At 43.9% G+C, this 288,358-nt stretch overlaps 2 protein-coding genes across 5 annotated transcripts; one reads left to right on the top strand and one right to left on the bottom strand.

Annotated features, from left to right (window-relative positions):
* The first annotated feature begins 89,354 nt into the window (after positions 1–89,354).
* DIXDC1 (DIX domain containing 1) lies at positions 89,355–272,632 on the top strand. Of its 4 annotated transcripts, XM_056544841.1 has the most exons (21): positions 89,355–89,507; positions 101,368–101,447; positions 169,348–169,477; positions 171,527–171,652; positions 177,107–177,356; positions 189,300–189,407; positions 219,753–219,865; positions 224,122–224,267; positions 231,090–231,179; positions 231,267–231,320; positions 234,187–234,237; positions 247,102–247,206; positions 248,994–249,047; positions 249,700–249,792; positions 254,523–254,594; positions 257,193–257,285; positions 260,527–260,688; positions 262,066–262,132; positions 269,594–269,702; positions 269,936–270,044; positions 271,535–272,632. In XM_056544841.1, the coding sequence occupies exons 2-21, from the start codon at positions 101,409–101,411 to the stop codon at positions 271,613–271,615; spliced, it is 2,052 nt and encodes a 683-aa protein (XP_056400816.1). In that variant the 5' UTR covers positions 89,355–89,507; positions 101,368–101,408; the 3' UTR covers positions 271,616–272,632. The 4 variants fall into 4 exon arrangements, with proteins under 4 accessions (XP_056400816.1, XP_056400814.1, XP_056400818.1 ...); XM_056544839.1 differs by lacking the exons at positions 89,355–89,507; positions 101,368–101,447 and adding an exon at positions 115,801–116,012; XM_056544842.1 differs by lacking the exons at positions 89,355–89,507; positions 101,368–101,447 and adding an exon at positions 128,835–128,853.
* Positions 150,787–151,173, bottom strand: LOC130294658 (NHP2-like protein 1). The gene has a single exon (XM_056544844.1). It carries the CDS (start codon positions 151,171–151,173, stop codon positions 150,787–150,789), a length of 387 nt encoding a protein of 128 aa, XP_056400819.1.
* Positions 272,633–288,358: the final 15,726 nt, after the last annotated feature.

The following is a 288,358-nucleotide window of genomic DNA, read 5'->3' as shown; positions in this document are numbered from 1 at the left end:
CCGGCTCCCGTACCTGACTCGCTCTCCGTCAGTTCTGTCCCGGCGCGCGCGGCCCCGCTCCCTAGGGCGCGCGCGCGCCGGGTCTTTGCGATTTAAAGGGCCACTGCGCCGCTGATTGGCGCAGTGGTTCCAATTAGTGTTTTCACCTGTGCACTTCCCTATATCACCTCACTTCCCCTTCACTCCCTCGCCGGATCTTGTTGCCTTAGTGCCAGTGAAAGCGTTTCCTTGTGTGTTCCTAGCCTGTGTTCCAGACCTCCTGCCGTTGCCCCTGACTACGATCCTTGCTGCCTGCCCCGACCTTCTGCTACGTCCGACCTTGCTTCTGTCTACTCCCTTGTACCGCGCCTATCTTCAGCAGCCAGAGAGGTTGAGCCGTTGCTAGGGGATACGACCTGGTCACTACCGCCGCAGCAAGACCATCCCGCTTTGCGGCGGGCTCTGGTGAAAACCAGTAGTGACTTAGAACCGATCCTCTAGCACGGTCCACGCCAATCCCTCTCTGGCACAGAGGATCCACTACCTGCCAGCCGGCATCGTGACAGTAGATCCGGCCATGGATCCCGCTGAAGTTCCTCTGCCAGTTGTCGCTGACCTCACCACGGTGGTCGCCCAGCAGTCACAACAGATTGCGCAACAAGGCCAACAGCTGTCTCAACTGACTGTTATGCTACAACAGTTACTACCACAGCTCCAGCAACCATCTCCTCCGCCAGCTCCTGTACCTCCCCCGCAGCGAGTGGCCGCTTCTGGACTACGACTATCCTTGCCGGATAAATTTGATGGGGACTCTAAGTTTTGCCGTGGCTTCCTTTCCCAATGTTCATTACACTTGGAGATGATGTCGGACCAGTTCCCCACTGAAAGGTCTAAGGTGGCTTTCGTAGTCAGCCTGCTGTCTGGAAAAGCCCTGGCTTGGGCCACACCGCTCTGGGACCGCAATGACCCCGTCACTGCCTCTGTACACTCCTTCTTCTCGGAAATTCGAAGTGTCTTTGAGGAACCTGCCCGAGCCTCTTCTGCTGAGACTGCCCTGTTGAACCTGGTCCAGGGTAATTCTTCCGTTGGCGAGTATGCCGTACAATTCCGTACTCTTGCTTCTGAATTATCCTGGAACAATGAGGCCCTCTGCGCGACCTTTAAAAAAGGCCTATCCAGCAACATTAAAGATGTTCTGGCCGCACGAGAAATGCCTGCTAATCTTCATGAACTTATTCACCTAGCCACTCGCATTGACATGCGTTTTTCCGAAAGGCGTCAGGAGCTCCGCCAAGATATGGACTCTGTTCGCACGAGGCGTTTCTTCTCCTCGGCTCCTCTCTCCTCTGGTTCCCTGCAATCTGTTCCTGTGCCTCCCGCCGTGGAGGCTATGCAGGTCGACCGGTCTCGCCTGACATCTCAAGAGAGGACACGACGCCGCATGGAGAACCTCTGCCTGTACTGTGCTAGTACCGAACACTTCCTGAGGGATTGTCCTATCCGCCCTCCCCGCCTGGAAAGACGTACCCTGACTCCGCACAAAGGTGAGACAATCCTTGATGTCCACTCTGCTTCTCCACGTCTTACTGTGCCTGTGCTGATGTCTGCCTCTGCCTTCTCCTTCTCTTCTGTGGCCTTCTTGGACTCTGGATCTGCAGGAAATTTTATTTTGGCCTCTCTCGTCAACAGGTTCAACATCCCAGTGACCAGTCTCACCAGACCCCTTTACATCAATTGTATAAACAATGAAAGATTGGACTGTTCCATACGTTTCCGCACGGAGCCCCTTCTAATGAGCATCGGATCTCATCACGAGAGGATTGAACTTTTGGTCCTCCCCAATTGCACCTCGGAAATTCTCCTTGGACTTCCCTGGCTTCAACTTCATTCCCCAACCCTGGATTGGTCCACTGGGGAGATCAAGAGTTGGGGGCCCTCTTGTTCCAAGGACTGTCTAAAACCGGTTCCCAGTAACCCTTGCCGTAACTCTCTGCTTCCTCCAGTAACCGGTCTCCCTAAGGCCTATATGGACTTCGCGGATGTTTTCTGCAAAAAACAAGCGGAGACTCTACCTCCTCACAGGCCTTATGATTGTCCTATCGACCTCCTCCCGGGCACTACTCCACCCCGGGGCAGAATTTATCCTCTCTCTGCCCCAGAGACTCTTGCCATGTCTGAATACGTCCAGGAGAATCTAAAAAAGGGCTTTATCCGTAAATCCTCCTCTCCTGCCGGAGCCGGATTTTTCTTTGTGTCCAAAAAAGATGGCTCTCTACGTCCTTGCATTGACTACCGCGGACTTAATAAAATCACGGTTAAGAACCGCTACCCCTTACCCCTCATCTCTGAACTCTTTGATCGCCTCCAAGGTGCCCACATCTTTACTAAATTGGACTTAAGAGGCGCCTATAACCTCATCCGCATCAGAGAGGGGGATGAGTGGAAAACAGCATTTAACACCAGAGATGGACACTTTGAGTATCTGGTCATGCCCTTTGGCCTGTGCAACGCCCCTGCTGTCTTCCAAGACTTTGTTAATGAAATTTTTCGTGATCTGTTATACTCCTGTGTTGTTGTATATCTTGATGATATCCTAATTTTTTCGGCCAATCTAGAAGAACACCGCCAGCATGTCCGTATGGTTCTTCAGAGACTTCGTGACAATCAACTCTATGCTAAAATTGAGAAATGTCTGTTTGAATGCCAATCTCTTCCTTTTCTAGGATACTTGGTCTCTGGCCAGGGACTACAAATGGATCCAGATAAACTCTCTGCCGTCTTAGATTGGCCACGCCCCTCCGGACTCCGTGCCATCCAACGTTTTTTGGGGTTCGCCAATTATTACAGGCAATTTATTCCACATTTTTCTACCATTGTGGCTCCTATTGTGGCTTTAACCAAAAAAAATGCCGATCCCAAGTCTTGGCCTCCTCAAGCGGAAGACGCCTTTAAACGACTCAAGTCTGCCTTCTCTTCGGCTCCCGTGCTCTCCAGACCTGACCCATCTAAACCCTTCCTATTGGAGGTTGATGCCTCCTCAGTGGGAGCTGGAGCTGTCCTTCTACAAAAAAACTCTTCCGGGCATGCTGTTACTTGTGGGTTTTTTTCTAGGACCTTCTCTCCGGCGGAGAGGAACTACTCCATCGGGGATCGAGAGCTTCTAGCCATTAAATTAGCACTTGAGGAATGGAGGCATCTGCTGGAGGGATCAAGATTTCCAGTTATTATTTACACCGATCACAAGAACCTCTCATACCTCGAGTCTGCCCAACGGCTGAATCCTCGTCAGGCCAGGTGGTCTCTGTTCTTTGCCCGATTTAATTTTGAAATTCACTTTCGGCCTGCTGATAAGAACATTAGGGCCGATGCTCTCTCTCGTTCCTCAGATGCTTCTGAAATTGAACTCTCCCCTCAACACATCATTCCTCCTGACTGCCTGATTTCCACTTCTCCAGCCTCCATCAGGCAAACTCCTCCAGGAAAGACCTTTGTTTCTCCACGCCAACGCCTCGGAATCCTCAAATGGGGTCACTCCTCCCATCTCGCAGGTCATGCGGGCATCAAGAAATCTGTGCAACTCATCTCTCGCTTCTATTGGTGGCCGACTCTAGAGACTGATGTGGTGGACTTTGTGCGAGCCTGCACTATCTGTGCCCGGGATAAGACTCCTCGCCAGAAGCCCGCTGGTTTTCTTCTTCCTCTGCCTGTTCCCGAACAACCTTGGTCTCTGATTGGTATGGATTTTATTACTGACTTACCCCCATCCCATGGCAACACTGTTATTTGGGTGGTCGTTGATCGATTCTCCAAAATGGCACATTTCATCCCTCTTCCTGGTCTTCCTTCAGCGCCTCAGTTGGCTAAACAATTTTTTGTACACATTTTTCGTCTTCACGGGTTGCCTACGCAGATCGTCTCGGATAGAGGCGTCCAATTTGTGTCTAAATTCTGGAGGGCTCTCTGTAAACAACTCAAGATTAAATTAAATTTTTCTTCTGCATACCATCCTCAATCCAATGGACAAGTAGAAAGAATTAACCAGATCTTGGGTGACTATTTACGACATTTTGTTTCCTCCCGCCAGGATGACTGGGCAGATCTTCTACCTTGGGCCGAATTCTCGTATAATTTCAGAATCTCTGAATCTTCCTCCAAATCCCCGTTTTTCGTGGTGTACGGCCGTCACCCTCTTCCCCCCCTCCCTACCCCCTTGCCCTCTGGTCTGCCCGCTGTGGATGAAATTTCTCGTGATCTTTCCATCATATGGAGAGAGACCCAAAATTCTCTCTTACAGGCTTCTTCACGCATGAAGAGATTCGCGGATAAGAAAAGAAGAGCTCCTCCCATTTTTTCCCCTGGAGACAAGGTATGGCTCTCCGCCAAATATGTCCGCTTCCGTGTCCCTAGCTATAAGTTGGGACCACGCTATCTTGGTCCTTTCAAGATTTTGCGCCAGATTAATCCTGTCTCTTACAAACTTCTTCTTCCTCCTTCTCTTCGTATTCCTAATGCCTTTCATGTTTCTCTTCTTAAACCACTTATCATTAACCGTTTCTCTCCCAAATCTGTTCCCCCCACTCCTGTCTCCGGCTCCTCGGACATCTTCTCCGTCAGAGAAATTTTAGCATCTAAAAAGGTCAGAGGGAAAACCTTCTTTTTAGTGGATTGGGAGGGTTGTGGTCCTGAAGAGAGGTCCTGGGAACCTGAGGACAATATCCTGGACAAAAGTCTGGTCCTCAGGTTCTCAGGCTCCAAGAAGAGGGGGAGACCCAAGGGGGGGGGTACTGTTACGCCGAGCGCTCCGGGTCCCCGCTCCTCCCCGGAGCGCTCGCTACACTCCTCTCACTGCAGCGCTCCGGTCGGTTCCACGGACCCGGGGCGCTGCGATACCGCCTCTGGCCGGGATGCGATTCGCGATGCGGGTAGCGCCCGCTCGCGATGCGCACCCCGGCTCCCGTACCTGACTCGCTCTCCGTCAGTTCTGTCCCGGCGCGCGCGGCCCCGCTCCCTAGGGCGCGCGCGCGCCGGGTCTTTGCGATTTAAAGGGCCACTGCGCCGCTGATTGGCGCAGTGGTTCCAATTAGTGTTTTCACCTGTGCACTTCCCTATATCACCTCACTTCCCCTTCACTCCCTCGCCGGATCTTGTTGCCTTAGTGCCAGTGAAAGCGTTTCCTTGTGTGTTCCTAGCCTGTGTTCCAGACCTCCTGCCGTTGCCCCTGACTACGATCCTTGCTGCCTGCCCCGACCTTCTGCTACGTCCGACCTTGCTTCTGTCTACTCCCTTGTACCGCGCCTATCTTCAGCAGCCAGAGAGGTTGAGCCGTTGCTAGGGGATACGACCTGGTCACTACCGCCGCAGCAAGACCATCCCGCTTTGCGGCGGGCTCTGGTGAAAACCAGTAGTGACTTAGAACCGATCCTCTAGCACGGTCCACGCCAATCCCTCTCTGGCACAGAGGATCCACTACCTGCCAGCCGGCATCGTGACAGTCACCACACAGGTTACAGCGAATATGGCCACAAGTTGCAGCCAGATGACCCTTAGCACCGCACAATGCGCATATTCGCTTACTGCAGTTTATGCTAAAGTGGGTGAAATCACAACTTCGGCTGTCCCTGGTCAAAGACTTGGATCCTATCGTGGCCAAGGAAGGCAGATGATTTAATGTGCTCAACATTGCTGCCTAAACAATGGAAAATGTCTAGGCTCAGGATCAAATGTCATGTTCATCATGATTTTCCTAGATGCCCAGCCCAGTCATGATGTCATAGCAAGAAAGAGGCTCGATATGTGTCAGAACAATCACTTTCTTGACAAAACTCTGATGAGAGACTGTCTTCTCTGTGAAATCTTGCCATATAGGCTCATTCTTCACCAGAAACCCCTCTGGTTTCATGAAACTTATGTAAAACTCAGAGGTACTGAAGGGGTGGATCAGAATAAAGACGTCATTTGCCCTGAATCCCATCTGGAAAAGAAGCTCTACAACTTTTGCTCTTGAAGGGCATGCAGCATCGCCTCTGAATACCAGATGGGCCACGTTCCTCTGGCTACTCTCCAGCCTGCCTGTTAGAAAAGACCAGACCACCTCTCTGTTGTGCTCTCAGAAAAGTCAATGTCAGTGTTCTATCCTCTCTCCTTAATGCCTCCAGGAGGTGTTGTTGCATGTTACCTTCCCCTGGACTAAGAGTTTAGGTTCCTCTAGGACCAACAGTAGCGACATTAGCACAGCTTCTTACCGGAGCAGCCACCACTGGGGGGGGGGGGGGGGGTGGCTTCAGCTGGACCACCCCCAGAAACAACAGTAAAGGTCACATGAGCAGCAATAACATCAAACATACCATTAGACTTAACATTAGACAATAACCTTAGCTCCTGTCTCCCCAGCCTAACTATACTGGACTGCACTGGATGTAATTGTGGTGAGGATGTGATGCAGGGCAGATGGAATTACTCTAGGAGCAGATGGCATTAACCCCTTGTGTTCATGAACCCAGGGCGTGGTTTAACTGCTTCATCACCTGAAGGTAGGCCGCTGGATCCTGGGCTAGGCACGGGGGGCAAATAATGACTTTGACGCCAAGTTATGGAAGAAAGGCAGCTTTACTGAGTCAGACAGATGTAACAGTCTATGCAGCTTGGCTAGGCCCACAGAGTTGACCAGTGACTTCTGAGACCAAAGGGCTTGCTGGAACTTATGGTGGACTGGGACAATTTGCTGCAGAGCCATGCTGACTTGAGACAGATTGACTTGGCTGACTTGATTGAGACTGACTATACCCCTTTTGTAGCTTACCAGGTTTTGTCTTGGACCTGGGGGGTAGTAGACTTGTGGATCTGTGGCTGTGTGGTAGACTTTAGGCCTCCTCTGGACTCCAGACACACACCTGAGACTTAACCTGCTGCATTCAGCTAAGCAGGAAAAGAGCAGAGCTCCAAGAGAGCGAACTAGTCCCTCCCAGGGCTTATATGGGGAAGCCTAGGAGGGGTCCCATAGGTCACCCTGTAGGTCACATGGTCACTGGTACCTTACTGGGCTACAATTACATGACAACAGGTCTTAACCTCTTAAGGACGTAGGGCGTACCTGTACGCCCTACGCCCGGTATTTAAAACGGGGTCACGCCGTGACCCCGCGTCATACTGGGTCAGTCCCGGCAGCTAATGATAGCCGGGACCCTGTGCTAATAGCGTTCGGCACCGATCGTTGTGCCGCGTGCTATTAACCTTTTTAAAATCAAAATGAATGCTTCCCAGCAACTCAGTTGGGCTTATCGGGACTATCGCGATAAAATAGCGGTGTCCCAATCAGCTAGCATGCGAGCGGAGGTCCCCTCATCTTGCTCCGTCGCGTCTGATCGGCGTTTGATTGCTCCAAGCCTGAGATACAGGCTTGAGCAATCGACTGCCTATAACGCTGATCCATGCAAAGCTATGGCTTGCTTTGCAGGGATCAGTGTAAAAGATCAGTGTGTGCAGTGTTATAGCCCCCCTATGGGAGCTATAACACGGCAAAAAAAAAGTGAAAAAAAGTTAATAAAGGTCATTAATAAAAGTTTGAATCACCCCCCTTTTCCCATAAAAAAAAACCTGTGTAAATAAAAATAAACATATGTGGTATTGCCACATGTGGAAATGTCCAAATTATAAAAATATATCATTAATTAAACCGCATGGTCAATGGCGTACGCGCAAAAAAATTCCAAAGTCCAAAATAGCGTATTTTTGGTCACTTTTTATATCATGAAAAAATGAATAAAAAGCAATCAAAAAGTCCGATCAATCCAAAATGGTACCGATAAAAATGTCAGATTACGGCGCAAAAAATTAGCCCTCATACCAGCCCGTACGCAGAAAAATAGAAAAGTTATAGGTGTCAGAAGATGAGAATTTTTTACGTATAAATTTTGCTGCATGTAGTTATGATTTTTTTCTGAAGTACGACAAAATCAAACCTATATAAGTAGGATATAATTTTAACCGTATGGACCTACAGAATAAACATAAGGTGTCATTTTTACCAAAAAATGCACTACGTAGAAACGGAAGCCCGCAAAATGTACAAAATGGCATTTTTTTCTTCAATTTTGTCGCACAATTAATTTTTTTTATGTTTCGCCGTAGATTATTTGGTAAAATAACTAATGTCAAGTAGTAGAATTGGTGGCCCAAAGTAGAATTGGTGGCCCAAAAAATAAGCCATCATATGGAATTTTATGTGCAAAATTGAAAGCGTTATGATTTTTAGAAGGTGAAGAGGAAAAAATGAAAATGCAAAAATTGAAAAACCCTATGTCCTTAAGGGGTTAAAGGAATAACACATTTTATATGCAATACACAATACAACACAGACACATAGGGTACAGGTGCTAGGGGGGCCCAGGGGTCACTGAATTGAGGCTGCCTGACAGGGCAGCAAGGGTAAAGGAGTGTAACTATTTACTGGGCCACCACAAACTGACCCTCTCAACAACAGCCATCCTCGGAGCCCAGTCCTGGAGGGTGGACTACAATAAAGTGGCCACTGGGGCCTGGTGACATAAACATGTTTCCAGGGCATTGACACCGAATGTCCTTCTCAGGTCTGAGAAACAACAAACAACTGGGGACAAGTCCATGCAGCATTGGTGAGAATGTCCCCACAGGCTCCCCTGCCAACAAGGGCATGGACATCTGGGACGGTCAGACATGTGAAGCCCCTGAGTCCTACAACTGCATACATAAACACATCTGATTCGGATCGGGCTGCCGGAGGCTTTCTTCCCGAATGCCTTAGCTGCTGAGGCCACCATACACCTAGATACACATTTGTAGACAACATAACAATATTATACATTGTAGCTCTGTCACTATACGTGTTCATCTAGCTCCCAGGAGAACTCTCTGGCCAGTAGAGCACCCTGTACACGATGGACAGGAAAGTGGTTAGACATTTGACGTAACTGACTACTATGGACTGGGATTATAGACTGATTAGCCACAGTCCTACCTAGGCATGACACCTGACTAGGCCAGACACAAAGCACCATGCACATGACACCAGCATCATCCATGCCAGACTGACTAGACATCATGGTATTTTACACTGATAACTTTCTACAAAGGCACTATTACTACCAACTGGTTGAGACTTTCACTCTGGATGGAATGGATGGGTGCTCTTGCATCCTTGCGCACATTCTTAGTGATGTTGCAGACTGCACACTCACTGCACCATTTTTCATGTCACTCCGCATTCCGATCCAATAGAATCTTCGCCTGACAGTAGCTTCGGTCTTGTGGACTCTAAAGTGTCCAGACTGGTCATGGTATGCGTTGAGGACCATTGCCATGTCTCTTTGGGGAACCAGAATCTGATAAGTCGATCACCAGAGATGAGATCCAAAGAATTTCAGTACAACAGTCCTTTGTGCACAAACAGTCGCTTCCTCTGTCGCCACAGACGTTTCAGCTCATAATCACACTGGGCCCGGTGTAGTTGGGTTGGTACCTTTTTCGCCAGAAGGTAGTCCAACAGATCCCCCACGACTAGACTTTCATCTTGGAGAGTCTTCCAGGTATACAGGTCTTCTTTAACCTTTTCGGACTTGGGTTCACCGTCCATAAGGGCGGTCACAACATTCTAATTCACAAACCGTTGATAAAATGGGGGCATCTCCATGTCTTCCCATATGTCTTCGACAGATGGTTCTTCGTCGGGGTCATTCTAGATAGTATATCGGCATTAACGTTTGACTTGCCGCTTCTGTACTTGAAGCTGTAATTAGCTAATCTTGAAGCCCATTGCTGTTCAATGGCACCCAACTTAGCAGTGTTCAGGTGGGCCAACGGGTTATTATCTGTGTAGACAGTGAATGGCGTGGAGGCCAAATAGTCTTTGAACATTTCGGTCACGTCCCAGACCAGGACAAGAAGTTCCAATTTTAATGAGCATGAGTAATTAGCATTGTTCTTCTCTGCTTCTCGCAGGTTACAACTGGAATAAGCAATTACTCGCTCTTGTCCATCCTGGAATTGGGACAGGACAGCTTCCAGACCTTCAAAATTGGCATCAGTGTTTAGCCGGAATGGCTGACTGTAGTCTGGATACGCCAGGATGGGTGGTTCTGTCAACAAATGTTTAAGAGCTTGGAACGCTGTCTCTTGCTCTTCGGCCCATTTAATAGGTAGTCTTCCATTACAATTCTCCTTCGCTGTACCCCGTAGGAGAGCTGTGCGGGGTCCTTCAATCTGGGCGAAGTGGGGAATGAAGCAGCGGTAGTAGCTGGCAAATCCCAGGAAGCTCCTGACATCTTTCACCGTGCGCGAGATAGGCCAGTTCTTGATAGCTTCCACCTTTACACCTCCGAGGAGGCCTGAATAAGTGCATCTGCACAAAACTACCGGTTGTTGCCTCTGAGCCTCCCGTTCATCCCCGGATTTCCATGACGGTCTCCACGTCCTGAAAAACGAGATATGCGGTGAGTTGCTGGAGTCGCTTTCTCTACTTTACTTAGCATTTACGGTATACTTGGACTTTATGTCCATGCATTGCCGCCAGTTACAGCCTAATACATGGATCAGGTTCATGGGACTCTCATTGCACGATAAGTGTTTTCTTTGTGTTGCAATTAAGGGAATTTGTCAGGTGCCTCAGTATTTTTCTTCTTATTTACTATAGCATACTGGGAATTGTAGTTTGGAACTGCTGGAGAATATAGTACTGCCTTAATCTGTCCATTTCTAAAATAAAATAATTAGCTGCTTTCTTCTGGAAACAGCGCCACTCTTGCCTTTAGATTTTATGCAGTATTACAACTCGCCTTTATTGACGTCAGTGGAGCTGAGTTGAATTCCGCAAGTATCCTGAGGAAAAGAGCGGCTGTTTCTGGAAGATTGCAGCTTTCTCCAAATCCCATATAAAGTCTGTGATGTTGTTAGGGTGCATGCACACCACGTTTTTGCTATACAGTTCCCGTATACAGTTTCAAGTCAAAAAACGTACGGAACCGTATAGAAAACCGTATGCATTGACTTAATATTGTAAACCGTATGTCAAACGCATCATCCGGTTTAGTCCGTTTTGCGTCTTATATGGTTTTGTCCATTTTTTACCCGTCCCCAAAACCGTAGTCTACCACGTATTTTGGTCTGGGTACCCTATGCACAGGGAGCCCCCATATCTATGATTATAAGACTGGGTGAAAAACCGTATTAAACCTTACACGTTTTTTTAACATGGGAGTCAATGGAAACCGTACAGAACCGTATGTGCGTTCGGTTCCATCTGGTTTTCACCATACTTTTTTTTTTACTTTGCACAGTTTTTTTTCTTGGAATTTCAATCTAACAAGTAAAATTTTGGAGTGAAAAGTTAAAAACGTATACTTTTTTTTTTTTAAACGGATGAAACCGGACATTTTTTAAACCATATACAGGTTGAAATTTGCATACAGTTTATTCAGGTTTTGAGGAATCCGTTTTTCATCAAAAAACTTATACTGGAACTGTATTGCAAAAACGTGGTGTGTATGCACCCTTACAGTCATTTCCCATCTTTGCACGGCTCTTTCTCCTGTGGACTAAGCACTTGTAGCACGTTTATATCGTTTCCAGTACTGCTCCGCGATATCACTAGCTTTATCCTCAAATCCCCGCCCATGACCACCTGACACGCCCCGCCCGAAAATCAAATCGCGCATTGGGGGGAGGAAATGTGCGTAACCCCGCCCATTACCACCTTCACACCGCGCCCCTCAAGAGAATCCTATAGTAATACATAGGCGGTAATTTGCGTATCTCCGCCTATAACTACCTTACAGGTCACGCCCCTCGGCACCGTCACATAGCGGCGCACTGTGGGACAGCTGTCTCACCTGACAGACTCCGCCCACTCCTCCCTCAGTGCCAAGTGCAGCACAGACCAGGAAGCCGCCGGGCGCTCTATGGAGGAGTCCGGGACGAGATGGGGAACAGCAGCAGCAGCAGCAGCAGAAACTTCTGGGCCCCTCAGTAAGTAATGAACCGGGGATGAGGGGGCACTACCGGCTGTCAGCGGGTGTCAGCTGCCGCTCCGCTCTGGTTACTTGTTCTCACTCTGCACCTGTTGCGGTTCCCGGAAAGTGCATTGGTTCTAATGGTAGAATGTGAGAGCAGAGAAGCTTCCCGCATTGTTGGGCTCAAGTCTCTTTACTAGAAACGTCTTGTGAAACTTTGCCATAAGTTTTGGATATTTAATAGACAGTCATTGAAAACTACAACTCCCAGCATGCCCGGAGTTGTAGTTTTGAAACAGCTGCAGGCGCATTGGTTGGGAAACACTGTCTAATAATTATTAGGGTCTATTCGTCGGGATTTTGGCTTCCCTATTGAAGGAAATTGGGGAAAATCCGCAGCATATGAACACAGCCTGATGCACACATTTATGTGTAGATTTATGTGTAGATTTATGTATAGATGCTTCCTTCACACATTTCATGTTGTCTGTGTGTGTGTTTATTTATTTTTATTATTATATAATCTTTATATATTTAAATCCCGATGTGTTTTTTTATTTCATTGATATAGTTGTATGAAAGTATTATTAGTATTATTAGTATTATTATTATTAGTATTGTATGATAATATTATGACCTATTATTTACCCCTTAAAGGAGTAGTCCAGTGGTGAAAAACTTATCCCCTATCCTAAGGATAGGGGATAAGTTGCAGATCGCGGGGGGTCCGACCGCTGGGGCCCCCTGCGATCTCCTGTACGGAGCCCCGGCAGCCCGCGGGAAGGGGGCGTGTCGACCTCCGCACGAGGCGGCGGCCGACACGCCCCCTCAATACATCTCTATGGCAGAGCCGGAGATTGCCGAAGGCAGCGCTTCGGCTCTGCCATAGAGTTGTATTGAGGGGGCGTGTCGGCCGCCGCCTCGTGCGGAGGTCGACACGCCCCCTTCCCGCGGGCTGCCGGGGCTCCGTACAGGAGATCGCAGGGGGCCCCAGTGGTCGGACCCCCCGCGATCTGCAACTTATCCCCTATCCTTAGGATAGGGGATAAGTTGCTCACCACTGAGTCACCACTGGACTACTCCTTTAAGGATCTATTCACACGTACAGTATTCTGCACAGATTTGAAGCGTGGGATTTTGTTCGGCAGATTTCAATGTAAACTGACAGACGGAACACAGCTTGAAATCCTGCGCATCAAATCTGCACAGAAAACTGTACGTGTGAATAGACCCTAAGGCCATGTGCACACTACGGAATTCTCACGGAATTCCACAAGCGGAATTCTGCGGTGTGAACTTAACATTAGTGTGAATGGGTCTCCGCGAGACCCGTTCACACTGCGGAATTTCCGCAGCGGGCAATTCGGCCGCTGAAATTGTTCCGTGCAAAGAGAGAACATGTTCATTCTTTGCGCAGATTCTGCGAGCACTACATAGCCATCAATGGTGACTACTGAGTGGCCCGCGGCCGCCAGGCGGAATCTCCGCTTGCGGAATCCAGCGAGCGGATATTCAGTAGATGCAATTTTTCATTTTTGCACGTTCATTTATTTATTTTTTCCTCCTCAACTTCTAATAGTCTAAAATTTTCCATTTTCCACCTCCAGACCCACATGAGGGCTTGTTTTCTGCACCACCAATTTTAGTAATGACATCACTCAAGGGGGTCTCAAAGGGGTATTCCAGGAAAAATCTTTTATTTTATTTTTTAATTTTATTTCTTTATTTTATTTTTTTTATCAACTGGCTCCAGAAAGTTAAACAGATTTGTAAATGACTCCTGTTTAAAAAAGCTTAGTCCTTCCAATAGTTATCAGCTGCTGAAGTTATGTTGTTGTTGTTGTTGTTGTTGTTTTCTGTCTGACAACAGTGCTCTCTGCTGACACCTCTGTCTGTCTCAGGAACTGTCCGGGACATATGAGGTTTGCTATGGGGATTCACTCCTACTCTGGACAGCTCCTGAGACAGGTGTCATCAGAGAGCAGTTAGACAAAAAATAACAACTTAACTTCAGCAGCTGATAAGTGCTGGAAGGATTATGGTTTTTAAATAGTAATAAGTAATTTACAAATCATTACAAATCTGTTTTAACTTTCTGGAGCCAGTTGAAGAAAAAAAATATTCCTGGGATACCCCTTTAACCCCTTAAGGACTCAGGGTTTTTCCGTTTTTGCACTTTGGTTTTTTCCTCCTTACCTTTTAAAAATCATAACCCTTTCAATTTTCCACCTAAAAATCCATATTATGGCTTATTTTTTGCATCGCCAATTCTACTTTCCAGTGACATTAGTCATTTTACCCAAAAATGCACGGCGAAACGGAAAAAAAAATCATTGTGCGACAAAATCGAAAAAAAACACGCCATTTTGTAACTTTTGGGGGCTTCCGTTTCTACGCAGTGCATATTTCGGTAAAAATTACACCTTATCTTTATTCTGTGGGTCCATACAGTTAAAATGATACCCTACTTATATAGGTTTTGATTTTGTCGCACTTCTGGAAAAAATCATAACTACATGCAGGAAAATTTATACGTTTAAAAATGTCATCTTCTGACCCCTATAACTTTTTTATTTTTCCACGTACAGGGCGGTATGAGGACTCATTTTTTGCGCCGTGATCTGAAGTTTTTATTGGTATGATTTTTGTTTTGATCTGACTTTTTGATCACTTTTTATTCATTTTTTAATGTTATAAAAAGTTACCAAAATACGCTTTTTTGGACTTTGGAATTTTTTTGCGCGTACGCCATTGACCGTACGGCTTAATTAATGATATATTTTTATAGTTCGGACATTTACGCACGCGGCGATACCACATATGTTTGTTTTTATTTTTTTTACACTGTTTTATTTTTTTTATGGGAAAAGGGGGGTGATTCAAACTTTTATTAGGGAAGGGGTTAAATGACCTTTATTAACACTTTTTTTTTACTTTTTTTTGCAGTGTTATAGGTCCCATAGGGACCTATAACACTGCACACACTGATCTCTCATCCTGATCACAGGCGTGTATTAACACGCCTGTGATCAGCATTATCGGCGCTTGACTGCTCCTGCCTGGATCTCAGGCACGGAGCAGTCATTCGTCGATCGGACACCGAGGAGGCAGGTAAGAGCCCTCCCGGTGTCCGATCAGCTGTTCGGGACGCCGCGATTTCACCGCGGCGGTCCCGAACAGCCCGACTGAGCAGCCGGGATACTTTCAGTTTCACTTTAGAAGCGGCTGTCAGCTTTGACCGCCGCTTCTAAAGGGTTAATACCGCACATCGCCGCGATCGGCGATGTGTGGTATTAGTTGCGGGTCCCGGCCGTTGATTAGCGCCGGGACCCACGCGATATGATGCGGGATCGCGGCGCGATCCCGCTTCATATCGCGGGAGACGGCGCAGGACGTAAATATACGTCCTGCGTCGTTAAGGGGTTAAGTACCACATGTCCTTCATCCTATACCCTTTCTTATTTTTCCATATAGGGATCTGTATGAGGGTACTTTTTTTTTTTTTGCGCCATACTCTGTTTATCGCTACCATTTTTGTTTTGATTGGACTTATTGATCGCTTTTTATAAACCATTTTTATGGTATATGAATTAACCACATATATGCAGTTCTGGACTTTGATATTTTTTTTAATGTTTAGGCCATTTACCATGCGGTTTCATTAACGTCATGTTTTGATAGTTCGGACACGAGCACAAGCAGCGATACCACATATGTTTTGGTATTTGGTTACAGAGTCTGGGGGGGGGGGGGTTTAAAAGTCCCTTTAGATGCCACTCTATGCACCATGATGGATTAGATTTGTCATGGAGGGATAAATATTATTCTTATTTATATTTTGCACTATACTATGCTTTAAGTAAATTGTGAAAAATGATTTGTGGGGGAAGACGGACATATTTCCACCAATGTTTTATGGAGAATACCTCGCTAGTGTACAGTGGTCCCTCAACATACGATGGTAATTCGTTCCAAACGACCCATCGTTTGTCGAATCCATCGTATGTTGAGGGATCCGTGCAATGTAAAGTATAGGAAGCTGTACTCACCTGTCCCTGCCGCTCCGCACCAGGTCCTCACCGCTTCCGCTGCTCTTCCAGGGGCTCCCGATGCTGTTCCGCTGCTCCGGTGTCTTCTTCGCGATCCTCCGGTGTCTGGAGAAGATGCGCAAGACATCGGAGGATCGCGAAGTGGACCCGGAGCAGCGGGAATAGGTAAGTGAACCTGCTGGGGCACATTACACTGCTATCCGACAGCAGCTTAAGCATTTTGCGCTGTCGGATAGCAGTTAATGCGATGGCCCCGACATATAAAAGCATCGTATGTTGATGCTGACATCGACATGCGATGGCCTCTGAGAGGCCATCGTATGTCGATTTGATCATATGTCGGGGCCATCGTAGGTCGGGGGGTTACTGTATTATGCTGTAACCTCAATCCTATTAGGCTATGTGAACATCCGTTTTGCTCGATCCATTATTGTCATCTAACGGACCTGACTCTAAAAAGATCCTAACAGTCAGTTATTTCTAATTTCTTTGAAAGAACCGTTTAAAATACCGGAGCATCAGTTTAAACCTGTTTATACTGCCGTTTAATTTCCGTTTTTAACCCTCTTTTTTTTAACTATTTGCATTTACTTCTGTCACCATAGACTTCAATGTTAAGTTTATGACAGACCCTTATTTCTAAAGGAAAACAAAAAAATTAGTGCATGCCGGTGTGTATATATATATTTTTTTCCGTCAAAATAACGGACATTAACCCCTTTCCGACCCATGACAAACATGTACGTCATTGGTCGGTTGAGTAGACATAACGTGAGCCCGCAAGTCGGCTCCGCGTCATAACCGTGAGATGTCTGCTGACACCTGCCGGCAATGGCTGACATCTGAGATCGCTCCGATGTATGTCATTTAACTGGTTAAATACCGTGATCTATACAAATTACAGATTTAAACATTAAATACCGCTATTCCCTGGTGTCTAGCGGTTCCATAGCCCCCTCCCCAATGTAATTACGGGGGGACTGTTGGTTGCTCGGGAAACCCGAGGCCTTACATTGTCCTCAGCGTCTTCCCTGGCATAAAAAATGTTTAAAAATACGTTTTAATAAAAAATATTAAAAAAAGAGTTAAAAATCCCTCCCCCTAATAAAAATTCAAATACCCCTCCTTTTCTCATTTTTTAAAACACCTGTACAAAAAAAAGAGAGAAAAAATACACATATTTAGTATCGCCACGAGCATATTTGTCCAAACCAAATAGTAAATATTTTTTTTTTTAGGCCTGAAAAATGGTTGAGAAAATTGTATGGGGACATAGCCTGAGGCTGACTTCTTACTGTTTTGATTTCATGTGTTACGGGAAATGCATGTATTGGTGAACTTTGATGTCTTTCAGGAAGTAAAAATTAATTCACATAACATTTGCCTTGTTCATTCTGCATATATGTGGGCAACCTGTCAAAATGGGATGCTGTAGGGCCCATTCAAGTGGCTGAATTCCCGAGCAGAATTAAAGGGGTACTCCGGTGAAAAGCTTTTTTCTTTTAAATCAACTGGTGGCGGAAAGTTAAACATATTTGTAAATTACTTCTATTAAAAAAAATCTTAATCCTTCCAGTACTTATTAGCTGCTGAATGCTACAGAGGAAATTCCTTTCTTTTTGGAACACTGATGACATCACGAGCACAGTGCATTCTGCTGACATCTCTGTCCATTTTAGCAACCGTGCTAAATCGGGTTCAAATCCCACTAAGGACAACAAAAAATAAAGCGTTATTATTATTATTATAATAGCGTCAGCAGAGAGAACTGTGCTCGTGATGTCATCAGAGAGCATTCCAAAAAGAAAATAATTTCCTCTGTAGTATTCAGTAGCTAATAAGTACAGGAAGGATTAAGATTTTTTAATAGAAGAAATTTACAAATATGTTTAACTTTCTGCCACCAGTTGATTTAAAAGAAAAAAGGTTTTCACCGGAGTTCCCCTTTAAGCAGAAAAATTCTGCTCAGAAATTTCTGTGCAGCAGCCTTAGGCTAGGTTTCCACAAAGGTTTTGTTTTCTGGCGTTTTTTGGAAAACTGCTGCTGCAGTTTTGGAGCCAAAGCCAGAAGTGTATTAACCCCTTATCGACCCGTGATATAACCCTGCGTCATATTGGGTCAGTCCCGGCGGCAAACCGTAGCCGAGACCCGTGGCTAATACCGGACATCACTGATCGCGGTGATGTCTGATATTAACCCTTTAGACGCAGCGATCAAAGTGGATCACCACGTCTAAAGTTTAAAAAAAAATAAAAATTCCCGGCAGCTCAGTCGGGCTAATAGGAACACCGCTGTTTCATTGTGGTGGTCCCGATCAGCTGTACGGACACGAGGAGGGTCTCCCTATCTGCCTCCTCGTTGACCGATCACCGAATAACTGCTGCATGCCTGAAATCCAGGCAGGAGCAGTAGAGCGCCGAAAACTCTGATCAATGCTATGCTATGGCAGAGCATTGATTAGTGTGGGCAATGAGTGTACTGTTTTATGGGGGGGCTGTAAGTCCACTTTTTATACCATAAAAAGCGATCAAAAAGTTCTATCAAAACAAAAATTGTACTGATAAAAACTTTAGATCACGGTGCAAAAAATGAGGCCTCGTACATCCCCGTATGCGGAAAAATAAAAGTTATAGGGGTCAGAAAAGGACATTTTTTAACTTATTCATTTTTGTGCATGTAGTTATGATTTTTTCCAGAAGTACGACAAAATCAAACCTATAGAAGTAGGGCATCATTTTAATCATATGGACCTACAGAATAAAGAGAAGGTGTCATTTTTACTGAAAAATCTACTGCGTAGAAACGGAAGCCCCCCAAAAAAAGCCATCATATGAGTCTGTGGGTACAAAATTGAAAGTGTTATGATTTTTAAAAGGTGAGGAGAAAAAAAAGAGTGCAAAAAAGAGAACCCTGAGTCCATAAGGGGTTAAAAAGGAATGGGAAATATAAAGAAAGAGCTTATACTTGTGCTTCCTCATGAATACACTTCTGATTTTGGCTCAAACTGCAATGGTAGTTTCCCAAAAAAAAAAAATGCTAGAAAAACCTGTGTGGAAACCTAGCTCGACATTGTTTTCAACGGAATTTCAAATTCCAGTCTCTGCAGAAAGAATAAAAATGTTCCTTCTTTCAGCGCCATACTTTTGGAGATGCATTGGCGTCTGTGGAGATGGCGCATTTCCGAGTGGTCCTATTGCTGCCATGTAAAGGGGCCCTAACACAGACAGGCCCTAACCACTGTAATCAATGGGTGACCTTGTAATAAGATTTCATTCTGCTCAGTCCACCAGTAGGAGCTACTGTTTATAGAATCCTCCCCTGTAACGTTTATATCCATAAGGCTAGGTTCACACTGTGGAATTTCTGGGTACAATTTCTGCCGGAGATCGAGCCGGCGGCACTAGGACCGCACGGTCTACATTGCCGTCCCCATAGATGGCAATGTATTTCTGAGCAGATCTCCCAAAAGATCCACCCAGAAATGCATTGCAGTTTATGGGGGCAGGAATGCAGTCTGCTCGGTCCTAGCGCCGCCGGCTCGATCTCCGGCAGAAATTCTGCCCAGAAATTCCGTAGTGTGAACCCAGCCTATAGTAAGAAATTAATTGCCCATTCAGTTCAAGAAAATTCTGCAGCAGAAATTCTGCTGTGTGAATGGGACAGCGGAATCCCATTGAAGAAATCCATGCAGAAATTCTGGCGTGTGAATATATCCTAAGAGGTTGACCAGATGGAAAACCTGTAAATTGTGTAGGGGTTTCGGGTCCCATTCATTCACACAGCAGCATTTCCATTCATCCGTTCAGGTTCTATTTTACCAAAATGGCTTTTTTTTTTTTTTTTTTTCTTTTTTGCAGTTATGCATAGAATTCCGGACGGAAGTCAGAGTCCCATTAAAGGAAAACTGTCAGTAAAGTCCCCCCACCCCACACTAACCAGAGGTACTGGCTCGTAGTGCGGGGGGCACTGATTATTTTGCTGCTTACCTTGCCTGTATCCTTCCCACCGTTCGCCCGTTATCTTAATTTTTGCAGATATGCTAATGAGCTTCTAACTGGCACGGGCAGGGTCAGGGCCATTTGAAGGAATCTGGGGGCCCCAAACAAAATAGACATGGAGGCCCCCTCCCCACCTTACGCACGCAAAGCTCCCAGTAGGCAGGTAGTACCCCCAGATTAACCCCCCCCCCCAGTAGGCATGTTATATAGTACCCCAAGATTAATCCCCCCCCCCCCCCCCCAGTAGGCAGGTAGTACCCCCTGTATCCCAGGAGGGGGTTAATCTGGGGGTACTACCTGCCTACTGGGGGGGAGAGGGGGTTAATCTGGGGGTACTACCTTCCTACTGGGGGCCCCAGATTAACCCCCTACCCCCCAGTAGGCAGGTAGTACCCCCAGATTAACCCCCCCCCCCCAGTAGGCATGTAGTACCCCTAAATTAGGCCCCCCCGGGCTGGTACCAGATAAGGGATTGCACAGCTACGCATAATGCGCGGTAATGATGTTCGCGCACGTCACGCTCTCAGAATACCTATGTCCTGACGCCGGCCCTTGAATTCTGTGAGCGAACGTCAATATGAGGCCGACGCACGTAGCTGGGGAACATCCTGAGTTCCCGGCAACTAGAGGTGAGTCGAGCACAGAAAATAGGAGCTGGAGGCCGAGTGGCTTTAGTCTCTGCCTCCTGCTACAGGTTCTCGCACTGCTGGCTTGGTCAGCCGACGGGTAGGAGGACGGCCCGGCACAACAAGCACCGCCTCTGCTCGGGGTCCCGGGCCAGCTCAGGGCCCCAAGATATTGCTTGGTTTACCTGTTCTGTAGCGATGAGCCTGGGCAGGGTTACAAGCCACCTTTGGGCCCTCTGACATTAGCACCGCTCGTCCGCCAAACCGCCCGGCTTATGAATATTCATACCCTCCCTCCAACTGTCCCCCTCCAGGAGTCCCTGGACTCCACTGTGCATGTGCCACTTCCAAACAGGGTATAGCTAGCTTTTACAAAACTACAACTCCCAGCATGCCTAAACAGGATTTAGCTGTCTAGGCATGCTGGGAGTTGTAGTTTGCAAAAGCTAGCTATACCCTGTTTGGAAGTGGCACATGCGCAGTACAGAGCGGGGAAGAGACGGAGGGAGGGTGTGAATATTCATAAGTCGGATGGTGTGGCGGACGAGCGGTGCTAATGTCAGAGGGCCCAAAGGTGGCGTGTAACCCTGCCAGTGCCAGTTAGCAGCTCATTAGCATATCTGCAAAGACGAACATAACAGGCAAACGGCAGGATGGATCCGGGCAGAAGCAAATTAATAAACATCCCCCGCACTACCAGCCAGTACCTCTGGTTAGTGCAGGGGACTTTACTGACAGTTTTCCTTTAACTTCAATGGGACTTTGCCGTGGAATTCCACAAAAAGAATTGACATGTTCATTCTTTTTTGCAGAATGCGGAAAATCTGCCATGTCACTAGACCAGTGGAAATCCTATTCACCACAATGTAAACTTCATGTAGCAGAATTATTTTTTTTGCTTGATTCCGTGTGAACGGGGTCTTATAGTGCATGTCTTAAAGGGGTACTCTGGTGGAAAACTATTTATTTTAAATCAACTGGTGCCAGAAAGTTAAACAGATTTGCAAATTACTTCTATTAAGAAATCTTAATCCTTCCAGTACTTATCAGCTGCTGTATACTAGTGCTGGGCAGTATGGCCTAAAATGAATATCATGGTATTTTTTTTTCATTATCACGGTATTACCGCCTGTCCCCCCCCCCCCCCCCCCCACGCGGGGTCCCTGTGCCCACTAGCTGAGTCAAATGTGCCCCCCGTGATCGCTAGCGGGGTCCCTGTGCCCACTAGCGGTGTCACAAGAATGATGAGCGCGGCTCTGTTCCCCGTCCCTGTCGGCTCTCAGGGTATGGGAACAGATTTAAAAGCCTCGCACGCAGCTAACGTAGTACTGAGCATGCGCAGTACTACGCAAATAGCGTGGGGCTAACGCTAGGCTCCTAGCGCTGCCTACATTAGCCGCGCGCGAGGCTCTTAAATCTGTTCACGTACCCTGAGAGCTGACAGGGACTGGGAAGAGAGCCGTGCTCGGCATTCTTGTGACACCGCTAGTGGGTACATGGATCCCGCTAGCGGTGGGGATTGATCGTGCTCGCGGGGACACTGGCTGACGGGCGCAGCGGGGGGGGACACAGTAAATGGATTAGCTTCTGTGGCCCGATTCTGCTCTCGGAATCGGGCCACAGAAGCACACCGGGACAAGAGAGGGCGCCGCGCTGGGCTCTACAATTCATCCGGAGGGTGGAGGAGGGGCCTGACCGGTATAGCGGTATGGGCAAAAATCCATACCGTGGGAGAAAAAAAATAAACTGTATCCGGTTACTATAGATGAAGTTCTTTTCTTTTTGAATTTCCTTTCTGTCTGACCACAGTGCTCTCTGCTGACACCTCTGTCCATGTCAGGAACTGTCCAGAGCAGGATAGGTTTGCCATGGGGATTTTCTCCTGCTCTGGACTGTTCCTGACATGGACAGAGGTGTCAGCAGAGAGCACTGTGGTCAGACTGAAAGGAAATTCAAAAAGAAAAGAACTTCCTCTGTAGTATTCAGCAGCTAAGTACTTGAAGGATTAAGCTTTTTAAATAGAAGTTATTTACAAATCTGTATAACTTTCTGGCACCAGTTGATTTAAAATTGTTTTTTACCGGAGTACCTCTTTGTCATCTTTCATTCCTATTAATGTAAAAAAAGGAAACAATCCTCAATGATCTCTACAGGGATAAGCTGGGAAACAGTGGGAGGGGTGATAATGATGGTAGTAAAAATTGGTTAAAATAAACTTATAGATAAATACCGTATATACTCGAGTATAAGCCGAGTTTTTCAGCACGATTTTTCGTGCTGAAAACACCCCCCTCGGCTTATACTCGAGTGAACTCCCCCACCCGCAGTGGTCTTCAACCTGCGGACTTCCAGAGGTTTCAAAACTACAACTCCCAGCAAGCCAGGGCAGCCATCGGCTGTCCGGGCTTGCTGGGAGTTGTAGTTTTGAAACCTCCGGAGGTCCGCAGGTTGAAGACCACTGCGGCCTTCAACATCATCCAGCCCCCTCTCACCCCCTTTAGTTCTGAGTACTCACCTCCGCTCGGCGCTGGTCCGGTCCTGCAGGGCTGTCCGGTAAGGAGGTGGTCCGGTGAGGAGGTGGTCCGGGCTGCTATCTTCACCGGGGAGGCCTCTTCTAAGCGCTTCGGGCCCGGCCTCAGAATAGTCACGTTGCCTTGACAACGACGCAGATACGTCGTTGTCAAGGCAACGGCTCTATTCCGGGCCGGAAGCGCGGAGAAGAGGCGCCCCCGGTGAAGATAGCAGCCCGGACCACCTCCTCACCGGACCACCTCCTTACCGGACAGCCCTGCAGGACCGGACCAGCGCCGAGCGGAGGTGAGTACTCAGAACTAAAGGGGGTGAGAGGGGGCTGGATGATGTGGAAGGCCGCAGTGGTCTTCAACCTGCGGACCTCCGGAGGTTTCAAAACTACAACTCCCAGCAAGCCCGGACAGCCGATGGCTGCCCGGGCTTGCTGGGAGTTGTAGTTTTGAAACCTCTGGAGGTCCGCATGTTGAAGGCCGCAGTGGTCTTCAACCTGCGGACCTCCGGAGGTTTCAAAACTACAACTCCCAGCAAGCCCGGACAGCCGATGGCTGCCCGGGCTTGCTGGGAGTTGTAGTTTTGAAACCTCTGGAGGTCCGCAGGTTGAAGACCACTGAGGGCGAATGATGAGAAGAGGATGATGAAGGGGGGTGGGGATGATGAAGGGGGGGGGGTGTGGGATGATTACAAGGGGATGATGAAGGGGGGATGTGTGGGATGATAAGGGGATGTGTGGGATGATGACAAGGGGATGATGAAGGGGGGATGTGTGGGATGATGACAAGGGGATGATGAAGGGGGGATGTGTGGGATAAGGGGATGTGTGGGATGATGACAAGGGGATGATGAAGGGGGGATGTGTGGGATAAGGGGATGTGTGGGATGATGACAAGGGGATGATGAAGGGGGGATGTGTGGGATAAGGGGATGTGTGGGATGATGACAAGGGGATGATGAAGGGGGGATGTGTGGGATGATGACAAGGGGATGATGAAGGGGGGATGTGTGGGATGATAAGGGGATGTGTGGGATGATGACAAGGGGATGATGAAGGGGGGATGTGTGGGATGATGACAAGGGGATGATGAGGATGTTAATGACGGGTCTGGATGATGACAGGGGGGGATGAGGTATTTCCCACCCTAGGCTTATACTCGAGTCAATAACTTTTCCTGGGATTTTGGGTTGAAATTAGGGGTCTCGGCTTATACTCGGGTCGGCTTATACTCGAGTATATACGGGATATAAATAAAAAATAAAAAAATAATGGTGAGAATTTAGAAAAAGGAAATTAAAAGGTGGGAGAGACGAGGGGTGGGGTAAGGAAGGAGAAGGGTAAAACAGTAAATAGAGTAGGGAAAAATAATCTGACCACTGCTAAATATATAGCTGATTAAAATATGCAATTCATTAAATGATTAGATATGCCGCAGGGCCCTTGCAATTCCCTTCTATACGTAAAGTGATAAAAAAAAAAAATGGTATATAAGCAGTAAAAACAATAACAATATAGGAAGTAATACAATCCCCTTTTGTGCAAAATATGCAATGGTCCTACAGATGTACAGTACAGACCAAAAGTTTGGACACACCTTCTCATTCAAAGTTTTCTTTATTTTCAAGAAAACTGTAGATTCGCACTGAAGGCAACAAAAAAGTGTGAAACAACTGAAAATATGTCATATTCTAGGTTCTTCAAAGTAGCCACCTTTTGCTTTGATTACTGCTTTGCACACTATTGGGATTCTCTTGATGAGCTTCAAGAGGTAGTCACCTGAAATGGTCTTCCAACAGTCTTAAAGGAGTTCCCAGAGATGCTTAGCACTTGTTGGCCCTTTTGCTTTCATTGGGTTCAGGTCTGGTGACTATGGAGGCCAGGTCATCTGACACAGCACCCTATCACTCTTTTTCTTGGTCAAATAGCCCTTACACAGCCTGGAGGTGTGTTTGGGGTCATTGTCCTGTTGAAAAATAAATGATGGTCCAACTAAACGCAAACCGGATGGAATAGCATGCCGCTGCAAGATGCTATGGTAGCCATGCTGGTTCAGTATGCCTTCAATTTTGAATAAATCCCCAACAGTGTCACCAGTAAAGCACCCCCACACACCTCCTTCTCCATGCTTCACGGTGGGAACCAGGCATCTAGAGTCCATCCGTTCACCTTTGCTGCGTCGCACAAAGACACGGTGGTTTCAACCAAAGATCTCAAATTTGGACTCATCAGATCAAAGCACAGATTTCCACTGCTCTAATGTCCATTCCTCATGCTCTTTAGCCCAAACAAGTCTCTTCTGCTTGTCACCTGTCCTTAGCAGTGGTTTCCTAGCCGATATTCTACCATGAAGGCCTGATTCACACAGTCTCCTCTTAACAGTTGTTCTAGAGTTGTGTCTGCTGCTAGAACTTTGTGTGGCATTGACCTGGTCTCCAATCTGAGCTGCTGTTAACCTGCGATTTCTGAGGCTGGTGACTCGGATCAACTTATCCTCCGCAGCAGAGGTGACTCTTGGTCTTCCTTTCCCTGGGGCGGTCCGCATGTGAGCCAGTTTCTTTGTAGCTCTTGATGGTTTTTGTGACTGCACTTGGGGACACTTTCCACCTAGAATATGACATATTTTCAGTTGTTTCACCCTTTTTTGTTATGTCTATAATTCCACATGTGTTAATTCATAGTTTTGATGCCTTCAGTGTGAATCTACAATTTTCATAGTCATGAAAATAAAGAAAACTCTTTGAATGAGAAGGTGTGTCCAAACTTTTGGTCTGTATTGGATGTCCATGCTTTAATAAATATTCCTGTAAGGGGAAAAAATGGCAAAGCAGGATGTCCAATCCTGTAAATCGGGCAATCCTATAAAAAGGTGTATACCACTATCTTGTAGTGGTTGGTAAATGCACTGTTCCTTTATGCTGGGTGGAGAAAGATGTGATCGCAGTAATATTGTCATAACAGAAGTCCACAGTGTTGGCTGCTATGCAGCTTGCGTTCCTGTTAAGAAAGATGTTGGGACTGTGTCCCATTCAACTGTCCGGCTGGGCACTGGTGTGACAGGCTGTCACCTCTGCTCGTACTGCTCGCAGCGACTCCAGCTGTGCGGGTCAGTCGCTGTATAGGCAAGCAGCCCCGCTCAGCGAGCGCTTGAGAGGAGAAGCGGTGTCCTTGTGAGCAGAAGCAGTGTCCTCGTATCGGGGCTCGGGAGCGACCTCTTCGTGTGCACTGTCAGTTGCTCCAGATGATGCTGAGCACGCTCATGTGGTGGAAAAGGCGCTGGGTTTGAATAATGGCCAAAAAAACAAGTGACTTAAATGTTGGCACCCCTGAAATTTTTAAAGAAAATGAAATATTTCTCACAGAAAAGGATTGTAGTAACACATGTTTTGCTATACACATGTTTATTCCCTTTGTGTTTATTAGACCTAAACCAAAAAAGAGGGGGGGGGGGGGGGGAAGCAAATTGGACATAATGTCACACCAATCTCCAAAGATGGTCTGCACAAAATTATTGGCACCCTTAACTTAATATTTGGTTGCACGCCCTTTGGAAAAAGTAACTGAAATCGGTCGCTTACTATAACCATCAATAAGCTTCTTACACCTCTCAGCCAGAATGTTAGACCACTCTTCATTTGCAAACTGCTCCAGGTCTCTCTTATTGGAAGGCGCCTTTTCCCAACCGCAATTTTAAGATCTCTCCACAGGTGTTCAATGGGATTTAGATCTGGACCCATTGCTGGCCACTTCAGAACTCTCCAGCGCTCTGTTGCCATCCATTTCTGGGTGCTTTTTGACGTATGTTTGGGGTCATTGTCCTGCTGGAAGACCCGATATTTCAGACGCAACCCCAGCTTTCTGACACTGGGCTGTACAGTGCGACCCAAAATCTGTTGGTAATCCTCAGATTTCATGATGCCTTGTACACATTCAAGGCACCCAGTGCCAGAGGCAGCAGAACAATGCCAAAACATCATTGAACCTCCACCATATTTCACTGTTGGTGCTGTGTTCTTTTCTTTGTAGGCCTCATTCCGTTTTCGGTAAACAGTAGAATCATGTGCTTTACCAAAAAAAGCTCTATCTTGGTGTCATCTGTGCACAAGACATTTTCCCAGAAGGATTTTGGCTTACTCAAGTTTATTTTGGCAAAATGTAGTCTTGCTTTTTTATGTCTCTGTGTCAGCAGTGGTGTCCTTCTGGGTCTCCCGCCATAGCGTTTCATTTCATTTGAATGTCGACGGATAGTTCGAGCTGACACTGATGCTTCCTGAGCCTGCATGACAGCTTGAATATCTTTTGGAACTTGTTTGGGGCTGCTTATCCACCATCCAGACTCTCCTGCGTTGACACCTTTCATACATTTTTCTCTTCCGTCCACGCCCAGGGAGATTAGCTACAGTGCCATGGGTTGCAAACTTCTTGATAATGTTGCGCACTGTGGACAAAGGCAAATCTAGATCTCTGGAGATGCACTTGTAACCTTGAGATTGTTGATATTTTTTCACAATTTTGGTTCCCAGACAGTTCTCTTCTCCTTTCTGTTGTCCATGCTTAGTTTGGCACACACAGACACACAATGTAAAGACTAAGTGAACTTCTCTCCTTTTTATCTGCGTTCATGTGGGATTTTTATATTGCCCACACCTGTTACTTGCCCCAGGTGAGTTTAAAGGAGCATCACATGCTTGAAACAATCTTATTTTTCCACAATTTTGAAAGGGTGCCAATAATTTTGTCCAGACCCTTTTTGTAGTTTGGGGTGACATCATGTCCAATTTTCTTTTTCCCTCCCTTTTTTGGTTTAGTTCCAATTCACACAAAGGGAATAAACACGTGTATAGCAAAACTTGTATTGATACAATCCTTTTCCGTGAGAAAAAAATTTCAGGGGTGCCAACATGATCTCTGTAGGGGAGAAGTCACTTGGTATAGGACAGGGGTTGTAATACACGACTAGACATGTTTCCGGAGGCTCCTCCTTTCATCAATAGCTGTACTATACTGGTAGTTGTGGTCCTTATTTACCTTTTTAAATCAGTAAGTGGTCTGATCAAAGAAAGGTAGGGACTCAAGAAATGGGGTAAGAAAGTAGAAGAACAAGGGTAAAAGGAAAACCCAGAAAAAGAATCCAAAAACAGTAGAGAGTTTGTTACAATGAGTATAGAAGGTGAAAGTATATGGAAATATTCTGAGAAAAAAAGAACTATATACAAAAGTAGATTTGGATAGAGGGTGATGGTGGCATGTGATAAACAGCATATGAGTCAGAAAATAAAGAGCATATGAGAAAAATTATAAAATGAGAATTAAAAATAGATATGAAGATGGAATGGATGAGCTAAATTGTGATCCACAAAGTCTTGGGCAATTGCGCCGCAGTGGGGATAATATTCTACTCCACTAAGGCATAATAACCAAAAAATTGTGCATATGTGATATGGATCAAATATATCAGCACTATATGAAGATGTGAAAAAAAGTGTAAAAATGGTGGTGGAAAAAAAGGAACTATGTCATCTTGTCTGGGTCTTGTCATTGGGTATTTATTCAAGATGTGATACATAAGCAAGAGAAGGTTCTGTATATAGTATAAACACAAAAATATAAATAAATAGTTGCATAAAAAGTCTGAACACTATTACAGTGATCCATCAACATACGAATGATCCATCATTACTTGCATTTATCGTATGTTGAGGGATCCGTGCAATAATAATATACAAAGTTATACTCTGTCCCCGCCGCTCCGGACAGTCACCGCTGCCCTGGATCGTCGCTCTCCATCGCCGTCATCACGTCCCCTGGGTGTCCCAGCCGCTCTGTCCACCACCGCTGCCCTGGATCGTCTCTCTCCATGGCCGCTATCACGTCGCTGCACATGCCACTCCTATTGGATGACAGGACGGCGTGGGCGGCGGCGTGATGACGAAGGAGAGCGATGGCCATGCAGCGGAGCATGAAGAAGACGGTCGGGAGCGGCGGGGACAGGTGAGTGACACTCACCGGAGCACACAGGGCACATTAAACAGCTATCTGGTGGCAGCTGAAGCAGTCTGCGCTGCCGGATAGCCGTTTATGCGATGGCCCCGACATACAAAAGCATCGTATGTTGATGCTGCCTTCAACATGCAATGGATGTTGAAATGATCGTAGGTTGGGGGGGGGGGGGGGGGTTTCTGTGTGTGTGTATGTGTGTATGTATAGAGATATATCTATGTGTATTCACACTGAGGAATTATTTCGGTCAGGAAACTGTTACCTTCTGTCATGTTATCCATCAAGTGGAATTACAGCGGAATTCGAGCTGAATTTCCATGCGGAAATAAAGAGGAATTAAGGAGGAGGCTATTTACTCTACTTTTCTGAATTCCGCTCGAAAACTGTCGGGCAGAATATTTTTTTTTAACCATTGACTTCTATTGGATTCTGTTCGCGGATTCCGCTTGAATGATGAACATGTTCTTTCTTCAAGTGGAAAGGAATTCAGCGTCTGAATTTTGCTTGCGGAATTTCCGCAGTGTGAACAGGACAGCAGAAAAAACGATAAAGTCAATGGGCAGAGGAGATGTGCATTAATTTGAAGCGGAGAATTCAAGAGGAATTGCTCTTGAATTACTCAGTGTGAGTAAAAGAGACAACAATACACATACATAAAAATATTTAATAAAAAATGATGACGCCTGTCGGCCCATTTTTGCGCTGTATGCGCTTTTTCCCCGGGCCTAAAACTGGTCAACCACGGTTTTAGGTCCGGTTGTAAATGTGCATATGGCGCAAAAATGAGCCGGCCGGCTCATTGAAATGAATTGCATACGGGAACATGAGGTTTTAGCTCCCCCCTGCCGTATGCGCTGATGTGAACCAGCCATAATTCACATCCTGCATTCAGTCCTTTTTGGTTTAATACTTTCAAAGTTATATATTTTCCTCGTCCCCACTCTTGACATCTGGATGGTATAGTCTCCTCCTTTCCAGTTTCTCTTTACTACTTGTATCACTGTGAACCTCAAGCCAGAGGGGTCTTTATTATGACATCTTGTAAAGTGTGCTGCCAGTGGATGTTTCATAGGTCCTTTCCTAATGTTGTATATGTGTTCTGCAATCCTAATTCTTAGTTGTCTTTTGGTTCTACCGATATATTGTTTTCTACACGGACAATCCCGCACATAAATTACACCTTTACTATTGCATTTTAAAAAGTCAGAGCTTTCCCATTCAAATTTGATTTGGATGTTTTTGATTTTCGATTTTCTTTGTTTTCTTGGGGAAGTTTATTTTGCAGTTGCTGCATGCACCACATCGGAAGAATCCTTTTTAGGCTTAACCAGTTTGTTGTCTTATCTGGATAGGATGGATTTCTTATGGATGGGGCCACTTTGATGCCTAAGTTGGGACCTCTGGAATACACAATAGGGGGTTTTAAGGGGAGAGTGGGAGAATTTTATCATTTATTAATAGATGCCAATGTTTGTGACTTATTTTTTCAACTCTCTTATATTCGTTGTTAAATGGGATCACAAGTTTGGCCTCATTCTTGGTTGGTATGGTCTTTTCCTTAAAAAAAAAGTCCTGTCAAGTTCTCACTTTTGCTGCTGACTCTGACTTACGACTCTGACGTTGTTAGAGGCCGGGCCCGACCCGCTATGACGCAGGGTCTCGCTGTGGCCCCGCGTTATAGATCGGGAGCGGACTCATGACATACGCGTACGTCAGGGGTCCTTAAGAGGTTAATGTCAGCTGTTTTCGGTGTCTGACAATCTCCACCAGCAGCAGTAAGCTAGAGATGGCTGGGTGACAATATTTTCTATTGGTAGATAAAACCCTTTAACTGATGCTTTTTAAGGCCTAGTTCACGTGAGCGGATTTCTTTTCAATCCCGCACTTGATCTCCCGCTTAGTTTGAAAAGGGACGAGGCCTCCGTGCGCTACCCGCCCAGATTTTTGTCAGCGGAATCTCCGCTGTTGAAAATCCACTGCAGATTCTAATGACTTCATTGGGGTCTGTGGCGGATTTTCAACAGCAGAGGTTCCACTGGCCAAAATCTGTGGATAGCATACAGAGGCCCCGCCCCTTTTCAAACTCTCAGCGGGAGATCCGCTGCGGGTTTGAAAAGAAATCTGCTCATGTGAACGAGCCCTTATAAAAGAATTGGTTGTTCGATACTTTAGTGTGCACTTAAAGCAATACTGTACCTGAAGAACAAGCCTTACTCTGTTGATTTTTTTTGTGAGGTTTCTTCAGTGTGGGAGTCAATACTTTAACATACAGCTCTGTTATCTACATTGATACATCTGTATATTCTGTTCTGTTCTGATGGAAATCACCCACATGAAGGCCAAAATTACCCTTTTTGGTGATTGAGGCTTATAGTTGTTTTGCCGCATGGGCTGGGAGACTTCCTCATTCATACAGCAAACTGACACCATAAACGTAATGTAAAAAGAGCCTAATCCTTCCTTTATTCTTCCAGTTGCTTTTAGTTCCAGTACTGATACTATCTTTAAAAACTTTTTCTTTTATGTGAGCATTTTTTTTTATCCTTGCTTTTGAAGCATCATAACTTTTGACATTTTTGTTAATACTCCTGTTTGAGGCTTTTCTTTTTTCTCCTTTTTTTACTAGTCACAATAAATCCACAGCACACCACAAACTAAAGTGAACTCTACTCTTTTTTTGGTTTTCTATTTTCCTTATGCCAGTGTTTTCAGTCGAATTGCAGGCAAACAGTAATTTTGTATATTCAACAAGACACATGGGGGAAGATTTGTCATAACCTATGTAGTGGAAGAGTTGACCAGTTGCCCATAGCTACTAATCAGATTGCTTCTCCAAAGGGGTTTTACCATGATCCATTTTCCAAAGTCCATTAAGTGAGAGCAGGACTAGCACTCCTCTGTGCTCACTCCTGTTCTATCAGACTGCAGCATGAAACCTGAGAGGAGGGGGTTTCAGAGCAGTCTGCAGTGATTAGATACAGAGACTGAGTACAGCACAGCAGACTAGGGGAGACAGTGAGTGGATTCCCGAGCAGTGGATGACACAATGAGTGAGCAACAGTACAGATGGATTTGTGAGCCAAATACAGAAGCTAGACATATGTCACAGGGTGGGTTTTTCACGAAATTGTCCCTATATATTGTTCTCGCTGTAAGGACATTACAGTGAGAACAACCATTTTAACGCAGACCTGTATAATACGGACCCCAGAATCAGTCCCCACCATATAGAGACCCCAGAATCAGTCCCCACCATATAGAGACCCCAGAATCAGTCCCCACCATATACAGACCCCAGAATCAGTCCCCACCATATACAGACCCCAGAATCAGTCCCCACCATATACAGACCCCAGAATCAGTCCCCACCATATACAGACCCCAGAATCAGTCCCCACCATATACAGACCCCAGAATCAGTCCCCACCATATACAGACCCCAGAATCAGTCCCCACCATATACAGACCCCAGAATCAGTCCCCACCATATACAGACCCCAGAATCAGTCCCCACCATATACAGACCCCAGAATCAGTCCCCACCATATACAGACCCCAGAATCAGTCCCCACCATATACAGACCCCAGAATCAGTCCCCGCCATATACAGACCCCAGAATCAGTCCCCACCATATACAGACCCCAGAATCACCACCCGCCATATACAGACCCCAGAATCACCACCCGCCATATACAGACCCCAGAATCACCACCCGCCATATACAGACCCCAGAATCACCACCCGCCATATACAGACCCCAGAATCACCACCCGCCATATACAGACCCCAGAATCACCACCCGCCATATACAGACCCCAGAATCACCACCCGCCATATACAGACCCCAGAATCACCACCTGCCATATACAGACCCCCAGAATCAGACCCCGCCATAATACAGACCCCAGAATCAGACCCCACCATAATACAGACCCCAGAATCGCCACTCACCATAATACAGACCCCAGAATCACCACCCATCATAATACAGACCCCAGAATCACCACCCACCATAATACAGACCCCAGAATCAGTCCCCGCCATATACAGACCCCAGAATCAGTCCCCGCCATATACAGACCCCAGAATCAGTCCCCGCCATATACAGACCCCAGAATCACCACCTGCCATATACAGACCCCAGAATCACCACCTGCCATATTCAGACCCCGCCATAATACAGACCCCAGAATCAGACCCCACCATAATACAGACCCCAGAATTGCCACTCACCATAATACAGACCCCAGAATCACCACCCACCATAATACAGACCCCAGAATCACCACCCACCATAATACAGACCCCAGAATCAGTCCCCGCCATATACAGACCCCAGAATCACCACCCACCATAATACAGACCCCAGAATCACCACCCGCCATAATACAGACCCCAGAATCACCACCCGCCAAATACAGACCCCAGAATCACCACCCGCCATATACAGACCCCAGAATCACCACCCGCCATATACAGACCCCAGAATCGCCACCTGCCATATACAGACCCCAGAATCGCCACCTGCCATATACAGACCCCAGAATCAGACCCTGCCATAATACAGACCCCAGAATCAGACCCCACCATAATACAGACCCCAGAATCGCCACCCACCATAATACAGACCCCAGAATCACCACCCACCATAATACAGACCCCAGAATCACCACCCACCATAATACAGACCCCAGAATCACCACCCACCATAATACAGACCCCAGAATCGGACCCCACCACAATCTATCACTTGTACTCTCCCCTTCACATCCAAATCATCATCCCCCTCTCGGTCACTTGCACTCCTCCCATCATCCCTTGCACCCCCATCGTCGCTTGCACCCATCATCATCATTTGCACCCCCCATCATCATCATCATCATCATCATTTGCACCCCCTCCCCTCCCCTGCTTTGCAGATTCCAGGTTGATTTAAAAAAATAATAATTATTATTTTACTCACCTATATCGTGACGTCATCGGTGCCTGCGCTGCGTGTGGGCGGGCAGAGGTCACAGGTCTCCTCTCAGTGAAGCCGCAGGTCCTGCAGCTCACACTGAGGGGAGGCTTTAGCTGTGTGAGCATGTGCGCATACAGCTTAAATCGGCGCTCGCTCCCCTGTCCTTGATCCCTATTAATGGAACAAGCGCCTCTCCGCCTTGAGGCAGCCCTGCGTGCCACTCAAAAGCACCTCGCGTGCCATGAGTGGCACACATGCCGGGTGTTGCCGACCCCTTACCTAGTGAGTGGCATATATATATATATTATATGGATAGCTTTTTTTCTGTCATTTGACACATACACTTTAAGGGCAGGGTGACACAGGGACTGCAGAGCTGTAGAAATCTGCCACTGCGAGCACACAGAGCTATCCAGCCGCAGTGGGAGCTCGCTCTGCAGTCCCTCTGTGACTGCCATCAGCACATTCGCAGCGTGAAATATGCTGCAGATGCGCCCCGTGTGACCCTGCACTAAATGTTGGCCTCTGAAAAATAACAGACATGACATTATTTCATTGTTTTTTTTATACTTTTTATTCTCTCCCTTTTTCATATAAAAATCTGTGGGGTGGGCTGCACTGCATATCATGTCAGTCATCCGCAAAAATAATCTCCCCTTTATAATGGTAAAGTTATCTCTTCTCTCCAACTCCTTACACAGCCTTCAGTATTGTGATAGATTGTTTGTTTGTAATCTCCTACCCCCCCCTCCTCCTAATCATCCCCCCCCCCTCTTCATCACCACCCCCCCCCCCCCATTCATCATTACCCTGTCATCATCCCACACCACCCCCTTCATCATCACCGCTTGTCAGTGTCTGATTTAACAGTGGTCTTCAACCTGCGGACCCCCAGATGTTCCAAAACTACAACTCCCAGCATGCCCAGACAAACATCGGCTGTCCGGGCATGCTGGGAGTTGTAGTTTTGAAACATCTGGAGGTCCACAGGTTGAAGACCACTACCCGGGCCTTCGTCATCATCCAGCCCCCCCCCTCCCCCCTTTAGTTTTGTACTCGCCTCCGCTTGGCGGGACGTTGGGGTGAGCTGGTCTGGGCCATCTGTGCTGCAGGACCGTCCAGTGGGGAGGGATACCGTATATACTCGAGTATAAGCCGAGGCCCCTAATTTCACCCCCAAAAACCTAGGAAAAGTTATTGACTTGAGTATAAGCCTAGGGTGGGAAACAAATCATCCCCCCCCCCTGTCGTCATCCAGACCCCCGTCATTAACATCCTCATCATCATCACCCCTTCATCATCTCCCCCTTCATCATCACCGCCTGTCATCATCCCCTTGTCATCATCCCACATCCCCTTGTCATCATTCCACACCCCCCTTCATCATCCCCTTACTATAATCCCCCCCCCTTAATCATCCCCTTGTCATAATCCCCCCACCCTTCATCATCCCCTTGTCATCATCACCACATGTCGTCATCATCATGGTCTTCAACCTGCGGACCACCAGAGGTTTCAAAACTACAACTCCCAGCAAGCCCGGGCAGCCATCGGCTGTCCGGGCTTGCTGGGAGTTGTAGTTTTGAAACCTCTGGAGGTCCGCAGGTTGAAGACCACTGCGGCCTTCGACATCATCCAGCCCCCTCTCACCCCGTTTAGTTCTGTACTCACCTCCGCTCAGCGGGACGTTAGGGTGCGCTGGTCCGTTGCTGCAGGACTGTCCGGTGGGGAGGTCGTCCGGTGGGATAGTGGTTCCGGACTGCCATCTTCACCGGGGAGGCCTCTTCTCCGCGCTTCGGGCCCAGAATAGAGGCGTTGCCTTGACGATGACACGCGGAGAAGAGGCCTCCCCGGTGAAGATGGCAGCCCGGAACCACTATCCCACCGGAGGACCTCCTCACCGGACAGTCCTGCAGCATCGGACCAGCGCCGAGCGGAGGTGAGTACAGAACTAAAGGGGGTGAGAGGGGGCTGGATGATGTCGAAGGCCGCAGTGGTCTTCAACCTGCGGACCTCCAGAGGTTTCAAAACTACAACTCCCAGCAAGCCCGGACAGCCGATGGCTGCCCGGGCTTGCTTTGAGTTGTAGTTTTGAAACCTCTGGAGGTCCGTAGGTTGAAGACCACTGAGGGTGGAGAGTTCACTTGAGTATAAGCCGAGGGGGTGTTTTCAGCACGAAAAATCGTGCTGAAAAACTCTGCTTATACGGTAGTTGTTCCGGGCTGTCCATCTTCACCGGGCTGACCATCTTCACGGGCCTCTTGTCCGCACTTCGCGCCCGGCCCAAGAATAATGACGTTGCCTTGACGATGACGCACAGGGACGCAATGTCCCTGTGCGTCGTCTTTAAGGCAACATCATTATTCCGGGGCCGGGCCCGAAGCGCGGGGAAGAGGGGCCCCCCCCCCCCCCCCCCCCGGTGAAGATGGACAACCCGGAACGACTATCCTTCCCCACCGGATGGTCCTGCAGCACAGATGGCCCGGACCAGCTCACCCGAACGTCCAGCTGAGCGGAGGTGAGTACAAAACTAAAGGGGGGGGGGGGAGGGGGGGCTGGATGATGACAAAGGCCCGAGCAGTGGTCTTCAACCTGCGGACCTGCAGATGTTTCAAAACTACAACTCCCAGCATGCCCGGACAGCTGATTGCTGCTGGGAGTTGTAGTTTTGAAACATCTGGAGGTCCGCAAGTTGAAGACCACTGAGGGCGGAGAGTTCACTCGAGTATAAGCCGAGGGGGGTGTTTTCAGCACGAAAAATCGTGCTGAAAAACTTGGCTTATACTCGAGTATATACGGTAAACAGATTTGTAAATTACCTCTATTAAATCTTAATCCTTACAGTACTTATTAGCAGCTGTATACTACAGAGAGAATTATTTTCTTTTTGGATTTTCTGTCACAACCACAATGCTCTCTGCTGACACCTCTGACCATGTCAGGAACTTTACAGAGCAGGAACAAATCCCAATAGAAACATGTGCTGCTATGGACAGAGGTGTCAGCAGAGAGCACTGTGGTCATGACAGAAAAGAAATCCCAAAAGAAAATAATTTTCTCTGTAGTATACAGCCACTAATAAGTACTGGAAGGATTATGAATTTTTAATAGAGGTAATTTACAAATTTGTTTTACTTTCTGGCACCAGTTGATGTAAAAAAAAAAAAAAAAAAAAAAAAAAAAAGAGGCAACAGATTTGTAAATTACTTCCAAAATTTAAAAATCTTAATCCTTCCATTACTTATTAGCTGCTGAAAACTACAGAGGAAATTATTTTCTTTTTGGAACACAGTGCTCTCTGCTGACATCTGTCCATTTTAGGAACTGTCCAGAGCAGCATATGTTTGCTATGGGGAATTTCTCTTACTCTGGACAGTTCTTAAAATGGACAGAGATGACAGCAGAGAGCTCTGTGTTCCAAAAAGAAAATAATTTCCTCTGTAGTATTCAGCAGCTAATAACTACTGGAAGGATTGACATTTTTTAATGGAAGTAATTTACAAATCTGTTTAACTTTCTGGCACCAGTTGATTAAAAAAAAGAAAAAAAATTCCACTGGAGTACCCCTTTAAGCGCTCCCATAGAAATTGTCTTTCACCAGACAATCCTTTTAATGGATACAATATAGTTCCATCCTTCACCCATAAACATGTAGTCTATGTTCAATTAAGTTGAACATGTACATTTCTTTACTGAAGTGCATGGAGGGAATAGTGTAAATAAGTATATTTTAGTTAATAGGAAAAACATTTGTGTGTAAATTTGTAGTTAGTGTGATTGTTACTGATCCTGGGAACATAGGGTGGTCTCCTGGATGGTTTTAGCATAAACGTTTATAGACCCCTTGCTTTTCATTGAATTGGTGGTGGGGATCCACCTTTAGAACACTTACCAATAACACTTGATTGTCACGTCTACAATAGCTGATAAAACACTCCGATCAATGAATCTTAACTAGTAGTAACCCATAAAGTCATATCTGTTCCTAATGGAACTCATTTCCGCTGGTCAAATTTGATAACTTTGTATGCACAAGAAAATAATCTTATTATAGGTTAATGCCCTTCATTACATAAATCAGCATGTATTTTCTACCACGTATTTCTACATTAATAAATGTGGTACAGAATAGAGGGAAAAATGCCACTTGGGCTCTGTTCGTATTAAAGGGGTATTCCTGGAAACCATTTTTATTTTTTGATTTTTTTTTTTTATATCAACTGGCTCCAGAAAGTTAAACAGATTTGTAAATTATGATAGAAGAATAAATGAATAGTCGTCAACTCCCCACGCTGGTTCTTGTGAGATCCTTCTTTTATTGCGGTATACTCACATACAACGAACAGGGGAGAGACAGACTGTTCGGCTCCTTGGAGGCCCAAAGAAGCACGTTCACTGTGTGAAACGGTTCCATTGCCGACTTATTGTACCCCCCCCCCCCCCCCACAGTCTGTCTCTCCCCTGTTCGTTGTATGTGAGTATGCCGTAATAAAAGAAGGATCTCACAAGAACCAGCGTGGGGAGTTGCCGACTATTAATTTATTCTTCTATCAAGATTCATTGAACTGTTTCATTTAGTCTGAGCACCACCCGAGTTCATACAGGCCGTAGTACAGTCTCAGCAGTGCCGAGTTTGCTTTGGCTTTTTGCTTTGGCTTTATAAATTACTTCTATTAAAAAAATCTTAATCCTTTTCAATAATTATCAGCTGCTGAAGTTGAGTTGCTGTTTTCTGTCTGGCAACAGTGCTCTCTGCTGACATCTCTGCCTGTCTCCGGAACTGCACAGAGTAGAAGAGGTTTGCTATGGGGATTTGCTTCTAAACTGGGCGGTTCCCGAGACACGTGTCATCAGAGAGCACTTGGACAGAAAAGAACAACTCAACTTCAGAAGCTCATAAGTAAGTAGGATTTTTTTTTTATAGAAGTAATTTACAAATCTGTTTAACTTTCTGGAGCCAGTAGATATATATATATATATAGATATATATATAGATATATATATAGATATATATATATATATATATATATATATATATATATATATCTATCTATATCTATCTATATCTATCTATATCTATCTATATCTATCTATATCTATCTATATCTATCTATCTATATCTCTATCTATCTACGTTTTTTTTCCTGGATAACCCCTTTAAATCCAGACATACATTCTGTATACAGTATGCATCACTATGTCTCTGCATATTGTACATCGGTTGTACGAGCAAAATCTACTTGTCCCTCATAACGATCTAATTTTTGCTTTTACACAAATTTTTTCCTCCTTGCCCTATAATTTACCTTGTAATTGAGATAACATGTTGTTTTGATACTTTAGGCCGCCTGATTACAGCAATACCAGATTTGTATAGTTTCCGTCATGTTTTAGTAATTTAAAAAAAATTCTGAACTTTTTCGCATTTTTTATTGCCAGTTTTTGACCCCTGTAGCATTTATTTATTTATTTGTTTATTTTAATTCTTAGCGCATACTAGGCTGTATGAGGGCAAATTTTTTGTGCCATAATCAGTTTTTTGTATATGTACCATTTTGGTATTGATCTGACTTTTTAATTGCTTTTTAACTTTTTTTTTTTTTTTTTTGGTATATTCTAAAAATTGCAATTCTGTGTTTTTATTTATTTATTTTTACATTTACGTCATTTACCGTATGGGATACATAATGTTCTATTTTAACAGTTCGTACAATTACACACGCAGCGATACTTAATAATTTTTTTTGTTTACATGTTTTTGTATAGGAAAAGGGGGTGATTTAAACTTTTAACATGGAAGGGGTTAACGTGTGTCTTTTTAAACTTATATTTAAAACTTTTTTTTTTACACTTTATTAGACTTTTAGGAGTAATCATTAGATTCCTCATACAGATCGAGTTCTATTGAACTCCATTGATGGAGCCTAGTCCAGCCAGGCTCTATCAATGACAGAGCCACAGACACCAGGGAAGCAGAGGTAAGCCCTCAGTCTACCTCTAAAGCTGACAGCGGCATCTAAAGGGACATGTGAATGCTACCTGGTGGGCTAGTGGGGTGATCTAAAGGGTTAATAGCCAGCCGCAGCAATCGCCGCATGCTTGCTATTAGTGGCGGCCCCCAGCTACTAAGAACAGCTGGGGCTACAGAGTATGGAGCGGGCAGGAGTAAGGAGCCCGCTCCATCCAGACTGCTGTGTGCCGCCGCGCTTGTCAGGTCTGGTCCTGCTTGCCCGAAGCAGGACTAAGGGCCTGAAAAATTCACCTGCCCGGCGATCGGAACTGCATGTCCCGGGCGTCGGGCGATAGGAATTCCACATCCCTGATACTATAGCCACAGTTTTTAGTGGCTAAAATTATTTTACAAGTCATGTGCTAAACGTACATCAATGTTGTAAGAATGTGTGTGAATGGTGCAAGCAATGCATATTAGAATATACCTCCCAAAACTCAAAATGTCAGATATAAATTAATTCTAGTATGTGCAACGCATATGTCCTCTAGATGAATCCTTCCTTCACTGGGGCCTCCTTAGTTTTATCTACTGGCCTATTTCATTTGTTTAATGTGGGGCACCTCACAGTTGGAGGAGCACTGCCCTACAATTTCCACAGCAACCAACTGTGAAGCCAAACATAATGCACTTGTTATATAAATGTTCTATCCATTGTAGATCGCTTAGCCGTGAATAGTTATACGAAACATTTTATTCGATTTGAAGATAACAGGTGGTCAGGATGACAGTAATAGGTTGCTGAGCAGAGCGTTGTTGAAAGCATCACACTACTTCTGCTGCCTTTTCTACATCCCATGTGTTTCCTGGTGATGCACATACATCCAACCATCCACATGAAAAAATGGTTTAGAAGACCAGGCCATGTGTTCCGTTTGCACTTTCAGCAGTGGCCAAGGGTCAGCAGGGGCATCCTGACCTATTTGTGGCTACACAACCACATACAGATGAAGCTGCCATGCACTGTGTGTTTTGACACCTTTCTATCAATAATAATCTTATTATAGGTTAATGCCTTTCATTACATAAATCAGCATGTATTGAAATTGCAGCAGGACGTACTGTAAGGTCATGCAAAGCAAGTAAGGAAGTAGCAGTTGTGGCAAAAATCTGCAAATCATCCAATAATTAAGCACCTAGCTCCAGTCTGTGGCGTGTAGGAGGGGCTTCAACAGTATAAAAGCCAGATTGAAAGCATATCATTTTTTTTTTCAGCCACTTAAAACCTTCAAAATGTGATCAACTCTGTACAATATGATTGTGTAATCGTATTCATATTCTAGTATCTTCTATGCCAGCCACCTCATTTACTGGGGTGTGCAGCAATCTTGGAAACCAAAAGTCCATTCAAATACCGGTATAGAAGATAATTGAATATGAATATTATTACAAGATGTGCTGTGGTTTGCCCGAGTGATTACTCACATTGACTGCTATATACAGGGTTCTGTGCCAACTACTGTGCCTTTGTGGTAAAGCCACAATATGGTTGTGTAATGCCTTCTATTCGTCAATGTTTCACTTGTCACAAACTGAGAGGAACAGAATCCTTGGACTGCAAGACCTTGGTTTATCACTCCAGCGGTTTGCTACGCATATAGGCCACTATGTCAGCACTGTTCACTGAGGAGTGTCCCAGTCTTTGGGAGACCAACGATGAACTAGTAAATCCATAGGCAACTTTTGGTACGGCATAGGTTTTGGACTACATCTCCCATGATGCTTTGGCAACATTTTGGTTATATGAGCATCATGGGAGATGTACTCCACAACATCTGCAGTTCCAAAGGTTGCCTACCCCTAAACTAGAACGACAAGCAACATATGCACAGAGGTGAAACCTCTACATAGACTGATCTTCAGGTTAGAAAAATTGTGCATAGTGATACATTCTTTATTGTTAATACACCAAGTTTAGGGCATCAAACAGTGTCTCCACAAACCAACAGAAGGTGCTTGCACAACATTGGGTTAAGAGCCAGACCTCCTTCTACAGGTCTTCCATTGACCTCGTGCCACTGCTCTCAAAGACTATGATAGTGCAGAGCAAGACAGCAGTGGAGGAATGGAGGTCCTTCTCTTTAGCAAAGAATCCTGTCTGATAACCAAAGATTGGTGTGGAGACCATTTGGGCGATGCCATTAAAAGGCCTTCACAAGGGAACGTCACACCCATCCCTTAATGAAAGGCAGCTGTACCCCTCTAGTCTTCTTTCTGGGTACACTAACAGCTCAGCTTTTCATTGATTTAGTTGTGGAACCAGTGCTAGAGCCTTTTTTCTGAAGAGTCCTTGGAGTGGCTTTTCAACATGACAACGCCAGTCCGCATGTTGCTTGTGCTAATGATAGCAGCCTGCCTGGCCTAAATTTGCTACAATGGCCTGCAGCTTCTCCGTACTTCTCTCATTGAGCACATCTTGGACTTCATTGGGCGGCACTTGCAAAGGGAGCTGCTAGCAGCTGATCTTAATGATTTGCATGTCTAAGTGCATTCAGCGTGGCAAAGTAATCCTCAGACAACCATTACTAACTTAAGAGCATGCCTAGGTACGTAAACGTGTGTATTTTTGCATATGGCACTCATACTGACTGAATAAAGATGTTTTTAATTTTTTATTTGCTGCATAACATGAACATGAAAACAACCTATAAGACCCACTGTTTGACCCTGCTGTCTAGAAACCACAATTTGGCCATTGTCAGACTCGCTCATATCCATGCTTTTGCCCATTTTTTCCCTGCTTCCAACACTTTTTAACCTCCTGTTGTTATAATGTTATGGCTAATCTGTCTATCTTGAAATTAGTTGGTGGGCAACATAAAAATGTGGTGGCCCAGTATAGAAGTGACCCTTCTGTACAATCTATGGTCTTTTTCAGGTGGACTTAGTCCTAGTCCCCTGGCCCCACACTCCTCAGGACTCTGGTTATGTGATTGTGCATACAAATGGTTAATTAATTTTATTAAGAGGTTTATGCCTTTTAATTCCTGTTGTTAAGATGTGTAACCAAGGAAGGTGCCAGTGATCAGGTGACTTGGAGGTGATCTATAGGGCTCCCCCAAAAGTCCTCCTATATAAATTAAGGGAGGAGTTGGCTAGCTCTCTAGAAATCCAGTCTTTGAGTACAGAACAGTCAAGACCTGAGAGTATCAGGTGTCCTGAAGAGGCCCAAGGCCTAACCACGCAGCCATGCTTCCACCAACCAAGTGCCCCACAGGTGAATGTCAAAGCCTGGTAAGCTACCACAGGGGTGAAGTCTTGTCAGATAGCATCAAGTCTGCTAAATTCAGTGTGGGTCTGCCTAATTTAGTCCTAGTCCCAGCAAGCCCTCAAGTCTCTAAAGTCACTGGTCATCTCCTTGGGCCTAACTAAGCTATAACACCTTTCTACCTCAGTAAAGCTGCAGTTATTCAGTAACTTGGCATTGGAGTCATTATTTGCCCTGCGCCTAGCCCAGGATCCAGCGCCCATACTTTGGGTGGTGCAGAGGTTAACCACACCCTGGCGTCATGAATACAAGGGGTTAATGCAATCTGCCCTTAGGGTAATAACATCTGCCCTCATCACAACCTTACCACAAAAATTATAAGAAGGAAGGTAAAAAGGAAATTGTCCGCCAAATGAAGGTGCTGGTCCTGTGGATAGGTTATAGGCTATATGTACTTTATTGCTATAAACCTATTTGCGGAACCAGCGCCTTAATTTGGGGCCAATTTCCTTTTTTACCTTCCTGCAATTTTACCGGACTGACAGACGTCACCCCCGGGAGTTCCCCCAGGCGGCTCACCTGCACTTTCATTTCCACAAGCCACTGTAGGTGTTTGTGCTCTTAGCGCAACACCTTAGGATAAGGGGGGATATTTATTATTAGGTGTCTAATGTACACACAGATCTACCCCTTTACACTGCTTGTCTAATTTACACTCCTGCTCAAGATTTACAAAAGTTGTGCCCTCCTTTGATAAATTTTGTGTAAATATAGAAATGCACCCCCTCGCTCTACCGTGCACTCCTTCTTCTCTACTTCACAGAGCTGTGTCATTTTCCTGCAGTACATTGCTCTCATAGCTAGAAGTGCTGGAGCAGCACTTCTGCATAATAGTAAAATCATAAATCTTTATAAAGTACACAGTACTCTCTCAAAGTATCGACCACATTTTCAAAGAGCTTTGTGCCGTGGCTTACACTGTTCACGTCAGTTTTGTAAAAGTGGGCGTGTCCACGCATATTGTCTGCTTTACGTGAAATTTTCAAAGTGGTGAGAGTCCAGTTTACATAAAAAATGTAGTTTTATTTTTTTATTTTTTTTTCTTCTTCTCATTTTAGATATGTGAATGCGGAGGACTACGTCAGATTTGGTGGAATGCGATGATGAACAGCGTTTTTTAAAAAAATGTGAATAAAAGGGTTAACAATGACTGTGGGGGAGTGTTGGTTTTTTATTTTAATTTTTTTTCAATGTGTTGTGTTTTTTATAATTGAATTTTCAGGCTTAGTAGTGGTTAGTAGCGTTATCCCCAAAATCAACTAGCGCCAACCCCCAATTATTAACCTGGTACCCACCGCCACAGGGGTGACGGGAAGAGCCAGTACCAACAGGCCCAGAGCGTCACAAATGGCGCTCCTGGACCTAGGCGGTAACAGGCTGGTGTTATTTAGGCACAGGAGGGCCAGTAACAATGGTCCTCGCCCACCCTGGTAATGTCAGGCTGTTGCTGCTTGGTTGGTATCTGGCTGATACTGAAGAAATGGGGAAACCACACACTTTCTATTTATTTCTAAACAAAAAAAACTCAAAGGGTTCCCTTTATTTTCGTATCAGCCAGATACCAACCAAGCAGAAACAGCCTGACATTACCAGTGTGGGCGAGGACCATTGTTACTGGCCCTCCCATAATGCCAGCCTGTTACCACCTAGGCCCAGGAGCACCATTTTTGACACTCTGGGCCTGTTGGTACCAGCTCTTCCGGCACCCCTGTGGCGGTGGGTACTGGTATAATAGTTGTGGGTTAGTGCTAGCTGATTTTGGGGCTAACGCTAAGCCCCGGCTTAGTAAGGGATTCCGTCTATAAGACAGCTTCCACTACTAAGCCTGAAAATTCAATTATAAAAAAACACGACACATTGAAAAACATGTATTTAAAAAAACACTCCCCCACCGCCCTTGTAAACCATTTTATTGAAATAAAAAAAACGCTGCTCATCGTCACAGTCCACTGAATCTGACGTTGTCCTCTGCATTCAATTATCTGAAATAAGAAAAGAACAACAAGAAATATGGGTTAGTACATTTTTTGCACTCTCCCCTGGGGGAGATAAAGCAGTGTGTTCCTAAACAGGGAGCCTCCAATTGTTTCTAAATTACAACTCCCATCATGGGGGCTGTAGTTAAGCAACAGCTGGAGTCTCCCTTTTTAGGAACAAACTGCCAGAAAGGCTCTGTTCCCATTATGCAAAACGCATAATGTGAACAGAGTCAGGACTGAACAGTGTAGCTCCGCCCCTAATGACGCCAACAGAGTCTGTCCCATGATGGGAGTAGTTGTAGTACCGCAGCGCTGAGGGATGGCACTTGCACATGCCTCGGCTGTGGGACTTTTAGGACTACTTCTCCCATCAGGGACAGACTCCATCCATTATGGGAGTTATAGTCCAGGGACTGAGGTGCAGATCGCAGCAGGTCATTCTGCTGAGACCCACTGCGATCCGCATTTATTAAGTTAACAAGCCGGCGGCACATGCGGCTACACTGCGCTCCCGTCGGGGGATACTGTATACGCGGTCATCATTCATAATCCCCGCCGTCGGGAGATGAGAGCTCTGATTGGAGAAAAGCTATTCACCAATCAGAGCTCCCATCTCCCCGCGGTGGGGATTATGAATTATGACCGCTGTATACAGGAGCCGACGGAGAGCGCAGTGTAGCCGCATGTGCCGCTGTTTTGTTAACTTAATAAATGCGGATCGCAGTGGGTCTCAGCAGAATGACCTGCTGCGATCTGCACCTCAGTCCCTGGACTATAACTCCCATAATGGATAGTCTGTCCCTGATGGGAATATATTAACCATTTTGGGACAGTTAGGACTATAACTTCCATCATGGGCAGAGTCTGTCCTTGATGGGAGTAGTAGTAGTAGTCCTAACTGTCCCAAAATGGTTAATATATTATGTTTCCAAAATGCAAAGGGGAACACAAGTTTCATATTCTCAGATGCTTTTGCGCAAGAAAAGTGTTTTTGCATTTAAAAAAAACGCTGTTAATAAATTTGATTCTACATTAGAAAGTGCTCTATGGTAAACTTAACCGTAGATATGGCTATGAAGAATTCGATCAGATTTTACGGGAAAAAAAAAACGCTAAAAACTCTTGCGCAAATGTTTGCGTAAAAAAATTGAAAAAGCTCTAAATACAATGATAAATTCCCCTCAAGGACCCTACATTATTTTCTATATCTTCCTCACCCAAGCGATCTTCATTAGGAGCGCACCCTGGTGTTTTTTTTTCTCTCCTATTTCCAAGCCACAAAAATGATACAGTAAGTCACTTAATATTTAGGAGTTCACTAGTATTAAGGATTTGCTTATATCACAGTATTTTTCAAACTAGCTGGTTTTGGGGCATCTTGCCAATAGGTTCCCTCCAGTCACTTGCAATGGTTTTATCCATTGTCCCTGCAGTACAATATCCAATTCTACAGTGCCAGGAGCTGTATTGGTCTTGAAAAGTTCCCCCCTCACATATACTAATGTGCCACAAACAGGAAGTTAATATCACCAACCATTCCCATTTTATTAAGGTGTATCCATATAAATGGCCCACCCTGTACATTGCATTGCTCTTGGCCTTTAATAATGCAAGGTGATCCTTAGTGCATTATTTCACTCCCACAATCCTAGATACTGTACCTAGATTACAGTCTGGAAAATGTCAGATGTCTCATTCCAGCCTATGATGTCTAAATTTACATGAGTTATTACTGCCTACCTTACTATTATATGCTAAAGTTGTGACAAGTGACAGTTCTTGCTTGTAAGTTGATATGCTGTGTTCTGAGTTTCAGGTTTAGGCTTCCTTTTGGCTTGCTGGTCTGCATATTGTAAATTCTGAGGTTCCAAAACTCACAGCGAAACTTAAATGCATTGCTCTGGTCTTAAATGCATTGCTCTGGTCTTAAATGCATGCTCTGGTCTTAAATGCATGCTCTGGTCTTAAAATGCATGCTCTGGTCTTAAAATGCATGCTGTGGTCTTAAATGCATGCTCTGGTCTTAAATGCATGCTCTGGTCTTAAATGCATGCTCTGGTCTTAAATGCATTGCTCTGGTCTTAAATGCATTGCTCTGGTCTTAAATGCATTGCTCTGGTCTTAAATGCATTGCTCTGGTCTTAAATGCATTGCTCTGGTCTTAAATGCATTGCTCTGGTCTTAAAATGCATGCTCTGGTCTTAAAATGCATTGCTCTGGTCTTAAAATGCATTGCTCTGGTCTTAAATGCATTGCTCTGGTCCTAAATGCATTGCTCTGGTCCTAAATGCATGATCTGGTCTTAATTGCATGCTCTGGTCTTAATTGTATGCTCTGGTCTTAAAATGCATTGCTCTTGTCTTAAAATGCATTGCTCTTGTCTTAAATGCATGCACTTGTCCTAAATGCATTGCTCTGGTCTTAAATGCGTGCTCTTGTTCTAGATGTGAGACCTTAGGCAATTCATGGTCATTCATGGCTGAATAGCCAAGACATGAGGTGAAAGTTTCATAGTTTACAGCTCTCCTAATCTCAATATGGAAATAACCTGTTAGTCGAATGTCATAAGTCTGCCTGGTTTATTACCCTATATCATTACTATAAATGAGTTCTATACACATGCAACATATCATCAACCAGGGAGAACAATCACATCAATCATACCTGGTTACACAAGACATTTCATATAATATTGTCATTTATTTGTTACTGTTTACAAGATATCAGATAAGGTCCTATAACAATCGTGTTGTATACATTGTTACACCATTAGGCAATTCCACTTGTAGATCATTAGTGAATTCCTTTCTGGTTAAGCTTTACTTCCTTTGTCTTCTTTCCTTGTTATAAAATAGAAGTCAGGCGACTACAGCTGGGTCATCCACTTTCTTTATTAGCTAAGTCAGAGGATGAGACTTGTGTTGCTGGTATTGAAGGTCAAATATGAAGACAATGGCCCTCATTTACTATTCTAAACCCGACCTCTTTTGTCGGGTTTTTTTGGCGCATCTTTGTCTGCACCATGTTGCAGACATCGTGCGCCAGTCTGCGACACTATGCGACATTTTTTCCCGACGGACCCGATGTGGATTCTCCCAAACCCGAAAAAGGGGCGTAACCCGACATTTCTGAGCTTTCCCACTTATTTATTAAGGTTTCCAACCCGAATTTGTTGAATTGTTGTGGATTTTTTCCCGACAGCTCAGAGGAGTTGGAAACCAAAACCTACAAAACCCACGTGCGGCAAACAGGATTCGACATAATAATAAATACCAGGGGAAAAAAGCAGTCGGGTAAGAAAGCAACATAGACTTACAACCCGATTTTCTTAGTAAATGAGGGCCAATGTTTTTATTTTATTTATTTTAAATATTAATCCCTCATTGTATCTTTATGGGAGAGCCGGAGATACCTGAATGTTGCATCTCCGGCTCTCCTATAGACATACATAAAGGGGGTGTGTGGGGGTCGACACGCTCTGCTTCTGGGGTGAGCCACGGTGCCATGTAAGAGATCTCAGAAGGTCCCAGCGATCAGACACTTATCCCTTATATTTTGGATAGGGGATAAATAGTACGGCACCACAGCACTCCTTTAAAGGTAAAGTGACAGCTGGTTAATCCGCACTAAACCTAATATACAGGGACATATTGCGGGTGAATCGAATTACAAGGTATCCGTTACCCAGATCCGCTGTTTGGTTCCGGAGATAGCCCTTGTGTTAGCCTCCATTGCTAATAGCCAGCTTTGTGCAATGGAGGCAGGAACCCAAGCTTGATGATCTGACTTGGTACTTTAAAAGGGTGTTCTGCCCCTAGATATCTTATTCCCTATGTCTCCTCGCAGGGGGTCCAGCTGCAGGGGACCAACCACCCAAAAAAAAAAACAACTACGGTTTTGTAAGTTTTTTTTTTTTTTCTCGTACCCAAAACCGTAACCTACCACGGTTTTTGGTCCGGGTCAAAAACTGTATTGAAACGTATATGTTTTTTTTAACATGGGAGTCAATGTGTGTAGAGTTCCGTATAGTTTTTGACTTTGCACAGCTTTTTTTCTTGGAATTTCAATCAAACAATTGAAGCTTTATTCATAATGGAATGAAAAGTTAAAAACGTATACGTTTTTTCTTTAAAAAGAAAAAATGGAACCGGACATCATTTTTCAAACTGTGTACGGATTAAAATTTGTACTCACGTTTTAATACAGTTTAGTCAGGTTTTGAGGAATCCTTTTTTTTTTTTTTTTTTTTTTTTTTTTAAATCAAAAGCCTGATACAGGAACTGTATTGCAAAAAACGTGGTGTTCTCAGAGAATGCTACTGTGGAGGAGACTGAGACCGGCAATGCAAGAAGTGGAGGCTTTAGTCAACGACTTCTTCAGTTAGGGAAAGCACTTAACTTGAACAGTAACTACTCATGCTAGCCTGGTAAGTCTTAAACACACACAAAGCAGCTTCCAGAAAACTTCTTTTGCAGTCAACAATACCGTACTTGGCTTGAGTACATTCAAATCATCCACTAGAACAAGAGGTAGCTTCCTCGGGAAAGTTTTCTTGCGCGCACACACTCTGGTCTTCCCTGGGCCTTGACTTAATGGAGTACTCCGGTGGAACTGGTGCCAGAAAGTTAAACAGATTTGTAAATTAACAACACCCAGAGAAACACAGCCGCACATCCACCATTTGTAATTCGATCTACTTCCTTCTCTTGCTTCATAATTTTAAAAACTAACAGGTTGTTACATTTAGGGTCCCACTCAAATTAGGTGGCCTTGACGTGGCGAGTGGGCTTGTACCTTTTGATCAAAATGTATACTAACTACTAATTTATGCTGAGAAGCAATTAGATCAAAATACAATATGTAGATGTGCGACCAGTTTTAACATGTGTCTGCACTCTGCCCCACCCCCTCAGCCCAACCCTATATAAGTAGTAGTTAGCTACACAAGGGCCATTTCTTTCCTAGCTGCCTCCCAGTCTGACTGGGAGCGCATGGTAAGTGGCCATGATGTGGCGAGTAGGCTTGTACCTTTTGATCAAAATGTATACTAACTACTAATTTATGCTGAGAAGCAATTAGATCAAAATACAATATGTAGATGTGCGACCATGTCTGTTTCTTCTACCTGAATTCAGATTTGTAAATTACTTCTATTTTTAAAAATATTTATCCTTCCAGTACTTATTAGCTGCTTTATGCTACAGAGAAAGTTCCTTTCATTTTGGATTTCTTTTTTTTCTTTTTTTTTTTCTGTCCACGGTGCTCTCTGCTGACACCTCTGTCCATTTTAGGAACTGACCAGATTAGAAGCATATCCCCACAGCAAAACTATCCTACTCTGGACAGTTCCTGACATGGATAGATGTGAAAGCAGACAGACAAAAAAGACATCCTAAAAGAAAATAAACTTCCTTTTTGTAGTATAAAGCAGCTAATAAGTATTGGACGGATAAAGATTTTGAAATAGAAGTCATTTACAAATCTGTTTAACTTGTTGATTAAAAACAAAATGTTTTCCACCAGAGTAACCCTTTTGAGAGTGCTGATTTGGGTGTACACCTGCTTTTTCTCACTGATAAGTTTTTGTCTTCCGGCGACACCTAGCATCACTTACTGTCATTTACAGATTACTGCAGAACTCTCCCTTTCTTCAAGCTACTACTGAAGCATTTGTCATTGGTGGCCTACAGACCAGCTCACATACATTGCTGCCACAGCCAAACCAATCCCCAAATTCATGAGGTCTTAACCTTCCAGGAGCGGACCTCCATCTCACCTGGACTCAATTCCTGGCCCTGGTGCATGCTTTCTCTTGTTTTAGAAAGTAGGGTATGTTCACACAATTTGGAATTTATGTGAACGCATTCCTACTACTTCTGTAATGTACAGAGAACGGAAGGGAGACCGAGGAGCATAACGGGTAACACCTATTTCGCTCCCCGAACAATCCCTTTAATGTAGGGTACAGTTGTCCCTATAAGAAATTGTAATAGTTTTATTCATTAAAGGAAACAATCAGGAAAGCTATGATTAAAAAATATATCAATCAACTGAGGTGGGATTGAGATGTTGAGCTTGAAGAGTGTCATGGAAGTGGTATAAAAGCAGGGTTTAGATAATTAAGACTACACTCCTGACAGTGCTAAGAGGAAATCTTAAAGGGGAACTCCAGTGGAAAAAAGTGACAAACAAATGTTTTCAAATCAGCTACTGCCAGAAAGTTAAACAGATTTGTAAATTACTTCTATTTCCAAATTATAATCCTTCCAGTACTTATCAGCTGTATACTACAGAGGAAATTGTGCAGTTCTTTCCTGTCTGACCACAGTGCTTTCTGCTGCCACCTCTGTCCGTGTCAGGAACTGTCCTGATTAGAAGCATATCCCCATAGAAAACCTCTCCTGCTCTGGACAGTTCCTGATACGGACAGAGGTGTCAGCAGAGAGCACTGTGGACAGACTGGAAAGAACTTCACAAATTCCTCTGTAGTATACAACCGCTAATAAGTATGGGAAGGATTAAAGGGTACCTCTCATCAAATAAACTTTTGATATATTTTAGATTAATGAATGTTGAATAACTTTCCAATAGCATGTTAATTAAAAATATGCTTCTTTCTATAGTATTTTTCCAGATCAGTCCTGTCAGCAAGCATTTCTGACTCATGCTGGAGTCCTAAACACTCAGAGCTGTCAGCCTGCTTTGTTCACAGCCAAACAGGCTGTGAACAAAGCAGGCTGGCAGCTCTGAGTGTTCTCCTTTGTGAACAAAGCAGACTGGCAGCTCGTAGTGTTTAGGACTCCAGCATGAGTCTGAAATGCTTGCTGCCAGGACTGGTAGGGAGACCCCTAGTGGTCATTTCTTCAAAGTGGAAAATTAAATAGAAAGAAGCATATTTTTTAATAACATGCAATTGTGAAGTTATTCTGCATACATTAATCTATAATATATCAAAAGTTTTTTTGATGAGAGGTACCCTTTAAGATTTTTGAATAGAAGTCATTTTACAAATATGTTTCTGGCACCAGTTGATTTGAAAACTTTTTTTTTTTTTTCATCGGAGTACCCCTTTTAAGGCAGGAAAAGTGTTCTCAGTAGAATAATACAGCCTTCTGGGCAAATCTTATTGTATGAGGCAGGGTTCAGAATAACTTTTTTTAAAAGGGTACTCTGCTGCTCAGCGTTTGGAACAAACTGTTCTGAATGCTGGAGCCGGCGCCAGGAGCTCGTGAGGTCATAGTCCCACCCCCTCATGATGTCACACCCCGCCCCCTCAATGCAAGTCTATGGGAGGGGGCGTGACATTTGTCACGCCCCTCCCATAGACTTGCATTGAGTGGGCGGGGTGTGATGTCATGAGGGTGCGGGGCTATGGCATCACAAGCTCCTGGCTCCAGCGTTTGGAACAGTTTGTTCCAAACGCTGAGCAGCGGAGTACCCCTTTAAGGCATAGACTGAAAGAAGGAAAGACAGATGCTAGATGGACAACAGAAAAGTGTCTGGTGAGGAACTTGCCCAAAATGCCAGTATTTAAAAAGACAAACTGGGGGACATCACTGCGGCCGGCGATTAGCTGAGCCGCAATGTGATGAGTCGACCACAAGAAGCAGAAAGGATTGCTGCAGAGGCTGGGAGTGGGATACCTAAGGCATCAAGGGAGTGATGGGAAGTAAGTACAGTTTGTTTTTTTAAATGCCGACATTCTGAGCAAGTAGGGGGGAAAAAAGGTCCACAAATCTCAGGATAATTCAGTGAACATAGTGGAGGCTGTATGAAAGGATCGTCATTCTCTAGACATTTTATTACCTGTAGTAGATCTACCAAGTGTAATAGACACTTTTGCCTCATGTTAGGCACAATGGCAGGCATTTATCATTGTAGTGTAATTGAAGGATTTGTCTACACCTTTTTTGTGTGCTGGTAATGTGTAGGAGCACCACTTTTATTAAATGGTTACAGAGCATTTGATACATTTGGTGCAGGTCACATTTTCAGAAATTTCTCTCTTCACATACACCAAAAAGCTAAGCTAAGTCTGGGCTGGGGTAGTTTTAGAGGCTTTCCAGTAGCTTTGCGCCTTTTTTGTGCCTCTTCACAAAAATGCCGAGTTCATAAAACCCTTCTATATCATGTGTATTGCCAAAATCAGTGGGTTGCAACTCAAAATCAGCAGAAATATGTAAACAAAAAGATGCAAATAAACCCTGCTTGTGCCTTTTTTGCACCTTTTTGTAGACACAAAAAACTGTCTAAAGACCATGATAAATGTGAGCCAATATGCTGGCCTCATAAAATATCAATCTTTCTGAACTTAAAGGGGTAGTCCAGTGGTGAAAAACTTATCCCCTATCCTAAGGATAGGGGATAAGTTTGAGATCGCGGGGGGTCCGACCGCTGGGGCCCCCTGCGATCTCTCTGTACGGGGCCCCGGCTCTCCGCCGAGATAGCAGGTGTCGACCCCCGCACGAGGCGGCGGCCGACATGCCGCCTCAATACATCTCTATGGCAGAGCCGGAGATTGCCGAAGGCAGCGCTTCGGCTCTGCCGTAGAGTTGTATTGAGGGGGCATGTCGGCCGCCGCCTCGTGCGGAGGTCGACACGCCCCCTTCCCGCGGGCTGTTGGGGCTCCGTACAGGAGATCGCAGGGGGCCCCAGCGGTCGGACCCCCCCGCGATCTACAACTTATCCCCTATCCTTAGGATAGGGGATAAGTTGCTCACCACTGAGTCACCACTGGACTACTCCTTTAAGACAGATTCCCCCCCCCCCCCCCCCCCTCCACTCTGGGATCACCACACTTAATAGGAGGTGAGGCTTTATTGTTCAGCTGCCAAGCTGGTTGCTTAGCCTACAAATGCCATTTGGAAGCCTGACACTGTAAGTTGGCAGAAGCTGCAGAGTTCGGTCATGCCTTTCTCCCTGAATCTGGGGGAAGTTTAAGTAATAACGAATGCCAAATAACTGAGTGTTTTACTACAGCTGCCCTTGGTGAAGAATGAGGCCAGTATTTGTCTTTGGTTTCTATGTCCTTTTCTGGTTTCCTCTCTGTGCCGCTCTTGCCTGTGGAGAGTTTGCCTTCTTACAGGGGATAGATATTGAGTTAGTTATTACTTCTATGATACCGCCAGCCTGCAGCTGATATAACAGTTATGCACATATATATATATATATATATATATATATATATATATATATATATATATATATATATATATATATATATATATATATAGTGTGTTAATACATCTGGCAGGCGTGAAGTGCCTCTGTTGAGTAAAGCCTGCTTCAGTTATTTTCAAGGCGACGGTCTGTAAAGTTATTGCTGTGACATCTACACCAAAAGCTCACTGATTAACCATTTCACTTTCTCTTGGCCTCTCTTACAAACATGTGTACTTAAAGGGTTACTCCGCTCCCCAGCGTCCGGAACATTGAGTTCCGAACGCTGTGTGTGGGCTTCTGTGTTCACGCCTGCCCCCTTGTGATGTCACGGCCTGCCCCCTCAATGAAAGTCTATGGGAAGAGGGCATGACGGCCATTGCGCCCCCTTCCCATAGACTTGCATTAAGGGGGCAGGCCGTGACATCACGTGGGGCCAGCGTGAACATGGAAGCCCGCACACAGGGTTTGGAACTCTAAGCATATAGCACTTTTTTTTTTTTCCCCCCACGAGGATAAGTGCAAGTGTTCAGAAAAAAAATAAATGTACACGCACGAGGATGCAATCCTTCGCCTTCTCCGAAAGGAAAGAGCCCCCCCCCCCAACAAATAAAATGCTTTTCCTCTGGGCCAAAAAGGCACCTGCAAGGTTCCAGGTACAATGTCTATTTTTGCCGTAGCTACTGAGAAACCCAAAGTGCTCCTGGCGTACAACTAGGCATTAGCCTAGATGTCCACCTAGGAACTGTTAAAACCGGGATAAAGCAGGGATATCTGGGTATAGGCAGGGAGGTGAGGAACCTGATGGCCATACACAGCCAAGTGTACCTTTTCTATTAGTTGGCCTTCTCTGGTTAGTTGGTAGACAACCAAAGCAGAATGGGGAGCCACACAGGGTGGGGCAGGTGTACCAGGGATATGGCCTGATGGCAGACCCTTAACCGACCTGAACCCTCTGAATCTGGCCCTAAGGTTCATGTAGGGTAAGAGCTGAGGTACAAAAGTGCCCTGGCAAATAGCAAGCACTTTTTCTTTCATTCTATTGGGCACTCATCCTTGGATCGGGAAACTTTTTTTTTTATAGATCTGGTTGGATGTCCGAGCTGTATTTCACAGAGCACATCCACTTATTTACTTAAGCCTTTCCAACAGTAAATCTGCAAGTAAAGCCAAATTCCTACTGCTTCAGGCTTCATTGATCTCCAATATTGCACCATCCCTACAAATGGCAGCAAATGTGCGGTCATGCCCTCAAGTCTTTGCCCACAACAGACTGTGTCTGCACCTACACTTATATTAGTAAGCACGGTGGAGATGCAGGATTAGAGGCAGGGCTCGGGGCTGTATGTACATCATTCAAGCAGGAAAAAAAGGCAAGTGATTATCTGGCACTTCAGCAGCTCTGCTCCTCCTCCTGGACACTTCTGCAGGGAAGAAAAAGGGGATTTCATGAATTTCACCATACACATAAACCAGGGTTTCCCAACCAGGGTGCCTCCAGCTGTGGCAAAACTACAACTCCCAGCATGCCGGAACAGCCAAAGGCTGTGCGGGCATGCTGGGAGTTGTAGTTTTCCAACAGCTGGAGTCACCCTGGTTGGGAAACACTGACATAAACACTTGGCTTAGTCAAGCATGCATGTGTTCTCAATGGGGAGAAAGGAGTACACTGCTACCCAATCCTTACCTTCCCCACCATTTGTCATTGGAGGATAGTCAGAAGGTCCCCATACACACTATTGCTTTGCGTTGATTAGGACATTGTTGCATTGCCATGATATGGACTAGGTATAGTTGGCTGCATTTTCTTTAACCCCTTAAGGACGCAGGGCGTATCCATACACCCCCGTTTCCAAGTCCTTATGGACTCGGGGCGTATGGGTACGCCCTGTGTTGTTCCGGCCCCTGCCGCTCGCCGGGCAGGGACCGGACCGCATTGCCTGCTGATATCGTTCAGCAGGCATCCCGGCATATTGCTCAGGGGGGTCCTGAGGTCCCCCCATATCGGCGGTCGCCGCAAATCAACGGTCAATTCAGACCGGCGATTTGCAGCGATTCAGGGTCAATCGGGTCTCTGGTGACCCGGAAAAAAAAAAAAGGGTGAATGGGGCTGTCCGAGACAGCCCCATTCACCCTTACCCAGCAGGAGTGAGGTGGCACGAGTGCCGCCTCACGATCACGTGATCGGGACGGTGATCATGGCGATGATCGGGGCCAGCGGGGGTCTCCTACCTTTCCCTGGTCTGGTGGGGGTCCCCTCTAGAGCGATGGCGGTGACAGGAGCAGCAGCAGCGGCGCTCCTGGTGGCAGGATACAGCAGGAGGTGAGGCCTATACACCTCCTGCTGTTGCTTAGCAACAACTCTCAGCATGCAAAGCCAAAGGGCATGCTGGGAGTTGTAGTTTTGCAACAGCTGGAGTTCCAACCACATCTCCCAGCATGCCCTTTGGTAGTCTGTGCATGCTGGGGGTTGTAATTATGCAACAGCTGGAGGCACTTTTTTTTTTCTATGAAAAAGTGTGCATCCAGCTGTTGCATAACTACAACTCCCAACATGCACAGACTACCAAAGGGCATGCTGGGAGTTGTACCAGTGTGCCTCCAGCTGTTGCAAAACTACAGCTCTCAGCATGCCCTTCGGCTGTCAATGCATGCTGATTGTTGCAGTTTTGCAACAGCATGAGACACATTGCTTGCGAAACAGAGTTTGTTACCTAACTCAGTGTTTTGCAACCAGTGTGCCTCCAGCTGTTGGAAAAATAAAAACGCCCAGCATGCACTGAGAGACTGTACATTCTGGGGGTTCTAGTTTTGCAATAGCTGGAGGCACACTGGTTGCGAAACACTGAGTTAACCCCTTAAGGACATAGCGTTTTTCCGTTTTTGCACTTTCGTTTTTTCCTCCTTACATTTTAAAAATCATAACCCTATAAATTTTGCACCGAAAAATACTTACAATGGCTTATTTTTTGCGCCACCTATTCTACTTTGTAATGTCATCAGTCATTTACCCAAAAATCTACAGCGAAACAAAAAAAATAATTGTGCGACAAAATGGAAGAAAAAATGCATTTTGTAAATTTTGGGGGCTTCTGTTTCTACGCAGTACATTTTTCATTAAAAATGACACCTTATCATTATTCTGTAGGGCCATACTGTTAAAATGATACCCTTCTTATATAGGTTTGATTTTTTTATTACTTCGGAAAAAAATCATAACTACATGCAGGAAAATGTATACGTTTAAAATTGTCCTTCTGACCCTTATAACGTATGTTATTGTTCCATGTACGGGACGGTATGAGGGCGCCGTGATCTGAAGTTTTTATTGGTACCATTTTTGTTTTGATCGGACTTTTTGATCACTTTTTATTCATTTTTTTTTATGTTATAAAAAGTGATCAAAAATACGCTATCTTGGACTTTGGAAATTTTTTTGCGAACGCCATTGAACATGCAGTTTAATTAATATATTTTTTATAGTTCGGACATTCACACACACGGCGATACCACATATGTTAATTTTTATTTACAGTTTTTTTTATGGGCAAAGGGGGGTGATTCAAACTTTTATTAGGGAAGGGGTTAAATGACCTTTATTAACTTTTTTTTTTTCATATTTATTTATTTATTTTTTTGCAGTGTTATAGCTCCCATAGAGGGCTGTAACACTGCACACACTATCTTTTACACATATCACTGCAAAGCCATAGCTTTGCATTGATCAGTGTTATCAATTGCTGTTCAGACGCGCAGGAGACAGGTAAGGCACCTTCCTGCTGCGTCCTAGCTGATTGGAACATCGCGATTTTATCACAATGTCCCAATCAGCCTGACTGAGCTGCCGGGATACTTTTACTTTCACTTATAGACGCGGTGGTCAACTTTGATCGCTGCATCTAAAGAGTTAATGCCGAACATCTGCTGGAACGGCGATGTTACACATTAGCGACGGGTCCTGACTGCTGATAGCAGCCGGGACCGTGCGGGTATGATGCGTGCTCGTAACCCTCCTGTGCCGCAGAGCCGTATAAACCGGCGTTCTTTAGCAAGGGGTTAAGTAACAAACTCTGTGTTTCGCAACCAATGTGCCTCCAGCTGTTGCATAACTACAACTCCCACCATGTATGGTCTGTCAGTGCATGCTGGGAGTTGTAGTTTTGCAACAGCTGAAGGTGTCGCCCCCCCCCCCCCCCCCCCCCACACACACACACACACACACACAGGGTACAGGGTACATTCACACGTGCGGGTTTACAGCGAGTTTTCTGCTGCAAGTTTGAGATGCTGCAAATTTTCCGCAGCAGCTCAAACTCCCAGCGAGAAACTCACCGTAAACTCGCCCGTGGGTAAAAAGTAAAACACTACATATATACATACCCCTACACAGTCCCATCTCAAAAAAGTCTTGTACGGCACTGTTTCCAAAACGAAGCCTCCAGCTGTTGAAAAACAACTCCCAGTATAGCTGGATATACACTGACTGTCCAGGCATGTGTGAGTTTTGCAACAGCTGGAGACACCCCATTTGGGAAACACTGCCATAGGGTATTTTTGTGGTAGATTCAAATCCCCAATCTAGGCCTCAAATGCGCATGGTGCTCTCTCGCTTTGGAGCCCTGTCGTATTTCAAGGAAACAGTTTAGGGCCACATATGGGGGAAATTGCGTTACAAAATTTGGGGGCTATTTCTCCTTTTACCCCTTATGAAAAGGGTAAAGTTGGGGTCTACACCAGCATGTTAGTGTAAAAAATAATTTTTACACTAACATGCTGGTGTTGCCCCATACTTTTTATTTTCACAAGCAGTAAAAGGAAAAAAAGACCCCCAAAATTTGTAACACAATATCTCCTGAGTACAGAACTACCCCATATGTGGGCGTAAAGTGCTATGCAGGCGCACAACAAGGCTCAGGAGTGAGAGCGTGCCATGTACATTGGAGGTCTAAATTGGTAATTTGCACAGAGGTAGCTGATTTTACAGCAGTTCTGACATAAACACAAAACAATAAATACCCAGATGTGAAACTACACCCGTTTTGGAAACTACACCCCTCACAGAACATAAGGGGTATAGTGAGCCTCAACACCCCACAGGTGTTTGACGAATTTTCGTTAAAGTTGCACGTGAAAAATGAAGAAGAAAATTTTTCACTAAAATGCTAGTGTTACCCTAAATTTTTCATTTTCATAAGGGAAAATAGGAAAAAAAGCCCCCCCAAAATTTGTAACCCCATTTCTTCTGAGTAAGAACATACCCCATATGTGGATGTAAAGTGCTCTGCATGCGAACTACAATGCTCAGAAGAGAAGGAGCGCCATTGGGCTTTGGAGAGAGAACGTGTCTGAAATTGAAGTCCATGTGTAATTTAATAAGGGGTGCAGTGGTCCGTGAAAATGAAAAATTTTATTTTTACAGTAATTTGCACAGCTCACTGTTCCACAGATCTGTCAAACGCCAGTGGGGTGTAAATGCTCACTGCACCCCTTATTAAATTCTGTGAGGGGTGTAGTTTCCAAAATGGGGTCACATGTGGGGGGTCCACTTCTATTCCAAACAAATTGGAACAAAGCTCAATGGCGCTCCTTCTCTTCTGAGCATTGTAGATTGCCAGCAGAGCACTTTACATCCACATATAGGGTATTTCCATACCCAGAAGAAATGGGGTTACAAATTTTGGGAGGCTTTTTCTCATATTTGGGGTAACACCAGCATTTTAGTGAAAAAAAAATCAAATTTTTCACTTTCACGTCCAACTTTAGCGGAAGCACCTGTGGGGTGTTAAGGCTCACTGTACCCCTTATTATGTTCCTTTAGGGGTGTAGTTTCCAAAATAGTATGCAATGTGAGTTTTTTTTTTTTGTTTTTTTTTTTTTTTTGCTGTTCTGGCACCATAGGGGCTTTCTAAATGCAACATCCCCCCCAAAAACCATTTCAGCAAAATTTGCTTTCCAAAAGACAAATGTGACTTCTTCTCTTCTGAGCATTGTAGTGCCCCCGCAGTGCAATTGACGTCCACACATGGGGTATTTCCATACTCAGAAGAGATGGGTTACAAATTTTGGGAGGCATTTTCTCCTATAACCTCTTGTAAAAATTTAAAATTTTTGGGAAAACCAGCATTTTAGTGAAAAAAAAATATAATAATTAATTTACACATCCAACTTTAACGAAAAGTTGTCAAACACCTGTGGGGTGTTAAGGCTCACTGGACCCCTTGTTACGTTCCTTGAGGGGTTTACTTTCCAAAATGGTATGCCATGTTGTTTGTTTGCTGTTCTGGCACCATAGGGGCTTCCTTAATGTGACATGCCCCCCAAAAACATTTCAGAAAAACTAATTCTCCAAAATCCCATTGTCGCTCCTTCCCTTCTGAGCCTTGTAGTGCATCCACAGAGCACTTGACATCCACATATGAGGTATTTCCTTACTCTAGAAAAATTGGGTTACAAATTTTGGGGGGCTTTTTCTCCTTTTACCCCTTGTAACATTTCAAAAACTGGGTCTACAAGAACATGCGAGTGTAAAAAAAAAAAAATCAAGATTTTGAATTTTCTCCCTCACCTTGCTGCTATTCGTGTGAAACACCTAAAGGGGTAACACACTTTTTGAATGTCATTTTGAATACTTTGGGGGTTGCAGTTTTTATAATGGGGTCATTTATGGGTTATTTTTAATATGAAGACCCCTCAAATCCACTTCAAATCCACTTCAAAACTGAACTGGTCCCTGAAAAATTCCCATTTTGAAAATGTGGTGAAAAATTAGAAAATTGCTGCTGAACTTTGAAGCCCTCTACCAAAAGTAAAAACATGTCAACTTTATGATGCAAATATAAAATAGACATATTGTATATGTGAATCCATATATTATTTATTTGGAATATCCATTTTCCTTACATGCAGAGAGTTTCAAAGTTAGAAATTGCTAAATTTTCATGAAATTTGGTGATTTTTCACCAAGAAAGGATGCAAGTAATGATGAAAATTTACCACCTATGTTAAAGTAGAATAGGTCACTAAAAAACATTATCGGAATCAGAATAATCGGTAACAGCATCCCAGAGTTATTAATGCATAAAGTGACAGTGGTCAGAATTGCAAAAAAAAAAGCTCAGTCCTTAAGGGATTAAAGGAAAACTGTCACATATTTTCTCCCGCACTATCCACATTTACTGGTGGATAGTGCGGGAGATGCTGATTAAAACGAGCCCTACCTTGGTCTGATCCGCGCCGCCATTTGCCCGCAATTGTAGTTTTAATCTCTGTGTATATCCAGCTGTAACTGGCAAAGGCGGTGCTTCTGCGGGCCGCTCATGAATATTCATCCCTCCCTCTGGTTAGGAGCGGCGAAAAGAGGGAGAACAGGAGGGATGAATATTCATGAGCGGCGCTGACGTCAGTGTCAGTTAGCCCGCAGAAGCACCGCCTTTGCCAGTTACAGCCGGATATACAAAGAGATTAAAACTAAAAGTGCGGGCGAACGGCGGCGCGGATCAGACCAAGGTAGGGCTTGTTTTAATCAGCGTCTCCCGCACTATCCACCAATACCGGTGGATAGTGCGGGAGAAAATATGTGACAGTTTTCCTTTAATGTCACACGACAACATCTCATTGTTTCAAGCCTATAGCCAAGTTACACATCACACCCATCTACTGTAAAGCCTGCTGTACCTGTCCTGAATTGTGTTTTGCATTTTATTTTTTCACAGCTTAAAAAATACCAGCAACTTTTTTCAGTGGTATTTTTAGTAACTCTATGCAGAAATTATACCAGAAGATGCTATGTTCAATGATTTTAAACAATTGATTTGTATAATGTGTGTTTTGTTGAGTGGGTGGGCAAGGCTGGAGAGTAGGCGAGACACTCCAAGCATTGTGCTGTGTAGCCTTAGCACTAAGCCTAATATTGACCTAAGGTATTAGAAAAATGTGGGCCAATCCTATGGGTAATCGGTGTATGGGAGCAGTCAGTCTGTCAGGAATGAGGGGAGACAAGGATTGAGTATGTTTGTTCCATATTGAAAGGTGTCTGCCAGTGGTCAGCATCTTGTGTAATTCAGCAAGTAGCTGTAGTAGAGATCCTAATGTGCAGTCTCACCTTTTTAGAAACAAATCACCCCTAACCAGGGGTACGTCAGGTAGGATGCTGCGGCCCGTCATGGTCTTAAACTTGATTCCTTGGTGGGAACCAGTTAGAAAAATTCAGATTCCAGTGCAAATTTTTCTTTCTTCTATACAGTTGCCACTAGTTTAAGGTGGACCTAAGGTTCATCCTTTAAAGTACAGTTATGTAAGAAATTGCCGGTTTCTCTACATCATACGTCAATGGGGCTTTCTAGGATTACTCATATGCTTAGCTTGTTTTCTGACCACAATCTGTATAAAGTTTGTTGATTCCCACGGGATAGAATGAACTGTTTTAGATCTGTGAAATGCAGAAGTTTTCATAAAGCTTCTTCCTTTATAAAATATTGAATTGTGTACATACATGTAGGTTTGTTCTTTAGTGTAGCAGAAGCCGGAAATTTGGAAACTACCTTCTCCAGTCAGACCTGAGCAAACAGTAGCATAATAACCATGAACTTCACAAAGTATTAAAGCTTGAGTACTAATCACCTATTATATTGTGTCCATCAAAGTCCTATCGGCTGTTTCCAGGGGACACAGTAGGCCTCAGGTACAAGATCTAAAGCTGGTCATCCATATACAATATTGATTACCAGAATGGTTATTTGGCTTAGAGCTCCGGCACATCCCTATTGATGTGTTGGGAAAAGGAGAGATTAAAGATAGGCTGCTACCAATGGCTTCTGGCAGCGGCTTATCTCCTCGGGAACAAAAAAAATCCAGCAGTTAAAACCCAACATGCTCAATCCTTCTCTCTCCACATTATATATGTTGGAGGAGAATTAGAAAGCCCTATGTCTAATGTGTATGGAGGACTAAAGGCTCTATACTGTTTTGGAGAACCATTAGATGTTGTCAAATCAATATTTCTGTCCGTGTGCACTATTTGGACTTAAAGGGGTTATCCAGGAATAGTAAAACAGAGCTAATTTCTTCCAAAAATGTGCCACACCTGTTCTCTGGTTGTGTGTGTGGTAATACAGCTTGACTCCATTCTCTTTAATGGAACTGAGCTGCAATACTGCACACAATCTGAGGACAGGAGTGGCGCTGTTTTTGCAAGAAATCACCTCTGTTTTTCTAATCCTGGTTAACTTCTTTTTATTAGATATCATGGGGGGGGGGGGGGGGACTTCTGCTATGAGGCGGAATGGAGACCCTCTCTGTACAAGTGGCTCCAGCTTAAGCAGACTTAAGAATTTCTTGTGTTTTTACATGTACTGCATTATAATGAATTGCAGTACTCTATTCAGTTGCAGTGTCTGGACTTCGCCTCTGAGCTCTGACCCAGCCCTCTGAGTGATGTGACCACCTCTGACCAGCCTCTATAACCTACATCACATCTCCATGTCCTATACGCATACATCTTTATTGGGACGTTTAGGGAGAATACGGTGTGTTTACAGAATGCTGCCTTGTGCTAAGCATGGCCACAGGAAGAGGAGCAGACAGGGAATGAATAGAGCAGATCCTGAAGATTCGCGGGAGAAAAAGACGTTGAAAGCACAAATTTTTCTTCCGCTATCTTGTAACCTCAGTCACACTGCTGGGCACAACCGGCAGTGGGAAAGGAGCCTAAGGCTGGGTTCACATGACGTTTTAGGCAATACAAAGTGAGCGTTTCACTCCAGCCGGCTCATTGATACGCCACATTACATACGGGGCACCCGGTTTTAGCTCCCTTCAGCCTTATGCGGTCCCGTATTGCCTAAAACGTGATGTAAACCCATCCTAAGCCGTGTAATGCTGTAGGACTAGTGATGGTGAATTTGCATGATATGAGGAAAAAACAACAATCCTTGTATGCAGCACTGCACTCCTTCTCCTAGAGCAGCGTTTTCCGAACAGTGTGCCTCTAGCTGTTGCAAAACTACAACTCCCAGCATACCTGTACAGCCAACGGCAACAGATGGAGACGCACTGTTTGGAAAACACTGGCCTAGAGGATAAAGTGAAGCTATTTGGTTTATTTCAGTCGAAACTATGCAATCTTCTTCCTCCCCAAGCTGTCAGGATAACTGAGCCTGATTGTGTATCATGAGGAGTGGCTGTGCTCAAAGCATTCCATTGTGAAGACCAAGCCAGGCTTAACCTAGGAGACATCCTTTCAGCATTACAATAAAAAGGGTCACTTTGGGTATGTGTAGAAGTGTAATCTAAAGAAAGGAGCGACTATTCACCACCTGCCCAGGTTGAGGTGGGGGGGGGGGGGGGGTTGTTTTTTGTTAGTGTATTCTATAAAAATATTAATCATGATTAAAGGGGTCCTCCGGTGAAAATCTTTTTTTTATTTTTTTTATTTCAAATCAACTGGTGCCAGAAAGTTAAACAGATTTGTAAATTACTTCTATAAAAAAAAATCTTAACCCTTCTAGTACTAATTAGCTGCTGAATACTACAGCGGAAATTATTTTCCGTTTGAAACACAGAGCTGTCTGCTGACATCATGAGCACAGTGCTCTCTGCTGACATCTCTGTCCATTTTAGGAACTGTCCAGAGTAAAAGGAAATCCCCATAGCAAACATATGCTGTTCTGGACAGTTCCTAAAATGGACAGAGATGTCAGCAGAGAGCACTGTGCTCATGATGTCAGCAGAGAGCTCTGTGTTTCAAAAAGAAAAGAATTTCCGCTGTAGTATTCAGCAGCTAATAAGTACAGGAAGGATTAAGATTTTTTTAATAGACGTAATTTACAAATCTTGCATAGTTTTGTAATTTACAAATCTGTTTAACTTTCTGGCACCAGTTGATTTAAAAAAAAAAAAAAGTTTTTCACCGGAGTACCCCTTTATTTCTCCTACAGGTCCTGCTGTTCGTTTCCATGACATTATTCACAGTAAAGTATTAAAGGGGTACTCCGGTGAAAAAAAATTAAGTTTTTTCAAATCAACTGGTGCCAGAAAGTTTAACAGATTTATAAATTACTTCTATTTAACCTCTTAAGGACCCAAGGCGTACCTGTACGCCCTGCACCTGGTCCCAGTATATAACACGGGGTCACGTGATACCGGGTCAGTCCTGGCGGCTAATGAAAGCCGGGACCCTTGGCTAATAGTGTGCGGCACCGATCGTTGTGCTGCGCGCTATTAACCCTTTAGACATGGCGTTCAAAGTTGATCGCTGTATCCAAAATGAAAGTGAAAGCTTCCCGGCAGCTCAGACGGGCTGATCGAGACCATTGCGGTGAAATTGCGATGTCCCGATCAGCTAGAACATGAGCGGAGGTTCCCTTACCTGCCTACGTTGCGTCCGATCAGCGATTGATTGCTCCAAGTATGAAATCCAGGCTTGAGCATTCGACCGCCGATAACACTGATCTTTGCCGTGTCAATGCACGACAATGATCTGTGTAGCAGATCAGTGTGTGCCGTGTAATAGCCACTATGGGAGCTATAACACTGCAAAAAAAAGTGTGGGGAAAAAAAAGTAAATAAAGATCATTTAACCCCTTCCCTAATAAAAGTAAGAATCGCCCCCCCTTTTCCCATAAAAAAAGTGTAAATAAAAATAAACATATGTGGTATCGCCATGTGCAGAAATGTCCAAACTATAAAATTATATTGTTAATTAAACCGCACGATCAATGGCGTACGGCCAAAAAAATTCCAAAGTCCAAAATAGTGTATTTTTGGTCACTTTTTATATCATGAAAAAATGTATAAAAGCGAACAAAAAGTCCAATCAATATAAAAACTTCAGATCACAGGGCAAAAAATGAGCCCTCATACCGCCCTGTACGTGGAAAAGTAAAAAAGGTATAGGGGTCAGGAAATGACTATTTTAAACGTATAAATTTTCCTTCATGTAGTTATGATTTTTTCAGAAATACGACAATCAAAGCTATATAAGTAGGGGATCATTTTAACCATATGGACCTACAGAATAATATGTAATTGTTACCGAAAAATGCACTGCATAGAAACAGAAGCCCCCACAAATAAAAAAATGCATTTTTTCTTCAATTTTGTTGGGCAATTAATTTTTTTTCCCCACTTCGCCGTGGATATTTTGGTAAAATGACTAATGTCACTGCAAAGAAGAAATGGTGGCAAAAAAAATAAATAAAAATATGCCATAATATGGAATTTTAGGTGCAAAATTTGAAAGCGTTATGATGATCATGATGAGGAAAAATTTAAAATGCAAAAAAGGAAAAACCCTGCGTCCTTAAGGGGTTAAAAATCTTGACCCTTTCAGTACTTATCAGCTGCTGTATGCTCCACAGGAAGTTCTTTTCTTTTTGAATTTCTTTTCTGTCTGACCACAGTGCTCTCTGCTGACACCTCTGTCCGTGTCAGGAACTGTGCAGAGCAGGATGGGTTTTCTATGGGGATTTGCTTCTAATGTGGACAGTTCCTGACCTGGACATAGGTGTCAGCAGAGAGCACTGTGGTCAGACAGAAAAGGACTTCACAAATTTCTCTGTAGTATACAGCAGCTGATCAGTAATGGGAGGATTAAAGGGGGTATTCCAGGCAAAACCTTTTTTTTTATATATATCAATTGGCTCCGGAAAGTTAAACAGATTTGTAAATTACTTCTATTAAAAAATCTTAATCCTTCCAATAGTTATTAGCTTCTGAAGTTTTCTGTCTAACTGCTCAATGATGATGTCACGTCCCGGGAGCTGTGCAGTTCCTATGGGGATATTCTCCCATGATGCACAGCTCCCGGGACGTGAGTCATCAGAGAGCAGTTAGCTTCTGAAGTTGAGTTGTTGTTTTCTGTCTAACTGCTCTCTGATGACTCGCGTCCCGGGAGCTGTGCAGTTCCTATGGGGATATTTTCCCATCATGCACAGCTCCCGGGCCGTGACATCATCATTGAGCAGTTAGACAGAAAACTTCAGACGCTAATAACTATTGGAAGGATTAAGATTTTTTAATAGAAGTAATTTACAAATCTGTTTAACTTTCCAGAGCCAATTGATATATAAAAAAAAAGTTTTGGCCTGGAATCCCCCTTTAAGATTTTGAAATAGAAGTAGTTTACAAATCTGTTTAACTTTCTTGCCCCAGTTGATTTGAAAACCTTTGTTTTCCACTTGTTTCCACCGGAGTTCCCCTTTAAAGAGCAGTCAATCATACCCTATTGTGGGTGTGAGAAAAAAAAAGTTTTGAACAATTAGAGGAACACCCAAGTGAACAAGGCTGAACTTACACTGCATTTTGGGGGAGATGTGTCAACTTATAGTAAGATTCTCTTTGTTGCCCTTAGCATCCAATTACAGCTCAGCTTTCATTTTACCAGAGCAATATGGGAAATGAAAGCTGAGTTGCGATTGGTTGTTATGGGCAACAAGGAAAATCTTACCTTAAATAAGATTAATATGTTTTTTTGACTGTCTCAGTTTCATTATGTTTAACCCCTTAGGTACCAGCCTTTGTTTGTTTGGCTGTCGTAAAAAACAATCAGGGGACTTGGGCTGTGCTGGCAATTACCACGGCAGCATAGCTGCGCAGGTCTTGTGTGCCGGGATTGTTAGAGTTCAGTAGGGCTTCACAATATTTACTTCGATATGCAATTGAGTTATAGTAAACAAATGGTGAAATCCACCATTTCATGACTATTCCCCCTATTTCATGTCCAATCCCTTCATTTAGCCACTCCCCTCATTTCATATGGCCAATTCCCCCTCATCGCCATTTCCATTATTTGATTTAGCCAATTTTCCCCATAGTCACTCATTCTTTCATGTAGCCAATTCCCCTCATAACCACCCCCCCCCCCCCACCACCACCACCACCACCATTTCATTTACAGTTCCCTGCTTTTCATGTCCATTGAATGAACATGAAATGGAGGGATTTGGATATGAAATGGGAATAAATGAACTTAATTTGTCCTCCACATTTCGTATACCTGCCTGGCCTAGTATAGCGAGTCTGCAGCGTTGTTGCGCGGCTGCACCGCACCATAGAGCACAGCTGGATGTACACGGCAGATGCCTGGCTGCTCTGTGGCCTACAATAAGCTGGGACATGCATTGGATCAAGAGAAGCACTAACATTTTTCCCGCAAAAAAGTGCATTAAAGAGCTCGGTCAAGAAAACAATTTAAAAAACAAAAAGTGATGGATCTTGGAAGATGGTGAAAATTATAGAATTTTTTTTTTTTTTTATAATAGTGTTTCCATTGTAGTAATAAAACTAAAACACACACTATATAGAATGTTATGTCATTTGTAATACTTTATGTTCTAATCCTGTGGTGAAACCTACATGGATAATCCTTTGGTGAAACCTACATAGACTTTGTGACGCCAAAACATTTGGAATGTATTTTTCTTTCACTTTTATTTTTTTAAGATGGAGGGTATAGCTGTCCGTTGGACCGGTTTCAGTGTCACAGGTAACTTTAATCCTCTGATTACTTCCTCATTCTTTTTATAACGTTAAATAGAACCTGTCAGCCCACTTATTGTGCCCAAGTTGACGGCATCATAAACTTGGTGACAAACAAGAATATATTTCTGTCTTGTAGAACTTACAGGTTATTCTGAACCCAGAGAGAAAAGATACCTCCATATTCATGAGAGAGAGCCCCCCAACAGCTTACTGTTTAGAAGCTTTCTGCCTATGCACAGTAATAGGGCAAGTGCTGTTATTCAGTGGTAGGGGGTCATATTTAGTAAATATAAAGGATCCCCCCCCCCCCCCCCCCACACACACACACAGTGCTGGCTATATGCTGCAATGGATGATTTGTATATTCAACTAAGCAAACAGCTAGTCACACATAGGTGACAGACTGCTCACTGTGTCTTAAAGTGAAATGTAATTTGTGATCTGTCAAAAGAATACCTGCAAAACAAAAAATACAATAAAAAATAGGTGGTGGTGGTGGTTAGTTCAGCTATTTAAAATTTTCAATTTGGTTACACAAGCCTTTGCATATTCAATACCAAAGTTGGACAGTAGAGGGCACAAGAGCACCTTTCATTTAAATGCTTTTATAGTCTTAGGACCAATTCATACTTAATATCATTTTAGCTAGCAAAATAATGCAAATATATAAAGCTGTCCTTACAGTTGTGTGTGCATCTTATAACTACGCTTCCTGGGGATCTGGCAAATATCACCTGGACTTCCTGCTTCTTACACCCCTACCTTTTTTAAATATGCTTTAGGTTCCACTACTAATTTTGGTTAAAAAATAAATAAATATATAAAATCATCCATATAGGTCTGTGGAATATGTTGGTGTGATATTCTACTATGTATGATAAATAATGGGGGTTCACCTACACAGCAGAATTGGTGGTAGATTCAGGTTCCACCTCTGGGACCCACAACTATCTCAAGTATAAGGGGCCACTAGCCCTTTCTGTCCTGCTTATGGTGACTGGAGGTAGTAAGGAAGCCAAAATAAGGTGCTTGTGGTATTGTATACACTTGACACAACTTCCGCGATGTTAAAGGGCCACTTCAGCTAAATCTGTTTTTCCTTCTTGGGACCTGACAGTGACTGTTGTGTGGACCATAAGTCAAATTCTCTTATGTAGCTCCAAGAGATGCTCAGTGCAAGTCTTAAGGAAATACATAGAAAAAGCTTTCAGTCTACACACCATTAACTGTGTGAATCCTACAGTTGGTGGTAGTAATAATAATTATTATTTTTATTTTTAGGGAGAAGTATTTTTTATTCTATTTTTTTTATTTTTATGTTGAGTGCTTTGTTTCTTCTTAACACCGTACTTTTTGTGTCTCACTAGGGAACTTGAATAATGGATAGTATAATGACTAGTACATAAAGCTTTGAAGTGCTGCCTGTCAGCCTGTTAGGCCGTGCTTCAGGGTTCTTATTGCAGACTCCGGGGGCCTTTTAAGTAATACTGTAAGACCCTGCATCAAGATAAATCTTTTTCATGGCTGCCTTTTATATGGCGGCTGTTTATGGTATAAATAATTTCTTTATTATATGGATCTGTAAGTATGTAGCACAATGGTTCACACTGTTATCTTGCAGCATGGACTTCAGGATATAACACAAGCAATACAACATTCTCTACAAACGTCTGGTCCATATATTGGTGTTATATGATGATACTATCACCTGTGGGTTACGATTACCTTGACCTTCCTACATAGAAGCATGACGGCATGTCTCTTTCATATTATGGAACTCCCATGACTGGCCTGTGGCTGTACATGTTCGGATTCTGTACATGTGGCTGGATGTTTGTGTCTTGATAAAATAGACGTTTTTTGTAATAGGGAATATGTGCGATGGCTAATAAAACCCTGTTGTTTATTTGCATAATGCAGCACAATTTATTTTTTCACAGGAACAATTCACAGCCCAGAATAATGTGATAGCTCTGTATTTGCTAACCTTTTTTTCCCCTTTTACAGAAAACTGTTTAAGCGGGAGAGTAAAAACAAAGGTAAGTTCAATATCCCTGCTATGAATGCGTCTATATACAGGTGTTTAACATATTCAATACCTGAAAAATGACCCATTCCCTCTAATTGGCTGCCATTAGCAAAAAGGACACTCCATTCAATTCAGTCAGTGTATCTAGATGTAGGATTCTTCAGATTGTCCACAGTTCAGCCGATCCAGTGGTTAAAAAAAGGGGGGCTAGAGAGGAGCTAACCCGAAATCCATATTGTGAGGTTTCGCCTAAATTGGTCATAAAATCAGTTTCAATCCAGAGTAGATCTTATATTGCTTTTGGCCTGAGAGTGTAAGGAGTTAAGTGGTGATGTACAGTACATGGTTACCTCTTTGGCCCATACAGTGAGCAGCTGTGCCCTGTACAGAAGCAGGGATTCCTGTCAAAATGGCAGGAGTCCCTGTTCCCCTAAATAGTTTTCTTGGTGCCTTACAATAGGGCACCATGGAAACTGTGTACTGCACATCAGCCCTTGTCCCCATTGGGGCCCACAATTTAAATTCCCAATCACATCCAAGCATACACACTGTCTATGCAGACATTGCAGATGTTGCCCATTGTCAGATTTAAGACCAGGACCCATTGCTACAGGGCACTACAATACAAACAGCACTACTAGAGCATATGAACCTTACACTGGACACGTCTCTATAAGTTAATGTGGTACTCCGCCCCTAGACGTCTTATCACCTATCCAAAGGGGAACCCCGGGACCGCCACTGCGGCACTGCGCTATCATTACTGCACAGAGCAAGTTCGCTCTGCACGTAATGACGGGCAATACAGGGGCCAGAGCATTGTTACGTCACGGCTCCGCCCCTTGTGATGTCATGGCCCGCCCCCCCTCAATACAAGTCTATGGGAGGGGGCGTGGTGGTCATCACGCCCCCTGCCATAGACTTGCATTAAGGGGATGGTCCGTGATGTCATGAGGGGCGGAGCCATTATGTCATGCTGCTCTGTCCCCTGTATCGCCCGTCATTACGCACAGAGCGAACTCGCTCTGTGCAGCAATGATAGCGCAGTGCCGAAGCGGCGATCCCAGGGTTCCCCAGCAGCGGGACCCTGGCGATTTGACATCTTATCTTATCCTTTGGATAGGGGATAAGATGTCTGGGGGCGGAGTACCCCTTTAAGGGGAAGATTATTGATGTCTTGTGGCTTCATCTGAATGGCGTCCATGTAATAGTTAAAGGGGTATTCCAGAGAAACTTTATATATATATATAATATGATATAGATATAGATATATATCTCTCTCAACTGGCTCCAGAATGTCAAACAGATTTGTAAATTACTTCTATTAAAAATCTTAATCCTTCCAATAATTATCAGCTGCTGAAATTGAGTTGTTCTTTTCTGTCTGGCAACAGTGCTCTCTGCTGACATCTCTGCTTGTCTCGGGAACTGCACAGAGTAGAAGAGGTTTGCTATGGGGATTTGCTTCTACTCTTGACAGTTCCCGAGACAGGTGTCATCAGAGAGCACTTAGACAGAAAAGAACAACTCCACTTTAGCAGCTCATAAGTACTGAAAGGATTAAGATTTTTTTATTGAAGTAATTTGCAAATCTTTTAAATTTTCTGGAGCCGGTTGAGATATATATATATATATCTATATCTATCATATCATCATTCATATCACTCATATCATTCATATCTCTCATATCATATCTCTCATATCTCTCATAAATCATCTCTCATATCATATCATACCGATCATATCATATCTATCATATCATATTTTCCTGGATAACCTCTTTAATCTCTTTTGCCTTTCCCCAAGCATGTTGTTGTTTCTGTGCTGACTGCCCAATTGATAGTCTTCTTACGTGATCTAAGCAACATTAACACTATTGGCACCAAAGTCACTTTGTATTTGCTGCCTTCTCCTGTGATCTGTCATATATACATAGTATGCTTATCTAACATATTACGTTTTTGTTGTTGTTGTTTTTATCCATAGATTCAAAGAAGAGAAACACAAAAAATAGAAGAGTTAATGTAAGAGTTTCCTATTACCGCCTGCTTTGCACAGATTTACAGTCCCTTACCTAGTAGAAACATCGTAAAAGTCACCTTCACATTTTACCTTGCACTCCACCACTAAGCCAGATCACAGAAATAATGGGGGGGGTTAACATTATTGCAGACTACAAATCAAGAACAAGTTTTCTCTAAACGTTTGTATTGCAAAATAAAGGGAAACTAAACAATAGAGTTCTTTACAATCTGTGCAGTAGTCTCCCTGAGCAGTGTATCCCATATTCAGGATCCAAGCAGTCAAATTGATGGAGTGATACTTACCGCATGCAACATTTCAGCTCAGACAGGAGCCTAGCAGATAACAGAATTTTTGCATAATGTGCATAAAAAATCCTTGGAGCCTTGGATGACTTTGTCACATTTATAAGTTTTGTACAATAGTTATATACTTTTTTGCGTGGTCTGTGAAGGGAGGTGTAGCTCTGTTCAAAAGGTATGTGTCCTAAATGCACCAAAATTTGGCTCATCCTTTTAGGTGTAGAGATGTAGAATTTCAGGAAACTTTAAAGCCATTGAAAAAGTTTTATTTCCTGTGATGGGATAGAGAAAATTATCTGTGATGGGGGGAGAGAACAATAGGAATCTGATAAATGTCAATTAAGGCCAATGTGAGAGGACAGAAACCATCAGTTTATGTATACCAACAAGATGGAGCCTAGCCACAACCAAGATAAACTAAACCCTTGTTCCCTGCGTTCCCCTGGAGACAGGAAGGGGATAAGAAGAAAAGTACCAGCGTTCCCCTTTAACAGAATAAGTGTCAAGTCTATACAGTAGATGCTGTGTGAATCAGACAGTCAGAAGCCTGGTCATGTGGTGTCACAGCAATTATATATTGACTGGCAATTAAACTTATGCAGATTACTAGTGGAAAGTGGGAAACAGAGTGCTGCTTTGAGTATAGCTAAAATATACAAGGAAAGGAAAAGCACCTTGTACTGCAATAAGCCCTATTAGTGGTAGGTATGAGGTACACGCCCCCTCCTGTAGGCTTGCATTGAGGGGCAGAGCGTGATGTCACACGGGGGCGGGGGGGCTGACGTCACACGCCGCCGGCCCTGCGGTCGACCGTAATCAGACCCGGAGCGAACACGCTCCGTGGACTGATTACAAACTGGGTGCCGCGTGCTTGATCACGGGCGTCCCCAGCTGTGGGACTCCCGCGATCAGGCATCTTATCCCCTATCCTTTGGATAGGGGATAAGATGTGTAAGCACCGGAGTACCCCTTTAAGACCCACTCCAATAGAAGATCACTTTTTGTGCAATTTTGGATGGTCTTACCGAAAAGAATTCAATGTACTTAAAACAGAAAAATGTTTGATTCACCACCAGCTTAATAAGTAAATCCAGCACCCTCTTGTTTTGAAGCAGCTGACATATTCTAATTATTATGCATGCAGAAGCAAAAAATAATACAGGTAAGCAGACTCACTAGTGAAAAATCCCATAGTGCATACAGTGTGGAGTGGAGATTACTTCCTTTCTTCCACTCTGAGATGTCGGCCCTATAGAAATGAATAGAGATCCACGAGTACTGATTCAGTCACTTAGTATAAGAACCATACTAAAACTGGTGGGCTGCTTTAAGCTATAAATACGGTAAAGAGGTATTCTGGGCATACAAAATATTTTAGATTGGAGTGTGAGTGCTTAAAATAAAAATTATAATAATTCATACTCCCCTGCTCTGATTGACTCCCATCGGCCTACAGGACAGCTCCTGTTTCCCAACACTCAATGCTTACTCGCTTGTTTTTATTTCTGCACAAAATGTCCACACAGCCAATCACTAGCTGAGGCAGGTCAGAGTAAGTTGTATGCAGGAGGGAGCAGGAGCTGTCAGAACAGCAGCTGAAGGGGATCGGGGAAGGTGAGTATACTTTTAGTATTTTAAAAGCACTTCTGGAATACCTCTCTAGGGGGCTATTCATACGTACAGTATCCGGCACAGATTTGATGTGCATGATTTTATGCTACAGATTTCAATGTAAACTAAGTGACTGAATACTGTACATGTGACTAGACCCTTAGGGTAGTATTCATACATATTTGATGCGCAGGATTTAAAGCTGCAGATTTAATTCTATTTTCAATCATTTAGTTTACATTGAACTCTGCAGCTTCAAATCCTGCACCCATACTGTACGTATGTAGATACTTAAAGGGAATGTTTGGGGACATCAAATATATTGTATATGGCTGGAGGAGGTGTGAGCACAAAACACCTAGTCCCTTTTCCTGATATCCTCCTATGTGATGTGAGTTGTCATCCGGTCAACATCAACACTTCTTTCTGCTTCCAAGACTAGCCTTCTCAGCAGAAACTGCCCACTCAGCCAGTCACTGACTAAGGCCGGACACCACTCAGGCCAGTGATTAGCAAGAAGCTGTGACTAGCAGGGACCGAATGATATCAGATGGCACCTGTGGGGGATCGGAGAATGTTAATATGACTTTATTTTAGTTTTGTGTTTTAAAATAAAAAACATTTCCTACCATAAAAACTTTGGAGATTGCGGTGAATGTGGGTTGAATGCATGTGGTAATCACAGGCAACATTTGGCCCATAGGTTTTGAACTCCACGGCCCTAACTTCAGTATTTTTTGTTTTTCTCTATTAGAGTGCTCCAGTAGCCCCCACATACGACACAGTAGCTGATGTGCCCCTCTATTCAGTTGTGGATAAGAGTCGGAAAAGAAATGTCATTCCAGATGACAACGTGCAGTATGCAGAAATAGAGGTGGTGCGGCGGCCACAGCACAACAGACCTGAGAAGAATCCCTCTGTGTGGCAGACATCCTCAGAAACCACAGAATATGCTACCATAAACTTTTACCCACAGGAAAACCATACCAGCAGAAATGTCCCTGTCAAACCACCTAGTTCTGGTCAGCACAGGATCTCCGCCAGTCAGCACAAGCATTCTCGGAAATACAATTCTGTCAATGGCACCTTAGTTTAGAAAAGTGCTTTCAGGAACTACTGGACTGAATTTCAGACACTGGATTTGAAGGACTCGTACCTCTCTGTCTTTACTGGTGTAATATTAATGCCTATATGGGTATGAATTGCTGTGGATATGTATTAGTGAAAAGGCTGCCATAGCACTTAATACAAAGTACTACTTAAAGGGGTAGTCCAGGGGTGAAAAACTTATCCCCTATCCTAAGGATAGGGGAGAAGTTTGAGATCGTAGGGGGTCCGACCGCTGGGGCCCCCTGCGATCTCTCTGTACGGGGACCAGGCTCTCCGGCCAGATAGCGGGTGTCGACCTCCGCACGAAGCAGCGGCCGACACGCCCCCCCAATACATCTCTATGGCAGAACCGGAGATTGCCGAAGGCAGCGCTTCGGCTCTGCCATAGAGTTGTATTGAGGGGGCGTGTCGGCCGCGGCTTCGTGCAGAGGTCGACACGCCCCCTTCCCACAGGCTGTCGAGGCTCCGTACAGGAGATCGCAGGGGGCCCCAGCGGTCGGACCCCCCGCGATCTCAAACTTATCCCCTATCCTTAGGATAGGGGATAAGTTGTTCACCACTGAGTCACCACTGGACTACTCCTTTAATATGCACAATGTTACTTAGCAGCCGCATATCTTTACATTGGGTTGCACAATTGGGGAAATTTATTACAACACAAGCAGAGAAAAAGTGCAGATGTTGCCCATAACAACCAATGAATTTTAGAATTCATTCAGTAAAAAATCTGAAAGAAAAGGTGAAGATTTAATTGGTTGCTTTGGGGAAAATGCTTCATTTTATCTTTACGATAGTTGTGAAAAGTGATGATGCAGTAGCTAAGTACTAGAGATGAGCGAACTTACAGTAAATTCGATTCGTCACGAACTTCTCGGCTCGGCAGTTGATGACTTTTCCTGCATAAATTAGTTCAGCTTTCCGGTGCTCCGGTGGGCTGGAAAAGGTGGATACAGTCCTAGGAGACTCTTTCCTAGGAATGTATCCACCTTTTCCAGCCCACCGGAGCACCTGAAGGCTGAACTAATTTATGCACGAAAAGTCATCAACTGCCGAGCCGAGAAGTTTGTGACGAATCAAATTTACTGTATGTTCGCTCATCTCTACTAAGTACCATCTTATTCCAATAGAAAACATAAGAGCATTATCTAGCAGAACAATTGACCATGTTTCCCAAAGGACCAGTCAGAGCCTAGAGTTTAAGAAATGATTTGCCAAAACAATTTCTTCAAAAATATACTTAAACTGCACACTTTCATTTAGGACATGTCTAAGTTGTAGAAATGAATGTCCCAACCTATTCAACCTAAAGAGCCGGTCACCATGAAAATGCCATCTAATCTATCGGCATCATGTCATTCAGCAGGAGGAGCTGAGCAGATATATATTATAATCATCTTTGTGGGGAAAGATTCACTATAATGAGGTAATGTGTAATTTATTGATTTAAATCATGTAGATCCATCAGCTCAGCTCTTCCTTCTCTATAACATAGAATAGATAGCATTTTCATGGTGACAGGTTCCCTTTTATTGTAAATAGTTTTTTATAGCTGCTAGTGGGCAGCCCTACATTTATGGGCACTACCCTAAAATACACTCCGATCAAAATGTCATGTTTTTACTTTTACATATGTGTATACATGGGGATGAAGAACAAGATACTAAGTAACATTAGCACTGTAACCATTTCTCTTGGCTGTTACCCTTTATTAGGATTATGAGGCTCCATAGTGTGTCCCTATAATGTATGTCTGGGGTTTTTTGATTATATTAATTTGAATTGGTCAGCTTTTTATTTTTATTTTTATTTTTTTCCTAAATTACATTACCTGATTATGTTTCCAAACATAGCCCTGTATGGTTAGTTTTACGCCAAATAGCAGAAATGACTTTATAAAATGCAGCATGCTTTGCAGATTACATTAGAAAAATAATCTCCTGGCTTTATTGACTTCTCCCTGGCTCCTTTACATCCCCAGCAGCCTCCACTGGAGGGATGGCTATAAAGCCAAGAGCGCGGACACTGTGCCTGATCCGAATATGGACACCGCCAAGATGGCTATTCTGTAGTAATCTGCATATTGTGCTGAGCATTTCACCAGATACATTTTAGCATATAGGGCATATTTAGAAATATTTTTAGATCCTGTTATATGGCATGGTGGGGTTTTAAAGGCAAGAAAAAAAGCTGACGTTATCTTTAGGCTGGTACCTCGCATGGCAGTTTTTTGGCTTCAAAACAAAGAGTGGATCCAAAAGGAATGGGAAATATAAAGGAAGGACCCTATTTTTCCCTGCTGGATCCACCTCTGGCTCAAACACTGCAGTGGCATTTTTACAAAAAATTGCGTTGTGTGACACCAGCCTTAATTATACTTGAGCATTTCATATCTATATACTGTGTGTGCGTGTGTGTTGTGTATCTATATATAATTTTTTTTTTTTTTTATATAAACCACCTCTGATTTTAGTGGGAAGGTTAGAGATTTGAAAGTCCACATAAATGAAGACTTCACTGTGCCTAAAAGCAGTTATTTGACCTACTTGTTATATAAGTAGGTATATGCAGTGAGGCTAGATTTAGGATTTATATCCAGGAGATTACTATGCCTCTATTTTACCCCTATCACACAGTGAGAATATTGCATTATATTGTAGATCATTCTATAAAAATACATTGTTTAAAGAATAAATAAAAGGCCATATGAATTTAATGTAATTTATAAGACAATAGGGGATTATAATAAAGAAACCAGAAAGACTTCCACTGAGGTACCTCATCCCTTCCGTAAGAGAAGATAAAGGAGAAGAGCTTTATTTTACCTCATTGAATGGATCGAATATACAAAGTATATTTGGGCTTTGTAATGGTTATGGTGACATGGAATACTTTCTAGAAACGGACATAAGGATTTTAGAAGGGGTGATTTCCAGTATATCGTGCCAAAGGAATGCATCAAATGCTCTTCATTGTTACAGTACGAAACAAATCTATGTTCTGTGGCCTTGCCAGTGCTATTACTGTGGTCTAAATGAAGGAAAAACTTTGATCAACCACCTTGAATAAAAAGGGTCTTCCAGGCTCTGCGCCTATCAATTATACAATATATCTGGCACACAACTATGGCTTTTTAAAGTAAACCTGTCATCTTGTTCATGCTGCATAAACAAGGAGTCATCAGAGTAGACCCCAGTGGCTTCTTCTCGCCCTACCAGCCTTGACTTATAGATCTCTCCTTCCTTATGTATAGGTAGAGACCTGATAATCAAGGCTGGTCGGTTGGGAAGAAGCCACTGGGGACCATCCAGATGACTTGTGGTTCACTAGAAATTGATGACAGGTTCACTTTAATCCATAGCAGTGATGTGAACAAAACATTCAATGCTTCTCTCTAGAGGAAATGCCACGAAGGAGATGTGTCCATAGTTCCAAAAACACAGGGTATATGTTCTCTATTATAAATCCTGTTGATATTATTATGGAATTATTATTATTTTTTTTTTTTAAGGGTCACATAGAATACCCAGTAAAGTTTCTTATTTATGTGAATGGGACAGCTCATGTCTATTGTTGCCTATATCCATGAGGCTTGCTGTAAAGCATAGGTCTAAATGCTGTTACAAACATGTCAGGCAAGATGGCTGACCCCATATTGTCCCAAAAAATTAAAATCAGATTAGAAAAAAACAACCGCTTTTATGTATCTGGCTCTAATCAGTAAAATAAATGTAGGGGACACTTACCCTTTTAAGTTGTTTAAGATCTTTCAGGTCAGCAAGTAGAGATGAGCAAACTTACAGTAAATTCGATTCGTCACGAACTTCTCGGCTCGGCAGTTGATGACTTTTCCTGCATAAATTAGTTCAGCTTTCAGGTGCTCCCGTGGGCTGGAAAAGGTGGATACAGTCCTAGGAGACTCTTTCCTAGGACTGTATCCACCTTTTCCAGCCCACCGGAGCACCGGAAAGCTGAACTAATTTATGCAGGAAAAGTCAGCAACCGCCGAGCCGAGAAGTTCGTGACGAATCGAATTTACTGTAAGTTCGCTCATCTCTATAAGCAAGCAATGTATGTTAAAGCTGAATAACCTGTAGCTAACAAGACATAATGTATTTTAATCTTGGTGAGTTGTTGACCAATAGTAAATTCGTCAGATATAATTTGAAAAGGAGAATGTCAATTTATTGTCTACATTCAAGTCTGTGTTTCGTATAATATGTATTAGATTGGCTTTAAAGATTACCTGTCAAATAATATTTTCTAAACTAACTCAGATTATATTCCTTATCTATCCTAACACTCCTTCTGCCCTTAAAAAAAAAAAAAAAAAAAAAAAAAGTGGGCATCCCCAGCAGGCGCAACGTCGCTGAAGCCTGTGAGAGCTGTGCCTCGCCATTCCCCGCACACAATTTCTGAGTTTGGTCTCCTGCCAGGCCGGGAGGAGACCGAACTAACTGACTTGCGCAGGGAACAGAACAGCGCCACCTAATTCACATTAGAAACATATAAAGGTTAAGAATTTTAACAGCAAGTAAATAGCAAAGTGTCTTATAATTACTTTAGGAAAAATATATTAAAAGTTTAGTTTGGTGACAGGTACTCTTTAACTTTATGCATAGGGTCAGTGGGGGAGATTTATCAAAACCTGTGCAGAGGAAGAGTGGTGCAGTTGCCCATAGCAACCAATCAGATCGCTTCTTTCATTTTCCACAGGCCTCTAAAGAGGCCTGTGGAAAATGAAAGAAGCAATCTGATTGGTTGCTATGGGCAACTGCACCACTCTTCCTCTGCACAGGTTTTGATAAATCTCCCCCAGTGTGTGCATCAATGCAGTATATAATCCGTCACAATGTTTATCCATTATTTCAAGGTTATGTTGCTTTTTGTGATCCTTTTAATTTTCTAATATCTTTTCTTTCCTTAATTTGTTTTCTCAGTGTAAACCTAACTGAGTATTAGAATGAATGTGAGTAGAATATTGAGATTTGGTACTCCAAAATGTTAGGTAGATTCTCTCTTTTAAAAACCATATGAACTGACAATGTAAAGGTCTAATTGTTGTATAATCTCTGTAACAGACTTACAAGGTACTGATATTACTAGGAACATAGGAGTAAGAATATTTGTGGCGACTGTATGTTTATTAAATTTCTCTTTCCTAAACTGATTTTTTATTTTTTTTCCCCATTCTGTAAAGGAGTATTTACATAAGGGACATTTATGTCATATATACAGGTTATGATATAAATGTCTGATATATGCAGATCCCACCTATGGGACCCACACCTATCTTGAGATCAAGAAACTTGGCCAGTTTCGGCCTGGAGGTGGTTTAAAAGTGGAAAACATTACTCTTACAGAGGTTAATAGGAGTTGTGTAAACCACGTGACACCACGGGCTACACTGTAGTTGAGATCTATGCAAATTGTGTAAAACACCCTGCTTGGCTTCATAACCAGCACTCCCTTCTCTCCCCATGCCCAGCACAATCCAAGAGGGGAATCCTCAAATAGATGGCCCATACACAGCCAATTTTCATTTTTGCGTTTTTGTTTTTTTCCTCCTAAAATACATAACTCCATTTTTTTTTTCCCACCTACAGACTCATATGAGGGCTTGTTTGTTTTTTTTGTTTTTTTGCTTGACCAATGTTCTATGTAATGGCCTCTTTCATTTTACCATATGATATACCATAAAACAAAAAAAATTATATTTGTGGGCGGAAATTACGCAGTGCAATTTATGGTAAAATTGATATGGTATCTTTATTCCGTAGGTCAATACAATTACAACAATACCCAATTTATATAGTTTTTCTATTATTGTACTATTTAAAAAAAATGCACATTTTTTAACAAAATTTATATGCATTAAATTGTCCTATTCTAACTCCTTTATTTAATTACTTTTTTATTTTCCATATACAGGGATGCATGACGGCCGTGATTAGAGATGAGCGAACTTACAGTAAATTCGATTCGTCACGAACTTCTCGGCTCGGCAGTTGATGACTTTTCCTGCATAAATTAGTTCAGCTTTCAGGTGCTCCCGTGGGCTGGAAAAGGTGGATACAGTCCTAGGAGACTCTTTCCTAGGAATGTATCCACCTTTTCCAGCCCACCAGAGCACCTGAAGGCTGAACTAATTTACGCAGGATAAGTCATCAACTGCCGAGCCGAGAAGTTCGTGACGAATCGAATTTACTGTAAGTTCGCTCATCTCTAGCCGTGATCTGTAGTTTATCTGTATAATTTTTGCTTTGAGACTTTTTAAAAAAATATTTACGCCGTTTAACGTGAGGCACCATAAATATTATATTTTAATAGATTGCATATTTACGCACGGGGCGATACCAAACTTAATTTGTTTCCCCTTTTTTTTGTTGTAAAAACTGAAAAATAAGGGTAATTTTATTTTTTATTAGGGGAGGGGGTTTTATATCATTTTCGAAACTATAAAAAAAATGTTTTACACATTTTAAGTCCCCATAGGGGCGGGCCACTTATATGGCATATGCACCGAAAGGGAAATTCTGGTCCGAAACCGAAAATTTAGCCTGTGCTTGGTCGAAAAACGAAAATGCATTGCCCCGCCCTCTTTTTCTCAATATACTTTTTGTAAAATTGTATTATTAGAATTTTTCAGTTACTGATGTACTTTGAGGGGATGCGGGGTGGCTATAGAAGGTACTGGCCGAGCTTGGAGCCACAGCACTGCTCTCATAATATATTATACATTTGGATAAATCTCCCCCCTTTATATCTTTAAAAAAAAAAGGAAATAATTTAAAGAAACATATATTCAAGGGAGGTGGGGTGCAGTGTGGACTGCAGGTTTGTGGGGGAGGGGGCACCAAAATGGAGCTTCGCTTGTGTAGGCAGAAATCCTTGCATCGGCCCTGCTTCTAAGCAGTTGTCTAGAAATCTGAAACTGAAAATAGTTGACGCTCACAAAGCTGGAGAAGGCTATAAGAAGATAGCAAAACACTTTCAGATGTCAATATCCTCTGTTCGGAATGTAATTTAGAGTAATTAAGAAATGGCAGTCATCAGGAACAGTGGAAGTTAAAGCAAGATCTGGAAGACCAAGAAAATATCAAACAAGCTCGCAGGATTGTGAGAAAAACAATTAAAAACCCACAATTTGACTGCACAATCCCTCCAGAAAGATCTGGCAGACACTGGAGTTGTGGTAAACTATTCCACTATAAAGAGATACTTGTACAAATATGGTCTTCATGGAAGAGTCATCAGAAGAAAACCTCTTCTACGTCCTCACCACAAAAATCAGCGTTTGAAATTTGCAAATAAACATATAGACAAGCCTGATGCATTTTGGAAACAAGTTCTGTGGACCGATGAGGTTAAAATTGAACTTTTTGGCCGGAATGAGCAAAGGTACGTTTGGAGAAGGGGAACAGAATTTCATGAAAAGAACCTCTGTCCAACTGTTAAGCATGGGGGGTGGATCAATCATGCTTTGAGGTTGTATTGCAGCCAGTGGCACAGGGAACATCTCAAGAGTAGAAGGAAAAATGGATTCAATAACATTTTAAACAATTTTGGATGCTAACTTGATGCCTTCGGTGAAAAAGCTGAAGTTAAAGAGAGGATGGCTTCTACAAATGGATAATGATCCTAAACACACCTCAATTCCACGGAGGATTACATAAAGAGGCGTAAACTGAAGGTTTTGCAATGGCCTTCACAATCTTCTGACCTCAACATAATTGAAAATCTATGGATAGAGCTTAAAAGAGCAGTGCGTGACAGACAGCCCAGAAATCTCAAAGAACTGGAAGACTTTTGTAAGGAAGAATGGGCAAAGATACCTCAAACAAGAATTGAAAGACTCTTGGCTTGCTACAAAAAGCGTTTACAAGCTGTAATACTTGCCAAAGGGGGCAGTACAAGATATTAACTCTGCAGGGTGCCCAAACTTTTGCAGATGCCATTTTTTTTTTGTTTTCTGTTATTTTTAAAGTGTAAATGATGGAAATAAAATCTTTTGTTGACATATTATAAGAATGTCTAATCTGTAATTTGATGCTTTTTCGAGATTTTTCCATCTTTCCTTGGCTTCTTTATGCACATTAATACACATTTTTACCTGGGGTGCCTAAACTTTTGATCCCCACTGTATTTCTCACAGAAAAGGATTGCAGTAACATGTTTTGCTATACACATGTTCATTCATGGTTATGGTATGAGAGAATTAAGAGTAGGGATGACAGACCCATGAGGCGCAGAGAGATCTTAAATTAAACTTTTTTTATTTGGAAATGTTTTGGTTACTACACCAACTGGATTAACTCTCCAGAAATCAAAAGGAGAAAAAGAAAATGGACCTAGAAGACAACCTTTCTCTAATTCTGATTGCAGTAAAGACTCCACTGCTTCTGGATCTCTGCTGATAATAAATTAGGGCCCTCCCATGTTGATTGGGGTAACGTAATGAGACCTGCGTGGAGACCATCAGAAAAGCCTGAAATCAAAAATTTTACCAAATAAGGGTCATGCTGAAAAAGAAGTGATTCTAGCAAATCAACATTCATGTTGGCTAGTCATGCTGGTTTTTAAGATCTCTGAGAGCAGGCTGATTTGGGGTGTGCCTTAAAACATATAGAGCACATGTGCAGAGCGCTGCACTTCTTGAAGTTACACACTGCCAAATTAGATTTGTTACATATTTGACTTCTCCCTAAGGGTGCATTCACACCACGTTTTGTACATATGGGTGCCGGATCCGGCGGGGGGATGGGCAAACCGGGCGTTCCCATACCCCGGCCGGATCAGCCCGTAACTCCATTTACTTTAATGATCCGACCGGAGTCAAACGGTGACTCCGGTCGGCTCAGTTTTGACCCGTATGCGGTTTCTTGACCGGACCTAAAACCGTAGTATACTACGGTTTTAGGTCCGGTCCAAAACCGCATACGGGTCAAAACTGAGCAAAAATGTGGTGTGCATGCACCCTAAGGCTTCATCTTCCAGTTCAGTCTCGCAGCAGAGATCGGCACAGATAACCAATAAATTAGGTTGCCCTATTGTTTTCTTAGGGTGCATTCACACCACGTTTTGTACATACGGGTGGCGAATCCGGTGGGGGGGGAGGGGTTGGGGAGGCTAGGGGCAAACCGGCCACTCCCATACCCAGGCCTGATCAGCCCGTGACTCCGTTAACTTTAATGATCCGACCGGAGTCAAACGGTGACTCCGGTCGGATCATTAAAGTTAACGGAGTCACGGGCTGATCAGGCCGGGGTATGGGAGTGGCCGGTTTGCCCCTAGCCTCTCCAACCCCGCCCCCCCCGCCGGATTCGCCACCCGTATGTACAAAACGTGGTGTGAATGCACCCTAAGAAAACAATAGGGCAACCTAATTTATCGGTTATCTGTGCCGATCTCTGCAGCGAGACTGAACTGGAAGATGAAGCCTTAGGGTGCATGCACACCACGTTTTTGCTATACAGTTCCCGTATACGGTTTCAAGTTAGAAACTTTAGTGAAACTTTATTCAAAATGGAGTGAAAAGTTAAAAACGTATACGTTTTTTTCTTTAAAAAAAATGGATACAACCGGACACCATTTTTCAAACCGTATACGGTTTTCAACCTTATATGGGTTAAAATTTGTACACACGTTTTGATACCGTTTAGTCAGGTTTTGAGGAATCCGTTTTTCATCAAAAACCTGATACGGGAACTGTATTGCAAAAACGTGGTGTGCATGCACACTTACTCTGAGAGGGAGAAGAGTTGACATTGGGGCACCAGTCGGTAGAATGAGATATAGACTGGCAAGAATAACAGACTGAAGCCTTAAGCTTCATATCCAAAAAAGCCTAATTTGTGACGTGCTGGAACTGAAGCAGCACCGCCGCCTTCATGGAGAAAGACCGGTGATAATCATAGACTGAATATCCTCCATACTTGATGCCTAAGTCCATAACTCTGTAAAGATACATGTCCAGCGCCTCTCAGGATGAGCCGAACAAATGATTTCCCAATAGACAGCTTTTTATTGAGGCATGCGTCCTTAGTTTTACCGACAACGGAGACCTCGCCACAAGCAATTGTTTTGTTTTAAACAATGTCATTAGAGAAGAGCAAACTTACAGTAAATTCGATTCGTCACGAACTTCTCGGCTTGGCGGTTGCTGACTTTTCCTGCATAAATTAGTTCAGCTTTCCGGTGGGTTGGAAAAGGTGGATACAGTCCTAGGAGACTCTTTCCTAGGACTGTATCCACCTTTTCCAGCCCACCGGAGCACTGGAAAGCTGAACTAATTTATGCAGGAAAAGTCAGCAACCGCCGAGCCGAGAAGTTCGTGACAAATCGAATTTACTGTAAGTTCGCTCATCTCTAAATGTCATGTGTGGTGAGAGGGAGGGAGGCTAGATTGCTGTCCTTACCCTTTCAAATCTCTTTTCTGATGGTTACTGACTGGCACGAAATGGGAGGGAGTAATGTCAGGCATAGCCAGACCCCCTACCTGCGGAAGTTGCCTGGGAGGTGGAAGTTGTTGGCACCGCTGGTATGGGTGGGCTTCCTGATGGCTCTATATTCTAATAACTGGAGCCGATCTTGCATGCTGTTCATCATTGCATGTAATTGAGTGAAAGACAATTGTATGGTAGAAATGGAAACTTGCTCAGAAGTAGTGGCTGTCAGTTCAGACATCAAAAAGTCTGTATAATTTTGGCCTTTCTAGCTGAAGCGGGTAACGAATCCCTGGGCTGTTAGTTCGGGAATAGTCCAGTTCCTTCAAGAGGAGATGCTGCTGTGATCCGAAGCCTGAGTTTCTGGGCTTGACGGAGCATCTTCGATATTGGAAACGTGAGACATCCTGTAAGCGAAATAAGAAAGCTGTAACATTGACTGTATGCACAAAGCCTAAATGAAACAACCGTTCACTGAACAAGGTGAAAGATTACCAACACACTTGTCACCAACACCCAGACCAACTTAACAGCAATACCTGAAAGAGTAACAGGAGAATAGGTGAAAGCAATCAATTGCTGAACACTAGGAACTGTATGAACCTGAAAGAAAAACCATGCTGAAATGACTCGTAATGATACTGCCATCAGTGCGCTGTGCGTAGCTAGAAGGTACTTCTTGGGAGAACGAGCAGTGACAAGATCTACCAAGAACTAGTAAGTGTGTTACATATAATTACTGATCGTACCGAATTAGCATGAGCCCGACCTTGGTGGTGGCCACTAACACCTGAGTGACGTGCATAATTAAAAGACCCGACACCTTGAATCATAGTTACGTGACCATATGATTGATCGTGAACCAATATTGAGGGCCCGAACTGTAAAGACCAGGAACCGAGGGTGCCAAACCCAGCCACAAGAAAACTCAAGCATTACTTACCGAGCTAATCCCAGCAAAACTCAAATGACAACCAGAACTGATACTTGAGTAACGGACTGAATAGATGTAAGCTGAACCCATGACGACTCGACAAGACGTGAATGACGACAAAAGATTGCTTGGATAACTGAGCTGAATAAGCTAGCGTTGAGACCTATGATGAAATACTACTATAAGTAAATGCGAGTAGGTGCAACACATTAGAGAGGGCCCGACCCCGAGGTGGCCAATAACCAAGGGTGAGTGTACACCAACCATGAAGCAAATCAAGCACTACTTACCAAAGAAACGCCACAAAATGTGAATGCCGACGAGAGCAATGCTTGATTAACTGAGCTGAATAAGCTAGGGCTGAGAAGTATGATGAAATTATACTGTAAGTAAACATAAGTGAGTGCCATACACTAGAGGGCCCGACCTCGAGGTGGCCAATGACCGAGGGTGAACATACACCACCCATGTAGCAAATCAAGCTCTACTTACCGAAGAAACTCCACGAGAGTAATGCTTGATTAACTGGACTGAATAAGCTAGCAGTGAGATCTGCGATGAAATGATACTGTAAGTAAACATAAGTGAGTGCCAAACACTAGAGAAGGCCTGACCAAGAGGTGGCCAATGTCCGAGAGTGAACATACGCCAACCATTGAAAAAAAATGAGCACTACTTCCCTAAATGATATGACAGGACGTGAATGACGACATGTGATTGATGCTTGACTAAATAAGCTGGAAGGCTAATGCTGAGACCGAACGTACTCCCCAGAACATAAAGGTTAATGCTCAAGTGAACGGAACGAGTGGCTAAAGAGATTGTGCTGAGCTCCAATATAGACAATGGGCAAACAGCTCTGCCCAACCAATGACCAATAAAGAGATCCGGCAGCAAGCAGAGCCGGCACCCTGTTCCCCACGCCGATGTGACACGTTGCGATACGTCACAGGAACGAGACACATGACGTCACAGACCGGAGACCTGCGACGGACATGAGAACCAGTGGGCCGTATTTATGGCAGACTGGTAAATCAGCCTTAACTATTTATATATATATAAAATTTCCCTCTATAACGATAGCCATGAGCAGCGTGTTCCTCTATTTTAGGAGCTTACTGCCAGCCAAACAAAAATGGCAACAGACCCTTGAAAGAAATAGCAGTGGTCTCCAACCTGTGGACCTCCGGATGTTGCAAAACTACAACTTTCAGCAATCAGCACGCCCGGATGGCCAAGGGCTGTCCAGGCTTGCTGGGAGTTGCAGTTTTGCAACATTTTTGCGGGTCCCAGTTTAGAGACTGACTGTACTATAGCTATACCTATGTGTTACTGGACTGCAGCCACCTCTTGCTGCCACCCTTCGCCATCTGACTAGGACAAGTACATCAAGAAAATGGAGGGTCCTGTGCCCTCAACACTCAATGAGAAGCTGCAGAACTTTTCATTATACAAAGGGAAAAAACTTTTTAGTTTGGTGCAGTAGAGCAGTCGCCCATAGCAACCAATCACACCTCCGCTTTCATTTTCCAGAGGCTTAAAAAAAAAAAAAAAAAAAATAAAATGAAAGGTGCAATCTCATTGGTTGCTGTGTGGAACTGATCCACTGTTCCTCTCTTCCCCGTGGTGTACACGGGCTCCTCCTACTACAGGTCGCTCTCACACACCGCTGGGTAAAACGTGCGAACCACGCAGCTCTAGGTCAAATAAACAAGTCTCCATCCTATACGGCTGTCAATCATCTCTGCAGGGGGCGGTACTCAATACTACCTGCCAATGACACAACGACTTCTAGGCCACTGCACCAATCAGATACTGATGAGGGAGAATAGCGGGCGGGACGGACCATCGAGCATTCCCATAGGCTGGGCTCATGGAGATGGTCACGCCCCCTTCCCCCCGTCGAGTGTATCGGTTGCTATAGTAACTGTAGCACGCTGCCTCCTTGAGGAAGGATGCGCCTCTTGTAAGACTTGTTCGTGACTTGTCGCATTTATGAGATTCTTCTTTTGTGGCCCCCGCCTGTGAGCTGATGTGATCTCCCCTAGAAGGTGAGGACATACCTGCCTGATGGCATCTCTATGGTTACCTGGCTCTCTATACCTGCTATGGGCCATCTGGATCAGTCCTGCTTGTATACAGCAGTGTTGTCCAACCTGTGACTGTGCAGCTGTTACAAAACTACAACTCCCGGCATGCCTTTGGATTGTCAAGGCAGAATGGGAGTTGTAGTTTTGCAACAGTTGGAGAGCTACAGGCTGGGAAACAATTGTCTATAGTAATTTGTATCAATCTTGTTTATATAAAGTAATCTGTATTAATCTTGTGTATATATATAGTTATCTATATCAATCTTGTGTATATATATAGTAATCTGTATTAATCTTGTGTATATATAGTAATCTGTATCAATCTTGTTTATATATAGTAATCTGTATCAATCTTGTTTATATATAGTAATCTGTATCAATCTTGTTTATATATATATAGTAATCTGTATCAATGTTGTTTATATATAGTAATCTGTATCAATCTTGTTTATATATATATAGTAATCTGTATCAATGTTGTTTATATATAGTAATCTGTATCAATCTTGTTTATATATATATAGTAATCTGTATCAATGTTGTTTATATATAGTAATCTATCGATCTTGTTTATATATATATATATATATATATAGTAAATTGTATCAATCTTGTTTATATATAGTAATCTGTATCAATGTTGTTTATATATAGTAATCTATCGATCTTGTTTATATATATATATATATATAGTAAATTGTATCAATCTTGTTTATATATAGTAATCTGTATCAATCTTGTTTATATATAGTTATCTGTATCAATCTTGTTTTTATATATAGTAATTTGTATCAATGTTGTTTATATATAGTAATCTATCGATCTTGTTTATATATATATATATAGTAAATTGTATCAATCTTGTTTATATATAGTAATTTGTATCAATCTTGTTTATATATAGTAATGTATCAATCTTGTTTATATATAGTAATGTATCAATCTTGTTTATATATAGTAATGTATCAATCTTGTTTATATATAGTAATCTATCGATCTTGTTTATATATAGTAATGTATCGATCTTGTTTATATATATATATATATATATATATATATATAGTAATCTGTATTAATCTAGTTTATATATAGTTATCTATATCAATCTTGTGTATATATATATATATATATTTATATATATTAATTTGTATCAATGTTGTTTATATATAGTAATCTGTATCAATGTTGTTTTTATATATATATATATATATATATATATATAGTAATTTGTATCAATGTTGTTTATATATAGTTATCTATCAATCTTGTGTATATATTTATCTATATCAATCTTGTTTATACATAGTTATCTGTAACTCCTTCAATAACACATAGTTGGTTGTCATGCAAAAAGTTAACAATGAACACCAAACCAAATGCACTCAACAAAACTATATATATATTAGGGGTGTGAATCGCCAATAATTTGGCGATTCGATTCGAATCGCGATACCAGGGTGGCGATTCGATATATCGCAATATATCGTGATTCTGTCATGTTGGCGATATATCACGATATATCGCGATATTCCCTATTAAAAGCTTGGGGAAACTTATTCTAGCTGAAAAAGAACTAGATTCCGCGAAAGTTGTCCTGTGAGTGCGTACGTTCTCCTTCTTGTTTGTTCTGAGTCTGTAGTCTCGCGGTAGCAGCCTGCGAGTGGGACAGAGCTGATAACAGGTACACTGCCAACTAGTGGTCAGGAGTTTAAGTGTTATAAAAAAAATAAGACAGACAAATAGGACTGTGACTCAGTGAGTGAAATACAGTAAATGTTAATTATAATAATTTATAAAAAAAAAATCGATTCTCAGAATTTTAAAATCGATTCAGTATCCGGGAATGCTGGGAGTTGTAGTTTTGCAACAGCTGGAGGCACCCTGGTTGGGAAGCGCTGCGATAGAAGCTTGTAATCCCAAGGAGGGTGCTCTGCTTTCCAAGGCCTGACTCCTGGCCATAATTATGAACAATAATATCCAGATAAGTAGAGATGCAGCTCTCCAATTCAGTGAATCAAAAGACAGTCTATTCACCCATCAGTGTACAATGCGACATTTCAGTCCAACAATAGGACTTTTTTCAAGCCCTCAAGGCTTATAATGTCATCCAAATAAAAAGAGATAGAATAACAGGGGTTAAAAATATGGTGGTGCTATACATAAGGACATGTACTACAGGAGGGTATATGTGGTACATGATGTCTTTACATAAGGATAAATCAATTAGCATAAAGCTGTATTTACATATTCAAAGAAATAGACTTGTTCTCAAGGACTTTTGCAAATTAATATTTTAATAGTTATTTAATAGCGAAAGGTTGAAGTACATTTATTATGTAAACATTAAAAATAAATAAATAAACAAATTTGAAACTCATTGATAAATGTGTACGATCAAAAGCAAATGGATTTGATGCGGGCGCTTTAAATCAATGAACTGCATCGGCTTTTGCGGTGCCAGAGACCACCGCCGCCGCCCGCTTCTCTCTGCCTGCCTGTCCTGGGGTCCTGAGTCCAACCACCACAGTTGCCCTATCATCTCCCCCCCCCCCCCATCCTCTGCCCACATACTGCTGCCGCCCCCGCGGTGTTATAATTACCTGTTCCCGGGGGCCCGCGATCCTTCTGGCTCCGTCAGCGTTCTGCGCTGTCACTGTGCACACTGACGATGACATCGCGTTGGGGACGTCACTCGTCATTACGCAGCGCACTGCAACAGCGCAGGAGCCAGAAGGATCGCGGACCCCCGGGAACAGGTAATTATAACACCGGGGGGGCGGCGGTATGTGGGCAGAGGATGGGGGGAGGCAATGGGGCAGCGGCGGCGAGGGTCGTCTCTGGCCGGGGGGCATTATCGGCAAGGTAATTGCCGATACCGATAATGTCCAAAATCGCGATTATCGGACGATAATATCGTCCAAACCGATAATCGGCCGATCCCTAAAACAAAGCAAATTGGACATGATGTCACAACAAACTCCAAAAATAGGCTGGACAAAATTATTGGCACCCTTAACTTAATAATTTGGTTGCACACCCTTTGGAAAAAATAACTGAAATCAGTCGCTTCCTACAACCATCAATAAGCTTCTTACACCTCTCAGCCGGAATGTTGGACCACTCTTCCTTTGCAAACTGCTCCAGGTCTCTCTTATTGGAAGGGCGCCTTTTCCCAACAGCAATTTTAATATCTCTCCACAGATGTTCAATGGGATTTAGATCTGGACTCATTGCTGCCACTTCAGAACTCTCCAGCGCTCTGTTGCCATCCATTTCTGGGTGCTGTTTGACTTATGTTTGGGGTCATTGTCCTGCTGGAAGACCCAAGATCTCGGATGCAATCCCAGCTTTCTGACACTGGGCTGTACAGTGAGACCCAAAATCTGTTGATAATCCTCAGATTTCATGATGCCTTGTACACATTCAAGGCACCCAGTGCCAGAGGCAGCAAAACCACCCCAAAACATCATTGAACCTCCACCATATTTCACTGTAGGTACACAGAATGATGTGCTTTACCAAAAACCTCTATCTTGGTCTCATCTGTCAACAAGACATTTTCCCAGAAGGATTTTGGCTTACTCAAGTTCATTTTGGCAAAATGTAGTCTTGCTTTTTTATGTCTGTGTCAGCAGTGGGGTCCTCCTGGGTCTCCTGCCATAGCGTTTCATTTCATTTAAATGTTGACGGTTAGTTCATACTGACACTGATGCTCCCTGACCCTGCAGGACAGCTTGAATATCTTTGGAACTTGTTTGGGGCTGCTTATCCACCATCCAGACTATCCCGGGTTGACACCTTTCATCAATTTTTCTCAGCTAAATTAGCTACAGTGCCATGGGTTGCAAACTTCTTGATAATGTTGGGCACTGTGGACAAAGGCAAATTTAGATCTCTGGAGATGGACTTGTAACCTTGAGATTGTTGATATTTTTCCACAATTTTGCTTCTCAAGTCCTCAGACAGTTCTCTTCTCCTCTTTCTGTTGTCCATGCTTAGTGTAGCACACACAGAGACACAATGCAAAGACTAAGTGAACTTCTCTCCTTTTTATCTGCTTTCAGGTGTGATTTTTATATTGCCCACACCTGTTACTTGCCCCAGGTGAGTTTAAAAGGAGCATCACATGCTTGAAACTATCTTATTTTACCACAGTTTTGAAAGGGTGCCAATAATTTTGTCCAGCCCTTTTTTGGAGTTTGGTGTGACATTATGTCCAATTTGCTTTTTTTCCCTTTTTTTTGGGTTAGTTCCAATACACACAAAGGGAATAAACGTGTATAGCAAAACATGTGTTACTGCAATCCTTTTCTGTGAGAAATACTTCCTTTTCTAGAAAAATTTCAGGGGTGCCAACATTTACGGCCATGACTGTAAGTTTATGGCCAAAGATATGTCCAATAAAGTTGGGGGATAAAATAAAGTGTAGAAAATGCAAACCAAGTGCAATGATAGTGATCACAATCTCCTGTATTATCTGTAACTTGTTAGGATAATTATCAGCAGCCAACATTTGCCTTTAGGGTCTATTCACACGTACAGTATCCTGCATATATTTGATGCGCAGGATTTGAAGCAGTGCTCAGTCATTTAGTTTACATTGAAATCTGCAGCATACAATCTACATTTTTAACCCCTTTATGACCTAGCTTTTATTTTTTATTTTTTGGCTCACATTTTTTTGCTCCTCACATTCTCAGACCCATAACTTTTTTATTTTTCCACTGACAAAGTTGTATTAGTGTTTCTTTTTTGTGGGACAATTTGTACTTTTCATTGGCGAACTTTATTTTATGATATAATGTATTACGGAGCCAGAAAAATGTAAGGCAAAATTTAAAAAAAATATGGAATTGAGCAATTTTGTGGGGCAATAATTTTTTCGGAGTTCAAAACACAGTAAATCTGACATGCTATCTTTATTTTATGGGTCAGTAAGATTCCAATGATACCAAACTTGACAGAGGTGTCAGCAGAGAGCACTGTGGTCAGACAGAAAAGAAATTCAAAAAGAAAAGAACTTCCTGTGGAACATACAACAGCTGATAAGTCCTGGAAGGATTAAGATTTTTTAATAGAAGTCATTTACAAATCTTTTTAACTTTCTGGCACCAGTTAATTTAAAAAAATATTGTTTTCCACCAGAGTACCCCTTTAAGCAATTGCTGACCACAGAGCACCGGGAAGGATGAGTAAGTCCCCATTCTTCCCCAGCAACCCATCTGCAGCCTACGATTACATCACGGAGCTGCTGATGTGTCCCCCAGAACCCAGGGATTACCGGCATTTATTACCTAAATGCTGTGCCCACTAGGGCTGGGCGGTATACTGGTTCATACCGAACACCAACATTTTTGGGCTGCACGATATGAATTTTAACCCATACCGCAATACCAGTTTGGCCCCTCCCCCTTGGGAATGAATGAGCCCAGCGCTGCGTTGTCCCCACATTGGGGGAACTAATCACAAGTCACCCACGAGCGCTGTTCTGCCCCCCAATTAATTATCAGCCCATCGCTGTCCCCATCGGGGTAAATACTGATATGTCACCCACATGCGCTGCCCTCCTCATCCTCATGTTTGTTGCGGCCGCCGGCGCTGACACTCTATACCAGTGGTCTTTAACCTGCCGACCTTCAGATGTTGCAAAACTACAACTCTCAGCATGCCCGGACAGCCGTTGGCTGTCCGGGCATGCTGGGAGTTGTAGTTTTGCAACATCTGGAGGTCGGCAGGTTGAAGACCACTGCTCTATATTGTGTGGTATCCCTATGCCCGGGCTGCAAAAAATAAACAAAATAAACTTTTACTCACCTCCCGTTGGTCCGGTACTGGCCTCATCTGCTTCCTAGTGAATGGAACGTTGGACAGCCATCAGCCTATCCGCTGCTGATAGGCTGAGACCACTGTCATGTAAGAAGCCGCCCAAAGCTTCTTACATGACAGTGGGCTCAGCCTATCAGCAGCCGAGGCGGAACATCGCTGAGGCCGGTTTTAGGATGACGGCTGTCCGACGTTCCCGTTCCCCAGCGTAAGGCCGACGTCGGAACATGCGTTAGTTTATTTTGTTTACCTAGCGTCTGTGCCGTGGCGGCAACAAACAGCACGAGGAGGGCAGCGGGTGACATGTGAGTATTTACCCCGATGGGGGCAGCGCTGGGCTGATAATTAATTTTTGTTGGGGGGGGGGGGGCAGAATAGCGCAGCGCTGGGCTGCTAATTAATTTGGGGGGGGGGAAATACCGTTATATACCGTGGAACCGCGGAAAGTTACAAAAATACCGTGATACGCAGATTTGGTCATACCGCCCAGCTCTAGTGCCCACTATTGATCACAGCATTTAAATGGGCACTGACATTAGCAATCTCCCGAACAGGGCGCTGGCAGTCAACGGCCAGGGGGCATGTTCAACCACCGGAAAATGAGCTAGCTGACACACCCCCTCAATACATCTCTATGGGAGAGCCGGAGTGCTGCATAGAAATGCATTGAGGGGGCGTGTTGGCCGATGCGTCAAGCTGTGTTCGAAACTCACTGTTTCGGCAAAGAGCCAAAAGCCCCATACGGGAGATCGCGGGGGCCCCTAGCAGTCGGACCCCCCGTGATCTGAGACTTATCCCCTATCCTTAGGATAGGGGATAAGTTTCATATCCCAGAGTTCTCTTTTAAAGGGTAGCTCCCACCATCACTTTTTTTTTTCTGTCCCTGCCTATTACCCATGTATACCTAACCCCCTCCCTGCCTTTAATTTTTTTTTTTACATATTAAAAATGCTTTTTTGTCTGCCTGGTAGTGTGCTCACTACCAGGCAGACTTCCCCACCAGGCACTACGTCACTGATGCCTGCTGGGGCCGGCACTTCCGCCCGTAGTTCACCTATACAGGGTGCCTCCAGCTGTTTCCTCACTGCAACTCCCAACTTGCCCTGACATCTATTGGCTGTCAGGGCATGCTGGGAGTTGTAGTGGGGAAACAACTGGAGGCACCCTGTATAGGTGAACACCGGAGCACATACCGCTCCCCGCCGCGCAGCCCGCAATGCCCCCGCCCCCGGCCCTGTTGCGCCGCTCAATTCCCAGGGCATGCTGGGAGTTGTAGTGGGGAAACTGGAGGCATACTGTATAGGTGAACAGTATAGATAATACAGTGATACAGACATAATACTTTACCTTGTCCCCGAGCCTGCGCGCGTCCTCTTCCTTCAAAGCGCTCGCTCCCGCCTGTCTGATTGACAGGCGGGAGCGAGTACAGCAGTGATTGAAATTCAGTGGTGACGTCACTGCTGAATGCATTCGGCCACTAGGAGGGCGACCCCTAGTGGCCGAATTTAAAAGTAATTTTAAACTGTTTTAAAATCACTTTTTTAAATTAAACTATATTAGAGATATGTTGTAGTACTTAAGTACTACAACATATCAATTTTTGTTTTCATGACAGTGCCCATTTAAGTATAAGGACAGACCTACGAATCAAGCCTGAAAATAAAAAAGCCACCAGGGACCACCCTGATGACTTGGCGCTCTGATCCCTGACAGTTTTCAAACTATAAGGGTGGTTTCACACTGTGTTTTTGTCTCTGTTTCTCTTTCTGCTACATGTATGCAAAAGCATAGTCGACTATGCTATTGTGTATGCCAAAAAAAAGTATGTTATGATCCGTTTTTGGGTTCTTGTTTTTTTTCTTTTATATTGTTAGACAGTGGGAAACAGATTAAAGGGGTATTCCAGGCCAAAACTTTTTTATATATATCAACTGGCTCCGTAAAGTGAAACAGATTTGTAAATTACTTTTATTAAAAAATTTTAGCTTCTGAAGTTGAGTTGTTGTTTTCTCCCATCATGCACAGCTCCCGGGACATGACATCATCATTGAGCAGTTAGAAAACTTCAGAAGCTAATAACTATTGGAAGGATTAAGATTTTTTAATTGAAGTAATTTACAAATCTGTTTAACTTTCCGGAGCCAGTTGATATACATACATATATATATATATATATATATATATATATATATATATATATAAAAAGGTTTTGCCTGGAATACCCCTTTAAACGGTATGGCATACAGCAGCATCCGTATTAATCATCTGTTAAAACGTATACGCTAAGCAGACAGCAATAACATGGAGTGAACGCACCCTAACGCCTTTGAAAAACTGCAGCGTTTCATTGTAATAAGGAAGCCTGTCCCTGTTTCATGCTTCTTCATCCAACTGATAACCTACAATTAGAAGGACCTTGAAGGACCCTGATTGGTTGAAGGGGTATTCGGTATTCCGGATTTATACATTCTATCCCCTGTCTGCTGGAATTCTGTGCCAGGACAGGACGTGATGTCACGGCCACACCTCCTAGTGATGCCACACCCCCTCCCATAGACATGAATGGAGGCGGTGTGATGGCAGTAGGGGTGTGGCCGTGACGTCACGTCCCCGTCTCCAAGGCAGCGCCCAGCACAGAATGTCGGGACCTGCACCGAGATCGTGGGGGTCCCCAAACGTGGGATCCCTGCGATCATACATCTTATCCCCTATCTTATAGAGCAGTGGTCTCCAACCTGCAGACCTCCAGATGTTGCAAAACTACAACTCCCAGCATGCCTGGAGGTCCTCAGGTTGGAGACCACTGTTATAGAGGATAAGATGTATAAACCCGGAATACCCCTTTAAATGGGCACTGTCACCAACTTTATTTTTTGATATGTTGTAGTACCTCGTTGCCGCCGCTGTCCCTGCACGCCTGCTGCTGGACTCTGCAGTAAGTGTAATGGGGGGGGGGGGGGGAGACGGAGGGGACGGGCTAGCGCCGCATGTAACTAATAGTTTATCTACACAGGGTGCCTCCAGCTGTTTGAATGCTACAACTCCCAGCATGCCCTGACAGCCAATAGATGTCAGGGCAAGCTGGGAGTTGTAGTGATGAAACAGCTGGAGGCACCCTGTGTAGATGAACTAAGGGCGGAAGTGTTGTCCCCAGCAGGCATCAGTGACGTGGTGCCTGCTGGGGGAAGTCTGCCTGGTAGTGAGCACACTGCCAGGCAGACAAACAGCATTTTTAATATAGTAAAAATAAAAATTAAAATCAGGGAGGGGTTAGGGATAGATTGGCAATAGGCAGGGACAGAAAAAAAAAATAGGATGGTGGGAGCTACTCTTTAACAGATCCATACTCTAGACACCCTTTATCTGGCATTGGGCAGAGGAAAGAGTTGAGTCCACTATAATAGAAAATGCTCTGGCGGTGAATACCCTTTAATTTCTCTGTCCTGTGACTCAGGCTTTTAAATCTGCCATGGCCAGCATTTTTCTGCATTTAGATCCTAGTTACTTCTGCAGGATCCACGAATGATCTAATGGTATTTTTTGCCACCGTTCATTCGAAGGGTTTACTATTAAGCTTGCTGCCCTGGTCTGAATGGAAGAGATTGATCATGAAGATTAAACATGGCCGAGAACTTAATGAAGAATTCAAGTGACAGGGTGAAATCCTAAAGCTGTCCACCCCCCCAGTAACATCCCCTTTCAGTCTTCTGCTGGCTAGAGTATTCTTTTTGTCTCGTGACCCTATAGTCTGTACCATGACCTTTATTCACAAAGATTGAATAAGGATTGATGAGCCATGGAGAGGACTAAACTGAGGTCCACTTAAGGGACTGCTGGGTTACAAATCACGGGGGCAAAGAGGACATTGTTATTGAGTTTCTTATTTACCCTCCTTTTTATGTACTATATCTAACTTGTCCTAGCCAGATTTTGGTCTTCAGCCACTGTGATACAAGGTGGCAGAAAATTATATTTCTGCCCATAAAGTCCAGAATTAAAGGGGTATTACATAAAAAAAAAAGTAAATCAGGGTACTATAAAAATAGAAATGAAAGAATACTTTCCTTCCCTAATATCCCGCTTCTGCCGTTGTAACGGCTCCCGATCTGCGTTGTACACTGCTGCTTTCTAGTTCCTGTTATCTGTCGCCCCCTGCAGGAAGTCCTCACTCGATCACTGGACAAGGCAAATCACTGCATTGCTTCCAGGTAAAAGAAAAAACTCTGTACACACTGGGGTTTATTTACAATCGTGATCCCGACACCTTTTTTGTCGGGTTTTGCACCCAAATTGTGTCGCACGTTCCATGCGACACAATTTGCGACCAAAAATACCAAAACCCTCCACTTTACAAGAAAACAAAGGGGGGCGTGGTCACATGGAAAGTGGGCGTGGTCCCGACCAAAGGGGCGTGTCCCCGACAGTTTTGAAAAATCCCAACATATTTACTAAGGTTTCCACAGAAAATGTGGTGGAATTGAGCTGAGGAAAACCAAACAGATCAGAGCAGGTGTGAAAAAAAGCAAAATGTAGGGAAAAATGCAAAATGTAGGGAAACCTTAGTAAATACCGTAGGAAAATTCCTGTCGGAAATCAAAACCCACAAAGAAAACTACACTCCACTCTTAGTAAATAAACCCCACTGAGTATGATGGAGTATATGATTTCATATGAAAATGTAGAAGTACAGTGGTCCCTCAACATACGATGGTAATCCGTTCCAAATGAACCATCGTTTGTTGAAACCATCGCATGTTGAGGGATCCGTGCAATGTAAAGTATAGGACAGTGGTCTACAACCTGCGGACCTCCAGATGTTGCAAAACTACAACACCCAGCATGCCCGGACAGCCGTTGGCTGTCCGGGCATGCTGGGTGTTGTAGTTTTGCAACATCTAGAGTCCGCAGGTTGTAGACCACTGTTAGAGGAAGTTGTACTTACCTGTCCCCGCCGCTCCGGACCGTCACTGCTCGTCACCACTGCCCTGGATGTCGCCGTCCATCGCTGTCGCTGCATCCCCAAGGTGTCCCCAACGCTCTGGCAAGGCCTCTGCTTCCCCGGCATCCGCGCTCTCCATCTCCGCCGTCACATCGCTACGCACGCCGCTCCTATTGGATGACGGGACGGCGTGTGCAGCAACGTGATGACGTCGATGGAGAGCGCAGAGGATCCCGAAGAGGGCACGCCGGAACCCCGAGGACAGGTAAGTGATCGTCAGCGGAGCACACGGGGCATCGTAAATGGCTATCCGGGGGCCGCTGAAGCAGTCAGCACTGCCGGATAGCCGTTTATGCGATGGTCCCGACATAAAAAAGCATCGTATGTTGATGCTGCCTTCAAGATGCGATGGCCTCTGAGAGACCATCGCATGTTGAAATTATCGTATGTCGGGGCCATCGTAGGTCGAGGGGTCACTGTACAGTAAAGGGCCCTATTACAGCTCTGTACACAATAAAACCAAACCTGTCAAACTGAAAACGCAGTCTAATCTTCCCGCATTGTGTTATAGATGAGAATGAGCTGAGCAAATTGATATATCGTGAAATTCCTGGGCTCAGGAGTCAAGTGGGCGGTCTCACTCAGTGATTGGCAGTCTTCCTTATGCAAGAATACATACAGAGATAGAAAAAGACACTTCACACTGGACTCTCTAGCCCAGAATAGCCTGAAATGTAAATGTATAAAATACGAGCTTTACTGCCTCTTACCGCACAACACCATATGTCATTGTGATCAACTTAACATGGCGCTGGCAGATGGGACTGCTCCTTCATCATAACAACTATTGGTGCGTGTAAGAACCACAATACTAAGAACTGTAGGATGGTCTGTATCCTGTGTGTGACATGATGTAAGTCTGTTTGTTATATTAATGCCTGTATGTAAATCCTATAGTTTACATCAAGAGGTTTATGAGCAGCTCCCACCCAAAGTAACAAGCGCCAGGTGTAGCTGCTGTTTCCACCCATAATGATTGACATTTGTTTTATATTACAGGAGTTGTTGTGAATTTGAGGTCTTGCTCTGTATAGGAAATTATGGGGACTCCGGCTCAAAATGTTCCTCCCACTACCTGTGTAAGTACTCAGAATCTTTCTGGACACTCTTCCCACTTTCCTAAAGCATATTCAGTCTGTCTGTTTAGCTCCTATTCATTAAAAGGGTTATCCAGGAAAAAAATGTTTTCTTTATATATCAACTGGCTCCAGAAAGTTACACAGATTTGTAAATTACTTCTATTAAAAAACCTTAATCCTTCCAATAATTATCAGCTGCTGAAGTTGAGTTGTTCTTTCTGTCTGACAACAGTGCTCTCTGCTGACATCTCTGCTTGTCTCGGGAACTGCACAGAGTAGAAGAGGTTTGCTATGGGGATTTGCTTCTACTTCGGACAGTTCTTGAGACAGGTGTCATCAGAGAGCACTTAGACAGAAAAGAACAACTCAGCTTCAGCAGCTCATAAGTACTGAAAGGATTAAGATTTTTTAATAGAAGTAATTTACAAATCTGTTTAACTTTCTGGAGCCAGTTGATATATATATAAAATAAAACGTTTTTTCCTGGATAACCCCTTTAAATGTCATTTCTGTAAAGGGGTACTCCACTGGTCAGCGTTGGAACATTTAGTTCCGAACACTGTGTGCACGCTACGGGGGTCGACCTCGCCCCCTCATGACATCAGGCCTTGCCCCTCAATGCAAATCTATGGGAGGGGGCGTGGCGGAGACCACGCCCCTCCCATAGACTTGCATTGAGGGGGCATGGCGTCATGAAGGGGAGTGGCTGACCCCCGCAGTGTGCACACAGCTAAATGTTCCGAACGCTGGTCAGTGAAGTACCCCTTTAAATACTCCATAAGAGTATTCCACGATTCTGGACGCCCACCTATTAGATTCAATGTCTCTGAAGGACCCAGCTTGAGTTTGCAGCAGACTAGAGCTACACAGTAACTTTGGCCGCACAACGTGTTTTGCTGTCCACAATCGCCATGTGTGTTGCTACATCACAGCTATTGAAAAGTGAATGTGGCCACATTGCAAACCATATGGTACCCTGACTGTGACCAGAAAGCCATCCTGTAGTGATCTGCAGCATGTAAGGCTTTTTGTGGTGTCAGTTTTCTGTATGCTTTGGCTAAAGTATTCATAGACTCCAGTAACCTAACAAAAAATCTAGAAATGCATCATTTTGGCCTCTGATCGGGAAGTTTTACACAGAATTTTAGTTTTCTGCTTTATGAAATAGCACTATTCCATCAAGCAGGACCCCGTGAAAAATTAATTTTACACAGTATGACATGTTTTTTAAACATAAAAATCTGTGTATGTACGACAGAAGTAGCCATCAGGGACTTCCCTGACGTGCACCTCGGCTGGACACTACAGACAACGTGAAAAGGTGTGAAGATTGTAAATATGCCGAAATTAAAGCAGAGGACATAAATGGAAATGATTGGGTGACTCTATTCTACATGGACGTGTCTGGCTCTAGCCAACAGGGGTCCTGAGTAAAGGTGACCGTACACCTTCGATAGCTGTCACTCCGATAGCTCCATGCACTTGAATGCTCACCTTGGCGGAACGTTCATGTGTTGTGAGTGGATAGACTGCCAGAGCAAAATGGTGAACATCCAATATATTTATAAGCCGCCTCTCATTTACAGCCATCTGTGTAAGGTATCTATTGCTAATAGTGTTGATGGTACATATAGGATATGGCATAAGGTTGTAGAAAACCTTTCATAGATCTCTGTTGTGCACTTTTCAGGGACATGAAGAATACTATAGATGTGTAGTGATCTGATGATGATATGTAGGGAGAACAACGTGATCCCGGCCTTTACTAAGTGGATGGGATTTCTCTGATCCCTTTGATCTTTCATAGAGTTGTTTCTAGCTCTGTACTAGTAAAGACACTGTATGACTATTAGATCAGCACAGTAATGCCAGTGTTATGCTAAAGTACATGATGGTTTCATACTGTATATATTTTATCTGTATAAAACATTGTCTTATATTTTATTCACCCTTTTCTTGGCAGCCAGGGAGCATTGAGCATCTGGGGCCCCCCAACAGCTGAATATTGATTTTGGGCTACAGCTATTAATAGTAAAGTTTAAGACAAAGGGGTATTCCCATCTAAAAAAAAATTATCCTGAATGCTAGGTCCCCCACCGATCACAGGGACAGAAGTATACAGAGTGCATCATGCATGCAAGGTATTCATTTTCTATAGAGCTTGTGAACATCACAGTGCTGAGCTTGGCAATGCTAGAAAGCCCTATAGAACATTATTGGATTGCTGGTCATGCATGTGCAGTGTCCTACATTCAATCCAGGAACAATTTTCCAGAGATCAGCGGTCCTACCCACAGGATAGAGATCTTGAGATGGGAATATCTCTTTAAAGGGGAACTCCTGTGGATTTTTTTATTTTTTTTTTTCAAATCAACTGGTGCCATAAAGTTAAACAGATTTGTAAATTACTTTTATTAAAAAATCATAACCCTTCCAGTACTTATCAGCTGCTGTATACTACAGATATACTTCAGAGAAATTTGTGAAGTTCTTTCCAGTCTGACCACAGTGCTCTCTGCTGACACCTCTGTCCGTGTCTTGAACTGTGTAGAGCAGGGGAGGTTTTCTATGAGGATTTCCTCCTACTCTGGACAGTTCCTGACATGGACAGAGGTGTCAGCAGAGAGCACTGTGGTCAGACTGGAAAGAACTTCACAAATGTCTCTGTAGTATACAGCAGCTGATAAGTACTGGAAGGCTTCAGAAGTGAATAGAAATAGAAGTAATTAACAAATCTGTTTAACTTTCTGGCACCAGTTGATTTGAATACATTTGTTTACCACTTATTATCACCGGAGTACCCCTTTAACTCCTCCACTGCTGACGCTGATGCTGTTTCTATTTTTTCTGAAATGATTAAATGAATGCCACTACATAATGGCTGCAGCAGTCATGTGGATGAATGTGACCTAGGTGCTGGGGGAAACTAAGACCAGAACTAAACTTCTTGAAATGAAAATGTGATGGTGTTTTTTTTTGTTTTTTTTAGCATTTTATTTTAGACAGTTTATTTTCTCTGGTATTTTCTATTTTTATTTCTATACTTTTATACAACTCCAATAGTTCGAAATATTTGGTAGTCTGGCACTTACCAAATACTGTTAAGATTGCGTTCACACTGTTTTATTTTTTATTTTTTGGCATACACAATAGTGTTGTTGATAATATGTATTTTTGTATTTTGCGTTCAGAAAAATTCAATGTAGTGTAACAGAAACAGTGGAGACAAAGAAGCAGTATGAACCCATCCTTAGATAATTTAAATACATTTTATTTGTTTCAATATCTTCCTTTTATGATTCTTGAAGGGTTTTTCCTGTTTCCATTTTGTTGCTGTTGAAGACCAGTTTAAATTATTTGCAGCAATGTGTAGACAACGTGTTCACTTGCAGGCAGATTAGATGGTTTTAGTAAAAGTCAGTAAACCCCTTTAATTGTTCTAAATGTTATAATTGCTCATATAAGTGCAGGTTAGATAATAAGGTGTTTTAGGTAGGAGTTTGCTCTTTTAATTTAGTAAGTTCAATATCTTCCTCCATTTTTCTAAAAGAAGCCTGTGGAGAAAGAAGACATATTTTGGGGTATTCTTATGTCTCTTTCTAAAGTGTTTAGTGACAAGAAATGTGGTTGTCATTACAGCTTCCATGGTCACAACAAATGACTGACTATCCTCAGCAGAAAGTTTAGAGGATAAAGCTTACCATAAACAAAGCTTATCATGAAACTTTAAAGGGATACTCCGCCCCTAGACATCTTATCCCCTAGCCAAAGGAAAGGGGATAAGATGTCTGATCGCGGGGGTCCCGCCGATGGGTACCCCAGCGATCTCTTTGCTGTACCCGTTTAGAGCGTAGGATGCAGCGCCGGAGGCTCGTGACGTCATGGTCACGCTCCGCACATGACGTCACGGCCACGCCCCCTCAATGCAAGTCCATGGAAGGGGGCGTGACGTCAGGCCCTTCCCATAGACTTGCATTAAGGGGCATGGCCGTGACATCACGTATCTCTGCCTCTCATCCCCAGCCATCTGGCACAGAGCGAAGTTCGCTCCGTGCACCCGATGTCTGAGGTGCCACAGCCAAGATTGCGGGGGTCCTCGGCGACGGGACCCCTGCGATCAGACATCTTATCTCCTATCCTTTGGATAAGGGATAAGATGTCTAGGGGCGGAATACCCCCTTAAGGGCTCAATCACTTTAAAAAGTTTTTGACATGTTGTAGTTTTGATCGTTTGGGGTCTGAAGGTTCATTCCATGACCGATAGATAAAACTAGCAGGGAGAAGAGCACGCTAAGCAAGACAAACTTACAATGTAAGTCTTATTCTAAGAGTTGATCATGGTCTAAACACTCAGACCCTGACTAATCGAAACTTTTGACATGTCCCTAGGACATTTCAAAAGTCTTTTTAAAGTGACAGGTACACTTTATTGTCAAGTATCTTTTATTACTGTGGAGGGATAATGCTTAGAGACACACAGTGATGTCACAGCTCACACATAATGCACACTGTGATGTCATAGTAAATTGTGCGAGGATAATCTACTCACTGATGGTATAGTGCAAGGATAATCTCTTCAGTGATGTCACAGTGCAAGGATACATAACCCACTGATGTCATATTTCAAGGGTAATCTACTAAGTGATGTCATAGTGCAAGGATAAACTATGCAGTTAAGTCACAGAGCAATGATAAGCTACGAGTGATGTTTGAGTACAGGGATAAACTACTCGTTTCACAATGCAAACATAATCTACTTACTGATGTCACAGTACAAGGGTAAGATACCCAGTGAATTTACAGCACTGGAATTTAATAAAGATGTTACGGTAACTTAATACTGCACAATGATGTTATAGATAAGGGACAACACACACAAAGATATCATATGAAAGGTATAGCACAGTCAGAAATGTTACCATGTACACAGTGACATCACAGCACAGGGAAAAATCTATTGACAATTAAGAGAATTCACAGGATAGGAATAAGACATAAGTGATATGCACTCAGCAGGGGCGCAGCAAGTCCCCATTTGCACATCTTAGAATGGGGATTCGCTTCCATCAGTCTTAGCCATCACTATCTGCATCTTACCATAAGTGGAGAGGGGACCTATAGCCACTACTATAGCTGATATTGTACTAGTTATGCCCAGGGTTGTCATCCAGGCTTGCCAAGAGCCCTAAGTTCTTATATACCTAGTTATGCAGTTATGCATGTACACACGTGTTACTGATAAACAAGCAAGATTTCTGACTCTCACAGACCCGTAACTCTTCCAAAGGACAGGGGATAAGAAGTCTGATTGCAGGGGGTACTGCCGCTGGGGACCCCCACGATCTCGGAAGCAGTACCCCGCCGTTATCACTGCACAGAACGAACTCACTCTGTGCCTGATGAAGGGCGATACAGGGGCCGAAGCATCGTGACGTCACGGCTCCGCCCCCTCGTAATGTCACGGCCCACCCCCTCGTAAAGTCACGGCTCGCCCCTCAATACAAGTCTATGGGAGGGGGTGTGACGGCCACCACGCCCCCTCCCATAGACTTGTATTGAAGGGGCAGAGCGTGATGTCATAAGGGGGCGGAGCCGTCCCCTGCTCCGTCCCCTGCATTGCTGTCATCAGCCACAGAGCGATCCTCACTCTGTGCAGCTGAGAAATGGGGCAGCCAAACCCAATGTGTATAAGAACTGGGGCATAAACTGTGATGTAAGAATGGAAGCAGGTTTGAGATTGTTCCGAATAATTGATATAGTAAATAAGGGTTCATAAATCTCCAGCATGATGCATTTTAATAGTTCTCTTAATGTTTTTCATTGACTTGGACTCAGTTTAAAGGAGTGCTCCGGCCCTAATACATCTTATGTACATCTTATACATCTTATCTTACATCTTATACCTTTGGATAGGGGATAAGGTATACACTGCTCAAAAAAATAAAGGGAACACTTGAAGGGTAGCTCCCACCATCCTATTTATTTATTTTTTGCTAGCCCGTTTCCCCTCCCCCCCCCCCCCCCCCGCTACGGCACTAGTCCGTTCCCTCCTCCCCCCCCCCCCCCCCGCCCCGCATACCTCGTTCCCTCATTACACTTGCAGTTACTGCAGAGTCCGGCAGCGGGCATGCAGGGACAGCGGCGGCAACGAGGCGGCGATGTGCGGGAGGAGTGGCCTCCCAGCCAGTGGCCGGGGAGCCAATGTGCTCGCTCCCGTGCAGCCTAACTGAAAAAGGACTGATTGCCACTCCAAAATCAGTCCTTTTTCAGTGGCCGGTTTTTAAATGTAAATTAAACCTTTTTAATGAAAAAAAAAATAATAAAAGTATATTAGAGATATGTTGTAGTACATAAGTACTACAACATATAAAAAAATTAAGTTGGTGACAGTGCCCATTTAAACAACACAATGTAACTCCAAGTCAATCACACTTCTGTGAAATCACACTGTCCACTCAGGAAGCAACACTGATTGACAATCAATTTCACATGCTGCTGTGCAAATGGAACAAACAACAGGTGGAAATGATAAGCAATTAGCAAGACACCTCCAAAAAAAGTGGTTCTACATGTAGTGACTAACGTCCATTTCTCAGTTCTTATTCTTCCTGGCTGATGTTTTGGTAACTTTTGAATGCTGGCGGTGCTTTCACTCTAGTGGTAGCATCAGATGAAGTCTACAACCCACACAAGTGGCTCAGGTAGTGCAGCTCATCCAGGATGGCACATCAATGCGAGCTGTGGCAAGAAGGTTTGCTGTGTCTGTCAGTGTAGTGTCCAGAGCATGGAGGCGCTACCAGGAGACAGGCCAGTACATCAGGAGACATGAAGGAGGCCGTAGGAGGGCAAAAACCCAGCAGCAGGACCGTTACCTCCGCCTTTATGCAAGGAGGAGCAGGAGGAGCACTGGCAGATCCCTGCAAAATGACCTCCAGCAGGCCACAAATGTGCATATTCAAACGGTCAGAAACAGACTTCATGTGGGTAGTATGAGTGCCCGATGTCCACAGGTGGGTGCAGGACGTTTGGCATTTGCCAGAGAAGACCAACACTGACGCCCTGTTCTCTTTACAGATGAAAGCAGGTTCACACTGAGCACATGTGACAGACCTGCAACATCCTCCAGCATGACCAGTTTGGCGGTGGGTCAGTAATGTTGTGGGGTGGCATTTCTTTAGGGGCCACACAGCCCTCCATGTGCTTGCCAGAGGTAGCCTGACTGCCATTAGGTGCCAAGATGAGATCCTCAGACCCCTTGTGAGACCATATGCTGGTGCGGTTGGCCCTGGGTTCCTCCTAATGCAAGACAATGCTAGACCTCATGTGGCTGGAGTGTGTCAGCAGTTCCTTCAAGAGGAAGGCATTGATGCTATGGACTGGCTCGCCCGTTCCCCAGACCTGAATCCGATTGAGCACATCTGGGACATCATGTCTCGCTCCATCCACCAACGCCACGTTGCACCATAGACTGTCCAGGAGTTGGCAGATGCTTTAGTCCAGGTCTGGGAGGACATCCCTCAGGAGACCATCCGCCACTTCATCAGGAGCATGCCCAGGCGTTGTAGGGAGGTCATATGGGCAAGTGGAGGCAACACACACTACTGAGCCTCCTTTTGACTTGTTTTAAGGACATTACATCAAAGTTTGATCAGCCTGTAGTGTGGTTTTCCACTTTGATTTTGAGTCTGACTTCATATCCAGACCTCAATGGGTTGATAAATTCGATTTCCATTAATCATTTTTGTGTGATTTTGTTTTAAAGACGAAAGTATTTGATACGATTAGTTCATTCATTCAGATCTAGGATGTGTTATCTTAGTGTTCCCTTTTATTAGGGCCGGAGTACCCCTTTAAAATATGACAAAGTCTGACATAATAGGGAACCTGCCACATCTCGTTATTATTAACAAAATGTGTGAAATAATATGTGGATTCTGATTTTCTGTAGACCTTTATCTGTTATGTGGAAAATACTTGTTTGCCGACTACAGGAAAGTTCCACCACATGAAGACTGAGACAACTGGTTCTGCATTCCTTCTGCTTATGTACACATATAGGTCACTCTTGTCTCAAGTTCCCATGTTCCCCAGCATTGAGAATAGGCTTCAAGCTGTGTTACTAATAGTCCTATCACTAAAGCAGCCATTGACGTCAGTCCTTTGGACAATTATCGACTTTGGTGGGGCTAAATGGGTTGAAAATCCTAGATAAGAGTAACCCACAGGGGCCTAGAAGATGTCACCCTCCTTCATAGAAATACCATAGTCCAGTAGGCCATTTACGGTAGAGATAAGGGTAACAGCTATGTGACCAGTGTGATCACATGCATTCTATTGTTCTCAGTTATCAGCTGTTTCTGTCTGAGGAGAATGTTGTTTAGTAGGATTGCAGACAGGAAGCTCAGACACATTTCTGCCCGCATGATCACTACTATCTCACACATCTCCAGTTCTGAGAACCGTATTATCTAGTGTGTGTGTCAACTATATACTGCATACATCGAATTTTATTGCTTAGAGGGGTTGCACACCAACAGTACATATCCACAGGTTCGGGAATATGTGTATATTTTGAGGTTTCAATATTATATTCTAATTTCAGTGGTCCCATAGACCAGTGTTTCCCAACCAGGGTGCCTCCAGCTGTTGCAAAACTACAACTCCCAGCATGCCCGGACAGCCAACGGCTGTCCGGGCATGCTAGGAGTTGTAGTTTTGCAACAGCTGGAGGCACCCTGGTTGGGAAACACTGCTATAGACAGTGAACGGAGCAGCAGCGTACAGACGTGATCACCTCATCATTTTAATGGGAGATATGGGACTCTCCTTTTTAAAGGGGTACTCCCGTGGAAAACTTTTTTATTTATTTATTTATTTATTTATTTTTTTTTTTAAATCAACTGGTGCCAGAAAGTTAAACAGATTTGTAAATTACTTCTGTTAAAAAATCTTAAAGGGGTTCTCCCTTGTTTAGCTGGCCCCTTTTTCTTCCAGCGGCTTGCTGTGTACCTCGGCCTCCGCCATGTTGTGTTCGGTAAGTGGGATGTCAGCGGGTGTGTTCTTGCTTCTGTCCTTCCTATCTTCTGACGTCCGAGGTGAAGCTTTTCTTCCTGTTTCTTCCGTGGCTCAGCGACGAATCTGCGGCCTCTTCCGGCGCATGCGCAGGTAGTTTTTTTTTTTTTTTTTACCAATAAAGTTTTTTTTTGTCTAATTGACAAACTGTCTGCGCTTGTGCGAAGCTACACTATTAGCCTAGACCTAACGTACGCTACGCTGTTAACGTAGCACTTGCGTACTCGCGCATGCGCAGACAGTTTGTCATTTAGACAAAAAAATACTTTATTGGTAAAAAAATAAAAATAACTACCTGCGCATGCGCCGCAGATTCGTCACTGAGCCACGGAAGAAACAGGGAGAAAAGTTTTGCCTCGGACGTCAGAAGATAGGAGGGACAGAAGCAAGAACACACCCCCCGACATCCCACTTACCGAACACAACATGGCGGAGGCCGAGGTACACAGCAAGCCGCTGGAAGAAAAAGGGGCCAGCTTCCGGATCTTCACAAAAGGTAAGAAAATACATATATACATAATCACAACACACATAAAAAAAAAACATACTTATACACACATAACACACAAACATAATAACAAAAAACAGTATAAACAAGGGAGAACACCTTTAATCCTTCCAGTACTTTTTAGGGGCTATATACTACGGAGTAAATGCTTTACTTTTTAGATTTCTCTGATGTCATGACCACAGTACTCTCTGCTGACCTCTGCTGTCCATTTTAGGAACTGTCCAGAGCAGCATATGTTTGTTATGGGGATTTTCTCCTGGTCTGGACAGTTCCTAAAATGGACAGATATGTCAGCAGAGAGCACTGTGGTCATGACATCAGAGAAATCTAAAAAGTAAAGCATTTCCTCTCTGTAGTATATAGCCCCTAAAAAGTACACGAAGGATTAAGATTTTTTTTTTTTTTAAAGTTGATTTAAAAAAATTAAAAAAAAGTTTTCCACGGGAGTACCCCTTTAAGATCACAGGGGTCCCCACAGTTGGACCTCCTGCGACCATACATGTATACTTGTGGAGGGCTGTTGGTGGGAAAACCCCTTTAGGGCCTATACAGGTAAAGTATCTTGTAGATTTGAAGATGTGTTCAGTCATTTAGTTTACATTGAACCTCGTCAGTATAAAATCTGCTGCTTCAAATCCTCCGCATCCAATATGGGCAGAATACTGTATGTTAGAATACTCCCTGAAAAAGTCTTTCTTATTGAAAAAAAAGCACTTTTTTTTTGCTTATGTAGTACGGCATATGCTATTATTAGAGAATACTGTAGAGGTTTATGTGTTTGCCTTGTAGCTCATTGCGCCACAGTAGCACATGTCAGGATGTCAGGAGGTTTTTACGTTTAGCATGCACCTGTGCAACTGTGGTGGCAAAGATTCCTTGTGTAACCATACAGCAGCATTTGTCTACCTTGTATGTTGCAGATAATAGAAAAATTAGAAAAATAGTCTAGGAGGCGCTGCTCACAAGTAGGTAACAAATGGAGAGACTCAGGCCAGCACAGGACAATAATAATTTATTTGGCAAAGTGGATGACGCGTTTTGGCACACAAGGAGTGCCTTCCTCAGGTCCAAACGTACAATGCACTCATCCTAGGTAGTAGGATGCAAGGGTGCTGTTGGGGATCCTGTGAGTAGCAATGCTGGCATTGGTCTGACAGCTGTACATTGTACGTTTGGACCTGAGGAAGGCACTCCTTGTGTGCCGAAACGCGTTGTCCACTTTGCCAAATAAATTATTATTGTCCTGTGCTGGCCTGAGTCTCTCCATTTGTTACCTCCTTGAGAGCAGCATCTCCGAGACCATTTTTCTCCTTTTTCTATTATCTGCGGTTCTCTACTGGCTCTTACACAAGAGTCCAGACCCGGTCGGAGTGCGGCAGCCATAACTAAACCTACTTGTACCACGCTTACATCAGCCAATTGTGAGCCATGTCCCCATGTATTTTGGGATCTAGTACCGTCACCCAATCTGGTGAGTATATCTCTTTGATATTGTGGAGGGTCACATTAAGCTGATATACAATATGAAGGGAGCGCCCCCTGTCTTCTTTTTTCCTCTCCAAAATCACTTTACCTTGTATGTTAGTATAGCACCTTCTGTGTGGTGGTGGGATCGCACGACTGCATGTAACCTGCATTTGTTGTACATTTATATCCACTATTCCGTCTGGGGTAAATAAAAACAACGACAACTGTTAACCTTTGCTGGACAACTGGGGGTCGGCCACAGCGTTTATTATCAATAACCAGATCAATCAACAGTTTGACTCCAACATCATCTTAAAACTCTTGGAGCTAAGCGGTATGCCGGTCGCCCTCTTTGGCGGGCAATATTCTCCTGGTGCTCATCATAACCATTTCTCTTCCGACACGCTGTGACTAAACCTAAAAGAAAACAATATCAGGGAAAACATACGCTCCAAAGTGCAAACAGCTCCCCATATACAAATATCCAACAAAATATTGAAAATAAAGGCATCCCAATACCTTGCCTATTCCCATAAAATAAACTTCTTGTACTTCTTCTCATTCACTTTTTTAATAGTGTTTTATTTTTTTTGGTTTAATAATTTTTTTTATATAAAATAACAAAAGAACACTCTGCACAGGAAAACTCAATCAAGGGAGGGAGGGTGGGAAGCTCCTTTCCTGGACCGGTGACTCCGCAAATAGGCCGGCTTGAAGCCAGGCAGGGGATTTAGTAAACTGAGACTCTGCCCCCTAATAACCTTTCCCCTCCTTCTCTACCAATCCCCTTGGACCCTACCTACAGACAGCTCCTAACCTTAACTCCTTACTGTCTGTTTCTTAAAAGTACAGGCAGTCTGTGTCACCTCATCCTAGCTGGCTAGGCAACAACCACACTTTTAGATACTACACAAAAGAGCGCCCCTTTGTTGTTTCCTTCTATGTGGCAGGCATGGGATAGGCTCCATTTTGGCTGTAAATTTACTGACATGGTTCTGTAATGCTGCTTACATTTCCTATGAATCCTCTGTCTAATGGTTTGGTGTTTAAAGGGGTACTCCACTGGCCAGCTTTCGTAAGTAAATGTTTCAAATGCTGTTTTCAAGCTGCCGGGGTCGGTCTTGCCCACCCTGACATCACGACCACGCCCCCTCAATGCAAGTCTATGGGAGGGGGCGTGATGGCCTCTATCGCACTTTAGCTGTCTTTGCTGCGATTTTTGAAAATTGCGGTGACAATGACAATTGCAGTAAAATAGCTCCCTTTTGGAAAAAAATGTGGGAAAATCACAGCAAAAAAAAAAAAAAAAAGACGCAGCAAGAAATGCAATGTATGAAGAGAGCCATAGGAGAGGTGTATAAGTACTATATATCCCGATCCCATAGAGATAGCAGCAGCATTATACAGATAGAGGGAGATTTATCAAAACCTGTTTGAGGAAAAGATGCTGAGTTGCCCAAAGCAACCAATCAGATTGCTTCTTTCATTTTTCACAGGCCTTTTTAAAAATGAAAGAAGTGATCTGAATGGTTGCTATGGGCAACTCAGCAACTTTTCCTCTGGACTGGTTTTGATAAATCTCCCCCATAGAACTTAAGGCAGGGGTCTCAAACTCAAATTATCTGGGGGCCACTGGAGGTAGCGGCTGGGTGAGGCTGGGCCGCATGTGCCCCTCACATATAATGCCCCCATCATGCGCCCCTCATCATCCACCAGCAACACCCCCCCCCCTTTCCCCCTACCCCCCTGTGGTAATAGCATGAGCTGACGGATGATGGGGGTGATACTGCTGGGGGGGGGGGAGCATTAGGTAGACAGCAGTTTCCCCACATTAGGTAGCTTAGTTTCCCCACATTAGGTAGCCTTAGCACAGTTTCCCACATTAGTTAGCCTTAGAACAGATTTCCCACATTAGGTAGCCTTAGCATAGATTCCCCACATTAGGTAGCCGTATGCACAGTTTCCCAACTTTTGGTAGCACAACACTGTTTGCCCACATTAGGTAGCCGTAGCACAGTTTCCCCACATTAGGTAGCCTTAGCACAGTTTCCCCACATTAGGTAGCCTTAGCACAGTTTCCCCACATTAGATAGCCTTAGCACAGATTCCCCACATTAGGTAGCCTTAGCACAGATTCCCCACATTAGGTAGCCTTAGCACAGATTCCCCACATTAGGTAGCTGTAGCACAGATTCCCCACCTGGACTGCACTACCTACATCTGCTGGACTTCCTGGCGGATGTGTCGTCATCGCACGCGCTGCGCAGGACATCAGCGTCCCTGTGCGGCGCTTGTGATGACTTCACTCACCGCTCGCCCCTCTGCCAGGAAGTCCCCGCAGGCAGCTGTAAGTAGCAGTTTAGTGGCAGGGCAAGACTGGTTGCCCTGTCATATGTGCACCGGGACCCACGTAGCAGTGTTTGCCGAAGTGTGTGAGGTCTTCCGCCATTTAGCCCTGCTTGTCCAAAGAAGGGATAAATGCCTGAAGAAATCACCTGCCCGGCTCCCGGAACTGCATGCCCTGGGCGTCGGGCGATACAAATTCCAGATCCCTGGTGCAGGCCGCAAAATGTCATTCCCCTGGCTTAATGGGAGGTGTATAACTACTATATATACTGATACCATAGAGATAGCAGCAGCAGCAGTGTACAGACGATGCCGGGAGAGGAGGGGGTCTGGCACATGATGATGACATCCAGCTGTGCTGGAATTTGTGACACCCAACTTTCCCAGCCTTTAGAATGGTAGATCTGCCTAGGTGTACAGTGCTATATCCCGGTTTCTATTTTGATATACCTTTTTGGACTATATGTATTATGGCTTTAGTACTGGACACCACCATAGAAATGTGGCCAATGGGCATCACTCTTGTCCTAAATCTGACATGTTTGGCCCTTGACATTGGGGACAGTTGGGTTGTCCTCTGTCTTATGTCTCTGGCCAGCTTTATGTTTACTTTGTTGTGGTTTTATTACATGTTAGCTGGCTTTTAGCGAGTCTAGTTTGTGCCAGTTGTTCAGATAGACACGACCATCAGCAATATTGCTGTCTAATGTGGAGCATATCCTGCGTGGGCCGGATTGGCCCATATACTGCGCCTTTCAAGTTGGTCCTCTGGGTCCTAGCAGGCGCAGCCGTCTGCTTTTACAGACATTTGCATCTGTTTTCTGTTACTTCTTCCTGTGTCTCCATCCTATAAACTGCTGGTTGTCTTAGTGATGTAAGGGCTGACACCGCACACGCTGGTAGGAGATCCCATTACGAGCATGCTCAGTGCTGCTCTCCCCCATCACCCCTCCTTCTCTGCAGCTTTGCTTCTAGTCTCATATTAACAGGCTGAGAGGACCAGCGCTATCCCTGATGGCTACTCATTCTTTGTGCTGGGAAATAGCCTGGGCGCACTGGGAACTCTTGTGGAATTAAGCGAAAGAGACCGACCATCGCTGCTGTGGATGATGATCGCCTATCTGGCCAGGGGCAGTCTGCAGGATATCCTAAATGAAGGCTTCCCGGAGGTATCTGCGATGCTATACGAGTATATAGATGTATAGACAGGTTTGACATTGATGTGAGCTGAAGTGCTTGTCTCCTTCTAGGCGAGTTGAGGGGGTTCTGCTAAAGTTTGGTGGGTGGGATAGCTCTTACTGCAGGGTCAATGTCATTCCTCCGTCTAGCACATATATTCAATCTGAACAGGATGTGGGGGGGAAAAAAAGTAAAACTCTCCTAATATTGAAAATTCCTCTCCGCTGTGGTCTGCAAGTAAATATACAGAGTTATCATAGCTCAAAGCAGTGCTTCCCAATCAGGGTGCCTCCAGCTGTTGCAAAACTACAACCCCAGCATGCCTCCATCTGTTGCAAAACTACAAACCCCAGCATGCCCGGACAGCCTTCGGCTGTCCGGGCATGCTGGGGGTTGTAGTTTTGCAACAGCTGGAGGCACCCTGATTGGAAAACATTGATGGACAAATGCTATGGCCACAAAAAGTTCAGCTTTGCTCCGACTGTGAATGGCAGAGAAGCTCAGTGTCTGTTTGGCAGTCCGTAGCCATCTGTCGCGTTGTTATGTGTTTCGGTGTATACATTGTGACCGAATGTGAATTATGGATGACTGTATCATGTGCAAGAAGCAGAGTATATCTGTGTGTTGGTACTTGTGATCAGGGGTCAAGTCCTGGGAGAGAAAAAGTGTCGGAACTCACCCAAGATTTCCACTCAAAGACTGGTCCTGCAGGACTATTGATAATGGGGAACAGGGTTCCTGCTGTGGAAAAAGCGCAGGAACTCCGTTCCCATGCGTTCCTGCAGGACTTGAGCCCTGCTTGTGATGCTACCTTAGCCATACTGCCTATATGTCTCTGCAAAGTGCATTAACCAGGACTGGAAGGATATACAGAAAGATTGTATGTTCTCTGAAGTTGTGGTATATGACATGCCTACTACTATAGGCACCTGTACATAGTGCGGGGGAGGGATCAGGCAGTGACTATAGACAGTAGACGAAGGCTTTATCATTCACTATATGTATGACTTGGCTATTAGATGTGTTAAAAATAATAATAATAATAAAAAAAAATATATATATATATATATGTAAAAATTCAATGCAGCACTCCAAGGTAGTGAAAAAAGTGAAAAAGTTCTTAATCCGTCAATAATGTGTACAGCAACAATGTCTCGACTCACCCCTGGGTCTTTTTCGAGCTTGAATAAAACGTTGCTGTTGTACACATTATTGATCCATTAAAAACTTTTTTTTTACTTTTTTCGCTACCTTGGAGGGCTGCATTGGATTTTTATCTTCTTGTATTTAAGAGGGGCTGTTGGGGACTTGGTCTCTGCTGGCACCCGCACTTTATGGACTTTGGGGGAGATTTATTAAAACCTGTCCAGAGGAAGAGTTGCCCATGTAAACCAATCAGATCGCTTCTTTCATTTTAAATAAGGCCTCTGTTGAATTTGTTAGATGAATTTAATAAGGGTGCTGTAGATGAACAATTTTTTAAACCTTTTAATTGTGTGGTGGTAATGTGTACAGGCGCTAAATTTGTTATATGGTTGCATGGCATGTGATACATTTGGAGCTAGTACACATTTTGGGGGACATTACATTTTTTTAAAAGGTTGCACCAAAATGTGCACTTTTTTAATAATGTTCTCAGCCAGCTTTGTAAGGCAGGTCTGCACTTTGCAACAAATTGTGCAACAAATCGCACGTGACAAATCGCAAAAAGTTAACCAGATGATGGCATAGGTACAACATTTTAGAAAAAGCATTCAAAGCAAAAGTCACGATGAAAAGTCTCTAAACAGCAACTGCGACAAATCATGCACCAGAAAAATATGGTAAAACCAATGATAGATTCCTCCCAATGTGTATATATATATATTAATGGGTTTTATTGCATTTCTGCAGTTAGAATAGCATAGTATAGTAGTTGGCACACATATTACCCCAAACTCCTATAGTATTTCAGTGCTGTTTTTACTACGAAAACCACAGTTCTTTTCCCAGGAATGTTCGAAGGAAACCTTGGATGTTACTTTGACATATATCACCTACCTATACATTGATGCAGACCAAGTCCCACCACTATTGCAGTAGTACCCCTTAAGGTATGTCCTTGCCACACTAGGAATGGTTTGAGGAACATGACGAAGCAATTTGGGGATGACTTATCCTTCAAGTCTTCAGGTCTTAATCTGATCAAGTATCTGTGGGATGTGCTAGAAAACCAAGTCTGATCCATGGCGGCACCACCTCACATCTAATAGGACTTAAAGGATCTGTTGCTTATGTCTTTGTGGCGGATACCACAGGACACCTTCAGAGGTCTTGTGGCGTGTGGCGTTTAAACCTTGATGGGTAAAAAATGTTTTTGATTCACAAAAGGGATGCACACAATATTGTGGTTTTATAGTGTCCCTCTTTTCAAGAAGAACTTTTGACATGTAACAGAGACATATCAAAAGTTTTTATCGTTCAGGATATCCGTGCTTCACCTTCATCATTAAAACAAGGAAGAGAAGCATGTGCTTAAAGGGGTACTCCACTGCTCAACGTTTGGAACAAACTGTTCCGAACGCTGGAGCCGGGAGCTCGTGATGTCATAGTCCCGCCCCTCATGACGTCACGCGCCCACCCCCTCAATGCAAGTCTATGGAAGGGGGCGTGGTGGCTGTCACGCCCCCTCCCATAGACTTGCATTGAGGGGGCGTGACATCATGAGGGGGCGGGGCTATGATGTCACGAGCTCCTGGCACTGTCTCCAGCGTCTGGAACAGTTTGTTCCAAACCCTGAGCAGCGGAGTACCCCTTTAAATAGAACTATTGTGCACAATAACTTAGCCCCTATAAAAAGGATAGGGGATACAATTGAGATCTCGGGGGGTCCAACCGCTGAACACCCCCCCCCCCCCCGCGATATACTGCACGGAACACCAGCTCTGCCCAGTAACGGTGCGTGTCGACCCCCGCATGAACCTATCACGAACACGACCCCTCCATGTATTTCTATGGTAGAGCCATAGATACAGCGTTCGTCTATCTCTGCCTTTCCCATAGAGATACATGGAGGGGGCGTGTTGGCCACTGCTTCGTGGGGGGAGAGCTTCGTTTTCAGGGAGAGCTGGGGTTCCCTGCAGAAGATCGCAGGGGAACCACAATGTTCTCTTTAAGTGCTTCATTCCCCAGCTCGCTGCCATCTCTTTAGATTACCCCATTATAAGTCTATGGGGCCACACAGAGAAGCTGTATGGAGATCACGATGAGCCGGGGAGTGCACGCTTCTCTCTGCCCATTTTACTGATTGGTGGGGGGCTCAGCATTAAGACCCCAACCAATCCAAAAAAATGTATGTCTCTGTGACATGTGAACATTTTTTTTAATGACTGGGACACTTAAATATTTTGGCTGATTGGTGGGCGGTGAGTGGTTCACCTATACATCCTGCTGCTACCTGTAGTGCTGGTCATTACGTCAGTTCCACACCTCAACAAATCCAACCATGTCTCCTGTGCACTCTGACACCTATTGCTAAGCAACATCCCTAACATATGTGACACATGTGAATTCTTCAGTCTTTAGGGAGACTAAATGCTTCCATAATGTATAACTACAATGTGGTGAAGCATATTTGCAGGGCTTCCTTATTAAACAGCAGGAAGTATCAGTCATATATCGGACATGGATACAGAAATACTGCTCGTCTCTTTGCTTTTTTTATTACATTTATTGGAGGATATACAAGGCGTCTGGCGGATGTGAGTGATGTCAGGGCTGAGCCAAAGGCACCAAGTGTTATGAACCTAGATCAGTGTTTCCTAACCAGGGTGTCATTAGCTGTTGCAAAACTAAAACTCCCAGCAACAGCTGGATGCACCCTGCTTGGGAAACACTGGCCTAGAGAATGCTTAAAAGGGTATTCCAGTGGAAAACAAGTTTTTTCAAATCAACTGGTGCCAGAAAGTTAAACAGATTTGTAAATTACCTATATTTAAAAATCTTAATCCTTCCAGTACTTATCAGCTATTGTATGCTCCACAGGAAGTTCTTTTCTTTCTGGAGTTCTTTTCAGTCTGACCACAGTGCTCTCTGCTGACATCTCTGTCCATGTCAGGAAGTGCCCAGAGTACAAGCAAACCTCTCCTGCTCTGGACAGTTCCTGACATGGACAGAGGTGTCAGAGGTGACGGCCTGCGCGATTGTGACGTCACGAGCCTCCGGCACTGCATCCAACGCTCTAAACGTATGCCGGGTGCTGCAGGGAGATTGCATGGGTTCCCCATCAGTGGGACCCCCGCGATCAGACATCTTATCCCCTATCCTTTGGATAGTGGATAAGATGTATAAAGCTGGAATACCCCTTTAAACCTATTCAATGTTTCTGTGGGTTCCGCTCAGAAAGGTATTGCCGTTTATGGAGACAGCACATTTACGAGCGGTCGTAGTGCCGCACCGTGTGAACATGTCTTAACAGTATATGTTAGAAAAGGACATATAGCATGAAGACATGACTAATATGAACTGAGAATTTATATTTATACCTTCGATGTACTCTATAAACTGTAATAAAATTGTATTTCTTTACATTGATTCGGATGTGTTCTATAGCTCTGTTGTCATTATGTGCTAGAGAACCATTTGTAATCCTTGTCCACACGCTCCCTTCTGTAGACTATACCCATGTGTCACATTGTTTGTTGTGGTCTTAACACGTGGGGATAGGTTTGGATTACAGAGACTAGTAAGGTTAGCTGAATAAGCCTAGCATTGCCAGCCAGTAAGCACACGTGCCCAGTGTAGATAAAGCGAGCAGCGTTCCGACCCCTCTGTGCGCCCTGGTTCGCTTTATTTCCAGCAGTGAGCAATAGATTCCTAGAAGCAGATGAATTATTTTCAGCTTCTTGTCTTCTTTTGAGGACGTTTTATCATCAGATTCGGTTATGAACATTGCTGTGGCTGCTGGGTGCTAGACTTGGTCCTAGGTATAAAACCATCCTGAATTTCAAGCACACAAATCAATCAGCGTCTTCTAATATTTTGAGGATCCTTCAGAAAAATGGTGCAGAGAGCATGTTGGAGTAAAAGTGGTGCAGCAGCATGTGCCATATGTGTCAAGGTAAGAGTCCCTTTCTTCCTCTTTTCTGCTTGTGGGTAGGCTATTTGGAAAGCATGTGCCCCTTCATACGTTGTAGAAAACATTTTGTTGACCACTACTTTCCTTTATATTAGTGTTTGCATTGTCATTAAACTTGGAGCATGTCTTTAGTCTGTGTTACTTTTTGCATGATTGATTTATCATTCCTCTAACACCAGCTGTCAGCAGAGAGTTAGGATCCCATACACATTATATAGTCGTCCCAGGTCTTACCAACATTTTTCTAATGTGTATAGGCACCTGTAGTATTCACCAATATAGACCTAAATATAGTAAAATATATAGACAAACATACTCATTTGCAAGGCAAAATCCTAATCCTAAGTAGAAAAAAGTGAATGCATAACATGTTTGAATTTTAAAAGTACCTGATTATTTCAAAGGGAATCTGTCAGCTGTATGTGTTGCTGCAGACACTGTTGAATAGCTGTTAGGGTATAACAGCAAACTGTACCTTTCTTGGAGCTGATGGTGGTTGCCAAACAAGTGTCAAGGAGGTGGGCCGAATTGCACAAGTGCCACATCCTGGCACACCTCCTCGCTTACTTGCACCACCCATCTCCTTTTTGATTGACATACATCCGTTAAGGGGGCTGTGAGGAGAGGGTGAGTGAGGAGATGAGCAGCTTGGCCCAACCTCCTTGACACTGGGTTGAAAGTTAAAAAGGTGATTTTATACGTTTGGCAACAACCATCAGCTCCAGGAAATGTAGAGTTTGCTTTTATACCCAAACAGCTATCCTGCAACTCTTAGCAGGAAATACAGCTGACAGATCCCTTTAATGCAGTGTTTCTCAATTCCAGTCCTCAGGGCCCCCTAACAGGTCATGTTTTCAGGATTTCCTTAGTCTTTCACAGGTGATATAATTGTGGTGATACCTGATTCACTGACCATAATTATGTCACCTGTGAAAGACTTAGGAAATCCTGAAAACATGACCTGTTAGGGGGCCCTGAGGACTGGAATTGAGAAACACTGCTTTAATGGAAGAGAATGAAAGTTATAGGAAACCAGGACTCAATAAATGATAGGTTGTGTAATCCATAGTTCAGACAATCTTAATGGGGCTCCATTAGTAATTGGCCAAATCCACTGCTAGTTTTTATTGGGATTATAGTACTATATATTTTATGTTTTATATGGATATATTATTAACTCACTTCCCCAAATAGTGTGTGCTCATGTAAGGGTCTGGAGCAGTGTTTCACTGTCCAGGCATATTGGGAGTTGTAGTTCTGCAACAGCTGAAGGCACTCTGGTTGGGATACATTGGCCTGGAGTGTGGCTGACTGCCTGTCTGAGCCAGGGGTCAGGGGTCATTTATAGAATGTAACAGAGCAGATGCATTGACTATATAATCACTAGAGCTTGAGCCTGCAAAATAATCACTGAGGATGGATAATCTGCCTGTACAACAAAGGGCCCAACACAGACGCAATGGGGGATATACACTGATCCCTAGCAGACAGATTAGTTATAGTTAATAACATTATTGAGAAATATACAATATTAAAATGTGTAATGAAAATAAATTGATTTTATTAGAAAATATGTATAGGACACCACTGTGGTGTAATAAGGGAAGATCTCTTAACCGGTTGTTCCATAGAATAATATGCGCTTTGTGTTATTAACCATGTGGTGTCATGTGATATTATCTACTTTGCATAATGGACTATAATGGCCTGAAGGCATGGTAGACCTGGTGCAGGCTTTAACAGCCCTAAATATTACAGCTGACCCCTGTTCGTACTTTGCTCAGAGGTATGTTACTGTCAGGAGATTAATCATTACAGCCATAGAATTAAAGAACCCCCCACCCAAACCTGCTCCCCCTGAACAAGCCACCATTGCGATAGCTTTATAGAAAGTCATTTCTAGATAATAAGCTATCTGAGCCAGCTGTGATCTTATACCCAGTGGAATAGTAATGGATATCCTGCCAGACACATCCATTGTTCCTGTTGAGAGGTTGCACTGTGTACTGTAGGTGGTACGCATGGGCTGATCCTATAACCCAATCAAGTGCATTAATATCTACTACTATGATTTGAGGTGCAACCAAGAACAATAGTCAGAAATTTTACGATGCTACCTGATATGTTTGGGCTGAGGCTAGCCTAGTAAACACCACTGTATAGCCCTAGCCTATTGAGTTGTTATAGTGAATAGCTCTTTAAATGGAATATCTGCACCAGTAATAAACACAGTCTTCCAACACCAAGCTTTAGGGTCCGACCTGCGGACATTCCACTGATAGCGGACCACCAGCAGAACATGTCGGCATTAGGACCATTCGGAAATGTCTCATAGATGGCAATGCATTTCCGAGTGGAATTCGCAGAAAGATTAGACATGTCTTTTCTTTCTGTGGATGCCGAATATGAATTTTCAGGCCAGAAACTTATTTTTCAGTGCAGCAGAATCTTGAAGGGGTTCTCCGCAGCTCAGCGTTTGGAACAAACTGTTCCGAACTCTGGAGTCAGGAGCGCTTGATGTCATAGCCCCACCCCTCATGACATCACGCCGCGCCCCCTCAATGCAAGTCTATGAGAGGGGGCGTGACGGCTGTCACGCCCCCTCCCTTAGACTTGCACCGAGGGGGCGGGGGGAGGTCATGAGGGGGCGCGGTTTTGACGTCACAAGCTCCCCGCACCAGCGTTCGGAACAGTTTGTTCCAAACGCTGAGCAGCGGAGTACAAACTGTTACGAATGCTGGAGCCGGGAGCTCATGACATCATAGTCCCGCCCCCTCATGATGTCATGCTGCACCCCCTTAATGCAAGTCTATGGGAGGGGGCGTGACAGCTGCAACGCCCCCTCCCATAGACTTGCATTGAGGGGGCGGGGGTGAGGCCATGAGGGGGCGGGGTTATGGCATCACAAGCTCCCGGCTCCAACGGCGGAACATTTTGTTCCAAATGCTGAGCAGCGGAGTACCCCTTTAAAATCATGGGGACTCTGCTGCTGCAGAATGTCCATGCAGAAGATTCAAGCGGAATTCTGCACGGACTTTCTGCCTTGTGAACATGACACTGCAATACACATCTGACGTTGCAATACTCATCATGTTGTCAAAGTCCCCATGTAGCCGTAGGCTGATTGCCTAATAATCCTAAAAGACTGTAGGTGCAGTCAGAAGAATACAGCTGCTGTTTACTACAGCCTGTAGCCAGTGACACATTACATCAGCCTTTGCAGCTGCAGTCAGTCTGGTCACTGGGCACAGGCTGAAGTAATAAGGCCATGTGCTGCTGATGGGGCAGTCATATTCCATGCAGGTATATGAACAGGATCATGTAGATTGTGGACAGGAGTAGATTTTGTGAATTGGTCACAATGCAGCTCCTTGTTTAATTTAGATAAGAGGCTCTTATTATTGTCATCTTTTCTGATATTCTTTGCTGTTTGTGCTTTCTGGGGTATTCTAGGTTTATCAGTCCCTGAATGGCAGAATATTGAGGGGACTCCGCAGCAGGTTTCCTAAACCTGAGGTTTGTGGTGGTATTCCATCCTAAAGCACTAAGCCTATGGTATACGGGGACATCCTGCCTCACATTATATTACAGGATGTGCATTAAGACCAAAATACCACTTCCTGGAGTGTAACTAAAGCTGGTAAAAACCTTTAATCCTCCTCTAGATATATGCTAGAAATGGAGGCTGAACTGTTTTACATAGCTAAAAATGGCCTGCTGAGTGCAAGGCATGTAAACAACAGTAGTCATAGTTGTAGTCAAGTCATAGTCACATAGTTTACAGTGCAAGTTTTACATATGGGACACAGTATGCATTAGGGACTGCTTAAAGCTTTTAAAAGGGTACTCCACTGGAAAACTTTTTTTTTCTAAATCAACTGGTGCCAGAAAGTTAAACAGATTTGTAAATTACTTCTGTTTAAAAATCTTAATCCTTCCAGTACTTTTCAGCTGCTGTATGCCCCACAGGAAGTTATTTTCTTTTTGAATTTCCTTTCTGTCTGACCACAGTGCTCTCTGCTGACACCTCTGTTCATTTTAGGAATTATTCAGAGTAGAACCAGATCCCCATGGCAAACCGCTCCTGCTCTGGACAGTTCCTGACATGGACAGAGGGGTCAGCAGAGAGCACTGTGGTCAAACAGAAAATAAATTCAAAAAGAAAGGAACTTCCTGTGAATCATACAGCAGCTGATAAGTACTGGAAAGATTAAGATTTTTTAATAGAAGTAATAGATTTTTTTTTTTATGTTTTCTGGTGGAGTACCCCTTTAAATGGGTACTGTCAGATACAAAAACTTTTGATATGCTGTAAAGCATGTATAACCAATAGGTTTTGCAATTGCTTTCATTAGAAAATTTTCAGTATTTCATACTGAAAAAGCCAGTCAAACAACTGCCCCCCCTACCTGCTTGGACACATACTAGTCCTGCTGTGTCCATGCATCATCACCTATGTCATGGACACACTTCTTTGATTGACAGCTGTGAGCGCAGGGCTCACTGCTGGAGGAAAAATCCTCCCACTGTCAGCTTGTGTCCCGCTACTGTCAGTGAGGACAAGCTGGGAGTTGTAGTTTTGCTAATGCTAGGGGAGATGTGAGCAGACAGCATACTAAGGGAGGGGGCAGAGACCTGCACAGTGAGGCCACGCCCCCTCCTTTGAGATGAATTCAGAATAGTGAGCTAAATTATAAGTGTAATAAATAAATAAATAAAGGAGCTAGACACATAAAGATGCACATGGTCAGGATTAGGTACTGATTGATATATTTAAAAAAAAATGCATTTGTTGGATCTGACGGGTACGCTTTAAAGGGGTACACCGGTGAAAACCTTTTTTCTTTTAAATCAACTGGTGCCAGAAAGTTAAACATATTTGTAAATTACTTCTACTAAAAAATCTTAATCCTTCCAGTACTTATTAGCTGCTGAATGCTACAGAGGAAATTCCTTTCTTTTTGGGACACTGATGACATCACAAGCACAGTGCTCTCTGCTGACATCTCTGTCCATTTTAGCAACCATGCATAGCAGATGTATGCTAAGGGCAGCATGGTGGTTTAGTGGTTAGCACTGCTGCCTTGCAATGCTGGGGCCTTGGGTTCAAATCCCACTAAGGACAACAATAAATAAATAAAGACTTATTATTATTATTATAATAACGTCAGCAGAGTGCACTGTGCTCGTGATGTCATCAGAAAGCATTCCAAAAAGAAAAGAATTTCCTCTGTAGTATTCAGCAGCTAATAAGTACAGGAAGGATTAAGATTTTTTAATAGATGTAATTTACAAATCTGTTAAACTTTCCGGAGCCAGTTGATTTAAAAGAAAAAAGGTTTTCACCGGAGTACCCCTTTAATGTTTTTTACCTACTCATTTCTATTCAGGTATTCCCATCTGATGAAGTGGTGGTGTAGTGCAAGTATATACCATCATTTTATGATTGATGGGGCTCCAACCCCCACCGATCCTGATAAAGAAGGGATAGCAGTGCTGATTCTGCCCTACACTAACTTCTCTGCACAGCAGTGCTCGGCCATCAGGCTAAGTAGGGAATTGCAGCATGGCACCATGCATTTCAATGGAGTTGTGCTGTAGTTCTGCACTATAGTGGGTGGCCAGGTACCACTGTGCAGGGAGGAGTGTGAAACAGCCACAATGTTGAATAAGCTCTGTGGACCCTTCTTTCTAAGCGTCAGAGGTCGGACCCTATCAATCATAAAAGGGATTGACATATATCAGTTATATGCTGTCCCTTTTTGAGATGGGAATGCCCCTTTAATGTAAGGGTATGTTGCTTAGCAACAGAGGTAAGAAAAGGTTGACATTTTGCATTGGTATTGGGTAGCGCATGTTGATGATGAAGCCTGGAGGGCTACAGGTGCAGTGAGCGGGATACGGCGACTATTTGCTACAGCCTGTAGTCTGTGAATGAACCAGAGTTTATGACATAATGTTGTGAGATTCCACAGGCAGTTCTGCTAGCAGGATTTTGGGGTTGCTTTTTGGCCTTGTTGAGGATTGGTTGTAAGATATTTTTAAAAAATCTTTTGAGAAAAAAAACATCAGTTTAATAATATTTACTAGTAATACTAAGTAATACTAAGTACTTACTTACTACTATATATATATATATATATATATATATATATATATATATATATATATCACTGGACTCGTATACACAATGCTACGAACCAAAAAAACGATACTTAGTAGAAAAAAGATCACACTCACCCGGTAAAATAAAACGTCCACTTCATTCGATAACTTATTTAAAACATTTCCAAGTGTTTATTTATTTATTTATATAGCACCTACAGATTCCGCAGCGCTTACAATTATGGGGTACAAACAAAGTATCAGACATAATATTACACAATAACTATTCAAACAAGAGGTGTGGGGATATGTTGGGGATATGTTGGGGATATGTTGGGGATATGTTGGGGATATGTTGGGGATATGTTGGGGATATGTTGAGGATATGTTGGGGATATGTTGAGGATATGTTGAGGATATGTTGGGGATATGTTGAGGATATGTTGAGGATATGTTGAGGATATGTTGGGGATATGTTGAGGATATGTTGAGGATATGTTGAGGATATGTTGGGGATATGTTGAGGATATGTTGAGGATATGTTGAGGATATGTTGAGGATATGTTGGGGATATGTTGAGGATATGTTGAGGATATGTTGAGGATATGTTGGGGATATGTTGGGGATATGTTGGGGATATGTTGGGGATATGTTGGGGATATGTTGGGGATATGTTGAGGATATGTTGGGGATATGTTGAGGATATGTTGGGGATATGTTGGGGATATGTTGAAGATATGTTGGGGATATGTTGAGGATATGTTGGGGATATGTTGGGGATATGTTGGGGATATGTTGGGGATATGTTGAGGATATGTTGGGGATATGTTGGGGATATGTTGAGGATATGTTGAGGATATGTTGGGGATATGTTGAGGATATGTTGGGGATATGTTGAGGATATGTTGAGGCCAATTAGAGACTGTTATAGGCCTGTCTGAAGAGATGTGTTTTTAGGCCACGTTTGAAACTATGGATGTTGTTGTTGAGTCTGAGGGATTGAGGGATAGCATTCCAGAGAACCGGGAGTAGAGAAATGCGTTCAGCATTAGCCTCGGCTGGTCAGTCAGCTAATGCTGACCGCATCTCTCTACCCCCACTTGGAAATGTTTTAAAGAAGTTATTGAATAAAGTGGACGTTTTATTTTACCGGGTGAGTGCGATCTTCTTTTTTCTATTAAGTATCATATTTGCTACCTTTTATCCACGGATCTGCACCCCCGGATAGTCACTTATCTACATATCCCTGTGCTACATATCATCTATTCATATACCCTACTACCCTTATTTTTAACCCCTAGCAGCCCAGCAATAGTGCCTGCCTAGCTTTTCTCAGCCTAGTTTGAACCTATAAAAACATTGTTATAATTACACGTTTGAATATGCATTATAGGAAATGATCAAAATGGGCCCCTCAGTATGATGCCGGTTTTTGTCACTCAAGAGAGAGTTGCTGGTGTTTTTCTTCCCGCTACCTCATGTTTGCTGAAAACTATTTGGTTTCTCTAAGGAGGACATTGTTTCATCACTCAATAGCAAAGGAGATGAGAGCAGACAAGGCCGGGCCCCCCTGTCTCCGTGGCCATATGGTCATATGATCTTCCTCTATGGTAAATATGTCCTAGCTGATGTGGTCCCTAATGACTTCTAGTGGGGTATGACTGTCACGGTTTCAAGTTGCATAAATTACTATATATAACAAGGTACCACCAGGAGAACGGCGTGCTCTGCTACAATCACATTAATTGGATTGGATTATTAATTACTAGTTCCTGTGTAAACCAGGGGGATCACTTAAGGTCAGCGTGTAACCTCACGTGCTTTATGTGTCAGGTAACATCATGGCCCTCATTTACTATTGCAAACCCAACATATTTTGTCGGGTTGTGTGCCAGATTCTGGCGCATTGCACCAGAAATTCTGTCTGCCCCAGAATTTGTGCCAGAATAAAAAAAAAAAACCTGAATAACTCTCCATTTTACTAAGAAAACATGAAAAATGGGGCGTAGTCACTGAAACGGGGCGTGTTCACGTCATTTTCACAAAAACACAACATATTTGGGTGGATTTCAGAGGAAAACCCTACAGGTCAGAGCATGTGTAAAAAAAAAAAAAAAGCAAAATGTACTTAGTACTTATCAGCTGCTGTATGCACCAGAGGAAGTTCTTTTCTTTTTTTTAACTTCCTTTCTGGTCGGACCACAAGTGCTCTCTCCTGTCAGGAACTGTCCAGAGCAGGATAAGTTTGCTATGGGGATTTGCTCCTACTCGGGACAGTTCCTAAAATGGACAGAGGTTTCAGCAGAGAGCAATGTGGTCAGACAGAAAGGAAATTCAAAAAGAAAGGAACTTTCTGTGAAGCATTCAGCAGCTGAAGGATTAAGATTTTTAAATAGAAGTCATTTACAAATCTGTTTAACTTTCTGGCACCAGTTGATTTGAAAAAAAAAAAAAAAAATAATAATCAACTGGTGCCTTACTCTACTTTTTCACTTCTATAACTCTCCCCGATTATGACAGGTTGGGTAGACCCCCATTGATTCATTAAAAAGAGCAAAGATATTTGAAAGCATCAAGTAAAAAGGCAGATATTTAGTGACAAAATGCAAAGGTACCTTCACTAATGTTACCAACAGCTAATGCAGTCCGAGGATATATTCACACAGGCTCTGAAAACACAGAAATCATACGGATTTTTGTGTGGATTTGATGCAGATTTAAGGTGCGTTCGCACAGGGCGTATACGCAGCGTATTTGACGCGGGAAATACGCTGCGTATTCCTTGCTCACTATACACACAGGGCTTTCCGGTGGCAGCCCTATGTGTGTAGTGAGTGTGCCGGCGTGTCTGTGACGTGCGGCTCCGCCTCCAAAACTCACTGCACACATAGGGCTGCCGCCAGAAAGCCCTGTGTGTATAGTGAGCAAGGAATACGCAGCGTATTTCCCGCTGCTTCCATAAATTTTGCACAGCATCAAATATGCTGCGTATACGCCCTGTGGGAACGCACCCTTAAAGTGGAATAGGTTAATTGTGAAACAGTTTCCACAGAAAACTTAGCAGCACCTATACTGCAGATTTAGAATTTCCCATTGAAGATAATGGGAAAAATCCACAATATATCTGCAGCATAAATTGACGTACTGTACATATATAATCTGCACCGCAGGTAAATTCCTCCTGCTGTTTTTAATATGGAGCATCCATCTTGCCTGAACGGCTTTTAACAAGATACAATGGGGCAAAAAAGTATTTAGTCAGCCACCAATTGTGCAAGTTCTCCCACTTAAGAAGAGGAGAGAGGCCTGTCATTTTCATCATAGGTATACCTCAACTATGAGAGACATAATGAGAAAAAACATCCATAAAATCACATTGTCTGATTTTTAAAGACTTTGTTTGCAAATTATGGTGGAAAATATGTATTTGGTCAATAACAAAAGTTAATCTCAATACTTTGTTATATATCCTTTGTTGGCAATGGCAGAGGTCAAACGTTTTCTGTAAGTCTTCACAAGGGTTTCACACACTGTAGCTGGTATTTTGGCCCATTCCTCCATGCAGATCTCCTCTAGAGCAGTGATGTTTTTGGGCTGTCACTGGGCAATCCAGACTTTCGACTCCTTCCAAAGGTTTTTATATGGTTGAGATCTGGAGACTGGCTAGGCCACTCCAGGACCTTGAAATGCTTCTTATGAAGCCACTCCTTCGTTACCCAGGTGGTGTGTCTGGGATCATTGTCATGCTGAAAGACCCAGCCACGTTTCATCTTCAATGCCCTTGCTGATGGAAGGAGGTTTTCACTCAAAATCTCACAATACATGGCCCCATTCATTCTTTCCTTTACACTGATCAGTCGTCCTGGTCCCTTTGCTGAAAAACAGCCCCAAAGCATGATGTTTCCACCCCCATGCTTCTCAGTAAGTATGTTGTTCTTTGGATGCAACTCAGCATTCTTTCTCCTCCAAACACGACGAGTTGAGTTTTTACCAAAAAGTTCTACTTTGATTTCATCTGACCATATGACATTTTCCCAATCTTCTTCTGGATCATCCAGATGCTCTCTAGAAAACTTCAGACAGGCCCAGATATGTACTGGCTTAAGCAGGGGGACACGTCTGGCACTGCATGATTTGAGTCCCTGGCGGCATAGTTTGTTAATGATGGTAGCCTTTCTTACTTTGGTCCCAGCTCTCTGCAGGTCATTTACTACATCCCCCTGTGTGGTTCTTTTGCTCACATTGTGATCATTTTGACACCACGGGGTGAGATCTTGTGTGGAGCCCTAGATCAAGGGAGATTATCAGTGGCCTTGTATGTATTCCATTTTCTAATAATTGCTCCCACAGTTGATTTCTTCACACCAAGCTGCTTGCCGCCTATTGCAGATTCAGTCTTCCCAGCCTGGTTCAGGTCTACAATTCTGTTTCTGGTGTCCTTCGACAGCTCTTTGGTCTTGGCCATAGTGGAGTTTGACGTGTGGCTGTTTGAGGTTTTGGACAACTGTCTTTTATACTAATAACAAGTTCAGACAGGTGCCATTAATATAGGTAATGAGTGGAGGACAGAGGAGACTCTGTGAGAGCCATAAATCTTGCTTATTTGTAGGTGACCAAATATTTATTTTCCACCATAATTTGCAAATAAATTCTTAAAAAATCAGACAATGTGATTTTATGGATTTTTTTCCTCATTATATCTCTCATAGTTGAGGTATTCCTATGATGAAAATTTACAAGTCTCTTTAATTTTTTTTAAGCTGAGAACTTGCACAATTGGTGGCAAACTAAGTACTTTTTTCCCCACTGTCTACGTTAAAGCGAGTCCCATGGACCTAGGAACAATAGATTGGACGGGACCCTATTGACTTCTATGGTAAAGATTGGAATATATAGTCAGGGGGTGTGAATGTGTCACATTGAGGGGTGTGTATGCCTAATACATACCCTCTGACTGCATAACCCCGCTCATCACCTAATATTTACTACCATTGTTAAAATTAAGTTTACGCTCATCTGACTGATTCTTTGAATTATCAGACAAAATATAAACCCACATATCTCCAGAATGGAAGGGTGTATCAACTGTAAAAGTTGTGTGATCAGTGCGCCCTAAGCTATTTAATGGTGGTATCAGCCTTTTTATCAATTAGGCTAAGGTCCTTTTTAACTTGTTCCTCTTTAGCAATTACTAAAAAAAAAAATATGAGGTTTAAAAAATAAAAATAAAAAAAAATTGTAGACATTTATTAAAGACCTGTGGATAAGGCCTCCAGTCAGACGTGAAGATGATAAATGCTATTGTAGTCCAACATTAATCATTTTTGCAGTCTCAGCAGTAGGTGATGGGAATCTGCTGTGAAGATTTATCTGACAGTGGCCAAAAATATGCTACTAAAGGCTAAAAAGATTCATCAGCATGGCATATACTTAGACCTGCCAGGAGAATTCTGTGAGTAGTTGAGGTTTATTACCTGTATATATGATGAACCTATAAGAACCAGTGTTGTCATAGACTGTCATTTAAGAATAATTTATATGTTCTTGTGTAAGCTTTGCCTACATTTTCCGTGATTCCTCTGGCTTTGGGTGTGGTGTTTTATCACTGCACCTGGTTATCTAATCAGGTGAACTTATTAGACTCACAAGTGGGTTGGGGTCAATTCACACTTCTTTTAGTTGTCATGTGTTTTCTTACTGCGTTTTTTTGAGTAATATTGCCAAGAAGAAAAAGTGATTTGACCTAAAATCACAATTGTGGTGTTTTAAGAAGATTTGACGCTTTTACGCTGTGTTCATACATTACATTTTTACAGCATTTTTAACACATTTCTAAAATCAGGGTAAAAATCACACATTTTACTGTATAATGCACAATTGGGGTACAATATGTAAATTTCCAAAAACAGAAAAAAGCAGCAAGAAATGCAATGTGTGAACACAGGGAAGTTGTAGAACTACTATATATGTCCTAATCCCATACATAAAGCATGTATACTTATCTGGGTGGGGAGGGGAGAGGTCTGAAGGCTAGTAGTAGGGTTATAGTAGGTGGCGATGTCATCATATAATTCACAGAAAGTCAGACTCAGGACTGACATCCTGTGGGACACATTATGCACAGTAACATTGTGACAGTCAGACTGGTGATCACATGACCAAGTAGAGCAATGCAACAGATGGATGCAGCTGTGCTGGAATAAAACAAATACCACTGTACTTCTAGTGGCTATGAGTGTGCACTATAAGTGCTTCTTTAAACAATGCAACTATGCTAAAAAGCAAACATAGAGTTCATCTTCGCATGCCGAGTATAACGAAGCCCATATGGCAGTACACAGATGTTGTATAGCTCAGCACACAGGTTTCTTCCTGATGTTTTTTTTTTTTTGCAAGAAAAACATTCTTGACAAATATTCTTGATTTATTTTGTAACAGATCCTAATGGATAACGTTTTTGTAACACAACCAATTACTCTGTAGGAATTACAGTAGTAATTGATTCTGAAGCCCCAAAATGTCATCTAAAAATAGGAAAAAGTAAGGATTAAAGGAGATCTGCAACCATAGACACTTATCCCCTATCCCTAGGATCACGGGGGATCCAAACACTGGGACCCCCCCACGATCTCCTGTACAGGGCCTCAGCTCTGCTGTGGCTCTCCTGTGCAGGAAGCGTGTTGGTTGCAGCATGACGCCGTGACCGATACGCCCCCTCCATGTATCTCTATGAGAGAGATGAAGAGGCAGTGTTCGGGCATCTGCTGGGCACCGCCGATCAGCATTAACCCTTCAGACACCACAATCAAAATTGATTGCGACATCCAACGCAAAATTGATTGCGGCGTCTAAACCAAAAGTAAAAGTGTCCCGGCAGCTCAGCAGGTGAAACCACGATGTCCCGATCAGCTGAGAGGACAACGGGTGTGCCCTTACCTGCACCCTCGGTGCCAGATCGGTGATAAGCTGCTCCTAGCCTGGCATAGAATTAATATATATAGAATTAAGTATATGCAATCAGAAGATTGCATGTTATAGCCCCTTATGGGGAATAAAAAAATAATAAAAAATAAAAATAGTTAATAAAAGTGAATTAACCCCTTCCTAATAAAAGTATGAACCCCCCCCCCCCTTTCCCATTTTTAAAAATAAAATAATGAAATAAAAATAATCATATGTAGTACCACCGCGTGCGTAAATGTCCGAACTATTAAAATTAGGTTAGCTAAACCGCACGGTCGATGGCGTACACGTAAAAAAATACCAAAGTCCAAAATTGTGCATTTTTTGGTCACTTATCATAATATCATAAAAAAAATCATAAAAAGCGATTAAAAAGTTCCATCAAAGCAAAAATTGTAGCAATAAAAACTACACACCATGGTGCAAAAAATTAGCCCTCATATAGCCCTGTATGCTGAAAAACATACTAATTTTGGTGCAAGTAAAATAAAATAAAACCTACGTAAATTGGGTATCCTTGTAATCATATGGACCTACAGAATAAAGATAAGGTGTCATTCCTACCGAAAAGTACACTGCGTAGAATCAGAAGCCCCTAAACGTTACAAAATGGTGTTTGTTTGTTTTTTAAATTAATTTCATTAATAGTAATGTTCCCTTTACATACTGGTGGTTGTAATAGAGCTAAGTTCCTTTACATACTGGTGGTTGTGGTAGAGCTATGTTCCTTTACATACTGGTGGTTGTAGTAGGGCTATGTTTCTTTACATACTGGTGGTTGTAGTAGTGCTATGTTCCTTTACATACTGGTGGTTGTAGTAGAGCTATGTTCCTTTACATACTGGTGGTAGTAATAGAGCTAAGTTCCTTTACATACTGGTGGTTGTAGTAGTGCTATGTTCCTTTACATACTGGTGGTTGTAGTAGAGCTATGTTCCTTTACATACTGGTGGTTGTAGTAGAGCTATGTTCCTTTACATACTGGTGGTTGTACTTGAGCTATGTTTGGGTGGAGCTGGGGAGGGAGGAGGTTGATTTTGAGGAGATCAAGCATATAATGGCCTATAACCAAACCAGTGTTTCCCAACCAGGGTGTCTTCAGCTGTTGCAAAACTACAACTCCCAGCATGCCCAGACAACCATTGGCTGTTCGGGCATGCTGGGAGTTTTGCAACAGCTGAAGGCACCCTGGTTGGGAAACTCTAAATCAAACATTTCCAGAAGAAAATAAAAGAATAGAACTACAGAAGTTATTTTTTTCACGTTTGTGTTTTCCTCCTCACATTCTAAAAATCATAACCTTTTCAATTTTCCACCTATATACCCATATAAGGGCTTGTTTTTTGCATCAGAAATCGTACTTTGTAATGACTTCAATCATTTCACCACAAACTCTATGGCAAAACCAGAAAAATATTTGTGGGGCAAAATTGAAACAACAAAACAGCAATTTTGTAACTTTTGGGGGCTTCTGATTCTACACAGTGCACTTTTCAGTAAAAATGACACTTTATTTTTATTCTGTAGGTTTATACGGTTACAAGGATACCTAATTTATATAGGTTTTATTTTATTTTTCTACTTTGAAAAAATTATATCTAATTTGTGTTTAAAATTGTCATCTTCTGACCCCTATAACTTTTTTATTTTTCTGCATACAGGGCGGGATCATTCTTTGCACCCTGATCTGAAGTTTTTATCGGTACCATTTTTGTTTTGATCGCTTTTTATAAAATATTTTATGGTATAAAAAATACGCTATTTTTTATAGTGCCCTTTTTTTATTTGAGCCCCTGCCCTCCAAAATGTCTGTGCACGTCCCTGGTGGTCTCCAACTGTGGCCCTCCAGCTGTTGCAAGACTACAACTCCCAGCATGCCCGGACAGCCGTGGCTGTCCGGGCATGCTGGGACTTGTAGTTTTGCAAAAGCTGGAGGATGACAGTTTGTAGACTTCTGATCTAGTGCATACAATTACCTACAACCCAAATATCGCTAAAACCAAAACTCAGACCCCTACAGAGAGATGGTTTGTTGAGCTGGTATATACTGTATTATGTATTTTTTAGCCCCATAGTTTTCCTGCTGAACGCATATGACCCTGGTCCGTGTATCAGTCCGGGTACTGATAAAACATCCAGGAAAAAACTTTTTTTTTAATATCAACTGGCTCCAGAAAGTTAAACAGATTTGTGAATTACTTCTATAAAAAAATCTTAACCCTTCCAGTAGTTATCAGCTGCTGAAGTTGAGTTGTTCTTTTCTGTCTAACAACAGGGCTCTCTGCTGACACCTCTGTCTGTCTCAGGAACTGTCCAGAGTAGTAGCAAATCCCCATAGCAAACCTATAATGCTTCGGGCGGTTCCTGAGACAAGCAGAGGTGTCAGCAGAGAGCAATGTTGTCAGGAAAAAAAAAGAACAACTCAACTTCAGCAGCTGATAACTACTGAAAGGATTAAGATTTTTGAATAGAAGTAATTTACAAATCTGTTTAATTTTCTGGAGCCAGTTGAGATATATATATATATATATATATATATATATATATATATATATATATAAAACTTTTTCCTAGAATACCACTTTAATGTGCCATGCTTCTCTGTAGCATATACTGGGATTTTAACAGCATTTGTCTTCTGGATGACGGAGTTGCTCCATGTCTGAATCAGCTTATTCCACTGTAAAAACAGGCCATGTCTGGGAAGGCAAATATAGGAGCTATTTTTATCCAGAATAAGTAAACCGAGCAGGATATTCCTATCTCATCTGGTATTGGAGTCATGTCGAACCCAAACATTGCTACATTTTATTAGATCTCATGTATCTATCAGGTTCACTGCTCTATTAAGTAGTAGTTATGCAAATGCTATGTCATAACCTTGGAGGAGGGAGTGATTTGTACCTTAGGCCTCATACACATGACTGTATTAGCTCTATTTTGTATAGTGCTCAAATAGGGCACCCATAGACGTGTACTGGACTGAACATCCATATGCCATTTTATTTGGAGGTTTGTAGCTTTTTTTTTTTTTTTTAAATTCGTTTTATTAAACAGGAAATAAAGATAACAAAACAGTAAAACCAAAACATATGGCTCCGCACAAGCCATGCTTACACACGACAAAATTCCCACGCAGGGGAGGCAATGATATATATCGGGATAAAAGCATAGTACAGCGGTCAGGTGCTGTGTAAATAAAACGTAGGAGTGTTCTGTGACATAGTAAAACCAATGTATCGTATATATCAGATGGGAATCACTATGGGCACTATCCGCAAGCCACTGCCACTGTCAAAACAAAAAGAGATGGGGGGGGGGGGGTTGGACGGGGGGAGTAAGGAAAACGAAAGAATCAGTTAGCGCAGGATTAAACAAAACAAAAAAAGTATAAAGGGGAAGGGGGAAACAGGGAGGGCCAAAGGGGGGAAGGGGAAAGCACTAAAAAGGAAAAATAGAACGAAGAGGGGAAGGAATAGAGGGGGGGATCAAAGGGAGGGTCCCCAGGTAGACAACAATCAACAATTGTCTCAGGGTGGAGTGCGAGGCAGCAATGCGTCCCTAGATGTATAGTAGTCGTGGGCTGTAAACAGAGTATCAGTAGAAGCGCACCACACACCCCACACCTTATCAAACTTTGCTTCGCATTTCCTATGTTTATATACCAAGCGTTCAAATGGTAATACATTGTTTATCAATCTCTTCCACATAGACACATTAGGAGGTCTAGGATCCATCCACCTCAAAGCTATGGCCTTACGGGCCATGAACAGTGATTCTCTTAGCAAAACTCTAGTGAAATAAGGCCAACTGTCTTCATCAATAATACCGAACAGACAAAACAGGGGCATACGAGGGACAGTTCTACCTAATAATAAGGAGAGAGAGGATGTGACCTCCTTCCAAAAATAACACACATAGGGGCAAGACCAAATAAGATGCCAAAAATCTGCCCTGGGAGAGCTACACCTGTGGCACTGGTCACTCTGTGTCCTACCCATTCGATGCAGTCTAATCGGTGTGAGATAGCAACTATGAATAATGTAGAGTTGGGTAATCTTATTATTCGCAGCGGGGGACACCAGTGTGTGAGACGATTGGACCTCCCTCCACTGTTCCTCAGTCAAGCCAGGGATATGGGATCTCCAGTATGCTTCCGCAGGGAGAGGTGCCCGAGCATGCTTAATTTCAATAATATGAGCATAAAGAACAGAAACCAACCCCCCAGGACCTTGAGACCTGATAACTCCTATCAGTGGGTAATCAGAGATTTTAGTGGTGGACGGGGGGAATTGAGTCAATAAGGCGTGGCGCAACTGCAGGTATTTATAAAAAGCCGTTCTAGGTAGGTCGAATTTCCCTTGTAACTGGGTGAAGGAAGAAAGAATATTATCCGAGTACAGGTGAGACAATTCTCTAATGCCATGGGATTTCCAAAAGGTCGGGTCTAAGTCAGCTGTCAAGTGCGTCAGATATGGGGCATCCCAAAGCGGAAGGTCAGTCGCTACGTCCGTAAAGTCATGAAGCTTCTTGACCGTCGTCCACACCTGGGAGGCCAGGCGATGTAAAGGTAAGAGTCTACCGCTCCCAGAGGAAGGCCTGTCCAACCATGCCCTTAAATGGGTCTGATGAGCATAATGGGCAAGGTGGTGTTCCGAGTTGGGTAGTGGCTCCGCCCTGACCCATGAGCGAAGCAGCCTCAATTGTCCAGCCAAGTAGTACGCCTGGAAGTCCGGGAGGGCATAACCCGCCCGGGCCTTCATGCGCTGCAAGGTTACCAACTTCAATTTAGACCGGGAATTGCCCCAGATAAAAGAAGGTAAAAGCGAGTGGAGGGACTTAAAGAAGGACATGGGTACCGGAGTAGCAGCATGCTCCAGAATGTAGAGACATTTAGGCAAAATGATCATTTTGATCAAGTTTATTCGACCTGGGACGGACAGAGGCAAAGTACCCCAGATCTTAAATTTGTCTTTAATCAAGGAGAGGAGTGGGAGGGCGTTTAATGCAAAGTCATTAGACATATCTCTATGGACCAGAATACCCAGATACTTAAACTGTTCGACCACCTGGAGGCCCGCAAAAACAGCGGGCCACCCAGTAGGCCGAAGAGGAAGTAAAAAGGACTTGGACCAGTTAATAACAAGACCAGAGTACACACCAAATCTATCTATCGTAGATATGACTAGAGGGAGTGAGGAACGCGGGTTACTCAAGAACAAGACCATGTCATCAGCATATAAACCAATTCGGTCCTCCCTACCACCATACACTATACCGGAAACATCCCGGTCCTGTCTAATTTGGATAGCCAAGGGCTCCGCCGCAATAGCATACAACAGAGGCGAGAGCGGGCACCCTTGTCTGGTACCCCTCCCAAGACTAAAAAGGGTAGAGCAAATCCCATTAACACATACTTGCGCCCTGGGATTCGTTTAGAGAATACGTATCCAGCGAATGAATTTAGCTCCAAAGCCAAACTTCTGTAGTACTGCCAGGAGATAAGGCCATTCAACTGAATCAAAGGCTTTGGCCGCGTCAAGCGAGGCCAAAGCCCAGTCCTGTTCCAATGCGGACCCCAGTTGCACCGCCGTTTGGACCCTCCTTATATTATCAGTAGTGGATCTGCCCGGTATAAAGCCGGACTGGTCTTCATGAATAATGGTCCGTATACATTTATTCAGGCGCAATGCTAATATCTTTGTGAGTATTTTGTAGTCGATATTCAGCAACGATATTGGTCTGTACGACCCACAATCCAAGGGGTCCTTATCAGGCTTAAGGAGAACCACTATGGTAGCCTCACATAGAGAAGCCGGCAAGGACCCAGACACAAATGCGTCGCTATACATAGACTGCAAACTGCTGGCCACCTGAGGAAGATACTTAATATAGACCTCCAAAGGAAGCCCATCAGGACCCGCGGCTTTGCCCCCAGTCATCCCAGTCACAGCCTCCTCAATGTCGTCAGTCGTAATGTCCCTGTCCAAGTCCTCCCTATCCACGACCGAAAGTCTGGGAAATGTAATCCTCGCCAGGTAGTCCAACAGGTCAGAAGTCGAGTACGTCACTCTAGATCTGTATAGGTCAATGTAAAAGTCAGCAAATCTATCAGCAATACTGGTAGAGTCCAGTAGAACCGTCCCAGCAGAGGATGAAATGCGGAGAATAGGGGGAGCGGCCTTATCCTGTCTCACCAGTTGGGCTAAGAGCTTGCTGGACTGGTTGCCATGCTCGAAGAAGAATTGTTTAGAGAAAAACAACTTACGGTTCATTTTCTCATTTAGGTGTTGTAAATATGTCCTACCCATGGCAAGCCAAGCTTCCCTATGAGCGTCTGTAGGATCCTCCGTGTACCTGGCCTCCAATCCAGCACACCGCTCCGCCAGTTCCTCCTCTCTGACTGAGGTTTCCCTCTTCAGATAAGAGATGGATGATCTAAGACAACCTCTCAAGTATGCTTTCAGAGTTTCCCACAGTATACCAGGGTCCGTCTCACAGTCCTGTGTCCCTAGAAATACCTGCAGTTGGTCAGGGATCCTGTCCACCGGATCTAAAAGCTGCAGCCAAAAGGGATGCACCTTCCATCTTCTATGAACAGAAACAGAAGGGACATTAATTGAAAGTAACAGAGGTGAATGGTCAGAGATAGCTCTGGTATAGTAATAAATCTCGGACACCACCCCCGCCAGAGCGGAGGACCCATAAGCGTGATCTATACGGGATAGAGAGTTATGCCCTAAGTTATAACAGGAATATACTCTTGCACTTGGGTGTCTAACCCTAAATAAATCAACCCAACCCACCTCGAGCATGAGAGCCGCGAAGGGACTAGGGCCCCCGGAAGGGTTACCCAGTCTCCCCACTTGTCGGTCTATAGACATATTTGGAATCATATTGAAGTCCCCCATACACAGACATTTAACACCCGGGTACGCTGCTGCAAAGGATATTGCTATGTGGAACACCTCTAGCGTTGCTGGCGGGGGATTATAAATACCAATCAGGATTAAGGGGTCATTATTCACATAGGCGTGAACCAATATAAAACGACCAAAGGGGTCGATCTTGACAGTAACGGGCTCCCATCTAAGGGATCTATGTATCAACAAGGAGACACCCCGTGAGAAGGACGTGTGGCAGGAGTGAGCTCGCCACTGCACCCACGGCCTCCCCAGGAGGTGACACCTGGATGGGACGAGATGCGTCTCTTGTAGACACACTATCTGTGGTTGAAATTTCCGTATATGAGAAAAGACTAGTACCCTCTTTTTAGGGGACCCCAATCCCCTAACATTCCAGGACATCACTCTATAAGCAGCCATCATTAAAACAAACAAAAAAGAGCATTAAACAGAAAGTCAAAACCCCCCCCACCTCCCCTCCCTCCCCGAGGCCACCCCCCACCCCCCCCCAGAAGCAACACATACCATACAGTCCCCAGCAAAGAATCATAAGTGCGGGCCAAAACCATTAACCAATTGAAAACCCAAAAATTGAGATACCGTAGCATCCCACAAAAACACATAGTCAAAAATCCAAGTCCAGTACTCAACCAGCTATAACAAGCTCACCATAGTCTGTAGATGTAATATAGGTGACTTCTATATACGGGGGTGAACCCGGGATGTTATCAATAAAGCGGAGACCCCCTCCCACCACCGGGAATGGCTCTAACTATCACCCATTAGGGCCAGGGTACTGAGCGACGGGGAGCAAACATGAAAAAAGGGAATCAGGACTAGCAGGATCACTCATGCCACCATGCGGGGGGAAGCTCCTCTCCTTCTGCGCAGCCATTCCAACACCTCCGCTGGATCAGTGAAGAAAACCGCTCGATCTCCATCTTGTACCCGCAGGCGGGCAGGATATGCCATTGAGTACGAAATTTGCAATTCTCGAAGACGCGCTTTCACAGTAGCAAAGGTCGCCCTCTTTTTCTGTAAATCAGCAGAAAAGTCTGGGAAAAAGGATACTTTCACATTATCATAGGTGATGTCCCCTAATTGTCGAGCCTGACGCAGTAATAAATCACGGTCGTTACAGTTCAGGATACGGGCCAAGAACGGCCTAGGAGGGGCCCCAAGTGGTGGAGCCCGGGCCGGGACCCTATGGGCCCTCTCAACTGTAAACGCCATGGAGAATGGGGCATTGGGGAACAACTCACGGAACCACCGCTCAGCAAACATGGCCGGCGCCTGACCTTCGGCCCGCTCAGGTAGTCCAATGATGCGAACATTATTCCTTTGCATTCTGTTCTCCAGATCATCCTGTTTCTGTTTACACATGGACAGCTGCGATTCCAACGTGGAGATAGTATTCGGCATCGGAGATACCGTATCCTCCAGAGTAGAGACACGGTCCTCGACCTGCACCAACCGTCCGCGTACATTCTGCAGGTCCTGACGCAGCAGGCCCACGTCCACCTTCACCTCCTCCAGCTTCCCTGTGAGCGTCGTCTGGCAGGACGAGATCGCTTGGAGTAGCTGTTCGGTCACCTGCTTCAAGTTGAGATCCGAGCCGGAGTCTCCGGGGCTTCCGGACTCAGGAGAATCGTCCTCCACATCCTCCGGCTCCGGGGCCGTGCAGGCCGCGCTGCCGGCGCCATCTTGGACAGGGCCCCGTGCAAACTCCTGCAGCTATTCCACTGCAGATTTATCTTTGTTCCGGTTCTGGTCGGCCTTATTAGTGCGCCCCATGGTTCCGGTGCGTCCCGGTGGTGTCTAGGGAGTCAGGATACTAAACAGGAGAAAGATATCCCAGGTTCGGTGCGGGAGCTACCGCTACATGCGACCGCTCAGACCGCTGCACGCCCCGAGGTTTGTAGCTTTATACAGACTGTTGCAGAAGTTTCAGCATTCAGACATTATTTGAGACAAAGTCAATAAGGAAAATGAACCAGCTCACCGCCTATGAACATCACTGGATAGGAAGGAATTTCAGATGGTGAAAGAAGCACGGAATACAGGTCCAAGCCGCAAATCCTGGAGTGAACAGTATCCAAAAAAGCAAAAGGTGCAAAAGAAATTAGCAAAAATTCCAGCTCCCAAAAATCATAAAATCCAAATGTATTAAATCATGTTAAAATGATACCCAAAAATAGTGGAGAATAAAAACAAGCAGAAACGCTGACGCGTTTCGAACCGTGCGGTTCTTAGTCATGGCACCATGACTAAAAACCGCACGGTTCGAAACGCATCTGTGTTTCTGCTTGTTTTTATTCTCCACTATTTTTGGGTATCATTTTAACATGATTTAATAAATTTGGATTTATGATTTTTGGGAGCTGGAATTTTTGCTAATTTCTTTTGCACCTTTTGCTTTTTTGGATACTTGAGACACACAGAAAACATCATTGCATGAAGATGGAGGATACAGAGAAGAACCTCATAACCAGAAAGAAAAGTACAATGTGCAAGAGGAACCACTGTACACATTAATAAACATTAGAAATTAACACAGTGCCAGTTCTGTATACTGCCTCTAGCACATAAAGGGTTAGTCCAGCATTTAATAACTTATCCCCCGATAGGGGATAAGTGTCTGATCGTGGAGCCACGCCCATACATACAGTCAGCATTAGGTACAAGGTAATGATTCAGCCTACAGAAGATATGACACACCTCCATGTGCCATCAATAACCACCACATCTGCAGCTATAGTGACCAGTTGACAACACATGAACCTACACCATATCGCACAATATGAAGGCAATGTGACAACTTAATATTCCTCAACAGAGGGGTCTGACTAGTGGACCCTCCGTAATCTCCAGAAGGGCACCTGAATCTCCCAGTGCGCGTAGCAGGGTTAACACCCCCTCCATGCATTCTCTATATGTGCATTGGAGGTACAGGGGTGCTCATGTGTCTCCAGCACTCTCATAGAGAATGCATGAACCCGCTCTGTGCATCGGGGGATTTGGACACTATTCTACAGATCACTGGGATCCCAACAGTGAGACCCCCCCCAAGTGGATGGGGGATAAGTAATCAAATGCTGGAGTACCCGTTTAATAAGGCTAAAGCTGTTGCTGATATTTCAACTAAAACCTCTAACTAGGGAGCCATAATGCCTCTTTACTGCTTTACAGGGTCTTCTGTGTGTATGCGAATCTATTGTAAATATGAATCAGCAAGCATTTTTCCATGGTCACTGACTCCAGAAACCACCACATTTGGATGATCTAATTCTATCAATTCAGTTTTTTGTAGATATAGAAAAACAGAACCAGAAAGGCTGGGTTCACACATTTGTCTTTTTTTTTTTTTATGTATACATTTTTTATTCAGTTGTAGAAGATAACACAGTATAAATTTTAGCACAGATTGCAGCAGTTTTACAGTGTGGTTATTGCCCACATGTTTTTTTTACAGGTGAAACCAATTTTTTTATATGTGGAACCCGTCCTTATTGACATCATAAAAATAATCAGTAAGGGTACGTTCACACATACGCAGATTTGATGCGCAGGATTTGATGCACAGGCTTTTCTGCTGCAGATTTCAATGTTCACTAAATGACTAAACACAGTTTTTAATCTGCAGGTACAAATCCTGCCCATCAAATCTGCACAGGATCCTGTATGTGTGAACGTACCCTAAGGGTGCGTTCCCACAGGGCGTATACGCAGCGTATTTGATGCTGCGCAAATTTTACGGCAGCAGCGGGAAATATGCTGCGTCTCCCTTGCTCACTATACACACAGGACTTTCCGGAGGCAGCCCTATGTGTGTAGTGAGTTTTGGAGGCGGGGCCATGTGTCACAGTCATGCCGGCACATGGCCCCGCCTCCAAAACTCAGTACACACATAGGGCTACCGCCGGAAAGCCCTGTGTGTATAGTGAGCAAGGGATACACAGCGTATTTCCCGCTGCTGCCGTAAAATTTGCGCAGCGTCAAATACGCTGCGTTTACGCCCTGTGGGAACGCACCCTAAAACAGGACCCTAAAATTTACGATCCATAAATATTTCAGCACTAAAATCTGCACAACCAGTAACCAGTAGCAGCGCAAAATGGCAGCAATTTGTGGTAACATTTTTCAAACTGGCCTTTTTCTTGTGTTTCAAAAACACAAAAAAATAAGATGCTGCCCACCATCTTTAAGACCTTTTATCAACAGGAATAATATTAATCCCAAATAGAATGTTTCCCTGCAGAAATCGCTGGCAGCACCCATAATTATTAGACTACTGAAATCCCTGAAAGGCTACAAACAGAAGCAATTTTTGTCTGGTGTTTTTATGGCCTAGAAAAAAAATACATTTTCCCCCTCATTTTAAAAAGCTACCACTGAGCTAAAAAACAAAACAAAAACAGAACGCTATGTGGGATTTTGTTTCCATATTTCACAAAGACGCCGTGTGCATTTGAAGGTAATGAACACAGAATGAGATGTCCTTGTCACAAGGGTTTTACTGATGCTGCAGAAATGAATGCTGTTTCATGTGGATGGGCAGCTCACTTACACAATTGGATTGATGAATTGTTCCGTACAGTATTGCTCATGTAATGTTAGTAGCATCATTGCACCGCATGACAGGTAAAGCTAAGAGAGATGTATGGTGTTCTGTGAGATTTGGGAGATTTAGTGTATGTGTATCTATCAGCCACATGCAATATACCCTATAACCTATGATCAAATATGCTTGGATGTTTTTGTAGCAAAGGCCTTAGGGTTATGATAAAAAAGAGTCCAAGGAGATGAGAAGGATAATAAGCAAATCGAATCTGACAAATCCGAATTTGTTACAAATTTCAGGAAAAATTTGCTTCCCAACTAATCCAAATATCGCCGAGATTCGATCACACAAATCGCTTCATTAAACTCTATTTAGTGCGGTCCAGGCTCCAGGGCATCTAGGATGGCGGCTCCACATTTCAGGACATGGGGCAAGGAACTCTAGGAAGAAGGGTAGGTGGGATGACCCTGAATCACATGCACCATGCAGCCTATCAGCAGCCAGCCACCCCTGTAATGTCACAGCCCTATATAATCGGCAGCCATCTTGTGGCCAGTCACTTCAGCGTTTTATTGCAGAGAGAGAGAGGGACAGGGAGCAGTGTGTTGCACAGAAAAGCATTTTTACAGCAGCGACTCACTTCAAGCCCAAAGCCAGCCTAGAAGCACTGATAGGGAAGGAAGAGAGATTGAGAGAAAGTGCAATTTTGGGTGTACTACACAGTTACTGTGTGCTGCAGCACTGGTGTGTACAACAACTGAAAAGCTAATAGTAGCCATTCAGTTAGGGTGAGCAGAGCACTAAAAGCCATAATCATCTGCTATTAGTGCCTAATACAGGTTGCGTAGAGGAGCGTATTGTCCTCTATTAAGTGTAACATGTGCGTACATAGGTGGTGTACGATTTTGTTCCTGTTAAAGTCTTAAGGGCCCAGTTACTGTGAAAGGCCAGCCAAAAGTACACACCTGCTGGTGTAGACAAATTGTCACGATTCGGCTTCCAGGTAGTGGATCCTCTGTGTCAGCGAGGGATTGGCGTGGACCGTGCTAGTGGACCGGTTCTAAGAGGCTACTGGTTTTCACCAGAGCCCGCCGCAAAGCGGGATGGTCTTGCTGCGGCAGTAGCAACCAGGTCGTATCCACTAGCAACGGCTCTACCTCGCTGACTGCTGAGAAGGCGTGGGACAGAAGGACTAGGCAGAGGCAAGGTCAGACGTAGCAGAAGGTCGGGGGCAGGCGGCAAGGTTCGTAGTCAGGATGGGTAGCAGAAGTTCAGGTACACAGGCTTTGGACACACTAAACGCTTTCACTGGCACAAGGCAACAAGATCCGGCAAGGGAGTGCAAGGGAGGAGACCAGATATAGCCAGGGAGTAGGTGGAAGCCAATTAAGCTAATTGGACCAGGCACCAATCATTGGTGCACTGGCCCTTTAAGTCTCAGAGAGCTGGCGCGCGCGCGCCCTAGAGAGCGGAGCCGCGCGCGCCAGCACATGACAGCAGGGGACCGGGACGGGTAAGTGACCTGGGATGCGATTCGCGAGCGGGCGCGTCCCGCTGTGCGAATCGCATCCCCAACGGCCATGACAGTGCAGCGCTCCCGGTCAGCGGGACTGACCGGGGCGCTGCAGGGAGAAAGACGCCGTGAGCGCTCCGGGGAGGAGCGGGGACCCGGAGCGCTAGGCGTAACAGTACCCCCCCCCCTTAGGTCTCCCCTTCTCTTTGTCCGGTAACTGCCTCCCCTGGGATGAGGACACCGGGAAAGAATGGAGGGTTTCCTCAACGGCAGGCAGTACAGCAGGAGTGGGAATGGGGAGGGAGGGCAGAGGGCGAGGCCTAGCACGGGGCAGTGTGACACCAGGACGGGGGCCATGGGGAGGCACAGAGGCTTGCCTGACGGGACTGGGAGGGGGGGAGAGGCACTTCCTGTGGCAGGCAGAGTCCCAGTTCCTGATCTCCCTGGTGGTCCAATCAATGGTGGGGGAATGAAGCCGGAGCCAAGGCAGACCGAGGAGGACCTCAGAGGTACAGTTGGGGAGAATGAAGAACTCAATCCTCTCAAGGTGGGGTCCAATAGACATGAGGAGGGGCTCTGTGCGGTAACGCACGGTGCAGTCCAATCTGGCTCCGTTGACCGCGGAAATGTAGAGCGGCTTGACGAGACGGGTCACCGGGATGCTGAATTTATTAACAAACGACTCCAAAATAAAATTTCCAGAGGCACCGGAGTCCAAGCAGGCCACGGCTGAGAGGGAGGAGTTGGCTGAAGAAGAAATCCGCACGGGTACCGTGAGACGTGGAGGAGCAGACTTGGAACCAAGAGACGCCACACCCACGTGAGCTGGGTGCGTGCGTGCGTTTCCCAGGCGTGGAGGACGGATAGGGCAATCCACCAAGAAATGCTCGGTACTGGCACAGTAAAGACAGAGATTTTCTTCCCTACGGCGATTCCTCTCTTCCTGGGTCAGGCGAGACTTATCCACTTGCATGGCCTCCTCGGCGGGAGGCCCAGGCGTAGATTGCAACGGATACTGTGGGAGAGGTGCCCAGAGATCTAAGTCTTTTTCCTGGCGGAGCTCTTGGTGTCGCTCAGAAAAACGCATGTCAATGCGGGTAGCTAGATGGATGAGTTCTTGCAGATTGGCAGGAATCTCTCGTGCGGCCAGCACATCCTTGATGCGACTGGATAGGCCTTTTTTAAAGGTCGCGCAGAGAGCCTCGTTATTCCATGATAACTCGGAAGCAAGAGTACGAAATTGGATGGCGTACTCGCCCACTGAAGAATTACCCTGGACCAGGCTCAACAGGGCAGTCTCGGCAGAAGAAGCTCGGGCTGGCTCCTCGAAGACACTCCGGAGTTCAGCGAGGAAGGCCTGGACTGTGGCTGTGGCAGGATCATTGCGGTCCCAGAGCGGTGTGGCCCAAGACAAGGCCTTTCCTGAAAGAAGGCTTACTACGAACGCCACCTTAGACCGTTCTGAAGGAAACAAGTCCGACAACATCTCCATATGCAGGGAACACTGAGACAAAAATCCACGGCAGAGTTTAGAGTCCCCATCAAATTTGTCCGGCAGGGACAAGCGGAGGTTAGGAGCGGCCACTCGCTGCGGAGGAGGTGCAGGAGCTGGCGGAGGAGATGGTTGCTGCTGTAGTAGAGGCAGAAGTTGCTGTAACATGGCGGTCAACTGCGACAGCTGCTGTCCTTGTTGGGCAATCTGCTGCGATTGCTGAGCGACCACCGTGGGAAGATCAGCGAGACTTGGCAGCGGCACCTCAGCGGGATCCATGGCCGGATCTACTGTCACGATTCGTCTTCCAGGTAGTGGATCCTCTGTGTCAGCGAGGGATTGGCGTGGACCGTGCTAGTGGACCGGTTCTAAGAGGCTACTGGTTTTCACCAGAGCCCGCCGCAAAGCGGGATGGTCTTGCTGCGGCAGTAGCAACCAGGTCGTATCCACTAGCAACGGCTCTACCTCGCTGACTGCTGAGAAGGCGTGGGACAGAAGGACTAGGCAGAGGCAAGGTCAGACGTAGCAGAAGGTCGGGGGCAGGCGGCAAGGTTCGTAGTCAGGATGGGTAGCAGAAGTTCAGGTACACAGGCTTTGGACACACTAAACGCTTTCACTGGCACAAGGCAACAAGATCCGGCAAGGGAGTGCAAGGGAGGAGACCAGATATAGCCAGGGAGCAGGTGGAAGCCAATTAAGCTAATTGGACCAGGCACCAATCATTGGTGCACTGGCCCTTTAAGTCTCAGAGAGCTGGCGCGTGCGCGCCCTAGAGAGCGGCGCCGCGCGCGCCAGCACATGACAGCAGGGGACCGGGACGGGTAAGTGACCTGGGATGCGATTCGCGAGCGGGCGCGTCCCGCTGTGCGAATCGCATCCCCAACGGCCATGACAGTGCAGCGCTCCCGTCAGCGGGACTGACCGGGGCGCTGCAGGGAGAAAGACGCCGTGAGCGCTCCGGGGAGGAGCGGGGACCCGGAGCGCTAGGCGTAACACAAATACTGTTTTAAGCGTACTGGTGCGCATTGTCCTCCCCTGATAAGTGCATACCACATGCGTACATCTCAGTGGTGTACTATTTTGTTCCTGATAATGTCTCAAGGGCCTAGATACTGTGAAAGGCCAGGCAAAAGTAAACACTGGCTGGTTCACACCCTCCACACATTCATAATTATAAATCACACCATGTACGCATATAACATACTCTTTATTCTTCATCATTACACCTCCCTTACATTGCTCATGCTGATCAGTATCGCTATACACAGCTCTTGACAGCGCTCTTATTGACCTCTCCCCAGCACCGCAGACAGTACGACTCGCAACTCCACCCACGGCTTCTTACTGGCCAAATAGAGTCATTTGATTCCCTTCCTGGCAATGCATCCTAACGACGTATTCGGCAGAGACACGGCCACCGCAGCTACACATTCACATTGCGGCTAGCGATCGGTCCCCCCACTTTGGCCACCACCAGCCACTGTAAACATTATTCATAATATTCAAACAGCAATCACTTTCAACTTCCTATTCAAAATGATGATGTTTTATATACTTTGTAATGCATTGTGTGTATTTTTTAAAACATGTTTTAAATGTGCCAAGTCTCCTCCCAGCAACATTGGCACCTTTTTACTCCCTATATATACCTGCAATGTATGTAAAAGGTGTTCCTCTGAAATGTGTCATCCCATTCTGCAGCTACTTTTATTGTTTAGTATTTTAACTGCTACTATCTTCAACAAAACCTCTTGGTTTACCACACCACATTTCCAAGTTTGGATTCCATCTCTCCTAGCAACCATACAGCAGCGCCTACCAAATGAGATCCTTTTTCTTCGCTCTTCTCCACTGTACTTTGTGGGATTAGTTTCACCATCTCCTGGGACCTTAAGGCCAGCAGCTGTTGCCCCCTGATACCCCCAATTTAGTGGGGTTATATGCGAGCTATACCACTCGCTTAACTTGAGCGGCTTTTACCTACGGGCACACTTGTCCATCCTCTCACGCACTTACATTTTTCTCTCCCCCCCTTGCTATTCTAAGGGGATCCTAGTTATTGAGGTGATGCACTAGGTGCCCCCCCCCCCGCCAGTCTCTTGGGGGGATTTACACCAGTAGTCTCTCAATGGCTTGCTGTACAGACTGGATCTGCGGCTTCAGCTGAGACCCCTCCTTGATGGTGATGGTGCACAGGATGACTGGTCTAGAGACCCTATAGGCTCCTCCCAAAGCTTGCTTGGATTGTACAAAGACATAAAGGACATTCTTATCTTCACACAGAAGAGGTAGGTGAAGAATGATCTCCAAAGGCTCTGTGTCAGCTGCCATAGCAATGAACTCAGAAATTCCTCTGTTCAGGTTTTTCGAGGCTTCATTGGCCTCCTTGCGCAGCTGCTTGTAGTTGGATGCCTGTTGCACCAGGTCCAGGATGGTCTTGGTCAGCTGAGCATCAGCCAGTGTGTAGGCCTTGGGGTTCACCTCAGTATCAGTCATGGTAATTCTCAGCTTACGATCCTGACTGGTCCCCTTGGTCCGGAAGCTTCATGAAGGAAAACTGGAGGAAGAGATGGCAATGCGCGGGCAACGTGTTTGCAACTTCCGTCCGAGCAGTCTTTTTTTTTTATATCTGCACATCGGACATAGTTAAAAAAATCCCCTTCTGCCAGATAACCCCTTTAATAAAGTATTCATAACACCCTGGAAGAAATGACAGCAGAAGGAAAAGAGAATACGAACAAGGGGATTGGGGAGTCTGGCCATTCGACTGCCTGAACTCCATAGTCTTGTAGTGAAAGTAAACTGCTGCCATGAGGCTCATGTTTTATTTCAAAATTCCTCACGGTACTTCAAAATAGGTTCCAGATATCTGTTTACCATTTTCATAACAATTTAATTGTAACTAAGTCCAGAATAACATAAAAGTTCCATAGCCGGGCGATCGCTATCCTTATATATGCATCTATAAGTAACCTTGATGACATCAGGAATTCGGCTATGACTATGAATATCCATGGAGACTTACATAAGTTTATGTTCTTAATTGTGAAGTTAAGGTTGTATACTTGAAGGTTCAGACATGTCTACCAGATATGGAGGAAGGTGCCCTCACCACAACAAACAGCCCCACCAGGATTATTAGAGTTTATTTGTTCAAATACTGACATATTTTCCAAAATCTCTTTGAAATAGATAAGACACAATGCTTAAAGGGGTACTCCACCCTAGACACCTTATCCCCTATCCATATGATGTCTGATCATGGGGTCCCCCGCGATCTCCCTGCTGCACCTGGCGTTCCATTATAGAGTTGGGTGCAGTGCCGGTGGCTTGTGACGTCATGGCCGCACCCGCTCGTGATGTCATGGCCACGCCCCCTCAATGCACGTCTATGGGAGGGGGCGTGATGGCTGTCACGCCAACTCCCATAGACTTGTATTGGGGGGGCATGGCCTTGACGTCACGAGCGAGGCGTGACCGTGACGTCACGAGCCTTTGCCCCGCATTGCCAGTCGTCCGGCATGGAGCGAAGTTTGCTCTGTGCACCGGATGTCTGGGGGTGCCACAGTTGAGATTTCCCCCGCGATCAGACATCTTATCCCCTATCCTTTGGAAAGGGGATAAGATATCTAGGGGTGGAGTACCCCTTTAAGTTGTTAGAGACGGAAATGAAGTGAACAGAGCAGAAATATTCAAGTAGTCTAAATACCAATCTATAAACCAGGTTGATGACCCAAGTCAGATTTTTTTAAATCCACCATTGAAAGTCACAAAGAAATTTCTAAACCCCATATACACTACAAAGTGAGCACTGGAAGGATATCAGTGTGTCTCTTCTAGCTAACTGATCCCACAAGACAATAGAATCTGACATCACTGGGAATACAATTGAGGGTATAACTGAGGTTTTGCAACAAAAAAATATTTTCTACTTTAGAGGGGGAGACAGACATGGTTTCTATAGGGCTCTAGGTGGGTTGATGCCATTAACAGAAAATAACGTTAAGACAACATGAGTGGCATGGAACTCTCATCCTCCCACAAATGCAAGGAGCATATAACGTGTTGAGACAGGGACTAGTAGTCTGTCAAATAAAGCAGGACAGTTTTTAGATTGAAGTTTTCCCATTCTTTTCAATAGGAATCCATAGTACGTGTATATATATGGTGCAGATTTTTACTTCTTCCTTTCCCCCTTGAATATTTCTTCTTTTTTTAATGTCTTGTAGCTATCTATCGCCCAGTAGAGGGTTGTGGTCCTGGCAGCACTCCAATATGTGTCCACCTATGCCTGCTAGTAGAGGTGGCCACAGGATTTGTAAAGCTAAAGGATAACTAGGGGGCGCTATTATTGACCCCAATGCAAGATATCTTGACAGAGAAATTATTTTTATAGCATTTTTGTTGCAAAACAAATTAATTTCTATGGCTGTTATAAATAATATTTTTGGTAGTCACGAGTGTACTATCTTTGTACTTGGTATAATACCTTTATTGAATTGGCTTAGTCTGTTCTTTCATTATACATCTTTGAAGCTCTGTGACGCCTGCTAATATTTTTTATCTCACTGCAACAAAATACACAGAATTGCTGTTAAATATACAAAAAACACTGATAGAACATTTAATTTTTTATACATGTTGTCATTTTCTTATGAATACAGCTCTGTGGTCCTGCCAATGTTTGACCTCTCAGAAAAGCTGATGAATACAAGTAGAAAAAGCTATTGAAAATCTTCATTACCCCAAGCAAATCGTTGGATCCCATTGCTTCAACCTAATTGAGTTGCGTGGTTCGTTGGCTGTAACCATGCCAATTTCCCATGGCAAGACACCGCAGGGAAGTTGTTCGTAGAGAGTTTTCTTTGCAGTTGACTTGCCGTTCCCTTGGGAATATCAGCAGGTTTATGTGCAGAGACCAGAATGGCCAAACATTACATATGCTTTCCTTAAGGCATGACATCTGAGGGGAAGGGAATATTCAGAGCTGAAATGGTCCATTATAAATTTCAGACTGACAAAATCCAATAGTCTGACTTCAGTACAGATTAGTATATAGGTAGACACAATGGCCTGGCATGTTAAAATAGAAGTGACTTTTAAACCTGCAAGATAAAAAAGTGGGATAGCTGAGATTGGATGGCTGGTCCGTCATCTTATAGGGCTAATGCACAATTAAAGGCTATAGATCAGGGGTCTAAAACTCCCGGCCTGCAGAACTAAATTTTGCGGCCCGGGCGCTGGGCAGGTGATTTTTCAGGCATTTAACCCTGCTTCAGCCAAGCAGTGCTAAATCCTGGAGGACTTCACACACGTCGGCACACACTGCTACTGTAACTATATCTCCCTGCTGCTGCCTATAACAAGCCTTCCTGGAGGGATGCGGACGGTTGGTGATGTGATCGCATCCACAGCGCAGGATGCTGGGACAGTGACGTCCTGCACGGCGCATGTGATGACGTCACCTAACGCTCGCATCCCCGTAAAGAAGGCTTGTTTTAGGCTGCAGCAGGGAGATGTAAGAACTGTAGCTGTGAAACTTAACTTGCCTAATTACTTGCCTAATAAGGGAGGACCTGCTTACCACTAAGGGCTAACTTATCTTTTTAGGGGGCATAATTGTTTAAATAGGAGCCCTACCTGCTGCGGGTAATATCTATCTGGGGGCCTGTACACCTATTGGGAACCCATAGTGATGGGGATCATATCTATCTGGGGCCTCTATACCTACTTGGGAGCCCTACCTGATGGGGGTCATATCTATCTGGGGGCCTGTGTACCTACTGGGGAGCCCTACCAGATGGGGGTCATATCTATATGGGGGCCTATGTACCTACTGGGGAACCCTACCTGATGGGGGTCATATCTGGGGGCCTGTCTGGGGGCATTATATGTGAGGGGCGCATGATGGGCGCATTATATGTGAGGGGAGCATGATGGGGGCATTATATGTGAGGGGAGCATGATGGGGGCATTATATGTGAGGGGAGCATGATGGGGGCATTATATGTGAGGGGAGCATGATGGGGGCATTATATGTGAGGGGCGCATGATGAGGGCATTATATGTGAGGGGCACATGATGGGGCATTATATGTGAGGGGCGCATGATGGGGGCATTATATGTGAGGGGCGCATGATGGAGGCATTATATGTGAGGGGAGCATGATGGGGGCATTATATGTGAGGGGAGCATGATGGGGGCATTATATGTGAGGGGCGCATGATGGGGGCATTATATGTGAGGGGCGCATGATGAGGGCATTATATGTGAGGAGCGCATGATGAGGGCATTATATGTGAGGGGCACATGATGGGGGCATTTTATGTGAGGGGCGCATAATGAGGCATTATATGTGAGGGGCGCAGGATGAGGGCATTATATGTGAGGGGCACATGATGGGGGCATTATATGTGAGGGGCACATGATGGGGGCATTATATGTGAGGGGCACATGATGGGGGCATTATATGTGAGGGGCGCATGATGGGAACATTATATGTGAGGGGCGCATGATGAGGCATTATATGTGAGGGGCGCATGATGGGAACATTATATGTGAGGGGCGCATGCGGCCCAGCCTCTATCTCCAGTGGCCCCCAGATAATTTAAGTTTGAGACCCCTGCTATAGATGCTACAACTCTTGTGTAGATGTTTTGTTCATACGTCCTGTGAGGTCTCTATAGAATGTGTACTAGGTCCTAGCACATTGCTCTGAATACTGGCAGCAGGTGGTTTTTGTAATAACTTCATCGACAGACCTGTCCTTTCTGACCATAACAATGCTTAGACATCTTGACCTAGAGAGCTACTGACCTATCCTTTTTATAGAAACCACCAGCTGAAAGTTACATTTCCAACAATATGTGGCTTTATTAATGTTTCTATAATGTGATTGTTACATTCATAGGAAGCAAAATGAGTGTCCACAATCCATTTGCTTATTGAGAGACATCTATTTGTATAGGGGATTGCAATACCATGGATTGTAAAAGGTTACAGCCCTAGTCCTATCCATACAGAGAACACTTTATGCTGGAGTTGGCTATACCTTGGGCAGCCTGGCCCCCATTCCAAAAGGTCTTCCAGGTTTGCTTAGGAATCTTGATGGGTAACAGCAATACAACAAAAAGAATAATTGCACCAGATATATCATTATGTCTGGTAATCTTGTGTCTATGGGTGGTTCTGCGGATGTTTTTTAGTCAGCAGATAGTCTTCAGATAGACCATACATGGGCTGTCAGATGATTATTGGTGTGCCCCCTGCATTGATATCCATAGCAGCAACATAGCTTTGAGCTAGCAGTAGGAACATTGAGATGGTAGAGCCTAGTTAGTGCCAATGTGAGCGAGGGCATTACTTTGACTTGCTAGGAATGCACTGCTATGACTACTGGCGAAAGAGAAGACTAAGCTGTGATTACTGAGGGAAAGAAATCATTGTTGTTACTACTGGGAGAAAGGCAGAAACTATTGGGAGCCCTAGAGCAGTAGGAAGCAATGCCGTGTCTGCTTTCTGAATGGGAAGTGCTACTATGTTATGGCCAGTTTCATACTGTTCATCCGATAAAACTTGGTTGAATAGGCCTCCATTGGCTAAATGGAGATTTATGGATCCGATACTTGGCACCTACTCATATAGGATTTGGCTGTGTGCTGCTTAAGTGCAGTGTGAAACCAGCCTTATGGGAAGGTTTTGCTATAACTGCTGGTAAAAGTGGAAAAGGCATCAATAAATATGGGGGGGAGGAGGTGGTCCCCTGCAACACTTACTAAAGTCGACTCATGTAGTAATGTTAGAGTGAGGAGAAGCAATCCACTGTGCCCATCTGGATTGAAACCTAGAAAAAGAGCCATTGCCTAGGGCAATCGTTTTTTCATGCATGCAGGTAACATTTAGTTTATGAACTACTTCATCAATTGAGGGTATATCAGGGGATTTCCAGGCAGGTCAGGTCACGTAATTTAGAAGGGATCAAGCAGGAGGAGGGCTAGCTGGGGAGACCAGGAAACATTAGTGTGGATGTCGTCGTCAAGTAAAGCCCGACAGGAAGACCAAAAGGGCGAAATAGCTGGACATTCCCACAAGATATGTAGGAGTGTACCCCTTTGGCCACAATTTCGCCAGCATAGGGAAGATGAACCTGGGTAGATGAGCGCTAAGCGATCAGGTGTATAATACCACTGTAAAGGGTTTTTTGAGATGGACTCTATGTGAGAAACACATTGAAATGCATTATGTGCTGCAATAAATGCCTGTTTCCAAACATTTTCAGTGGGAGTAATACCCAATTCCTTATCCCAAGTTCGGAAACGGTGTGATTTGTGAAAAGATGTGGATTGCAGGAAGGTAGAGTACAACAATTTCAATCATTTTAAGTTACTACTCAGAAAGGCAAAAGTGGGTGTGTGAGGGTGTACCCCGGTAGGAGGCAGGGCGTTAAAGAAATTTCTGATCTGTAAAAATGTATAGAAGTCTGCTTTAGCAAAGGAGTATTTGAACTGCAAGTCTTGGAACAACATTAAGCTATCATTATCAAACAAATGGCTGACTCGCGTGATACCTTTCTTGGACCACAAATGCATATCTAGGTGTGGAATAGAAGCTTGGATGTAAGTGATTGAAAGAGAGTTGTATGTAGAAAGGGTAGTAGAGCCCGTAGCTGCCAGGTATTTGGTCCAAGCTATATAGGACGCTTTCACAATGGGATTAGTAAGCAGAGGAGGAGATGTAGATTTCCAAAAAGGCAGTAAGAGTATGTCAGCTATATGGTATGGAGAGGTGTATGTGTGTTCTATATTCACCCAAGGCACTTACAGACTCCCCTTCCACCAGCCAATGCAGAGGACTGACTAATGTTGCCACATAATAACTACGTAGGTTTGGGACTCCCAATCCCCTAGCCTCTCTGGATTTAGCAAGAATATTCGCTGCAAGTCGGGGCTTCTTACCTGCCCAGACAAAATTGGAGAGTATAGACTGGACAGAGGAGAAAAAAGTTTGGAACCAGGATGGGCAGGGCTCTAAACAGGTAGAGGAAGCGTGGTAGCAAAAACATTTTAAAGGTGGCCACTCGTCCCACCCATGAGATGTCAAATTTAGCTAGTCGGTTGGCATCTTCAGCAATATCTTTGAGAAAGGGTACATAATTTGTTTGGTATGAGAGTTTATGGGGAAATACAAATTTTATGCATAGATAAGTGAGGTCTGATTGGCGCCACTCAAATGGGTGAGTCTGTTTAAGGGCTTGTATCATTTTCTCTTCTAAATACAAGGGCAGCGCTTGCTTCTTAGTGGCATAGAGGTGGTAGTATGATAATTCGCCAGAATTGCGGATAACTTCCATAGCAGCGGGTGCAGAAGATGACAATTGAGTTAGTGTCAAAATTATGTCATCTGCGTATAGTGAAATTAAATGGGGTCTGCCTCCAATGCACACTCCAGGTATCAGAGTGTCTGCTCGCAAAGCGTGGACAAGGGGCTCTAAACATAAGATAAAAATAAGGGGGGAAAGTGCCATTAGTGATGTTCAGAGAGCTGGACAATGTCCCATTCGCAAACACTCTAGCCAAGGGGCGAGTATATAATGAGGTGATCGCTTGCAAAATCGAGCCGGAAAAGCCCATATAATGCATTGGTCTGTATGGACCAGAGTCGGTAAGACCACAGCTAGGCGGGACGCAAGTGGCTTAGTTAAAATCTTGATGTCTTGGTTGAGTAGTGATATAGGCCTATAATTCTGGGGAAGGTCAGGGGATTTCCCCAGTTTGGGAAGTGTAACTATAAGGGCTTGAAGGTTCTCAGCTGGGAAAGTGCCTTTGTCTATTGCAGATTGACAGAAATCTCTAAGAAACGGAGAAAGCGTGTCACAAAAGGTTTTATAATATAAGTTATTGAATCCATCCTGGCCAGGGACCTTTTGGGAGGGAAAGGATTTAATGATTTTAACCACTTCTGCTAGAGAAAAGGGGCAATTAAGGGCTTGTAGCTGAAACTCAGTGAGCTTCGGCAATTGGAGTCTAGAAAGGAAAGAGTGGATAGAGTCAGACAGGGAGGAGGGAGCAGGGGTGGAGTCTTGTAGATCATATAAGGAGGAGTAGAAAGCACAAAACCTCTCAACAATATCGTCAGGGATGTACGCTATGGATCCCGAGACAGGTTGCTTAAGGTGGGCTATACGAGAACGTTCATTCCTGCATTTGAGGCGTGAAGCAGGTAGCTTGCCCGCTTTGTCATTTTGAGAATAGAATCTGACTTTAGTTCACCTGAAATTCTTCTCATAAGTGAATAAAAGGAGTCCCCTAAGCTCCTGTCTCAGGGTGGACAGCTGGTTGGCCAGGTCAGAAGAGGGTTTCATTTTATTTTGGGCTTCCAAGTCCTGCAAATTTTGAAGAATATCTGTAATTTGCACCTCTCTTTTCTTTTTACTGATAGCACCATTGTCACGATCACACCCTATCGGTCCAGCCAAGACATTCGAGAGATTGTGATGGTGCAAGGGTTAAGGCCACCAGACCTCTGGGTATCCACTACTAGTCCCAGCAAGTCACCAAATTAACCCTTAAATAAGCGTGTTTACACCAGAGCTGCCTTCAGAAAGGTGAGCTCATATATTCAGAGATCAAAGGCCAGAGCTGATTAATTTAATCTGATAAAAGGTATCACAGTGCTATATATATAAAAATACAGAAACAACTGACATACAGGTATAAAAATATATAAAGGAGTTTAGCAAGGCAAGTTCAGAAAACAAAAATGAAGTTCTTACAGCATGATGGTATAGCAGTCCATGAGAGTGAGTTCCAGCTGTTCTTAGGATGGTCTTGTCAGCTTTTGGCACAGCCTTTAACAACAGTTGAGAAACCAAACAGCCAGACTCCCAATAAAATGCAATACACAAACCCACAGTCTGAATGACCTCTCACCCCCAGGTTTTAGTTTATACACAGATACAATAAAAACACATGTATGTTTCCATAATCAGACCTTGGGCCTGACAACCATATTTTATAAAAAAATAAACTCTAATGAATGTCTTGTGGCAGTTCCACGGGTTTATTGGGTCAGCGTCAGGAATGGCATTGATTTGGAAAAAGTCTTTTAGATTGTTCCTTGGCGACTGGACATGGTCCGGATGGGACATCAGAAAAGGACTCGCTCTCCACATGTAGGTAGGAGAGGTGTTGAAAGATTCATGCAAGGATAAGCATATAGCCGCGTGATCCGACCAGGAAATAGTTTCAATAGTGTATGTCGCTAGGCTAGATAAGAGTGGGCGGCCCACCAGAAACATGTCCAGCCAAGAGTACGTGTTATGTGTTAGGGAATGATGGGTATAGTCCTTATCAGTTGGGTACTGTATCCTCCATACATCATACAGCTCCTCAGACCAGAGGAGGGATGTCAGATAGGCTGGAGCATGGCGAGCCAAGGATGTTGAATCTCGGAGTGAGTCTGCTACTAGGTTAATGTTGCCACAGTCCATCAGTGGGCCCTGTTGTACTCGGTGGGCAACTTTCAGGGTACTACGTAGGAAGCGATATTGTCCCTGATTGGGTGTATATAGTGCCACTAAAGTGTAAGGTATGTTGTTTATGGAACAGGAGAGGACTATAAAGCACCCATTAGGGTCACATACAGAGTGAGCAACAGAAAAAGCAACAGTATTTTTAACAGCTACCATCACTCCTCAGGATTTAGACTTATAGTGAGAGTGAAATATGTGTGGATACAAGGGGTGCTTGAGTCTAAAGGCGTCTTAGGAGATTCGTCTCTTGTATACAAATGATATAACCTCCTAGTGACAAAGCCTCTTTCCAAAGGAAAGCACATTTGTGTGGGCTATTTAAACTGTTTACATTCATGCTAATCAGCTTAATAACCATAAAATTGGAGAAAAAGCATAATAACATTCGGTTTTGTCAAGTAAGGAATTGACCACAAGCGGCCCCCATCCAGCACGCCCGGGCCATATGAGAATGGGTAATACATCAGGGACAGACATATAGTAGGCCATCTGAAAGAAAACAAAAATAAACAAAACAAGACAAATCAGGAAACAATAAGCATAGCATGTATAAAGGATATAACAGGTGAAGATATAACATGCCGAAGCCGGCCCGAACTTCACGGCAGAGTAGCCCAAAATAAAGTAGAGGTCATCCGAAACCAGAGTCAGCGGATAGTGGACCAACTGTCATGGATCTTGTGAGGTTTTGCAGGTTGCCTGGTCCTAAGGATATGTTCCATCTGCGCAGAAGAGCTGTTCCTTCCTCCATTGATCTGATTACATGCATCACATCTTCATGTCAGACTAGAAGGCTCACTAGAAACCCCCATCTATATTGAATTTTTGCTGAACGCAGAGCGGAGGTAATGGATTGTAGTGCGTGTCTCAATTGCAGAGTTGCTGAAGATAAATCAGCGTATATAGCAACATGGTGGTAAGGTGCTGGTAAACTGCCATTTGTGCGGGAGAAGTTCATCAGCTTTTCTTTCACTTTAAAGAAGCGTACCCTCGCCAAAATGTCGCAAGGGACAGATTCATCCAGGTGTTTGGGACGAGGTACTCTGTGTGCCCTATCTATCTCTAACTCCTGGAGAGAACAGGAGGGCAATACAATTTGAATTAGAGAGCAGACATATGTCGAGATTTCTGCAGGCGACACTGATTCGCAGCTTGATATTGTTGCGCCGACTGCGATCTTCCAGATTGACAACTTTTGCTTTTAAAGCAGCAATATCTTCCTCTGCTGCATGATGAGAGCATCACCTTGTCAGGCATCACCTTAGTGTCTACCTTGTCTTCTAATTCTGAATTCCTAGCAAAGTCACCTCAAGGTGACAAGATGCTGACACATGGATTTATTGTAGTCTAGATTCCTACTATTTTTCCTAATAAAAAAAACTGCTATCCTGCAATTGCTACGATACAAAGCGGCTACTCGAAAGGTCGGAGTCCTGCTTGTATTGATTTTTCCTTTGCTTTATAAATGTTATCTTAAGTGGATGTTGCATGACAGCTCGATATCTGACATAGAGCCAACGCCTGGAGAGCAGCATCGGGTAATGAGAGGCTGGTAAACAATGTCTACAGTGTGACAGACACAGATGGGCTATTCTTCCCCAGGAGCAGAGCCCCCGACCTGCTTGTCCCATGTAAACAAGCGTTCAGCTGCAGTGATGGCGGAGCCTGTTTGTTAGTGTTAGCATATGCTTGACGGCTGTCACCTCACTCATGTCATGGCAACGGTCATTTGCAAGTAAAATATATTGGTTCTATAATCAGAAAACTAAAATCCCTCCTAGAGTATTTGCTGGTACCCTCTTTGTAATACAACTTGACAGATCATAACAACTATAACGCAGCTTCATACATATGGGGTCTTTGGGGTCCCAAATTTCAAACCTGACCAATTGACTTCAGTGGCCCAAATGTTTCTTTGCATGCAAATATGCTTTCACTCAAACTTAATCACATATACATGAGTAAAAACATGTATATGTGTGGGAAATGACTCAAATGTGGTCACTAGCTCAGTGGTCCTCAACCCAGTACTCAAGGCCCATTAACATTCAGTTTTTTTTTTTTGGGGGGGGGAGAATAGAACAAGGAGAAAAAACTAATCCTGGACTGTTGGTGGGCCTTGAGTACTGGGTTGGAGACCTCTGCACTAGCTTACTACATTCAGACCTTTGAAATCAATAGGACAGTGCCTGTACATGCTTGTATTCCTCAGCATCCCATTTGAGAGTGAAAATGTTAGATGGAACACTCACTTTTGCTTATGTTTAGCACACATCTGCAGACAAATACGTAGTTGCCAGTATTTTGTGTACTATCCCCTTAACGACCACGGACATGTATGTACGTCCTGTGACCGGCTCCCGATCTGTGAAGCAAGCTGATTGCGCTTCGTATCTCCGGGGTACCGGTTGCTATCAGCAACCGGGACCCGCGGCTAATACCGGGCATCGCCGATCGGGCTGATGTCCGGTATTAACCCTTTAGACGCCGCGTTCAGAGTTGACCGCGGCGTCTAAAACGAGAGAATACACTGCCATCATGAAAAGCTGAGAGGACAGCGGGAGGTTTCTTACCTTCTTCCAGCTGTCCGATCCAGCGTCTGATTGCTCCAAGCCTGAAATCCAGTCTTGAGCAATCAAGCGCACAAAACACTGATCAATGCATTCCTATGGCAATGCATTGAACAATGCCTGCAATCAGTATATTCAATGTTACAGCCCCTAGAGGGGTTTATAACACTGCATAAAAAAAGTTAATAAATGTGATTTAACCCATTCTCTAATAAAAATCAGAATCGCCCCCTTTTACCATAAAAAAAGTGTGTGAATAAAAATAAACATATGTGGTATCGCCGTGTGCGTTAATGTCCGAAACAAAAAAAATTATTGTTACTGATGGTATTGTCAATTGTGATTGTTATTGTCAATGGCGTACGCGCAAACAAATTCCAAAGTACAAAATAGCGTATTTTGGTCACTTTTTATACCATAAAAAATGAATAAAAAGCAATCAAAAAGTCAGATCAAAACAAAAATGGTACCGATAAAAACTTCATATCATGACGCAAAAAATAAGCCCCCATACTGCCCCTTTGTGGAAAAATAAAAATAGCTATAGGGGTCAGAAGATGACAATTTTAAACATATTAATTTTCGTGCATGTAGTTATGATTTTTTTTTTAAAGTACGACATAATCAAACCTATATAAGTAGAGTATCATTTCAATCATATGGATATACAGAATAAAGATAAGGTGTCATTTTTACCAAAAAATTTACTGTGTAGAAACAGAAGATCCCAAAAGCTACAAAATGGCGTTTTTTTCTTCAATTTTGTCACACAGTGATTTATTTTCCGTTTTGCCATATATTTTTCGGTAAAATGACTGATGTCATTGCAAAGTAGAATTGGTGGCGCAAAAAAAGCCTTCATATGGATTTTTAGGTGCAAAATTTAAAGGTTTATGATTTTTTAAATGTAAGGAGGAAAAAACGAAAGTGCAAAAACTAAAAAACATTTGGTCCTATCTGCAGACAAATACGTAGTTGCCAGTATTTTATGTACTATACTATGATATGCATACTCTAGGTTCTACAGTACCCATATTTAAAGAAAATAAGTATATCAGTGGTTAAAAGTGTTAGGCCCCCTTTACTTGTCAGATTTAAAGGAGAACTCCAGACAATAAAAATTGTCCCCCATAGTGTCGGCAGTAAAAAAAATAAAGATGTACATACCTTCCTCTGCTCCCCCGGGGCCTCCGGTAACCGGCTCTGGTCTCCGCCGCAATCCACTTCCTGGTTGCCGGTGGTCGGATGAATCAGCCAATCACCAGCAATGCAGTCCGACTCGGCCGGCGATAGGCTGAGCGGCAGTGTGACGTTTTTGGCCCCGGCCGCAGGTGCCGGGGTAGTGAAGAATTTTGTGTCCTGAAGCGTTTTCACAATCCCGCTCAGCCTATCGCCGGCCGAGTCGGACTGCGCTACGACAGAAGATTGGCTGATTTATCCGACCACCGGCAACCAGGAAGTGGATTGCGGCGGAGACCGGAGCCTGTTACCGGAGGCCCCGGGGGAGCAGAGGAAGGTATGTACATCTTTATTTTTTTTACTGCCGGCACTATGGGGGACAATTTTTATCGTCTGGAGTTCTCCTTTAATATGGTTTTAGCATACATTAGGTTCTGAAGTGCATGGCAAAGCCAGCTATAACCAATGTACATGGTAACACAACCCTGTTCACATGCACATGAAAATTTCTGCACAGAATTTGGCCCTTATTATGGGAAATATTGCAGGGAAATTAGCGCATATCTGCAACACAGAGGGTTAACATGATTTATTGACAATGGGGCTGACCCTCATTTAAATCTGCTTGTACCCACATCCGCTGCACATTCATGGCATGTTAGGTTTGGATCTCTGTCACAGAAGTTTACTCTGAATTTTAATCTACTGCGTGTGAACATATCCTGAGACTTAACAACATTGTACCTGTTATCTTTACTCGCTTTCCTCCTTTACTCGCTTTCCTCCTTTATTCGCTTTCCTCCTTTACTCGCTTTTCCATTTCTTGCTTGGGCTTAGAGTCGAAGAAACATAATTACAATTTGTCTTTAAATATTTATATTAAATATTTTTTATTTTTTATCCCTTTTTGGACAGTAAAGTGTACTATCAGAGACGTTTAGATTTGTATATCATCCATGTTAGACCCTGATACCATGGCACTGGCAGAGCCTGTTGTATTTTTTCCCTCTTGCTGTTTCATTGTGGGATATACGTTTAGTGACTTTCCCCGGGCTTGTCTTTGGTTTCCTGTTATTCTGTTAAAGGTTCATTGTCATGTGGATCCGACTGACTCAGCATCTACGTTTGACACAGGGCATCTGACCCTGCAGAGACCTGGGATTTGTCCTGCCACAACAATCACCACAGGTCTATGACGGGTGACCTCAGCGCGTGTGATAATCCCCATCATGCGCTTTACAAAACCTCACACTTGCCGACCTGAATTAATATAAAAAAAAATTTCTTCTGTAATCGAGTCATTTAATTTCCTTGTAGAATTTAGCAATCAGATGTGAATGCTTAGGAAGATAAGGAATGACTTTGATGCATAATACCAGATTCCTCATGTTCTATAGGTTAGTTGCTGACTTCTTCACATTGCTGTTTCTTAGAAATATATAAATGTGGATTTAATGACATGATGGGGGATTTGGTGACAACAATGGAGAGGGGGCAGTGAATATTTCTGTACACTTGTCCATATATGTGAGACGTGTTTAGAACTTTCTGTTCTGCTTATGTATTCTTGGGCAGAGTAGATGGGCCAAATGGTTCTTATCTGCCGACACATTCTATATTTCTTTATTTCTTTTCAACTGTAAATTTTTATTGAAGAATTTTTGTTTCAGTAATACAAGGAACAAACCAAACAATCTTTTAGGGATAGCAATCCCACAAATGAATATAAGCCTATAACAAGATTGCCGCACAATGCGACAATACTGCCATAATCATTATACAAAAACAAGGAACAGGAGAAAAGGGAAGGGGGGAGGACAAGGGGCTGAAGATAAACAAAAGGGTAGAACCAAGAGAGAACACATAGAAAAGGAAAAGAAGAAGGTCAGGAAGAGAGAGAAAAGGGAAAAGAAGAGGAGAGGGTCACGAGGTCTCACTGGCTGTAAAACTATCCCAGGGGTCCCATATAGAGAAAAATTTCGGGACAGTATTGTTTAGAGAAGCAGTGAGATATTCAAGAGAGCGAACCTCCTGCACCCTTGTTCGGAGGTCATCATCAGAGGGGGGAAGGGTTCGTTTCCAACACTTCGCTATCAGGGTCTTGGCTGCCAGAACGATACGGAGAAAGAGCTTAAATTGTGGTTTGGACAGGGCCTTAGAGGACAGGTGAAGCAGGTAAACCAAAGGGTCAAGGGGAACGAAGGCTCCAAGTACCCCCAATATATGGGACTATCAGAGGACAGGACCAGAATATGTGGAAGGTAGTACCCAGACCCACCCCACAACGCCAGCGCTGAGGGGGGATAACCGGATTCAACCTATTAAGCAAGGCCGGGGTATGATACCAGCCATGAGTAACTTATACTGGGTCTCTTTATAGGCCGTGCATATGGAAGCCTTTGAGGCCCGTTCCCATAGCACACGCCACTGAGGGAGAGTAATGGAAGTACCAAGGTCCTCCTCCCAACGACTCATGTATTTATGGGAGGGGGAGTAGTCAGGATGGGGAGACAGTAATAAAGAATAAATACTAGAAAGAAGACGCCGTTGCAAAGGTTCACCCCTGCACACTTGCTCGAAAACCGTTGGGAGTGAGACCTTCAGAGAGGCTTGTTTAGAAAGGAAGTAGCGACGGAGCTGTGCATAGTGAGATTCCTCAGAGGCCCCCAGTTCTCAGCGAGAAGCCAACTGGTCAAAGGGGAGCGGAATCCTAGTACGAGGGTCCACTAGGTCTGCCCAGCAAAACTAATTCCAAGAACCCCACTCCCTAACCATGTCAGAAGTCGAGCCAGGAGGGAAGTCAGGATGGTATAGGAATGACTGCAGAGGGGAGAAAGAGGAAAGGACACCTAATCGGCAGAAACAGTAAGACCAGACATAGCGGGAGAAGGACATCGGACCTAGTAGAGGGCAATTCAGGGATGGAAGAGGAGCAGTCCACAGGAAAAAGTTAAGATGTACAGGGACCAACCACAGCTTCTCCAGTTCCATCCATTTGCTATAGGTACAGTGTGTGGTCCAGGACGCCAGATGTCGGAGGTGAGCAGCCCAGTAGTATTTGGACACGTCTGGAACACCCAGTCCACCCGACGAACGGCTAGCCATCATCACATTCTATATTTTCTATAAACACACTAGTGTTTTCTAACAAGGGTGCCTTCAGCTAAAGGTCGTCTGAACATGGGGATATGTAGTTTTGGAACAGCTTGAGGCACACTGGTTGGAAAACACATCTTCACACATTTTTACTATTAAATTCCAGGATATTTGCTTACACTGTGGGACTGGGGAGGGGAGACTCCGTGTCCAGTGTGGCCACTGCTGGAGCGCTCCGTGTCCAGGGGGGGGGGGGGACAGGGACTTGATGAACAGAGGCTGTGGCGGTGCGGCCTAGCATCTGACTGCCCCACCCGCAGCAGCCTTATGACCGCCGGCGTGCTCAATCAGCCCATTATTCGATGGCGGATTCATTGACAATGAATTCCATTATCAAATTTTATCGAATAAATATTGCAGCCCTACCAGGTTGTATTCTTGACCTCATCTTCTTGTCTGTTGCCTGTCCTGACCTCTGCCTGTTCCCCATTCATGACCGTACGTTGCCTGCCTCAATCTGTATTCTATTATTCCTGCCTCCTGCCTTGCTACTGTAACTTGGTGATGTCAACTTACCTATCCAAGTTCCATCCATTAGTATCAGATAACACTCTGGGGGGATTACCTGGGGTTTCCCTGTGGGAAAGTCTTCACTCCCTTCAATAAGCACCTAAGTCTCATTTGTTTTATTTGCCCATATCCTACACACTCATCTTCACTAGTCATACAGAGCCATATGATTCATTCAAACACAGTTGCATCTATGCTATTCATTACTCAAATTTGGTCTTGTGATCACCAGTTTAACCCATAGAAAGTAACAAGGCTTAATTTGTAAGAAAAAAGTCAGTCTTCGGTCAGCTGGCTTCCTGTAAACTACAGAATGACATCATCACCTATTAGATTCCCTCCTGCTAGCTTCCACACCCCTCCACACACAGATCTGTATCCTGCTGCAGCTATCTTTATGCTGCTGCTATGTCTATTTCTTTATCAGGATATATAGTAGTTATGCACCTCTCCTGACTTCCAATCTTAAAATACCTAAGTTGTGGTTATAGGTTAATTCACCTTATGGCAAATTTTCTAAATAAAAAAATGAAAAACAAAAAATGCACTTTGATTAAGTAAATGCATCAAAGCGGCACATCATGTGAACTGACCTCAACCCCCTTATGAGTCTAATGAGTTTGCCTGATTAGATGACCAAGTGCAGAGGATTAATGGGAAAGGTAGGCATAACATACGCAAGAACTTCTACATTATTTGTTAATAATAGCTTATGTGGCACAATACTGTATAAGCCTGATATAGGCCTCGTTCTTTTTTTATTTTTATACTGGATGTCCCAGATGTCCGATCTCTGTTGATCATCCTATGAGTGTACTATACGTGTCTGTGATGGGAAATAAAGCAGTGTTTCAAAAAGTTGTCCTTCAAAACACATCAATAAATGTATCAGACATTTTAGAATCTAGAGATTGGTGGGGTTCAGAAACGCACCAGTTCCAGCAAGGTGATTCTAGTCCTGAGCTGGTCCCTGTCTTCATTGGAGAGATATCACTGGAAGGATAGGGCAAGGGTGTCATAGAAGTGAATGGAAATGACAGAAACATTTTCTTCCATCTTGGATATCAGGGGCGCCGTTATGTATAAGAGAGAGATTTTAAAAGAGAAATGTGGCACAAAACTTTTACCTTTCCTTGTGCCCGGGCTGCAAAAACTAAAAAAACAAACTTTAGCTCAACCTCCTACATTCCCCATTTGTCCGATATCGGCGTCTTGTTCCTCTGCTGCTGCTCACCTCCGTGCTTCTTAGGCTCAGAACGTTGCACTACAGTTAGCGTATTGCCGGCCGCAGTGATGTTCTGTCTCGGCCGGTGATAGGCTGAGCGCACTGTCATTTAAGGAGCCCGGGCAGCAGGGAGATGGCAGGGCCCGAGCTCCTTACATAACAGTGCCCTCAGCCTATCACCGGCCGAGACAGGACATCGCTGCGGCCGGCAATACGCTAACTGTAGTGTGATGTTCCGAGCCTAAGAAGCACAGAGCCGAGCAGCGGAGGAACGAGACGCCGATATAGGCGCAATGGGGGAACATAGGAAGGTGAGTTAAAGTTTTTTTTAGTTTTTGCAGCCCGGGTACAAGGAAAGGTAAAAGTTTTGCGCCGCATTTCTCCTTTAATTGCCTCATTTCTGCAATGCCTGGCATTTACAGTATTATTTACACTTTGTATGTTTCTATGTCATTTGAGCTTGTATGCTTATTCTGCATATCTGATTTATTGTTTTACAGCAACAGCTACAGGCCTATGTTGCCTGGGTGAACTCCCAACTGAAGAAGAAGGCAGGGGTCAGTCCTGTACAGGATCTCCGGCTGGACCTTCGAGATGGGGTGGTTCTAGCCCATCTGATAGAAATAGTGGGTAAGTACAAAGAACTAGGTGAAGGCTTATTGAATTCTAGCTTAATCATCTTTTAGGAGGCACGATACTTCTAGATGCCCTGGATGAGAATAATATGGCACTATTCTTCAAACACACAGCTGTTCATGGGTTGTGTCTAGAGATGAGCGAACTTACAGTAAATTTGATTCGTCACGAACTTCTCGGCTCAGGAGTTGATGACTTTTCCTGCATAAATTAGTTCAGCTTTCAGGTGCTTCGGTGGGCTGGAAAAGGTGGATACAGTCCTAGAAGACTCTTTCCTAGGAATGTATCCACCTTTTCCAGCCCACCGGAGCACCTGAAGGCTGAACTAATTTACGCAGGATAAGTCATCAACTGCCGAGCCAAGAAGTTTGTGACGAATCGAATTTACTGTAAGTTCGCTCATCTCTAGTTGTGTCATCTCCATCGGAATAGATAGATCTGAGCTGCAATACCACATACAACCATTTGAAAAGTGTGGTGCTGTACAGTATATGGAAGAAAGATGCTTTGTTTTAAATCTTGTACAACACCTTTAAATAATGGTACTTCTTTCACATATGTAGGGTCCTGGATTGTTTCATCCAGACAACCCCTATCCATATGCTGTATTAGGACATGTGAATGCATTGGAGGAGTATTCCCCGTTTTGGCATTTCCTCTATTAGTCACAATAGAGAGAGGAAGAACAGCTCTTCGCTAGTGGACTACATTCTGTTAGAAAAGAAGCCAAAAGTCAGAATTTGATGATGTTTTATTTCCTTACAGAGATATTGCCATTTTTGCAAAAGTGACAATAGGAAATGAAGCATGTTTCCTTTGTCCTAGCTTCTCAGGAACTGGTGATATATTGCCAAACAATAGACGGCATACTTACCTCCCTGCTCCCCCAGTAGTGCTGTAGTGTTGTTTTTTGTGCTTCTGATGATGTCTGGCTCCCTGCTCAGCCAATCACAGAACTAAGCAGGGAGCGTGACGTAATCGGAAGCTGGTAATGGAAGCTGGCTGAGAGTGCCATAGGAGGTAAGTATGCAGTCTTTTATACACAGGTAGCCATATACTTACTAAAGGATGACACTTTTATGTTTTTTTTCTGTTTACTTTGTGCTCACACATTAGGGGAAATTTACTATATCAGTTTTATGACCAAGTTCTATTGTGCACATTTAAAAATTGCAAATAAAGATCTAATAGGCAAAAAGCACCCATGAAACAAAAATATGCATAAAAACACTTCTAACAAAATCCTTTTCAAAACCTTTCAAAAAGCAACAAAAAAAACTTTCAAACTTTAATCCATTTGTGGGTCCTTATTGAGTAGTTATGGAAATTTGTGTCAGAACTGCAGCAGGCTGCACTTTCAGGCCAGGTTCACACACCTAAAATTTGCCGACGCATTTAAGTTTACACACACCGCTTTTTTTCAGTTTACGTCGGAAAAAGTGAAATCAACAATAAATATTTTGGCAAATTTTACACTGTGTGAACCCGGCCTCAGAGTGGGGGATGGGAGCCAAATGTCAGTGTTGATGTCACATTGGAATATATACTGTATACATATGCTTGACTGTTTACGCTTATCCGTTTACATTTCCATCTCTACACTCCTGTCTTTAATCTTGCGGAATTCTGCAGTGTAATACCAAAGGAGCTTAGAATTTTGCAGAAATTCATGTTTTGAGCATGCAGAAATTCCACTAAAATTCTGCAGAACAGCAAAGATTCTGCAGCAAGCTTTGCAGAACAGAATTTGAGCAGGATTTCTGCCATGTGATCATAGCCGAAGTAAGGAAATACTGTACTACTAATAGAACAGATGAGAGGGAGGGGAGATCACAGGCCCGAAGGAACATTCTGTTTTGTTAAATTTGGTCTTCTCATCTCTGAAATTTGATAAACGCATTAGATAAATGCAGGTTAACCCTGACAGTTCCAGCCTGTAACTAGATTTTTGCATCCCGTTTATGGGTCATCATTTGGATAAATCTAATGTTTCAGATAGATACTGTAAATAGATATAATAATTATTGTTTCTCTTTACTGAAGCTGGTGAGAAACTCAGTGGAATTCACTGGAATCCGAGTTGCTCCCAAGAAATGAAGGACAATGTGGATAAAGTTTTGCAGTTTGTTGCATCGAAAAAGATCAGAATGCATCAAACATCAGCAAAAGGTGAGTACTAATAATGTTTTTTCCTTCTTTTTATTTTCATATGTTTAAAACATGCTTATTTTATGGCCCTATAGGGAAGTCTATGGGTAAAATACCAGAAAAAATACAGTACCTAGAGCATGCTGCACAAAAAAACCCATCATGGACATAAAATGCATCAATGTTACAGCGTGCGCTCCGGTCCCCGTCTCCGGACCGTCCGCCCCCTCGGCCTTCTGCCCCGGGATCCCGGCGTCTCCCGGTCAGTCACACTGACCCGGAGCCCGGGTTCCCTTGTGTCGGGGACGCGGCTGTTGTGACGGCTGGCCCCCGTTCACGCGCCGCGTCCCAGTTCCACTTACCTGGCTCCCCGCTCCTTGCGCCATCCCTCTCTGCCTCCCGGCGCGCGGCCCCGCTCTCTAGGGCGCGCGCTGCCTTCAGTAAATTTAAAGGGCCAGCGCACCGGTGCGCTGGTTCCTCACTTCCCCTGCCTCCCCTATAAAAGGCACCTGCCCCTTCCTGCCCTTGCCGGATCTTTGTGCCCTAGTGCCTCTGAGAAAGCGTTCCTATTGTGTGTATTGCCTTGCCTGATGCCGAACCCGTTGCTACCGCCTACTCGCCAGTGAACCCTTGCCGCCTACCCTGACCTCTGCTACGTCCAACTACGCTCCTGCCTGCTCCCTGTGTACCACGCCATATCAGGTGCCAGAGAGGTTGAGTTGCTACTGGAGGATACAACCTGGTGGTTACCGCCGCAGCAAGTCCATCCTGCCTTGTGGCGGGCTCTGGTGAAAACCAGTAACCACTTAGAACCGGTCCTCTGGTACAACCCGCGCCATCGCCTCTCTGGTCCAGAGGATCCACTACCAGTCCTGCCGGTACATGACAATCAAAACATCGGAAAAACACATTTTTTGCCACACTGTTAGTATTTACCGTCTTTATCGGCGTATAACACTAAAATTTAAGGCAAAAAGCCTGCCTGCGTGTTATACGCCGATAAATCTTCTGGTCACTGATTTAAAGCGGCCGCAGCAGCGGCTGCTTGTTAAGTATTAGCAGCACGGCCACGGCCACTTTAAATCAGTGACCAGCGGCGTCTCCTCCCCGCACTGGAAAACTGTCACTTGTTTTCGCTCGCACTATCCACAGGTACTGGTGTGGTGGATAGTGCGGGAGACGCTGATTAAAATGAGCCCCGCCTTGTCCGGATCTACCCTACCTTTTAATCAGCATCTCCCGCACTATCCACCAGTACCTGTGGATAGTGCGGGAGAAAACAAGTGACAGTTTTACTTTTAATTTTTCTTACCTCCCCCCTCCCTCATCATTCCCCCTTTTCCCCACTTTTTATTATTTTTTTTAATTTTCCTTACCTGTCTGCGCTTCGGCAGGTCACGTCAGGCGGGGGGTCTTGCGGGCTGCGGTCAGTGAAGCAGATGAGTAGCGTCCTCTGCCGGCTTCTCTGCGCAGCATCAGTGACACCACTTTTAATTTCCTGTAGTCGCCGCCGAAAAGTGACATCCCTGATGCCGCGCAGAGGAGCCGGGAGAGGACGTCACTCATCTGCTTCACTGATCGCAGCCCGCAAGACAGCCGAAGGAAAATAAAAAAAACTATGAAAAGCAGGGAAAAGGGGGAATGATGAGGGAGGGGAAGAATAGCATACAGTGATGTTCAACCTGCGGACCTCCAGATGTTGCAAAACTACAACTCCCAGCATGCTGGGAGTTGTAGTTTTGCAACATCTGGAGGTCAGCAGGTTGAAGACCACTGGAGGAGGAACATGATGGGGGGATGATGAGACAGCGGGAAATGATGAGGGGGGGGCATGATGAGACAGGTTGGGGGGGATGATGAGACAGGGTGGGGGGATGATGAGGGGGGAATGATGGGGGACATGATGAGACAGGGGGAAATGATGAGGGAGGGGGAAATGATGAGGGGGGGAATGATGGGGGGGCACGATGAGACAGGTTGAGGGGAATGATGAGACAGGGTGAGGGGAAGATGAGGGGGGAATGATGGGGGACATGATGAGACAGGGTGGGGGATGATGAGACGGGGAAATGTTGAGGGGGGAATGATGGGGGCATAATGAGACAGGGTGGGGGGAAGATGAGGGGGGGAATGATGGGGGACATGATGAGACAGGGTGGGGGATGATGAGACAGGGGAAAAAGATGGTGGGGGAGGCACTAAATGCTTAATGTCTGTATGGCCAGTGGTGGTCTATGACAGGGAGAAATGAAAATGGTCTATGACAGGGGGGAACATTTTTTACTTAAATTGCCCTGTTAAAATGGGGTGCATGTCATACGCCAGTGCGTGTTATACGCCGATAAATACGGTAACTATAAACTCATGTTACATCTGGTCACAGAATTTTTGGCTCTTCTGTGGCATGTTGTGGATATGGCATTTTTGTGGGGAAAAAATGTATATAATGGGACAAAAATAAATTAAAAAACATTTTAAATGATTTGCTTTTTTGTATAATCATTCAAATACACTGAAAAAACAGTAAAGGGAATTTACTAAAACTGTCATTTCATACACCGGTCTTAGGTAAACTCCCTAGAAATATCAGAGTTATTGTAGATTTCCACTACAAATTACGCTTGCTAGGTGTAAATGGTAGTAAGCTAGACATGTGGGGTGGCCAAGCCTCTTTGTGCAAAACTACGCCCCATCTTAGTTTACCCCCACCCACTTGTCAATTATGGCACAGACGAATACAGAGTTGCAAAATTTAGCAAAACAACTTGGTTTGTGCTAAATTAAGTGACTATTTACTGATCTATGCAAAGTGCAGACCTTAACCCTAAGATGACAGAAGGCCTATGGGACTTTGCGTGTCCTATGGGACTTTGAAGCGAGTTCAGAAGCTGAGCTCGCTTCAAAGCCAGTGAGTTACTATCAGTAGTGAGGACTCGTGCCGGATGAGCACGCTGATGTCCGGCATTTAACACTTCAGATGCCATGATCAGTGCTGACATCTAAATGCTAGGCATTCCAGGGAACTCATTGGACCCCATGCATGTCTTCATGATCTTCTCTGGGGCTCTTCTTGGCTGATCACTGATATTACAAATAATTGCCCTTATAAGAACATAAATATGAAATAAGTAATAAAAATTAATAAAAAAAATAAATAAAAAATAAATATATAAGCCCCTCCCCTCAAAATATAAATCATTCCCTTTTCCCATATTATAAATAAAAAGTAAAATTAAATAAATAAGAATTGTCAGAGCTATTAAAATATAATGTTTATGATCCTACACGGTAAACAATGTATACGTCCAAAAAAATGCCAAATGCCATGAGGCTGGAACTCCACTGAGTTTTTTTTGCAAAAACGCCAATTTTCCCGCACAGCGTTTTTTCAGTGGCCAGATGTTAGCTGCAAGTCATTAGTAAACTGTAAAATGTCAGATTCACTTGGCGTTTTTCGTTTTTTTTTGTTTTTTTTATCCTTTTGGTGTTTTTCAGCAATTTCGGGCTCAGAGGCTGGATTTTCAAATCGCCCGACAAAGCCTAGTTTGGCGTTTTTTGCCCTGAAATCGTGGCATTTTCCTCCCATAAAAGTCTATGGGAGAGCAAAAACGCCAAGAAAAATGCCATGTTGGTTTTAAATTTTGCATTTTGCAGGCATTTTTTATTCTTTTTTGGACTTTAGTGATCCCCAAAAAATTATGGAGATACCATTTTTATTAAAATTTCGTAGGGTACCATAAAAAAATTAATAAAAAAGATACAGTAGTGATGGAAAAAATTGTATCTAACGAAATGTATCTTTTTTATTACGAAATGTTTATTAATTTTTAAACAGGGATCAATTTATGTGAGCTGGTAAAGCACTAAAAATGTAGCCGACAATAATAAAAATGTAGTGTGTGTTTTTTATTTTTTTAAATTTTTTAGGTAGTACTACTACTCCCAGCCTGTACTAATTGACAGATCGCCAGGGTTCGTTGCGATCCTCTTGTACGATGTATAGATGCGTTGGCCGCTCTTCTCTGGTCCCCTGCACTGACGTATATATACACATATTCATATTTCCCACAGAGCTGTGATTGGCCAGCTGGTTCCAGCCAATCACAGCTCTCTGTGAGAAATAGGAATATGTGTATATAGACGCCGTGCAGGGGACCATAGGAGAGTGGCCGCCGCATCCATACATTATACCGGAGGATCACAGTGGGTGTCAGGAGTGATTCCCGCAGTGATCTTTCCTTAACTACAAGTACTACTACTCCCAACATGGAGTACACTCTGCTCCATGCTGGGAGCTGTCGTACCTGCATTAATAGACAGATCAGGTGTCAGAAGTTACACTCACTGCGATCTGTCTATTAATGCAGGTACTACAGCTCCCAGCATGGAGCTCCATGTTGGGAGTAGTAGTGCCTGCTTAAGGACACATCACAGCGGGTTTCACTACTGACACCCGCTGTGACCGTCCTGTCTATAGCAGAGATGGAGCAGCTGTATACAGCGCTCACATCCCTGCTGTGCACTATACTCCGGGCCGGCCACTCATTCATTCATCTTTTCCTCAGAGCTGTGATTGGCTGCAACCATCCGGCCAATCACAGCTCTGGGCGGAAAATATGAACGGCCAGTGATGTGAATAGAGCAGAGATGTGAGCGCTGTATAGAGCCACATCTCTGCTATATTATGGACGATCGCATCGGGTGTCAGACCGACACCCGGGCGATATGTCTATAGTACAGGTACTACTACTCCCATCACATTTTATATCCCTACTGCATCCTTTTTTTGGTACTTGGTACCCAACTATTTTGTAAAAAAAAAAAACGCAAAAGGGGCCAAAAAAGGCAAATTCCACACAAAGGTAAAAACACCAGAAAATGCCAAAACGCAGGGGAAAACTGTGGCAGTTTTTCTGGCGTTTTTTTGGCGTTTTTATTAGTGGAGTCCTATCCTAATTGCTGATTTTTGATCTTTTCATATACCAGAAAAGAATTATAAAACACAATTAGAGTAAGCAAAAACTGTAACATTGTAACAATAAAAGCTTCAGATCAAAGCTAAACCTAAATTGAGTATTGTTGTAATTATATTGACCTACAGAATAAATATAACATGGAACAACCCCCCCCCCCCCCCCCCAAAGTTGCAAAATATTGTAGATTATGTAGTAAAATGAGTAATGTCATTATGAAGCACAATTGGTCCTGCACAAAACAAGCCTTTGGTGGAAAATTAAAAGAGGTATGGCTATTAAAAATGAAAAATTGCTGTGTCGTTAAGGGGTTAACAACACACAACTTAGAAAAGCATTGCAATAAAATGCATTTTTATCCCTTATTGACTTTCAGCTCACATCTGGTTGCAGTATACGGTATTTTAATTAACAAAAGAGAAAGTATCATATACTGCACATATATATTGCACACATGTTTTATGAAATATTATTCTGTAATAATTTTATTCTGTTGCTACAGATATTGTTGAAGGAAACCTGAAGTCTATCATGAGACTAATACTCACCTTAGCGGCTCATTTCAAACCAGTGTCTGGACGATCCACCAATCAGGGTGCAGTGGGTGTGCCCGGAAAAAGCCAGTCCACGTATTCTGCCAATCACAGACCTCACTCTACTACGGCAATGGCACAGGGCGCTGCCGCAGCCCTTGCTGATGTTCGCCAGGACATGTCTCGCTCAGGACGAGATATTTTCCGTTATCGACAAAGGTGAATGTGCACTATACATTTTATATCTATGTATTATAGTTCTTGCTTGTCACACATGTTCACGCTTTTATTTACTTCAGTAGAAGCTTAGATGCAGTAGCCCAGCACAGCTGCTATACAATGTACAGAGCTGTCTGCTTCTGCATGTATTCTCTGTGTAGTCCTCCCTCCAACTCGATTTCACACTGGTCATGGAGAACAGTAAGTGCATGCTGGATGGGACCTTTGCTGAGGTAACACCCACTTGCTGGGCATCAGATAGTTGCTTTGGCAACTGAACTGCCCAGTGGGCAGGTACATCTCTCCTCCCATCCCAAGGCCTCCCCACTTGCAGTACTGGACCAATCACAGCTCAGATTTCACTTTACCAGAGCTCATTAGCTGAGCTGTGATTGGTTTCTATGGGAAAATCTCTCCACTTTTTCTCTCACACAGTTTGATAAATCTGGGGCCACTGTGTCCCATAACTATAACACTACAACACACTGCAACACCTGAATAGAATACCACCACACACTGTGTCCTCTGAATAGAACACCACCACACACTGTGTCCTCTGAATAGAACACCACCACACACTGTGTCCTCTGAATAGAACACCACCACACACTGTGTCCTCTGAATAGAACACCACAACACATTGTGTCTGTAACGATGCCGGCTGGCAGGTAGTGGATCCTCTGTGTCAGCGAGGGATTGGCGTGGACCGTGCTAGTGGACCGGTTCTAAGAGGCTACTGGTTTTCACCAGAGCCCGCCGCAAAGCGGGATGGTCTTGCTGCGGCAGTAGCAACCAGGTCGTATCCACTAGCAACGGCTCTACCTCGCTGACTGCTGAGAAGGCGTGGGACAGAAGGACTAGGCAGAGGCAAGGTCAGACGTAGCAGAAGGTCGGGGGCAGGCGGCAAGGTTCGTAGTCAGGATGGGTAGCAGAAGTTCAGGTACACAGGCTTTGGACACACTAAAGGAAACGCTTTCACTGGCACAATGGCAACAAGATCCGGCAAGGGAGTGCATGGGAGGAGATCAGATATAGCCAGGGAGCAGGTGGAAGCCAATTAAGCTAATTGGGCCAGGCACCAATCATTGGTGCACTGGCCCTTTAAGTCTCAGAGAGCTGGCGCGCGCGCGCCCTAGAGAGCGGAGCCGCGCGCGCCAGCACATGACAGCAGGGGACCGGGACGGGTAAGTGACCTGGGATGCGACTCGCGAGCGGGCGCGTCCCGCTGTGCGAATCGCATCCCCAACGGCCATGACAGTGCAGCGCTCCCGGTCAGCGGGACTGACCGGGGCGCTGCAGGGAGAAAGACGCCGTGAGCGCTCCGGGGAGCGCTAGGCGTAACAGTACCCCCCCCCTTAGGTCTCCCCTTCTCTTTGTCCGGTAACTGCCTCCCCTGGGATGAGGACACCGGGAAAGAATGGAGGGTTTCCTCAACGGCAGGCAGTACAGCAGGAGTGGGAATGGGGAGGGAGGGCAGAGGGCGAGGCCTGGCACGGGGCAGTGTGACACCAGGACGGGGGCCATGGGGAGGCACAGAGGCTTGCCTGACGGGACTGGGAGGGGGGGAGAGGCACTTCCTGTGGCAGGCAGAGTCCCAGTTCCTGATCTCCCCGGTGGTCCAATCAATGGTGGGGGAATGAAGCCGGAGCCAAGGCAGACCGAGGAGGACCTCAGAGGTACAGTTGGGGAGAATGAAGAACTCAATCCTCTCAAGGTGGGGTCCAATAGACATGAGGAGGGGCTCTGTGCGGTAACGCACGGTGCAGTCCAATCTGGCTCCGTTGACCGCGGAAATGTAGAGCGGCTTGACGAGACGGGTCACCGGGATGCTGAATTTATTAACAAACGACTCCAAAATAAAATTTCCAGAGGCACCGGAGTCCAAGCAGGCCACGGCTGAGAGGGAGGAGTTGGCTGAAGAAGAAATCCGCACGGGTACCGTGAGACGTGGAGGAGCAGACTTGGAACCAAGAGACGCCACACCCACGTGAGCTGGGTGCGTGCGTGCGTTTCCCAGGCGTGGAGGACGGATAGGGCAATCCACCAAGAAATGCTCGGTACTGGCACAGTAAAGACAGAGATTTTCTTCCCTACGGCGATTCCTCTCTTCCTGGGTCAGGCGAGACTTATCCACTTGCATGGCCTCCTCGGCGGGAGGCCCAGGCGTAGATTGCAACGGATACTGTGGGAGAGGTGCCCAGAGATCTAAGTCTTTTTCCTGGCGGAGCTCTTGGTGTCGTTCAGAAAAACGCATGTCAATGCGGGTAGCTAGATGGATGAGTTCTTGCAGATTGGCAGGAATCTCTCGTGCGGCCAGCACATCCTTGATGCGACTGGATAGGCCTTTTTTAAAGGTCGCGCAGAGAGCCTCGTTATTCCATGATAACTCGGAAGCAAGAGTACGAAATTGGATGGCGTACTCGCCCACTGAAGAATTACCCTGGACCAGGTTCAACAGGGCAGTCTCGGCAGAAGAAGCTCGGGCTGGCTCCTCGAAGACACTCCGGAGTTCAGCGAAGAAGGCCTGGACTGTGGCTGTGGCAGGATCATTGCGGTCCCAGAGCGGTGTGGCCCAAGACAAGGCCTTTCCTGAAAGAAGGCTTACTACGAACGCCACCTTAGACCGTTCTGAAGGAAACAAGTCCGACAACATCTCCATATGCAGGGAACACTGAGACAAAAATCCACGGCAGAGTTTAGAGTCCCCATCAAATTTGTCCGGCAGGGACAAGCGGAGGTTAGGAGCGGCCACTCGCTGCGGAGGAGGTGCAGGAGCTGGCGGAGGAGATGGTTGCTGCTGTAGCAGAGGCAGAAGTTGCTGTAACATGGCGGTCAACTGCGACAGCTGCTGTCCTTGTTGGGCAATCTGCTGCGATTGCTGAGCGACCACCGTGGGAAGATCAGCGAGACTTGGCAGCGGCACCTCAGCGGGATCCATGACCGGATCTACTGTCACGATGCCGGCTGGCAGGTAGTGGATCCTCTGTGTCAGCGAGGGATTGGCGTGGACCGTGCTAGTGGACCGGTTCTAAGAGGCTACTGGTTTTCACCAGAGCCCGCCGCAAAGCGGGATGGTCTTGCTGCGGCAGTAGCAACCAGGTCGTATCCACTAGCAACGGCTCTACCTCGCTGACTGCTGAGAAGGCGTGGGACAGAAGGACTAGGCAGAGGCAAGGTCAGACGTAGCAGAAGGTCGGGGGCAGGCGGCAAGGTTCGTAGTCAGGATGGGTAGCAGAAGTTCAGGTACACAGGCTTTGGACACACTAAAGGAAACGCTTTCACTGGCACAATGGCAACAAGATCCGGCAAGGGAGTGCATGGGAGGAGATCAGATATAGCCAGGGAGCAGGTGGAAGCCAATTAAGCTAATTGGGCCAGGCACCAATCATTGGTGCACTAGCCCTTTAAGTCTCAGAGAGCTGGCGCGCGCGCGCCCTAGAGAGCGGAGCCGCGCGCGCCAGCACATGACAGCAGGGGACCGGGACGGGTAAGTGACCTGGGATGCGACTCGCGAGCGGGCGCGTCCCGCTGTGCGAATCGCATCCCCAACGGCCATGACAGTGCAGCGCTCCCGGTCAGCGGGACTGACCGGGGCGCTGCAGGGAGAAAGACGCCGTGAGCGCTCCGGGGAGGAGCGGGGACCCGGAGCGCTAGGCGTAACAGTGTCCCTTAATAGAACATAACTAAACACTGTGTCCTCTAAGCAACTATTGTCATGCACTTTGCTTCTTAAATATAATGATGCCCCATACTATATGCCCCCTGAAAATAACGTAATGTAACATATGGTAAATATGAAAATGACAGTACCACACACACTGTTGCTTCCTAATAATAAGGTGTGCTGTCTATAGTGGCTATTTGGTTCCACCTAGAAACTTAAGTGCCACCCATAATGCCTCCTAGAAATATTAGTCTCAACGCTAATAAGAATGCAGTCCACGCATGCATGTATATGAGATCCATTATACATCAGGTCATTTTCCATTATAAAAATGTAGGAAATTACATTAGGATATGTTCTGTGATGCAGTTCTTGTGCTGCCATTCCAGTAATATACAGTCATGGCTGTAAATGTTGGCACCCCTTAAATTTTTCTAGAAAACTAAGTATTTCTCACAGAAAAAGTTTGCAACCCACGGCACTGTAGCTAATCTCCCTGGGCGTGGACGGAAGAGAAAAATTGATGAGAGGTGTCAACGCAGGATAGTCCGGATGGTGGATAAGCAGCCCCAAACAAGTTCCAAAGATATTCAAGCTGTCCTGCAGTCTTAGGGAGCATTAGTGTCAGCGCGAACTATCCATCAACATTTAAATGAAATGAAATGCTATGGCAGGAGACACAGGAGGACCCCACTGCTGACACAGAGACATAACAAAGCGAGACTACATTTTGCCAAAATGAACTTCTGGGAAAAAGTCTTGTGGACAGATGAGACCAAGATAGAGCTTTTTGGTAAAGCGCATGATTCTACTGTTTACCGAAAAAGGAATGAGGCCTACAAAGAATAGAACACAGTACTTACAGTGAAATATGGTGGAGGTTCAATGATGTTTTGGGGTTGTTTTGCTGCCTCTGGCACTGGGAGCCTTGAATGTGTACAAGTCATCATGAAATCTGAGGATTACCAACAGATTTTGGGTCGCACTGTACAGCCCAGTGTCAGAAAGCTGGGTTTGCGTCCGAGATCTTGGGTCTTCCAGCAGGACAATGACCCCAAACATATGTCAAAAAGCACCCAGAAATGGATGGCAACAAAGCGCTGGAGAGTTCTGAAGTCACCAGCAATAAGTCCAGATCTAAATCCCATTGAACACCTGTGGAGAGATCTTAAAATTGCTGTTGGGAAAAGGCGCCCTTCCAATAAGAGAGACCTGGAGCAGTTTGCAAAGGAAGAGTGGTCCAACATTCCGGCTGAGAGGTGTAAGAAGCTTATTGATGGTTATAGGAAGCGACTGATTTCAGTTATTTTTTCAAAGGGTGCAACCAAATATTAAAAGGGTTATCCACCATAAGGTGATTTTAGTACGTACCTGCCAGACAGTAATGGACATGCTTAGGAAGGATCTGCGGTTGTCTTGGGGATAAATAGCTATGTTGTGAGATTACCATAACACTGTGGCTAGCTTTTTGTGAACTATTATTTCCTGTTTGACTTTTATCTTTTTGACTACAACTCCCACAATTCCATTTTCCTCCCTCCCACACATCAGCCACCCCATCCATTGAAACATAAATGAGCTGCAGACCTGTGGTTTTCAATGAGGGTGCCTACAGCTGTTGCATTACTTGCAGATTGATCCCTCCACCCATTGAAGCAGACAGGCTCCCTGTCATTAGCTGACTAATTAGTCAGGTCTCGGCCGCATTGCAAGCTGGGAAAAATCTGAGACAACAGTCATTTTGTATGCTGTTAAAAATAAATAGTGGGGTGAAAATCACAAAAAAATTGTGAGAAAACCATCACACACAAGTACAGACACTATATTATGAACTACACTAACTTTATAGCCTGTGTAGCATAGTCAAATAAAAAAAAATCCTGGAATACCCCTTTAAGTTTAGGGTGCTGTGGCAGTGTGGCAAGGAAAGGGTGTATTTCCTTGGCTCACCCTGCAGAAGCTCTCACCTGCTTCTTAAGTAATGAGGCAGGAAGGAAGGGAAGTGTATATGAGATGGAGACTCAGTCTAATCTAGGCTCTTCCTAGGAGACAGCATGTAGGGAAGAGACAGAGCCTGCTGAGGAGTACACAGCCCGAGCTATGAGGGGCTCAAAGAGACTGCCATGAATTGTGAGTAGAAGGTTGCAGGGGACATAAGTTTAACCGGCTGAGGGAAGCTCAGCGGTTGTTAGTCAGGACAAGCTGATCTGTTTAGTCAGTGACCAGACGGTCTAGGATTTTGTTTTGTTCCTGCTTTTTTTGTTTATTTCTTTCCCTGCAACCTGTCTAATAAAACTGGCAAGGTGCCAGATTTGCATTATAAAAAAAAAAAAAAAAAGCAGGAACAAAACAAAATCCTAGACCGTCTGGTCACTGACTAAACAGATCAGCTTGTCCTGACTAACAACCGCTGAGCTTCCCTCAGCCGGTTAAACTTATGTCCCCTGCAACCTTCTACTCACAATTCATGGCAGTCTCTTTGAGCCCCTCATAGCTCGGGCTGTGTACTCCTCAGCAGGCTCTGTCTCTTCCCTACAGCCCACATGCTGTCTCCTAGGAAGAGCCTAGATTAGACTGAGTCTCCATCTCATATACACTTCCCTTCCTTCCTGCCTCATTACTTAAGAAGCAGGTGAGAGCTTCTGCAGGGTGAGCCAAGGAAATACACCCTTTCCTTGCCACACTGCCACAGTGCCAATAATTTTGTCCAGCCCATTTTTGGAGTTTGGTGTGACATTATGTCCAATTTGCTTTTTTTTCTCCCTTTTTTGGTTTAGTTCCAATACACAGAAAGGGAATAAACATGTGTATAGCAAAACATGGGTTACTGCAATCCTTTTCTGTGAGAAATACTTCATTTTCTTGAAAAATTGAAAAATCTTGCCAACATTTATGGCCAGTGGTGTACCAAGGGTGGGGGTGGGGGGGGGCTCGCTCCGGGTGCCACTCACAAGCGGGATGCCATGAGGGGTGATACCCTGCCATACGTCCGACCGTCCGTTTCACTCACTGTTTCTGTGAGCTCGATCTGCAGTGCCACATGTCTGCATAATCACACCCCCTCCCCCATTACTGTGCATCAAGTCTTCATCACCCCCAACCCCCCATTACTGTGCATCATGTCTGCATCAACCCCACCCCCCTCAACCATCCCATTACTGTTCCTTCCTCATGTCTGCATCATCCCTGTTTTTATGGGCTACCTGTCCAAACTGAGGCCCTCCAAATGTTGCAAAACTACAACTCCCAGCATGCCAAGACAGCCATTTGCTGTCTGGGCAGGCTGGGATTTGTAGACATCAGGGTACAGTGTGTGGTAGTATTATATTTAGAGGATACAGAGTGAGTAGTATTATATTCATAGGGTACAGTGTGTGGTAGTATTATATTTGGAGGATACAGGGTGGAGTAGTATTCTATTCAGAGGGTACAGTGTGTGGTAGTATTATATTCATAGGGCACAGTGTGTGGTATTATTATATTCAGAGGGTACAGTGTGTGGTAGTATATTCGTAGGGTACAATGTGTGGTAGTATATTCATAGGGTACAGTGTGTGAAAGTATTATATTTAGAGTGTACAGTGTGTGGTATTATATCCAGAGGGTAAAATGTGTGGTAGTATTATATTCATAAGGCACAGTGTGTGGCATTTTATTCAGAGGGTACAGTATGTGGTATTATAGTCAGAAGGTACAGTGTGTGGTATTATTAAATTCAAAGGGTACAGTGTGTGGTATTATATTCAGAGGTTACAGTGTGTGTTATTATATTCAGAGGGTACAGTGTGTGGTATTATATTCAGAGGGTAAAATGTGTGGTATTATTATATTCAGAGGGTACAGTGTGTGGTATTATATTCAGAGGGTACAGTGTGTGGTATTATATTCAGAGGGTACAGTGTGTGGTATTATATTCAGAGGGTAAAATGTGTGGTATTATATTCAGAGGTTATAGTGTGTGGTAGTATTATGTTAAAAGGGATCCTTGTATGGTAGTGTTATATTCAGAGAGAGCGGTGTCTGGCAGACTTGTAATAATAATAATTGTTTTGACATAGATGATCAGAATGCGCTGAAGGAGGGGGGTGTAGTTAAGGGGAGGGAGGGACTATAATTGGGGGAGGGAGGGGGTGTAATTAGTGTGTGTAATTAAGGGGGTTGGTGGTGGTTTGGTGGTGCCAAACAAAGGGTCTGCCCCGGGTGCCAAATGCTCTAGGTACGCCCCTGTTTATGGCCATGACGGTATAATAAATTTAGCTCTGCTACAACTATATAAAATATTACAGTTAAATATTGCTGAAAAATGGTTATATTGTCATTCATTGACTGTGTCTTTCTTGCCATTTATCTTGTAAACATTCAGACCTGACTGTTCATTATCTGGCCCCTAGACTGAAGAAAACAAATACAAAAAAACATCTCTCGGAATCAGTGGATACAGATCTCGCCTTGTTGTTTGCTTCTTCTCTGACATCATTGCTATCATTTACATTGACATAAGTGGTGTGATAGGAGTGGTCCGCAGTTTGTTTCCCATAGCAACACGCAGCCCGTTCCCCTGCGATGAATCACCCCTCTGCTATCTGACTGCTTGACACTTTGTTCTTTATGAGATGCTAAGCAGCAGAGAAATACGAGGCATGTTCACTGCAAGGCGGCGGGTTTACTGACTATTTATGTTTATTCCATGTGGGTTATTGCTGCTGTGGATAAATCACTGCTGTAATGACTGAATCGGGGCTGGAGAGCTATAAATGCTAAGCAGAAGGCAACCTATTTAAAGGGGTATTCCAGGGAAAAAATTTTTTTTTATATCAACTGGCTCCAGAAAGTTAAAAAAGATTTGTAAATGACGTCTATTAATTTTTTTTAATCCTTCTAATAATTATCAGCTGCTGAATTTGAGTTGTTCTTTTCTGTCTTTTCTGTCAACAGTGCTCTCTGCTGACATCTCTGCTTGTCTCGGGAACTGCACAGAGTAGAAGAGGTTTGCTATGGGGATTTGCTTCTACTCTGGACTGTTCCCGAGACAGGTGTCATCAGAGAGCACTTAGACAGAAAAGAACAACTCAACTTCAGCAGCTCGTAAGTACTGGAAGGATTAAGATTTTTTTAAAGAAGTAATTTACAAATCTGTGTAACTTTCTGGAGCCTGTTGATATATATATATATTTTTTTCTTCTGGATAACCCCTTTAAAGTGAACTCTCTATATTGGTTGTGTTTGGAAGGTTGGTAAGGAGAATAGGATGACCACCACTCCACAAGCCTTATTTTTTTTTCCGATAAGGAATAGCAATGCAGCAAGGGTGGGTTATCTTGTGATGCTGTATGAGTTGGTCATCAGTGCTTGACGCTGCACATTATTTCACTGCTTAGGGCTGAGAATAAAAGCTGCAACCACTTTCCAGTATTTTGGAATGTGTGGAGAACTGTGTTTGGTTTATCTGGATCCTAGAAGAAGATCTCCTTCCATACATGCAGGATAAGATGGCAGCCCTTTTGCCAGTGTTTCCCAACCAGGGTGCCTCCAGCTGTTGCAAAACTACAACTCCCAGCATGCCCGGACAGCCGAAGGCTGTCCGGGCATGCTGGGAGTTGTAGTTTTGCAACAGCTGGAGGCACCCTGGATGGGAAACACTGCTTTATGCACTCACATACTTATGTATGGTTTTATTCATTTCAATGGAGGAAGCAGTAGGACAGAAAGCAGCTATACCAATATGGAAAGACAAACAATTTACAGAGACTTTACAGAGAAAGTTCACTGGGTAAGTTCGGACATGGCAGAATTTGATGCTGCAGATTTTACTGTATATCCACAACAGAATTTGCATGTTACTCCTTTTGCAAAGTGTGAAATACATGGCAAGTCTCCAACTTATAGGAAAGTTCCATAACCTGTGGCTTTCTAGCTCTTGCAAAACTATGCTGGCCAGTGAAGTCAGGCTGGGAGTTATAGTTCGGGAATGCTGGATGTTGGGCATGCTGGGAATCATAGTTTTGTACTGTATACGGCATGAAGTGGATTTGAAAATCTGCAGACTTAAAGGGGTACTCCCGTGGAAAACTTTTTTTTTAAATCGACTGATGCCAGAAAGTTAAACAGATTTGTAAATCACTTCTATTAAAAAATCTTAATCCTTCCAGTACTTTTTAGGGGCTGTATACTAAAGAGAAATCCAAAAAAGAAATGCATTTCCTCTAATGTCATGACCACAGTGCTCTCTGCTGACCTCTTCTGTCCATTTTAGGAACTGTCCAGAGCAGGAGAAAATCCCCATAGCAAACATATCCTGCTCTGGACAGTTCCTAAAATGGACAGCAGAGGTCAGCAGAGAGCACTGTGGTCATGACATCAGAGGAAATGCGTTTCTTTTTTGGATTTCTCTTTAGTATACATCCCCTAAAATGTACTGGAAGGATTAAGATTTGTAATAGAAGTGATTTACTATTTTACTACTTTCTGGCACCAGTTGATTTAAAACGAAAAGTTTTCCACAGGAGTACCCCTTCAATACATTTTTTTTTCTTCCCAGAGACCATGCTGCGCCTATCTAAAGCCTGCGATTGGTATTGCAGCTTCTGACCAAAGTGTGCTCACTGGTCATATATATTTAAATTAACAATATATATTAAGTTATTACTATTGTAAAAATATTAGAATAATAGCTGAGTACTCGGCGTTGCCCGGTCTTCCTACCTAAACCTTGTGGGAGAGAAAAAGCAACACTGATGCTCTCGGCCTCATATGCTGTCCTCATTGTCCGTTCTCAAATCCCTTTCTTCTATCCCGTTCTCATATCCCATCTTCATATCCCAACCTTATATCCAATCTTTATATCCCAACCTCAAATCCAAATCTCATATCTTCTATCCTCATATCCCGTTCTTGTATCCTTATTTCATCTTTATATCTCGACCTCATATCCTGGCCTCATATCCTGTCTTCCTGTCCTCATATCACAACCTCCTGTCACATCCTCACATAGAGGTATAACATGTTCTGTACACTTTACCTATATTACTGAAGTGTATGCACTGACTGGTGTCTGGTAGCGCCCCCTACAGTACAGAAAGGTATTACATGTTCTGTACTCTTTACAGGGTTACCTGCTCCTTCGGACACCAGCTAAGGGCAACTCCATGTTACTTTTTTAGAACATGGCGTGTACTGTACAGGACCCTGAAGAAGCTCCTGTCCTCTACATAGACCAGTGTTTCCCAAGCAGGGTGACCCCAGCTGTTGCAAAACTACAACTCCCAGCATGCCCGGACAGCCTTTGGCTGTCCGGGCATGCTGGGAGTTGTAGTTTTGAAACAGCTGGAGGCTCCCTGCTTGGGAAACACTGACATAGACAGTGATTTACAGCTCCCAGCAGATCTTTCTTACTTTTATATGTAAGGATTTGCTTTATCTATATTAGTTATCTACTTATTTTTCATTAATTCTCACTTTTTCCTATTTTTGGATGACATTTTGGTGCCTTTAGAACCAATAACCAGGTTTCCATAGAGTTCTGGTCTCAACATACAATGGTCTCAACATACAATGGTCGTCCCAGAACCAATTAATATTGTAACTTGAGGGATCACTGTATTCTGGAGCACGTTACCCTGAAAGAAGCCAAAGGGATATTCTTTTGGCTTCTGCCATGTGGATGCAGGCCTATGGCTATGTTTGGCGCACACACAGGGATCTTTCCAGCACATACATTGACATGATGTGAATATCGATAATTAGGGGTGTTTCCTCTTATTGTAGAACCTTATCCATAGGACTTACAGAGCTCTGGTGCCACCATACAATGCCCCATCAGGTAACATAGGTGCTGAACTATTCTCCTCTTGTAAGGCTAGGTTCAGACCACGGAATTTCCAGGCAGAAAATTTCCGCCCGGAGATTCTGAGTGCGGCCATCGCTGACTGAATCAGTCGGCGCTAGGACCGCGCGAACACTGCAGTCTCCAATAGACCGCAATGTGTTCCGCACGGATTTCCGCCTGAAGAAAGAGCAACCCCATTCTCCAGGCGGAAATTTCCAAATTCCGAAGTGTTAATTTGTGAATGGAAAATCATTCACTACACTATACATTTTAGAAAGCGGAATTTCCGCCTGCAATTTCAAAGCAAAATTGCAGGCGGAAATTCCGTAGTGTGAACCTAGCCTAAAAGAGTATTATCTGCTGGACATACAGTATCAGATTTCCTCTACTGGTGCTTCTCAGGTTAACTAAATCCTTGAATTTTTGTAATTAACAATATATTTAATATCTTCAGGAACAGCAGTGTGGAAGACGAGATTGGAAACCCATACTGGAGTGTGCGAGCAATGGTGGAGCAATATGAGGGTCATCAAGGGAGTCACTCTCCATCAGAGTCATCCAGGTAAGATCCTAGTGTCCTTTTTACAGTTTGAAGGGGTACTCCGGTGCTTAGACATCTTATCCCCTATCCAAAGTCCCTGGAGCGTGTTCTCTCCGGGTCTGATTACGGGCGACTACAGGGCGGGCGGCGTGTGACGTCACGCCCCCGCCCCCGTGTGATGTCACGCTCCGCCCCTCAATGCAAGCCTACGGAAGGGGGCGTGACATCACACCGCCCTGTAGTCGCCGGTAATCAGACCGGGACTGATTACAAACGGGGTACCGCGTGCAAGATCACGGGGGTCCCCAGCGGCGGGACTCCTGCAGTCAGGCATCTTATCCCCTATCCTTTGGATAGGGGATAAGATGTCTAAGCAACGGAGTACCCCTTAAAGGCTGGGATTCCACTGACTTTTTTGGACAAAATTCCCCAAAACAGCATATTTGCATGACCTTTTTTTGGGGGGGGAGGGGGGGGGTGAGGGGGGAGGCTTTTTTTATTTTGCTGTTCTTTCACACTTCTGTGGCATTTGTAGACTCAGGGCTAATTTTCAAAAATCACAATATGTTAAGGGTACAGTATTTTTTATGGAAACACAAAATAAATACAATGTGGATTTCAAATTGATGCCCTCCAATTCTTCTATTACAATTCTTCTATTACAATTCTTCTATTGAAATGATGATTCATGTAAATGAATCATATGACTTGTAATGTAAAAAAAAAACTACTGTATACCTAAACCTTTAAAAAAATAAATACAGTGGTCCCTCAAGTTACAATACTAATCGGTTCCAGGACGACCATTGTATGTTGAAACCATTGTATGCTGAGACCATAACTCTATGGAATCCTGGTACTTGGTTCTGAAGCCTCCAAAATGTCATCCAAAAATAGGAAAAAGTGAGGATTAAAGAAAAATAAGTAGATAACTAATATAGATAAAGCAAATCCTTACATATAAAGGTAAGAAAGATCTGCTGGGAGCTGTAAATCACTGTCTATTTCAGTGTTTTCCAACCAGAGTGCCTACAGTTGTTGCAAAACTACAACTCCCAGCATGCCCGGACAGCCTTCGGCTGTCCGGGCATGCTGGGAGTTGTAGTTTTGCAACAGCTGGAGGCACCCTTGTTGGGAAACACTGGTCTATGTAGAGGACAGGAGCTTCTTCAGGGTCCTGTACAGTACACGCAATGTACTAAAAATGTAAAATGGAGTGTACAGGTAAATAGTACAGAACATGTAGTACCTCCCTGTACTGTAGGGGGCGCTACCAGACAGCCATTCAGTCCAGGCTTTTCAGTAATACAGGGGTTTTACTAGTGAAATGCCCATTCTGATTGGTCGGTTCTTTCAGCCATTGACACATTTCACAGATCTGGACTGTCCGTACATTGTGGGGGAGATTTATCAAAACCTGTGTAGAGGAAGAGTGGTGCAGTTGCCCATGGCAACCAATCAGAATGCTTCTTTCCTTTTTCCCAGGTCTCTTTAAAAATGAAAGGAGCAATCTGACTGGTTGCTATAGGCAACAGCACCACTCTTCCTCTACACAGGTTTTGATAAATCTCCTCTTGTATGTTGAGTCTGGTTTCAACTTACAATGGTCCAGAAAAGATGACTGTATGCTGAAACTATTGTATGTTGAGGCCATTGTAAGTTGAGGGATCACTGTAAATAAAATAACTCAAAAATGGCATCTTGGGAGTGAAAGGTAGGGAAGGGGCAGTTTTCTTTGTGGTGTTTTTTTCTGACCACAAGAAAGAGAGCTCGAGTTATTTTAGAAAACAAAGTGGCCCTAATTAAAGGGATGTCCCACTGACTCTTATAGGATATTGTAGTGTAGATTTGTAAGGTAAACTGCTATGTAGATGGTTCGAAATACTTTCCATGAATTCCTGTTCCTTTGTCCCACTACTGCCTATAGCACATAACATAGTTGAAGCTGTTGCTGAGGGACAGATTACCTTCCCCCACCCTCTATATGCCCATACTGCATTCTTTGTGGCGTGTGTATGCAGTATCATGTGCCAGTTTTCTTTATACTTGTGTTCTTATGCCAAATGCCCACACACAGAGATCTCATGATCACACACATGCACAGCGAGCTGACAAAGCTTTTCTGTCCCATAGGAGCCACCCCTAAATTTCTACATTTCACCACCCCATTGATTTGAACACAATGTCATATCATATCATGGTTTTAAAGATTAAAAAATAATAATGTATTAATGGGATTCTACCTTTTTTTAATGGTGGCAATGGTGCGATGGAAACACGTTGGTGTTGTTCCACATTTGGTGTTATGGCTTGTCTTCCATGTATGTTGTTTGCAGTATTCTGGAATAAAAAGCTTGAATACCTCCGGCCTAGCTGGAATGTAATCTCTTTCTGTCTGGGGAGACCTTGAAGAAAGTGTTAAACAACCCCACAGCAAAGGATTTAGGCATTATACGTTGGCAGTCAAAATCACTGGACTGTCTGTTCAATGCACAAATGTTCTGGGTCCTCCAGAGAGAGAGAATTGATGAAGGTGCCTGATGCCCCTATAGGGTATTTCTAAACCAGAAAAAAATACCTTTCACCATCTTGTAGGAAAGCCTTTTTTTGTAGCTCAAATACAGAACTGTAGAAACGCTGGGGGAGATTTATTAAAACCTGTGCAGAGGAAAAATTTACCATTTACCAATAGCAACCAATCAGATCGCTACTTTCTTTCTTTTTTTTTTTTTACATAAAATTTTATTAGTCATTGCATATCCTTACAGAATATTACAACAATAAACATATCAACCACACTTTTGGTCATACATAAGACGTTAAAGGGGTACTCCGCCCCTAGCATCTTATCCCCTATCCAAAGGATAGGGGATAAGATGTCAGATTGCCGGGGTCCCGCTGCTGGGGACCCCTGGGATCTCCGCTGCAGCACCCCGCTATCATTACTGCACAGAGCAAACTCGCTCTGTGCGTAATGACCGGCGATACAGGGGCCAGAGCATTGTGACATCATGGCTCCGCCCCCTCGTGACATCACGGCCTGCCCCCTTAATGCAAGTCTATGTGATGGCCACCAAGCCCCCTCCCATAGACATTACGAGGGGGCGGAGCCGTGACATCACGATGCTCCGGCCCCTGTATTGCTCGTCATTACGCACAGAGCGAGTTTTCTCTGTGCAGTAATGATAGCGGAGTGCTGCAGCGGAGATCCTGGGGGTCCCCAGCGGCGGGACCCTGGCGATCTGACATCTTATCCCCTATCCTGTGGATAGGGGATAAGATGCTAGGGGCGGAGTACCCCTTTAAATATTTGGATATACGTTCTGACAACAAGAAAAATATATATTATTACAGGCTTCCAAAGAATTGTCTTGATGGCCTGAGGGCTTCAAAAGCCCCGAAAAAAAATTATAAAAAGTAGCTTTGGAAATATGATCAATCCCAAAGCATATGTGTAATATCTGCGGGATCTTGCAGACACCGCAGAGCTTTTTGCATCTTTTCCATATCCAATTTTAAAAAGAAGTGCAGGGGATCTATAAAGAATATATAATTGTGTTAATCTGGCCCCTTTCCCTAGTGCTTGGCTTAAGACATTATTGATGACGGATTTCCACTGTTCTCCCTTAACGTCTACTTCCGTTTGCCATTTAAAGAATGCCGGTACCAATTGTGTCATCCAGCCCTTTATAGCTAATAGATGATATATAACTGTTTCCTCTCTTTTACCATTAAATCCAGAACTGAATCACTAGTTATAGTTCGAGAAAAAAAGCTTTTGCCGGGCAGCAATCACATGCCTTAGCTGGAAGTATTGAAAAAACGCTTCAGGGGGTAACTGGAAATCCTCCTGAAAATCACTAAAAGAACGGAGATTGCCAGATTTGAAAATGTCTTTTAGCCAGACCACCCCCGCCCTGCTCCAGTTATCAAAACCTTCCAATTTGTTTAGTTCTGAGAGCGATTGATTATCCCATAACGGGGTACATTCATACATCCCCCCCCCCCAATTTGTTTTACTTTGTTCCAAAGTTTATGTATTAAATTGAAAGTTGGGAGGGAAAGGTGTTTTTTCCTCTTAAATTCATTTTTCTCTAGAGCCATTAATAAGTTATTAACAAAAAGTGCCCTTGATACAAAAGCCATATTAGAATTGGAAAGATCTAAGTTATCCCAATCCCTGTGATGCTGGCATAATACAACCATGGGTTGGACAAAGCCAACCTTCCATCCTGTTTCTGACGCTGTAAATATTCTAGTTTTAATTTGGGTTTTTGCCCATTCCAGATCAAATCTCGGAATTTGGTTTTGATTTTCTGAAAAAAGCCAAATGGTAACCAGATTGGAAAATTATGTAAGAAGTATACCAGCTGTGGCATCACGATCATTTCAGTAAGGTTTATTCTTCCCACTGGAAATAGACTTAATTTTTGCCATGCAATACTTTTGTTCTTAATACGACTAAGCAAAGGTATTATATTTAGCTTTTCATAATCACAAATAGAAGATGTTATTTCTATACCTAGATACTCGATTTGGGTGACGCATTCCATATTTAATTTCTCATTTACCTGCACATGAGAAACTAGTATATCCAAAGGCAATAGGTACGATTTGTCCCAGTTTATGACAATTCCTGAAAATTTGCCAAAACGAGAAATCACCTCTATAACCGCCTTAACAGATGACCCCATATCATTCAGAAACTAAATAGAGCATCGTCTGCATATAGCGAGATCTTATTTGAATAATCTCCATACTGGAACCCTTTTATCTCAGGGGCAGCACAAATAAATTCCACCACAGGCTCCATTACAATCGCGAATAACAACGGAGACAGTGGACAGCCCTGTCTTGTTCCGTGATACAATCGAAAACTCTGATAAACTTGCCCCTTTACCCTAATATGTGCTATTGGGTCTTTATATAGCATCCAAATCCAAGAGATAAACCTTGGACCAAAACCCATTGCCAGAGTTGCCCAGAGACAGGGCCATTCTACTGAATCAAATGCTTTTTGTGCGTCTATAGCAAATATGGGGGAGTCGGGAGGAACCTGTAAACTTAGAAAAAGACGTCTAATGTTTGTTGATGTTGACCTGGTTGGAATAAAACCTGTGTGATCCGGGTGGATCAAATTGGCAATAACTTTATTTAACCGTGAAGCTAAGACCTTAGCCAGATCGCTTCTTTCAATTTTAAAGAGGCCTCTGAAAAATGAAAGAAGCAATCTGATTGGTTGCTATTGTCAACTGTTAAACTTTTCCTCTGCACAGGTTTTGATAAATCTTCCCCTGCTGTTCTTAAAGGAGAACTCCAGCCATAATTAACTTATCCAAAGGATAGGGGAAAAGTAGCTGATCCCGTGGGGGGTTTGACCACTGGGGCCCCCATGATCTCCGGAACGGGACCCCTACTCTCTCAGTGGGAGTGCCTATCCTGTTGGTAGGGGATACGTTAATTTTGGCTTGAGTTCTCCTTTAAGTAGTAACTTTTATTTAGTACTGTGATTATTTGGCCATGTTAACAACTACTAACTAGCCTACGTTTAGGGGGATGTAATGGTATGCTGACATATACTTTGGCATACCAGTACTGTGTTTATTAAGTTCAATGGACTAAAAAGTAGTCTACCAGTGTCTGTGTACGCATGGAAATGGACCAAACATGTCAACATACAGGAGGAAATTCATCAAAACTTGTACACACCAAGCAACCAATCAGATTGCTTCTTTTATTTTTCAGAGGCCTTTTCAAAAATAAAAGATGCAATCTGATTGGTTGCTGTGAGCAGCTGTGCGAATTTTCCTCTGCACAAGTTTTGATGAATCTCCCCCATACCCCAAACATAGGTTAACATAGGTAAATTAGTAGGTGTAATTGTAGCCTTAATGTTTTTTGTAAGATTACAGGTTTCCTGTAGGCATATGTTATGGTTCCTACAATTGCCCATACACAGCCAGACATATGGGTCTTAAGTGTAAACAGTTGCAGATATTCTTATTGTGCTATGATTAAATATGTGCTAGGGCACAGCGTGATGAGATCCCTTCGAGGACTGTACTTTGTCTGCTGAGCCGCCTGGAACTGATAATTATCTAAATTATGGCCGGGTATAGTTTTGCAATTTAATTAGGATTTAATTGGTGTCTGTCAGGCTGACTGCTTCCAATTAATCAGATTGGATATATCATAAGGCTACACAACTGTAACGTCACACTTAGAACGGATTATGGATTAGACACACCACGCTGATCACCAACTCACTGGAGTGAGTACGTAATGCAGTTCAGACCTTACTGCACTCTATACTGATATCTGTAGAAATAAAACACTCATAGGCCACATTACTGTTTGTAATAACCAGGGTCTGGGTGATTTAGTAAGCTGAAGGGGGACCTCTGTATAGGACTTTAGTCTATTTGTCAGTGAAGAGAGTAGCTACGAGTATCTCTGCTGTAAAAAATTTTGCTTGTACATACTTTACAGTTTATTAGTTTGAACAGAAACTGTGTAATGCTTCTTTTCACCTGTGGAGGAGCTGTAGGAAAATTCAACATTTCCTGCTTTGTTCTCCCACAGATAACAGTTGATAGAAGTCAAGGCAAACAACACTTTTTTTTAATCAATTGATCATTTAAAAACCTTTGATCCCATAAGAACCTCATAGTAACCTTGTATTGATTATTTAAGGGGATTTACTTAATGTACAGCTTTGAACGTAATGGGAATAGATTTTGGAAAATGACCTATTGTTTAAATAAAAATTTTTGTTGATTTATTTTCTATATTTTTGTGACTTTTCTTTATTTATGATGTGACTATTTGTTTAAAAGCTTACACTGGTCTCTACGCCTTACAATAAGCTGACACTGTTATGTAGAGATCATTTCTCTGCTGTCTTTTCATTAGACAGAATTTAGACAGAATAACAGTAAAATGTATATACAGTGGGGATCAAAAGTTTGGGCACCCCAGGTAAAAATGTGTATTAATGTGCATAAAGAAGCCAAGGAAAGATGGAAAAATCTCCAAAAGGCATCAAATTACAGATTAGACATTCTTTTTTTTTTTTGTATAACTGTTTATTTAGACATTCTTATAATATGTCAACAAAAGTTAGATTTTATTTCCATCATTTACACTTTCAAAATAACAGAAAACAAAAAAGTGGCTTCTGCAAAAGTTTGGGCACTCTGCAGAATTTATAGCATGCACTGCCCCCTTTGAAAAGCTGAGACCTGCCAATGTCATGGATTGTTCACAATCATCATCTGGGAAGACCAGGTGATGTCAGTCTCAAAGGTTTTAAATGCCCAGACTCATCTGACCTTGCCCCAACAATCAGCACCATGAGTTCTTCTAAGCAGTTGTCTAGAAATCTGAAACTGAAAATAGTTCACTCTGAAAATAGACACTCAGAAAGCTGGAGAAGGCTATAAGAAGATAGCAAAATGTTTTCAGAAGTCAATATCCTCTGTTCGTAATGTAATTAAGAAATGGCAGTCATCAGGAACAGTGGAAGTTAAAGCAAGATCTGGAAGACCAAGAAAATATCAGACAGAACAGCTCGCAGGGTTGTGAGAAAAACAATTCAAAACCTGCATTTGACTGCACAATCCCTCCAAAAAGATCTGGCAGACACTGGAGTTGTGGTACACTATTCCACTATAAAGAGATACTTGTACAAATATGGTCTTCATGAAATCACCAACATCAGAAGAAAACCTCTTCTACGTCCTCACTACAAAAATCAGCGTTTGAACTTTGCAAATGACCATATAGACAAGCCTGATGCATTTTGGAAACAAGTTCTGTGGACCGATGAGGTTCAAATTGAACTTTTTGTCCGGAATGAGCAAAGGTACGTTTGGAGAAGAAGGAGAACAGAATTTAATGAAAAGAACCTCTGTCCAACTGATAAGCATGGGGGGGTGGATCAATCATGCTTTGGGGTTGTATTGCAGCCAGTGGCACAGGGAACATCTCACGAGTAGAAGGAAAAATGGATTCAATAACATTTCAGCTTATTTTGGATGCTAACTTGATGCCATCTGTGAATAAGTTAAAGAGAGGATGGCTTCTGCAAATGGATAATGAGCCTAAACACACCTCGAAATCCACGGGGATTACATCAAGAGGCGTAAACTGAAGGTTTTGCCATGGCCTTCACAATCTCCTGACCTCTAAATAATTGAAAATCTATGGATAGACCTTAAAAGAGCAGCCCAGAAATCTCAAAGAACTGGAAGACTTCTGTAAGGAAGAATGGGCAAAGATACCTCAAACAAGAATTAAAAGACAAAGCGTTTACAAACTGTGATACTTGCCAAAGGGGGCAGTACAAGATATTAACTCTGCAGGGTGCCCAAACTTTTGCAGATGCCATTTTTTTGTTTTCTGGTATTTTGGAAGTGTAAATGATGGAAATAAAATCTAACTTTTGTTGACATATTATAAGAATGTCTAATCTGTAATTTGATGCCTTTTGGAGATTTTTCCATCTTTCCTTGGCTTCTTTATGCGCATTAATACAAATTTTTGATCCCCACTGTAGCCATACCATCCTAACCTACAGATAACCATGCTATCTTAACCTATGGATATCCATGCCATCCTTACCTACATATAGCCATACCATACTAACCTATGGATAATCATTGCATCCTAACCTATGGATGACTGTCTTCCTAACCTACAGATAAACATGCCCTGCAGATAAACATAACCATGCCATCTTACCCTATGGATAATTATGCTATCCTAACCTACATATAACTATACCATCCTATCCTACGTAAAACCATACCATCCTACCTTACATAAAACCATACCATCCTACCTACAGACAACCATACCAGCCTATCCTATTGATGACCATTGCATTTGTGCCTACAGATTTATTTCTTGCTATGTTTATCAGAGACTATAAAAGGATGTGTGTATTTGTGTGCTTAACAGACAGACATTCAGGAACAAATTTTAAAAGGTTAAAATACTATACTGTTTAATAAAATTTAGGTACATGTGTATCTCAGTTTTTAATACATACAAAAATATAGAGATTCCTTTGATGTTAGAAAGTTTAAGCCTAATTTTCCAACACAGAACTTCCGCATTTGGACACGACAAGACATTAAATGCATATACTTTACTATAAACATCTGATAATCCAGCAATCATTCATAGTGGATAAAATGATTTTTTTTCTCAATCTATCATTTTATATATATATATATATATATATATATATATATATTATAAACTGTAATTTGTTATGCATTTTATTTTATTTTTTACAAATTCAGATGCTTTATATTTTTACCCTAGGAGTAAACATTGTAATTTATTACGTTAACATTGTTTCATCCCGAGGTGCTGTGTATATAAATAATTCAGATAAGAGATGCCAAAAAAGAAAAAAAAATCACACTTGTTCCCAGGGTACCAAGACCTCGCCTTTGCCTATTGGATAATGAGGACCTCCCTCCCCCTCATCCTAAGCTGTATTCATCTTCTCGTGATGCTGGGTGGGAAGAATATTCTGCAAGGCTCAGGGTGACAGAATGAGGAAGGCAGCAGACAGCTCACAAGATAAGCAGGAGAAGCCTGGAAAAGGGATCAGTGAATGGCTGTGATCAGTGCAGGGACTGCGGCATTGTATTGGGGCTGCTAAGACGATGCCAGTGATTTGTTCTGTGACTATAATGGAGACAGTATCTGCCTGCACCTAGAATGCTACCAAGAGGAAGGAAAACAAGCTGGAGGGTTATGGGAAAATGCAGTGTGGAATGGAGCTAGGAGCATGCCATGAAAACCGCCCAGGAATGTCTGATGTGCACATACAGGAGGCTGGGATGGTGGATATATACATGTGATCCATAAGTCCTGTTCCTGAGGAGTAAAACACTACAGATGATGGAGGAATCACAGCATTGCCAGGCTCGGTAAACAGGTAGCACAAGAGTGGTGAGCATCTGGAGAGGACGTGGCTAATAAACTACGCGTGGCTGGCACCGCTGCATGGCTCCAGAGGTTGTGATGCCAAAGGCTTGAATCAGTACCATGGGAGGCAAGCTGGTGAAATGGTGAGGAATATGGCACTATGTTGCCATTCACAGCCGTATTGCTTCATAAAAGGAGATCCATTCACTTGTGGTTGTCGTTCTATAATGTTATTTATCTATATTGTACGGCATTTAGTAAATAACGTGACGTCATCATTTATGGTTTTGGTGAAAGCTGACATAACATGCAACATATTCAGGAAAACTGGTGTGGTACTCGGGCCTCAACACTGCGCGCCTTTTTCCATGCGTAGGATCGGCTTTATACGTAAATATGTTGTGTTATTGCTACTGCTAACAATAGTTATTGGAGGTGTCATAATGCCTACTAAATGTGGCATTACATTTATATAAAAATGACATCTGTTTTCTCCTCTGCAGGGGCACCTTCTGGCGTCATACAGTTGTCATGGCGACCAAACCACCCTGTTTGACGCTGCATCTACCACCACCAATAGCACATTTTGGCAGGAGATGCAGCTAGTAGATATAGAAGCCCATAATGTAATGGAATTCTGCCAGTTTTAGTGTAGTGTTTGGGCTACACCGCATTGTAAAATGTAACATCTCTGTGTTGTATGGTCATGCATATGATATGAATGGTTTCTTTGATATGATCTATATATACCATATTTAGTTTTAAAAAATGTTGTTCACCAGTTTCTTCTTTGTGCGTATGCTTTTAAAGGAGTTATCCAGGAAAAAACTTTTTTTTATATATCAACTGGCTCCAGAAAGTTAAACAGATTTGTAAACTACTTCTATTAAAAAATCTTAATCCTTTCAGTACTTATGAGCTTCTGAAGTTAAGGTTGTTCTTTTCTGCCTAAGTCCTCTCTGATGACACCTGTCTCGGGAACCACCCAGTTTAGAAGCAAATCCCCATAGCAAACCTCTTCTAAACTGGGCGTTTCCCAAGACAGGTGTCATCAGAGAGGACTTAGGCAGAAAAGAACAACCTTAACTTCAGAAGCTCATTAGTACTGGAAGGATTAAGATTTTTTAATAGAAGTAATTTACAAATCTGTTTAACTTTCTGGAGCCAGTTGATATATATATATATATATATATATATATATATATATATATATATATATAAAAGTTTTTTTCCTGGAATACCCCTTTAAGTACTAGCAATACTTGTGCCATGTGATATGAGGGGCACAAACCATACAGTGCCATGTAGTGTAAGACATGCAGATTCTGTGCACTTCAACATTTCCCACTGTAAGGGTATGTTCAACACTGGATTTGTTGGAGATTTTTCCATTAAGATTATACAGGTAAGTATAACGTACAAACATACCAGAAAGGTTAGTACAATTATTGCGGTTTCCATTGACTTCAGTGCAGCTGTATAGAACAGTACTGCATTGTAGAAAAGTTACAATTCTGTGCAGCCAGGTGACTGCTATATGGTGGTCACATAGAGCCCTAAGCATTATCCAGATCTCATAATTCTGCCACTGCTACTTACTGTACAGCACAGTGTCCAACAGATATGTCAAGTTTATGGGCAACTTTGTGCAGGATGTGCCAGGCTGTAATTGATGGCCTGGCTGAAGCACAGATGGACCCATCTTTTTTTTCACAGCTCTCTCATCTGTGCCTAATTGACTATATCCTTAAATGGACACTTTTGATATGTTGCTTTCATAAAAAAAAATTCAGTATTTCATTCTGAAAAAGCCAGTCAAACAGCTGCCCCCCCCTGCCTGCTTGGACACATACTAGTCCTGATGTGTCCATGCATCATCACCTATGTCATGGACACACTTCCTTGATTGACAGCTGTGAGTGCAGGGCTCACAGCTGGAGGAAAAACCCTCCCACTGTCATCTTGTGTCCCGCTACTGTCAGTGAGGACAAGCTGGGAGTTGTAGTTTTGCTAATGCTAGGGGAGATGTGAGCAGACATCATACTGAAGGAGGGGGCGGAGACCTGCACAGTGAGGCCACGCCCCCTCCCTTTGAGAGGAATTCAGACTAGTGAGCTAAATTAAAAGTGTAATAAAAAAAAAAATAAAGGTACTAGACACATAAAAATGTACATGGTCAGGATTAGGTACTGCGTGATATATATATAAAAAAAATTTGTACGATCTTACGGTTACGCTTTAAATCCTGCCCTGCCTAATGCCATGTACTGGGAAAGGATAGGGTTCAATAAAGATAACTCACACGGCACTGACTGACCAGGACATGATACGGAGGATAAAAGTGGACTTTAATAACCAAGTTGCAACGCGTTTCGCTGCGCATGCGCAGCGAAACGCGTTGCATCTTGGTTATTATAGCCCACTCTTATCCTCCTTATCGTATCCTGGTTGGTCAGTGCCATTTGAGCCGGTTATCTTCATTGAAGCCTATCCTTTCCAAGTACATGGCATTATACAACGGAGGGCAGCAGACAACCTACTATCCCTTGTGCCTTTATCATTGTTGTGTATGAATCTACACAACTAAGGGTGAGTAGTTATTTATTCTTTCTCTCACACCGGGTATCATCATTACTACCCTATGGAGCACTTGTTCTTTTTCTTCTGCCTAATGCCATGGCAGAGCCCTGATGCCCAGGGGAGGCATTTTGATTACGTGAAGCTATTCATTCCTACCACATTCAGGCTAAATTTAATGTACTTACCCAATTTCCACGGACACAGTTTTTCTCTGTACCAGGAATCCTTTTTGGTCTGGTTAGTGAATGGGAATGAATTCCTGTTCATCCATTGCAACTTTTATGCTGACATTTTAGAATTTTATGTGCTTTTGCGTCATTTTTGAGTTTTTGGGCCATCAATCCGTAGAGAAAGATTTAGAACGGTTTTGTATACCACCTTCCTTTGAAACAATTGCAGCATCTTTTGGGTTGATATGAAAGTTGTACGGTTGCCCATTCATATCACATTTTGCTCACAGTATACATTCGCAACCTGTCAAAAAGGTATGTCCGTGCATACTTTGGTAAACTCCATTAAATTTACTGGACCACAAGAAGTCACTGTGTTCAGTCAATTTCCTCATCGCATACGGTTTCTGTGTGGAAATCAAAAGCATGGTCGTACCATAACATCATAGTTTGTATTATTACACTGTATTATTTGTTTCATTTTTTTATATATCAACTGGCTCCAGAAAGATAAACAGATTTGTAAATTACTTCTATTAAAAAATCTTCATCCTTTCAGTACTTATGAGCTTCTAAAGTTGAGTTGTTCTTTTCTAAGTGCTCTCTGATGACACGTGTCTCGGGAACTGCCCAGTTTAGAAGCAAATCCCCATAGTAAACCTATTCTACTCTGTGCAGTTCCTGAGACAAGCAGAGATGTTAACAGAGAGCACTGCTGTCAGACAGAAAAGAACAACTTAACTTCAGCAGCTGATAATTATTAGAAGGATTAAGATTTTATATTAGAAGTAATTTACAAATCTGTTTAACTTTCTGGACCCAGTTGATATAAATACGTTTTTTCCTGGAATACCCCTTTAACCGCTACACCATATACTGTAGTAAGTGTATGCCAATATGCCGATAGGCATGAGTGGCAAAGGGGATACCAAGTTGATCAGTGCCAAAGACTGTCAAAAGTAAAATGAAATATAGTAAAAATGTTAAATAAGAAAAGGAAGAAACAAAAGGGTCAGCAAACAGAGAAGGATTAGCTTCACAGTGGAAAATGAAAAAGATGGTGCTTCATATGTAGTATCAGTGAATTTGAATAGTTGCCTACCATTGACCTGTCCCGTTTTCCTTGTGTAGGTCTCCTTTAAAGAGCCTTAAAGGGTACTCTGGTGGATTGTTTTTAATTAACTGGTGCCAGAAAGTTAAACAGATTTGTAAATTACTCCTATTTAAAAAAATATATATATTAATTCTTCCAGTACTTATCAGCTGCTGTATGCTACAGAGGAAGTTGAGTAGTTCTTTTAAGTCTTACCACAGTGCTTTCTGCCGACACCTCTGTCCATGTCAGGGAAGGAGAGGTTTGCTATGGGGATTTGCTCCTACTCTGGACAGTTCCTAACACGGATAAAGGTGTCAGCAAAGAGCAGTGTGGTCAGACTGAAAAGAACAACACAACTTCCTCTGGAGCATACAGCAGCTGATAAGTACTGGAAGCATTAAGATTTTTTTTATAGAAGTTATTTACAAATCTGTATAACTTTCTGGAACTAGTTGATTTTAATTTTTTTCCACCGGAGTACTCCTTTAAAAGAGTGTAGAAAAGCTGAATTGTCTGCTGACATTGTTCCCCAGAGATGTCTTGGAGGCCACTTTAATTTCAATTTCCACTTAAAAAAGTAAAAACATAATCTAAGATGCAAATCTTCAGTAAAAGAAGGCTGGTTTAAGATGCAGTGTAGTCCAGAAAAAGAGAAGGTCCCATCCGCATTTGTGAAAAAGGTTAAAAAGCAAAGGACTCCCACGATCTAACATCTTATCCCCCCCCCCCCCCCATCCTTTGGATAGGGGATAAGATGTTTTCAGCAGAGTACCACTTTTATCAATCCATAAAAAGTGAAAGCAGTGTCCAGAGTATACTAACATGGTCATCTATGTGTTTCAAGCCCTTCCCACCGGCTCCTACTCATGACTCAAGATATGCCAAATTTATTAAGAGACACCAGCCACTTAATACTTAATACATTTGGCGCATCTCACTCACAGTGTGTGTTCCAGACTTAGATATCTAAACCAGTTCTGAACTGAAATAGATTTCTGACATCATTTATGCCCATAAGTTTAACTTATGATAAACCTTCTGGGCTTTGGGAGATGTCGCCCAATAATCCGCACCCACTTAGCAGGATTTGCAGAAAGGCAAAAAGTCACAAGTTTTTTTTGTCAAAATCTTGATATTCAGATATCAACTTGGTTTGAAGACAGAAAAAAAAGTGCTTGAAAATTCAGGTCAGAGTTCATGAGGTGGGCTGTACTTTTTTTAAATTTTTTGCTGCTTATTGCAAATGCTTAGAATTGCACTAAATATTAAAGGGTTTTTCAGGATTTTTTTTTATGTGACTATGCTACAGGGGCTGTAAAGTTAGTGTAGTTCATAATATAGTGTCTGTACCTGTGTGTGATGATTTTCTCACAATTCTTCTGTGATTTTCACCCCACTATTTATTTTTAACAGCATGCAAAATGACTGTTGTCTCAGATTTTTCCCAGGTTGTAATGCGAGACCTGACTCACTAGTCAGCTGATGACAGGGAGCCTGTCTGCTTCAATGGGTGGAGGGATCAATCTGCAACTAATGCAACAGCTGTAGGCACCCTGATTGAATACCACAGGTCTTTTGAATGGATGCAGCTCATTTATGTTTCAATTGGTGGGGTGGCTGATGTGTGGGAGGGAGGAAAATGGAATTATGGGATTTGCAGTCAAAAAAAGAAACTGAAACAGGAAATACCAGTTCACAAAAAGCTAGCCACAGTGTTAAGGTAATCTCACAACAGGGTTATCAAAAATTGGCCACCAGTAGGATGCAGACCATGTACTTAACCAAGGGTTGGATGTACTCTTGTAAGGGTTTGTTCACATAGTGTATTTTTGCATCTTGCATCAAATTATTCTCTGAAATACACGGCAAAAACCAGATACGTAAATTTCTGTTGCATTTTTTAATTGCTTTGGACTGAGAAACCATGAAACACTGAAAGCCTGAAAGACGTGTGGTGTGTAGGTAAGATCTGAATGGTCCCTTAGCCTTGGGGGATGTGAAAGTGTTGTGTGTACATTATTATATATAAATCTGGCAGGGATTCATTATAGGTTTTTCTTTGATTTTGCGCTTTGTTCGACTTAGACTAGCGGCTGATGCCTCTTTTAGGTCAATAAGTGACAGATGTGCGTTATGGATCCTCTCCTTATAATAGGGTCAGACTCACAAGGAGCACCAGGTCCTAACCTTTCATCCAGAGGTCACAGTTGTGCCCCTTGTCTATTAATTATTAGGGTACTTTATAATTAATGGGTCCTGTTTATAATTAGTTATTGGTATCAGTAAATGGTTGTGCATGTATTTACCTGTATTTGGGCTAGGGTTGGGCGGTATGACCAAATGTGTGTATCACGGTATTTTTTAAACTTTTGGCGGTTCCACAGTATATAACGGTATTTCCTAGCCCCCCCCCCCCCCATATTAATTATCAGCCCACATCCCCATCGGGGTAAATACTCACATATCACCCGCAAGCGCTGCCCTCCTCGTCCTGTTTGTATCCCTATGCCCAGGCTGCAGAAGGTAAACAAAATATACTTTAACACACCTACGTCGGCCTTACGCTGGGGACGGGAACGTCGGAGAGCTGTCAGCCTATCACCGGCCGCAGCGATGTTCCGCCCTGGCTTCTTACATGACAGTGGGCTCAGCCTATCACCAGCCGAGACGGAACATCGCTGCGGCCGGTGATAGGCTGACGGCTGTCCGACGTTCCCATCCCCAGGAAACAAGTGAGGCCGGTACCGGACCAACGGGAGGTGAATTAAAGTTTATTTCGTTTATTTTTTGCAGCCCGGGCGTAGGGATACCGCACAGTATACAGCAGTGGTCTCCAACCTGCAGACCTCCAGATGTTGCAAAACTACAACTCCCAGCATGCCCGGACAACCAAAGGCTGTCCGGGCATGCTGGGAGTTGTAGTTTTGCAACAGCCGGGGGCACCCTGCTTGGGAAACACTGGTCTATGTAGAGGACAGGAGCTTCTTCGTGGTCCTGTACAGTACACACAGTGTCCTAAATAAGTAACATGGAGTCGCCCTCACCTGGTGTCCAGAGGAGCAGCTAACCCTGGTACAGGTAAAGTGTACAGAACATGTAATACCTTCCTGTACTGTAGGGGGCACTACCAGACACCAGTCAGTGCATACACTTCAGTAATACAGGTGTTTTACCTGTGAATGCCAATTCTGATTGGTCAGTTCATCCGGGCATTGACATGTTTCACAGATCTGGACTATCTGTACATTGTATGTTGAGTCTGGTTTCAAGTTACAATGGTCCAGAAAACAGCCAACGGCTGTCCGGGCATGCTGGGAGTTGTAGTTTTGCAACATCTGGAGGTCCACAGGTTGGAGACCACTGGTATAGAGTGTCAGCGCCGGCAGCCGCAACAATCAGGACGAGGAGGGCAGCGCATGCGGGTGACATGTGAGTAGTACCCTGATGGGGACAGCGCTGGGCTAATAATTAATTTGGGGGGGGCAGAACAGCGCTCGCGGGTCACATAGGATTAGTTCCCCGATGTGGGGACAGCGCAGCGCTGGGCTGATTCATTCATTCCCGAGGGTGAGGGGCCAAACCGGTATTGAGGTATGGGTTAAAATTCATATAATGCAGCACAAAAATTTCGGTATGAATTGGTATACCGCCCAGACCTAATTTGGGCGTATTTGTGTCTGCTTTTACGCCATGATTAGCAGCTAGCCGGTTTTCAGCACAATAGCTGAGAGTTGCAAATGCTACAGACTTGAGTGCATCGGATTAGAATGGTCATACTGCTATATAGCTTGCCGTGGTGTCTGCAGTTGTTACAATTGACAAGGTTTGACTTGGATGAACACATAAAAGGCTGCGTTTGCTCCTTTGTAAGACTTAGAAGAATTTATGTCACATCTCCATTGATCTCTTTTCCTCTCACTTGTGCATTTTAGTCAGGATGAATTCCGACCTTTTGCCTAGAATTGTCTCAGCTGACACTACGTGCAGTACTTTTCACTTAGGATGACATCATATTCAATTAGCAAAGATTATAGATCCAACATATATCAGGACTAACTATCACCCGTGTATCTTCAGTATCCATTTCATTACTTTCTGCATTAGTACTGAAGTTTAAATGGAATCTGTCAGCTGTAGATCAGACTCCGAGCTGAAGTGTCAAAGAGGAGGTGCTGAGCTCTCTCCCTCCCCTCCCTTCTTTGATTGATTGACAATTAGGGACTAACTTCTGTTCTACTGTTTTATAACACGAATGTGGAAAAAGCTTCATTTTATTTTATTTTTTTTAAACATTCACACTTTACACTTCAAGTTATTGCAGTCATGCTGATGCTTAAGAAGCGTACTTTTTGATGTTGTCTAATTTACTGTATTTTTTGTAATTTTTGTTATTTTTTCCATTCAACATGTCTGATCATTCTTCAGTGTGTCACTGTGAGGATGCAGGTATTGTTCTGAAGGGTCATCTGGAAGCTATAGTGCCGCACACTCACATGTCATATTAGCTAGAGTGGGACATCTGGCCTCAGGACACCCCTCCAGCACATGCCAGCAGTAGTAATGGGTGGGGGTTTGGGGGGGCTGTACAAGTCCTTTAGTAGATCTTTCTAGATCTTTCCCAGGGCACACTAAATACAATGTCAGGCTGATGGTACCTCAAAGTGCACTTGATATTAAGCTGGTGCAGGTAAAACCATGACACCAGAGGATGGAGGAATAAGACCAGAGGGCAGTGCAGTTCAACAGTTCACTTTTTGTTAGGGATCATCCATATATAGGGAGACACAGTTCTTGAACATTTAACAGTTTTAAAGTTCCAACAGCAGCAGATGGCGTGGTTGGTCAGTAGTTGTTCAGAGCTAGTCCCTAAAATGTTTAGAGCCCCTGAGATTACAAGCATCAAACTGGTAGGAAAGGTCTGAATGTCCAATATGTTTGGATTAGGTTAAAGGGGTATTCCAGGCAAAAACTTTTTTTTATATATCAACTGGCTCCGAAACAGATTTGTAAATTACTTCTATTAAAAAATCTTAATCCTTCCAATAGTTATTAGCTTCTGAAGTTTTCTGTCTTACTGCTCAATGATGATATCACGTCACGGGAGCTGTGCATGATGGGAGAATATCCCCATAGGAGCTGCACAGCTCCCGGGACGTGAGTCATCAGAAAGCAGAGAGAAAACAGCAACTCAACTTCAGAAGCTAATAACTATTGGAAGGATTAAGATTTTTTAATAGAAGTAATTTACAAATCTGTTTAACTTTCCGGAGTCAGTTGATATACAAAAAAAAGTTTTTGCCTGGAATACCCCTTTAAGGTTAGCCATACATCAGGTCAGATAACTGTTCACACTATACACAAAAAACAGGTGTACAGGTACACTGCACTTCTCTTTCCCAATATCTGTCATTGGGAAGAGTCAGGAGGCAACCATACACATTAGATGGGTGGCTTATCTCATCAGAATTAGATGGTTTGTGTCACACATATCTAATGTATAGCTAGCTTAAGTGTGCAGGGAAAGCGAGCAGACAGCCCTGGGTTCTTCATTGGTCCTTATGGCTGGCTGCACAAGGGTCCCCGGTTACATCACTGGGAAACCTGGTGACTAAGTGGAAGGAGGGAGCCACTTGTGGTCATGTCACAGTCATTCTTGATTTCTGGGATCAGATTTTTCTCCAGTCCTGGCTTTTAGAACAGGAGCCATCATGTCATTTGACAGCAGAAGAAATGGCTCTAAGACAGTACAGGGCACCAGTGTGGGGCTTATTCTACAGCGCTGTGAAAACATGGCTGCCTTAAGAGATATTGGCAATCATTAAAGGGTTAGTAAGTGAATTACTGACCATATATCCTTGATTTTCTTCCATCTTCTAATCAATATATATGTAGATTCCTTAATTTCAGCACCATAGTTTTATGTGAAATGTTGCTGTGTCAGAAATGATTGAGTTTTTCAAGCATGCATATTGATGGGGTCAATATAGATCACTGTTTGTTGAATGAGTATAGGAAGAATAGTTACCTTATGTGTATTGGTGCCTAGTCTAAGGCCTCATGCACACTGCATCAAGGACCTATGTTTTACAGACCATAGAAAGATATGGGCCCATACTTTCTATAAAATGCCTCTGATTCCTTCTCTTGAAGCATTTATTCTAGTATTTAAAGAAAAATTATACATTGACACACAGAGTGCCTATGGCTCAGTAATACGGAACCAGAGCTATAGGGAATCCATATCCCTTTCCCTCTCTCTACTATACTATGATTCTCAATAGGTTTGTGTGGATGGCAACTAAAGTCAAATGTAAGACAAGCCTCCATGTTGTCTGTTTTTATAGCCTGTTACTAGATTATTTGGAATGTAAAATGGGACTTTAAAAGAACACTAAACAGAAAATGCTCTCAAAAAATGATGCTTTTCCCCTTTTATCTTCTTCTGACCATTATATTTTGTATCATAATACAATTAAAACTAGTAAATATATTTTCTCTATGTGTCCTATAACAGCCATGTCTCTTCCTCCTCCATCTCATCAACATCCCAATCCTGGTTGTAAGACAACTTGCTGCAGCAGGAGCCTCCCCCCTTTTCCCCATCTGCCGTTAGCCATACCTCTTTGTTTATGCACCACCCCAGTTTTTTCTGGAACAAACATAAAATTCCTGCAGACAGGTGAATACTGGAGGGGGTGAGGGTATTTCCTATTTACTTGCATTATTTGTTTCTAGGTTTAATGTTACTTTTAATACATAGTTTTCTACAACTGTCATAAATATTAATATGACCATAGTGAACTCACTGACCAGTTCTGTTTATGTCAGTGGTCTCAAACTGTGGGCCTTATGATGTTGCAGAACTTCAACTCCCAAACTGAAGTTTTGCAACATCTGGGGGGCTACAGTTTGAGGCCACTGGTTTATGCTATTTGCTGCAATTAGGAAGAAAAAAAACCACACTGGGGCAGATAAAAAAAATCTAAAAGAGAATATGTCTTTATTTCCTAAAGCAACCAGTCACATCCCTGCTTTCATTTCTTACAGTATGCTTTGAAAGTAAAATCTGTCATTTGTTACTATGGACAACCAAGGCAGTTTTCATAAGTCCCCAACATTGATATTAACAAAGAGATCAGTAAAAAAAAAAAAAAAAAAAAAACTGTACATAAAAATCCTAAAGCCTGGGCATGAAAGTAATATTTCCTACATTGGTACATCATGACCCATGTGTTTGACTAATAAGATTTGTCATGGGCAAAGTGTGAGCCAGTGCAGGATGTAGGGAGACGCATTGGATGATGGGATCGGTACAGAAGGGGAACCAGACTACTGATTTCTCAGAGGATGAATAGAAAAGCAAATATATTTTAGGTCGTAAAAGCCTTAGTAGACCCTTGATAATTCAGGAAAGCCTGACTATAGGCGGCACATCCACCCTTTGATGTTCATTAGAATATCTTTAACTGCAAGAGGAATCTCCTTCCAGAAAACACATCTGTCATTCTCATGATTCATTTATACTGACAGTATTGATTGTACTCTAAAAAAAAAAGGCTACAGGAAAAAATATATATATATTTCTCTGTGTCCTAGAAAAAATGGACAAATAATCTCCAACTTTGTTAATAGCCCTAAAGGAGTCTTTTCACAAGGCAAGCTCCAGAACTAGTGGTTGGTGTTGTCACACCTAAAGTGCCTGGCTATTAGCTTGTCACATGTAAGCCCTGTGGGTCTTTTTATTGGTCATGTCTTAAAGGGTTTATCCATGAATAGAAACACAGAGCTAATTTCTTCCAAAAACAGCACCACCCTTGTCCTCAGGTTGTGTGTGTTATTACAACTTGGCTCCATTCACTGATATAACACCTTATCTCCAGTTCAATGGAAATGAGCAGCAATACCACACACAACCCTAAAGGGGTACTCCACTGGAAACATTTTTCTTTAAATCAACTGGTGCCAGAAAGTTAAACAGATTTGTAAATGACTTCTATTTAAACATCTCTCTGCTGACACCTCTGTCCCTGTCAGGAACTGTCCAGAACAGGAGAGGTTCACTATGGGGATTTACTCTTACTCTGGACAGTTCCTAAAATGGACAGAGGTGTCAGAAGAGAGCACTGTGGTCAGACCAAAAGGAAATCCAAAAAGAAAAGAACTTCCTGTGGAGCAAATGGCAGCTGAAAAGTACTGGAAGGATTAAGATTTTTAAATAGAAGTAATTTCCAAATCTATTTAACTTTCTGGTAGCAGTTGATTTTAAAAAAATATATATATAATGTTTTCCAGCGTAGTATCCATTTTAAGACAGAGGTGGTACTGTTTGGGAAGAAATTAGCTCTATGTGTCTATCTCTGGATAACCCATTTAAAGAGAACCTGTTAGTTCTAATCTAATGTCATCAAGGCATCTGGTCACTATGGCCAGTTTGATAACAGTCACTTTTATCTAGTACTGTGTAATATGTAACTACTTATTAAATAATAATATGTTTATTAATAAGGTCACACTACTTTAGGATATGGTCATACTCCTTTAATGAGATTCTTTCAGCTTCTTTGTTGCTAAGAGCTGCAGACACTGTTGGATAGCTGTTGTGGTATAAAAGCAAGCTACGGTACCTTTCTTGGAGCTGATGGTAGGTGCCAAACATATAAAATTGCATTTGTATTGCCTATCCAAGTGTCAAGGAGGCAGTGCTAAGGTGCACAAGTGCCACAGCCTGGCACACCTCCATGCTGGTCCTCAGCTCCCAGACCCTCCTTAATTGACATACAGGGCCTTGTACATTAGTCAAGAAGGTGCTAGGAGGTGAAGTTGAGCCAGTAGACACGCCACACGGCTTTTAGATGAGGAGTATGGCCTTATCTTAAACAATGTGACCTTTTTTCTATTATTATATGATAAGTAGTTAGATATTTTAACAATTTTCAAAGGAAACAAGAAATGCTGGCGACTCACCGATTCTTCTCAAGTCTTCTTTATTGACGTAGAATACTCACATACAGATAACTGTTGGGGGGGGGCGACACATACCGGGGTGTACAAAGGCGACAGCAGCAGCCGATGTTTCGCATGGGTTACGTGCTTCGTCTGGCCTTCAAGGCCAGACGAAGCACGTAACCCGTGCGAAACATCGGCTGCTGCTGTCGCCTTTGTACCCCCCGGTATGTGTCCCCCCCCTCCAACAGTTATCTGTATGTGAGTATTATACGTCAATAAAGAAGACTTGAGAAGAATCGGTGAGTCGCCAGCATTTCTTGTTTCCTTAGAAAATAGTTTGCATCTGCTTGCCACGCTAGAGCACCATCGTACTCCTACTTTTACATTCCAAAAGACATTCCCTTTTCACAGAGCTAGCAGTGCCGGTTTTACCTTGATATTCTATAAGTTAGATATTTTACAGTACTAGATAAACATGACTGTTATCAAACTGGCCATAGTGACCTAATGCCTTGATGACATTTGCTTATCCTCAATCTATCTCCCGGAGTAAATCCACTCCAAACTGGCATCTATTGCCAGCCTGAGGGGCACAGAATTGGCTCCTAATACTATCTTTAGCTGATTAACCATTCTTTTTCCACTTGTGTTGGTTGAAGGCCTCATGCACCCAAATAAATTACAGGTCTCTACAAGATCCAAGCTGTACAGAGCCATATTGTTCAAATCTGGGCCAATGCTGTACCTCTGGATGTCTTTCATGAGAACGCAAAATAATGGCATTTCCTTTCGGAAGTGGTATTAGAGAAGTATTCTCCCCAAAGAAGCTGGAATGTATTCGTCATATCAGGCTGTTTCGGGGGCATCATGTGGCAGCACATAAAGTGCCTACTGATTTGCATTATGGATCTATAAGGACTGATGAGTTTGTGATGCCTAAAAGTGATAATATGTCTAATAGCAAACACTACTATTAGGAGAGTCATTGTACTCCTAAACAGAATTGAAGCGTTTCCCCCGAATTACAATGGAAATCAGTTGATGGTCTTATATACGTTAGACACACTTGCATTTTATACATTGATTTTCGTTCCTGTTTGATTCTGATAAATAACACCGCTCTGTAGTCTTCTATTCGTGTCATATTGATCATCAGTCTGGATCAGGATTTATACATAAAGCATGTGACCTCAATTTCAGGCTCGTCCTTAGCAATTTGTTACTGTGAATTGGCCGTCTAATAAATTAGATCAATGATTAGGCCTGGGCCGAGAATGTTTAGTGAGAAGACATTGCATGTGAAGAAATCTCTGGAGGATTGTCTTCTGGCTTTGTCTGATTTCATGTAAAATCCCATACATAATATATAAGTATTTACAGTGCCCAGTGAAGATCTACCTGACAACTAGCATCACTTTTGGTCACAGAATTTGAATGAGATTGTGTTAATGGAAAAATATCATACACAACTAGATAAAATGTATTTATTTATTCATTTCTAGAACCCTTTTTTGTATATTTAGTTCTGTTTGAGAGCCACAAGACTTCTCTTCCCTTGCATCAGGTCATCAGCTAGGAGTACCATATTTCTGCTATATAAAGTGTACCGTATATACTCGAGTATAAGCCGACCCTAATATAAGCCGAGGCCCCTAATTTCACCCCAAAAACCCAGGAAAAGTTATTGACTCGACTATAAGCCTAGGGTGGGAAATACATCATCCCCCCTGTCATCATCCAGACCCCCGTCATTAACACCCTCATCATCATCACCCTGTCATCATCCCCCCCCCTTCATCATCACCGCCTGTCAATCCCTTTCAGTGGTTTTCAACCTGCGGATCTCCAGATGTTGCAAAACTACAACTCCCAGCATTCCCGGACAGCCATCGGCTGTCCGGGCATGCTGGGAGTTGTAGTTTTGAAACATCTGGAGGTCCGCAGGTTGAAGACCACTGCGGCCTTCGTCGTCATCCAGACCCCCCTTTCCTTTTCTACTCACTTCCCCTCGGTGGGAAGGAAGGGTGAGCTGGTCCGGGCCATCTATGCTGCAGGGACCGTCCGGTGGGGAGGGTTAGGCGTTGTGAGCTGTCCATCTTCACCGGGAGGCCCTCTTCTCCATTCCGGGCCGGCCCCGGACTAGTGACGTTGCCTTGACGACGATGCACAGGGACGTTCATGTGCAGGGATGTCCCTGTGCGTCGTCATCAAGGCAACGTCACTAGTCCGGGGCCGGCCCAGAGAAGAGGGCCTCCCGGTGAAGATGGACAGCCCGGAACGACTAACCCTCCCCACCGGATGGTCCCTGCAGCATAGATGGCCCGGACCAGCTCGCCCTTTCTTCCCACCGAGGGGAGGTGAGTAGAAAACTAAAGGGGGGTCTGGATGATGACGAAGGCCGCAATGGTTTTCAACCTGCGGACCTCCAGATGTTTCAAAACTACAACTCCCAGCATGCCGATGGCTGTTTGGGCATGCTGGGAGTTGTAGTTTTGCAACATCTGGAGGTCCACAGGTTGAAGACCACTGAGAAGGGATTGACAGGTGGAGAGTTCACTCGAGTATAAGCCAAGGGAGGCCTTTTCAGCACGGAAAATCGTGCTTAAAAACTCGGCTTATACTCGAGTATATACGGTAACTATATGACGTATAGTTACACCCTGGTCCTGGTGCCTGACGGCCAAAAAGCCTCTATGCCACATAAGTGGGTTGTAGAACTTTACTTGTATTAAATCACCTTACTTGAAGTGCCTAAAATATAACCTTTATTCCAAGTTACAATAAAAATACACTAAAATTGTAGTGCAGGTCCAACACCAATTTAAAATGCCCCTATCCAAGTATCGTCGCAACTCAATAAAGAGATACATACAACGTTGTCAGTATATACAGGGTAAGAATATTCCCACACTTTTGTACAGATCCATGTGAGTCTAAGCAACCCTGTACCATAAGGATACATAAAAAGACATATCCTAATCCTATACAATCACTCTCACCCCTTCCATCGCATTTCTGTCAATACTGAGATAAATGTCATGACGTCATCAGAGGAGTTAAAGAACTAGGGGGAGCGTGAACCCGATATATGGGGTTCCCACCCGTCACCGGGAACAACCGCTCAAGTATTCCAACAGCCTATGTAAAGTACTTACATGCAGCATAAATATGCAATGTAGGCAAAGCGTAACTGAGTGTGCTATATCCAGCTGCAGTGGCGGGGACTCGCGGTAAGTACAACAGGAGCAGTCCTGTGCGTCTGCAGGAGCAAAAAGGGGACTAGACCATAGGCATCACATAGACAGATAGATAGATAGATAGATAGATCATGTCGGTAAGAATCTAGCTCCATTTGAATATTTTGCTTGGCAAACATTTTGGGCATTATTTCCCTTTAAGACAACAAAACCAACAATCATGTCACGTGATTTAATTCTATGAGTTTTTTTGCTTCAATAGAGTTAATCATGATTTTCCTTTAAATTAATTTCCATCATGGCCCAGCTGCCGGCTGGCATTAATGAGATGTTTGGCCTTTTAAGCTGGTGAATAAGAGGAGCAGTCTTATCAAGATGAGAGCGTCTGCTGCTTGATCAGAAGCTGCCACCTGGCGAGCTGTCACTTCATATCTGGATTTATAATGAATTCCACATGTAGACATGTCTCCATACATCCCTACTGGAAGAGCTGCAATTGTATAATGTATTGTAAGCATAGACCTTATATCAGTCAATGGAGTAATTACCTGTATATAACACATTTCAGTATTTATAACTTATATATTCTAAAATTCCTAAAGCTTTGAAGAAGTTCCTGACACAATTGGCCATATTTTAATAGGGCATCATACATGTTTCAACATTAACATTTTATATCCTTTTATGGTGCAGAAATATACAATAGTTGTTGAAATAAAAAAATAGAAGGTGCTTTGAACATGTAAAAGGATGTCTTCTTGTTATGTGACTACGACGCTCCGTGTAGTAATATTTATACCATAACATTCTGCCCAGAATCAATCACATCGGCTCTTTGGTAAACGGTGGACAAGCGCTAGACCGGCCGTAGACACTTATTGAATAGCCACCTATAATAGCCAGATATATCATATTATTTATCTATTTATTCTTTTATAGCATAAATAAACCTTGAAATATTGGGCTCTTACAGTCATGGCTGTAAATGTTGACACCCCTGAAATTTTTCAAGAAAATGAAGTATTTCTCACAGAAAAGGATTGCAGTAACGCATGTTTTGCTATACACATGTTTATTCCCTTTGTGTGTATTGGAACTAAACCAAAAAAGGGAGGAAAAAAAGCAAATTGGACATAATGTCCCACCAAACTCCAAAAATGGGCTGGACAAAAACACCCCTTTAATAAATCTGCCCCATTGATTCAGATATAAAGTGTCCCTTAAAGGGGTACTCCGCCCCTAGACATCTTATCTCCTATCCGAAGGATAGAGGATAAGATGTCTGATCGGGGGGAGCACCCGGCATTTGTTTAGAGCGTCAGGTGCAGCGCCGGAGGCTCGTGACATCACGACCACGCCCACTCGATGCAAGACTATGGGAGGGGGCATGACGGTTGTCATGCCCCCTCCCATAGACTTGCATTGAGGGAGTGTGGCCGTGATGTCACGAGCCTCCACCCTGCATCGCCAGTCATCCGGCATGAACATCTCCTAGATTTACCTTTTGTGGGCACTTGATAGTTTCAGTCCATCCTGCTTATTCACACTAGATGATTTCAGTCCCTCCTGCTCACTCACACTTGATAGTTTTAGTCCCTTCTGCTCACTCACACTTGATGGTTTTAGTCCCTTCTGCTCACTCACACTTGATGGTTTTAGTCCCTTCTGCTCACTCACACTTGATAGTTTTAGTCCCTTCTGCTCACTCACACTTGATAGTTTTAGTCCCTTCTGCTCACTCACACTTGATGGTTTTAGTCCCTTCTGCTCACTCACAGTTGATAGCTTTAGTCCCTTCTGCTCACTCACACTTGATAGTTTTAGTCCCTTCTTCTCACTCACACTTGCTAGTTTTAGTCCCTTCTACTCACTCACACTTGATAGTTTTAGTCCCTTCTGCTCACTCACACTTGATAGTTTTAGTCCCTTCTGCTCACTCACACTTGATGGTTTTAGTCCCTTCTGCTCACTCACACTTGATGGTTTTAGTCCCTTCTGCTCACTCACACTTGATAGTTTTAGTCCCTTCTGCTCACTCACAGTTGATAGCTTTAGTCCCTTCTGCTCACTCACACTTGATAGTTTTAGTCCCTTCTTCTCACTCACACTTGCTAGTTTTAGTCCCTTCTACTCACTCACACTTGATAGTTTTAGTCCCTTCTGCTCACTCACACTTGATAGTTTTAGTCCCTTCTGCTCACTCACACTTGATAGTTTTAGTCCCTTCTGCTCACTCACACTAGATGGTTTCAGTCCCTCCTGCTCACTCACACTTGATAGTTTTAGTCCCCTCTGCTCACTCACACTTGATAGTTTTAGTCCCTTCTGCTCACTCACACTTGATAGTTTTAGTCCCTTCTGCTCACTCACACTTGATAGTTTTAGTCCCTTCTGCTCACTCACACTTGATAGTTTTAGTCCCTTCTGCTCACTCACACTTGATAGTTTTCGTCCCTTCTGCTCACTCACACTTGATAGTTTTAGTCCCTTCTGTTCACTCACACTTGATAGTTTTAGTCCCTTCTGCTCACTCACACTTGATAGTTTTAGTCCCTTCTGTTCACTCACACTTGATAGTTTTAGTCCCTTCTGCTCACTCACACTTGATAGTTTTCGTCCCTTCTGCTCACTCACACTTGATAGTTTTCGTCCCTTCTGCTCACTCACACTTGATAGTTTTAGTCCCTTCTGCTCACTCACACTTGGTAGTTTTAGTCCCTTCTGCTCACTCACACTTGATAGTTTTAGTCCCTTCTGTTCACTCACACTTGATAGTTTTAGTCCCTTCTACTCACTCACACTTGATAGTTTTAGTCCCTTCTGTTCACTCACACTTGATGATTTCAGTCCTACCTGTTCCTGACTGCTTGATCATAGAATTGGAGAACTGCAGGTTTTTACAGACATTGATAAGGGGAAAAAAAAGGACCAATAACTTCATTTATTGTGTCTTTCTTAACTACAGTATTGCGCTGAGATTTCCTAGGCTGTGCCCTGTATTGAGCACTTGCCATTTCCTAAAGCAGCGGTCTTCAAACTGTGGCCCTCCAGATGTTGCAAAACTACAACTCCCAGCATGCCCGGACAGCCAACGGCTGTCCGGGCATGTTGGGAATTGTAGTTTTATAACCAAAAAACAGAGAGACCCACTATACTGACAATATTTCATAAAGGTATAACAATCTTTATTAGACAGAATAAGACATACAATTAAAATAATTAAAAAGGCAGAAGATGACCATGGGCAGGAGACAAACAGTGCTGGTGAATCCGGTATGAGTAATGTAGGTAATCAATGAGGAACATATACAATATAATACTGAAAAGACTGCAGATTCCTAGTGTATACAATATAAGTATAGCATCTAGCATATATAAATATAAGATAGGAGGCAGCAATACAGTAGTATAAACAAAATGGAACCAAAAATGGGAAAAAGAAACACCTAAGAAAACTACCTGTCATAAACCCACAAGCCAAGAACACCAAGCACCGACACCCCAACGCACGTTTCGCGTATGGGCTTCGTCAGGGGGCGTGTCATGCCCCCTGACGAAGCCCATACGCGAAACGTGCGTTGGGGTGTTGGTACTTGGTGTTCCTGGCTTGTGGGTTTATGACAGGTAGTTTTCTTAGGTGTTTCTTTTTCCCATTTTTGGGATTGATTACCTACATTACCCATACCGGATTCACCAGCACTGTTTGTCTCCTGCCCATGGTCATCTTCTGCCTTTTTAATTATTTTAATTGTATGTCTTATTCTGTCTAATAAAGATTGTTATACCTTTATGAAATATTGTCAGTATCGTGGGTCTCTCTGTTTTTTGGTTATATATTGGTACACCCTGGACCTACATACGGCGCTTAAATGTTTGCCTTGTGTTTGTTTGGTTAACTGAATTGTAGTTTTGCAACATCTGGAGGGCCACAGTTTGAAGACCACTGTCCTAAAGGTTCCTTTTAGCTAATGCATCTGTCTTGGTGAGAGGTAAAATCATTAGCCCCGGTCAAGGTTGTGTTTCAGCCCAGCAGATGATCAGGGTCTCTCCATAAAGGATTAAATAGCACTAAGCCCACCACCACCCCATGGAGACTAATGCGATTGCACTGTCTGATCATTAAGGATGAATTGAAGCTCGTCTGACAGCTGCAATTTTCCATAATTCAATAGGGATCCATAAATTAGAAGAAGCCCTAGAAGTAAGAAATGAATACTGCAGGAAGACGTCTCTGCATAAGAAGACATATTTATCATAGAAATGCCTGCGTATGGTAATGTTACGTGGTCACACTTCTCTTGGGTTCTCACATGCCATTAGTGGTGAAGCTGCGATATTTCAACCATTGAACTCACTAGGGAAAATAGGCTTTATAATGGTATAAAACCGTCTGGATCTGTCACTGTTAACCTCTCAATATGTTTTCTTGTAGCCTGGCATCGCCAAGTCCTGTGCACAGCGCAAAGTCAGAGGTCAATGGAGTCCAGTGTGAAGAGAAGGCCGAGATTACAATCATACAATGTGAAGAGAACATATCTAAGAAAGGTGAGGCAGTCCTGTTCTCACTTCTGTGCTGGTACAATACACTGATCCCTCAACTTACAATGGCCTCAACATACAATAGTTTCAACATACAATGGTCTTTTCTGGACCATTGTAACTTGAAAACAGATTCAACATACAATGTACAGACAATCCAGATCTGTGAAATGTGTCAATGGCCGGAAGAACTGATCAATCAGAATGGGCATTCACTGGTAAAACCCCTGTATTACTGAAGCGTATGCACTGACTGATGTCTGGTAGCGCCCCCTACAGTACAGGGAAGTATTACATGTTCTGTACACTTTACCTATATTACTGAAGTGTATGCACTGACTGGTGTCTGGTAGCGCCCCCTACAGTACAGGGAAGTATTACATGTTCTGTACACTTTACCTATATTACTGAAGCGTATGCACTGACTGGTGTCTGGTAGAGCCCCCTACAGTACAGGGAGATATTACATGTTCTGTACACTTTACCTGTGCCAGGGTTAGCTGCTCCTCTGGACACCAGGTGAGGGCGGCTCCATGTTACTTTTTTAGGACATTACGTGTACTGTACAGGACCCTGAAGAAGCTCCTGTCCTCTACATAGACCAGTGTTTCCCAAGCAGGGTGCCCCCAGCTGTTGCAAAACTACAACTCCCAGCATGCCCGGACAGCCTTTGGCTGTCCGGGCATGCTGGGAGTTGTAGTTTTGCAACAGCCGGAGGCTCCCTTCTTGGGAAACACTGACATAGACAGTGATTACAGCTCCCAGCAGATCTTTCTTACTTTTATATATAAGGATTTGCTTTATCTGTATTAGTTATCTACTTTTTTTCTTTAATTCTCACTTTTTCCTATATTTTGGATGACCTTTTGGTGCCTTTAGAACCAATTACCAGGTTTCCATAGAGTTAATGTCTCAACATACAATGGTTTCAACATACAATGGTCGTCCCAGAACCAATTAATATTGTAACTTGAGGGACCACGGTATATAATAGGCAGAAGTTGGCTTTTGGCCGGGTTCACACAGAATTTTTGAGTGCTCATTTTGGTGTGCATTCTATAAAGCCCTATTGTTATGGGAATACATGCAACAGTTCTAAGTGTGAATTGCAGATATTACTTTGAGTGTGTATTTTAAAAACAACAAATAAGTGACATGTCATTTATTCCCAGCGTTATTACCATGGAAACCGCAGGATGCAGATTAGTTCCATTGAATAGGGCTAATCTTTTCCACTGCTACCTTTACTGTTAGGGTACGTTCACACGGGCGGATGTATTTGCGGGTTTCCCGCTGCGTATTTGAAAGGGGGCGGGCTCTTCTCGACCGTCCGCAGCAGATTTTCCGCGGTGAAATTTCCGGTGCGGAAAATCTGCCACAGACCCTACTGACTTTAATGGGGCTTAGGGCGGATTTTCCGCAGCGTAAATTCTGCCGTGGAAAATCTTCTGTGGACAGCCGAGAAGAGCCTGCCCCCTTTCAAATATGCAGCGGGAAACCCGCAAATACATCCGCCCGTGTGAATGTACCCTTAGGCTAGATTCACACATATCTTTAAATTTATATTAAAGGGGTACTCCACTGCCCCAGCGTTTGGAACATATTGTTTTGAACGCTGGGTGCAGGCTGTGGGGGTCGTGACGTCACGGCCATGCCCATTGTCACGCTACGCCCCCTCAGTGCAAGTCTATGGGAGGGGGTGTGGCAGCTGCCTTGCCCCCTCCCATAGATTTACATTGAAGGGGCGTGGTGTGATGCAATGATGGGCGTGGCCGTGATGCCACAACCCGCACCCAGCCTTCAAAACAATATGTTCCAAACGCTGGGGCAGCGGAGTACCCCTTTAAGGCTGCAAGCCTGGTGACCTGAAATGACAGCTTTCAGATTGGGTCATCAGACCCTCTGTTGGACCAAGACTTGTGACTGTAAATTTACAGATGTAAAAATACATACATCAAGTAAACCCAGTCTTAAAGTGCACCTGTCAAAAGTTTTGATAAGTCGGGGTCTGAGCGTTTAGACCCCGACCAATTGTTATAACAAGTGGAGAGAAAAGTGCGGTTGATATAAACAATCCCATAGACTTCCATTGTAAGTTTGTCTCGCTTAGCGTACACTCTTCTACCACCTAGTTCTAACTATCCATCATGGTTTGAACACTCAGACCGTGACCGATCAAAACTTTTGACATGTCTCTACAACATGTCCAAAGTTTTTTTTAAAGGGACAGTGTCCATTTAAAGTGAGCCTTTTGGATTGGGCAGAAAAATATAAATTGGGCAGTTTTAAAGGTTATTCCAGGAAAAACTAAAACACCGGGGTGGATGTATAATATCTGTCTAATAGAATGTCTGTCTGTTCCCCATAGCAACCAATCACAATGCAGCTTTCATTTCAGGAGCACTATAAGAAGTGAAAGCTGTGCTGTAATTGCTTGCTATCGGCATCGGGCTCCCTACCTGCTATTTTAGACCCAAGGTAAAAGTACTGTATAGTGCTAAAACCATTGTGCCACATACTGTAGCTTAGAAGTGTATTCAAATGTCTCCAGTCTTGGCAATACTGACCGCTTAATACTTACATCTGCTGCGCAATTCTTTGTGGTGTTTTGCTACAATGTATCAGTGTGGATTCCAAGCTGCCTAGACTGGAGACAATTGTAGCTACTTCTCAGCTCAGAACAGGACTAGGTCTACGGTGCCTCTGGATGTAAACAGGAATACCCCCATCCACGGACAATAAAATGACCCCTAAAATGGTGAGGAACTGAAATATAGTGTATATTAAAAAAAATTTTTTTTATAAAAAAACAGGACACTTAAAGGGGTACTCCACTGCCCCAGCTTTCGGAACATTTTGTTCTGAACGCTGGGTGCGGGGGTCGTGACGTCATGGACACGCCCCCCTCGGGATGTCACACCACACCCCTCAATGCAAGTCTATGGGAGGGGGCGTGCCCCCTCCCATAGACTTGCATTGAGGGCTGTGGTGTGACATCCCAAGGGGGGCGTGTCCATGACGTCACGACCCCCACACCCAGTGTTCAGAACAAAATGTTCCAAACGCTGGGACAGTGGAGTAGCCCTTTAATTAAAGTAATACTTCCTTAGAACCTAGATAGTACTGCCATATGTTTCTCACAAGAACCTCCTATATAATTCCCTCAAAAATGAAACCTACCAAGCACCATTGAGGCTACGTTTCCACTTGGTTTTTTTCTGGCAGTTTTTGGATATCTGCCACTGCAGTTTTTGAGCCAAAGCCAGAAGTGTATTCAAAAGGAATAGGACATATAAAGGAAGGACTTACACTTCTCCTCCTATATGGATCCACTTCTGACTTTGGCTCAAAAATTGCAGTTTTCCAAAAACTGCCAGAAAAAAACCAAGAGGAAAATCTTTAATTTTTTAATACATTTTTTGTGTTGTTCACAGTGCTCTCTGTTAACACCTGATGCCCGTATCAGGAACTGTCCAGAGCAGGAGAAAATCCCCATAGCAGACCTATGCTGCTCTGGTCAGTTCCTGACACGGACAGAGGGGTCAGCAGAGAGCACTGTGGACAACACAAAAAAGAAATTCAAAAAGTAAAGATTTTCCTCTGTAGCATACAGCTGCTAAAAAGGTACTGAAAGGAGTAAGATTTTTTAATAGAAGAAATTTACAAATCTGTTTAACTTTCTGCCACCAGTTCATTAAAAAAAAAAAAAAAAAAAGTTTTCCACCGGAGTACTCCAGGATTTTTTTTTTTATGTGACTATGCTACAGGGGCTGTAAAGTTAGTGTAGTTCATAATATAGTGTCTTTACCTGTGTGTGACGGTTTTCTCACAATTCTTCTGTGATTTTCACCCCAATATTTATTTCTAACAACATACAAAATGACTCAGGTCTCGGGATTTCCCAGGTTGCAATGCTTTGACACCTGACACAACTAGTCAGGTGATCAGAGGGAGTCTGTCCTGCTTCAATGGGTGGAGCGACCGCTGGGTGGGAGAGAGTTCATTTTGCAACAGCTGTAGGCACCCTGATTAGGGTGGGGTGGCTGATGTGTGGGAGGGAGGAAACTATGGAACTATGGGATGTGTAGTTTAGAGAACAAAATTCAACAGGAAATACCCAGTTCTGGCAGGTACGTACTACTAAAATCACCTTATGGTGTATAACCCCTTTAATAATACTAGATGTATTAGTTAGCTTCAGGAGTTCCTTGTCTTCAGTTTCTGTACTGTATACATGGTGCTTTGTTTCTTCTTGATCACAGATGAAGCCTCTGTACCTCTATCTGAATGCCAGCCCACCAGCCCTGTCATATCTCCGGACACTTCATGGGAGGACCATCTCCTGGAGCAACAGGATCATTTAGAGAAGGAGATGGAGGAAGCCAAAAAAATGATATCCGGTTTACAGGTGTGTACCCGTATCTATGTACGGTTTCAGAAGGGTGCTGTCCCCTGCATCAGTGAAGTGTGCTGTACATGACTAGATTTACTACTCACCTTTTGTAGTGCGCCTTATCCTCGTACCTCATCCTCTATTTTAAAGTTCTGCCCAGTCATTTTTGCACTTAATTCTCTGTTTGGCTTCAGACCCATCAGTTTGGTGGCTTTTCTACCTTTAGAAGATCTTGGGACTTTTATATTGTTAGCCTATCATTAAGATTGGATTTCAATATTAGATCACTGAGAATCTCACTTCTAGCAACCCCACGATTAGCTGATTAAAGGGGTCTCTTATTATTATACCAGGGTATATGAAAGTTGAATCCTTAAAGGGGTACTCCGGCCCTGAGACATCTTATCCCCTATTCAAAGGACAGGGGATATGATGTCTCACCGCAGGGGGTCCCGCCGCTGGGGACCTCTGCAATCTTGTATTCGCCACCCACCTGTTTGAGCTGCACACCACGGTGCCAGCTCACATAAACAGCCGGGTGGCGACCACGGGGCCGGAGTATCGTGACGTCACGACTCGGCCCCCCTGTGACATCACTGTGACGTCACACGGGGGTGGAGTCGTGACATCACGATACTCCGGCCCCGTGGTCGCCACCCGGCTGTTTATGTGAGCTGGCACCGCGGCGTGCAGCTCAAACAGGTGGGTGGCGAATACAAGATTGCAGGGGTCCCCAGCGGCAGGACCCCCGCTGTGAGATATCTTATCCCCTGTCCTTTGAATAGGGGATAAGATGTCTCAGGGCCGGAGTACCCCTTTAATGGTCTCTTATTGATGGCCTATTCATCAATAATAAAATCATGGAAAACCCATTGGTGAATATGTTTTATATACATACTTTGCTTGTGTCACATTCTCAGTTATCTCTCAATTTTTGGTATCACATGGTCGAAAGGTTGCTCTCCATTTTGTCAATGGCTAATGTTTAATTCATTCATATGGTAAGATTAGCATATACATAACACCTACTTTTGGTACAATTAATAATCGTACCCTGAAAAAAATTGAGGATTATATATATATATATTCTACATTGCCTGGTCAATTACTAGACATCCATTGCAATATTGTTCCCACTGTCAATCACCATTGGGTGTACACTGCTTTCCCATCTTTAAAGTGCATTAAGATTAATTTCTTAATGTGGCCAGAATAGCACTTTAAAGGGGAACTCCGGTGGAAACAAAGTAGAAAACAAATGTTTTCAAATCAACTGCTGCTTGAAAGTTAAACAGATTTGTAAATTACTTATATTAAAAGATCTTAACCATTACAGTACTTAAAGGGGTATTCCAGGATTTTCTTTTATTTGACTATGCTACAGGGGCTGTAAAGTTAGTGTAGTTCATAATATGGTGTCTGTACCTGTGTGTGACGGTTTTCTCACAATTCTTCTGTGATTTTCACCCCAATATTTATTTTTATTAGCATACAAAATTACTGTTGTCTCAGATTTTTCCCAGCTTGCAATGCGCCCGAGACCTGACATCACTAGTCAGCTGATGACAGGGAGCCTGTCTGCTTCAATGGGTGGAGGGATGGCTTGGTGGGAGAGGAATCAATCTGCAACTAATGCATCAGCTGTAGGCACCTTGATTGAAAACCACAGGTCTTTTGAATGGATGCAGCTCATTTATGTTTCAATGTGTGGGGTGGCTGATGTGTGGGTGGTAGGAAAATAGAATTGTGGGATTTGTAGTCAAAAAAAGAAAAGTCAAACAGGAAATACCAGTTCACAAAAAGCTAGCCACAGTGTTATGGTAATCTCACAACATAACCATTTAGCCCATAGACAAGCGCAGATCCTTCCTAAGCATGTCCATTACTGTCTGCCAGGTACATACTAAAATCAGCTTATGGTGGATAACCCCCTTTAATAGATAGTATAAAACATAGAAATTTGTGAATTTCTTTCCAGTCTGACCACAGTGCTCTCTGCTGACACCTCTGTCCGTGTCAGGAATTGTCCAGATTAGAATCATATCCCCATAGAAAACCTCTCCTTCTCTGGACAGTTCCTGACACTGACAGAGGTGTCAGCAGAGAGCACTGTGGTCAGACTGGAAAGAACTTCACAAATTTCTCTGTAGTATATCTGTAGTATACAGCAGCTGATAAGTACTGGAAGGGTTAAGATTTTTAAAAATAAGTAATTTACAAATCTGTTTAACTTTCTTGCACCAGATGATATAAAAACAGCTGAGTGTTAAGTCATTGTAATTTATGTGAAGGCTGAGAAGGTGTCCTAGTATAGGGTGTGTGTTTTATTAAGGTCATTAAAATTTGCATAGGATAATAGTATCGTTGTGACTGCAGCATCTGTGGTGTGAAAACATAATTCACAGTGCACATGTTATCCGCCAGGCTGTCATCAATGTACAGTGGGGTAGAATGCCTGTCACCCTAGGGAGATGGGTGATGTTGTCTCTATGGGGTTACAGTCGTAGGTCAACTGTTGCAGAGTGTTGTAGTGAGCACAGCTGGTCCAATGTTCTGTTTTTATGACAGACAGACAAATATGCTGAAATGAAGTCTCATTAACACAAAGGTATTTTTGGGTTCCTGAAGCTGTGCCCCACATTGATAGAGGGGGGCACCATAGCAAAGATGATTTTGAAATTAGCCACCAATTGCATTTGCCAATTCCCCACCAACAATGAAGCTCCTTTGACATGGGATCTCACCTGTAGCAAAGTTAAAGGGGTACACCAGTGGGGGAAAAAAAATAAAAAATTATCAACTGGTGCCAGAAAATTAAACAGATTTGTAAATCACTTCTATTTAAAAATCTTAATCCTTCCAGAATTTATCAGCTGCTGTATACTCCACAGGAAGTTCTTTTCTTTTTGAATTTCTTTTTTGTCTGACCATAGTGCTCTCTGCTGTCCATGTCAGGAACTGTCCGAAGTAGGAGCAAATCCCCATAGCAAACCTCTCCTGCTCTGGACAGTTCCTGAGACGGACAGAGGTGTCAGCAGAGAGCAGTGTGGTCAGACAGAAAAGAACTATACAACTTCCTCTGTAGTACACAGCAGCTGATAAGTTGTGGAAGGATTAAGATTTTTAAATAGAAGTAATTTACAAATCTGTTTAACTTTCTGATACCAGTTGATTTAAAAAAAAAAAAAAAATTCTAACGGAGTACCCCTTCAATGCCAACAACCAGGATTGGGCGCCCTCAAACCAAGTGTCCCTTCGCTGTTGTGCTGCCTGCTTTTATGGTACTTAGGTCCTAGCTCTGAATGCCTGCTTTAAAGCGTGACTGTCATGAAAAACAACTTTTGACTTGTCGCTCAAGCATGTCAAAAGTTGGGATTGTGAAATACACTGATCAAAAAAAGTAAAGGGAACACTAAGATAACACATCCTAGATCTGAAATACTTTCGTCTTTGAATGTGCTGACTACAAAATCACACAAATTTATCAACCCATTGAGGTCTGGATATGAAGTCAGACTCAAAATCAAAGTGGAAAACCACACTACAGGCTGATCCAACTTTGATGTAATGTCCTTAAAACAAGTCAAAATGAGGCTCAGTAGTGTGTGTGGCCTCCATGTGCCCGTATGACCTCACTACAACACCTGGGCATGCTCCTGATGAGGTGGAGGGTGGTCTCCTAAGGGATGTCCTCCCAGACCTGGACTAAAGCATCTGCCAACTCCTGGACAGTCTGTGGTGCAACGTGGCGTTGGTGGATGGAGCGAGACATGATGTCCCTGATGTGCTCTATCGGATTCAGGTCTGGGGAACGGGGGGCCAGTCCATAGCATCAATGCCTTCCTCTTGCAGGAACTGCTGACACACTCCAGCCACATGAGGTCTAGCATTGTCTTGCATTCGGAGGAACCCAGGGTCAACTGCACCAGCATATGGTCTCACAAGGGGTCTGAGGATCTCATCTCTGAACCTAATGGCAGTCAGGCTACCTCTGGCAAGAACATGGAGGGCTGTGCGGCCCCCCAAAGAAATGCCACCCCACACCATTACTGATCCACTGCCAAACCGGTCATCCTGGAGGATGTTGCAGGCAGCAGAATGTTCTTCATGGCGTCTCCAGACTCTGTCATGTCTGTCACATGTGCTCAGTGTGAACCTGCTTTCATCTGTGAAGAGCACAGGGCGCCAGTGGCGAATTTGCCAATCTTGGTGTTCTCTGGCAAATGCCAAACATCCTGAATGGTGTTAGGCTTTAAGCACAACCCCCACCTGTGGACGTCGGGCCCTCATACCACCCTCATGGAGTCTGTTTCTGAGCGTTTGAGTGGACACATGCACATTTGTGGCCTTCTGGAGGTCATTTTGCAGGGCTCTGGCAGTGCTCCTCCTGCTCCTCCTTGCACAAAGGCAGAGGTAGTGGTCCTGCTGCTGGGTTGTTGCCCTCCTACGGCTTCCTCCATGTCTCCTGGTAGCGCCTCCATGCTCTGGACACTATGCTGACAGACACTGCAAACTTCTTGCCACAGCTCGCATTGATGCGCCATCCTGGATGAGCTGCACTACCTGAGCCACTTGTGTGGGTTGTAGTCTCCGGCTCATGCTACCACTAGAGTGAAAGCATCGCCAGCAATCAAAAGTGACCAAAACATCAGCCAGAAAGAATAGGAACTGAGAAGTGGTCTGTGGTCACCACCTGCAGAACTACTCCTTTTTTTGGGGGGTGTCTTGCTAATTGCCTATAATTTCCACCTGTTGTCTGCTCCATTTGCACAACAGCATGTGAAATTGATTGTCAATGAGTGTTGCTTCCTGAGTGGACAATGTGATTTCCCAGAAGTGTGATTGACTTGGAGTTACATTGTGTTGTTAAAGTGTTCCCTTTATTTTTATGAGCAGTGTACAAACCGCACTACACTCTTATCCATGGACGGCCGGGAGATCCGACCTTATGCCTGAGCGACATGTCAAAAGTTGTTTTTCATGACAGTATCGCTTTAAGTAAAAACATATTTCATAAAATGTTTTATGATGGCATATCACTAGGATATGCCATCAGTTTATGATATTGGGGGCCCAACCTCTAGTTTATGATATTGGGGGCCCAACCTCTAGTTTATGATATTGGGGGCCCAACCTCTCCCGGGGGTTGCAGAATTGATGCAGTGCTTTAAAGTTTTTCCCAGTACAGCGGTGCCCCCTGACACACAGTTTGAGAATAAAGCAATCCCTGGGGACATGGCCGTGCAGGGAACTGCATTTGGTCATAGTACAACTGGGTTTCGGGGGTACGACTGTACAAGGAAAAACTCCAAAACACTGTGTCAGTTCTGCAACCCCCAAGGTTTGTTTCTACCTGAAATAAATACATTTGATATCCACTTAAAGGGGTACTCCACTTGAAAACATTCTTTTTATTTATTTATTTATTTATTTATTTAAATCAACTGGTGTCAGAAAGTTAAACAGATTTGTAAATCGCTTCTGTTTAAAAATCTTAATTCTTCCAGTACTTATCAGCTGCTGTATACTACAGAGGAAATTCTTTTCTTCTTTCTTTTGTGTCTGACCACAGTGCTCTCTGCTGACACCTGTGTCCGTGTCATGAACTGTCCAGAGTAGAAGCAAATCCCCATAGTAAACCTATACTGCTCTAGACAGTTCCTGACACGGACAGAGGTGTCAGCAGAGAGCACTGTGGTCAGACAGAAAATAAATATAAAAAAAGAAAAGAACTTCCTCTGTTGCATACAGCAGCTGATAAGTACTGGAGGGGTTAAGATTTTTAATAGAAGTAATTTACAAATCTGTTTAACTTTCTGGCACCAGTTGATTTAAAAAAAAAAAATAATAATTCACCGGAGTACCCCTTTAAAGGGGTTATCCAGCAAAAAACTTTTATATATATATATATATATATATATATATATATATATATATATATATATAAATCAACTGGCTCCAGAAAGTTAAACAGATTTGTAAATTACTTCTATTACAAAATATTAATCCTTTCAGTACTTATCAGCTTCTGAAGTTGAGTTGTTCTTTTCTGTCTAAGTGCTCTCTGATGACACGTGTCCCGGAAACCGTCCAGTTTAGAAGCAAATCCCCATAGCAAACCTCTTCTCCTCTGTGCAGTTCCCGAGACAAGCAGAGATGTCAGCAGAGAGCACTGTTGCCAGACAGAAAACAACAACTCAACTTTAGCAGCTGATAATTATTGAAAGGATTAAGATTTTTTTAATAGAAGTCATTTACAAATCTGTTTAACTTTCTGGAGCCAGTTGATATAAAAAAATAAAAAAAAAATTACCCCCTGGAATACCCCTTTAACTATGAGCTAGAGATTTGCACCACTGGACATGCACAGTCTTATGCAGTGATCTTCATACTGTGGTCCTAAAGCAGTTGCAAAACTACAACTCCCAGCATGCCCGGACAGCCGTTGGCTGTCCGGGCATGCTGGGAGTTGTAGTTTTGCAACATCTGGAGCTCCACAGTTCGGAGACCACTTGTCTAGTGTCCGTTCCATCATTGCGTTCAGTCAATATCCCAATGAGTGTGAAGAACTGGACTGGATTGCCTGTGATGAAAAGTAAATGGCTTTGCGGACCTTGTGTGGCTGTAAACTTAATAAAAAAGAGTTTGGGTCCCACAAGACATCAGAAGACGTTTTTGAGAAGGGAGATTACTAAGGAATAGATTTGTGCTCAAAGAATGTCGGCTTATGCTAATAGTAACAATGGAGTTCTTCATCTTCATTTCCATGCTCTCCAGTAATAGGAGGCAGCCCTCCATTTTTCCCCCCTTGGTTACAGTATTGTGTTTCCTATTCAGGCCCTGCTGCTAAATGGATCGCTTCCCGAAGACGAACAAGAGAGCCTGTTCTGCCTGCGTGAAGATGGGGCGTGCCCAGAGGAACAATTGGTGAGGCCATACCTTTCCTACCAGCCTGACTGTATACACGCCGCTCACCTCTCTGCTGGACTCCATTAATAAAGTCTCTTCTTTCAGGTCATCATCAAAAGCCGCCTTGACCAAAGTATGAGTGAAAACCAGTCTTTAAAGGTAAAATCTGAATTGATACCCTAGATTTTTTGCATTATATATATATATATATATATATATATATATATATATATATATATATATATATAGTAGATATAGATATATAAATAATAATAATGAAACAAAAATAATATATATATATATATATATATATCCTAAATGTGTCATAACATTGTGGTATAGTGAATAGTGAAGTTATGTCCCCATCATGAGCTCCTCTCCACGGCTGGGTAGTTCCCAGTGGTGTTGTGGGGTGGGTGTTGTTTGCTAATATGCGTTAATCCATTTACATAAAGTATCATGTTTTAATATCTAGGGACTAGCTTTTCCTGCGTAAATTAGTTCAGCCTTCAGGTGCTCCGGTGGGCTGGAAAAGGTGGATACAGTCCTAGGAAAGTCTCCTAGGACTGTATCCACCTTTTCCAGCCCACCGGAGCACCGGAAAGCTGAACTAATTTATGCAGGATAAGTCATCAACTGCCGAGCCGAGAAGTTTGTGATGAATCGAATTTACTGTAAGTTCGCTCATCTCTACTAGGGACGTATTTGCCATCAGTCAATAAATACTTTTCATGTAGCTGCCTAGAGAAAAAAGTCCCTTCCCCCTTTGGGTGAATCCACATGGGTCAGAGCAGCTGTGGATTTTACATGCGGATTTGGATTTTCAGACGTTCATTATATTTTGTGATTAATTTCCCCAACTTCTCTATATAGGGGTGAGACACGGTGAATCTGCAATAAAATGTGCATGTACTGCATTCAGTTTTTGCTGCATATTTGTGACCTATTTGGGTCAGATCACACGTCCTTATTTTTGCTGAAGATGCAAATCTGCAGAAAAAATAAGGATGTGTGAACTGAACCTAATGGGGTGTATCCAGTCTGAGTGCCTAGGGGAGACTAAGCAATAAATACAGCCCTGTTAGTATCATGTTTTTGTTTGCTTTCAGTGTAAATGTTCTTCTTTCCAGTTCTCTCAATTTTTTATGATTCTATGCCCAATATTGTAAGTAAGGAGGATCACTTAAAGGGGCAAACACTTAGCTTACCAAAATACTTGCCATCTAATGCTGATCATCTTATCACAACATTTGATGTGCAGCTTTTAAAGGGGTACTCCTCTGCTCAGCGTTTGAAACAAACTGTTCCAAACGTTGGAGCCGGGAGCTCGTGACGTCATAGCCCAGCCCCTCATGACATCACGCCCCGCCCCCTCAATGCAAGTCTATGAGCGGGGTTGTCACGCCCCCTCCTATAGACTTGCATTGAGGGGGCGGGCGTGACGTCATAAGGGGGCAGGGCTATGGTGTCACGAGCTCCCGGCTCCAGCGTTCGGAACTGTTTTCCAAACGCTGAGTAGCGGAGTACCCCTTTAAGATCTTATATTAGGCAGGATACCAGAAAATCAGTACAATTCTATGGAACAGTGTCAAAATACAGAACTTGGTGGCTTGGGTTTTAGTACCTCTTAACATTATTGTGCCTAAATCATGATTCTTGTTAAAATTTTAGGTGGGCATCTTAACTGGGGTAAACAATAACCATATTTCTAGATCGAGCTTCTCATAAAGATTCCAGATATACCTTTTTATGTCCATAGACCTTTCCAGCACTGAGATACAAGCCTTTATTCTAATATATCAATGAGGCTCAGGAGTCCAGGGGGCGTTCCCCAGCATGGCAAGAGACCATGGTTAGCCAGTTGTTCTCTTTACATCCTCTGTGCCTGCCTACATACACCTACCCACTTTGACACAGGGCACAGAGGCAGTGAGTAAAAGACTGGCTAATCTTGGGCTCTTGCCATGTTGAGGAACGCCTACTGGGCACCTGAACTTCATTTACATTCTTACAAAAATGCTAATATCTCAGTCCTGGAAAGGGCTATGGAGATAAAAAGGTATGCCTGAAATCTGTATGGGAAGCCCAATCTAGTCATGTGCTTATGTATACCCCAATTCTGCTGCTAAAAGTTTTTTCAACACCATTCTTGTCCATTTGATGTGTCAGGTATTGTAGCTTATGCTTATTGGAAGGTGTTGAGATGTAATACCAGGCACAGCCAATAAATAATAGTGCTGCTGTTTCCAGAAAATATAGGCCGGCATTTATTATATTAGGTGTAATTGAAGCATTTATCATTGTAGGTGTTAGTGAAGCATTTATCATTGTAGGTGTAAGTGAAGCATTTATCATTGTAGGTGTTAGTGAAGCATTTATCATTGTGGGTGTTAGTGGAGCATTTATCATTGTAGGTGTAAGTGAAGCATTTATCATTGTAGGTGTAAGTGAAGCATTTATCATTGTAGGTGTAAGTGAAGCATTTATCATTGTAGGTGTAAGTGAAGCATTTATTATTGTAGGTGTAAGTGAAGCATTTTTCTACACCTTTTTTGTGTGCTGGTAATGTGTAGGAGAACCAAATTTATTAAATGGTCACAGAGCATTTGATGCATTTTGTGCAGGTCACATTTTCTGAAATTTCACTCTTCACATACACCAAAAAGCTAAGCTAAGTCTGGGCTGGTGTAGTTTTAGAGACTTTTTGTTGGTTTTGTGCCTTTTTGCATCTTTTCACCAAAAAGCACAGTTCATGAATCCCTTCCATATCACGTGTATTGCCGAAATCAGTGGATTGCAACTCAAAATCATCAGAAATGTGTAAACCAAAGGGCTCAAAAAATGGAAACTTGTGCCAAAATAGCACCAAATATAGATGGGAAAAAAAGGGTAAACCCAATGATAAATGCCGGCCGTACTGTTTAATGTTCTAATTTAGCTTAAGCTTTATACATTTTAGTAAAACCTTTACGCTCTAGAATCACTTCTACTGGTAAATCTCACCAGTTAAATGTTGTCATTGCAGAAAGAACTTCAAAACTGCAAACAGGAAAACCGGAACCTTCAGGGCATTAAGGTGAGGGGGATATCACGTGTGTTGGGAGGATTATACCTAGCTGATCCAGGCTTGGCAGGTCTCCTCTGCTACTCTTATCCTGAAAAGCTGGCACTTCTGCTGTTCTAACGTGGAACTAGCCTTACAACTATTATGTGTGGCTAATACTTAAATGGGATTTAGAAAAGAACCGTTATCTGCTTACTGTATGTTTAGCAGCTGAGGAGCAAAACGTTACATATGTCGTGTTGGTGTTTTATACTTTGTACACGTGCTGTCATAGTTCTGACATGAAAACACTGGCCTGTCAAACAGGATTACCATTGAAATAGTGTTAAAGGGCTACTCCCCAAACTGTTCCGATTGCAACTTGTGACATCATAGCCCCGCCCCCTCATGACGTCACTCCCCGTCCCCCTCAATGCAAGTCTATGGGAGGGGGCGTGAAAGCGTCATGCCCCCTCCCATAGACTTGCATTGAGGGGGACGGGAAGTGACGTCATGAGGGGGCGGGGCTATGACGTCACGAGCTCCCGGCGCCGGCTCCAGCGATCAGAACTGTTTTTTCCAACCACTGAGCAGGGGAGTACTCCTTTAAGAATAATTTATTTTGATCAGTTCACATAGGCTTGGCTAGGCTCATTCTGCTTTTGGTCTGCCCATTTTGCATGCCCCGTCCCTATGCTACTGTATGACTGCACAATGCAGCAGGACTGCCATTGACTGTTATTGTGAAAAAGAGAGCAGCACGGATCCCATATCTGTGCGGTATAGGTTTGTAGCCACCCAGGGGATTCCTGTAACAGCGGGTAGTACCAAACATTGTGATGAAACCATCTGAAGGGATGAAGAGAATGACGTAGGAGTCACAATTCTCCAGAACGATCGGCTGACTCAGGTGATCCTGGTTCATTGATCTACACATCCCATTGGCTAGCACCACTACTCTTTATATCTGAATTTATAGTTTTTCTGATCCTTTGCTTCTGCTGCAGTTAAAGGGATACTCAGGTGGAAAACTTTTTTTTTCTTAAATCAACTGGTGCCAAAAAGTTAAAGTTAAACAGATTTGTAAATTACTTCTATTAAAAAGTCTTAATTCTTCCAGTACTTATTAGCTGCTGAATACTACAGAGGAAATTATTTTCTTTTTGGAACTCAGCTCTCTACTGAATCACGATCACAGTGCTCTCTGCTGACATCTCTGTCTATTTTAAGAACTGTCCAGATTAGGAGAAATCCCCATATGCTGCTCTGGACAGTTCCTAAAATGGACAGAGATGTCAGCAGAGAGCACTGTGCTCGTGATGTCAGCAGAGAGCACTGTGTTCCAAAAAGAAAATAATTTTCTCTGTAGTATTCAGCAGCTAATAAGTACTGGAAGTATTAAGATTTTTCAATAGAAGTAATTTACAAATTGGTTTAACTTTCTGGCACCAGTTGATAAAAAAAAAATAAATAAATAAAAGTTTTCCACTGGAGTACCCCTTTAAGATGTACTGCCTTTTCTCCCAACAACCTTCTAATGGGGGAAGGATCTAGTGGCTGCCTTGGTAATCATTTGCACAATATCTGTCTGATGTTTGTGACCAGCTTTATCTTCGGCATTGATTGTTCTTGGCTGGCAGTGCTCTCCAGTCACTACTATTGCACTGCCACATTATACTCCTACACGTGAGTCATCTTCGTACAATAACAACAGTTTTATGTACTGTTCCCCTTGTATAAGAAAATGACTTTTATGCAGCCAGGTACCGTACATTGTGCTGGAAATGACATACAGTATTATAAATGTGATACCAGGTATGGGAGGTGGTACCACAGGTGAGGGTATGGCCGTGTCTGTATACTTCAGAATTTATGCGTAGGAAGCTTTCCGCACAGCCACATTATTAGTGCTGACCCATCAGGTAATACCCAGATGACTTAGTGAGAAGTAAAGGTTATTTTTAAAGGGGTACTCCACTGCTCAGCATTTGGAACAAACGGCCTGTGGCGGGAGCTTGTGACGTCCTAGCCCCGCCCTCTCAATGCAAGTTTATGGGAGGGGGCGTGACAGCTGTAACGGCCCCTCCCATAGACTTGCACTGAGGGTGCAGGGTGTGATGTCCTGAGGGGGTGGAGTTATGACATCACAAGCTCTCGGCTCCAACGTTCGGAACAGTTTGTTCCAAACGTTGAGCAGCGGAGTACCCCTTTAACTAAATATGTGCTGCTGTTTTTTTAATCCATGAGATTAATCTATTAAGAATGGGAGGACAGGTCTTTGGCCCAATAATGTAGATGGGACATCTGTCATTACCATAAAACAAATAAGGGCCTTTTAACACAAGCCAGTCAATATTCCTTCAAAATGTTGATTTCTAATCATTGCCCATTGTAAAGTATAATAAGAAAAGAAAAAAGACAAGCAAATATATGTTGCTGCTCATCCGATTAATTAATAATTAAGATCCAGTGATTAGCCAACAGCTGTATAAACAAGGAATGTGTTGCCGACAATGAGATGAGAGGTTTATACGAACGATCACAATGATGACTATTCATCATTCATTTAGGCTTCTCCTGTTAAAGGGAATATGTCACCAAATGTTATTAAATAATGTTTTCACATTTTTGAAATATTTCAAAATTTTTTACTTGTCACAAAATATGAAAAATGTAATAACAACTTACGGTATGATATTTCCCACTGTTGACCAGCAGAGGGAGCTAACATGAGGAATCTGTGGAAGGCAAGAAACTCCTGAATAACGCTGCTAAAAATCTGGTCTCCCTCATCTACCTTCCTCTTTTATCTGTGTGCATGAGAGGGGGACGCGGTTTCTGTAGTCTTTTCAGTTCCACTGTGTGCACCATTTTGTTGGTGCCTAAAGATTGGTAAAAAACAGACAACTGGATGTCACCTCCAGAGCTGGGTCATTGCAGACTAAGGATATGTGCACTATGGAATGTCCGCACGGAGAATCTCTGTGCGGACATCCCACAAACTTCAAAGGAACACGTTCATTCTTTCTGCGGACACTGAAAACGGAATTTCCGTGACATGAGATATGATGTAAAAGCAGAATAGTGAGTGAAGCTCTTGAAGTGACTAGAGGATAAGACATTATATAACAGCAGAATAACAAGTACAGCATTGGAGGTGACTGGAGGATAAGACATGATGTAACCGTAGAATATTGACTGCAGCTTTGGAGGTGACTGGAGGATAAGACATTGTATAACAACAGAATTGTGAGTACAGCTTTGGAGGTGACTAGAGGATAAGACGTTATATAACAGCAGAATATCAAGTACAGTTTTGGAGGTGACTGGAGGATAAGATGTTATAGACCAGCAGAATAGTGACTACAGCTCTGGGTGTGACTGGAGGATAAGAAGTTATATAACAGCAAAATAATAAGTACAGCTTTGGAGGTGACTAGAGGATAAGATGTGATGTAAGAGTACAATAGTGACTGCAGATTTGGAGGTGACTGGTGGATAAAACATTATAGAACAGATCATGTGCCATTCAGAAGCCTGGGAAAGCTGGATGTGACAGTCAGGCCCTGCAATTATTACAGGGCTGTGAGTCATTAGACAGAGTTTGATTGTCACATACAGCTTTTCCTGGCTGCTGAATAGCACATGATCTGACTAGCCCTGACACATTCCTTGCCATTCAGAAGCTATTGGAAGGTTGTGTGTGACAATCAGACACTGTTATGACTCATGGCTCTGTAATGACTACAGGGTCTGACTGTCACACACAGCTTTCCCAGGCACCTGAAGCCTGGGAAAGCTGTGTGTGACAATCAGACCTTGTAATCAGTACAAGGCTCTGAGTCATTAGACAGTCTAAATGTCACACACTGCTTTGACACAAACTTCTTACAGACCTGCAACCGTCCCTGGTGTAAATCCTCCTACAGCACGGGGTCCGACCTCATACATATTCCTTTCCCTTCTCACAGCGGCAGTTCATGGCAGTTCACCAGTGTGAAGTGCAAATCTGCGCCCCGTGCAAACTTGTTTCCACCCCTCCCCTCAGCTCTCCGAAGATTTCTGAAGTTAGAGCTGGGGGAGGGCAGATCGAAGGCAGAGCAGGGGGAGAGATGGCGTACACCCCCCCTCATCTCAGGTACACGTCCCCCTCATCTCTCCTCCCCCTGCTCTGCTTTCAGACAATGCAGGTCTGCACGGGAGAAGGAACACAGAGCAGGGGAGAGAGGACGTACACGGCTCCTCATCTCCCCTCCCTGAGCTCTGCCTGTGTTCTCTGAACGGGAGGATGACAGTGCACGAGCTGGGGATGTATAAACTTTATGGCTGGGGATTAAAGCTGGGAATGGGGAGACATACTTCACAGACTGATGATTCCTATAATGTGCTGTGTATAACTCTGCACAGGCTGATTTATATTAGTGTTCTCTGTATAACTCTGCACAGGCTGATTTATATTAGTGTTCTCTGTATAACTCTGCCCAGGCTGAGTTATATTAGTGTTCTTTGTATAAAATAATGAAGAAGTGTAGAACCCAGCTCATTTCAAGGGCAAGGAGCGCTCTTTGGTATGACTAAGAGCACTCCTTGCGCTTGAAACGCATAACCCCTTGTGTTCCTGTGTTGTCTTATTGGAATAAATCCTGGATTTTATTTGCATAAGAGCTGGGTTCTACGCTTCTTTATTTCTCTGTTCAACGGTGTTGTCCAGCACTTGGATCCGTGCTCCATCTGTCCAGGGTGGGGTGAGCTGGTTTTGTCTTTTCTGTGTATAACGCAGGTTTCCTCGGGCTGCAAGGGGGAGGACAAACTGCACGTGCTGATTTCTGTTTTTTCATGGGGTGTTCATTAGCCCCATAAAGAGGACATAGAAATGCATGGGTTTGTACAGGACATGAACATCACTGTATGAACCCTGTTCATTTCTATGTCATCGTTCATACAGGGAAGCAGAAATGCATAGGGTTCATACAGGGAAGCAGAAATGCACGGGGTTCATACAGGGATATAGAAATGCACGGGGTTCATACAGGGAAGCAGAAATGCACAGGGTTTATACATGGAAGCATAAATGCAAGGGGGATCATACAGGGAAGCAGAAATGCACAGGGTTCATACAGGGAAGCAGAAATGCACGGGGTTCATACAGGGAAGCAGAAATACACAGGGTTTATACATGGAAGCATAAATGCAAGGGGGATCATACAGGGAAGCAGAAATGCACAGGGTTCATACAGGGATATGGAAATGCACGGGGTTCATACAGGGAAGCAGAAATGCACAGGGTTCATACAGGGAAGCAGAAATGCACAGGGTTCATACGGGAAGCAGAAATGAAGGTCCTGTATGAAACCCATGAATTTCTGCTTTCCTGTATGAGCCCCGTGCATTTCTGCATTTCTGCTTCCCTGTATGGACCCTGTGCATTTCTGCATTTCTGCTTCCCTGTATACTTCCCCCGCGCATTTCTGCTTCCCTGTATGAATGCTGACATAGAAATGCACAGGGTTAATATTAATACAGTGACGTTCATGTCCTGTACAAACCCCATGCATTTCTTTGTCCTCTTTATGGGGCTAATGAAAAAACAGCCCATGCTGTTCGTCCTCCCCCTTACAGCCCCAGGAAACCTGCGTTATACACAGAACACTAATATAAATCAGCCTGTGCAGAGTTATACACAGCACATTATAGGAATCATCACCAGTCAGGGAAGTATGTCTCCCCATCCCCAGCCGAGAAGTTTATATATCCCCAGCACTTCATCATCCTCCCGTTCAGAGAACACAGGCAGAGCTCAGGGAGGAGATGATGAGCCGTGTACGTCCTCTCTCCCCTGCTCTGTGTTCTTTCTCCCGTGCAGACCTGCGTTGCCCAAAGGCTGAGCAGGGGGAGGAGAGATGATGCGGGCGTGTACCTGAGATGAGGGGGGCATGTACTCCTCTCTCCCCCTGCTCTGCCTTCGCTCTGCCCTCCCCCCAGCTCTAACTTCGGAGAGCTGAGGGGAGGGGCGGAAGCAAGTCTGTATGGGGTGCAGATTTGCACCTCACACCGGCCGGCCATGTGATCTGGTACTCGTCATGCAGACAGTCAGGGAAGCGCTGTGCTGCAGACACCAGCTGAGGCGCCGACCCTAACTCCCCCTCCTCCTATCTCAGCTGGAAGCCAGAGAGAGGCACAGAGTCCAGGTCCCGAGGCTGCGGCTGCCGGTACTGTCAAGAGGATGGATTGTAGGAGCTCGGCCGGTAAATAGGAGAGCCAGCAGGGGATAATGACAATAGTTCCAGAAGCAGCCGCTGGTTCTTTACAGGGAGGCTTCTGGACTTCACTAACATGGCGCTGACTACTCTTTAGTCGCTGTGTTCTGTGCATGACAGACATGCCTTTGGCTGTCTGGGCATGCTGGGAGTTGTAGCCCCTTCACTGTATGATTAAGCTAAGCTACACCCCACGCTACACTCTATAAACTACGCTTTATCTGCCTGTAAAACTATGTTAGCTACACTACACCTGTGTAAAACTGTGCTGACACTATGCTAAACCTGTGTAAAACTACGCTAACACTACACTAACTACACTACACCTGTGTAAAACTGTGCTAACGCTATGCTAAACCTGTGTAAAACTACGCTAACACTACACTAACTACACTACACCTGTGTAAAACTGTGCTATCACTACGCTAACTACACTAAAACTGCAATAACACTACGCTAGGCTAAATACACTAAAACTGTGGTAACACTATACTACACTAAATACACTAAAATTGTGGTAACACTTCACTACGCTAACTACTCTAAAACTGTGCTAACACTAGGCTAACTACACTAAAACTATGCTAACACTACGCTACGTTAACTACTCTAAAACTGCACTAACACTACTCTACGCTAACTACTCTATGCCTGTGTAAAACTACAACTCCCATCCTGCCTGGACAGCCTTTAGCTGTCTGGGCATGCTGGGATTTATGATCCCTTCACTGTAAAATTTGCCATACTACAACTTCCTGCTTGCCTGAGCATGCTGAGAGTTATAGTCTCTTTACTTTAAAACCTATAACCTACCTCCTTTCACTATACACTCATGGCCGTAAATGTTGGCACCACTGAAATTTTTCAAGAAAATTAAGTATTTCTCACAGAAAAGGATTGCAGTAACACATGTTTTACTATGCACATGTTTATTTCCTTTGTGTGTATTGGAACTAAACCAAAAAAGGGAAGAAAAAAAGCAAATTGGATATAATGTCACACCAAACTCCAAAAATGGGCTGGCCAAAATTATTGGCACCCTTTCAAAATTGTGGAAAAATAAGATTGTTTCAAGCATGTGATGCTCTTTTAAACTCACCTGGGGCAATTAACAGGTGTGGGCAATATAAAAATCACATCTGGAAGCAGATAAAATGGATAAGTTCACTTAATCTTTACATTGTGTGTCTGTGTGTGCCACACTAAGCATGGACAACAGACAGCGGAGAATAGAACTGTCTGAGGACTCGAGAACCAAAATTGTGGAAAAATATCAACAATCTCAAGGTTACAAGTCCATCTCCAGAGATCTAGATTTGCCTTTGTCCACAGTGCGCAACATTATCAAGAAGTTTGCAACCCATGGCACTGTAGCTAATCTCCCTGGGCGTGGATGGAAGAGAAAAATTGATGAAAGGTGTCAACGCAGAATAGTCCAGATGGTGGATAAGCAACCCCAAACAAGTTCCAAAGATATTCAAGCTGTCCTGCAGGCTCAGGGAGCATCAGTGTCAGCACAAACTATCTGTCGACATTTAAATGGTCACTCTCATTAAAACAAATTTTTGCTATTGCACTCCTTATGGTAAATAAAAAATATTTCTAATATACTTTGTTAAAAAAAATGAAGTTTTCTATGTTTCATTTGCGCTTAAAAAAGTTCAAGAGCACATTTCCCCCCATCTCATACACAGACTTTGGACCGAAGTCCAAATACAGGAAGTGCAGCCTGGAGTGCTGAATGGGGTGTGTCCAGCCTCATCCAATCATAGCTCCTCTCACACTTAACTGCCATATGCTGTTGGTTGGACACACACCCCTCAGCACTCCAGGCTGCACTTGCTGTGTTTGGGCTTCGGTCCAAAGTCTGTGTATGAGATGGGGAAAATGTGCTCTTGAGCTTTTTTAAGCACATAGAAAACTTCATTTTTTTTAAACAAAGTATATTAGATATATTTTTTATTTACCATAAGGAGTGCAATAGCAAACATTTTTTTAATGAGAGTTACCATTTAAATGAAATAAAACGCTATGGCTGGAGACCCAGGAGGACCCCACTGCTGACCCAGAGACATTAAAAAGCAAGACTACATTTTGCCAAAATAAATTTGAGTAAGTCAAAACGTCTTGTGGACAGATGAGACCAAGATAGAGCTTTTTGGTAAAGCACATCATTCCACTGTTTACCGAAAATGGAATGAGGCCTACAAAGAAAAGAACACAGTACCTACAGTGAAACATGGTGGAGGTTCAATGATGTTTTGGGGTTGTTTTGCTGCCTCTGGCACTGGGTGTCTGGAAAGTGTACAAGGCATCATGAAATCTGATGATTACCAATGGATTTTGGGTCGCACTGTACAGCCCAGTGTCAGAAAGCTGGGTTTGCGTCCAAGATCTTGGGTCTTCCAGCAGGACAATGACCCCAAACATACGTCAAAAAGCACCCAGAAATGGATGGCAACAAAGCGCTGGAGAGTTCTGAAGTGGCAGCAATGAGTCCAGATCTAAATCCCATTGAACACCTGTGGGGAGATCTTAAAATTGCTGTTGGGAAAAGGCGCCTTCCAATAAGAGAGACCTCGTTATAGGAAGCAACTGATTTCAGTTATTTTTTTCCAAATGGTGTGCTACCAAATATTAAGTTAAGGGTGCTAATAATTTTGTCCAGCCCATTTTTGGAGTTTGGGGTGACATTATGTCCAATTTGCTTTTTAACCTCCTTTTTTGGTTTAGTTCCAATACACACAAAGGGAATAAACATGTGTATAGCAAAACATCTGTTACTGCAATCCTTTTCTGTGAGAAATACTTCATTTTCAGGGGTGCCAACAATTACGGCCATGACTGTGAAACCTAAGCTATGGTAATTTTAAACTACGCTAAGCCTACACTGGTTTACAGCTGCCTACGCTAGAGCCCTGCACATGCGCTCTCAGTTTTCTACAGCTACGCTACTAATGCAAGCCCTGCGCGGTACGGATAACTGTGCATGCGCAGGGCTACACTGCCTACGTTAGCCCTACGCTGTCAGCATAGTGCTGTGCATGCGCTGTAAGTTTTCTACAGATCAAGGTATACTTCACATCACCGGCGTCTGAACGTTCTTATGGCCAGTGAATGCCGTAGAGCATCTGTGATGGTGTAGTTAAGTGACGTCATGACAGACGCTCTAGGTAATGGCAGCCCCTGTGCAAATATTAAAGATGAATAAAATGTTAAACAAATGAAATATACACCAAACACACGAACAAACTAAACTTAATTTATATAACAGAGACACTTAGGAAAAAAGCTGCACTCACCCACGATTTTGATTGCCAGCAGAATGATCTTTATTTTCGGTGTCAACCAGCATGGCATGCAAGTCGTTGAACGTGCGGGGAGCGAGAGACAGAGCTCTCAGGTGCGGGGGGCGTACCACAGGATGACGACTAGTTTCATGTCAGTATAGACACTTCTTTTGTTCAGCAGCACTGGCCAGTTTGATACAGTGCATATTGAAAGTATTCGGCCCCCTTGAACTTTTTGACCTTTTGCCACATTTCAGGCTTCAAACATAAAGATATAAAACTGTAATTTTTTGTGAAGAATCAACAACAAGTGGGACAAAATCATGAAGTGGAATGAAATTTATTGGATATTTCAAACTTTTTTTTAACAAATAAAAAACTGAAAAATGATTCAGCCCCCTTAAGTTAATACTTTGTAGCGCCACCTTTTGCTGCGATTACAGCTGTAAGTCGCTTGGGGTATGTCTCTATCAGTTTTGCACATCGAGAGACTGACATTTTTACCCACTAGTCCTTGCAAAACAGCTGGAGCTCAGTGAGGTTGGATGGAGAGCGTTTGTGAACAGCAGTTTTCAGTTCTTTCCACAGATTCTCGATTGGATTCAGGTCTGGACTTTGACTTGGCCATTCTAACACCTGGATATGTTTATTTGTGAACCATTCCATTGTAGATTTTGCTTTATGTTTTGGATCATTGTTTTGTTGGAAGACAAATCTCCGTCCCAGTCTCAGGTCTTTTGCAGACTCCATCAGGTTTTCTTCCAGAATGGTCCTGTATTTGGCTCCATCCATCTTCCCATTAATTTTAACCATCTTCCCTGTCCCTGCTGAAGAAAAGCCCAAACCATGATGCTGCCACCACCATGTTTGACAGTGGGGATGGTGTGTTCAGGGTGATGAACTGTGTTGCTTTTACACCAAACATAATGTTTTGCATTGTTGCCAAAAAGTTTGATTTTGGTTTCATCTGACCAGAGCACCTTCTTCCACATGTTTGGTGTCTCCCAGTTGGCTTGTGGCAAACTTTAAACAACACTTTTTATGGATATCTTTAAGAAATGGCTTTCTTCTTGCCACTCTTCCATAAAGGCCAGATTTGTGCAGTATACGACTGATTGTTGTCCTACAGAAAGAGTCTTCCACCTCAGCTGTAGATCTCTGCAGTTCATCCAGAGTGACCATGGGCCTCTTGGCTGCATCTCTGATCAGTCTTCTCCTTGTATGAGCTGAAAGTTTAGAGGGACAACCAGGTCTTCGTAGATTTGCAGTGGTCTGATACTCCTTCCATTTCAATATTATCGCTTGCACAGTGCTCCTTGGGATGTTTAAAGCTTGGGAAATCTTTTTGTATCTAAATCCGGCTTTAAACTTCTCCACAACAGTATCTCGGACCTGCCTGGTGTGTACCTTGTCCTTCATGATGCTCTCTGCACTTTAAACGGACCTCTGAGACTATCACAGTGCTGGGGCATTTATACGGAGACTTGATTACACACAGGTGTTTTCTATTTATCATCATTAGTCATTTAGGTCAACATTGGATCATTCAGAGATCCTCACTGAACTTCTGGAGAGAGTTTGCTGCACTGAAAGGGGCTGAATAATTTTGCACGCCCAATTTTTCAGGTTTTTATTTGTTAACAAAGTTTGAAATATCCAATAAATTTCATTCCACTTCATGATTGTGTCCCACTTGTTGTTGATTCTTCACACAAAATTACAGTTTTATATCTTTATGTTTGAAGCCTGAAATGTGGCAAAAGGTCGAAAAGTTCAAGGGGGTCGAATACTTTCACTATGCACTGTAGATGTTCCCTGTGAATGTGGAGGTCATTACAGCTGCAGTGCCTGATTGCTGTAGCTCTTATTAGCATCTGTTTCTTATATTATTTTATATAAGAATTTCATTTAAAAAAGTTTAAAAAGTAACAGTTTCCCTTTAATTGAAAAGTGAAAATGAAAGCAGAGTGCACCAATACCTATATCTACACATATATAATCTACCGTATATACTCGAGTATAAGCCGAGTTTTTCAGCACGATTTTTCGTGCTGAAAACACCCCCCTCGGCTTATACTCGAGTGAACTCCCCCACCCGCAGGTTGAAGCCATCGGCTGTCCAGGCTTGCTGGGAGTTGTAGTTTTGAAACCTCCGGAGGTCCGCAGGTTGAAGACCACTGCGGCCTTCGACATCATCCAGCCCCCTCTCACCCCCCTTTAGTTCTGTACAGTACTCACCTCCGCTCGGCGCTGGTCCGGTCCTGCAGGACTGTCCGGAGAGGAGGTGGTCCGGTGGGATAGTGGTTCCGGGCTGCTATCTTCACCGGGGAGGCCTCTTCTAAGCGCTTCGGGCCCGGCCTCAGAATAGTCACGTTGCCTTGACAACGACGCAGAGGTGCGTTCATTGCCAACGTACTTCTGCGTCATTGTCAAGGCAACGCCTCTATTCCGGGCCGGAAGCGCGGAGAAGAGGCGCCCCCGGTGAAGATAGCAGCCCGGAACCACTATCCCACCGGACCACCTCCTCTCCGGACAGCCCTGCAGGACCGGACCAGCGCCGAGCGGAGGTGAGTACTCAGAACTAAAGGGGGGTGAGAGGGGGCTGGATGATGTCGAAGGCCGCAGTGGTCTTCAACCTGCGGACCTCCGGAGGTTTCAAAACTACAACTCCCAGCAAGCCCGGACAGCCGATGGCTGCCCGGGCTTGCTGGGAGTTGTAGTTTTGAAACCTCTGGAGGCCCGCAGGTTGAAGACCACTGAGGGCGAATGATGAGAAGAGGATGATGAAGGGGGGGGTGTGTGGGATGATGAAGGGGGGATGTGTGGGATGATGACAAGGGGATGATGAAGGGGGGATGTGTGGGATGATGACAAGGGGATGATGAAGGGGGGATGTGTGGGATGATGACAAGGGGATGATGAAGGGGGGATGTGTGGGATGATGACAAGGGGATGATGAAGGGGGGATGTGTGGGATGATGACAAGGGGATGATGAAGGGGGGATGTGTGGGATGATGACAAGGGGATGATGAAGGGGGATGTGTGGGATGATGACAAGGGGATGATGATGAGGATGTTAATGACGGGTCTGGATGATGACGGGGGTCTGGATGATGACAGGGGGGGATGATGTATTTCCCACTCTAGGCTTATACTCGAGTCAATAACTTTTCCTGGGATTTTGGGTTGAAATTAGGGGTCTCGGCTTATACTCGGGTCGGCTTATACTCGAGTATATACGGTAGTCATTTATTTGGCCACAACACTGTAACAACACCCTGATGACTGATAGACTTAATCATTCCTATAAAAAAGTACTCCTAGTATTCAATGTTCTTTCTTCTCACAGGATGCTTTACAGCAAAGGATGGCTCAACAAGAAAGTGTTGTACTTCAGTTAAAGCAAGAACTACTGAGAACCAACATGGACAAAGATGAACTGCACAATCAAAATGTAAGTAATACATCCTAAACCTGGGCATTGTGGAGGAACAAAGTAGAGTTCTCTTACAGTAAATACCCTTGTGAGTGAACAACACCTATAATACATCTATTGGCTATCTCCGTCCTGTAGAGATGAATGGAGGTGCATGCCTGACCACCACTCCATTCAGTCAACAGACACAGGATCACTGTACTTATGATTGGTGGGGGCCCCAGTGATCAGACCCATATCACCTATTCTATGGATAGATGATAAATGTAAACACCTTTAAAGGGTTACTCTGCTGGAAAACATTTTTTTTTTAAATCAACTGATGCCAGAAAGTTAAACAGATTTGTAAATTACTTCTATTAAAAAATCATAATCCTTCCAGCACTTAACTGCTGTATGCTCCAAAGGAAGTTCTTTTCTTTTTGAATTTCCTTTCTGTCTGACCACAGTGGTCTCTGCTGACACCTCTGTCCATGTCAGGAACTGTCCAGAGCAGGATATATTTGCTATTGGGATTTGCTTCTACTCTTGACCGTTCCTAAAATGGACAGAGGTGTCAGGAGAGAGCACTGTGGTCAGACAGAAAAAAAATTAAAAAAAGAAAAGAACTTCCTCTGTAGCATTCAGCAGCTGATAAGTACTGGAAGGATTAAGATTTTTAAATAGAAGTAATTTACAAATCTGTTTAACTTTCTGGCACCAGTTGATTTAAAAGAAAATGTTTTCTAGCAGAGTACCCCTTTATCTTTCAGTGACACCTCATAACTATCACCACTGCATTGAAGAGTTTGTCCGGCAAAATTATTTTACATGTCCAGGTATGAACAATAAACTAACAAAAAAAAAAAAAACAATACTTACCTCTCCCTCAGTCCCCGAAGTCACCAGCATTGCTGCTTCAGTGTCTGCCATGCACATCCAGGGGCCCAATATGTCAGAGTGTTGCGCAGCCAATCACTGGCTGAACCGGGACACCCCAGGGACCAGTTATTTGCTGGGTGGCAATGTGTCACGCTGACCCCAGCATCTGGTCTCCAAAGCGTCACATTGCTGTTCAGCCCATGTTCAGCAGTGTCCCACCGGATGTATAGGGCCCCAACACTAGGAAGCTAATACCAGACCAGCAATGCTGGAGGCTATTACTAAGTGGACAGCACCGTATCTTTACCAGGGTATTAGAGGGGATACGGTGCTGTCCACTTGGTAATCATTACTTTATTGTTAGTCTCTTTATCCTCTCATGTTTAGCTGCAATTGCCTTATGTTTATACCAATATTGTTAGGCTTTGCACCATATGGCATTTTCTGTATGGATGTAATTTTTGTATAGAAATATTTATTATATTTATTACCTAGCTATACCTACCTGAGGGGTTTTATTGTACCTCTGCCTGTAATTTCTGCTCCTTTTTAGTATTATCCCTGTGATTTGTTATATGACTTTAATAGTTTTTTAAATGTGTGTAATTTTTGGCAGTCATGTTTAATAAAATACTTTTTCATAATGAGATGATATATGTTTTTATGTGTTTTGTATGTGAAATCCCATTAAAGTCAGGGGTCTTAGAAATGTAGCTGCAGCAGTTGAAATCTGCTGCAGTTCCTCCACAGTCCTGTTCAGTAACCTTTGGGGAAAATCCGCCATCTGAACATAGCCTCAGGATGACATTCTAGTTTCCCAAAAAGGAGGCAAATCTACAGTCAGAATTAAAACTTCAGTCCTAGTTGTAGAAAGATCAACTTTATCAACATATTCAACACTGAGATTCAGCAGAGAATATTTACAGTGTATTTGATTTTATTAGGTCGACTTACAAAGAAAATTGGAAGAAAGAAACCAGTTTATTGCTGATTATAAGGTATAGCTTTTCTATATTGATTGAATATATATATATATATATATATATATATTTTTTTTTTTTTTAATTAGGCATAATGTGCTGTGTCATCTTCAGTCTATGAATACATTTACATATTTACATGAAATGTTAGTTGACCTGAGTATATTAAAGGGTACCTCTCATCAAAAAAACTTTTGATATATTATAGATTAATGTATGCAGAATAACTTTACAATTGCATGTTATTAAAAAATATGCTTCTTTCTATTTAATTTTCCACTTTGAATAAATGACCACTAGGTGTCTCCCTACCAGTCCTGGCAGCAAGCATTTCAGACTCATGCTGGAGTCCTAAACACTACGAGCTGCCAGTCTGCTTTGTTCACAAAGGAGAACACTCAGAGCTGCCAGCCTGCTTTGTTCACAGCCTGTTTGGCTGTGAACAAAGCAGGCTGGCAGCTCTGAGTGTTTAGGACTCCAGCATGAGTCAGAAATGCTTGCTGACAGGACTGATCGGGAGAAATACAATAGAAAGAAGCATATTTTTCATTAACATGCTATTGGAAAGTTATTCAACATTCATTAATTTAAAATATATCAAAAGTTTATTTGATGAGAGGTACCCTTTAAGAAATACATATAAAATTGCTAAACCTCTCCCCTCCTACAGAAAGAAATCACACAAAAGGATTGGCTCATACAGCAAATGCAAGGGAAACTAGATGAAACACATCGGAAACTTTCTGAGGTCAATTATCAAAAGGTATGGAGACGACAACTTTTTCTTGTCCTGCAGATTTGATATTTTAAAGGGGTACTCCGCTGCTCAGCGTTTGGAGCAAACTGTTTCGAACGCTGGAGCTGGCACCGGGAGCTAGTGAGCCCCGCCCCCTCATGACGTCACACCCCGCACCCTCAATGCAAGTCTATGCGAGGGGGCGTGACGATTGTCACGCCCCCTCCCATAGACTTGCATTGAGGGGGCGGGGCGTGACGTCATGAGGGAGTGGGACGTAACATCATGAGGGAGCGGGGCTATGACGTTACGAGCTCCCGGCGCCGGCTCCAGAGTTAGGAATAGTTTGTTCCAAACGCTGAGCAGCGGAGTACCCCTTTAAGCTGAGGTCTTTAAATGGTCTTGCGAATGCATCAATAGTTCTATGTCCTACTGCATTTGCATAGAAGAGTTATTGATATCATGGATTAATAGAAAATGTTTTAGTAGTTGTTAATCGAAGTACAAACAACACTCACAAGTTATCCATATACCATAGATTAAAAGTTATAATAAAGTAATCAACCTTCTTGTGTCTGACGTGTATGGCCACCTTTGAGGGGTTTTCCACCCATCACATGCCAATCAAATCTGCCATAAAAGTCTGAATAGTTGGGGTCCAAAGTTGAACCTCTACCTGACAATGGGATTCTACATTCTATAAACCTTAGACAGCTGAGTATAACCAACAGCTATTAACCCCAACTCCCCCATACATGTACATGGGCACAGCGTCGTGTACATGTTTCAACATGTAGATAGTAATATCCTGCTGCCAGACACCTCTGGTGGTGGCTCATCTTTCTTGAGATCAAAAGAATCAAGCATGCCGAAATCCTGCAGTCTAATCCTGCCGAAATCAGTAGGTTCAGCTGATATTCTTCGGATGTTTTTGGCCAGCCTATTTCCACCCATTCAAGAGGAATTCACGAGGAATAATTTTGGTCAGGAAATTGTTGCCTTCTGTCATTTTATCCATCAAGCGGAATTTAAATGGAATTTCCATGCAGAAATTAAGAGGAATGAAGGAGGTTATTTAATTCAACTTTTCTGAATTCCGCTCGAATTCCGCTTGATAATGATGTTGGGCAGAAATTGTTTCTACCATTGACTTCTATTGGATTCTGCTTGCGGGTTCCGCTTGAAGGATTCTTAAAGCGGAAAGGAATTCAGAGTTGGAATTCTGCTAGCGGAATTTCCGCAGTGTGAACAGGACAGCAGAAAAAACATTAAAGTCAATGGGCAGAGGAGATGTGCATTAATATGGAGCGGAGAATTCAAGAGGAATTACTTCTTGAATTCTTCTTGAATTACTCAGTGTGAACGAGCCTTTAAAGTGGGACTGTCAGCAGTTTAGCATGGGTTTAAATGAGACCATGGCTAGATAGTGCTAGCCATTAGGATTGCAAGTATACCTTTTAAGTTCTGTAGTTCTTTGTAGTTCTTTCTAGTGGCAAGATATATGGCTATTTGTTATTATGTAGTTGAAGCTCAGTAGCTCAGGGGATGTTCCCCAGCATGGCAAGAGCTCCAGTAAATCCAGCCCATGTCCTCTTTATCTAGCGATCAGTTAGAAGGGGTAGGCAGATGCAGGCAGGCCAGGGGTGGTAATAAAGAGGACATGGGCTGGACTTACCTGGGCTCTTGGTGTCCTGGGGAATCCCCCCTGGGCTTTTGAGTTTAATTTGCATAATAACAAAAATACATATATCTTGCTAATGGAGAGGACTAACGAAATATCAAGTTATACCTAAAAACCTCATGACTAGCATTATCTTGCCATGGAGTTATTTACACCCATGTTTTTCTGCTGACAGGTCTGCTTTAAAGGGGTATTCCAGGCAAAAACTTTTTTTTATATATCAACTGGCTCTGGAAAGTTAAACAGATTTGTAAATTACTTCTATTAAAAAATCTTAATCCTTCCAATAGTTCTTAGCTTCTGAAGTTGAGTTGCTGTTTTCTGTCTAACTGCTTTCTGATGACTCACGTCCCGGGAGCTGTCCAGCTCCTATGGGGATATTTTCCCATCATGCACAGCTCCCGGGACGTGACATCATCATTGAGCAGTTAGACAGAAAACTTCAGAAGCTAATAACTATTGGAAGGATTAAGATTTTTTAATAGAAGTAATTTACAAATCTGTTTAACTTTCCGGAGCCAGTTGATATATAAAAAAAAAGTTTTTGCCTGGAATACCCCTTTAAGGTCACTGAGACAGTGTTAATGGACGTCCTAATTCTACAGGCTGCCCCCTGAATGTATCTGTAAGTGTTAGATACAGCCATGGGGAGAGCCCGTATATAATGTGCTGCTGTCAATGCGCGCTCTCCAGATGGCACCTTCCAAAACAACGCATGAATTATTCAGTCTTGTTTGTGTCTCACAACCCCCATGATGTACCCATCAATAAATTGTCCTCTTCACGTACTAAAAGACAAAGAACCTTCTACAATAGCACACGTCCAACATCTTTTATAGTCAATTCTAAGTCATTTACAATTCTAAGGTACATACTAGTTACAAATGTAGCAGAGCTGAGTTTAAAGTGAATATGTTGCCTAGATTTTTATATGACTAGAGCCAGTTACTGAAACATGTTCTTTTTTCATAAATTGTTTCTATTTTCTGATTTTTTATTACATTTATTATTAGGGGAGACATCTTATCTAAGCTGCTTTTAACGGCATTTAGTGATATGCTTTACAGCAAGCCCCATGGACATAGGCACAATGAATATATCCCAACCATTTTCTTTGTATGGGGCAGGCTTCTCTAAAAATATCACCACAAAAATAATTCTTAAAAAAAATATGGTCAACACTTGATTTCAACAATAGGTCATTTATTGATAACACATTCCCTATAAAGTGTGGCACAATGCATTGTTATATGACAATATTTTCATTTCATTTTTTATGGGATTTTAGATGTTGTCTTACCATTAGGACTGATTCCCTACAGAGTTCGGACCCCAGAGGTAGGACAACCCTCCCATGATGTCATTTAAAGGGTTATTCCAGGAAAAATTATTTTTTTTGATATATCAACTGGCTCCAGAAAGTTAAACAGATTTGTAAATTACTTCTATTAAAAAAAATCTTAATCCTTCCAACAATTATCAGCTGCTGAAGTTGAGTTGTTCTTTTCTGTCTGGCAATAGTGCTCTCTGCTGATATCTCTGCTTGTCTCGGGAACTGCAGATGCAATAAAATTCCCTCCAAACAGGCAGAGATCAAGAAGGCGCTGGAGATCAGATAAAATGTAGCTTTTCTTTATTCCCACAATGCAACGCGTTTCGCGGAGGTTCCGCTTCATCAGGCTGATGAAGCGGAACCTCCGTGAAACGAGTTGCATTGTGGGAATAAATAAAAGCTACATTTTATCTGATCTCCAGCGCCTTCTTGATCTCTGCCTGTTTGGAGGGAATTTTATTGCATCTGTGGTTATGTGAAGCGGAGCGGCTGCTGAGACCTTATATCTAAACATACTCTCTCCCATGGTTGTACTTGGATGGAGTACAACCACATCTGGTAAGTGCTTCTACTCTGGACAGTTCCCGAGACAGGTGTCATCAGAGAGCACGTAGACAGAAAAGAACAACTCAAATTCAGCAGCTCATAAGTACTGAAAGGATTAAGATTTTTTAATAGAAGTAATTTACAAATCTGTTTAACTTTCTGGAGCCAGTTGATATATAAAAAAAAGTTTTTTCCTGGATAACCCCTTTAACCTCTATCCTGTGAAATGGGGAGGTAGTCTAAGGTGGGACATCCTCTTTATTTTAAAAAAGCAAACAACTTATTCAGATCTGCTACGTTGTTATATGAGATCATTACATGGGTATTGCATTGTAAACTGCATTGTTAGAAATGGGGTAATGGTCCGAGGGCGATGAAAAGGAAGAGGAAATAAACACCAGGCTTATCTGTCCTGGGGGGCAAAATCAGATGTAGTAATAAGAGGCCTATTTTGATGTTTGCTATGGGGCCCCCTCTCCCCTATGTATGCCTGTACAGGACATTGTACCAACTCCTCTGCTCTCTACATTGCTTTAAAGGGGTACTACCGTGGAAAACTTTTTTTTTTTTTAAATCAACTGGTGCCAGAAAGTTAAACACATTTGTGAATTACTTCTATTTAAAAATCTTAATTCTTCCAGTACTTTTTAGGGGCTGTATACTACAGAGGAAATGCTTTTCTTTTTAGATTTCTCTGATGTCATGACCACAGTGCTTTCTGTTGACCTCTGCTGTCTATTTTAGGTACTGTCCGGAGCAGCATATGTTTGCTATGAGGATTTTCTCCTGTTGTTAAAAATGGACAGCAGAGGTCAGTAGAGAGCACTGTGGTCATGACATCAGAGAAATCTAAAAAGATAAGCATTTCCTCTGTAGTATACAGCCCATAAAAAGTACTGGAAGAATTAAGATTTTTAAATAGAAGTAATTTACAAATCTGTTTAACTTTCTGGCACCAGTTGATTTAAAAAAAAAAGTTTTCCACGGTAGTACCCCTTTAAAGTATTAGCGGTATTATGCTGATGGCATGATGAAGAGCGGCAATGAGGTATTGGATTTCCTTATAGCTGTCTAGAGTTCATTTATACATCTCGGGTACATCACATTCACTTGGAAAAAGATAAAGATATTTTAAAGATTTTTTTAACATAAGTTTCCTGTGTTTCTAAACCATATATATATTTGTTTCTCATGTAGAATGATCTTCAGAAAGAGTTAGACAACAGGAAGGTTCTCCTCCAGCAGTTCTTGAGGAGGGAGGATGAGCAGGTAGATGTCTCTCATCTCTAGTAGTGTTAGTAGTGTTAGTGTAAGTAGTCGCCTTATGTATTGTGTTCAGTGTTACATGTCCATTCCATTTGCTTTTGTTGTAGATTAAACATAACATATGGCATTTCCAGCTTTTATGACAGTATTTGTGTACTATAGAAGCAAGTACTCGGGCTACACAAGGGTATAGCTGGAATATGTTTGGAATTTGGTATGTTTGGAATTTGGAAGAAATGTTTTCCTTAAAGGGGTATTCCGGCTTTATACATCTTATCATCGGATGTTTGCAGTGGTCCCGCCGCTTGGGACCCCCACAATCTCAGTGCATCCTCTGGCATTCTGTGCCGCGCGCTGCCTCCGAGACGGGGACCTGATGTCACGGCCATTGCCCCCTAGTGACGTCATGCCACGCCCCCTCAATTCACATCTATGGGAGGGGGCGTGATGCCCCCTCCCATAGACATGAATGGAGGGGGCGTGGCATGACATCACTAGGGGGCGTGACCGTGACATCACGTCCCTGTCTCAGAGGCAGCGCCCAGCACAGAATGTCAGGGGCTGCACCGAGATCGCAGGGGTCCCCAGCGGCGGGACCCATGCGATCATACATCTTATCCTCTATCCTTTGGATAGGGGATAAGATGTATAAAGCTGGAATATTCCTTTAAAATGAGAAAAAAAATTCTGTTTGCCCTCCACTTGATTAAAATTGCTGGAGAATAAGATGGACTGGATGGACTTTAGACTATAGACTGTTGTAAAATGGGATAGTCAGAAATGGAATGAAATACGGGGGGGATGTTGAAGGTTACAAACACGAGATAAATACTTTTTTTTCTAGTGCAATTTTTTTTGTGACAACACATCCTGTTGGATCCTTACATACGTTGCGTTCATGTCTAGGTTGACCCTGACAGGAAAGTTAGAGTGCTCACAGGTATTGGATGAATGTCAGCTGAATGTGGCTGACCATCTAATGTGTATGGTGGCCTCTTGCCTCTCCCCTGACATCAGATGTTAAGGTAAAAAAGAATTGGGCTTTTGTGATATCTACATATCCAATCCTTTGTTATGATGGGAGATAAGCTACGTCAGCGGTGTCTGGCAGCTGCTTATTCCTCTCTTCCTATTGATAGAACATGTACACTCAGCCAAGTGTTTGGGGGAATGGTAGAATGAAATATCTGTCAAAGTAATATATGATTGACTGACAGCTCTCTAAGGTATATGGCTACCTTTAGTATGAGTAAGGAAGCATTTTGGAGAGATATAGGGATATAGAGACGCCCTTTTGAGACAGATTTGCTTAGATAAAGGAAAACTGTTTGATGCCCTGTATAAGACAAACCAGTGACTACTGGATATACTGAGCGTCTCTCAAACTCTATAATGGAGTACAGCTGTTTGCTCATAAATGTTGATCTGTGTCCTCTAACAAAGTGAAATAAATAGGGAAGAGGTAGCAGCACTCTGGGGGCATTAAGATGTATGTGTAATATTTTTATTGTTTTTATTGCATTACTGCTATATTCACTATATTTATAAATTCAGGGTCCTTATCGCTCATTTTAAGCAAATTGTATGAGCCCATCTGCATGGACAAAGCAACCTCTCTCCTTTCACTAAACAGTATCTATTGGGCCTAGGTCTAATGACATGGAGCTCTCTTTTCTTCTTAAAGGATAAGTGTAACCAAGGAAATACTTATACCCTATCCGAAGTATAGGGGATAAGTTTTAGATCTCAGGGTGTCCGAACACTGAGGGGGGGCCTGATCTCCTGAACGGAGCCCTGGTTCTCTAGCAGAGGAGCGCACCACACCCCCTCCATAAAGCTCAATGGGAGAGCCGAAGATTGCCGTACGGCTCTCCCATAGAGCTTTATGGAGGGGGCGTGGCAACCTCCGCTTCGGGCGGGGGTCGTGACGCGCTCCTGTGCTGGAGAACCGGGGCTCCCTTTAGGAAATCGCAGGGGGCCCCAGCGCTTCGGATAGGGGATACTTATATCTTGGAGACACTTATCCTTTAAGGTCCCATTGATGGCCTTTCATGCCTGCAGTACCCTGACTTGGGGGCCAAGAAGAGGCTATCTATTTTGATAGCCAGGGGTTGTAGACATGGTGTGAAAATCTGTCAATTATAATTTTTTTTATAACCTGAATCTGCTGGTTTCCCTGCTCGTACCAGACCAAGTCACATCTCAAGGGACTACAGATGTAATACTATTACTGGCATTCACCCATCTTGATACAATTTATAGGAGATGAATTAAAATGTTTGATACAGTGAGCCAATGACATCCCATTTTTATTTTTTTCTATTATGCTACATGAACCAGCCAATCAGCCAGCATGTGTGCAAGCACAGGAATAAGTGCCGCTGTCTTGTGCGCCAGGTACATGGTCATAGTAATAGCACTTTCCATGACTAAGCCAGTAGCACCCTCCTTAATAGGTACATATGTTCCCAGAAATTTTTTTTAGCTGCATTTGATAAAAAAATGTGTGTGTAAATATATATATATATATATATATATATATATATATATATATATATATAGTTGGAATACATCCTTAATCTCTCATTTTTATGTTTACAGGTCAATAGTTACATCAGTCATCCCTCCCAGACTAATGGATTCTTGCAAACATCTGGGAAAGGTCCTACACGAGATCCTGCACCTCAGAGAACGGTGGGTAGAGCAGTCCGCTGTGGGATGGGGCTGGGTTCACCCAGGGGCGGACAAATCACATGTGCAGCATGTTCAGCTGCACAGGGGCCCGCCACTACACATGGGCCCTCAGGCACTGGCCAAGGGCCCCCTTGAGAGAGAGGTGCAGCTGGTGAGGATCCAGGACAGTTGTCCCGATCCCCACTCAGACAAGCGCTATTTTTTTTTTTTACAATCCCTGCGCTGCTCCTGCTCCGGTATCATTAGGGAGACAGGCAGTAGCGCAGGGATGAAGGCACCTGATTCATGGCTCCGCCCCCAGCACAGGAAGAGGACGGAGACGGAGAGCTGACAGGCCTCCCAGGAGCACAGCGGCTGTGAGGGGAAGTTATGTCCCCTGTCCTGCCTCTCTTCTCACTAGCAGTATAACGGGGGCTGGGGGGTAGCAGCCCAGTGGGGTCACTTTCCCTGCTCCGGTGTCCACAGGTCACCTACAGGTCACATTACAAGAACAATTTTTGGAAAAATTGCAGGAAAAATGCTGCGGTTTTACTGCGATTTTTTTCGAAATCGCGGTAAAACTGCACCATTTTTGCTGCGATTTTTCAAAAAATTGTTCTTGCAATGTGACCTGTAGGTGACCTGTGGACCCCGGAGGAGGGAGAGTGACCCCACTGGGGCCACAACATGTGGACACACTGCTTGTTTATTTATCATTAATCCATTAAGGCAGTGTTTCCCAACCAGGGAGTTTCCAGCTGTTGCAAAACTACAACTTCCGGACAGCTAAAGACTGTCCGGGCATGCTGGGAGTTGTAGTTTTGCAACAGCTGGAGGCACACTGGTTGGTAAACACTGAGATAGATAGATTAACTGGGCATAGATCAGTGTTTTCCCACCATGGTGCCTCCAGCTGTTGCAAAACTACAGTCCAGGCATGCTGGGAGTTGTAGTTTTGCAACAGCTGGAGACACCCTGGTTGGAAAACACTATCTATCTACCTATCGATCTATCCATCCCACAGGGTGCCTCCAGCTGTTGCAAAACTACAACTCCCAGCATACCTCAACAGCCAAAGGCCCAGGAGTTGCAGTTTTTTAGTTTTGCAACATCTGGAGGCACCCTGGTTGGTAAAAATATATTCATGTCCTATCTATCTACTGTATCTATCTCATATCTATCTATCTATCTATCATTTATCTATCCATCTAATATCTATCTATCTATCTCACATCTATCTATCTATCTATCCATCCATCTCATATCTATCTATCTCCTATCTATCTATCTCCTATCTATCTATCTCCTATCTATCTATCTATCTATCTATCTCACATCTATCTATCCATCCATCTCATATCTATCTATCTCCTATCTATCTATCTGTCTATCTATCTATCTATCTATCACACATCTATCTATCCATCTATCTCATATCTATCTATCTATCTTATATCTATCTATCTAATATCTCATATCTATCTATCTATCTATCTATCTCATATCTATCTATCTATCTATCTATCTAATATCTCATATTTATCTCCTACCTGAACAATTGATGTATGGGGGGGGGGGGCAGGCACGTTCTTTTGCACAGGGGCCCTATGCTGTCTGTGTCCGCCCCTGGGTTCACCCATTAGAAAATGAAAAAAATACGGTAGGTCTATAAAAATAGATTTAAAAATGGCTATAATGACTTTCATAGAGCACATTATTAGAATAAAAATAGGTTTTTATATCTATTTTATGAACATATTTTTTCTTTTGATTTTACAATGAGTAAACTCAGCATTACTAGTAAAGTACATTAGAAAGCTGTGTATTCCTAGAGCACAGCATATTTTCTGGACAACTGATGCAGGATTGTACAAGATATAAAAAACATAGGTTTTCATGGGTTGTTGGGCCAATGGATGTTCTATTCAGCCTTGGTAAGCTGAATTTTACCTCCTATAAAGTAGAATAATATGACTTTCCTGGGTATGATAACTGCTAAGGTGACACTTGTGAAGTGCCTCTTTATTACTAGAACGCCTACACACACGCCAATTTGCCAACTGCCAATCTACAGCAGATTTACAGCACAAATTAGTATGTTATAAAGGTGGATTGTGATTTTACCCTATACATTGCAACAATCCTCAGAATTCACATGCTGTAGATTTAAAATCTGCACTGTTAAAATCCCATCTGGTTCTGCTGTAGATTTTCTGTAAAGTCTGCAATGTATTCACTACATGTGAATGTAACCATGTGACCATGCTTTATATAAGACAACAGTGACACCTGCAGATGCCGATTTGTAAAGAACAATTATCAAAAGTTTTAATAGATTTTGGCTGTGTTTCCACTTGGCATTTTTTTGTAGTAAAATTGATGATCTGTCCTTGAAGGGGTACTCCGGAGGAAAACAGATTTGTAAATTACTTCTATTTAAAAAATGGGTACACGAGTACCCCTTAAAGGGGTACTCCACTGCTCAGTGTTTGGAACAAACTGTTCCCAACGCTGGAGCCGGCGCCGGGAGCTCGTTACATCATAACCCCGCCCCCTCATTACATCACACCCCACCCCCTCAATGCAAGTCTATGGGAGGGGGAGTGGCAGCCGCCACACCCCCTCCCATAGAATTGCATTGAGGAGGTGGGGCGTGACATCATGAGGGGGCAGGGCTATGATGTCGCAAACTCCCGGCGCCGGCTCCAGCATTGGGAACAGTTTGTTCCAAACGCTGAGCAGCAGAGTACCCCTTTAAAGATAGCCCATCAAATATCAGATTGGTGAGGGTACAGCTTCCAGCACCCCTGCTGATCAGCTGATTGAAGGGGTTGTTGCACATTCGGTAGCAGCTGTACCTAAAATGCAGCTCATCCTATATACTTAGCATCCACTGAAAATCGCTGGTTTTCATCAGGATTGGTTAGGATCTGTTTCAATATGGATCCATTAAAGGGGTACTCTGCCGAAAAACATCTTATGGATAGGGGATAAGATGTTTTTCAGCGGAGTACCCCTTTAAAGCATTGTTTCTCAACAAGGATGACTCCAGCTTGTAGTTTTGCAACAGATGAAGGCACCCTGGTCGGGAAACACTGCATTAAAGCCACCATGATCACATTATTAATGGAAGCCATGACCCTAATGTAGAAAGAGCCCGATGGATATGTACTCTATATTTTATTATTTTCTGAATATACAAAGCAGATGTTTTGGTTGTTTTTAAATAGATCTAATCTAATCTGGTTCTTATTTTCTTTAGGGTAATGATCTGCAGTTGGTACGTGAAGCTCTACGCAGTCTAAGAAATAGCTTTAGTGGTCATGACCCTCAACATCATACTATAGATAGCCTGGAACAGGGCATAGCAAGCTTGATGGACAGACTACATGCCATTGAAAACCAAAGGAGGCAAGACAGGAAGGTAAACCTCCCCCTACACACATAAATTGTACTTTAATTACACTGTCAACAATAATGTGTAGCCTCCAAGGATAATGACCTATACCCTGAAATACACACAGCATCTGCTGCAGAACCCCGTAGAGCAGTGGTCTTCAACCTGCGGACCTCCAGATGTTGCAAAACTACAACTCCCAGCATGCCCGGACAGCCAACGGCTGTCCGGGCATGATGGGAGTTGTAGTTTTGCAACATCTGGAGGTCCGCAGGTTGAAGACCACTGCTGTAGAGGAAGAAATAGAAAAGCTCCCCAACTGTCTGTAAGTTTGCAGTTGATCAACATACCTTTTTCCAGGAGGTTCTGCAGCTGCTGGGTAGGGTCCTATAATCATGAATGGATCTTTCAGTCTATTGGTGTTCTTTAAGCTGTACAAGAGCACAAAGCTAGCAACAATATATATATATATATATATATATATATATATATATATATATATATATATACTGTGTATGTATATATATATATATATATATATATAACAAGGATAAGTTGGCCAGCACAAACTGATACCAAAGTAATGCATGGACCCGGCATACAGGTGCATACTGCTAGGCTGAATATACATAAACAGGAGAATGCAGCAGCACACTGCTAGCACAAAGATACAGATAAAACATGAAATGCTATATTGCTACAATGCAAAAAATTAAAAAATTGAGGTACTTTGCTCACCATTTGGCGGCCAAATAGTTTGGACCATTCCACCGCGACAAGGTGACCTCATTGGGACGGACCCTACACTGTGAATGTGCCTCTGTGCAATCAGTTACCAGGCTTGTAAGATCTGGAACATCCAGCACCTTATAAAGATGGGTGGGGTGCAGGAGCCAACATGGAGGTAGCCACTCCCCCATATGTATAACATAAACAAGCATAAGTTGGCCAGCACTTACTGATACCAAACTACAGTACTGCATGGACCTGGCATACAGGTGCACGCTGCTAGGCTGATTATACATAAACAGGAAAATACAGCAGCACAGTGCTAGCACAAAGATACAGATAAAACATGAAATGCTATATTGCTACAATGCAAACATTGAAAAAATTGAGGTACTTTGCTCACCATTTGGCGGCCAAATAGTTTGGACCATCCCACCGCAATAAGGTGACCTCATTCTCCTGTTTATATATATATTTGGTGACTGGACTCTTCTGATGGTCTTACAATGTACAGTAGAGGTGCATTCTCTCATCATTCTATATTAATCATTGTTTTGTGATAAATCTCCCATATAAACACCACTTGCGGCCATGTGACTGTCTCTCCTCTTATAAGCGTGGTTCTGTTATATTCACTTCTTGACAAAAATTGTCTCTCTCTGCTTCCATATGTAGGCACGGGGAAGGCTGTCTGGAAATAAAGAGTTAAGTGAATACAGAGACTCATGGCCTTCGAACTCAAGTAAGCCAGGATTTTATCTACATATAACTGTGTCTTCTGCATCATTTATGTCATATATGTCTTAACATACTAGTGCATGGACAGTGATATCACTTAGACCTATGTCTCTCAATCATGGTGCCTCCAGCTGTTTCAAAACTACAACTTCTCCAGGAATGCTGGGAGTTGTAGTTTTGCAACAGCTGGAGGAACCCAGGTTGGGAAACACTGCCTTAGGGTACGTTTACACGGTGGAATTTCCATGCAGCATTCTGTGGATGAATTCCGCCGGAAATTCCATTGAAATTTACTGCCCATTAAATTCAATGGGATTCCGCAGCCCCATTTAGACAGTGGAATTTCCGCAGCCCAGTCTTAGATTTTGTAGAATTTCGCAGCAGAATTCTATTGACGTCAATGAGGCTAGAATTTTGACGAAATGCAGCAATTCAAATTTTTATGGAATTTGCAAAAGTTCCACCTTGTTAACATAGCCTTATACTGTGCAGCTAATGGACCTTTGTGGATTCCCTGGAAGAGCTGCTGCAGATGCAGAGATATCGGGCAAGGACCATTCTGTCCTATATTTCTGCAGTGATAGTATGTCAGCATCTTCTACTGTGCACTTGTAAAGTATCACCTAACCCCCTTGTAAGACACCTTGGACTCATCCATTATTTGGTTGAAGTTCTTAGGCAGTGCTCCGCAGTGATCAGCTTTGGAGGTGCATGTGGCTCCCTAACTTTTGGAAGTAGTTGTGTCATGAATGTAATAGTAATTATTGAGACCAAGCAACAGGTTCAGATCCATATTATACCAGGTTAAATTAGTTTTCTGGGAGTTAAACAATGATGGTCTTTTCTTACACAGGCACAGTGGCTCGTCCGTATCTACAGTTATGCCTGGTAGTACCCCTCATAGTTTGCTGAATGCATACTGTTATTAAAACTTACATGTCATTTGCAAAAACTTTTGCAAACTCTGTGCAAAGACAAAATACAGGAAGTGTGGGTAGACAAGCAGGGCTCTGTGGAGGCTCCTGGCTTGTCAGTCAGTCTGCTGTGTGAGCTGAGGGCATGTCACAGAGACTTACTGCACTGAACACTGCTTGTCCTTAGTGTACAGAGCCCTGCTTGTCCTCAGTGTACAAAGCCCTGCTTGTCCTCAGTGTACAGAACCCTACTTGTCCTCAGTGTACAGAACCCTGCTTGTCCTCAGTGTACAGAGCCCTGCTTGTCCTCAGTGTACAGAGCCCTACTTGTCCTCAGTGTACAGAGCCCTCCTTGCCCTCAGTGTACAGAGCCCTGCTTGTCCTCAGTGTACAGAACCCTGCTTGTCCTCAGTGTACAGAGCCCTGCTTGTCCTCAGTGTACAGAGCCCTCCTTGTCCTCAGTGTACAGAGCCCTGCTTGTCCTCACTGCACAGAGCCCTGCTTGTCCTCAGTGTACAGAGCCCTGCATGTCCTCAGTGCACAGGGCCCTGCATGTCCTCAGTGGATAGGGCCCTGCTTGTCCTCAGTGCACAGAGCCCTGCTTGTCCTCAGTGTACAGATCCCTGCTTGTCCTCAGTGTACAGAGCTCTGCTTGTCCTCAGTGTACAGAGCTCTGCTTGTCCTCAGTGTACAGAGCTCTGCTTGTCCTCAGTGTACAGAGCCCTGCTTGTCCTCAGTGTACAGAGCCCTGCTTGTCCTCAGTGTACAGAGCCCTGCTTGTCCTCAGTGTACAGAGCCCTGCTTCTCCTCAGAGTTCAGAGCCCTGCTTGTCCTCAGTGTACAGAGCCCTGCTTGTCCTCACTGCACAGAGCCCTGCTTGTCCTCACTGCACAGAGCCCTGCTTGTCCTCAGTGTACAGAGCCCTGCTTGTCCTCAGTGTACAGAGCCCTGCTTGTCCTCAGTGTACAGAGCCCTGCTTGTCCTCAGTGTAAAGAGCCCTGCTTGTCCTCACTGCACAGAGTTCTGCTTGTCCTCAGTGTACAGAGCCCTGCTTGTCCTCAGGGTACAGAGCCCTGCTTGTCCTCATTGTACAGAGCCCTGCTTGTCCTCAGTGTACAGAGCCCTGCTTGTCCTCAGTGTACAGAGCCCTGCTTGTCCTCAGTGTACAGAGCCCTGCTTGTCCTCAGTGTACAGAGCCCTGCTTGTCCTCAGTGTACAGAGCCCTGCTTGTCCTCAGTGTACAGAGCCCTGCTTGTCCTCAGTGTACAGAGCCCTGCTTGTCCTCACTGCACAGAGCCCTGCTTGTCCTCAGTGTACAGAGCCCTGCTTGTCCTCAGTGTACAGAGCCCTGCTTGTCCTCAGTGTACAGAGCCCTGCTTGTCCTCAGTGTACAGAGCCCTGCTTGTCCTCAGTGTAAAGAGCCCTGCTTGTCCTCACTGCACAGAGTTCTGCTTGTCCTCATTGTACAGAGCCCTGCTTGTCCTCAGTGTACAGAGCCCTGCTTGTCCTCAGTGTACAGAGCCCTGCTTGTCCTCAGTGTACAGAGCCCTGCTTGTCCTCAGTGTACAGAGCCCTGCTTGTCCTCAGTGTACAGAGCCCTGCTTGTCCTTACTGCACAGAGCCCTGCTTGTCCTCAGTGTACAGAACCCTGCTTGTCCTCAGTGTACAGAGCCCTACTTGTCCTCAGTGTACAGAGCCCTCCTTGTCCTCAGTGTACAGAGCCCTGCTTGTCCTCACTGCACAGAGCCCTGCTTGTCCTCAGTGTACAGAGCCCTGCATGTCCTCAGTGCACAGGGCCCTGCCTGTCCTCAGTGGACAGAGCCCTGCTTTTCCTCAGTGCACAGAGCCCTGCTTGTCCTCAGTGTACAGATCCCTGCTTGTCCTCAGTGTACAGAGCTCTGCTTGTCCTCAGTGTACAGAGCTCTGCTTGTCCTCAGTGTACAGAGCTCTGCTTGTCCTCAGTGTACAGAGCCCTGCTTGTCCTCAGTGTACAGAGCCCTGCTTGTCCTCAGTGTACAGAGCCCTGCTTGTCCTCAGTGTACAGAGCCCTGCTTCTCCTCAGAGTTCAGAGCCCTGCTTGTCCTCAGTGTACAGAGCCCTGCTTGTCCTCAGTGTACAGAGCCCTGCTTGTCCTCACTGCACAGAGCCCTGCTTGTCCTCAGTGTACAGAGCCCTGCTTGTCCTCAGTGTACAGAGCCCTGCTTGTCCTCAGTGTACAGAGCCCTGCTTGTCCTCAGTGTACAGAGCCCTGCTTGTCCTCAGTGTACAGAGCCCTGCTTGTCCTCAGTGTAAAGAGCCCTGCTTGTCCTCACTGCACAGAGTTCTGCTTGTCCTCAGGGTACAGAGCCCTGCTTGTCCTCAGGGTACAGAGCCCTGCTTGTCCTCATTGTACAGAGCCCTGCTTGTCCTCGGTGTACAGAGCCCTGCTTGTCCTCAGTGTACAGAGCCCTGCTTGTCCTCAGTGTACAGAGCCCTGCTTGTCCTCAGTGTACAGAGCCCTGCTTGTCCTCAGTGTACAGAGCCCTGCTTGTCCTCAGTGTACAGAGCCCTGCTTGTCCTCAGTGTACAGAGCCCTGCTTGTCCTCAGTGTACAGAGCCCTGCTTGTCCTCACTGCACAGAGCCCTGCTTGTCCTCAGTGTACAGAGCCCTGCTTGTCCTCAGTGTACAGAGCCCTGCTTGTCCTCAGTGTACAGAGCCCTGCTTGTCCTCAGTGTAAAGAGCCCTGCTTGTCCTCACTGCACAGAGTTCTGCTTGTCCTCAGTGTACAGAGCCCTGCTTGTCCTCAGGGTACAGAGCCCTGCTTGTCCTCATTGTACAGAGCCCTGCTTGTCCTCAGTGTACAGAGCCTTGCTTGTCCTCAGTGTACAGAGCCCTGCTTGTCCTCAGTGTACAGAGCCCTGCTTGTCCTCAGTGTACAGAGCCCTGCTTGTCCTCAGTGTACAGAGCCCTGCTTGTCCTCAGTGTACAGAGCCCTGCTTGTCCTTACTGCACAGAGCCCTGCTTGTCCTCAGTGTACAGAACCCTGCTTGTCCTCAGTGTACAGAGCCCTACTTGTCCTCAGTGTACAGAGCCCTCCTTGTCCTCAGTGTACAGAGCCCTGCTTGTCCTCAGTGGACAAAGCCCTGCTTTTCCTCAGTGCACAGAGCCCTGCTTGTCCTCAGTGTACAGATCCCTGCTTGTCCTCAGTGTACAGAGCTCTGCTTGTCCTCAGTGTACAGAGCTCTGCTTGTCCTCAGTGTACAGAGCCCTGCTTGTCCTCAGTGTACAGAGCCCTGCTTGTCCTCAGTGTACAGAGCCCTGCTTGTCCTCAGTGTACAGAGCCCTGCTTGTCCTCAGTGTACAGAGCCCTGCTTCTCCTCAGAGTTCAGAGCCCTGCTTGTCCTCAGTGTACAGAGCCCTGCTTGTCCTCACTGCACAGAGCCCTGCTTGTCCTCACTGCACAGAGCCCTGCTTGTCCTCAGTGTACAGAGCCCTGCTTGTCCTCAGTGTACAGAGCCCTGCTTGTCCTCAGTGTACAGAGCCCTGCTTGTCCTCAGTGTACAGAGCCCTGCTTGTCCTCACTGCACAGAGTTCTGCTTGTCCTCAGTGTACAGAGCCCTGCTTGTCCTCAGGGTACAGAGCCCTGCTTGTCCTCGTTGTACAGAGCCCTGCTTGTCCTCGTTGTACAGAGCCCTGCTTGTCCTCAGTGTACAGAGCCCTGCTTGTCCTCAGTGTAAAGAGCCCTGCTTGTCCTCACTGCACAGAGTTCTGCTTGTCCTCAGTGTACAGAGCCCTGCTTGTCCTCAGGGTACAGAGCCCTGCTTGTCCTCAGGGTACAGAGCCCTGCTTGTCCTCATTGTACAGAACCCTGCTTGTCCTCAGTGTACAGAGCCCTGCTTGTCCTCAGTGTACAGAGCCCTGCTTGTCCTCAGTGTACAGAGCCCTGCTTGTCCTCAGTGTACAGAGCCCTGCTTGTCCTCAGTGTACAGAGCCCTGCTTGTCCTTACTGCACAGAGCCCTGCTTGTCCTCAGTGTACAGAGCCCTGCTTGTCCTCAGTGTACAGAGCCCTGCTTGTCCTCAGTGTACAGAGCCCTGCTTGTCCTCAGTGTACAGAGCCCTGCTTGTCCTCAGTGTACAGAGCCCTGCATGTCCTCAGTGCACATGGTCCTGCATGTCCTCAGTGTACAGAGCCCTGCTTGTCCTCAGTGCACAGAGCCCTGCTTGTCCTCAGTGTACAGATCCCTGCTTGTCCTCAGTGTACAGAGCTCTGCTTGTCCTCAGTGTACAGAGCCCTGCTTGTCTGCAGTGTACAGAGCCCTGCTTGTCCTCAGTGTACAGAGCCCTGCTTGTCCTCAGTGTACAGAGCCCTGCTTGTCCTCAGTGTACAGAGCCCTGCTTGTCCTCAGTGTACAGAGCCCTGCTTGTCCTAAGTGTACAGAGCCCTGCTTGTCCTCAGTGTACAGGGCCCTGCTTGTCCTCAGTGTAAAGAGCCCTGCTTGTCCTCACTGCACAGAGTTCTGCTTGTCCTCAGTGTACAGAGCCCTGCTTGTCCTCAGGGTACAGAGCCCTGCTTGTCCTCAGTGTACAGAGCCCTGCTTGTCCTCAGTGTACAGAGCCCTGCTTGTCCTCAGTGTACAGAGCCCTGCTTGTCCTCAGTGTACAGAGCCCTGCACAGAGCCCTGCTTGTCCTCAGTGTACAGAGCCCTGCTTGTCCTCAGTGTACAGAGCCCTGCTTGTCCTCAGTGTACAGAGCCCTGCTTGTCCTCAGTGTACAGAGCCCTGCTTGTCCTCAGTGTAAAGAGCCCTGCTTGTCCTCACTGCACAGAGTTCTGCTTGTCCTCAGTGTACAGAGCCCTGCTTGTCCTCAGGGTACAGAGCCCTGCTTGTCCTCGTTGTACAGAGCCCTGCTTGTCCTCAGTGTACAGAGCCCTGCTTGTCCTCAGTGTACAGAGCCCTGCTTGTCCTCAGTGTAAAGAGCCCTGCTTGTCCTCACTGCACAGAGTTCTGCTTGTCCTCAGTGTACAGAGCCCTGCTTGTCCTCAGGGTACAGAGCCCTGCTTGTCCTCAGGGTACAGAGCCCTGCTTGTCCTCATTGTACAGAACCCTGCTTGTCCTCAGTGTACAGAGCCCTGCTTGTCCTCAGTGTACAGAGCCCTGCTTGTCCTCAGTGTACAGAGCCCTGCTTGTCCTCAGTGTACAGAGCCCTGCTTGTCCTCAGTGTACAGAGCCCTGCTTGTCCTCAGTGTACAGAGCCCTGCTTGTCCTTACTGCACAGAGCCCTGCTTGTCCTCAGTGTACAGAGCCCTGCTTGTCCTCAGTGTACAGAGCCCTGCTTGTCCTCAGTGTACAGAGCCCTGCTTGTCCTCAGTGTACAGAGCCCTGCTTGTCCTCAGTGTACAGAGCCCTGCTTGTCCTCAGTGTACAGAGCCCTGCATGTCCTCAGTGCACATGGTCCTGCATGTCCTCAGTGTACAGAGCCCTGCTTGTCCTCAGTGCACAGAGCCCTGCTTGTCCTCAGTGTACAGATCCCTGCTTGTCCTCAGTGTACAGAGCTCTGCTTGTCCTCAGTGTACAGAGCCCTGCTTGTCTGCAGTGTACAGAGCCCTGCTTGTCCTCAGTGTACAGAGCCCTGCTTGTCCTCAGTGTACAGAGCCCTGCTTGTCCTCAGTGTACAGAGCCCTGCTTGTCCTCAGTGTACAGAGCCCTGCTTGTCCTAAGTGTACAGAGCCCTGCTTGTCCTCAGTGTACAGGGCCCTGCTTGTCCTCAGTGTAAAGAGCCCTGCTTGTCCTCACTGCACAGAGTTCTGCTTGTCCTCAGTGTACAGAGCCCTGCTTGTCCTCAGGGTACAGAGCCCTGCTTGTCCTCAGTGTACAGAGCCCTGCTTGTCCTCAGTGTACAGAGCCCTGCTTGTCCTCAGTGTACAGAGCCCTGCTTGTCCTCAGTGTACAGAGCCCTGCTTGTCCTCAGTGTACAGAGCCCTGCTTGTCCTCAGTGTACAGAGCCCTGCTTGTCCTCAGTGTACAGAGCCCTGCTTGTCCTCAGTGTACAGAGCCCTGCTTGTCCTCAGTGTACAGAGCCCTGCTTGTCCTCAGTGTACAGAGCCCTGCTTGTCCTCAGTGTACAGAGCCCTGCTTGTCCGCCCACACTCCCTGCATTTTGTCTGCACAGAGGCACACAGGCAATAGTTGCAGGAGAAAGGCAGCATTTTTTCACCCAAAAATATACAATTTTTTTTTCTAAGGTATTACAAATATACATTTAATGTTATTATTTATATTATATTTAAGCTCTGTGTATTATCAGTATTAAATAAACTCATACCCCCCCACCCCCGTGTGGCAGTTGCTGTACACAATTGTATTATTTACCTATTTCTGTCATTGCTATTTTATATTGTAATGCTTGAGTTTTTTGTGCCGTATAGAACATCTGACCCAGTAGACATGTACCTGGGTAAAACACAAATAACTGTATGCTTTAATAGTATTGTTTATTGAACTACTTGAAGGTCTGTATATAACTACAATGCATATAATAAGAATAATTTGTATTATTTTGTTTTCTTACAGAGATGCCCCATTCTCAAAGTGCCCCAGTAATGGGAAGTAGTTCCTGCACCAAAGTGCTCTATTTTACAGATCGCTCGCTTACACCCTTCATGGTCAATATACCAAAGAGGTAAAAGTGATTTCTTGTTTGTACTTATCAATGTGCTTCCCTTACAAGACTTACCTAGTTCCATTATTAGTTTGCTGGAATCTATTCATTGCTTCTACGAGACCAGTGTATTCTAAGAGCTGGTGGTAATGTACATATATAATGTATATGTGAGAAAGACTTGGCGAAAAGGATTGTGAATGCTCTTTACTACTATTCATATAGAGGCTTATATGTGATGATATGTCCTGCAGGTTAGGAGAGGTGTCACTGAGGGACTTCAAGACGGCCATTGACAGAGAAGGGAACCACAGATACCACTTCAAAGCTCTGGACCCAGAATTTGGAACAGTCAAAGAGGAGGTAAGTGAATGAATTCTGGTGATCAGCTGGATCTCAGCAGCCGGACCCATACTGATCACATCCTAGTGTAGTGTTTACCAACCAGGGTGCCTCCAGTTGTTGCAAAACTACAACTCCCAGCATGCCCAGACAGCCTTTTGAAGTTGTAGTTTTGCAACAGCTGGAGGCACGCTGGTTAGGAAACACTATCCTATTAATACGCCATCAACAGCTGTTACTATTGAACCCATTTGCCTTAGAAGATGTAAAATGTTGGGTCCATGGCCTCATTTATAATAGCGCACCTATGCTTTCAGTACATATACTTTGTTGTAGGATAGGGCTCATGCGCAGGAGTGTATGGGTGCTTACTGTACTTCTGTTTGCCTCTTATTTCATATATGAACAAGGGGAGAATATTATTATACTTACAGCACCTGATAGAGGCTGTACTTCTGCACATATCAGCCTCGTGGCTCTGCTATACAGGCCCAATACATATGGCTGTGCCAAGTTAATATACACTCAATGTACAGTACAGACCAAAAGTTTGGACACCTTCTCATTCAGAGTTTTCTTTATTTTCATGACTATGAAAACTGTAGATTCGCACTGAAGGCATCAAAACTATGAATTAACACATGTGGAATTATATACATAACAAAAAAGTGTGAAAATATGTAATGTTCTAGGTTCTAGCCACCTTTTGCTTTGATTACTGCTTTGCACACTCTTGGCATTCTCTTGATGAGCTCGAAGAGGTAGTCACCTGAAATGGTCTTCCATCAGTCTTGAAGGAGTTCCCAGAGATGCTTAGCACTTGTTGGCCCTTTTGCCTTCACTCTGCGGTCCAGCTCACCCCAAACCATCTCGATTGGGTTCAGGTCCGGTGACTGTGGAGGCCAGGTCATCTGGCGCAGCACCCCATCACTCTCCTTCTTGGTCACAGCCTGGACGTGTGTTTGGGGGTCATTGTCCTGTTGAAAAATAAATGATGGTCCAACTAAACGCATGGAATAGCATGCCGCTGCAAGATGCTGTGGTAACCATGCTGGTTCAGTATGCCTTTAATTTTGAATAAATCCCCAACAGTGTCACCAGCACAGAACCCCCACACCATCACACCTCCTCCTCCACACCAGCACACCTGTGAAGTGAAAACCATTTCAGGTAACTACCTCTTGAAGCTCATCAAGAGAATGCCAAGAGTGTGCAAAGCAGCAATCAAAGCAAAAGGTGGCTACTTTGAAGAACCTAGAATATGACATATTTTCAGTTGTTTCACACTTTTTTGTTATGTCTATAATTCCACATGTGTTAATTCATAGTTTTGATACCTTCAGTGGGAATCTACAATTTTCAAAGTCATGAAAATAAAGAAAACTCTGAATGAGAAGGTGTGTCCAAACTTTTGGTCTGTACTGTAGGTGCACATTGGACTGGATGGAAAATAGGTTGGTTTATAATCCTGGTCATGGTGACTACCTCTGGTTTATTTTCTGTTCTCACAGGTATTCCATGATGAAGACATCATTCCAGGCTGGGAGGGTAAAATTGTGGCATGGGTGGAAGAAGACCATGGAAACATTTAACTATGAGGAGCACTCACCTTGAACAGTAGAGAAGTGATGACTCGTCACGGTGTGGATTATTCTTCAAGCTGCCAAAAAAAAAGGTCCCATATGGGCACCAAAAGGACATGGTTTATACATGAAAAAGCAATGAAGACGGCTTTTTAGGAATTTGCCGACATTGTATTTTAGGATCCTGTTGCGGATTCAAGAGGAACATTAAAGACATTACTGTTTACAGAGCAGCTTGTCCATGACTTATGGAGATCACAAGCTTCTTCATGTGTACATATATCCTAAGGGAGCAAATTCAGTATTTTTAAAATGGCTAAATTGTTGCATTTATCTAAGGTTTTGGAGTGTCCTATTTTAATAGAGTACATATTAGTTTTCCAATAGACACTTTCAAGAAGTCGGAGTTTTCACTGACAAATGTGTTTTAGAATAAGGTACTTTAATGGACAAATGTTTTATTCGCAGTAGCGTTGATATTTCTAAACCGATGCCAACAATGATGGAAGAATTTCATGTTCTGTTATGGATGGCAAAGTTGTAGTCCAAGAATGAGCATAAACAGACAGAAGAACAGCAAACTTGTTGGTTATAGTAGTAAGCCTTAAAGCTACCGGCTGTCCATAATTTTACATACACCTCCATTCATCATATAGGCCTGAAACTGATGTGTAGGAGGAAGGTTGGTAGCTCACCTGAAGCCATGGAAACCTTTACGCATGTGTCATTTTAGTTTTTCATGTTTTTATGACGGAACAGAAAACTAAGAATGAGAAGGCAAATGTGAACAGAGCTGTAAAAGGCAGCGTTTTCCAATCAGGGTGCCTCCAGCTGTTGCAAAACTACAACTCTCAGCATGCCCGGACAGCCTTCGGCTGTCCGGGCATGCGGGGAGTTGTAGTTTTGCAACAGCTGGAGTCACACTGCTTGGTAAACACTCCTTAAAGGAATCTGTCATAACTAGAGATGAGCGAACTTACAGTAAATTTGATGCGGCACAAACTTCTCGGCTCGGCAGTTGATGACTTTTCCTGCATAAATTAGTTCAGCTTTTAGGTACTTCGGTGGGCTGGAAAAGGTGGATACAGTCCTTGGAGACTCTTTCCTAGGAATGTATCCACCTTTTCCAGAACACCGGAGCACCTGAAAGCTGAACTAATTTACGCAGGAAAAGTCATCAACTGCCGAGCCGAGAAGTTCGTGATGAATCGAATTTACTGTAAGTTCACTCATCTCTAGTCATAACTTTAAAGAGGTGGAAAACAATATTTTTTTTTTTTTTAAATTAGCTGGTGCCAGAAAGTTAAACAGATTTGTAAATTACTTCTATTAAAAAATCTTAATCCTTCCAGTACTTATCAGCTGCTGTATACTAGAGATAAAGCTGTGTAGTTATTTCCAGTCTGATCACAGTGCTCTCTGCTGCCATCTCTGTCCATTTCAGGAACTGTCCAGAGTAGGAGAAAATCCCCATAGCAAACCTATCCTGCTCTGGACAGTTCCGGACACGGACAGAGGTGTCAGCAGAGAGCACTGTGGTCAAACTGAAAAGAACTGTACAACGACCTCTGTAGCATACAGCAGCTGATAAGTACTGGAAGGATTATTGTTTTTAAATAGAAGTAATTCACAAATCTGTATTACTTTCAGACACCAGTTGATTTGAAAAAAATTGTTTTCCACCGGAGTAACCCCTTTAATGCTGCCTGAACATAAGTCATCGAGGTGTTCCCCAGTGACCTCTGCCCTTCCTGCTGACCTTTAATACTCTATCTCTTCCTATACTCAAACAGGAAGAGATCTGTCAATCAAGGCTTGTGGGGAGGGGAGAAGTCACCAGGGACCGCCCGGATTACTTTTGGCAACATGAAAGTGATGACTGATTCCCGCTAAAAGGGGTTATCTAGGAATAGAAGCAAAGTTGATTCCTTCAAAGCAACAGTGCTACACCTGTTCTCAGGTTGTGTGTGGTATTGCAGCCCAGCTTCATTCTCTTCAGTGGAACTAACATGCAGACAGATGTGATGCTATTTTAAAGAAATCAGCTCTGTTTTTCTAGTCCCAGATAACGCCTTTAATGACATATGAGATATCTCAATCATGTGTTGGTAAAAAGACATTGTTAAAGATTTAGTTTTTTTTCCCAATATTTATTTTATATTATAGATTACACACATATGTTGATCTGTAATTATCTCAATAAATAACAGTAGGGACACTTATAAAAGTGCAACCCCCTATAAAGAAGGCAGTCCCCTGTTCAGGACCCTCATATATTAGCTGGGCATAGCGTACATTATGCAGACAGCCCAGTCATTTCAGTGAGGACTGTGAAAAATGTCATTTCCCTTGGCGTCACATATCTAACATCAGCTTATCCTTACGAGTGACCCTTTCCGTTTATGTGTTTTACATGACATGTCTGTCTGATGTCTGAAAGTTAGTTTATATTATATATAAGTTTGCACTGATATGTTTGATGTACGACAAGAAACATAAGGGGTGAACATATTGAGGGGGTGCGCGGCTCAGTGCTGAGGAGTTGTGCAAAATCACTTTAGCCGGTCAGTTACAACCTTTATTTGTTAAAGGGAATAAGTCGTCATTGTCATCCGCACTAACCTATTGGTCCAGGCTTGTAGTGCGGGTTACACCAATGAAATTCATACTTACTACTCTTCGCTCCATGCCCCTGTTCGTCCACAATCCCTGTTTTTCGGTACATGCAAATGACGTTCTTGGTGCACGCAGGGTGTTCCCAAGCCCTTGGTGCACGGTGTTGTCTGGTCAGTGTTTTCAGAGTAACCCCTTCTTCTCTGTACGAAGCCTTCTCTGCTGCAGACTGAAGCCCCACTCGACATCTTGACCCCTCTCTTCTGCATGCGCAATAGCTGACACCACAGGCGTTTTGATGCAGAATAAAGCTCCGTTCTGCAGCGGAGGGGGCTAAGCACAGGGAAGGAGGTGTAATTATGAAGATGCTGGCTGGACATCACAGTGCACCCGGAGCTTGGGAACGCCCTGTGTGCACCAAGCAGTATCATTAGCATATACCAAATAACAGGAATTATGGACGAACGAAGGCACAGAACGAAGAATAGTAAGTATCATTATCATCAGTGTTACATGCATTACAAGCCTGTACCAACAGGTTAGTGTGTGGGATACTGATGACAGATTCTCATTAAAGGGGTACTCCGCTGATCAGCATTTGGAACAAACTGTTCCGAACACTGGAGTCGGGAGCTTGTGATGTCATAGCCCCGCCCCCTCCTGATGTCACTCCCCGCCCCCTCAATGCAAGTCGATGGGAGGGGGCGTGACAGCCGTCATGCCCCCTTCCATAGACTTGCATCGAGGGGGCGGGGAGTGACATCATGAGGGGGCGGGCTATGACTTCACAAGCTCCCGGCACCGGCTCCAGTGTATGGAATAGTTTGTTCCAAACGCTGAGCAGTGGAGTACCCCTATTAAATACTGGAAAAGATCCCAATGTACCTTAAATAGCAAAAATATACAGGGAGATACTTAAACATTCCTACATTATTCTGGTATATTCTCCTAATGTTCACAATTGCATTGGTTTCTTCTGGTTACCGCACTGGGGCTGTGCTGATTATTGGTGTGAATATTGCCTATACTGTTATGTGGCTTTTAATCTTAAAGGGAACCTAAAAAAAGGAATCTATTCTGCAGGCATCATGTGATCCAGCAGGAGACGCTGAGCAGATTGATATATAGTTTTGTGGAACGAGTTCCAAGATAACTTTGTAAATGCTCATTCTGGGCTAAGTAGTAGTGTGGGAGGTCCTACTTTGATTGACATCTCTGTATAAACACACATACACAAATAGCTGTCAATCACAGAGAAGCACCACCCATATGACTACTTGATCCACAATGAGCAGAGATTTACATGAATAAACGACAATCTCTGCTGAAACTTTCCCAACAACGCTACATGTCAAGTTTCGTGATCTATATATGTAAAACCTCTTCACATCCCCTCCACATGGGGGGGGGGGGGGGGGGGCGCACAGGTGAACTCCGACACAATGTTCCTGTTCACAAGGTAAACAGTAGTGCAGATGACACTGGGATTAAAAAAGGTTTATCTGGGAGGTTGGCAGCAAAACTCGCCTACCACAAATCAGGTGAAATCAGCATTACCACTCAATAATACATCTTTAGCCCTGTTTGGACCCTGGAGGGTACTTTAGTTTGTAACATGCTACCTGCAGATTAGACTGCATTTTTTACATAACCGGTTCCCTTTAATGGGGTTTTCCAGGGCTTATTTATTGATGGTTTGTCCTTTGAATGGAAGCATTGTGTCTGCTTCACCCCTATCAGACACAACTCCATACGCTCAGCAGTGGTTGCCCCTGGTATTGCAGCTTGTGCCATTCACTTCAATGGGACAAGCTGCCAATACAGGTACAGCAAATGTATGGTGCTATTCCTGGTACGGAATGAAAGGGCGCAACACTCACTCCAGGACACAGCTGATCGCCGGAGGTGCTAGGAATTGGACCCCAACTATCTTAGGAATAGGCCATCAATTTCGAAGTCCAGGAAAACCTCTTTAACACTTCATAAAATGACAAAACCCATTGTAAAGTGGTGCTGAGATTAATATTTCTTCCTACTTTTGGTTCTAAGATGCCAGTTCTCCTGTTCTAGGACACCCCTATGTTTAATGTAATTGTTTACCTGTATTTCCCCATCAGTAGCACTTTTCCTTGATGTGTTTGTAGGGTTCAGCACACAAGTGTCATTTATACTAAATACACAAGTAAAGGCAACATTCAGTAGTGCACTGGCGTGAACTCTTGTAGGCTCATTGGCCAGCCATAGATGGCCCAGTTATCTGCTCTCCAGGCCTCATCTGTTGCCTGGTGCTCATTGCAAAGGAAATCCAATAAAAGCTATTCAGCAATTCATCTCAGAGTAGCCAGTGCCCCCTGTACATTGGGGGTCCTGAGGATGGGCAGACATGTTCTGTGCTGGTGAGGTATCTCTGAGAAACCTCAAGATCAACATATGAATTAGCTCCTATAAATGACACTTGCCTGACAGAGCCCTTGTCCTGACTACCTCCTAGTTCTTCCCTGCTTGCTGCTATATTCATTGCGACATCACTGGTAAGAACACATCCAGCCATCGGATTCACAAGAACATCCCATACATTCACCCCCAAACTGCTGCTATTAAACCTGCTGTACCTCATTATTACAGACATTCCCCTTGGTGTATGGGGCCCATGTACATGTATTATGCACCAAGAACTATTATATTTAAAGCTACCATACAGTTTTCCAACAGTTCTGTATTACACAACTTGTGGAAACAGTCCACCACACTAGACTGAGGAAATCACAAAGTGCACAGACTTATACTTATACGCAAGGTCTAAAAAATGTTACTAGAACTGTTTCTATGGGAAACCACATTGCAGTACCAAGATTTCATCAAATCCTATTCCAAAGTCATGTTTTACTGTGTTGTTGTTTACAAATACAGCCTACGACTTCCACAAAGGGGCTACCTGGTTGATCCTGCCAGTAGCATATGCTTGTCTCAAAGATTAAGCCATGCACGTGTAAGTACACACGGCCGGTACAGTGAAACTGCGAATGGCTCATTAAATCAGTTTAATGTACCCAAAAAGCTGTGTTTACCCGGCCGTGGTTGGAGGAGACACCTTCATCACATTTAGAGGGTGGAGGAGATATGTTTTGTTGTTGAACCTTCATCAATACAGACTCCTGGCTCCAGAAGCCCTAGATCAGTGGCCTTGTGATCTTTCAGATGTTGCAAAACTACAACTTTCAGCATGTCCGATCAGCCAACAGGTGTCCGAGTATGCTGGGAGTTGTAATTTTGCAACATCTAAGGGTCCAGTGTTTGGAGACCACTGACCTACATAGTTCTTACAGTCTTCTCCTCCTAACCATCTGCCATTGAAATATGAATACCCCTGTTATAAAGCTCTTAAAGGAGTTGGCTCTCCAGTTGTCACTAGTACTACATATAGTGGTATGTATATGATAATACCTATTCTCAAGCCTCCCTCACCTGTTTGCCTAGAAAGCACTGTAAAGGTACAAAAGATATGTTGGTCAACACAAGAAATATGTTTTAGAACATTGACAAGATATCCAAAACAAAATCTGTACCACCAGTCCGCAGATTTTGTTATAATTTTATGTTGTTGTCATCATTTCCTCATAAGGTATATTAGGAGAAGTCCTACTGCTCGTTCTTTGGTATTGAAGACTAGACACTCTTGTGCAAGAAGCATTGGCAGCAATAGGTATACAGTATAGTGGCCATTTATACATTATTATATAATGCCACACGTGGATAAAGTGCCTGTACCGTCGGCTAGTTTTGGGAAAATGAAAAGGAATTACTGTACTTTCTGTATATAGTTCTACTTTTTGAGTAGTGTAAAGACTTGGAAGGCCATCTTTGAATGATTTATGTACAAGTTGTCATATGTGTGATGTGGTTGGCTAAAAGAGGCAGGAAGTTTTCTCTATGAGTTTACGTGTTGCTGATTTAATGGTTGCAGAAAATTCAGCAGTGAGGATAAAGTTCGCTTATGACCCAGAGTTTGGCTAGTCATCACCCAATCTCCACAGAGATTACCAGCCACAGATAGTATTCAGATTAAAGTAGTTCTATGTGGAGACGTGATTTACTTTATGCAGAAACAGTGCCACTCTTGTCCATAGGATGTGTCTGGTATTGCAGTTCAGCGCTGTTTACTGGTGTGGCTGTGAGCGACAATACCAGACACATACCTTGGACAAGAGTGGTGGCTGTTCCAAGTATGCTGGGAGTTGTAGTTTTGTAACAGCTTTGGCACAGAGCTAAAACTACAAAATACATAAACTGTTATACAGAGGAGGAGCAATCCATATAACTGTGTGAAAGTCGTAATTATTTTTTTCTTTATATTGTATTTTTATTTTTAGCAGTTTCTCATGAATATATGCGTGAATATTTTCTGGTGCTTGACTTCCAGCAAAAATCATCATTTCTAACAAATGTTGTTAGTATTGCTCCCAAAACCCTCCTGCCATGGGTGATGTACTGCTCGCTATCATTACTGCTAACAGGAGACATCGGGCAATGCAGATATCCTGCTCTATTGACTTTTACTATAAATAATGAGTTTTTAGTGATGGACAAAAGAAACTGGTGCAAAGAATGGCTTTTCATGCCGACAAAACTGTATATAGATGATGTCAGCGTTCTGTGACCCAGGATTTTAGTCTCTGCATATTTCTGCCATGCATTGGCACCAGCACTTTTTACCACCCATATTCGTGTGTAGGCGCAATGGTTTGTGTGTGAGTGGTGACTGCTTGTATGTAGGCAGAATCAATGTCTTTATTTCCTTGTACTTTATTCTATTTGTATTACATTGTATTTAATACTCTTTGTTTGCCCAGATTTGTGTCTATTTTTACACTGGTAAGTCTTTGTATTGGCATCTATACCATGTCAGCCGACATTTCTCTACATGACTTCAATGGTTTATACTATTTATGCCTCAAGTTCGTATTGAGTAAATTTCACTATTAGCTTTATTTTATTATGAAAATGGGGATTAGTGATATCCCAGCACTGTACATAAAATGAGTATATGTTATTCCACTCTATGGCCTCTTCTGTATATAAAGAATGTGTATCAGATTGTTGTGCTGTCTTGTTTTCTTTTCTCATCATCTGTGTACTGTAGAACAGGACCATTAAGAGTAAGGTCACACAGAGCGCATCCACAGCGTATTTATGCCAATAGCAGTCACGAGCGAGCTCCCTGCTGCGGCTGGGTAGCTCTGCGTCCACTTGTAGAGGCAGATTTCCCGCTGCACATCTGCTACATGCCCGTGTCTACAACAGAAAATCTGTTGCTACAATCGGACACAGCAGAGAGCTCACTGTTGTGACTGCCGTCGGCGCATCCGCAGCCTGAAATACGCTGCAGATGTGCTCCAGATGACCTTACTCTAAAACAGTCTTGCCAGCAAACAGGCAGGTGTCACAATTCAGTAGTCCTGGGTTTATGCAATAATTCACATACAGCAATAAGTTCCACTTGTCCTTCACATCAGGTTCTTTACATACATTTTTGAACTTCTCAGTCCCCAGAACTGTGTGCAGACAGAAAAGAAATTCAAAAAGAAAAGAACTTCCTCTGTAGCGTACAGAAGCTGATAAGTACTGGCACAAGTTGATTTAAAAAAAAAAAATAATGTTTTCCAGCGGAGTACCCATTTAAGAGCAACTCCTCTCTGCTGCTCTCTGGCAGTGCAGTCCAAACCAGCCAGAACCGGAGTATGGGAGTGACTTTAGGAGACATTTATCAAGAGCTGTGTAGATATGAGTGGTGCAGTTGCCTATAGCAACCAATCAGATTGCTTAGTAATAATAATATAATAATATATATATATATATATATATATATATACTTCTGAACGCCTGGAGATATTTTGATTAAATATGGTACATAAGTTTTCTCTATGTGTAATAAAAATAGAGTTTAAGGATGTCCCAATAACAACAATCTCCGCAGCCCGAAAGTAAAACAGTGGAGCCCGGACAGCAAGCCCAGGGGACTTCCTGTACATCAGATCGCATTACTCTCCTGCTACAGCGATTGCCCGAGAGTTTTATATATCCTGCCACGGGACCAACATCATGGTAAAGTATGATTTAACTGTCCAGCAGGCAGGTGCAGAGAATAGTTAGGCTTTGTTGACATGGCAGCATTTCTAAACGGAATCTGGAGGATGGGGCTTCTGCTGTCCCATTCACATGGCGGAATTTCCGCAGCAGAAATTCCAAATTCCAGGTTCTGTGAAAACATTGAGGCTAGGATTCCACTTCGTTTTTTTTCTGGCAGTTTTTGGAGATCTGCCACTGCAGTTTTTGAGCCAAACTCAGAAGTGGATCCATAAGGGAGGAGAAGTGTAAGTCCTTCCTTTATATTTCCTTTTGAATACACTTCTGGCTTTGGCCCAAAAACTGCAGTGGTAGTATTCCAAAAACTGCCAGAAAAAAAATGGAAAACGGAAAAAAAGTGGAAACTTAACCTTAAAGGACAACTGTAGTGGAACACTTTTATATATGCCCGGGCCTCAAAAATAAACAAAATAAACTTATACTTAACTTCCTACGAGTCCCCGTTAGTCCGCCACAGGCCTCACCGTCCGGCAGTGCTGACCTCATTCCATTTCCTGGGGACGGGGACGCCACAGAGCCGTCGGCGTATCACCGTCCGCAGCATTGTCCCGCCCCGGCCTGTGATAGGCTGAGGCCACTGTCATGTAAGAAGCCGGCCAGAGCTCCATACATGACGGTGGGCTCAGCCTATCACAGGCCAGTGATACGCCGACGGCTCTGCGGCGTCCCCGTCCCCAGGAAGTGGAATGAGGTCAGCACTGCCAGACCGTAAGGCCTGTGCCGGACCAACGGGGACTCGTAGGAAGGTATGTATAAGTTTATTTTGTTTATTTTTGAGGCCCGGGCATTTATAAAAGTGTTCCACTACAGTTGTCCTTTAACCTGTCAATAGTTTTTGCAGAATTTCGTGCAGAGCACCATTGTAGTAATACTGAATTCCGAACAGAATCTGTGTGTTGAGCTCACAGAAATTCTGCATGAATTCTGCACAAGTTTCACAATAACTGCACAAAATTTGCAGCCAGCTTTGTAGAAGGGAATTTAAGCAAATCACTAAAATTCTGCAGTGTGAACATAGCCTTAGTTGCATGGGAAGGGGAAGGGAAAGGGAATGGGGCGAGTGGGGGATGAGAAGATTTATTGTGGGCTGAGAAAACAGTGAGAGGGGAGAGAAGACATCAGGGGGAGGGCATGGCAGCACTGCTGCTGTGAGGAGTGCAGGAAGGACAAGCAGCTTCTCATTGTTGGGGCTTCAGAAGACTGGGAAATTTGGGTGCCACCTAGGCAACACCAGGTACTCAGATTGTTATCTATAATTATTGAGATCCTATACAGAAACCATTATATCACCTAATTTCTGACACAAAGGGGGACTAAATACACTGCTAAAAAAAAAGTGAACACATAAACAACACAATGTAACTCCAAGTCAATCACACTTCTGTGAAATCCCACTGTCCACTCAGGAAGCAACACTGAATGACAATCAATTTCACATGCTGTTGTTGAAATGGAACAGACAACAGGTGGAAATTATGGCCAATTAGCAAGACACCCCCAATAAAGGAGTGGTTCTGCAGGTGGTGACCATAGACCACTTCTCAGATCCTATTCTTCCTGGCTGATGTTTTGGTCACTTTTGAATGCTGGCAGTGCTTTCATTCTAGTGGTAGAATGTGAGGGAGTCTACAACCCACACAAGTGGCTCAGGAAGTGCAGCTCATCCAGTATGGCACATCAATGCGAGCTGTGGCAAGAAGGTTTGCTGTGTCTGTCAGCGTAGTGTCCAGAGCATGGAGATGCTACCAGGATACAGGCCAGTACATCAGGAGACATGGAAGAGGCCGTAGGAGGGCAACAACCCAGGGGCAGGACCGCAACCTCCGCCTTTGTGCAAGGAGGAGCAGTGCCAGAGCCCTGCAAAATGACCTCCAGCAGGCCACAAATGTGCATGTGTCCACTCAAACGGTCAGAAACAGACTCCATGAGGGTGGTATGAGGGCCCGACGCCCACAGGTGGGGGTTGTGCTTACAGCCCAACACCGTGCAGGATATTTGGCATTTTCCAGGGAACACTAAGATTGGCAAATTCACCACTGGCACCCTGTGCTCTTCACAGATGAAAGCAGGTTCACACTGAGCACATGTGACTGATGTGAGTCTTGAGATGCCGTGGAGAATGTTCAGCTGCCTGCAACATCCTCCAGCATGACCGGTTTGGCAGTGGGTCAGTAATGGTGTGGGGTGGCATTTCTTTGGGGGGCCGCACAGCCCTCCATGTGCTTGCCAGAGGTAGTCTGACTGCCATAAGATACTGAGAAGAGATCCTCAGACCACTTGGGAGACCATATGGAAGGCATTGATGCTATGGACTGGCCCGCCTGTTCCCCAGATCTGAATCCGATTGAGCACATCTGGGACATCATGTCTCGCTCCATCCACTAACGCCACATTGTACCACAGACTGTCCAGGAGTTGGCAGATGCTTTAGTCCAGGTCTGGTAGGACATCCCTCAGGAGACCATCCACCACCTCATCAGGAGCATGCCCAGGTGTTGTAGTGAGGTCATACGGGCACGTGGAGGCTCACACACTACTGAGACTCATTGTGACTTGTTTTAAGGACATTACATCAAAGTTGGATCAGCCTGTAGTGTGGTTTTCCACTTTGATTTTGAGTGTGACTCCATATCCAGACCTTCATGGGTTGATACATTTGATTTCCATTGATAATTTTTGTGTGATTTTGTTGTCTGCACATTCAACTATGTAAAGACGAAAGTATTTCATACGATTAGTTCATTCATTCAGATCTAGGATGTGTTATCTAAGTGTTCCCGTTATTTCTTGGAACAGTGTGGAATCTTAGACAGACAGTCCAAGGCTTACTGTCACGATGCCGGCTGGCAGGTAGTGGACCCTCTGTGCCAGAGAGGGATTGGCGTGGACCGTGCTAGTGGACCGGTTCTAAGCCACTACTGGTTTTCACCAGAGCCCGCCGCAAAGCGGGATGGTCTTGCTGCGGCGGTAGTGACCAGGTCGTATCCACTAGCAACGGCTCACCTCTCTGGCTGCTGAAGATAGGCGCGGTACAAGGGAGTAGGCAGAAGCAAGGTCGGACGTAGCAGAAGGTCGGGGCAGGCAGCAAGGATCGTAGTCAGGGGCAACGGCAGAAGGTCTGGAAACACTGGCAAGGGACACACAAGGAACGCTTTCACTGGCACTAAGGCAACAAGATCCGGCAAGGGAGTGCAAGGGAAGTGAGGTAATATAGGGAGTGCACAGGTGATAACTCTAATTGGAACCACTGCGCCAATCAGCGGCGCAGTGGCCCTTTAAATCGCAGAGACCCGGCGCGCGCGCGCCCTAGGGAGCGGGGCCGCGCGCGCCGGGACAGAACAGACGGGGAGCGAGTCAGGTAGGAGAGCCGGGGTGCGCATCGCGAGCGGGCGCTACCCGCATCGCGAATCGCATCCCGGCTAGCAGCAGGATCGCAGCGCCCCGGGTCAGAGGACGTGACCGGGGCGCTGCAGCGGAGGAGGTGAAGCGAGCGCTCCGGGGAGGAGCGGGAACCCGGAGCGCTCGGCGTAACAGTACCCCCCCCCTTGGGTCTCCCCCTCTTCTTGGAGCCTGAGAACCTGAGGAGCAGACTTTTGTCAAGGATGTTGTCCTCAGGTTCCCAGGATCTCTCTTCAGGACCACAACCCTCCCAGTCTACTAAAAAAAAATTTTTTCCTCTGACCTTTTTGGTAGCCAAAATCTCCTTGACCGAGAAGACGTCCGAGGAGCCGGAAACAGGAGTGGGAGGAACAGATTTGGGAGAAAAACGGTTGAGGATGAGTGGTTTGAGAAGAGAGACGTGAAAGGCATTAGGGATACGAAGAGAAGGAGGAAGAAGAAGTTTATAAGAGACAGGATTAATTTGACACAGAATTTTGAAAGGACCAAGATAGCGTGGTCCCAACTTGTAGCTAGGGACACGGAAGCGGACATATTTAGCGGAGAGCCATACCTTGTCTCCAGGGGAAAAAACGGGGGGAGCTCTTCTTTTCTTATCCGCGAACCTCTTCATGCGTGAAGAAGCCTGTAAGAGAGAATTTTGGGTCTCTCTCCATATAATGGAAAGGTCACGAGAAATTTCATCCACAGCGGGCAGACCAGAGGGCAAGGGGGTAGGGAGGGGGGGAAGAGGGTGACGGCCGTACACCACGAAAAATGGGGATTTGGAGGAAGATTCAGAGACCCTGAAGTTATACGAGAATTCGGCCCATGGAAGGAGATCTGCCCAGTCATCCTGGCGGGAGGAAACAAAATGTCGCAAATAATCACCCAGGATCTGGTTAATTCTTTCTACTTGTCCATTGGACTGGGGATGATATGCAGAGGAAAAATTTAATTTAATCTTGAGTTGTTTACAGAGAGCTCTCCAGAATTTAGACACGAATTGGACCCCTCTATCCGAGACAATCTGCGTAGGCAACCCGTGAAGACGAAAAATGTGTACAAAAAATTGTTTAGCCAACTGAGGCGCAGAAGGAAGACCAGGAAGAGGAATGAAATGTGCCATTTTGGAGAATCGATCAACGACCACCCAAATAACGGTGTTGCCACGGGAAGGGGGTAAATCAGTAATAAAATCCATACCAATCAGAGACCAAGGCTATTCGGGGACAGGCAGAGGATGAAGAAAACCAGCGGGCTTCTGGCGAGGAGTCTTATCCCGGGCACAGATAGTGCAGGCTCGCACAAAGTCCCCAACATCCGTCTCCAGAGTTGGCCACCAATAGAAGCGGGAGATGAGTTGCACAGATTTCTTGATGCCCGCATGACCTGCGAGATGGGAGGAGTGACCCCATTTGAGGATTCCGAGGCGTTGGCGTGGAGAAACAAAGGTCTTTCCTGGAGGAGTCTGTCTGATGGAGGCAGGAGAAGTGGAGATCAGGCAGTCAGGTGGAATGATGTGTTGCGGAGGGAGATCAACTTCTGAGGCATCCGAGGAACGAGAGAGAGCATCGGCTCTAATGTTCTTATCGGCAGGACGAAAGTGAATCTCAAAATTAAATCGGGCAAAGAACAGAGACCACCGGGCCTGGCGAGGATTCAGCCGTTGGGCCGACTGGAGGTAGGAGAGGTTCTTGTGGTCGGTGTAGATAATAACAGGAAATCTTGATCCCTCCAGCAGATGCCTCCATTCCTCAAGTGCTAATTTAATGGCTAGAAGTTCTCGATCCCCGATGGAGTAGTTCCTCTCCGCTGGAGAGAAGGTCCTAGAGAAAAAACCACAAGTGACAGCATGCCCGGAAGGATTTTTTTGTAGAAGAACAGCTCCAGCTCCTACTGAGGAGGCATCAACCTCCAATAGGAAGGGTTTGGAAGGGTCAGGTCTGGAGAGCACGGGAGCCGAAGAAAAGGCAGACTTGAGTTGTTTAAAGGAGTCTTCTGCTTGAGGAGGCCAGGACTTGGGATCAGCATTTTTCTTGGTTAAAGCCACGATAGGAGCCACAATGGTAGAAAAATGTGGAATAAATTGCCTGTAATAATTGGCGAACCCCAAAAAGCGTTGGATAGCACGGAGTCCGGAGGGGCGTGGCCAATTTAAGACGGCAGAGAGTTTATCTGGATCCATCTGTAGTCCCTGGCCAGAGACCAAATATCCTAGAAAAGGAAGAGATTGGCATTCAAACAGACATTTCTCAATTTTGGCATAGAGTTGGTTGTCACGAAGTCTCTGAAGAACCATACGGACATGCCGGCGGTGTTCCTCTAGATTGGCAGAAAAAATTAGGATATCGTCCAGATATACCACAACACAGGAGTATAATAGATCACGAAAAATTTCATTGACAAAGTCTTGGAAGACGGCAGGGGCATTGCACAGTCCAAAGGGCATGACCAGATACTCAAAGTGTCCATCTCTGGTGTTAAATGCCGTTTTCCACTCGTCCCCCTCTCTGATGCGGATGAGGTTATAGGCGCCTCTTAAGTCCAATTTAGTGAAGATGTGGGCACCTTGGAGGCGATCAAAGAGTTCAGAGATGAGGGGTAAGGGGTAGCGGTTCTTAACCGTGATTTTATTAAGACCGCGGTAGTCAATGCAAGGACGTAGGGAGCCATCTTTTTTGGAGACAAAGAAAAATCCGGCTCCGGCAGGAGAGGAGGATTTACGGATAAAGCCCCTTTTTAGATTCTCCTGGACGTATTCGGACATGGCAAGAGTCTCTGGGGCAGAGAGAGGATAAATTCTGCCCCGGGGTGGAGTAGTACCCGGGAGGAGGTCGATAGGGCAATCATAAGGCCTGTGAGGAGGTAGAGTCTCAGCTTGTTTTTTGCAGAAAACATCCGCGAAGTCCATATAGGCCTTGGGGAGACCGGTTACTGGAGGAACCACAGAGTTACGGCAAGGGTTACTGGGAACCGGTTTTAGACAGTTCTTGGAACAAGAGGACCCCCAACTCTTGATCTCCCCAGTGGACCAATCCAGAGTTGGGGAATGAAGTTGAAGCCAGGGAAGTCCAAGGAGAATCTCCGAGGTGCAATTGGGGAGGACCAAAAGTTCAATCCTCTCATGATGAGATCCGATGCTCATAAGAAGGGGCTCCGTGCGGAAACGTATGGTACAGTCCAATCTTTCATTATTTACACAATTGATGTAGAGGGGTCTGGCGAGACTGGTCACTGGGATGTTGAACCTGTTGACGAGAGAGGCCAAAATAAAATTTCCTGCAGAACCAGAGTCCAAGAAGGCCACTGTAGAGAAGGAGAAGGCAGAAGCAGACATCCGCACAGGCACAGTAAGACGTGGAGAAGCAGAATAGACATCAAGGACTGTCTCACGTTTGTGCGGAGTCAGCGTACGTCTTTCCAGGCGGGGAGGACGGATAGGACAATCCCTCAGGAAGTGTTCGGTACTAGCACAGTACAGGCAGAGGTTCTCCATACGGCGTCGTGTCCTCTCTTGAGGTGTCAGGCGAGACCGGTCGACCTGCATAGCCTCCACGGCGGGAGGCACAGGAACAGATTGCAGGGGACCAGAGGAGAGAGGAGCCGAGGAGACGAAACGCCTCGTGCGAACAGAGTCCATATCTTGGCGGAGTTCCTGACGCCTTTCAGAAAAACGCATGTCAATGCGAGTGGCTAGGTGAATAAGTTCATGTAGATTAGCAGGAATTTCTCGTGCGGCCAGAACATCTTTAATGTTGCTGGATAGGCCTTTTTTGAAGGTCGCGCAGAGGGCCTCATTATTCCAGGACAATTCTGAAGCAAGTGTACGGAATTGTACGGCATACTCGCCAACGGAAGAATTACCCTGGACCAGGTTCAACAGGGCAGTCTCAGCAGAAGAGGCTCGGGCAGGTTCCTCAAAGACACTTCGGATTTCCGAGAAGAAGGAGTGTACTGAGGCAGTGACGGGGTCATTGCGGTCCCAGAGCGGTGTGGCCCATGACAGGGCTTTTCCGGACAGAAGACTGACTACGAAAGCCACCTTAGACCTTTCAGTGGGAAACAGGTCCGACATCATCTCCAGATGCAGGGAACATTGGGAAAGGAAGCCACGGCAAAACTTAGAGTCCCCATCAAACTTATCCGGCAAGGATAAGCGTATCCCAGGAGCGGCCACTCGCTGCGGAGGAGGTGCAGGAGCTGGCGGAGGAGATGACTGCTGAAGCTGTGGTAGCAACTGTTGTAGCATAACGGTCAGTTGAGACAGCTGTTGGCCTTGTTGCGCAATCTGTTGTGACTGCTGGGCGACCACCGTGGTGAGGTCAGCGACAACTGGCAGAGGAACTTCAGCGGGATCCATGGCCGGATCTACTGTCACGATGCCGGCTGGCAGGTAGTGGACCCTCTGTGCCAGAGAGGGATTGGCGTGGACCGTGCTAGTGGACCGGTTCTAAGCCACTACTGGTTTTCACCAGAGCCCGCCGCAAAGCGGGATGGTCTTGCTGCGGCGGTAGTGACCAGGTCGTATCCACTAGCAACGGCTCACCTCTCTGGCTGCTGAAGATAGGCGCGGTACAAGGGAGTAGGCAGAAGCAAGGTCGGACGTAGCAGAAG

This window comes from Hyla sarda, chromosome 10 (genome assembly GCF_029499605.1).
Source record: "Hyla sarda isolate aHylSar1 chromosome 10, aHylSar1.hap1, whole genome shotgun sequence".
Taxonomy (NCBI): Eukaryota; Metazoa; Chordata; class Amphibia; order Anura; family Hylidae; genus Hyla; species Hyla sarda.
This window is presented reverse-complemented; position numbering and strand designations above follow the sequence as displayed.

What these genes read in the sequence shown, in the direction of transcription:
- DIXDC1 (XM_056544839.1), top strand. Translation starts at nt 115,950, where the DNA reads ATGATGATCGCCTATCTGGCCAGGGGCAGTCTGCAGGATATCCTAAAT. An exon ending in AAATGATATCCGGTTTACAG is followed by an intron (nt 224,268 to 231,089) that starts GTGTGTACCCGT and finishes TTTCCTATTCAG; the next exon opens with GCCCTGCTGCTAAATGGATC. An exon ending in CTGAGGTCAATTATCAAAAG is followed by an intron (nt 249,793 to 254,522) that starts GTATGGAGACGA and finishes TTTCTCATGTAG; the next exon opens with AATGATCTTCAGAAAGAGTT.
- LOC130294658 (XM_056544844.1), bottom strand. Translation starts at nt 151,173, where the DNA reads ATGACTGATACTGAGGTGAACCCCAAGGCCTACACACTGGCTGATGCT.